The sequence below is a fragment of the Camellia sinensis genome, chromosome 6 (genome assembly GCF_055761805.1).
Source record: "Camellia sinensis isolate YWXY chromosome 6, ASM5576180v1, whole genome shotgun sequence".
Lineage (NCBI taxonomy): Eukaryota > Viridiplantae > Streptophyta > Magnoliopsida > Ericales > Theaceae > Camellia > Camellia sinensis.
The window spans coordinates 139484837-139757647 of NC_138966.1; the positions used below are offsets into that span (position 1 = coordinate 139484837).

The 272811-nt window shown below is 38.3% G+C and overlaps 6 protein-coding genes, 1 long non-coding RNA gene and 5 pseudogenes across 36 annotated transcripts; 7 read left to right on the plus strand and 5 right to left on the minus strand.

Moving 5' to 3' along the window:
- Window positions 1-18551: 18551 nt before the first annotated feature.
- On the plus strand, window positions 18552-26599 carry LOC114290881 (2-alkenal reductase (NADP(+)-dependent)-like). The gene is made up of 6 exons (XM_082876492.1): window positions 18552-18637; window positions 19319-19553; window positions 23213-23390; window positions 24993-25159; window positions 25414-25496; window positions 26074-26599. Exons 1-6 carry the CDS (start codon window positions 18552-18554, stop codon window positions 26597-26599), a joined length of 1275 nt encoding a protein of 424 aa, XP_082732618.1.
- Window positions 26600-39917: 13318 nt separating this feature from the next.
- On the minus strand, window positions 39918-41582 carry LOC145793628 (uncharacterized). The gene is made up of 5 exons (XM_082876493.1): window positions 41447-41582; window positions 40910-41294; window positions 40647-40731; window positions 40072-40539; window positions 39918-39998 (listed from the first exon to the last, which is right to left on the minus strand). Exons 1-5 carry the CDS (start codon window positions 41580-41582, stop codon window positions 39918-39920), a joined length of 1155 nt encoding a protein of 384 aa, XP_082732619.1.
- Window positions 41583-63963: 22381 nt separating this feature from the next.
- On the plus strand, window positions 63964-70123 carry LOC114272700 (2-alkenal reductase (NADP(+)-dependent)). Its single transcript, XM_028214418.2, has 5 exons — window positions 63964-64441; window positions 67153-67330; window positions 68685-68851; window positions 69102-69184; window positions 69572-70123. The coding sequence occupies exons 1-5, from the start codon at window positions 64205-64207 to the stop codon at window positions 69948-69950; spliced, it is 1044 nt and encodes a 347-aa protein (XP_028070219.2). The 5' UTR covers window positions 63964-64204; the 3' UTR covers window positions 69951-70123.
- Window positions 70124-91666: 21543 nt separating this feature from the next.
- On the minus strand, window positions 91667-100658 carry LOC114272703 (uncharacterized). 12 transcript variants are annotated; one of them, XR_014333131.1, is made up of 5 exons: window positions 100490-100658; window positions 94404-94460; window positions 93736-93842; window positions 93380-93645; window positions 91667-91905 (listed from the first exon to the last, which is right to left on the minus strand). XR_014333131.1 is itself a non-coding variant. In XM_082874834.1 (5 exons), the coding sequence occupies exons 1-3, from the start codon at window positions 99134-99136 to the stop codon at window positions 93813-93815; spliced, it is 375 nt and encodes a 124-aa protein (XP_082730960.1). In that variant the 5' UTR covers window positions 99137-100466; the 3' UTR covers window positions 91667-91905; window positions 93380-93645; window positions 93736-93812. The 12 variants fall into 12 exon arrangements, 3 of the variants coding, with proteins under 3 accessions (XP_082730960.1, XP_082730958.1, XP_082730959.1); XR_014333133.1 differs by lacking the exon at window positions 100490-100658 and adding an exon at window positions 94538-97640; XM_082874834.1 differs by lacking the exon at window positions 100490-100658 and adding an exon at window positions 98843-100466 and having other exon boundaries at window positions 93736-93836.
- A 13343-nt stretch (window positions 100659-114001) lies between these two features.
- On the plus strand, window positions 114002-161670 carry LOC114305494 (2-alkenal reductase (NADP(+)-dependent)-like; annotated as a pseudogene).
- A 2931-nt stretch (window positions 161671-164601) lies between these two features.
- LOC114272702 (uncharacterized) lies at window positions 164602-187630 on the minus strand. Of its 12 annotated transcripts, none has more exons than XR_014333137.1 (6): window positions 187235-187610; window positions 166464-166540; window positions 166074-166346; window positions 165828-165880; window positions 165048-165173; window positions 164602-164839 (listed from the first exon to the last, which is right to left on the minus strand). XR_014333137.1 is itself a non-coding variant. In XM_082874842.1 (6 exons), the coding sequence occupies exons 2-5, from the start codon at window positions 166467-166469 to the stop codon at window positions 165078-165080; spliced, it is 462 nt and encodes a 153-aa protein (XP_082730968.1). In that variant the 5' UTR covers window positions 166470-166600; window positions 187235-187630; the 3' UTR covers window positions 164602-164839; window positions 165048-165077. The 12 variants fall into 12 exon arrangements, 9 of the variants coding, with proteins under 9 accessions (XP_082730968.1, XP_082730967.1, XP_082730965.1 ...); XR_014333135.1 differs by having other exon boundaries at window positions 164950-165173; window positions 165828-165914; XR_014333136.1 differs by having other exon boundaries at window positions 164950-165173; window positions 165828-165914; window positions 166464-166600.
- Window positions 187631-192689: 5059 nt separating this feature from the next.
- LOC145792921 (2-alkenal reductase (NADP(+)-dependent)-like) lies at window positions 192690-194344 on the plus strand (annotated as a pseudogene). Its single transcript, XR_014333141.1, has 3 exons — window positions 192690-193125; window positions 193375-193454; window positions 193828-194344. The product of XR_014333141.1 is annotated as a 2-alkenal reductase (NADP(+)-dependent)-like (transcript).
- Window positions 194345-195377: 1033 nt separating this feature from the next.
- LOC114322095 (DEAD-box ATP-dependent RNA helicase 13-like) lies at window positions 195378-206476 on the plus strand. 5 transcript variants are annotated; one of them, XM_082874849.1, is made up of 7 exons: window positions 195378-195921; window positions 196519-196785; window positions 199038-199195; window positions 200060-200090; window positions 203258-203389; window positions 203545-203661; window positions 206289-206476. In XM_082874849.1, exons 1-5 carry the CDS (start codon window positions 195861-195863, stop codon window positions 203290-203292), a joined length of 552 nt encoding a protein of 183 aa, XP_082730975.1. In that variant the 5' UTR covers window positions 195378-195860; the 3' UTR covers window positions 203293-203389; window positions 203545-203661; window positions 206289-206476. The 5 variants fall into 5 exon arrangements, with proteins under 5 accessions (XP_082730975.1, XP_082730971.1, XP_082730972.1 ...); XM_082874845.1 differs by lacking the exon at window positions 195378-195921 and adding an exon at window positions 196092-196305; XM_082874846.1 differs by lacking the exons at window positions 195378-195921; window positions 203545-203661; window positions 206289-206476 and adding exons at window positions 196092-196305; window positions 202427-202492.
- An 18489-nt stretch (window positions 206477-224965) lies between these two features.
- On the minus strand, window positions 224966-226819 carry LOC145793629 (peroxiredoxin-2E, chloroplastic pseudogene; annotated as a pseudogene).
- A 1613-nt stretch (window positions 226820-228432) lies between these two features.
- LOC114272734 (2-alkenal reductase (NADP(+)-dependent)-like) lies at window positions 228433-230614 on the plus strand (annotated as a pseudogene). The gene is made up of 3 exons (XR_014333142.1): window positions 228433-228932; window positions 229191-229270; window positions 230075-230614. The product of XR_014333142.1 is annotated as a 2-alkenal reductase (NADP(+)-dependent)-like (transcript).
- A 30072-nt stretch (window positions 230615-260686) lies between these two features.
- On the plus strand, window positions 260687-268323 carry LOC145792922 (2-alkenal reductase (NADP(+)-dependent)-like; annotated as a pseudogene). The gene is made up of 5 exons (XR_014333143.1): window positions 260687-261139; window positions 265146-265323; window positions 266706-266871; window positions 267121-267203; window positions 267573-268323. The product of XR_014333143.1 is annotated as a 2-alkenal reductase (NADP(+)-dependent)-like (transcript).
- A 1007-nt stretch (window positions 268324-269330) lies between these two features.
- LOC145792406 (uncharacterized) lies at window positions 269331-270977 on the minus strand. Its single transcript, XR_014331806.1, has 3 exons — window positions 270637-270977; window positions 269808-269944; window positions 269331-269718 (listed from the first exon to the last, which is right to left on the minus strand). It is a non-coding gene; the product is annotated as an uncharacterized LOC145792406 (long non-coding RNA).
- Between the last annotated feature and the right edge of the window lie 1834 nt (window positions 270978-272811).

Genomic DNA, 272811 nt, shown 5'->3' on the forward strand with positions numbered 1-272811 from the left:
AAAAAAAGTACGCTAATGAGTTTTTCTGTGTGTTAAATTGAAGTGGTACGTTATTGGAGTATTATATTAGAGTTTAGATTTTTGTTCGTAATATGTGATTTGTTCTAGAATAAGGGAAAATCCAAAACTTCTGTAATACAAATTGCCCAAATGTGTAATTTTACATTTTGAAAAAATCACTTTTATCTCTAAAAAATTAAACCCAAACATGTAAGTGACTACCCTTTTATATAATTTTTACTTTAATGGGACCTTTGGATTTATAAGAAAAAAAGGAAGACTAAACCGTTCATAAGATCACATTTTGAGATTTATTGGTGTTTCACCCTTTAATTTATTTTGGCCCAAATATAATTCATAACTCATTTTTTCCAAAATTTTGGATTAAAATTTGAAAATAGAGAGGTATGTACACACTTACATTTTCAAACAGGAAATTATAGAATATTCTTAAAATATCACGTGTTCATATTATTCAATATGCTCCATCATGTTTCTTAATTATCCAACACAATATTCCACCTACTCACATTCTTCACCAATCACATACTATGAAATACCACGTGTCTATATTTCAGGATTACTGAATAATTATCATTTTCAAACACACATTCATAGAGAGAGCAAGAAAGTGGGGAGCGAGAAGAGCCATCTCACGAGGAGGAGGATGCCTACGGCGATGAGCTGAGTAGGTTCCTCTTTGGTGAGAAGGATATTGAGTGATAGCGATTTTGTACTCTTTCTCTGTTTGTATTGACATAAAATATTTTTATAAAAAATATTTTACTAATTTTTTGTTGTTTAGTTGAATAAAAAATAGTTTTATATCATTTTTTTAAAAAGGACTTACCTTTTGAAATTTCGTAAGTTAATTTTTACAAAGTTGACTATCACTCACTATATTTTCAACACATTTAGTTTTTTCAAATACATATCTTAGCTCACTAAAAAATTATAGATAACACTTTATTGAATCAACATTTCTATTGTAGATAATAAAATGTTTTTGTTTCAAGTGTCAACTAAATATCAAAAAATAAAAACAAAAACAAAAGTATTTTTTTTATATAAAATATTTTACATTGAAACAAATGAAACCTAGACACATTTGATCGTAAGAACCACTTACGCTGTGTTTAGTTGGAAGATTTGGAAAGAAAAAGAGAAACGGTAAGTGAAATGCGAATAAAATATACTTACATTTCACTCAGTTTTACACATGTTTTTCCTTTTTCATTTTTAAATCTCTCCCCAAATTCTTAACCAAATACAGCCTTAGGGATCCTTCAGGGAGCTTGTTTTGTGGTAGTTTCCATGCTTTTGCTTGGGTCCAGTCAAGCCCGGCCTTGGGATTTTCGGGGCCCAAAGCCAATAATCAACTAATAAATTTTTCAGGTCCTTCACATTTTTTTTTTTTCATTGAATAAAAAAAAAATGAAGATAAAAGATAAAAAAATTGTGTCAAAATCACAAAAAATACTTAGTATTACATTACAACAATTAATAAGTGTCGCTTGATCATCGCTCTTCTTACATTTTTAGAAGTAAATAAATCAATTATACTTGCATAATCTAGTTGTTTTGCAAAATCATTTTCAATGAGTAATAATGCTAATTATTTTAAATGGGCCTTTTAATTTTTTAATGGGTCAATTTATTTTAAGTTAGTTTGGGTCTTCCTTAATTTGTTTTTTTTTTAATTTAAAATATACCTAATGTATTACAATAAACTATAATAGGAGGACCCTTTTTTGGGGTCTATTTTCAATCGATAACAATGTCAATTTTTTTGAATGGGCCTTTCAATTTTTTAATGGGTCAATTTATTTAAAGTTAGTTTGGACCTTCTTTATTTTTTTTTTAACTTAAAACATACTTAATATATTACACTAAACCATAATAGAATGGGATCCTTTTTTGAGTATATTTTGAGGGCCCTATGCCATGGCTTTGTTTGCCCATGCCCAGGGCCGGCACTGGGTCCAGTTGCTATTATATCTATTTCGAGTGTTGCATTGTCAAGTGTCTCGTCTTTATTGGTGAATTTGCATCAACAACTATCATTTCTTTAAGCAATTTGGTTCGTAACTTATTCATAACACTGGACAAGGAAAGCTTATGAACACTTGGATTGAATCTTGGAGTTGCAGCACACCGTCTGTATCTTCACGGGTGGAGAAATCACATTTTAACAACAGTAACTGCTGCATGCCTTTCAGTCTCACCGAGTCACGGCCATATATTTTGTTACTTCACTTTTTTGTATTATTGCATGTTTTCTTATAAGCTTGCTTCATCATTTGTAGTTGTATCACATGTACAATTCTTTGTATTAAATTATTATTTGTTTATCTAATATGCACTTATTTGCAGTCAATGATACATTCATAATTAATCTCATCTATACATTTCAAATTAAATCCTTTTCTATGTTTTTGTTTTTTAGAAATGTATTATTGCTCAATAAAAATTCTAACATTACAAATAATACCTGTCTATATGTGCATGTTTTGTGAGTGATTTTCTGACTACACTGCCAACTCAGTTTTCAGTTGGAGAGTACTGGCGGAATAGATGGCGTCTGAATAACATGCAACAAAAAGAAGAGACTCCGGCGGTGGTTCATCCACCCGGGGGTACTCCGACGATCAAGTTAATACTCCCTCCGTCGCAAAATATTAGTCCCTTATTCCATTTTTCATTGTCTCAAAATATTAGTCCCTCTTCAAAAATCAAGTACAAAAATAATATAAATTTCTTATTTTACCCTTCTTTTAAATTAATAAACAACATAAAAAGTACAATTATGCATTGATATTCTCAAAAAATGTACTATCAAAAGGATAATTTTGGAAAATTAACTTTTTTCAAATGCAATAATTGTACTACCAAAAAAAGTTGGATTCCCCAAAAGGGACCATTATTTTGGGACGGAGGGAGTAACCAAATATCTCTTAAAGATAATCAATGGTGCTAAACTCACTATTCTGAATATAAATTGCGTACCTTAGACCCATGAGGGTGCCTGTCTTTTATAGCCAACACAAACCTAGTCCCAATAGAAGCCTAGCTTCAATGGACTTAGGATTACTACTAATCTTGGACTCCCAGTAGGATTGAGATAAACTCTCTAAGAGTCCTATTTTTACCCAAATTGAAGTCATCTCCCATTCTAGGACTTTTGTCCCTTATCCGCTTATCCTGAATTCCGATATCTTCGGAGATAACCTCGACCTAGCCGAGATAACCTTGGCGTCATAACCAGGACACGTGGCACCTCGGCTGACACGTCGGCGTCACCTTGGCCACGTGTTGGTACTCAGAAAATATATTCCCACAACTGCTCCCTAGGTTCTATTACCTTGGCATTCTGAGGTGATGGGACCTATATCGGTACTTCCTGCCAGTACATCGGCTTAGAGATTCCCAGCCGACATGTCTCTTTAAAGATCAAAAATTTCAAGAGCGCCCTCATGCGTATGAGTTGTCAAGCATAATACATCAACCGTCTTACCACGCGTTTTTTCCTTATTGAATCGTACTCCGTACGCGCCTGTAAGTCATCTCACGCCTACGTGCACCGTTTGACGCATACGTCATTTTAGGCGCATTAATTGCTTTCTTTTTGCCGCCGTTTCAAGTTTTAACAAAAGCCTCTTTCTCCTTTTGTCTCGTCACTTTACATCGTTTCTGAAGCTCTCTCTCTCTCTCTCTCTCTCTAGCTTTCTCAAATCCTTCACCGTTCAGGCTTCCAAGCTCTGCAACTTGCTCCGTTTACCCCTTCCATCGTGATTTTCACCGATCTTCCGCCTTTGCAATAGTCGTCAGACTTCGGCAATCCCCATTCCAGCTTCCCTCTTTCTGGTAAGCCACTGTTCCTCCTGGTTTTATTTCTTGTTGTTCTCCAAGAAGTTTTGCTTCATTATTAATCGCCATTGCTGTTTTACTCAAGTATTTGATTTATGAGTCATGTATCTGAATATGTTTATTTCATGACTTTGCTCTTTGCCCATGTCTTGAATACACGCACTGCTCACAACTTTTCTGCACTTTTGCCACTATTCTTGACCTTATACCCTCTGTACTTACAATGTTCTTGATAGTCCATCTTTGTTCTTGATTCTGAAGCGCATTCTTGCTTTTTTGTTTTCCAGATTCGTGCCTTCAATCTTCGTTTCCATAGATCTAGGTTTGGGAATTGTTTATAGAACTCAAAACACTTGTTAGGGAAAATTGAAACGATTCCCCACAGATTTTGTGTATTTTTAAGCTTTAGCCGAGGTCCATAAAATCCTTTAGAAACACACCCTTCTGAAATCCAACCCCTTCAGTTAAGCCGATATCATGGGCATGTGGAAGCATAGGGTAGACACCCTGACCGAGCTAGGGCACTTTAGGCGAGAGTTCGACATCCCGGCCGACGTTCATCTGAGGTTGGCTGGGGGTGATGACTCCATCATGCCTACAACTGATTCAATGCCCTTCCCTGTCATAGCTTTTATCAAGTGTGGACTTCGGCTTCCACTGAATGTCCTTTTCCGTGAGATACTTCATTACTATAAGTTGAACCCGATGCAGCTTGCCATTAACTCCTACCGAATCATAAATGGCATCATAGCCTTAGCCAAACAAGAAAACGCTAGGATTACCTTAGCCGATATCCAGTACTGCTACACCATGTGTGGCCTCAAAAAAGACACAAGCTATATTTACTACCTCAAGCCAAGGTCCACAGAGTACAAAATTATCGCCGACCTCCCTGACTCCAACAAGGGAGCAGGGGATGATTATTTCATTACCTCTGGGAACTGGGAGTTTGCGCCAGACAAGGACCTTCATCTCTACCCTCTTCCTCGAACAGTTTTTGTAAAGGGTAATGGTAAGAGCCCTGTGTTCATACTAACTTGTTTCTAAAGTCTTCAATACTTTATTTGTTTCTAATTTCTGTTTTTCTTGCAGCTCTTCCTCAGCCACCAAAGGGCTTCCGCCAGTCTTTCTTTCCCAACAAAGACTTGAGGAAACTTTTGGATCTGCCAGTTCACAAACGGAAAGCCCCTCTGGTACTCAATTTCATTCCTACCTACAAGTCGGTTCTTTCCGACGTTCCAAAAAAGAAGAAAAAGAGCCTATCTCCTCCCTCTGCCACAACTCCTCAAGCTGCCTTCACATCTCGGCCAGATCAAGGATCGACTTCCGATCCCGCAAAGCAGCTGTCAACCTTGGCTCCATATCTAATCCCGATATCCCAACGCCAACGCTGGCAACGAACCATTTTTGCTACCGAGATGGGCCGTCAAAAAGCAGTCGCTAAAGATCTTTTGGCCAATATTCCATCCTCTATTAATGCTCTATCAGCTCCAACCCAGCCTCCAAAGCCAAAGCAAAAGAGGATAAAGAAGGCTCAGCCAAAGGCAACGGTGACTCAGATTGATTCTGAGGACACCTTGCCAATTTCCAAATTGGCTGAGAGTGAGAAGACCACCTCTGTCCCCGAGAAGAGGTCTGCTGAAACACAACCATCCGAATCCACCAGGTCAAAAAGGCTGAGGTCATCCTCTACAACCACCTCGGGGTCCCTAAAGTATGATGCCCCCTGGGCCCCCAAAATCGTTCTAGAGGATAAGCCAGTTAGGGCTGGCGATAGCACTGATGACATTAATGTTGGCGTTGCCCTTAGTACCGCTCTACTTCTTCCCGGCGATCTCGACCGAAACGCTGAGTTGAGCGAATATGAAAACTATGCTCTAATGCTCCAACGCTCTGTTAAAGTAAGTGTCTTTATTTGGCAATTTGTATTTCTTTCTCTTTTTTATACTTTAGAAAATTTTGTAATAACTTCTGCTCTGTTTTATTTTTTAGGCAATCCAGCATGCCCATTCCTTCTCAGTACAATCTTTTGAGAACCGGAAGGAGCTGGCCAACAAGAAGAGGGAGGTCTCCAGTCTTTATTCTTATCTCATTAACTCATTTACAATGCTTAACATATGCCTAAGAGTGCTTACAAGTGAAAGAGTACGGAAAACGAAACACAGAACGCATGAACAAAATTTCAAAAAATAGGGTCCCCACTCGAGCGTGGACTTCCCCGCTCGAGCGGACCCTATAGGCCTGCAAAAGTGCTGGTTGCATCAAAAATACGCTCGAGCGTGAAATAGGACGCTCGAGCGGAAGGCCTATCAAAATAGCTCCCACGCTCGAGCGTTAATTACCCTGCTCGAGCGGACATCAAGTCTGCAAAAAGTACTGGGAGCACGCATTTTCCGCTCGAGCGTCAGGTTCCCCGCTCGAGTGGACCTCAAAATTCTGGAAAACCCAGAACTGTGTTCTTGAGCTTCATTTCGACTTTCAACCAACAATTCATGCATGTTATGGCTCAAATTACTCCTAGACATGTACTAACATGGTACAAGCATCAAATTACCACATATTGAAGCTCAATTTCATAAATTATCTACCTGCATGTCTCAAATTTACACCAAGCTTACTTCCAACATAACAATTTCATGCATTCAAGTTCATACTCTTGTGATTTGTACATGTATGTGGGATATAACCTCTATTCTTCATCTAGATGGTGCAAATGATGACCACAAGCATGAGTTCTAACCAAAATTCCACATGACTCATATTTTTCATACATAACTATACAATTTCATGACAATTGAACACATGCATACATCATTTGACTTCAAATTCAACATCACCAACTCAATACATGCTTTTTCTCATTCTTGATTACCCAATTAGCTTGAATACACAAAATCACAAGTCCAAACTTATGAATTCAAGATCAATTACCTACCTAGAGGCTTTATCCTTTCAATCAATAGCAAATTCTTGAGTGTGGTTTCAAAATTAACAAACTTCAAGACCAAAATTGTACAATTCTTCTTCCTCTCTCTCTAAGGTCGGCCTCCTCACTCTCACAATGTATAACTCAGATTTTTGGACTCAAAAGAAACAATGAGAGAGTGTATAACCCTATACATAAGGCCCTTACCAATTCCAATATAATAATAATAAAGTAATGGACACCAATTCATCAATTTAATCGATTTAATCTGACCCGAATAAATTTCTAATTAAATTTCACCGTAGGTTCTAAAATTATGCCAATCACAATGGCCTAATCAATTTTGGATTCTGTGGCCGATAAGGCCTCCAATTTAATTTCCAAAGCAAATAATCAAATAGATATTCCTACGGCGAACAGATAGAAATTCAAGACCACATATTTTCACATAATGACACACAAAATTATGCTAAACACATAATCATACTCATTTTAAGGACTAATTAACACATTACGGAACAGGGGTATCACAGTCTTCCCCCCTTTAGGAAGTTTGGTCCTCCAAACTTAATTTACCTTTAGCCAAAACAATCCAGAATACCTTCTCATTCAATGGTTCCAATCCTTTTGATAGTTATCTTCTTAGTCTCAAAATCAAGCAACATTCTGTTCTCAATCAGTCAAAGACTCAACTTTTCCTCCATACAAGACTTGTATGGTGCCAAACTAAAACTAGAGTGTGAGCTGTTATTGTAAGCAAAGTTTGTCAACGATTGATAGATTTTTCCAATTCCTCGAAAATCTAAAGCATACATTTGGAGTATTTCTCCCAGAATCTAAAAGTTCTTTCTGATTACACATCAATTTGCGGATGGAAAGTAGCGCTGAATCACAATTCAGTTCAGTATTCAATTCTCTGTTCCATCAAGTCTCCCCACATTATCTGATAGTCGTCAAAAGCATAAGGCAATTCATATACTAATCCCCATGGCGTCAAGGTAATACTAAAACAATCAATCACGTGTTAAACACAATTTACACATTCTCAATGCTCCAATTACAGGATAGAATAGCACTGAGCAGTTATTTACACAAGGCGTACTGAATTCACACACTTTCTGGTAATCAGGGTTTTTCAAAGCTTTTTGGATGTTAAAACATCTACATAATACGAAAGGATGACATTCTGGACAAAACAAAGGAATAATCGTCTCGGAATCGAAGCATACCCGTTCACGACCGTCGGTGGCCGACTCGAGATCGATTAGTCAAACCCACCCGTACAAAACCGTCGGTGGCAAAAGATATCTCAATCAAAGGTGCTACATAGGCTTAACGTCCCCTAGCACGAAAGGACGCTCCAAGAATGTCATCAAAACAACATAATACCATTCACCACAACCTGATTTCCCAAAATCTGATAACACTGACCCAACCACTCTCCTTTACAAAACATATTCTGATCAGTCAAAGACAAATGTTCAGTACTACTTATAATCAAATCAATCTGCCGTCATCGGTTCCCATAGCGTCAAACAAACAGAGTTGGGACAATACTCCTTACGACACCCAATCACGGGGTTTACACAATTCGGTTCGTTTTTAACACATATGTCCTTAATAGTTAGGGGTTGGTTCTCAATGGTGCCCTTGGTTAGATCAATCTGTTAATAGCCCACAAAAGGTCTTGTTAGATTAAACCAAACAAAGGTCCTATCGAATTATATCCAATAAGGGTTCTATCAGGCCAAATCGAACAGAGGTTCTATCGGACCGAATCAGGTAAAAGTTTTTTCAAATAGGGTACATTCGGTTCTGTAAGGCTCACTTCGTTTGTTTAGGCACATGGTTGATAGTTCCACAATTGTCCTAAGTTCATTAGTTCTCGAATTTGTATCAGAATCATTCTTTATAACAGTTCATATCAAAGTGTTTCAAATCATGTATGATACGGTATTATCTACATAAATTCGGGGGTAGTTGTACAAACATGAAATTATTCAGATCAGGAGGTATGTACCATAATCAATACAATAATTCCCAACAAGTCTTATATGCAATACATGGTGTACAGTAACACATTAAACAGAGTTCTTCGGTTGTACATAAGATAGGGTCTGTTACTCAAAAGTTCAAATTAGTCACAAAGTGTAGGTTTATGAGTCGAGCCCAATATAGTCACATAATCCAATCAATCTTCTACCAATTCAAATGCATGGTCTCACCATTATAGAGTCATAATTCTAGTGGCTTAGCCATTAAAGACAGTAGTAACAGATCACCCTGGGCATAGGTTCAGATGTACCTGTGCATGTGCAGTGTTAAGCAATATCCCAATACGTATTTCACAAATTTCCCAAATGGAGCATATATGTTCAATAAATACAGTCTCAGTCTTGTGGGTCTAACCAATCTAGATACACATGCAGCAGATACCAAAGGATATGTCAACTCGAATCAAATAATATCCCAAGCAAAGATATACACATGTACTAATTCAGAATCAATCAACACATAAGCATTCGTTCGTAAACGGTATAGATACCTGGGATAACAATCGCAGTATTCTGAGTGCTTTCTGGGATGAGTGTAATTACTCTATCCTGAGTAGCAATTCCTACCACTGGTACGAATCTAGCTGAGGCAGAACATTTATTTACATTTGCTCAGTTCGGGAACCATTCCTTATCATATGGTCCATTTTACCACACCTATAACTAGCCCCCGAAATCCGACAACAACTCCTCGGCGTTTCTTACACTGGTGGTGACAAAGGTTCTTGCCGTAGCGGCAGCTGACGTTGTTGTCTTAAGATCTCTGCCATTTCTTGTACCATCATTTCCAGTCTATCAAGTCGGGCTGTGGAAGAGCCTTCCAGCTCGTATGCCCTTAATTTAACCACCCTTTTCACAAACTCTTATTAAATCATGCTAAATACTAGGATGTCCAATACAAAAATAAACATATAGTCACATTCGTACATAGACACGTCCTTATATTCTCATTTCACATACCGTACGCAATTAATCACATACGTAACAGATAATTGCATACTTATTAGATATCGCATGTTGAACATTTACTAAGTAATTATATACTCAAATCATGTTCGTATTTCACATAGACACCCGTAGGCAGAATTGAATGCACATAGACAACTTTCGTGATTCATATATTCATGCATGTGCATTATAACAAAACAAACTTGTTGTACGCATTAGTGTAACAATTCATATCTCATATTCGAATCATGTGTGGTAATTCCTTTAGCGTAACATATCATGTTGGTCAAGCATATCAAGTTCCATAATGGAACCTTTCATACCGGTAACATGTCTCATACATAGGCCACGGTATTGTTTCCCCCGGGCGAGGGCCTGTGCCACGGTATTATTTCTCCCGGGCTAGGGCCTCATAACCATAAGCCACAGTATTATGTCCCCTAGGTGAGGGCCTCCGCCAAGGATACCACAATTACGTTCAAGGAGAATTTAGACAATCATTCATTTATACCAAACATAGCATTTCAGGGAACTTGTCATTTCATACCATCAGAAAATAATTAAGGCTAAACATAACCTCATAGAGTTCTTATTCCCCATCTGATTAAACTTGCATTATACCTTATACAAAAGATTCACAAGTATGCATATATCAGAAAGCATACATATTCCAATGGTTTACAATGTAAGCAATTCACGAATTTATAACACATAACTGTTCATATCGAAATACTTAAGCATATTCTTGATGCTTCCAAATTCATATTCATCACATGAATGCATCCTAGATCTCATCTAGACGCTTATTGCTCTTTTGGACAAGTGTGTGAGTTATTAACTCGTGCTCTGATACCACTCTATCACGACCCGAACCCCCCCCATGGGTTAAGAACGTAACCGGCCAATAATCCTAAGATTACCTACGGCCTCAAACCAAAACAGACTTAACACATCAGAGTAAAGGGGGCCAAAAGGGAAGCCAAATTTAAAACTTTGTCCATAGAGCTGTGCTTACATGGCACATCAAAACAAACCATACATATGTACGTTAATAACTCACAACAGAAACATAGTGACATAGGTTCTGTACAGACAGGATCATCCAAAACTAAGTCAACCCATAAAAACTATAAGCAGACATATACAAAAACTTCGCCAACATGACAACATAGAACAAAATGACAAAAAGGCGAAGGCAGGTCTCGTGCGTGAGACACAAGGGCTGACTTTCCCAAAACCTCTGTTGTTCCACATAGACTTCACTAGGGCTGGGTTTGGACTTTTCTGGGCTCACCTACAAATACATGAATGTGTGTGAGCGATAGCCCAGTGAATAATATCAAATAAAGAATATACATTGGAACAATATACATCAAACGGCCTTAGGCCCAATTTACATTTTAACTAGTATATACATACATGGACACATGTAAGTTAAGTAACTGAGGTTCCAAACACATCATACGGCCTCGGGCCCAATTCAGTCGTTTCATTGTCAAACTATTACTCGTGTCAAACTGGTCTTCAGCCTTTTCAAACTTTCATATCAAACTGGCCTTTAGGCCTATTTACACTTTCGTGTCGAAACGGCCTCTGGCCCATTCATTCATGTCTTGTCAAAACGACCTTCGGTGTATTCATTTGTGCCAAAACGACCTTCGGTCCATTCATTTGTGTCAAAACGGCCTTTGGCCCAATCATTCATGTCAAAACGGCCTTCGGCCCAATCATTTATGTCAAAACGGCCTTCGGCCCATTCATTTCTATCGAAATGACCTTCGGTCCATTCATTTCTGTCAAAACGACCTTCGGTCCATTCGCTTACGTCAAAACGGCCTTCGGCCCATACATTCGTGTCAAAACGGCCTTCGGCTCACTCATTCATTTCAAAACGACCTTAGGTCCATTTATTTCTATCAAAACGACCTTAGGTCCATTTATTCATATCGCAACGACCTTCGGTCCATTCATTCGTTCATGTCAGACTTTTGTCCACAATCCCAATTAGCAACTCATAAAGCTTATAAGGGAATAAACAGTTGGACATTGCTAAGCTTTCAAATATCGATATTGCTCACAGTGATCGGCTTGTGGATTCGCCCTGGAGCTTGACCCTACACATTCCATGAACACAAAAGGGTCATTAACAATTCAATTCGTTCATTAATTCACATATTCCTCTTTAGGCTTTATTCTTATCTCATTAACTCATTTACAATGCTTAACATATGCCTAAGAGTGCTTACAAGTGAAAGAGAACGGAAAACGAAACACAGAATGCATGAACAAAATTTCAAAAAACAGGGTTCCCGCTCGAGCGTGGACTTCCCCGCTCGAGCGGACCTTATAGGTCTGCAAAAGTGCTGGCTGCATCAAAAATACGCTCGAGCGTGAAATAGGACGCTCAAGCGGAAGGCCTGTCAAAATAGCTCCCACGCTCGAGCGTTAATTACCCCGCTTGAGCGGACATCAAGTCTGCAAAAAGTATTGGGAGCACGCATTTCCCGCTCGAGCATTAGGTTCCCCGCTCGAGCGGACCTCAAAATTTTGGAAAATCCAGAGCTGTGTTCTTGAGCTTCATTTCGACTTTCAACCAACAATTCATGCATGTTATGGCTCAAATTACTCCTAGACATGTACTAACATGGTACAAGCATCAAATTACCACATATTGAAGCTCAATTTCATAAATTATCTACATGCATGTCTCAAATTTACACCAAGCTTACTTCCAACATAACAATTTCATGCATTCAAGTTCATACTCTTGTGATTTGTACATGTATGTGGGATATAACCTCCATTCTTCATCTAGATGGTGCAAATGATGACCACAAGCATGAGTTCTAACCAAAATTCCACATGACTCATATTTTTCATACATAACTATACAATTTCATGACAATTGAACACATGCATGCATCATTTGACTTCAAATTCAACATCACCAACTCAATACATGCTTTTTCTCATTCTTGATTACCCGATTAGCTTGAATACACAAAATCACAAGTCCAAACTTATGAATTCAAGATCAATTACCTACCTAGAGGCTCTATCCTTTCAATCAATAGCAAATTCTTGAGTGTGGCTTCAAAATTAACAAACTTTAAGACCAAAAATTGTACAATTCTTCTTCCTCTCTCTCTAAGGTCGGCCTCCTCACTCTCACAATGTATAACTCAGATTTTTGGACTCAAAAGAAACAATGAGAGAGTGTATAACCCCATACATAAGGCCCCCACCAATTCCAATATAATAATAATAAAGTAATGGGCCCCAATTCATCAATTTAATCGATTTAATCTGACCTGAATAAATTTTCAATTAAATTTCACCGTAGGTTCTAAAATTATGCCAATCACAATGGCGTAATCAATTTCGGATTCTGTGGCCGATAAGGCCTCCAATTTAATTTCCAAAGCAAATAATCAAATAGATATTTCTACGGCGAACAGATAGAAATTCAAGACCACATATTTTCATATAATGGCACACAAAATTATGCTAAACACATAATCATACTCATTTTAAGGACTAATTAACACATTACGGAACACGGGTATCACAATTGTACACAACTAACATCTCATTATGCCCACACATGCAAAACTTGCTTCATAAGTACCATATTAGGTATTATAAAAAATTTAAAATGTGTAAATAGAAGTTTTTCATAACTTTTTATAATTGTTTCATTCTACGCAAAAACATTCATTATTATAAGTTATAATTATAAGAATACCACTCATATTAAAATGTATTTTCCAAATAATTTCTTATATTTTCAAAATAATACCACATCATGCACGTTTGCATTATTGGTAAGAAAGGGTAGTTTGTTATCATTTTATTATTTTTGTACATTACATTAATGTGTGCATGCATAGAATAAATTTAAAAAATAAAAAAATAATAAAAAAAACCAAAATTAACAAAAAAGAAGAAAAGTTTGGTAAGGTAAAGTTGTGCGGTGACCGTGACCCAACAGCATCTTGATTACTTCCCTTTTAAATTGTCTTTTAATGTTGAATTTGTAAACATACAAAAATTTAAAATAAAAATAAACATTTTTTCTTCATAAATTTAAAATTCAAAGCCCTTCACCACCACAGTAAGCCCTTCCCAGGCTCATATTTCCCCTTGCTCTCACCCAGTAGAAAATGGTGGAAAGGGGTGGAGTGTGTGCAAAGAAAGAAGAGGATGGACTGGGTGCATAAAAGGCGAGAGAATTAATGGAAGAGTTACTGTGGGAGGAAGGGGTTGTAAGTAGTAGTTGGGGAAGGGATGCAATGGGTTACAGGGAAGGTTTCAAGTGACATGAACAGCAGTAAGTGGAAAGAGGTCAGATAAGTAGAGAAAATTTTAAAATTTATGTATTTTTAGTAATTTTAAATAAGAATAAAATTATAAATTATTAAAAAATACAAAATGATGAGTGTAATGAATTATTTTGTAATGTAAATATAAATAAATTCTTAATAGGTAGTCTTTTAAGATATATATTTTTTTTTCCTGGACTAAACTCTCTATTAAGTTTGTCATTTTTTAATTATTATTATTTTTTTAATGGGAGGCATAAAAGCCTAAACAATGGTGCTAAAGGCGGCTGCCATAGCAAATACAAGTTGTAACAATACATTTGGCACATCCTCCACCGTTCATCCACACTGTCCGTTCCTCAAAATGAATTATTATTCTAACAAATCACCTTAATTATCATGGTACATATATTTTACCTTTATCTTAGTTAATTATAATAATTTATAGCTAAAAAAGACATTATAATAATTGCTATTGTATAATGTCATTTGAAATAATTTTTATACACATTTCAAATTTCACTGCATTTATAATATTTATTATTTAATGGATATGTAACCAAGCATACACAAGCCTCAATGTTTTTTATTTTATTTTTTGGGTCAATAAAAGCCACACATAATTAATGTCGAAATGGAAGAAAATGCGAGAAGGGTCTGTTTCCATCTTGCCCGTTTGTTTTTAGAGATAGAATAAAGGAGATTGTTAATGAGAGAACTGTTAGTGAAAGGGTTAAAAAAAATTGTGTTTGTTTGATAACTAGTGGACTAGTAATAGTTCATGTTTGTTTTGAGAGATAAAAGTGGGATTAATCGTGTAAAATTCCATAAATACCATTTGCATTATTATCAAATTTGAGCTTATACCAACTAAAGAATAAATAAATAAAAATTCAATGTTATTCTTGTTCTTCTTCTTTTTTCAAATATTAAAGAATTCAACTATCAATTTTTTTTTACTCAATGTCATTTTTATTTATAATATTAATGAATCCAACTATCAATAAATTTTTACTCAATGTTATTCTCTTTTCTTTTTTTTTTTTTGAACAATCCAACTATCAATAAAATTTTACTTAATTATTTGTGTTTAATATTTCATGAGCCATATTATGAGTCTCATTCCAAGTATTATGACCCTCATTCCATGAATCATATTTTTCATAAATAGTTCCAAAAAATCTAATAACTTGTTTATTACAATCTGCCAAACTATTATAAATTTTGGATATCATCCCCACAAATACAATATAATATGCTTGTTTCCCTGCCATTCCTATTACCATATTTAAAAATAAAAAAATTAAAAGAGAGAAAATTATGACATCAACATGCATTCCTTGCCAAAACATAATGAATCATAAGACATATCCATACATGAAACAATTTTTAACCACCAAAACATACTATGGAAATCCACCATGAAAGGGCAAGTCTACATATCCATAATTTCCATGTAAAATTATGCACCATGAAAGTGCATCCACAGATAATACCTAAACTATAATATTTATGCATCACATAATGGCCCTGTTTAGTAGAGTTTATTTCTAGCTTATTTCAGTTTTTAACTTAATTTAAGCTATTTTGATGTGTTTGGTTCAGCTTAACAATACAGCTTATAACTTTTTGTAAGTCAAAAATCAACTTATTCATTGAGTGGGAGAGGAAAAGCTTAATTTATAAGTAAAAAATCAGCTTATGTTCACAGTTATAAGCTATAAGCTATAATCACTTTTTCACAGCTCTACCAAACGGGTAAAATATATTATATCAAGTCATGTGGCAAATAAAAAGACCATCATAAAGTAGATGCCAGATTCAAATATGACCTTCCAATAGCAAAGAAACTCACTCTATCTTGTCATTCTCATCTAAACTGAAGAACAAGTCAACTTTGTCATCATCTTTCACTGTCATAGATGCTGTCATCAACATTTGGGTATTACTCACTGGCAACTTTAGAAATTTTGCATTAACCAACCTCCTTTGTTGGGATAGGTCATGTAAATATCCTATCCTATGAGCAATCTCCACCATCGTAGTATTAGTATTTTCAATGAATGATCTAAGATTTTTTGTCATCTTTAATAGTTCAGTGGGAATCCCCTCAGCATGTCAACCCTGTTTTTTATTAGTTTTAGTAGAGTCAGCGCATACAGCTGGGAACATTACCTGAAGTAGACATTGAATAGTCCATATCACCCATGTTCATACTAAATTGTTCAACATGAGACTCATCTCCTTTTTCCTGTAGTTGCATTTGCAACCTTCTTTTCCATGGCTGCAACTGCATTAGCAAGAAAGATCCTTAACCAGTTCACCAATCGCCCTATCCTTTCCAAATAGAATAAGCCAATCTTCATAGAACGGGAATGGCTTGTTTCGCATCCCTTTTGCATCTAGCACCCTCTACACAAGTGATTATCCAATTATTAAAAAGAACAGATTGATTTATAAGTAAAGAATAATGCAAATAACAAAATAAAAATAATTTATACCCTAACATAGTTTAGCCATATGTCGTCACTATCAATCAATACTATCTTTTATTTATCATCCCAACCAAAACCACTTATCTTTAACATATCTTGAAAAGTGTTATATTGTTTCCTCCACAACTTAAACTTCGAGTCAATGTAAGGAGTTGCTCAAAGATCAGTTCTAGAAAATGCACTTAAGATCTTCTTCTCACATTCATTGTAGATGCCTCCCCTAAACTGATTATTATCAAGCTTGCACCAGGGATTACTTGCGGTTACATCCTTCATGGTTGTAATGAGGAAGACTTCCTCACGGTTATTCCAAAACCTTCGAGGTTTCCCCTTCTTACGAGAACTAGTGGTACTTGTATCATCCATACCTATATATATATGTATATCATAATTTTAAATCATAACACACATGTCAATCATAAATAACAAATCAACTTACAGAATATTTGTTACAAATACCACACAAAAACTAAACAAATATGGTTTGAATTACATGTCATAATAAACTCTTAGTAATAAATAAAAATCATCATACAACACTAATTTGTTGGCATCTGCTTGCTTTCCATTCATTAAACATTTGGGTTGCCAAGGCTATTCTCCATTCACTCCATTAATCTGATGATTCAACAACGTCAATCATTTCATCTCCTACTTTAGCAGCTGGAGAAGAAGGATTCATTTCCTCATTCTCATCATCATCGAGATCCGTAGGCATTTCACGTTGTATGAGATTGTGGAGAAGGCAACATGTGGTGATAACACGAAATTGAGTCTTGATTAGAAAGTGAGAATAAGTCCTCAATATTGCCCACCTAATTTTAAATAGCCCAAAACACCTTTCAATGACGTTATGAGCAGAAGAGTGCCTCATGTTAAAAAACTCTTGTGGGGTTGTTGGGGCACCCCCTTCTCCCCATAATGAAAGATGGTAAGATTGTCCTCTATATGGTGCAAGAAAACTCTCCCTATTTGTGTAACCCGCATCTACGAGATTGTAATGGCCTATAATTATGTAAAATGGTTTCACTATGTATGTAAGAAAATAATTGTTTAATATAGATATAGTGTACTTATATATAACAATATGTAATTATCATATCAGTAGGCACTTTTAATCCATTGGGTCTACTGACAACATCTCTAAGTATCCTAGAATCAGAAGCAGATCCTTCCTATCCAGGCAAGACATATATGAATTGCATGTCTTAGGAGCACACACCCAATACATTCGTGGAAATTTTTCCTTTTTCTCGTTCTATACATTGGTTTGTCTATTACAGGGGCAAAAACCTTAATATAGGTTCCATCTAAAGCAGCTAGGGATGTCAATGGAGGGCAATGGAACAGATATTAATTCCCTATCCCCATTCCCGTTTAATAATTTTTCCCCATTCCCCATTCCTCATTCTCCATCCCTCATGGGTACTTCCCTCCCCATCCCCAAATGGGTTTGGATTTTCCCCAAACCAATTTGACTTTTTTTTTTCGTTTTTTTAAGGTTCACAACCAAAGCTAAATATACATTTAATTTAATATTATTTTATTTTTTTGGTTCAACAACAAAATCAAATGCACATTAATTAATTATGTATAGAAATGAAGAAATTATTGAATTGGAAGAGATTTCAAAATCCAAACAAGTAAAACAAAGAGACAGAAAATTGACTTGAATATGTATATATATATATATATATATGTAGCTATGGAAGAGTTTTTCAAAATCCAAACAAGTAAAATAGTCAAATCCCTTGAATTCAACTTTGAAGATAGTGAACATCACTCCAAAGTCACAAACTTGAGAGAAAGAGAGAATTCTTCGGATTTATGATCACTGCCGGCAAGACTCTGGCAACTTTTAGCGATTTCAAGAAATGAAAATTTTTGTGATTTACAATTATATATATATATATATATATATATATATATATATGTAGCTATGCTTGCATATATATGGGAAGAAATCAAGAATAAAGACACAAGGGAGGAGAACATCTCGGTGTGGGTATATGGGGAAATGGGCAGGTACCCATCTCCGATGGAAATTTAAAAAATACAACTTACCTGATCCGATGGATAAGAAAAAAGCGAAAAATCCATGTATTTAGATTGGGTCTCCATGGGTACCTATAAGATAGGTTATCCATTGCCATCCCTAAAAGCACCAATACAATTCTAATAATAAAACAATAATATAAAATTAATACACCCAATACAAACATATAATATGCTAATTAAGCCAATTTGTAAATATATTGCACTTGAAAACAACTCCACCTATCATCTATACAATTAGCAGTTATTGGTTCAAGCATCTTAAGTAGGAGACCATGGAGGCGCAACAAATTTATTGAAGTGTTTATTAACTGTTTGACCACTCCGCATGAAATTAAATTTAATTTTGCGATTCTTAGTATGATGTGGAAGGACATCTGAAAACATTGCTATTTGCTCTTCTAAGATGACATACTTTGAATCAGACAATTTAACACTTCACACCAACCCACATAAAACCATGAAAGCATGCCTATTCATCCGAAGTTAGTCATGACAATTTATGTCACTATCATTGACCAATCTATTCAAATGGTCAAATCTCTCCGCAGAGATATACATACACGCTACTATATTTATATATATATATATATATTGTCAAATCTCTAGAGTTTTACATTGCGAGAGAAAGAGAACTTGATTTGTTGGTAGAGAGGTGGTGGAAGAGGAAGTGAGCAACAAACAGATCATTCTAAAGGAGTATGTGAGTGGTTTCCCCAAAGAGTCGGACATGGTGGTGAAGACTGGTACCATTCGTCTCCAACTTCCAGAGGATTCGAAGAATGCCATTCTAGTGAAGAATCTCTACTTGTCTTGCGACCCTTACATGCGTTGTCAAATGAGAAAGTTGGAAGGTAGCTACGTTGAGTCCTTCATTCCTGGTTTTGTAAGTCAATTTTGAAACTATATAAATCTATACTATTATATATGTAAGCGCATAACTTGGTGTCTAATAGTATAGTGGTTTCTCCTTCTGTACGTGGCAAATTTTCCTAATCTAAAATAAAAATATATTATTCATGTGAGCACATGACTTGGTGTCTAATAGTGTGGTGGCTTCTCCTTATGCACGTGGCGAATTTTTCTATTCTAAAATAAAAAAATATGAATTTTTCTATTCTAAAATAAAAAAATATTATTTGAAGGCGTGAGAAAGATTTGAACCCAAAGCATTGGGTTTCATTAAGAACACTTTTACTATTATGATATTAATTTCTTTATTATTTTTTTTTTATATTTACTAATCTAAATTGCACCATTTAGACAACATACATATTATGATAATAATGTCTTTATTATTTGTTTTTATACTTACTTATCTGGATTGCACATGCATTACATGTGCCACCCACTAAAATATATATATATATTATATTGAGAAGCATTTGATTGGAAGATCTAGATTGTTTGATGAAATTTGGGGTGTTTTTGGTAATACCCTATAGGAGAGAACTGTTGGTTGTTGTCCTTTTGCCTCGTTTCAAGTTCCGAATAATTATTTTAATGGGATTGAAGAAGTAGATGCGTAGAATTTTATATTTTTAATCTTTTTATCATGATACCAACTGTTGATGATGCTCTTTTTTCTGGTTTTCTATTTGATGGGAAGATCTGGATAATTATAATTAAAAATAAGTTCTAATAAAATTGTAATTAAAAATAATTTTTTATGACGAGTTTTTGTATATGTCATTAAAAATTGACAATTATTGATGTTTTTTGTTACATTTTATAAATTGTTGTTAAAATTTACAATTAGTGACTTTTTTTTGACGAATTTTCAAATTGTTGCTGAAAGTTGAAATTAGTGACTTCTTTTGATAACGATTTTTTAAAACTGTCAATAAAACTTGTAATTAATAACATTTTTTGTGACAAATTTTAAAACTGTCACTGAAAATTAACAATTAGTGATTTTTTTAATAGTGTTTGATGAAAAATACCATTAATTATTATAAAATTTATTGGACAATAAATTTACTTATTAAGACCTACACGTAACTCTCCCTAATTATTATAATAGAAGAATATAAATGGATATGTCACAACCTATAGAATCTGTTGAAAATTTGGGGGAATTACGAAACTGACGTAACAAAATTCTGAAATTGCTCTCCAATTCCTCGTACTATGTTTAGAATTTAGGCTATCATCACAAATATTTTGTATGTTTCCTAATTTTTATTTATTTATTTTTTGGAGTTTTAACTGTGTTGAATATCTATTAGACAGTTTTAGGGCATCTACAACCCTTCACTTTTTTCTATTTTGTCAATTTGTTCAAAAATTTAGATCAAAAGCTTGATTTAATATAGCTCACTTGAACGGTAACAATCAATTTTTCATCAATTTTTTTATTTTTTATTTTTAAATAGATAACCTCTCCCAAAAAACTCCTTTAACCAATTAAGGTGAAAAAAATAGCCCATCTCCAATCTTTCATCTTTCAACAATTTTATCAAACTTAAATGAAAGAGGGGTAGTTGGAAATTTGGTGAAAGATTTGATTCATACCTATCTCCAATCATTCACCAAAATTTTCATCTAATTTGATTCCAAATTTGAGTAAAAAGCTTGATTGATATGAATTACTCCAATCCTTTCATCAAATTTTCATCAAAATCTTTTAAAAAATTACTTTCTCATCCCAAATTTCATTTTTCATCAAATTTGATGAAAAAAATCATCTGCAATGCTTCATCTTTTTAAATTTTCATCAAACTCAAATTTGATTAAAGATTTGATGAAAAAAATGATTCTCCCTTGATTTGATGAACATCTGATGAAAGGATTAGAGATGATATTTGAACACTTTTTTATCAAATTTAAATTTGATGAAAGAAAAGGTGACGGATCGGAGATGCTCTTTGATACAAATTTGATGAAAGGATTGAATGTCTTTTTCACCAAATTTGCCATCAAATTTAAATCTAATGAAGGGCTTGGTGAAGGATTAGAATGCTCTTGCATCTTTCTATTTTGATGACTTGACATAATTTGTAGAGTTACTTCGGCACTTTGATATGAGTCCACACTTCACAGTTACCTAAAAGACACTAATTGCCTGTTGCTAAGATTTTGGTAGAGCTTTTAAGCTGGTTTTTTTAAAAGGCTGTTTTTGTCTTTTTTGTTCGCAATTTTTTAGACTAAATGTTTCATTCTAGTGTAGTCATTTGTTGGACACTGAAACCTTTGGGGATCATGTCTCCGGTGATATGCAGTCCAAAACAAAGAACATTTCATTCCAAAACACCACTTTGGTATTAGAAAACTAAGAAAGGTTTCTTTTTAGCATATTTGATAACTCAAAATTAGCAAAATAAAAAGAATCCACTAACAAATGCTCTGAATTTCTAGATAAAGAGACGTGATGATGCTTAGTGGAAGGAAAATGATTTTAATTATAATATTAACATTTAAATTTGTGCTTAATTTCAACTCAACTCACAAAGCCTTAGTTCCCTTACCTTGGGGTTTAGCTACAATGGTTTGTCTTTACCAATTGGGTCCATCCAATGTTGTGTCCTGGTTAAATCCAAGGCACGAGTATGTTCTTTTTCATTGCCTCAACTCTTATGCTTGGCTTTCCTCTTATCCTTTTTGTTCCTTCAACCTCTTGAATCACTCTTTTAACTGATGCATTAGTTTGTGCACATTTCACATGCATGTAGCCCTTAAATTCCAATTAAATAAATCCATCTACTCAAATTTTTCTGTATTATGTATTTTGTTCTATCAAATATCTCCAGAATTTAGTGACTCAAAAGGTCTCTTTTATTTATTTCCACGAGTGTTTTGGTACAATTGAAATATTGGGCATAACTATAAATAACAATGTTCATATTGAATTGACGGTAGCAAATATTTTATGTTGCTGATTTTGTGGAGCCCGTCCTTTCTTTTGAATCATCCATTAAATTTGTTTCCAGTTTCCACCTTGTGAATAAATGACATTGTAGAGATGCTGGAAGCCCTCTTTATTTAGATATTCATGTAGCTAAAGATCATTTTGAAATCTGCAAAAAATAGCTTCATCGTTCGAACACTAAATTAACAACAGTGACACAATAACTATGTTTTGAAAGACTATCAAAAATACTTCAGGTGATGTGTACTGGTTTCTTCATCACAGTGCTAAAGTACTGCTACAGAACCTTGAACATTGCTGCAGTACCACTGCAATTCAGTCCTTCATGCACCGACACTTCCTAAATCTTTTCCTCAGTCTTCTTCTTTTTAAGCTGTGGTTCCTAGAAGTTACGGACATTTTTCCATCCCAAAAATCTGACTTTGCATTGATTTGACACTCTCTTTATATCCAAACCAGCCACTTGAAACCACCAATTGGCAAAAGTTAAAAAATGGTTCCTTAGTCAACTCAACGGCCAAGATTGTGTATATATATGTTTATAAGTAAAGGCCAAGATTGTTTATGTTAGCTACAGTATTTAGGATTTTTGTGGTTTTTTGATAAATCATAAGTTTGCATGAGTGACTTTTCATGTTTTTTTATTGCTAGTGACTTTTCCTGTTGATGTTTTGCAGCTTATAACTGGATATGGAGTGGCTAGAGTTTTGGATTCTGGACATCCAAACTTTAAGAAAGGTGACTTGGTTTGGGGAATGACTGGATGGGAAGAATATAGTGTCATTAAAGACCCAGAGAGCGTATTTAAAATTCAAAATGCAGATGTGCTGCTTTCTTATTATACAAGAATCCTTGGTAAGTTTGTTTATTTGTTTGTTTCAACTACTGGAAGCGTAATACGTAATTTTCTTATATTTTTCTTAGTTACAAGAATCATTTTATTCTTTGTGCAATGAGTTTAGCAGGACATGAAGCTGAAAAGCCTTCTTCGTGTCACTTATTTTTGTCTAACTGTAAGGTCAACAATTATACTTAATGAGATCACCAAGGGGATCATTTGGGCTAGGCATTGATATTATGAGAACGTTCATTCTGAGAACTGACTGCTTGACATTTGAAGGAACAGAATGAGCTTCCACTAACTTTTACTAGCATATTAGTTTGGAATTATGAAGTGATAATATGTGCTCTATCTCTCTCTCTCATATTTGAAAATTCTTCTTTATAATGACATAATGGGCCATTAATTGCACTAACCTTAGCTCCAATATGTGGGGTCTTTGGGAAGCTTCTTTATGTCCAATTTTGAAGATTAAAGTAACTTGTAACTAGACATGCTAAATTTATGGATCCTGTTGATGTCTGAAGAATGAAATTTGGGATGTGGCACTAGAAGACTCCTCTCTCTCTCTCTCTCTCTCTCTCAAAAATACAGATGTTTGCAGAAAACTCTCTTTTCTTTTACTACCTTTTAATTTAATGAATAGCTTCCTTTCTTATTATTGGGCCGGCAGTTTCCACTAATTAGACTGAATATACCAACTTAATCTGTCTTCTTTTTCTTTTTTCTTTTTTTCTCCCTTTTTCTTAAACATTATTATACATTATAGTGATAATGTCTGTGCATGAGCTTCTTTATAATTATAACTACTGCCTATCAAGGGAATTATGATTATGACGACACAGCCTAACCCCTAGAGTTTGAGTATTTGATAACTTTTGAATTTCCTAGTCAATCAAAAGAAACAGAGCTTTTGATCCCAATCCAACATTGAGGAAGTCGTAGTCTGAACTTTATTGGGAACAATATTCCTGGTAGTTTGCTGGTTGTGCTCAAGATGCAAAAGATCTAAAGATGGTTATTAATATTATTATACAATGCGATTGATAGATAAATCATTTTTTTCACGCATACCAGCATTAGTTTACAACTAATTTCTATCCAAAACTCTCTTCTTCTTCTTCTTCTTCTTTTTTCCTAGATTATTATGCTGAACTTGCAAACTGGTAAAGTAACTTTAATCCTTATGACCATTTGTGGACATTATGTTGGTTTGATGAAGTAGAATCACATCACTTGTTCAAAGTCCTGTGCACCACCTTTGGTTGACATTTTCAGGTAGTTGTAAGGTAGATTATTCTTTGCTTGATTTTAGGATAAGGTGAATTCAATAGGTGACATTTTTCATTGTCCCATCTCATCTAGATCTATGGCTTTGTATTCTCACTCGGACAATTGATGAAGTTTATTGCTGAAAATTCATAAAAGGCAAGCATTTTGTTATAGTTCAGTCAGTAGTTCATCCAATCAGAGGGCATATATTGCTTGGAATTTTCAAAACCCTAGTTATCATGCTTTCCTCCATAAGATGTGCAGAACCCATATTTTTATCGAATTCTCCTCTGCTTTTTTTGTTTTAGAATGCTCAATTGTTGCTTTGAATCTGCATTTTGTAGGCATGCCCGGCATTGTAGCCTATGCTGGTTTTTATGAGGTATGCTCTCCCAAGCAAGGAGAGTATGTTTTCGTTCCAGCTGCCTCTGGAGCTGTTGGTCAGTTTGTTGGCCAGTTTGCAAAGTTATTAGGCTGTTATGTTGTTGGAAGTGCCAGAACCAAAGAAAAGGTGAGTGCCTCTCCATATTTCCATTATGCTATTCATGCTAAATAACTAGTTAGTGGGTGCCGAATCAGAACTATATTGTTTGCTCAATGTATGTGGTCTGACACCTTTTCCTTTACTAGCATGTTTGCGGAACCGTCACAAATTTAGAAATTTCAGCCAAGAAGTATATTAAGCTGGGTCTGAGCAGGCATGGTCACTGACTCTCTTCTATTTTCTGTACTTTTGTTTCTTTCTTTTGCTATTTTTCAACCAAGGTTGATCTGTTGAAGAACAAATTCAGATTTGATGAAGCTTTTAATTATAAAGAGGAGAAGGACTTGGAAGCAGCTCTGAAAAGGTTAGCAAGTCATGTTCTTGTAGAGAAATACATAACAGCACTAAAAGATTTAGAACCCAAGTACATTGCTGGATAGAAGGGCGGGCTGCTAATATGGACAACCTTGTTCAAGAAATGCCCCTTGATGAATAAAGCTTTAAATTCTACGAGTCACCTTTTGACTTGCCTTGTAGAAAATAGATGGTGTCCAAAACTCAGCTCCTTGGGGTCGTTTGTTGACACTTCCGTTCCCTGTGTTTCTATTTTTGTTTTAATTTTTTTGGAAATTTTTTTTTTTTTTTTTTACAAAAAAGGTGATGTTTTCACTTGTTTTCAAAATAAGTTTTCACTCTCTCCTCCTCCACCATCCATTAGCCACCACGACCTACCAAAAAACAAGCAATTGACAATGTTAACAAACAACCCCTAGTTGGCTTTGTTATATTTCTTAGGAAAAGTGTTGGTCTATTTACAAGCCATACTAAGAAAGAGCCTTCTTGGTTTTAACTGGAATTACCTTTTTTTGGTAGGGTATTTTTTTATTCCCTTTCAAGTTGATTATCTTCATTCTCTACACTCTGTTTGAACTTTTTCCCAGGTACTTTCCAAATGGCATCGATATTTACTTTGAAAATGTTGGAGGAAAGATGCTTGATGTAGTACTTCTCAACACGAGGCTCTGCGGTCGCATTGCTGTGTGTGGTATGATCTCACAGTACAACCTTGAACAACTCGAAGGTGTACACAACTTGTTCTATCTTATCACAAAACGAGTCCGTATAGTTTTTGATTACTATCACCTGTATCCGAAGTTTCTGGACATGATCTTGCCCCACATAAAAGAAGGAAAAATCACATACGTGGAAGAAGTAGCTGAAGGCCTAGAGAGTGCCCCAGCAGCTCTTATTGGGCTATTTGTCGATCGCAATGTTGGCAAGCAGGTGGTGGTTGTTGCTTGTGAATGTGATGTTATTGATGTCATGGTAAACCCTAATGTAAATTCTTGGTATGCATTGACTAAACTCATTACAGAAATGATTTCTTACTGGGATGATGTTGCTATAAGTAGTTTTTTTGAAGTTTTGATCAATGTGTTTTCAACGGAAAATATTTATATTTCTTAGTTTTGTTTGGATATTTATATTTTTTCTAACTTTCAACCCTTAAAAACTTTCTTTGTTTAAGCGACTGAATGAAATGAGATTAACATAAGGCTTTGAGTCATAGAATATTGTATCTTATTCCATATTTGAATTGGTCTCCTATACCAAATTTTTGGTTTAGTGGAATTGACATAATTTTATTCAATTCTCAGCATACTTTTTTTTATACTACCTTGATAATGTTTTCCTATAGTTTCAATTAACACATCTTTATTTGCACAAAAAAATATAAAAAATTACAATCACTCTAGAATTGTATTTTATGACTAAACTAAAATGTTCTCTTTTTTATATTATAAATTTTATTACATATATAAAATTCTCATTCGTTATTGCAAAATAAATAAAAACAAATTAAATATGCATAAGTGCTCTTTAAATTGAATATTTAAATTAATGAAAATAAATAGTGTAATACCATATGGCTGGTGACATAAAATAGGAAAAATATCACATCAATAAAATTTTAACAAAATAATTACAAATCAATGAAATTTTTTATAAATATTAATAATTAAAATTGTTAATTTTTTTTGTAAATATATAAAAAAAAAATCAAAATTACTCAATTGTAATTACCCCTATAAAATAATAATAATAATCAAATAATGTATAGCAATTCCCATATAATATTGGCACATTAGGTTTGTCTTTATGAATATGATGATATGATAGGAGCTTAAACTAAAAGTATTGAGCAGTAATCTTATGTTAAAAAATAGTAAATCAAAAATAAAAGAACATAATAAAGTAGTATTTATTATATAATAATAATGAGAATGGAGCTGGCTCAGTCTTTTCCGAGGTTAAAAGCAACTTTTACTACGAGGTCCCTTATATATATATATATATATATATATATATATATATATATATATATATATATATATATATATGTTATATAAAGAAAAAGAGATTTTTGACTAACCAGTCTTGTAGGAGTTTTAATATGGGTGAAACACTTATAAATTTCAAATTTTGATATGTTAAACCATTTAGTCTTACATATTTTTTTATAGCTTGAAAAATCCTACGTGAATGTCAATTTCGTTAAACTCCTTTAAGTTAGCACTAGTTTTGTATTTGGGAATGAGTAATTGTGGGATGCCTCTATTTACATATCACATTTGATCTAAAGATACATCGCTACTCAGTTCACACCTTTAATAATTTGAAAAAACATAATTTTTCTCAACATACACCACAACGTTGCATTTTTGCCCTTAGTCCCACACCACTTAGTACACACCTCAAATTCAAAAAAAATGAAAAAAAAAAACCGAACTGTTAAACACTTACCACCGGCGGCAACAGCCATCACCGACAACTACCATCAATGCCAACCATAGCCACCGCGTCAACCCTTCCTTCCGACTTCGCAACTGTCACTGCCCACTTCCCAGTCCTGTAAGTCGCCTCTATTCCCAAAGACCTACAACCTTGCAGATCACCGCCACCCTCCGATGAACCACCCCCAGCCCTCCTTCCCCTTTAGCAAAACTCGCCTAGCCTTCCTACTCCACCCCCGTTTTTTATCGTTGCGATTTCTAGCCTCCACAATTGAAATCCTGATCACGATTGCGATCGCGTGCTGCTCATCTCCTGTGACCCCGGTGGCACACCTCCCACTAAGAGAGATAGAGAGAGAGAGAAAAAGAGAGAGGCGATCATGATCGTTATCTGTACTATCGCAATCTACGAGGTGGTGGGGTTAAGGAAGGGTTGACGGCGACGAGGGTTTGTGGTGATAGAGATTCACCGGAGCTAGAGAGGGGCGATGAGGCAGCGACAGTGAAATGGCGACGACTGCAGCAGTGGTGGCTAGGGTTAGGGTTTGGATGTGTGTTCAACTAAGGTGTGTATTTAGTTGTGTTCATTTTGGTCATTTTAGGTAAGGTCATTATTGTAATAAAAAAACAATCAATTAATGGTTTACCTTGAGACTAAATATGGTGTGTAAATAGAAGCACCCGTAGTTGTGGGTTTCAAGTGATGTTGTAGTTACCAAAATGCCCAAAAGCATACTATAGCATTTTTTTGGTTTTCCCTCCAGCCTGAAACGTTTGGTTTCCATCGAAATGTTAGTGATTGGATTTTCATTATGTGTGATTGAGGTGTAAGGATTGTCAATGTTGATTGGCGAATATTCATTCCCAAAATAATGTTACATAGCACCCACCAAAACCCTAGGAAAAAAAAAAACACCCTTTAAACACATTTGTGAAGGCGATTCGGCATGGTTTTTGAGGGTTCTTGAACTGTCACCGTTCGTCGACCGTAACATCGGCGAGTTAATATCATCAGTTCATAACGATGGTGTGGGTGTCAGTCTGCTATGGCAATAGGTATGAGTTTATTTGACTTTGCTTTGAATATGTGTGGGTTGGTGTTTGTTGTGGTGATTGTAGCATCATCTGGTCAAACATTGCCATTCCCAGATTTGGATAATGTTATTTTATGCTGAAATAGTATTGTGCTTGTTGCTGATATGGCTGATGTTGACAATGTTGTTGATGTTGCTAATGTCGCTAGCGGACTTGCATTCATCGGAGTATTTCTGGTGAGCAATGGAAGAGTGGGGGAAAGTAGGGACGATTGTGAGCTTTTTCTTCACTTCTTCAAACAACTTGAACACTACACCGGTAAGAGGCTGATAACGAAAACCACAAACCCATTTCCGATCTTAGCTTTCGAAGAAACCTCAAAAACAGAGGACCCAAATGGACTCAAATTGTCCCCATGAGGGTTCAAGAGAGAGAAAGTCGAAGCAGTTCGAAGAAGCATAATGGTGTTTATAGAGAGAGAGAGAGACATTTGTAGAGAGAGAAAATGAGGTTGAGGAAGAACAGGGAAAGATGAGAGGGCTTAGGAGTATCAGAACAAACGAAGTGGGAAAGTGATGCTGCAATCAAAACTGATGAACTCTTTTGCATGGAGTTTATATTGTAAAACGTGTAAGATTCCTGAAAGCTTACATGTAAACCAAACACTAAACTGGGAATGTTGTGTTGTGATGTCCCAAAATATAACATTATAAACCAAACACCAAATTGGGAATGGTGAAACAACTTCCAAAAGAGTTCACGAAATCCCCTCCTACAAAATAGTAATGTTGTAACATCCCTTAAACACGCTCGCCATGACAAAATCAAAATGAAATCACAATATGGGCAAAAATGTAAACTCCATACACAATATATCAAAAATATATATCATACCAAAAATAAAAAGAACTAAATGGTTTAAGAAAAAACACTTAGGACTAATTAGAGCAACATTTACCAAAATGGGATTTATGAGTAATTTTTTTGTTTTAATATCCCAATCTTAATTTTTTAATTTTTTGATTTAAAAAAAAAATCAGCATTTATTGACTTCTCTCAACCCACAAGCATTTTTGACTTCTCACGTACTTACTGCCGCACCATTTTTAACTTCTTTCATACATTATGATTAGTGATGGGATTGTTAAATTATTTTTATAAAAAATTTTTAAAAAATAATTTGTATATTAAAAAAAATATTTAAAACAAATATAATTTTTTATTAAAAAATAACAAGTTGCAATTGCGAAAAAAAGAAAAAAAAATTACACTGTAAAAAATAATTCGTATAATTTTCTAATTTTTTGATTTAAACAAAAAAAAAACTCAGTATTTATTAACTTCTCCCAACTCACAAACCTTTTTGACATCTCATATACTTACTACCACACCATTTTCACCTTATCCCATACACTATGATTAGTGATGGGATTATTAAATTATTTTTTATAAAAAATTTTAAAAAAATAATTTGTATATTAAAAAAATATCTAAAATAAATATAAATTTTTATTAAAAAATAACAGGTTGCAATTGCCCAAAAAAAAAAGAGAAAAACATTACGCTGTAAAAAATAATTTGTATATTAAAAAATATCTAAAATAAATATAAATTCTTATTAAAAAAATAACAAGTTGCAATTGCGGAAAAAAAAAGAAAAAAATTGCACTGTGCATTTCATTAAAATCTAAAAAAATATCTAAAACAAATATAAATTCTTTGCAAAAAAAAAAAGAGAAAAAAAAATACACTGTAAAAATAATTTTTATATTAAAAAAATCTTAAAAAAATATAAATTCGTATTAAAAAATAACATGTTGCAATTGTGAAAAAAAAATTACACTGTGCATTTCATTAATAATGCTCAAAAAATGTGCCAAGTATTTGTGTAAAGGCTTGACAGATGTCCACTCTCAAATTATCAAGTGCATACAGATAAAACCAAATAACTCAGCTTTAATGGCTAATAAATATTAGAAGTCCGACCATTGAAACCTAATAACTATTAATTAATATAATTCAACAATTGAAAAGTCTCAAACCATATCTCTTTGTCTTCTCAAATGTTCCATTTTTTTAGTTTATACATTCATTCTAATATTGATAGAGAATTGGACGTGTGAAAGAATAAAAGACATTAAAATTATATATTGAGCACTGTAATTGTTGTGATAAAAAAATAAAGGTTGTCTTCCTCTTCTATGGCGATTTATCTGGTTATACCTCCAATTAAAACGTCAGGTGTGCTTCTACATCATCATTGAACGTTACTTTCATTTTTTTTAGATATTTTATCTCACAATTGTTTGTGTTTTGTGTTATGAAATTTATTACATCTGTGTTTGCTAAAGCTATTAGATGGACTTAATGCAAGAAGTGAAAACTATTTCAATGTCATTGTAACGCCCTCAAAATAAAGAGGATAAACCAACCCAAGAGATTCATAAACATAATAGGAAATGTATTACTTTCATTCATCAGAGTTTATATTACAAAAGAGATTACATGCATTATACTTTTATAAATATTCATTCTGAAACTACAGCATATAACACTAGTCACTAACAACAAAATCAATGCCCTACGAGCTTACATCTTTCCAAGAGACAACTTGATTACAACAAAAGAGAGTTATAAGCTCTTTACAATTAAAGCCATCGGCTTAAGAAGAAAACATATAAACATATAGGTAACAAAAATAGAGCCTTTAGTCCCGTCGTCCCAAGCTATGCCCTTGGAGGTGGCATGTCACCTGTACCTGAAAATGGTTTCCCAAGTAGGGTGAGCCAAAGCCCAATAGAGATATACTAAAACAGTATATGAGATTTAACTAAGATGTAAGCATCAGATAAATGTGCAATATACTTAACCAACACATATTCTTTCCAGGACCATTCAATATAGATAACCAATACCTCGATTCATTTCCATTCATCCATTTCGGGTAAATCTATTTACCAAATTCATTATCATCTAATCAACCAAAATGAGACTACAACTCAATGGTCTACAATTCAATATATTCATCAATCCAACACTTCTATTTTCTTGCCATTTTACAGAATCACATCCGAGGGAACCGACACCCATATATATAAGATTTTGGGACTTTCACCCTGGACACTCCGGCCAACTTAATTTTCAATGGAGTTCATCCCCTATCTCCTCTCAAACAATGATACATATACAAAGTATTTAAAACATTGTCATATACAATGACTAGCCAAATCACATATTCAATAGTTTAATCAAACCGTCATATTCAATGACATAATTCAAATTATTAGTTTTAATTTACCTAATCGTTATGCAGTTTCTACAATAATCATAGTTATCCTCTACCAATAGCCCAAAATAGATATTTCTAAACAGATATACAATCCATCAACAGATAATTTATCAAATTTCCATAGGTGAGTAATTTAACAAACCCAACTACACCATTCATCTATATACCCTTCCAATTTCGTGTTTTTCTTATCAATTCCATTACATACACAAGATGAATTATTCCACCTGAATTAGGGCAAATTTTCCCTTTTCTCAAATGTCAACCCTAAGGTCAAATTTCCTATTTTAACCACAAGAGAGCTACATATTCATGTCCCAAAGTCATTTTACAACCAAATATGGAAAACCCTTCTTTTAAAATTCAAATCCAAACCCTAGCTTCATCCAAATCTTCCCAAATCCCACCATTTACACAAAATGACAAACACCTAGGTTAAAACTCATATTAAAGAGTAGAATATCTCTACCTCAAGAGTAGAAGCCCAAAGGAGAAAAAGGAAGAACTTCAAGAATGCCCAAACTCCACTTTGTTCAGATCAAAAGGAAGCCCACAAGATACTCTATCTTTTTATCAAAAGGACTAGGGTTGAGAGATCTCTAGATCAAAGAGTATTTGTAGAGAGAGAGAGAGTTTTAGAGAGAGAGAGTGCCGGATTAAGGTTTTGAGTGAAAAGAAGATCAAAAGTGATGTAAAAATCACCCTGCTATGAACTGATATACATGACCTTCTCTCGAGCGAAGGAGTGGTCGCTCAAGCGACAAGACACAACAAGCGACCTCGCTCGAGCGCAAGAAGCCTCGCTCGAGTGTAGAATACAAAGCTTCAGAAATTTTTCAGACGCACACGTTCGCTCGAGCGCAAGAAGCCTCGCTTGAGCGTAGAATGCAAACCTTTAGGTCTTACATAGACGCACAACCTCGTTCGAGCGCAAGAAGCCTAGTTCGAGAGAAGAGCTTTATCTTCCCAGTAGTTCGAGAGAAGAGCTTTATCTTCCCAGAAATGTTGCGTCTGGAAGGAAACCTGAGAACTCTTAATTCTTGCTCGAGTGCAAGAAACCTCGCTTGAGCGAAGAAGTAAATCACAAAAGCTCGCTCGAGCGCAAGAAGCCTTGCTCAAGCGAAGAGGCCAAAATCTGGGCAACAACAATCTAACCCAACTAACAACCAACATGTTCCAAACTCGTCCAACAAGTTCTAAAACTCAAATATACAAGGGTCAAAAGGGAAAAACAAGACATGGATACGACATTCAATCACGGAACCTGAGTCCGGAACGCAATGAAGGCCGAGGCAAAACCGGGATCGATATAGTCATTCTCGGGATTAGAAGTACAAAAAAATACACAAAAAGTATATAAATAGATAAGATTTTACAAAATTTATTTCTGAGTCTCACTTCTTGAACATCCTATAATTTATTTATTTTTTGTATTATATTTTATGTTTAGATTTTATACTTTATATACATATATATATATATATATATAGTTTTCTTTGTTTTCTTTAAAAGTTTATTTTTAAAAATTAATTAATAAATAAATCATTTTCTATTTCAAACAATTTCATTTTTGTTTTTATTTTTTTATTTTTTCTTAAAGTAGTTTTAGTTTTGGACAATTACTTATTTCAATTATCTATTGTAATTTTGTACATTTTAAGTGTATGATGTTTTCACTGATACATTTGGAAATGCGCTATGAAAGAAGTATCATGCGAAAATCAAATAAGAAAAATAAAATAAATAAAACAATACGATAAATGTGGAGCAAAGATCAAAGATCAAAACTCCCAAAGTAAGCAAGCAAACAAACAAACAAATAAGTAAGTAGAATAGAATGTTTAACAATAGGCATTTGAAAATTTGCAACAAAATTTTATAACTTTCCTTTTTACTAAGAAAATTCTATTTGGTACTAGCTAAGTAAAATACTTTCAAAATATTTTTTTTTTAAAATTTGAAATTAAAACTATAGTAAATTTTTGTAAGCATAATTGCTAACCACATTTTTTTACTTAATGTATAATATATTGACTACCTTTTTTAGGTTTATTTTTTTTAAGTATTTTATATAGAAGTAAAAAAATGTCGTTAGGAATAAATTTTTTCTTAATTTAATTATAAATTTTGCCTATACATTATTTCTAAATTTTGAATAAAAACAAACATAAAATAATTGATTGAAGATATGCTCTATTTGTTATATTCTTTTTTTTGTGTGCACAAAAAAAATAATAAAAAAAGACATTTAAAAATCACAATTTACATATATACAAATAATTATAAACACAACTCATACATAGTACGAGTGAAACACTAGTATATCAACGTTCCAAAGTCGAATTTTAATATAAATTGATTTTTGAATCACTTTTTGGTAGAATCAGACTAGTTAGTAATTCAAATTTTATTTAAATTTTTAAACTTTTGCATTTTTAACTGTAAAATTATTAATCAAATTTGTTTTAATCAATTCATGAACTAAACTCAATTAATCTTTTTTGTGACATATTTCACTAAATGTATGATTTAATAAATTTCAAATTTGAAACGTTTATTTTTTCTGTAAACAATTTGTAAATAATAACTATAATTTAGAAACACAATCATGAATTAGTTTTAAATAATTCATTATATCAATAATGTTTTTATTCAGAAACCCTTTTGATAATATTTTTTCAATTTTTTTTAGGCCCTTTTTTCTAATCAATTTCTGTCCAAAGCGGCCACTTGTACCCAAAGCCGGCACTCTTCATCTCTTTTGGGTTGGGTGGTCCTCCATGACAGGATAAGTTACTTGGATGCTATTTAAAATAATATTATGGGTTAGTTTGAAAATATATTATTTTAATAATTTTTAAATTTTTTAATTAAAATATAAAGTTAAAAAAATTAATATATTTAGGATAATGTAAATATAAATAAGTTCTTAATAGATAGTCTTTTGAAGCAATTTTTTTTTTTCCTTCTCTTCTGGACTGAGCTCTCTATTAAGTTTGTCATTTTTTATATTTTTTTTAACAATAATATTATGAATTTAGATTTAATTATCTAGAAATTATTCATAATTATTATATTATAATTCAAATTTATTTTAGCTATAAATTTCACATTATACAAATTTAATTTCTATTACAAAAACTTCCATTCAAAAAAATTTGAGTGGTTAAGGTCTCATTTGAAAATAAGTTATTTTAATAATTTTAAAAAAAATAAAAAAATAATATGATAACTTATCATAATTTTTGGGTAAATTTATTGACACCCCTGAGATTTATGTTTATTGCAGTTCCTCCCCTCACCTTTTGAAAATTACATTCCCCTCCCTGAGATTTAAAATTTCATTACAGATTGCCTCCTAAGGTTTAAAGTTTCATAACAGTTCCCCCCTCACCGTAATAATCATCATACATAAAATTAAATTAACAGGGGAATCGGTATAATTCTCCAAATGTAAGAAAGTGAACTGTAATAAACATAAACCTCAAGGGATATCAGTGTAATTTATCTATAATTTTTTGGGTAATTCTACTTACACCACTCTTTTACCTCCTTACACCCTCCATCTCATTACACCACTAAAAAAAATATAACTCTCATTACACCCCCCATTATATTACCAATAGTAACCCTAAATTAACCTTTCATCTCTTTACACCACTTGCCTTTGGAGGGAAAAGAGAGAAGCAAGAGAGAAGCAGCAGCAAGGAAGACGACGGGTCCGACGTAGAGGAGGCGAAAGTTTCGAATGGCGGGAGAGATTTGAACGGCGTTGTACTCTGTGTTATCAGCGTGGACGATTACACTCATTCTTCTCATTTGCTCAAGGTAAGTGAAAAACTCTTCTTTCTCTCTCTATATTGGTAGACATATATATGTATCTATATATGTATCTCTATCATTTATATCATAATTTTTTTTGAATATATGTATCTATCGTGGTCATTTTTGTCCCTTAATGTTCATACTTGCTTAAGAAGAGAAGGTTTTGTTGCTTAATTTCTGCAATGTATAGTCGTTATAGTGCCGCCACAGCACTTTCAGAGCGAGAAAGACATAATAGAGGCTGTAGTTGATTTCTTAATTCCCCCCCCCTCCTGGAATATTCTGTCAATGTTTGAATTAGAAAGCATAATCAAACATTGGTTCTGTCAATGTTTGATATGTAGCCAGCAAAAAAATGCCAAATATATTTTCGATTATACTTTTTGGTTTTGGTGTGACTGGTAAATTATAATCTAAAACAAACTCTTGTCTATATTGGTAATTATATTTGCATGCTGATAGTTGTGGTCCCTCCCACCAGAATCAATATATTGAAAATCGGACAAGGTCTATGACAAGATAAAAGCATTCTCATGAGTACCAGAGTAACTTTAGCCAAATCACTAGTTTTAAAGTTGCAGAAGGGCATTAAATTAGAGAAATTCTTCATATATTAGAGAGTTAAATTAGGGTGGGGTATATAAAAATTTCATAACAGAAGATTCAAAACTTCTGTCTAGACCATGTGTTGCTAAATGATTTGTATTTGCTCCTCAATGACTAGGGTCTACGATAAATTCAAAACTTTGCTTAGAGCAAGGATGACACAGATATTAAGCCCCAAAAGTAATCTGTAGTAGGTGAAAATAGCAGTAAAACTAGGAATGGTATTCTTGCTATTCTGGTGAATAAAAAGAGAAGTGATGCAAAAAATGTCAACCATGTTGCTGTAGCGTGTCATCTAAATTGGGATCACACACTAGATATGACCTTTTTTTATTGTCTACTCTATACAAAGTAGAATTTGGATTTTTAGCTGTCATGAAAAAGTTTTAACTTGCAGAGCATTAGTATTCAAACATCATAGCCAATCACAATTAAAATCTTAAGGGAAAAATGCACTTGAATAACAAGTAGAGATGTATATTTAAAAACAGAAAAAGGAGCACACATGGCACTGATGTGACATTCATCACCAGAAGGGCAGTTGCAGTTGACAATACTGTTATATATGCCTGTGGGGACTATTGGTGTGTTCCAGTTCAAGTTTTCATCACAATGGTTCAGATTCAAATTCCAGTCTTTTTTACCCAATTGTTCAGCTATTTCGCCAAGAGCTACCACTGTAGAAATCAAAACCATGTTGGCTTTTAAAGCAGTAAGAGATAACAAGGAGAAATATCTATGTATGAACACTAAGTATGGTTGGACACCTTAATATTTATAAATTGAGCTGAAAATCAAGTCCATGCATATGTAAAGAATGTGAACTTTGTTTAATGGACAAATTGGTTATACATGATAAATAGTCATATAAGGAACCTTTTGATAAGATCATCATGTTAGATCACTACTAGTCCCAAAAGTTTAAACTGTTAGAAAATGGACCCAATAGATCACTACTAGTCCCAAAAGCTCTTCTTCATACTCACAAATCAAAAAATAAAATAACACAGAAAGATGAAATAGAAATGACTAAGCTGAAATTATAGAAGGCCTCTTACTTTCATCAGGGGGAATACGTCTAGTTTGTGCTTCAACTCCACATGCTCCAAAGCATATTAGTATAAACAATACAAGCATAAAAGTGCATATAGCTTTCGGATATTCACTAACTGTTACCATCTCTTGTTCTATATTTGAGTTCTTTACCATATTGGTAAAGCTAGACTCAATTATATGATAATATATAACCCACATGAGAACGCAATCATACAGAATAATGAACGTCATCAAACTGAAGATTAGATTGTGAGCTTTAAGACACAATACAATGTTAACATTTAAAAATTAAAAATAAACAAGACAAACTAGAAACTTGAAATAGAACAATGTAGGTACATTAAAATTATCAAATGCATACTTGCATTATAATTTGAATTTTTTCCCTTTTCTATACATTTGCACATTCAATTTTTTTTCTTTAAATTGAATGTTATCTATGAAATTATAGTTTCTTTGCTGATATTGTTTACATCAGTCATTTAATATATTCGAGTTTTTGCTGATATTAGGTTTAATTTTTTTTTTACATAGAAATGGTTAGTGGTGTCTCACGTAAGAGACCAACGGCATCCAACAGAAGACGTGCTAGGCAAACAGAACCTGAACCAGTGGAAGTGAATGTCCCTGTGGAGGAGGATGACCATGTGGATGCGAATAATGATTATGTTGATGACGATATTGGTGTGGAGGATGACGATGCCGATAATGATATTAGTGTAGAGGCTGACCTCATGGAGGACGATGTTGGTGTGGATGATGACAACACAAAACCAGTTCCTGGTGCTCCAGAGGATCCTTCATTGCTAATTAGGTTCTGTAACCATGTTGCTACAGCTGTTCGGAAGAAAAAGGTATTTTGAGAATTTCTTAACAATAAACTAATCATATGTACTATATGCTTCAAATTATTTATATGTTTTATGTACAATGCAGGAACGGGGACCTCTTAAATGTTTGAATCGTTCTCGAAAGCTTGGCGAGTGGCCATGGATGTCACCAACAGTCCAAAATGTTAGGTGGAGACATTTGGTTGAGCAGTCTGGTCTTAGTGTCCTTATTGATCACACATATCGGCATGGCAATAGAGTGGCAATATCTGCCTTCGTTGAAAGGTGGCATCCAGAGACAAATACATTTCACATGCCAAAATGGTGAGATGACTGTCACATTGGATGATGTACAGACCATACTTGGCATTCCAGTCACTGGCATGGCTTTGTCATGTCCAAAGTTAACAAGATATGAGGCTGCTGAACTGGTGAATGCTACTTTGGGAGTTCCAATGAATGATGCATTTGCAGAATTAGTTCAATCTCGTGGGCAATTCGTGAAGCTAGACTGGTTGCGAACTAGATTTCATGAAGTTAATGATACAGATGATGCAAATTTCATAGAATACGCAGCGAGAGCTTACTTGCTATGCTTATTAGGTTGTACCCTCTTTGCTGACAAGAGTGGGACTCGAGTACCTGTTGCTTACCTGCACATGTTGACTGACATTGATGTTGTTAGCTCATATGCATTGGGTGCTGCAGCTTTGGCATTCCTGTATAGACAATTAGGACTTGCTAGTAGGGTTGGTGTTAAACAGATTGCTAGATACTTGAAGCAGATTGTTCGGTAATAAAATGCTAGTGAATTTTAATTAATCCAGTGTTGTGTTACCAGACAAACTAGTTTTTCCCAGCATTATATTGCCATACAATTGGAGAATTTCATTTTGCTTCATAACAAAGTCAGTGGAGCCCACTATGAAGTGTCTGTTCAGTCACACAATAGTAGACAAATTACATTTATCCGGTGTTATGTTGCTGGAAAAAATATATTTGTTTAGCGTTCTGTTGCTATACATTTACAGAGCCACTTTGTTGTAAATAATAATTTGGGGCTGTTCGGTAATAGAATGTTAACGAATTTGAATTAATCTAGTTTAATAAAAACCATCCATAAATCAAACACACATCTATAAAATCAAATATAAAAAGTTTCCATAAAATATTTCATAACAAAATCAAGTGTACGAATATCCATAAAAACATCCATAAAATTTGTTATTGTTTGCATCCATCAATCAAACATGTTATCACAATTCTTCTATATCAATTGTTTCGGTAGTTATTACGTCAGGGCTGATAAGAGTACGGAATTGCTGAATACGGATAGTATATGCTTTCTCCTATCCAATAGCACACGGGTGATGAAAACGAATCCAATTATTTGCTATCGGAGGTACTGGATGACCAGGTTGCAGATAAACCTATAACAAAGAAATCAATAAATATAATTACAAAATAAGACATGGTAATGATGTAAGTAGGCTCGGTAGTTACCTGCACGAAATGGATTCCATTTACAAATCCTATACAGATATCTCTTTGATCAGGTGTTGCAATCGGTACTGATCTAAGTGGTAAAAACGTCAAGCATTGTTGCATGGATAAATTATAAAGAACGACTCGATAGTATGATGCTATCAAATGGCCCATGTCGGACATAGTCATCCAATGATTAATTCCAGGGCTAGGTTCAAAGTAGGATAAGATAGAGTTAAGTTCATCAACCCTTTCTTGTGAACCAAATAGTTGCACGTAGTGCACTACATTCGAATGCAACTCAGTCAACAAGTTGCGCCTAACTTGTTGCCAATCATCTTCACCTAAACCAATCAATCCAGCTATTGCCCTGAAGCTACAATTGCCATCTGCTTGTAAATCTTTTATGTGACGGATATATGGTCTCAACTTCTCCGGAAATTGTTCGAAGTAAGAGATATGATTTGTTGACTGCATCACACAAACCTACATCGCAAATATACAACAATGCATATATGAAATAATTAAAATGAGGTTGGAAAACTATAAAAATATATTTTGTACATAGTTACAAGTTTTATGTAATTACGTACATTATCTTTTTTTGCCTTCTTCTGTTGCACTTGGGACCGAACTGGTGCAGTTGAGATGGTAACACCCTCTGAATAACTATCTTCCCTAGATAGTACAAACTCAAACGCAGATGGCTCGCGTTTAGTACGTATCGATTTTGCATTGGCCACGGCCACGACCTCAGCTCCTCTCTCGCGTGTCAGTCTTGAGTTCAGGTTCCATAAAAAATGTACTGTTTGGACTAATTAACTCCCTCAACTTCTTCAGAATGATCACTTGTTACGTCTCGTCAATCGTTTGGAATTTCTCAATAAAAAAATCAGTCTCTGTTTTGCAATCCAACTTCACAAAAGCACTTTCTGAAACTGGAAGCATATCTAACTTCCTCCAATGAGGATTTACGCACGAGAGGGGAATCAGTCGACCTTGTTGAAAATACTCAGCTATTTCATGTGCACATGGCAACCCATGTGTACGTCTCAAAATGCAGCCACATGCAACAACATCAATTCCCACACTATTCGATCTCTTTGACTCTACTAATATTTTGTCCAAACTACAAATTGAAATAAAACCACGTAACTCAATGAACTCAGCAGGTGTGTAGTTGTGTTGGACTACAATCAAACTTTGCTGAAATGAGGCTTTAATGTCTACATTCTGCAACTCTAACAAATTGTGTATTTTGGTCCAAGATGTCTCAAAACTACCTTGACTTGATCCAAGTTGCCTTTTCAATTTAGCATGAGAACTCTCCGCCCTACAAGTTTGTATATTTTGGTATTTAATATAAAAATCAAAGAATTATAGCATAATTTACCTGTTTGTAGTAGTATTTCCGAAATGCATATTACTATATCTGCCCAAGCTGCAACAAGTTTTTCCTTGTATGGCTCTAACCAATTGGTAGTAACATACTTAATAGCTTCAGGATACGTACTAAATTCAGTCTTCATAGTGGAAAATTGTTCATTGAATTCTGTTTCTGTTCTAACCAATACCAAAGCCCTCTAACTATGCATGAACTTATCCCATTTATCTTTCGTCTCAAAAATTTTCTTGCATTTCATTAGAACATTCTTGTTAATATGCCATCTACATAAAAGATTAGTGGCCATAGGTAGAACTTTTGCTATGCCTTTTATCAAAGATAACTCCCTATCTGTAATAATGACTTTTGGAAAAATAGCATTCTCCATAACAGTACGCAATACGCCTAAAGCCCATGTATAGTTGTCCTCTCGTTCATGACCAAGACAAGCAAAAGCAACTGAAAAAGTCAAGTCCGTTAATGTTACCCCAACAATCTCTAAGCGAGGGAGTCGATACCTATTAGTCTTGTATGTGCAATCCATAATCAACACATGTGGAAATGCACGTAACAACTCCAAACTAAATGGGTGTGCCCAGAACAAGTCAGTCACCATCTCTCTATCATCACATCGATGCCACTCAACATAATTTTGAATCGACAATTGCCCCAATAGTTGTTGCATCTGTGATCTTCCCGCCCTCTGTACTACTCGATGTCGATGACGTGCGTTGTAGATTGTCTTGATTGATTTCGCATTAAAGGTATCCCTTTGTTTCAATGTAACCAATATCTCTTTTGGTTGCACCAAACTCTTCGACATGTCAACTAATAAGGATGTTTCCTCTTTAGATAATCTGCCAGCAAATGAGTGCCCTTCAAGATGTTCAACAGACGGATGATTGTGCACTCCACATAAGACATGCAACATCCACTCATCATTTGTAGGTAATTTTCCCCCTTAATAGAAATGGACATCCATACTTTTTAAAACTTGTCAACCTCAATCATTCCCCCTTGATCTTCCTGTTGTCTCTATAATAACCACTTCTTTCACAAGTAAGGGTAAGTCTTGGTTTTTTGCCATTACCTCCTGCATCTGATGTCTTTATAACAATGGCAAATCCAATCTTCTTTCCAACGTCAGAAGCCCATTTAATTAATGCTTAACGACTACTAAAAATCTAAACATAATAAATACATTTGTACGTCAAATTATTAATAAAACTCAATACAAATTAGAAATAAGAAAAAATTGTATTCATAAAAAAACTTAACAAACCTCGTCTGTAATGAATTCATGATTGGAGTCCACTAATAATGCAGTACTTACATTGTTGCAATGAGTATAAGTACAATCCTTCCACACACAAAAAAATTAATACATAGCAATGAGTAGCCGAACAAATTTGAAAAATCCAGCTTTATATTACTGGATATCTATATTTTATTCAGCAATTTGATACTATACTTATATTTTTTTCCGGCACTGTGATGTCGGATTGTGTTATTTTGTTCAATTTCGAAACACCGAACAAAAGTCACACACCAATCCAAAAAATCGAAACAAAAACCCAGAAAATCGAACAAAACCCATAAAATCGAATTGTTAGAAATTGGGCACCAGTGAGGCATGACCCTTTGAACCTGAACATTTTGAACCTTATCCATGTAAGTTTGAATTTGAATTCAAAACTTATTTGGACAACCATTCAGAATATCTATATCTATCATATCAATAGATGTGGATAGATGCATAGATAGATATTGGTTATATATTAGATTATATGGTTATCTAATATATCGATATCAGATATCTTATGTGGTTTTTACCCATGACCTTTTTTTCCAGACTCTCACTCTGACTCTTTCCCATTAAACAACGATCAAGCCATTTTGCACTGTGACTTGTGTGGGTGATACTCATTTTGTAGTATCACTCTACTGCTGGGTTCGTTGTTTAGCAGCCTGGAAGCACGTGATTTACCCACGAGGTTCTATCACCTAAAGGTATGATCTAAATGTTTTTCCCGTTACGTTATAATACTTTGATTTACATTGGTATCAGAGTCAATATGGGTATTTTTGTGCTTATTTTTATGCATTAAAATATGTGTATATTTTTATATAAATATATATACATGATATATGTATGAATATTAATAAATGAGGAAGATGTCCACTCTCATTAGATTAAGAGCGTAAAATACTTCTTTTTTATGTTCATTAAATGTCATTTTTAATGACATAAATGTATTTATTTTGAAAAATGGAGTTTGGCAGTACCGAAATTAGACCAGAAAACACCCTAGAAGGTGGCGCGTGTGACTCACACGCTATATAACGCCACCCAGCGGATCCACGCGCCACCACGCGCTGAGACACACTAGGCGCGCCTCCCACGCGTTTCCACGGGCGCGCTGTCCGCACCCTTCCACACGCGCTCATTGAACCACATCGCTTCAAGCCGCGCCACATGCGCGCCATGAGCCGCGCTGCGTTGAGCTGCCTCGCGCCTAAGGCTCTGTTTATTTTTTTTTTAATTCTGAATTGCGTTAAATGGTCATAAGTAATTCGTTTTAGCTTTGTTTTAAGCATGGTTGGTACTGTTAGACTCAGAATTATATTTTCTATTTTCTGTAAAATTTTCAAAATTTTATGAAAGTAAAAAATATTTTTCCTGAAATAATAATTCATTATTTCTAGTTTAAAATGCATCTAGTGTTGCATGATTAAGTTTCTGGGGCTGAATTTTTTATTGTAGACTACTGTTATAGTTTACTATTTACTGGTATGGTTTTTTTCATTTTACCAGATTCTGGAATATTTATTTCTAATTTTATGTGTGTTTATTAGTTATTTAAAATTTCAGAAAATACCAGAAAATTTTAGAAGTGATATACTTTTTGTTATGGCATAATTTGAATATTAAATACAGCATAATGTTGTTTTTTGCCTAGAGTTTCTAATATGTTGTAATTAGAATGACATGATTAATTGTTATTTGTTTAAATTCCATTATTAATTGTGACATAGCATGAGTTGGTTGTGAATCTACATTATGATGCTATTGTATGGAATTAAAATTTTTATCATGCTTTTAGACATGCCATAGTCAGTGGGAAGTTATTCGGTTGAGAGAAATCTTTGTAGATTAACTCCCGAAAACCAATATTTTACGCATAAATTAAATTAAATTTTGGATAATTGTCACCTGTGGCGCAAGAGATGATTACAAGTGAGAGGGAGATTTATGAGCTGGAGGTGGGCCGAGATAAAAGCCGAGCAAGTTGAAGACCCAAGGGCGTGTTGGGCCGAGATAGCTTGGGATCTGCCCGGAGTTGGGCTGCTCAGCCCGTGGCTGAACTACTTGCATCTGTGGTGACCGTGCAACTTGCGTTGCTCGGCCATAAGGCGTGCACCTTTGGCTCGGCAGGGAAGCTCGTGCCCGGAGCTCGGCAGGAAAACCTTTGGTTGATCGGCGTGACCTTTCTGGAGCTTGACTTCGCCGGAATGCAATCGAGCATGATAGGAACGGAGCTCGGCTATTGCTACACTTGGGCATGAAGTGTAGCCTGGATGTCGGTAGCCGTGACACTGAACCCTGGCTGCCGAGCTCCCAGCAGAGTGGGCTGGCAGCTGGGTTAGGTGACGTACAGCAAGATTTGTGCTGATGGATGGGATAGCAGAACCATGTGTCGAGAGATCATTGGGAGTAGATTTGGGGCGCAGAAGGTATATAAGCAAGTCTGCGCCCTCCATGCTGCAGGATGAACATTTGGTGAGACATAAACTAAACAAAAACTCAGTCCTCTCTCTATCTATTCCTGTGTATGTGTCTAACTTGATCGTCGGAGGGGTTTTCCGACCACACACCGCCAGGTAGCTCACCGCCATTGTGCTCACAGGTCGATCGGACAGATAGAAGCTTGGAAGAAATGAGTGCGGGCTTGCCTGGATATTTGCTCCCCGCACAATTGGCGCCGTCTGTGGGAACTTGACAGACAAAACCTTATCTTCCAGGTTCGTCCGATCGCCGTCCATGGCAAACAACGAGGAGATTCCGCTGTCCGTCGTCGACGGAATTACCCCGGAGTCAGGTAGGCGGAGAAAGAGGCATCCCACCATTGTTCCTCCGATGGCGGCCCTGGAGATTTCTCCAGGAGGACATTCCAGAGACGCGCGGGATAAGCGCGGAAGAAGTTATGGTCATTCACGGAGTCCAGACGGTCATCGGCGGGGGAGAGACTCACATGCTAGACGTCTGGAACACAAGTTAAGGGACCAGGACGTCGTCATCCGGCGTATGGCGGCGGAGATGGAGGAGCTGAAGCGGCATGTCAAAGGGAAGGGTGCAGCTGGAGAGGGAGACCACAGTGAGCGCACCCAACCTCGCCGTTCAGGCAGTCAGAGTCAGCGGCACACTCCTTCTATTTCTATCACCAGAAGTTACAAGGTTGCAGATTCCGATGTGCATGAAGAGAAGTCCAGCACACAAGACAACACCTATCTACCCTCACGTCCGGCGATGACGTCGAGGTATTCTTATTCTGTTCGCTCTGAGGATTTGCAGGCAGTTTTGAAGGAACGGGCTCGCCGGCGGGAGGCTCAAAGGGTGTTAGCATTCCAGCGGCTATCCTATGGGGTTCACGCTAGCGAGGAGGTCAGAATGCCTCTACCCCGCCCAGCCGCGCCTCTCCTTGTAGATACAGACTTGGCGAGGCTGAGCACCACCCTATTCTTCGTGGATATAGAGACCGCGCCGCTTCCGGCGGGCTTCCACCAGCCAAAGTTCACGCTCTATGACGGAAAAACCGACCCGTATATGCATGTAAGTCATTTCCGACAGGTCATGGCCGGACATAGGCAGAATGGCGCTCTTATGTACTTGATCTTCCCGTCAAGTTTGGGCGAGCTGGGTTTGAAATAGTTCGAGAGGTTGCCGAAGGGGAGCATTGAAAGGTGGCAGTAGTTGGCCAAAGCCTTTGTGACGTGCTTCAAAACCAACACCAAAACACCAAAGGAAGTTGATCACCTCCTCAGTGTCAAGATGGAACCGAGCGACACATTGAAGGCATACAACTCTAGATATTGGGAGACCTTCAACGAGATCCTGGATTGCCCGGTCAACCTTGCAATTACACAATACAAGCGCAGTCTTCCGGGCGGACATAGACTGCGGGACTCGCTTACCATGCACCAGCCGACATCCATGGGCCAGCTAATATAGCGCATCAATGAGCACATCTGAGTGGAAGATGATGCGCCAGCATTTGCTGTGAAGGCAACTCCGGTAGCAACAGATAAGCGATCAGCTGGCAAAGTGCACGCCGTCGAGCAGGAGTCCGGCCGATCCAGCGACCGTGCTGAAGAATCGAACTGTGGCAATAATCGCAAAAACCGGGGTAGAGGTCGTCGGAATGACCGGGATGACTACCCCCGGGATGACGTAGCTGATGCAAACAGAAGGTTGAGAGCCAGGACAGGCATCACCACGGTCTTTAAGATTCTAATCTATCACATACTTAGTGAAATCCGTGACGAGGAGTACGTCCGGTTTCCTGCTAAGTTAGGCGACGAGCAGAAGGGCTTCAACCCAAGGTACCGTTGTACGTTTCACCGGGAGCGAGGCCACCGGACAGAGGACTGTTTGCCTTTGAGGCAACACTTGGAAGAGCTAGTCGCAGCCGAACACTTGGATCTATACATTGATGGGGGCGTGAAAGCCAATCAAGCCTCGGTTGACCCGTGAGGACCGGATGACCGAGATGCACCTCCACAAAGGGTGGTTATTGTCATCCACGACATAGTGAAACCGGCGCGTGTATGCGAGCTCCGAGGTATGATCAAGAAGGAAGAACACATGAGGGAAGTTTTGTCGGTTCAGCCTGCAATCAAGAGGGGGAAGACCGAAGAAAAAGAAGTGATCAGTTTCTCTTCAAGAGACTTAGAACGCATCCAGACGCCGCACAACGATGCCCTGGTGGTTACACTCCGCGTCAAAGAATTTGATGTCAAACGGATCTTGATTGATCAGGGAAGCTCGGTCGAGATCATGTACTACGACGCTTTCAAACAGCTCAAGCTCCGGGATACAGATTTGGCCCCAGCAACTTCGCCACTGGTTGGTTTCAACTCACAACCGGAGTGGCCTTTGGAAAAGATTATCCTGCCGGTCAAAGCGGGATCCGTGGTCAAACAAGTGGAGTTCTGGGTTTTGCAGGTGCCATCCACTTATAATTTGATCCTAGGAAGGGGATGGCTTCACGCTATGCAGGTCGTAGCGTCGACCTATCATCAGGTGATGAGATTCCCCTCGGTTATGGGGGCAATTGAGGAAATTTGGGACGATCAAGTCATGTCGAAGTAGTGCTTTGTGGCGGTCAACGGGAGCCGAGCTGCCAAAGGCTTCGTTCAAATGATTGAGGGACCGGAAGACCGGGAAGTCCTCGACGATGTGGGCACCAAGGCCGAGGACAAAGCTGTCGAGGAATTGGTGGAAGTGCGTTTTGATACCGAGCATCCGGACAAGTTCTTTTTGCTCGGCTCAAGCCTTACAGCCCAAGAAAAAACCGACATGGTTGAGTTCTTGATGGCCAACATCGAAGTCTTCGCATGGACACCTTACGGCATGCCCGGTATCGATCCGAGCTTTATATGCCATCATCTCAATGTCTTTCCCGGGGCAAAGCTGGTCATTCAACGAACAAGGAGATCGGCGCTGCATCACGCCGAGGTAGTTGCGGAGGAAGTGAAGAACTTGCTTGAGGCGCGAGCAATTCAGGAAGTGCACTACCTGCGGTGGATTTCCAATACGGTCGTGGTGCCCAAGAAGAATGGGAAGTGGCGAGTTTGCGTTGACTACAAGACCGTCAACCGAGCTTGTCTGAAAGACAGCTTCCCTCTGCCTAGAATAGACCAGCTTGTGGATATAACGGCTGGACATAACAGGCTCAGTTTATTGGACGCCTACCGTGGCTACCATCAGATTGCCATGCATGGGCCCGACTGAGAGGTCACCTCGTTTACTACACCAAGGGGGCTATTCTGCTACCAAGTCATGCCTTTTGGTTTGAAGAACGCCGGGGCAACTTTTCAAAGGATAGTGACCAAGATGTTCGCTCCTCTGCTATGCCGGACAATGGAGGCCTATATTGATGATATGGTGGTTAAGAGTCGGCATCAAGCAGACCATTTGTCCGATTTGGCCGAGATGTTCGCCATTCTCAAAAAGCACAAGCTACGCTTGAACACGTCTAAGTGCGCTTTCGGCATGGGATTCGGAAAATTTTTGGGTTTCCTAGTCACGAACCGAGGTATCGAAGCAGACCCTACACAAATTCGAGCAGTGCAAGAGTTGAAGCAGCCTAGCTCGGCTAAAGATGTGCAACATCTGGCCGGAATGGCCGCCGTGCTTAATCGATTTATAAGCCGGTCATCAGATCGCTGCCGCCCTTTCTTTCAAGCCTTGAAATCAAAGTTCTCATGGGATGAAGAGTGTGACCAAGCTTTGGCCGAGCTCAAGGAATATTTTTCTTTAGCGCCGCTGTTGGTCACACCGGAGCCCGGAGAAGAACTTTACCTTTATCTAGCCGTATCGCAGCATGCAGTAAGTGTAGTGCTTGTTCGGTCGGAAGGAATCAAGCATCTACCCATCTTCTACATCAGCAAGACCTTGCTACCGGCAGAGTCGAGGTACTTGCTGCTGGAAAAACTTGCGTTAGGATTGATGATGGCTTCAAGGAAGTTGGCGCACTATTTCCATGCCCATACCATCATCGTCTTGATCGAGTTCCCTCTGAAAGCTTTGTTCGAACGGGCAGACTTCTCCGGTCGGATTCTTAAGTGGGCGGTCGAATTGGGACAATTTGATGTGAAGTTCCAGCCACGCACAGCCATAAAAGCCCAGACTCTGGCCGACTTCGTTGCTGAATTCTCACCCGGAACTCATCCGGTATGCCCGGTCGATATTGCCGAGGCAGATGAAGCAGTGAATGCAAGCTCCACCAAAATACCGCAGCTTGGCGGCATTGGCGACGCGGAACTTGCACGCCCCATCGAAGCCCCTTCAGTTAGTACGATACTATAGCCCGGTGATGCAATAACGGAGTTGGCTACCACTGACCAACCCGCTTTGTCCGACACTGCATCACCGAGGAGGGACAAAATGGAACCACTCAGCACAAAGCCTGCGGCCGGCATAATACCGCAACCTGGCGATTCGCCCACGGATTTAGGCATTGTGAATTAACTTGCTGAGTCCGACGCCGAATCACCAAGGGGGGCTGAAGTGGAACCGCTAGTCACGGGACCGGAAGCCGAACAGCCGAGCAACCGTGATCCCATCAACCTTCAAGCTTCTCAAGACTCCTCAGAGTGTTGGAAGCTCTTTGTCGGCGAAATTCGGAAACTCTTTGTTGATGGCGCCTCGAACCGTCACGGTGCCGGGCTAGGTATAGTTCTGATTTCGCCAGACGGACTAACTATAGAACATTCTATCACCCTTGGCTTCCCAGCATCCAACAATGAGGCCGAGTACGAGGCTCTATTGGTCGGTCTCAAGAGCGCGCTTCAGATGCAAGCATCCGAACTCATGGTTTACAGTGATTCCCAGCTTGTCGTTAACCAAGTTTCTGGGGTTTACGAGGCAAAGGATGACAGAATGATGAAGTATCAAGCTCTGGTCAAAGACCACATCAAGTGATTTCAGGCGATCAGGGTCCAACAGATCGGCCGAGAAGAAAACGTCCGAGCAGATGAGTTAGCTGGCCTTGCTTCTATGATCGACAGCACCTCTCCCAACCCTCTTTTGATTGAATTCCTTCCGAGGCCCAGCATTGAGGAAACCGAGCAGACAGAAGTACTCTGCGCCGAGCTAGGTCCATCTTGGATGGATCCCATAATCCTCTTTCTCAGAGAACGGACTCTTCCAGTCGATAAGAAGGAAGCACATAAAGTGCGGGTGAAGTCTGAGCAGTTTTGGCTCTCTCCATCAGGCGCTTTATACAAGAAGTATTTCTCCGGTCCCTACCTGAAGTGTGTGCACCCGAGCAGTGTGGAAGCCTTCCTTTACGAAATTCACGAAGGCATCTGTGGCAGTCATATAGGGGGCAGGTCCTTGGCCTACCGAGCTATTTCGCAGGGTTATTGGTGGCCGTGCATGCAAGCCGACGCCCAGAAATATGTTCACAAGTGTGAAAAATGCCAGAAGTTTGCCCACCAGATCCACCAGCCGGCCAGGGAACTTCTTCCCCTTACCAGCCCTTGGCCCTTCGCGATGTGGGGGCTAGATATAGTGGGGCCGCTACCAACCGCACCAAGCAACCGGAAGTTCTTCATTGCGGTCACGGACTACTTCACCAAATGGGTTGAAGCAGAGCCCTTCGCAACAATCAAGGAGAAAGACGTGAAGCGGTTTGTCTGGCAGAATGTGGTCACGCGGTTTGGCGTCCCCAAAATTCTGATCTTTGATAACGGCACTCAATTTGACGGCCACCTGTTTAGGGGGTTCTGTGAAGATCTAAAGATCGAATTCTACAACTCTACTCCGGCTTACCCACAGTCCAATGGCCAAGCCGAGGCATCGAACAAGATCATACTTGATGGGTTGAAGAAACGACTGGAAAAAGCCAAGGGAAAGTGGGCTGAGGAGCTCCCCAGCGTCCTTTGGGCATACCGGACAACCCCGCGACGATCTACCGGGGAAACTCCATTCGCTTTGGCTTATGGCATGGAGGTAGTCATACCTTTGGAAGTCGGCATGCCCACCCTCAGACATGAAGGTTTTGAACCCAGGCTGAACGCCGAAGCCATTGCTCTTGAACTTGATCTAGTGGATGAGCGTCGGGAAAATGCTCTCATCCATGTGGCCGCCTACCAACAAGAGCTCTCAAGGAAATACAACAAAACGGTGCACCCCAGACCGTTTAAAGTAGGCGATTGGGTCTTGAGGAAGGTCATAGGCAATACCCTGGTGCCAGGTGAAGGCAAACTAGGGGCAAATTGGGAAGGACCCTACAAGATAACCGGTCTGGCGGGCAAGGGGGCATATCACCCAGAGGACTTGGATGGTAGAAGAATACCCCGGCCATGGAATGCAGCCAACCTCAAGCTGTATTATTTCTAGCTTTAGCTCTCTTTTTGTGTAAAACATTAGCTTTCTTTTTGTGCAAAGGAATTTTTTGCCTTACATGTAATATTCATTTGTGTCAAATATATAGAACTCATCTTTGCCTTATCATTTTTTAATGTTGCTTTAAGTTTTGAGATACTCAACCGAGATGATTCACTCCGGTTGAAAAAGTTGATGGTTTAGTCAACTTAGTTCTACTCAACCGAGATGATTCACTCCGGTTGAAAGAGTTAATGGTTTAGTCAACTTAGTTCTTCCCAATCGAGATGTTTACTCCGGTTGAAAGAGTTGATGGTTTGGTCAACTCAATTATTCTCAACCGAGATGTTTACTCCGGTTGAAAGAGTTGATGGTTTGCTCAACTATGTTCTTCTCAACCGAGATGTTTACTCCGGTTGAAAGAGTTGATGGTTTGGTCAACTCATTTATTCTCAACCGAGATGTTTACTCCGGTTGAAAGAGTTGATGGTTTGGTCAACTCAGTTATACTCAACCAAGATGTTTACTCCGGTTGAAAGAGTTGATGGTTTGCTCAACTGAATTCTTCTCAACCGAGATGTTTATTCCAGTTGGAAGAGTTGATTGTTTATTCAAATCAGTTCTTCTCAACCGAGATGTTTACTCCGGTTGAAAGAATTGATGGTTTGCTCAACTTAGCTCTTTTCAACCGAGATGTTTACTCTGGTCGGATCAGTTAGTTAAAGTGTTTTGCCCCGCCGAGACATTTTGTTCGGCTGAAGTTATGAGGCTTAAAAACCGCACAAACACTTGATGAAATTAAAGCCTTTTCATTGATGTAAAAGTAGTACAAAAGGAGGGACAGAGAGCCCGGTTACATATGCAAAGCAAAAAATGAAAGAAAAAGAGAACTACACTAGGGGGGAAAGATTGGAGAACTCGTCATCAGCTGCTTCTAGGTCGACCGTAGTTCGCTCTTGAACACCGGCCTCAGTTTCTCCGGGCTGCTCCTGGCCGGTTCCCTCCTCGGCATTGACCTCGGTTTCTTTAGTGAGCCCTTCCTCGACCTCAGTTTGCAACGCGCTGAAGACGTCGTCGGCATAAGGCACGAGGTAGACCGGTAGGAAGGCAATCGGGGAAGTGGCAAACACATCGGTGTCAGGACCTTGACCGAGATGTTCGCAGGCTGACTTCCAGCCCGCTTTGAAATAAATATCTTGAGTGGCGAAGACCTGCTTCTTATAGTTGTCCTCGGCTTCCTTGAAGTCGGCGTTGTTGGCATCCTCGCACTCCGTCTCCCATGACTTCTTGAGCGCAGCTAGCTCGGCCTGGAGCTCATCCCTCTTCTTTTCGGCTTCATCAAGCTGGCCGAGCAACCTATTGTTGTCTACATTGGCAATTTTCAAAGAGGATTTTGCTCGGCCCAGCTCGGTTTGAAGGCTCTGCACTTGGCTGACAGTGTCATTCGCCTTCTGCCGCAGTCGATGGATTCGCTCCATGACCAAGTGCTGTTTCTGGATGGCCTGCAAGAAGAAAGTTCAATCAGTGAAGAAACAGCGCAAACACTTGTAAAATTTCAGTTGAAGATTGAGATACGTACCTTGGTCATGGACTTCACAGCTGATTTCACCAACCGGGTGTCAGGGACATGGTCGCTGCCCACCACGTCGCTCGGTAACAGGAGGGCTTTTGAAAGGTCGAAGGCGAGCAAGTGCTCCTTGTCTCCCTTGACGGAGGCATTAGCCGGGATGTCTTTACCCCGGTGCTTCAGCTGCGGGCTCCACAGAGGTGTTGGGTTGACAACATCAGTGGGTTGCTCGGTGGTTAGCTCGGCAACCAGCTCGGCAGTCGGATCTGTCCGAGGTCTTTTACCAGCTCGGCGGGTTTCTTGTCCGACCTGTCCGGCGGCTGGAGACGCCAAAGCAACCACGGGGCCGCTGGATTGCCCGGCGGCTTGAGAATGGGTAGTAATGCTCGGTATCTCGGCTGAGGTTACTGTGAGGAGGTTCTTGATGCGGCTTCGTTTTTCCATCTCTTGTTCTTCGGTCAGCCGGATTAACGGCACATCCGATAGAGTTGGGTCTGGAGGCGGCGTTAGAGCACGGAGAAAGTCTGTAACTTTGCTTCGGCGTGGAGCTAAGTATCTGTAGGTTGGTGTGTAGCCGAGCAACTCGTTACAATCCTGGTGGCTGTAACGGAGCACGGTTCAGATGGCTTCAACGTTGGGATATTGGTAGTTGGATTGCAAGGCCTGAATTGCTGCAAAAGAAATAGGAAAAATTGTTAAGTACAGAGTGTTGAAGGCACGGTATTAACCGAGCAAATTAGCGCAGCTTACATGTGGAACCGAAGTTCTTGCTGATGAACCAGCCCGGTACGTCGGCTGTTTCATAATTGCCAGACACCCAGAAGAAGTCGTCATCATGTAAGTCCTTGTCTGGGGTGCCGGTCACTATTTTCTCTTTGCCCGGTCTTATTTTTAAATAGTAGGCCAAGCCATCGCCGGTGTGCCCAAGTGTGTATTGTCGTAGTATCTCGGCTAAACCTAAGTTTGTTCCTAGCCAATTGTTTAACTCGTGCACGCCGTTGATTATTCGGTAAGTATTGGCCGAGACTTGGGTGGGTGCTAGCCTGGTGCGGCGCAGGAATTCGGTCATCAAAGGGTTGACCGGGAAGCAGAGGCCTCCTTCAACTACTGACAACACGGTGAAGGGGCATTGGTCAAGCCTGCCCTAGGGGGTTGTTTCCATCTCGGCGAGCTCTAAATGGACGTCTGTCGGGATACCGTACTCTTCCCTGAAGGCCACCAAGGCAGCAGGTGTGTCCACAAGGAAGCGGAATTTTCCCATGTGTGACCGACTAATTTAGCTCGGCTGGGGCGGTTTGGCACAGGCTAGGAATTAATGGCTGCTCGGTCCTTGAGAGCCTTGGAATTAGTCTTTTGTCCCCTTGGACTCTGCAGGAAAACGGAGGGTAATTGTAAGTGGGAGCGCGGTAGCGCAAAACGAGCTGGATTTGAGCTCGGTCATGGATTGTGCCAAACCACCTCGGTCGTAAAAGCTAGCTGAGGAGCTCGGTCGCTCAAGCGGACCAGAGAATAGCCCGGTCGAGCGGCAAAGTCCTTTTGCTATCCCGGTTTCTACGAGCGTTGAGACAAACAAGTTATTTGCTTGGTCGGAATGATTTTTTGGATCAAAAGTAGACCTGGAGCTCGGTTCGCTCCAGATCTTCAATGTTCATCAGGGAAAATGAAGAACAATAGACAGAGTGAAGGGTTAGGGACGGTTTTGGGTGCCTAATACCCTAAAACCTATGGGTTTAATGCCCTAATATGTGAAATGCCAACTGAAACAGCAAAGACGAGGCTCAAGGAACTTACTAGATGAGCGCAGGGCCTACTTCTTCGAGCACAAATCCAAGGAATGGCAGCGACGAAGTTTTGCTGGGGATGCTGGAGCTCTGAAACGTCGAAAGCTTGAAGAGAGGCAGTAGGAATGAAAAGAAGCGAGAAGGGGCATGTTTATAGAGGAGAAGAAGCCGCCCAAATTCAAATTTGAGGGGACGGCGGGGTTGGCTGCTCGAGGGCCAATAAGAGATAGACACGTGCCCCCATTAATGGCAGCGTCAGAGTTGAAGAGACAGGAAGGCCAGACGAGTCGTCGACCGAGTAAATCAAGGAGCCGAGCAAGAAAACTAGCTCGGTTGACCTCTTGCAAAATCGAAGACCAAGGAAGGGTTACCCCCGGTCAGGAGTAATAATCCCAGTCATGCTTGCGCGGACGAAATTAAGGGGCAATTGAGAGGGAGATTTATGAGCTGGAGGTGGGCCGAGATAAAAGCCGAGCAAGTTGAAGACCCAAGGGCGTGTTGGGCCGAGATAGCTTGGGATCTGCCCGGAGTTGGGCTGCTCAGCCCGTGGCCGAACTACTTGCACCTGTGGTGACCGTGCAACTTGCGTTGCTCGGCCATAAGGCGCGCACCTTTGGCTCGGTAGGGAAGCTCGTGCCTGGAGCTCGGCAGGAAAGCCTTTGGTTGATCGGCGTGACCTTTCTGGAGCTTGACTTCACCGGAATGCAGTCGAGCATGATAAGAACGGAGCTCGGCTATTGCTACACTTGGGCATGAAGTGCAGCCTGGATGTCGGCAGCCGTGATGCTGAACCCTGGCTGCCGAGCTCCCAGCAGAGTGGGCTGGCAGCTGGGTTAGGTGACGTACAACAAGATTTGTGCTGACGGATGGGATAGCAGAACCACATGTTGAGAGATCATTGGGAGTAGATTTGGGGCGCAGAAGGTATATAAGCAAGTCTGCGCCCCCCATGCTGCAGGATGAACATTTGGTGAGACATAAACTAAACAAAAACTCAGTCCTCTCTCTATCTATCCCTGTGTGTGTGTCTAACTTGATCGTCGGAGGAGTTTTCCGGCCACACACCGCCGGGTAGCTCACCGCCGTTGTGCTCGCAGGTCGATCGGACAGACAGGAGCTTGGAAGAAAGGAGTGCGGGCTTGCCTGGATATTTGCTCCCCGCACAACAAGCATAGCGGATTTTCGATCTTGCGACTTTTGTAATATTATCACTATTTAATTTAGATTTTTGTGGCAAAATTATATTATGCTAATCAAAATTAATCCCAATACGAATTTCTCTCTAAATTAACTTAGCTTATGGAAGTTAATTTGGTTGACCTAGACTTAGTAGAGATGTTCAAATGTGAACAATGTAATCCTATTCTTTAGATGAGCAAAAGTCTTGGAGACTTTAGGTCAGACCTTAATTGAGCCAAAGTAAGGAAACATGACTCAAAGTCGTTGTGGTTTTGTTGCCTTATTTGGCACAATAAAAACTAATGTGTGCGCTATGGTTAGCGGCATGCTACGTAGTTTTGGTTGACGAGTTTTGGAGTTATGAAATTATTAAGCCCTCAATAGATCTGTATATGATCTTGACTATTGAGCTGCGTGGATTGACTTTATAATTTGATTTGTAATGATGTTGCATCATTAGATGAAATAACATTCAAGAGTCACGTCATCCAAGAAATGTGAGCTTAAATAAATTAGTCATTAAGTGTAAGACAAGTAGCCAGTATGAGTAGTGTTTTGCTCTCTACCCAAGTATTGGGAGTGAATGAAGCAAAATTTCATGCACTATAATAGTGTGCGTTGAAAGATCACGTGAAGTTAAAAGATTAGCGCTTAGAAGCTGCAAAATCTATTAACACTAAGTGAAAAGATTAGCGCTTAGAAGCTGCAAAATCTATTAACACTAAGTGAAAAGATTAGCGCTTAGTGGGTGCAAAATCTATTAGCATTGCCAACTTGTCTAAGTCTTGACACTTACTGTTTCCACACTTGAGTGTGAGACACGAGGAGGGGCTTTTTTGTATGATTTCTTAGCTAGGCTAACATTTTTGAATAATTTTTACCACTAAGCACAAACGTTGCAGCATAGTAATGAAAAGGTTGAGGCCGACAAGGTTGCTATGACTCTAAGAATTTGACGCATGGCTCGTGAGAGCATTGTGTTGAATTAGACTCTTTAGCCTAATTCACGTTTAAGTTACTTCAGGAGCTGTCATAGTTGATAGCTTATTCTCTCATTCTTGTCGATAGTAGAATTAATTGCAAGTAACTATGAAGCGATAAATAGATATGGCAAGAGAAGTATCATTATCTTTCAACTAGATGCATTAAAGTGTATGGAGAATAAAATTGACTTGAAGGTGCAAGGGATTAGCACTTACTAATTAAATTTGCGACTTAGGCGCACTTGATATCTCCATGACATCCTTTTATGATCTAGTGAATATGAATTAGTCACGAGTCATTACCTAGTTGGGCCTAAACCTTTAAAACTTGTCTTCAAAAACTCACACATTAGGATGATTGGAATTAGTTTATGACATTAGTCATGAACCGATGGCTTATTATACTTAATCACATTAATGAGAAGATGCATGGATGTTTTGAGTAGGCCTTCTTGGGCCCACTCGCTTGTGACATCCTGCTCTCATATGAATGTGTAATTTTGTTCGCAATGGTTGCGCACAAGTAAGTAGGAAAGCCGTAGAAGGTCATTTGTATTGGCGCATTTAGTCCACTATGATATTTGTGACTAGATATGTGTAAGGGTATGATAGCTAAGCCTCAATCTCGACACATTTAAAGATTACGATACGCATTTGAGTCAATACTATTTGATCTCTCATAAGTCAAAAGTTTTGAGATAATTTTTGACATTGCACATATGAGGTCGAGAACAATTAGATAAGAGCTTTTGTGCTTTTAGTTTTGACCAAGGTGGCGAGTATCTATTTGAGTTTTTTTTTAGAAAGCTCTGTGAAGAGAAATGGATGCTTGGAAAATTGATTATTCCTAGTACTCAACAACACAATGGTATAGTAGAGATAAGGAATTAAGTATTGTTAATGTTAGGTGGATGATGGCGCAAAATGTTTCCTAATTATTGCACTTTAGTTTGTTGCCTATATCCCTAACTAAGTGCCCTTCATATCAGATTTTACACTCTATTTAAGTAATGGGTTAGCAGAGAGCCATTTGTGGGCGAACTGTAACCATCAAAGTAGCTTATCCTTATTTTACTTCTCATAAGGTTGCGAAGTTAAGACCTAGGGTTCTATAGCACATTATTGTATGCTGTCTTGTAAACACATAGGTCATGTTTGATTCACAATACTAATAGTGAGGTATTAATAATCTTATTAAATTAGTGTGGTATTAACTATCCCACCCCTACCACATTACTAATAATCCTACAAATTTGTTGGATTAATTATCCATTGGATTAATAGTCCTAAATCAAAATGTCAAAACAAACATAGGATGATTGGGCCCACGGATTAATAATCATAATCCCATGCTTTAATCCTTCCAATCAAACATGCCCATAGGGTCATGTGACGCATTATTGCATGCGGTCATATAAACCCTCCGGGTCATGTGCATATAGGTAAGTAGGTTTTTGGTAGTGCAACTAAGTCACATAAAGTTTTCTTAGTAAAGGTGATGTGAATAGAGTTTTGGAACTCTATAAGATAGAGAATTCTAAGTATAGCGCTTTTATGTAGCCTAGTTGAGAATGGAAAGAAATTTCCAATATCCTAGGGATAGTCGGAGCGATGTGCCTACTAATGGATTAATTCGTTAGAGAAGAATACTCTATATTCTTAGTTGCGTGGTAGCAATTGTGAAATTTTTCCACGTCATCACTGGGTGATTGAGAGGGAAACATTCATGATTGCTCCGCAAGATGATAAAGAGCCTAGGATAATGCCAAAGGCTCTAGTCCTCTGTTTTTAGAAAGTGGATTAATGTTGTGCAGTTTAAGACAAAGTCTTTGAGGATTAACCATTTCTATAATTTGGTTGACTTTCTATTATGACACAAAACTGTTCTAAAGTTATGCGTAATTTGGATAGTCATTGTTGAGGCATAAGGCTCGCTAGATATTGAAAAGTCGCACCATTGAGGAAAGTGTAGACCATGAGAAGACTTCCTCCGGGGGAGTGAGGTTATTTTGACTTAGACTATGATTGATATAAGTTTGGAACATTGATTTGTGGACATTGTGACCCAACTTTTTCGTTAGAGAATTGGATAAGTAGATCGTAGGGATTTACCTTCTGCTTTTATGGTGAAAAGTTAGGAGCGCAAAAAGGTTGCTAGATCCAATAAATTTTTTACAGCCTAAAACAATTATCCAAATAGTGGTTCTTAGATTTCGTCAAGCCATGATAGGCCAATGATGATCGATAAAGACCACTGAGGCATGATCAATGGTCCAAAAGAAGTTTTTCCTTACTTAGTCATTATGAGCAAGGAATTTATAGCGTTGTCACTACCTAGGGTGGGCAATCCTCTGTTTTAGATATGATGGACATAGGTGATGTAATTTATATGCTCGGATGTACGATCTTTAGGGATTGTTTTGGGAGAATTCCTGTTTTGTCTTCGATGACTTACATAAGGAATATCATAGAACGATTCTAGATGTAAAAGTGCAAACCCATTGACTTACCTATCAGTAAAAGCCAGAGCCTTAGCTATTGAGTGAATCCTCGGATTATCTTTGGGAGAAACAGATGACCTATATTCCTTGATCTTTTCTTTGTTGTGGGAGCTAAAGTACGCTATGTGGGCGTATTCGGCATGATAAGTGTTATCTTTGGTAAATGGTCAATTGAGTTGTTTAGACATTGACCTTGCTCATTAGACTGTAGATAGGATGCTTTACTAGTAGTATATTAATTTGCTCCTTGTAAGATTCAATGCGCTAGTTGGGCGCATCAAGAATGAACGCAAATTGGTCACCAAAATATCTTTAGAGAGGTTGTTGCGCAAGAGGTAGTGATCTTGAATCACTTCATGTGAGGCGCACGTGGAGGATTCCGTTGTATATTCTTATTGCAAGAGGTACTGATAAGGCTTATGTTTGGAATCTAGAGTTGCGCAAGCTGTGGTTATGTTTTTTAAATCGATCACTTATTTGTTGTGAGATGATGGGATGTTGACACTATTATGGTTTGTGTCATAATGATTAGCAGATGATGATGTCAGCATGCAAGATTGGCTCACTCACACGAGCAATCGCCCTTGGCGCTTGGGAGCGAACAAGAATGAGACTAGTGGTTTATTTTTATTTGGAGTCAAGAGACGCTTAAATTATCCACTATGCATGTCGCCTTGGTTACAACCAAGATGAGGTCGTGTTAAGGACCAAACATGGATGTTAGTACCCACTTTCCATGTTGTGCTTGTTATAATTAGCCAGATGCGAGATCTCATTTGGCGCCTGGAAGGTGAACAAATAGAGAATTCGGGTTAGGCGCTAGAAAGCGACTAGACTAATATCTGTATGGTGTATCGAGTATGACGTTATTCTTTTGGAAGAGTTACTCCACCGTAGCATGTATTCATACTATATGTGCTTGGTGACCGAGTAATAAGGTGAGAGAATGGATCCCTGTTTCCTCACCGTGTGAGTCTTACGTGTCATTATTGATATGACTTTCATTTATGTACCATTTTGTAGCTTTTGATTATGTCATAAGATAAGGGGTTGATGTTCTGCCATTTTGGTATGTTGACTGCGGTTATGTATGATTTGGCCTTAAGGGACATCACTGGGAAAGCGGTCAATCCTAAACTAAATGGCATGAAGGCAAAGGGAAGATCATCTAGTATTACACTATTGTTGTATATTCACTGCCGGTCAAACATGCACTTTTTGAGGGATTAGAGATGTTTTTTGGACCGGTGTAATTAGATGGGTTTGGGGTATATGAAACACTATTTCTATTCTTTTTGGGTTGATATCTCTATGCTGACTCATTTTGAGTTTCTAATATAGAGCTCCCATATGCGAGTGTTCTCAATAGTCGCACGGTGCATTGGCTAGAATGAGATTGTTCTTTTTTAGGGAGATTGAGATAGAGATGTGGCAGTGTTATGCCAACTCATATGTGAGTGGGTGATGTTAGAAATTGGGCACCCATGAGGCATGACCTTTTGAACCTTTTGAACCTGAACCTTTTGAACTTTATCCATGTAAGTTTGAATTTGAATTCAAAACTTATTTGGATAACCATTCAGAATATCTATATCTATCATATCAATAGATATGGATAGATGCATAGATAGATATTGGTTATGTATCAGATTATATGGTTATCTAATATATCCATATCAGATACGTTATGTGATTTTTACCCATAACCTTTTTTTCCAGACTCTCTCTCTGACTCTCTTCCATTAAACAACGATCAAGCCATTTTGCACTGTGACTTGTGTAGGTGATACTCATTTTGTAATATCACTCTACTGGTGGGTTCGTTGTTCAGCAGCCTGGAAGCACGTGATTTACCCATGAGGTTCTATCACCTAAAGGTACCTAAAGGTATGATCTAAATGTTTTTCCCGCTGCGTTATGATACTTTGATTTACACGAACAAAACCTATAAAATCGAAACAAAAACCTACCAAACTAAAAAAAAAAACTCACCATTTTACTTTTTTGATAGTTTTTCACCACCGTTTTTTCATCCATTGCTTTTTTTAATGATCAAAACACTATGATTATCAGTTTTTCAAAAGAGATGTGTAAGAGAAAAGAAAAGTTGAGAAAGGAAAAAGATAAGCAGCAATTGAATTGAAAGGTTAGGGGGTGTGAGGAGATAATCAAATATATTTAATTTTAATATTTTGTCCCTTTAAGTAATTTTATATATGGGTAAAATTGAAAGACAAAAATAATTTTATATGAATAGTATAAGGAGATAAAAGAGTAGTCTAATTTTTTTTATTAAAATTGAAACCGAAATCTAACGCCAGAGTTTTTGAATGGGAGGCACAAAGCCTAAATAATGGTCCCAAAAGGAAAGGGGGGGGGGGGGGGGGGGGGGGGTGGGGGCGGGCCATAGTGGATATTTGGCACATCCTCCATCGTCTATCCACACTGGATTTTATTTTATTTTTATTTATTTATTTATTTATTTTTTTTGAACGTTCCATCCACACTGTCGGATCCTCAAAATATGTTTCGGAAAGATGAAAATAAGTGATGTTTTTTTTGTGCGTTTATTTTACGATTTTTTTTTAACATTTTCATAAATATATTTGAAAAAATGTTAAATAAGTAATTTTTTAATATTTTTTAGAAATTATTATAATATAATGCCACGTCATTTGTAAAAATTATAAAATTTTTATTCCACTCTTATGCAAATTTTGGAAATTACCATTTTACTAAAAAAGTAATAATATTTGGGTAATTTTACAAATTGATTTATATCTATCTTTCAAAACGATTTTTTGTTCAAAAAATTTGACTTTTTACTTATATAAAATAAACAAAAAATTAGCTTATATCCATCTTTCCAAAATATTTTTAAATTATCATTCTACCAAGCTCATTTATTTTTCAATAGAAAAATGCTTGAGACTTTTTTTTTTTTGGAGACTCCGTGATTTTCTTTAGATCTCAACCATTGATATATATGTGGAATCCACTCATGTATGTATGAGATCCATGCCATCAATGGTTGAAATCCAAAGGAGATGGTGGAGTCTAAAAAAAAATGACGTCTCAATCATTGTTGTTTTCAATAATACTACAAATAGAGATTTAATTACTTAAAATTATTATCTTTTGATTCAGATTTATTTTATACATAGACATCACACTATATAAATTTAATCTCTACCATATAAACATCCACCCAAAATATTCTAAATGAATATGTTTGCGTTTCTGGACTTTTCACATTTTTTTATTTTTTAATAATTATCATTCTACCAAGCCTATGACCACCTTAATTATTATTGTATATATATTTTACTTTTACCTTAGTTAATTATAAGAGTCCATCTCGCATAATCTCATGTAAAATAATTTTCGTACACACACATTTTAAATTTCATTATAACTATAATATTTTTTTAATGGTTATGTAATCAAACCTATATCAGCCACATTTTATTTTATTGTAAGAAAATTTTCTGGTATATATGCAATCTTAACATAAAATTATATAAATTTTTATAAATAATCTTATAAAAATACATAAATTCACATAAAAATTTATATAAATTTATATTTAACTTATATAAATTTTTTTTTTAAGCGCAACTTATGTATTTTTTTACTAGAGGTATTGCATAACAAGAGCATTTTCGGCTTTTTGCACTACAAAAGCACATTATTAACATGAAAATGGAATCCATTTTTTTTTAATAAAAAAAAAAAGACGTAAAAAACAGGAAACAACAATGCTTGGTTATCATTTTTCAAAAATATTTTTTAAAAAATTCTACTTTTTTATTTTTCGTATTTTTTTGTTTTTAATGAATTTTTAAAATATTTTGAGCATTTGTTTTTTAATTTTTAGACATATCTAACATAAATATACCTAAAAAGTAAAAAAATTAAAAAAAACTTTTTAAAAATTCACTAAATACCAAAAATACAAAAAAATACGAGAATTCAGTATATTTTTTTATATTTTTATGTATTTATTAAATTTTAAAAATATTTTTTCACAATTTTTTTACTTTTTAGATATATCTAAGTAAGTGCATTTAAAAAAATAAAAAAAATATTTAAAATTTTAAAAATATTCACTAAAAATAAAAAAAAATACAAAAATTAAAAAACTCAATTTTTAAAAAATTTAATTCAAAAAACTCAAACCAAACATATTTTAAATTTGAATGGTCTCAAAATAACATAAATAAAATGATATTATTTCGATACCAAAAATGATTTGAACCACTAAAAAAAGACCTCTAATGCATCTTTAATTTGTCTTTTTCTTCTCTCTTTTTTGTTTTTTACTTTACTATTTTTTATTTTTTTTTTGTATAAGTGGCCGCTCATTAGAACTGCACTGTTGCAGCTCTAATTAGAGCACCGGAGCATGACCCTATTTCGACACATTGAAACGAGCCACAGAAATTCATACTGTCAGACATTTTTCAACGTGAAAATGGAAGAAAATGCGAGATCGGTTTTAGAAGCGGTTGACAGTTCACACCAGATGAGTGATGAGTGGCAGCAATACACACATAGGGATATACATACACGCTTCTATATCTATACATATCGTTAAATCTCTAGGGTTTTCCATTGAGAGAGAGAGAGAGCTTGATTTGTTGGTATGGAGGTGGTGGAAGAGGAAGTGAGCAACAAACAGATCATTCTGAAGGAGTACGTGAGTGGTTTCCCCAAAGAGTCGGACATGGTGGTGAAGACTGGTACCATTCATCTCCAGCTTCCAGAGGGTTCGAAGAACGCCATTCTAGTGAAGAATCTCTACTTGTCTTGCGATCCTTACATGTGTAGACGCATGAGGAAGTTGGAAGATAGCTACGTTGAGTCCTTCACTCCTGGTTCGGTGAGTCAATTCTGAAACTATATATATATATATAGTTTTGGTAATACTGTAGGGGTGGACTGTCGGTTGATGTCCTTTTGCCTCGTTTCAAGTTCTGAATAATTATTTTAATGGAATTGAAGAAGTGGAGATGTTGAATTTTATATTTGTGTGTTTTTATCATGATCCCTACTGTTGATGATTTCCTTTTTTTTTGTTTTCTGTTTGTCGGGATGATCTGGATGATTATTATAAAGCTGTTGAAAATTTGGGGGAATTACAGAACTGTTGTAACAAAAACTCTCAAATTGTTCTCCAATTCCGCATACTAGTCTCGCCATGTTTAGAATTTAGGGTATCATCCCAAATACTTTTTATGATTCCCAATTTTTTTTTTTTTAAGAGTTCTAACCCTTTCTCTCTCTCTCTCTCACTAATCAAATTTGAGTGAAAATTTGAATACCAGTTTGATCTGATATGATATATTTCAATCCTTTCTCTTTTTTTCATCAAATCAAATCTTTTTAAAAAAATTCAGAACTTATCCTAAAAAACTATTTTTGATGAAAGAAAATAATCTCAAATTCCTACTTCCTTTAAAATTTTCATCAAATTTGAGTAAAAATGTGAATGTTGAGAATTTGGTGAAAGATTTGATTCATCTTGATTTGAGAAAAACTTTGCCTCTACCTTTATTTGATACCAATTTGAAGAAATGATTGGAGCATACTTTTTAGTCATTATTTCATCAAATTTGAATTTGATGAAAAAATTGATGAAGGATTGGAGATGTTCTTAGATGATCTTACATCTTTCTATTTTGATGGTGTGATGTAATTTCCAAAGCATCTCTAGAAATTCTGTTTGTTCATTCAGCCAATAATTTTTCATAATGTTCAATTTTTTGTGTGTTTGCATGGAGGTGAATCAATGGATTTTGATTTTTTTTTTCATTTTCATTTATTTTCTTACTTTTTGCTTGGGGCTCAAATATGAATTCGTCCAAGTTATACCCTGTTAGGCATTGCAAACATTCTGCGAACGTCTTATTTCCTGAGTTATTTTACAACTTTGACATGAGTTCAAACTTCACAGTAGCTGAAAAGACACTAATTCCCTGATGATTAGCTTTTGGGCACACTTCACTTTACCTTCAGTGGTTTGGGCCATGTGTGATTTACTTCTCTAACGTTTGGAAATAACCACATAATCCCATGTGGTTTGTGGATCAAAATACACACCATATCTATTAACAGAACATATGAATTGACCTTTTTGCCCTTGTCTTCTTCCTCTCTTTAGAAAGACCTCATCTTCATCACCATGACCAGCCACCCTTCTTCAGTAAGACCTCGTTTTCTTCCTCACCATGACCATTCACCCTTTTCCCTCCCTCACAGACCATCGCCATTGCTTCCTCTGCCATCCTTGACCGTCGCCGTCGTCTCCTCTCCAATCCCCGACTATCGCCAAGCCTCCTCCCCCATCTCCAACCATTGCTGCCACCCCATCTCCCATTTCCGTTGTCTCTTCTTCCATCCCCAACCATCATTGGTTTTTTTTTTCATTTTTTTCTGGGCTCCATTGATGCTTCCTTACTATATATGTATATATATATATATATATAATTCTATGAAGACAGAAAATTTGAAGAAAAACACACCACGAATTACAAGACAGAGTGCTCTAATATATATAGAATTACAACCATATGAGAAAGGAAATGCCAACGGTAAATAATCCCATGATTTCAACAATATCATATCAAATCAAGCATGAGTTGTTTGCATAATTAATTGGGATTTACTGAGAATGAGAGACTTTAGGCTATAATTCATACTTCTCCACAACATTCTGTAATAGTTTTGAGAAAAGGATTGCCAAGAAAGGAAGTGGAATTGAAGATTGAAAATTGTCTGGTTTAGGGTGTTGAACTGGAGAAATTGTTGCGGGAGAAGTTCTACTTCTACATATATATATAACTAGGGAAGGATTTATTGTTGTTATGGTAATGGTGAAAAAATTAATTATTATTAGGGATTTGCGAACTAATGAGGCAGAGCTGTGCAAATGGAGGAGTAGAAGAATAAGAACTGGTGAGAGGATGTGCTAATGGTTGAGGAAGAAAGGTATAGAGAGAGAAACAATAGAAAAATGGAAGAAATGGCATTTTTTGTAAATTTGAAGATACAGAGAGGATATTTTCATCTTTAAAATTAGCCTACTCTCTCCAGGGAGTGCGACTCTCACCTTCTATCATCTTTGATGGAAAAATTAACAGTGCATTTTAGTTCACAAACCACGTGAAAGTTACGTGGTTATTTTCAAACGTTAGACGGTAAACTGTACATGCCCAAACTATAAGGGGTAAAGTAAAGTTTGCCCTTAGATTTTTTTCAAGAGCTTTTAAGATGGGTTTTTTAAAAGGCCCCTTTTTTTTATCTGCAACTTTTTAGACCACATATCAAACTAATTGTTCGAACTAGTGTAGTCCCAATTGTCGGGTCTTTCCAATGTTGTATCGCGGTTAAATTGAGGGCACAAATTTCTTTTTGTTGAATCAACTTGTATGCTTGGCCTTCCTCTTATCCTTTTTGTTCCCTCAACCTCATTTTAGCTACAATATTTAGGAATTTGTGTGGGCTTTTGAGAAATCACAAGCTTGAATGAGTGACTTTTCTTTTTTCTTTTTTTGATTGCAAGTGACTTCTCTTGTTAATGTTTTTGGGCAGCCTATAACTGGATTTGGAGTGGCTAGAGTTTTGGATTCTGGACATCCAAACTTTAAGAAAGGTGACTTAATTTGGGGAAGAACTGGATGGGAAGAGTATAGCATCATTACAGAGCCAGCAAACGTATTTAAAATTCAAAATACAGATGTGCCTCTTTCTTATTATACAGGAATCCTTGGTAAGTTTGTTTAATTTGTTTGCTTCAATTACTGCAAGCACAATAAGTGATTCTCTTACGTATCTTTTTTTTTTTTTTAATTACAAGAATAATTTTATTCTTGCACAAATTACGGCTTGAGGAGGTTATCAGGACATGGAAGGTTAAAGAAGCTTTCCTCGTTTTACTTATTTTTATCTGACTTTGAGGGCCGGGGCCCCAACAATTATACTAAATGAAATCTCCAAGGGGATCATTTAATCTATTACAAGAACAATCATTCGGAGAACTGTCTTGATGCTTGAAGGAACAAATGAGCTTGCAGTAGTGCTTCGTTAGGTCCAATGTTGAAGAGTGGGTAACTTGTAACTACACTTGATAAATTTATGGATCATGTTGGTGTCTTAAAAATGAAATTTGCGATGTGGCGCTGGCAGACTCTCTCTCTCTCTCTCTCTCTCTCTCACACACACACACACACAAGAATATAGATTTTTTTTTTAATACATAAAACTCCCTTTATATTTTACTATGTTTAAATGAATAGCTTCCTTTCTTATTTTTGGACTGGCAGTTTCCACTAATTAGATTGAATATACCAACCTAATATTTCTTCTTTTTTTTTTCTCGAACACAAACATGGACACGAACATGGCAATGGAAAAAAATATATTTTTATATATGTTTATTTATTATGTAGATTATTTTTGCATTCTCAAACAATCAAAATTATTAAAAATTTACACTAATTCAATATTTAAAAAAATTCCATTCTTACATTAACTCTTATCGTTTATGTCTTTTTTATGGATGATTTATTATTAATTATTTAAATCTAAACAAAATGTAATAAACATTCAACACACAACATCTCTCAAAAGCACTAAAGAACAAATTAATTACATAAAGGGACACGCCAGCTAGCATGTCCTATACGTGTCCCTGGCATGTCTGACACCACTACGACACATGATTTTGAGTGTCGGTGCTTCATAGTGTGTACACAGCTTCATTATAACTGGTAACAACTGCCTATCGAGAGAAAATTGTAATTATAGCAACACAGTGTAACCCCTGCAGTAGTATTTGATCAGTTCTTTAGAATTTCCTAGTCTATTAAAACAATAGGAGCTGGTGACCTCAATCCAACATTAAGGTCCAAGTATGAACTTTATTGCAAACAATAGGATATTTCTATAGCTATTGATTGATTTTATTCATGGTAGTTTGATGGTTGCACTCAAGGTGCAGAACACGTGTTTTTATCGAATTCTACTCTTTTATTTATTTATTTATTTTTGTTGTTGTTGTTGTTGTTGTTGTTATTGTGGCTACATTGGATGCTTAATTGGTTGCTTTGAATTTATACTTGTAGGTATGCATGGTATGACGGCCTATGTTGGTTTTTATGAGATATGCTCTCCTAAACAAGGAGACTATGTTTTCATTTCTGCTGCATCTGGAGCTGTTGGTCAGCTTGTTGGCCAGTTTGCAAAGTTATTAGGATGTTATGTTGTTGGAAGTGCTGGAACCAAAGAAAAGGTAAGCGCCCCTCTGCATGTCCATTAATGTTAAAATAACCAGTAAGTGGCCGCTAATAGAGTCAGAAGTATATTTGGTTGCTCAATGTATGTGATCTTCCACCTTTTTCTTAACTGGCATGTTTGCAGAGCCGTCACAAATTTAGAAATTTTAGCCTAGTATATTAAGCTGGGTCAGAACAGGCATGGTTACTGACTCTCTTCTATTTTTTGTTCTTTTGTTTCTTTCTTGTACTATTTGTCTACTTAAGGTTGATCTGTTGAAGAACAAATTTGGGTTTGATGAAGCTTTTAACTATAAAGAGGAGAAGGACTTGGAAGCAGCTCTGAAAAGGTGAGCATTTCATTTTCTTGTAGAGAAATACATAACAGCACTAAAAAAATTAGGAATCCAAAACACTTAGCCAAGATTGGTGAAATGTAGAACACAAAACGAACAAACGCAAGACAAAAATAAAACAGACGCAGACATGAAGAATACAAGATTTATGTAGTTCATCCCATAACTAGAGCTACTGCGGTTTTCACTATAATTAGAAAAGTTACACGAGATTACTTGAGATATTACTTGAGATAGCCGTCTCCTCTCAACTATAAATAAATTAAAAATCCTTGGTCTGGCGGAATTCCCTTTTAGGTAGGATTTTTTTTTTTTGTAATCTCAATTTTTCAAGTTAAATATCCTCTCATTCTCTACGCCTCTATTTAAACTTTCTGCCAGGTACATTCCCAATGGCATCGATATTTACTTTGAGAATGTTGGAGGAAAGATGCTCGATGCAGTACTTGTCAACATGAGACTCCATAGCCGCATTGCTGTGTGTGGTATGATCTCACAATACAACCTTGAACGACCCGAAGGTGTACACAACTTGTTCTGCCTTATCACAAAACGTGTCCGTATGGAAGGATTTATAGTTTTTGATTACTATCACTTGTATCCGAAGTTTCTTGAAATGATCCTCCCCTGCATAAAAGGAGGAAAAATCACATATGTGGAAGACGTAGCTGAAGGCCTAGAAAGTGCACCAGCAGCTCTTATTGGGCTTTTCTCTGGTCGCAATGTCGGCAAACAGGTGGTGGTGGTTGCTCGTGAGTGATGATGTTATTGATGTCCTGGTAATCTTTAATGTAAATTGTTAGTATGCTTTGACTAAAGTTAATAGGGAAATGGTTTCTCACTGGGATGATGTTGCTAGAAGCAGTGTTTTTGAAGTTTTAATCAATGGGTTCTGAACTGAAAGTAATTTTATTTCTTCTTTTTGTTTGGGTATATTTATATTTCTTACAAATTTCAACTTCTGAAAATGTTTTAGGTAGATGTAAGTTTTTTCTCAACTCTCAAAGCTATGTTTGTTTGGATGAACCGAATTAAATGAGATTAACATCTCTTGGCTGAGTCTTGAGATTATTAATTTCATATTGAAATTTGTTTCCTATCCCAAATTTAGATTGGTCTAGTGGAATTGTAAAATTTTTATTTAATTTGCAACGTACTTTATAAAATATTTTTCTTTTGTTTCAATTAATACATATTTTTATTTGTACAAAAAAATATTAAAAATTACAACCACTATATAATGCTAAAGTGTTTTCTTTTTCTATATAATTTTTTTTTTCTTATTGCAAAATAATCGAGCAAATTGAATATGCATAATTGCTCTTTAAATTGAATATTTAGAAATTAATGAAAATAAATAGAATAATGCAATATGGATGTCGATATAAAATAATAACAAAAATTCTAGTTACTGTCGCACATTAGGTTTGTCTTTGTGACTATGATATGATAGTCATTATCTATCTATTTATCAATATATTATATAAGAAAAATAAATTTTTTAATTCACAAATTTGGTGAAAGTTCTAATATTTTAATTTTAATTTTAATTTTTAATTTTTTGATTTAATTTTTTTTTTAAGATTTATTAATTTCTCCCAACCTACAAACGCTTTGGGAGATTTGGTCAAAATTCTATCCTAATAAAATTTTAATGCAACAAGGACAAACATAAAAAAAATTTATTAAAAAGTTCAACACATATCATTATTATTAAAATATTAAACTTTAAAATAATATAATTTTTGATGTTGATGTCGATTTTTAATAAAATTAATATTTTTAGAATTTTCTCATCAAGATCTATCAAATAAAATCGATGTTGACTATGAAATTCTTATAAAAAAATTATTACCTTTGAAATTAATGTAAACAATAACAATAACACGTGTTTGACAATAACATGTGTTTGACAGTAACATGTTGCTCTGTTTAACAATTATTCTATTTGACAGTAACATGTTATTTTGTCTCACAGTAACATGTTACTTTGTTTGACAGTAACATGTTACTCTAGCAATATTGTCCAAGAAAAAAAAAAGATATTTTACTTTTTCCTTATTCAATTATGTATTTTCTCCTTTCAGGGTTTATGAAGCAAAATCAATTGGTTGTCATTTTCACCAAACAAGGGTCCAATGGAGGGGTTTTTAACTAAATTTCTCAAGCCTTTTTGACTTCTCTCATATCTACTGCCATACCCTTTTCAACTTCTTCCATACACTATGGTTAGTGATGAGATCATTAAATTATTTTTATAAAAAAATCTAAAAAAAATAATTTGTATATTAAAAAAATATCTAAAATAAATATAAATTCTTATTAAAAAATAATAGGTTGCAATTGCGAAAGAGAAAAGAAAAAAAAAATTACACTGCATTTCATTGATAGTGCTCAAAAAATGTGTCAAATGTTTGTGTAAAGGCTTGACACGTATCTACTCTCAAATTATCAAGTGAATATAGATGAAATCAAAAAACTCAACTTTAATGGCTAACAAATATTAGAAGGCCGACCATTAAAACCTAATAACTATTAATTAATAGAATTTAGCAATTAAAAGGTCTCAAACCACATCTCTTTGTCTTCTCAAATGTTTTTTTTTTTTTTGGTTCATGCATTCATTTTGATATTGAAAGAGAATTGGACGTGTGAAAGAGTAAGAGACATTAAAATTATATATTGAGTCATGTAATTATTGTGATAAAAAAATAAGATTGTCTTCTCCTTCTATGATGATTTTTCTGGTTATACTTCCAATTAAAACGTCAGATGTACTTCTACATCATCATTGAACGTTGCTTTTATTTTTTTAGATACTTTGTCTCACAATTGTTTGTGTTTTGTATTATGAAATTTATTACATCTGTGTTTACTAAAGCTATTAGATGAACCTAATGCAAGAAGTGTAAACTATTTCAATATCATGCTCGAGATTAGAAGTAGAAAAAAATATACACAAAAAGTATATAAATAGACAAGATTTTACAAAATTTATTTGTGAGTCTCACTTCTTAAAAATCCTATAATTCATTTATTTTATGTTTGGTTTCTATATTTTTTTTATATAGTTTTATTTTTTAAAAAGTTTATTTTTAAAAATTAATAAATAAATAAGTAAATCATTTTCTATTTCAAACATTTCATTTTTGTTTTTATTTTTTATTATTTTTTCTTAAAGTAGTTTTAGTTTTGGGCAATTACTTACTCTTATATGTATATATATATATATTGTAATTTCGTACATTTTAAGTGCATGATGTTTTCACTAATACACTCAGAGATGCATTATGAAAGAAGTATCACGCGAAAATCAAGTAAGAAGAAGAAAAATAAATAAAACAATACGATGAATATGGAATAAAGATCAAATATCAAAACTCCCAAAACAAGCAAGCAAACAAGCAAGTATAATAGAAGGTTTAACAATAGACATTTGAAAATTTGTAACAAAATTTTATAATTTTTCTTTTTGTTAAGAAAATTCTATTTGGTAGTAGCTAAATAAAATGCTTTTAAAATAGTTTTTTTTTTTAAAATTTGAAATTAAAACTATAATAAATTTATGTAAGTATAATTGCTAATCACATTTTTTTACTTAATGTATAATATTATATTGACTACCTTTTTTAGGTTTATTTTTTTAAGTATTTATAGAGAAGTAAAAAAATGTCATTAGGAATAAATTTCTTCTTAATTTAGTTATAAATTTTGTCCATATATTATTTTTAAATTTTGAATAAAAGTAAACATAAAATAATTGATTGAAAATATGCTGCATTTTTTGTATTTCTTTTTCTATGTATAAAAAAAAATATTTAAAAATCACAAATTATATATATACAAATAATTATAAAGACAATTCATACATAGCACGGATGAAAGACTTGTTATATGATAATGAAAATGGGGATCGTTGTTGAAAAGTTTTCTCTTTCAACCTTTTGATTTTGGGTAAAGCAAACAAAAGCAAGTTGGTACCGCAAGAAGCTCTTGCGCCACTGGATAAAGGCCCAAATGGTAGATCACTGGAGGAAAAAGATCATCTGGTGCGAAGCACCAAAAAGATCAAAAGCACGTCAACACCTATTGAAGACCAGGACATAAACGACTCTATTCAAGCTCTAACAGAGGAACAACCAAAGAGATCATTCAAACAAGCCCTTACAGCAACGAAAATCAATGAGAAAGCTTTTGACAACGACCTTGAGAGACTCTTAGATGATGATTTTCTTACAAATGAGGAAGATAATGAGGCAATGAAGGAAGAAAATCATAATCAGTTTGCTGATCTAGGGTTTCACATCCCCATAATCAGGTTTCCTTCGCGTCTCATCAAACACATTCGTAGGCCATGGAAAGACTGCCTAATCGTCAGATTGCTTGGGAAAACTCTAGGGTATAAATTTCTTGTATCCAAATTGAGAAAGATGTGGGGACTCCAAGGAGATTTTGAAGCAACTGATCTGGGTTTGAGGTTCTTCTTGATCAAATTCGAAATGATGGTCGATTGTAGCAGAGTGTATACAGAGGGCCCTTGGATTATAATGGATCACTATCTGACAGTAAGACGTTGGAAACATGATTTTAAGCCATCAGAGGCAGGAGAAGTGGCCACGGCACTATAGGTCAGGTTTCCCCAACTTCCAATTGAGTACTATAATGAGAAGGTCCTCTTCCATATAGCAAAGGCGATTAGGAAACCCCTCAAGGTAGATCTTAACACTGCCATGTCTGCTCGAGGAAGGTATGCACGCGTCTGTGTGGAAGTTGATCTCACAAAGCCATTAATTTCGTGATTTGCTATAGGTAAATATACTTACATAGTGGAATATGAACATTTATACTATTTTTGTTTCCAGTGTGGGAAAGTTGGGCATCAGAAAGAGTATTGCAGTAGTAACAAACCGGCGCCGGAGCCGAGCCCGGCTACCTCAGTAGCCATAGCTAACGATCGTGGCGCTGGTTTAGATCAAGCTCAAATAGCTAGTTCATCAGGTAGAAAATCTATTCCTGATAGAAGACAGAGAGAAGAATTTGGGCCTTGGATGTTGGTGAATAGGAAAAATAATAGGCCCAACCCCATTGCAAGACAAGCTGGGCCCAACAAGTATAATCACAAAAGATCTGCTAATCTGTTTGGCCCGTTAGCTGAGAATGGGAACATGGAAGGAGCACCAAAAAGAGCTAAGCATAAAGGCCCCATTGACCCAAGCATGGTCGACATACACAGAACAAACTCTACTAGTGAGTCAGGAAATCCAAATATAGCTCAGGAAATCTTCTCAAAAGGCTAAAAGGATGAAAGACAACTCAACAAAGATAAGGACCCAGCTGTTGAAGGACAAACTTTACGGGAGATTCCCACTTCAAGCTGCAATCCTAGCCTGGTGCAAGCTACTAGCAAAGAACTAGAATTGATGAATACAGAGGTCAGTTCACCCAACCCTCCTTTATCATCTTTTAATCCCACCCCAGCCCAGATTTCTTGTCTTACTCCTTCCCTATCTACCTCTGTAGCTCCCCAAAACCCCATTGATAGTTTTGATCTGAAACAAAACCGCTTGATACAAATCATGAGCACCCCCAGCAACACCCGCTCCAGTAACAATCCGGAGATACCAGAAGTGCAACTCACCAGGATGAGACACAGCTCTGTGGGGTCATACCTCGAACCAGAGAGCGAAGCCATTCACCAAGTAAGCATCAAATGGTGGATAGAAGAGATAAAACTGACTATAGAGCCCAGGTGGGTGAGCGTGGGAGGAAGACCACTGCAGGCAACTCAGATGGAAGCCCTAAGGCCATCAGAGCTATCCAAGAAGATAGTACGTAATTTCATTGGTCTGGCTAACACAGATCTGTTACCCCACATTTCTAACCAATCATCCATGATTGTTATGCTATGGAACTATCGGGGAGCCGGCAACAAAATATTTAGGAGAAACTTTAGAGAACTCATTAGAGTTCATCACCCAAATGTGGTTGCTCTTTTTGAAACAAAAGTTCCTTTCAGCTTAATGGGTCTCTTCTTCAACCACTTGGGGTTTACTGCCTCTACTATTGTTGATCCTGTTGGACGAGTAGGAGGCATATGGCTGATTTGGGACCCTACACAAGTCTCAGTCAGTGCCCATATTGCCAACTCTCATTTTATTCAGGCTACTGTGAAAAGAGAGAACTATGAAGAGTGGGTGCTAGCTGCAGTCTATTCTAGCCCTAATCCTAGTATGCATCAAAATCTCTGGAATGACCTTGAAGACTCTTCAAACTCCATGGCTAACCCTTGGCTTATTGCGGAAGATTTTAATGATGTCATGGGTCAGAATGAAAGGAGAAGCTTCACATAGATTAATCAAAGTAACCGTTGCAGAAAGTTTCTCGATAACATTAACCGTTGTGGGCTTATGGACCTGGGTTGCACAGGGCCGAAATTTACTTGGTCAAACAACAGGCAGGGACTGGCTAATACTATGGAAAGGTTGGATTGAGCTCTGTGTAATGCGGAATGGAGGACCACTTTCCCTGAAGGAGCAGTTAGAAATCTTCCTCGTACATACTCGGATCACTCACCTCTTATGGTCTACACAGAAGGTATAACTAAACTCTCCCCTATAAATCGCCCTTTTCGCTTTGAAGCAGCTTAGTTATCACATCCTAATTATAAAGATATTGTCAATTTGTCTTGGAATCATGAATCTTTTCTTCAAGACAACTTGAGTTCTCTTGCTACTAACTCTCTTGTTTGGAACAAAGATGTGTTTGGAAATATTTTCAAACGGAAAAGATGGTTGTTATCTCGAATTGAGGGAATCCAAAAAGCTCAACATTTCTCATCTTCTCATAACCTTTTTTTGTTAGAGAAAGATCTTATCAACCAATATAACAAAACTCTCTTTCAAGAAGAAGTTTTGTGGTTTCAAAAATCTAGAGCTAATTGGATTACTCAATGTGAGAGGAATACCAATTTTTTTCACATATCTACTATTACTAGAAGGAAAAAATTGAGGATTGATTCTTTGAAGAATGATCAAGGTGTATGGATTGATGACCCCCTGCTGGTGAAAGGTCACATCCAAAATTATTTCATTTCTTTATTTAACAATGAGCCTATTGATGTCCTTGACCATTGGTGTAATATTGCCACAGATAAATTTTCACATGATGAGAACAAATTATTGTTGAGAAACATTACCAAAGATGAGATTTGGGAGGCTGTCAAGAATATTAATTCGTTCAAGGTGACAGGAAAAGATGGGTTTCAAGCCATATTATACCAAAAATTTTGGGATGTGATTGGGACCAATGTTTGTGATTTCATCAAAAAGTGTTTTCAAGAGAAACATATGCCTCCTGTAGTAAACCAAACCCTTATTGCCCTCATTCCCAAGACTAATATCCCTGAGAATATTAAGCAGTTTCATCCTATTAGCCTGTGTAATGTCTCGTACAAAATTTTGTCTAAATTATTGGTTAACCACGTACAGCCCCTCCTTAATGATCTTGTTAGCCCTAGTCAAAGCAGCTTCATTCCTAATAGAGCCACTCATGACAATATTATCATTACACAAGAGTTGATGCATACTCTTAGGCACACGCAAGGCAAACATAGTGGTCTTGTTATCAAAATCGACCTTGAAAAGGCTTATGACAAATTATCCTGGGATTTTTTGAGAGCAACTCTTGAAGAGTTCAATCTTAACCAACATTGGATAGATCTTATAATGTCTTGTGTTTCTTCTGTCAGTTTCTCTGTTTTATGGAATAGGAAGACCATGAATAATTTCAGTCCTGGAAGAGGATTGAGACAAGGAGACCCGCTTTCACCATATTTGTTTGTGTTATGCATGGAAAGGTTGTCTAACATGATCAGAGTGTAGGTAGAGAAAGGAAAGTGGAAAGGGCTTAAAGCTTCAAATAATAGCCCTCCAGTCTCACACTTGTTCTTTGCTGAAGACTTCCTTCTTTTTGCTAAAGCTGACCAATCTAATTGTGATACAATCATGGAAACTATGAATGAGTTTTGTTGCATATCAGGGCAGAGAATCAACCTGCAAAAATCTCTTTTGGTTTTGTTTTGTTTCTGTTTTTGTCTCTGTTTTGTTGTTTGTTCTACTTTCATTTGAATCAAAAAAAAATAAAAATAAAAAGAAAATGGAGACTTTTCATTTGTGGACATCCCATACATGGCCCAACTGGCTTCTCAGATGTTGACTTCTTTCGGCCCCACCATTATCTCCTCACTGGTTTTTTGGGCTTGGGTGGCTCTCACGATTCACGAGATGAAAACAATTATTGATGTTTGATAAATTAATTTTTTTAAGGGAGATTTGGCGATAAACCCCTCACTGTCTAATTTGTCTTTCAAAAGGACAAGAATTATATAGGTACTTTCAAAACCCCATAATATTTTAAAACTTGTTTCTTTTACTATATTACCCTCATATCTATCAGCTCTCCTATTAAGCCATCTTCACAGTGTATTTCAGAGTAAAATTTTACTTTGAATCATAGTAAACTTTACTCTGATAATATTTTACTCTGAATCAGAGTAAAGTTTACTATGATTCAAAGTAAAATTTTACATTATTAAGCAAATCAATATGTTTTTAATCAAAGTAAAATTTCAGAGTAAAATTTTACTTTGAAAGTACAATTTTACTCTAAATCAGAGTAAAGTTTACTATGATTTTAAGTAAAATTTTACTCTGAATATATATATATATATATTTTACTATGATTCAATGTTCAAATCAACACAACCTATTTCTCAGTATAAAAAATAAAAAGATAAAAAAATTTAATCTCGAAATACATTTTCACAAAACATAGATAATTTCAATGGTGAATATTCGAGGCATTTTGCATTTGTTTCTTCTGTTGTTTTCAAAAAAAGCATGTACAAAGCTTGTAGAGAGAGAGAGACCAACGATCCAACGACACCACTATCTCTGGTTCAAAATCTATTTAGATTTCTATATATTTATGTGCATAATCAATCAGGTAAGAGATTGATATGTGACTATATATATATATATATGTGTCAATTCCTTGAACCTCAAGCCTTGATCCTTGGCGAACCTAACCTTGACCAGATCTCTGAGCATCGGGACCAACTATGAGGTCGCGAGCATGGCATTCACGATCTTCGGCCTCTTTATCTATAGTAGCAGTGGTGTTGGGATCGACAACTAACTGAGTAGTGGTCGATGACAGATCGAAGAGGAAAATGAAGATGAGAAAGAAGAGAGAATAGAGAAAGAGAGCCAGATCTGTATGTCTATGTGTATGTATGTATTTATCTTGTGCAACGATTATTCGGCGCCATCAAAGACGGAGGAAGAGCAGAGCAGCGGCGAGACTAGATCTATTCACTATGCGACCAGATCTCGTCACCAGAGATTGCAAGGATAGAGGAAGTGAGACCAACGGACGGTGGCGACAAGGGGAGAGATCGACGGGTGGCCTCTGACATGGCTATGAAGAGAAGCTGTGTTTAGAGAGGTGGGAAGAGAGATGGAGAAGGTAGGGAGAGAGTGGGTGGAGAAGGTGAGAAGATTTAGTTGAGGATACAATAGTCTGATAAAATATTTAAATAATAAATTTTGTCCTTTATGCAAGACTTTATAATTATGAAGGGGTTTAGAAAGTATAATTTTTTTCTTAGTCCTTTTAACAATGAAAGGAAGGTAAAGGAGGTTTATAGCCAAATTTCCCTTTTTTTAAATATATTTTATTTGATATATATTTTAAAGTTTCAACGATTTAGATTATAAAACAATCTTAAACAAGAATTGTTTTGATAAATAAGTTAAAAGTTAATTTTTTAATTTTTTTTAATTTTTTAAAAAATATATATATAAAAAAATAAAGAAATGATGTGATTTAAAATTTTTTAAAAAGTCAAAGTTACCAAAATGGGCCTAAGTCTAGCATAACAATTAGAGGTAGGGGTGTTCGTTGTTCGGTTGCGGTTAGGAAACTTTTAATCCGTCATCTGTCTGCTGAATTGATGGATGCAGATTGAGCGGATTGGTAGATTGGCGGATGAATGCGAATCGATTCGGTGGTTTAAACGTTTATAAATTTTGAACATAATACAATAATTTGTCAACATTTTTATAGGATAATAATCTAACTCAACATAACTAAAAGATTATCAAATAAATTGTCAAATACTAATAATAAATACATATAAAAAAATCATGTATTATGAAAACTATTTTTAAACTATTTTTTTTTTCTTTCTTTTCAATAGGATATTTTTTGTTAGCAATTTTCTAGACTAAATGTTCAATTCTAGTGTAGTTAATTGTTGGATGCTAAACCTTTGGGATCATGTCTCCTGCGATACGCAATCCAAAACAAGGAACACTTCCATTCCAAGACACGACTTTATTATTTGAAATTTAAAGTTTTTTTTAGCATATTTAATAACTCAAAATTAGCAAAATAAAAAGAATCCACTAACAAATTCTCTGAATTTCTAGATACGGAGACATGATAATGGTTGGTGGAAAATGATTTAATTATAATATTAACATTTAAATTTGAGCTTACAATTTCACCTCAACTTAACAAACCTTAGTCCCTTACTTGGGGTTTAGCTACGAGGGTTTGTCTTCACCAATTAGGTCTGTCCAATGTTGTATCCTTCTGAAATCCAAGGCACAATTATGTTCTTTTTCATTGCCTCAACTTGTATGCCTGGCCTCCCTCTTATTCTTTTAGTTAGTGCACATTACACATGTATATGACCCTTGAGAGGGTAATTTATGTGTAAATTGGGCCGAGCTAAGTCCATCTATCTTATTGGGCTGAGCTACAGGCCAAGATGGAAGCTTGGTTAGCTCGGTCCTGGGCCATCTAGACACCAGGCCGGTCGAAGATATGTCACCTGGGCTCTGACCTAGCTATCTAAGGCTAATTCGTGTAGCGGACCGGGGTGTTAGCAGGACAGATGGCCAAGCTTGGTGTAGCTCGGCAGGGTGCTAGGCTGCAGTAGAGTTACCGTGGTGCAGTCCAAAGAAGTGTAGGGCGATGTTTGCTTGGTTAACCGTAGTACCAGCCGAGATAAAAGAGTTGAAACCATCTCACTTGGTTGGCAGTGAGTAAAGGTGTTATCAGGATAGGCATTATCCTTAGGAGTGTGATTCCTAGGAGGACTCTACTAAGGAGAGTTAGAGTCCTACTAGGTTTGTGCCAGGCGGAATCTATAAAAATTCATGACAGGACCTATGTACAGTTATTACAATTCTTACTCTCACATACACAAAGCTTTTGTGTCTATTGTCTATTTGGTTGACTTAGGCATCAGAGAGATTTCCGGCACACACTCGTTGGTAAGCTCACGTTTGTGTTTTCAGATAGCAAAGTGACGACGTTTGGAGGAGTGCAAACTTGATCAACAAGATTATACAAGACAGATTATTTTGTGCTCGTACAATTGGCGATGTCTGTGGGAATCATGACAGAGAACAAACCTTTTGATTAAGTTTTTCTTAAACTGATTTCAATGGCACATAACAAAGATTTGCCTCATTCTATTATTGATGGACAAACTCTAGAGGGGGATAGGAGGCACGAGGATTTTCCTTTTGTCCCGCCCATGGCAGAATTGGATCCCCAACGACGGAACCCAAAGAAAGGTGCACGAGAAAAATGTGGCTCAAGTCCTTGTTGCTTTCAAAGCCCAGATGTACAAAGACGGAGGATGGATTCTCAGGTTTTGGAGGATTGCGTGAAGGAGCAAGACAAGTTGATAAAAATAATGGCAGATGACATGAAAACAATGAAGCGCTAGATAAAGGGCAAAGGGGTGGCATAAAAAGAGATTCGCGAAGGCAGAACGCATTCTCGCCACTCAGGAGATCATGACAGGCAAGTCACACCATCACAATCTGAAAGCAGAAGCCTCAAGATAGGTGATACAAAGTCAAGGACCTCTAGGACTCGTCACTCTAGGTCTGAAAGAACGAGGACTAAAAGGTCTTACACGGAGCAAAACAATTATCGACCCTCACATACGCATCAAACGACCTTTAAGCACACCGAGTTGCCTAGGTCGGTGGACCTGCGAACCGTGCTGGAAGAAAAGGCTTGAAGAAGAAAAGATGCCTAGGCACGCGACCCTCAAAGGACCTCTGCTCTACAATGGCTGGCTTCTTGAACACATGGAAGTGTTGAGGTTGGAATGCCAATGCCATGCCTTGCTTACGAACTAGCAGACAAAGTGTTAGCAAAATTATAGAGCTTGCCGTTCATTCCGGCGATAGAGAACGCACCATTACCCTTGGGCTTCCACCAGCCTAAGTTCACAACTTATGAGGGGAAGTCAGGCCCCTACATGCACTTGAGCCACTTCAGCCAGGTTATGGCCATACATCGACGAAACGAAGCTCTAATGTGTATCTTGTTTCCATCAAGCTTAGACGACCTAAGCTTGACTTGGTTTGAGAGGTTGCTAGAAGGCAGCATCGCTTCATGGGCACAACTAGCAGAGGCATTTGTCACTAGGTTCAAGACAAACACCAAAACTCCGGTCGATATAGACCAGCTACTCGCCATTGACATGGGTGAAAAAGAAACTTTGAAGGCTTACAACAACAGGTATTGGGAGACTATAGGCCGCCTGAACGTCCTCCGCGCGCCCCCCCTTTTGGAGAGGGCACAAATTGGGTTCTAGCTACTACAATTTGGACTCCTGTCACGGTTTTGAATCTAATCTCACAAAGTGTAATGTAAGACTGATAAATCACCAAAGAGTCCAATCTGGCAAATCATTTTGGAAAATCAGATTTTGAATCAAAAATGCCAAACTGGATTGCTTTGCCAGATTATAGAGTCGCCACCTAAATATTTTATCTTGAAAAATTTAGGAAATCCTGACTTATGCCAAAGGCCTTGTGTCCGTCATCACCAAAGTTGTCTCGGCTCGAGAACTTGGGTACGAGAGGGGAAGGTCCTGAAATAAGCATCCCCGCTCACTTAATCAAAGGATTGGCCTCTACTAACATGATATGTTGTTTCATAAACACATGTGTTTTTATTCCGATTATTAGCTGATTTTACTACGTGATGTGCATAACACACAAGTATAGACTAAGTCGCTCAAATTGAAACAAAACAATTCAATGTTTTTTTTCAAAAATGGTTTGAATTTGCCACCCTTAAGTGGGCTTAGAAATATGGATTTGCCACCAAACAAGGTGGGCTTAACACATGATGATTTGCCACTCCAAGTGGGCTTAAAACTCACATTTTGATGAATTGTTCCAATTCAAGTAATGAAGCCTTTATCCACAGGCATTCATGCAGTTTAGCATTTAAGAAAATAGCCTCATGGCAAGCATGCTATCATGGCAACATTCACACTCATGCAAAGATGCTAAAGCGTAAACACTCACAGTGTACTCCAAGCCAAAACAAAAGATAGTTAGAAATCATGCATGATCGTAGCTATGTTAAGATGCCTAATGCAACACATGCAAAACTACAACTAAATAGGCTTGGCTATCTAAGATGGCATATGAATGCAACACTTGATAACATGCTTTGAAACACATATTCAAGTAAGTATATTGAAATACAATGCAGTTTGTATGATACGCCGAGCCTGGTGCATGCAAGACAAATGAATGATACACATGTGCAAGCATACGGTATGCTAATCGAAATATGCCCTAATCTAACCATTGAAAGCAGATAAATAAAAGGGAGAAAGACGTGGGGTTGGAAGACATTCACACACACACGCACACTTATTACAACATTGCCCTCGCGAATGAGGGTCCGAATGAATTAGCTAAGCTAGTCTAAGCTAAGCTAACAACTAATCTAATAATCTAATTAGACTAATTATTACACAAACAAATTGAATAATGAGCAATCTACTTACTAATTATTACATCACTTAACTAATTAACAAATTAGCTAATTAAATCACAAACACAAATGCTAACTAAACATGAAAATGCATTAAACAATGCTGCTACAGCTCTGTTGGAAATTAGGAGATGCATGCCTCAGCTTCCGTCCCAAAAAGCTCTCCAAATGCTCTTTAGAGGCTCTGTCTGCAGGGTGTCCTTAAGAACTTGCTGCTGAATCTTACCAAATCAAAGCTGGGGGAGTGCACCAGTGGCCTGCCAGCCAAAAATGGGCTTCTACCTGCCACAGATGAAAGAGTGCCGGCCAACAATGAAGAATTACCGGCCACTGGTGTGTTGTGACACCAAGCTACAACAGAGTACAAAACAGAGGAAAGAGAGGGTCTCCCAAGGGTATGTACGTACTATGCCCCTCCATATCATCTCAAAACATCAAGGGAGAGGCATAATTGGATCCAAAACCATCAATCAAGCATCGCAATGCATGATGGCCAAAGATCCAACTTGTACAAATTTCAATAAATGCAATGCAAACAAGACACTTAGACCATCTCCTTATCATGGAAGATCAAAGGCAATGGAGACCAAGGGAGATTGGCTCGTTTCATCACTTCAAGTATGAAATGAACCAATCTTCCTCGTGTTCAATACAACATCCGATTGAACACAATGCAAAGCAAGCAACATGATATGCAAACAACATGCTAATCTTGGCATGAAATACAAGACTCTAACATGCAAACACTCATGCACAACATACTAGAATACTGAAGCATTAAAAGCTAATGAAGGACACAACACTAGAATCATGCAAAGCAATGCTCAATGGACTAAACCAACACCAAACAGACCTCATGCATGCCAAAACAGTGGCAAAATCATACTGGAAATGAAACACCAAAAACTACAGCAACATGCTCATGCATTGGCTCGCAAGCTACGCATTAAACATAACTCTCATACACAATCAAAGAGTGATATGCATGAGAATATGGAAAGACTATATGCTCTAAAATAACATGTTAAATGATGCCATATCACATAAACATCGCAAATAAGGCATGCTAGAGGGCTCAAAACTCAAGACTAGCTAAGGCACTTACACCATAGCCATATCAAGCAAGCCCCAAAGGATCAAGATCACTCAAAACAGTCCCAAGGCAGGCCAAAACAATGCTAGAAACATGATGAAGTGTAGCCAAAACAAACTAGAATGGTAAGCCAAAACACTAAGCATGCAAGGCCAATGAGTGGGATTACACTACAAGTATCAAAACCAAGCAAGAGGTGACTCCACCAACCAAAATCAGAGTTGTAACATGGCAAAATAAGACCCAAAACATGCTGAGATGGTAGCCCAAAAGCTTAGACAAGCATGCATGCATATTAGCCCATGATTAAGGCATAAGACACAACTCTCCAAAAGCATTGAAAGAGTGAAACATGTGAGAGTATGGCTACACCACATACACTGAAATCATGTTAGAAATGAGGCCAAAGCATGCAAACAACTCAAGTAATGCATGTTAGAGACTTGGCACTCAAAGCTAGTCAAAGCCACTTACACTACAGCCATACAAGGCAAGCCTCACATGGCTAAGACCATCCAAAACAGAGCTAAGGCATGCTAAAATAATACCAAAAAAATGCTGAGATAGAACCAAAATAAGCTAGAATGATGGACCAAAGCATTGAGCACACAAGGCTAAATGGCAAGATTACGCTACAAGTGTAAAAAGCATGCAAGAAATGGCCAAGTCAGCCACCAACAGAGCTAAAACATGTTTAAAAAAAAAAGCCACAAAAACATGCTTAGATGAAGTCAAGGCATAGTAGAAAAACATGCTCAAGTAAGAGGCCATCAACACAAGCATGCAAGACAAGGGGAGAGGGGACCACCCTCTCCCATTTTGGACCTCAAAACCACCTTTCCACCACTAAAATTTCTCTAAGTTTCAGTGGTAGAAAGGCTATGCAAAGGCTATTACAAAAGCTTCAAAGGATGGCTTAAAAGCTTAACAAATAAGCAAAGAAAGAGGGTAAACCACCTCTAACTCCAACAAGGACTCAAACCAACATTTTAAACACTTAAAATCAGAGCTTTTTTTAGTTAAAAACCAAGCCTAAAACAGCATGCAAGGAGGGCTAACATGGTATACAAAAATATGCTTAAAAGAGGAACATGCTCACCCTTGAAGTACAACAGCAAGACAGGTCTTTTTCTGAGCCAAAACCAGCCTTTTGAGTTCCAAACAAACCTCCAAAAGTCTTAGCTCCAAGGTAGTGGTGTTTGACTAGGTGTTCCTTTGCAAAAATGGGAAGAAAACACACTTTAAGGTACTATTGAGCACAATATAGAGAGAGAGAGAGAGAGAGAGAGAGAGAGAGAGAGAGAGATTTTGTCTCTAAAAATCTCAGAACCTCTAGAAAAGGGGAGGAGCCTCCCCTTATATAGAACAATGCAATACAAAGCTTGTTTGACAAGCTTAAACTTGCCTCCATCCCCTCCATACAGGAGGATGGCTTAGTGAGCCACAGCTGGCTCAAAATATCTAAAATAATATCTGTTGAAATGAATGGTGGCTAGCCGGTCATCAGTGGTGGCCGACAGTGCCTCATTGATGGCTGGCAAGCCTCATCAATGGTCGGCAGGGCTAAATCCATGGTCGGCAGCCCCTTTCCCATGGCCGGCAGGACATCATGAACATCAACATGAAGGGACCAAGGCATGGTCCAAAAATGAGACAGAATGGAAATAGGGTCTGGAAGGATCAAACCTGGGGGATTCCGTCGCGAAATTTGAGCGCCTAGCGAGCAATCAAACTTGTCACCGGATGTACTTGCAAGAACATCCAAGTCTTGAGGACGGTAAAAAATGAGGTGTCTACAGAGACCTTCAACCAGATAGGCGATTGCCCTACCAGCCTGGTAATCGCATAGTAGAAGTGGGGTTTGCCGACGGGTCATAAATTGAGGGATTCAATGACAATGACACGTGCCTTCACAATGTAAGCCTTGATAAAGAGAGTGCATCAGCATATCAACGTAAACGAAGATGGCGCCCGAGCCAAGGTAAAGTCTGGCATAACAACGATGTCGAACAAAAAGTCAGCGGCAAAAGTTAACACGGTCGGCCAGGATAACCAACCGAATAGAAGCGGTCAGGGCAGAAGACCAAATGGTGAAGACCCCCAGACAAGGAGATTGAGAGTCCGCACCACTATTACCACGGTGTTCAAGAAGCCTATCTACCGGATTCTTAGCGAGATACGTGACGAGCCTTTCGTTCGGCGGCTAGCCAAATTGAGAGAAGCACAAAGAGGCTGTGATAGTAGATATCAGTGCACCATCTACAATGAAGTGGGGCACTGCACGAAAAATTGCACGCCATTAGGGCAGCATCTAGAAGAATTATTGGCCGCGGGCCACCTGGACCAATACATTGAAGGGGAAGCACGACCAACCCTTCAAGATCGCAATGGATCGTATAGGATGCCCATCGAAGGTTCGCCTCAAGGTATAATCAACGTGACACATAAGATCATTGAGCCTGAGTGAGTCTGCAAACTCAGGGAGATGATCAAAAAATTGGAGCACATGAGGGAAATGCTAAGCATACAACCTACCGAGAAAAAATGGAAGACGGAAACGAAAAACGTCATCACTTTCTCTGACAGGGATTTTGCACGGTTGCAAAGCCAGCACAATGACGAGCTAGTGGTGACTCTACGCATGAATAATTTTGACATCAAGAGGATCTTGATAGACCAAGGGAGCTTGTGCGAGATAATGTATTATGAAACCTTCAAACAACTCAAATTAGAGGACAAAAACTTAGCACCCGCGACATCTCCTTTGGTCGGGTTCAACTCTATGCCAGAATGGCCAGTTGGCAAGATAATTTTTTCGGTCAAAGCTGGGACAATGACAAAGCAAGTGAAATTTTAGGTGTTGAAAGTCCCTTTCATTTACAACATTATTTTGGAGAGAGCATGGTTGCACGCCATGCGAGTAGTAACATCAACCTACCATCAAGTGATGTGATTCCCCAATGAAGCTAAAGTGATTAAAGAAATCTTGGGAGACCAAATCATGTCCAATTAATGCTTCATAGCGGTGAACGGCAGCCGGGCTGCCAAAGGTTTTGTGCATATGGTAGAATAGCCAGAAAGCAACGAACTATTCGCGGATGTCGGCAAGGCAGCCGAACAGAAAACGGTGAAAGATCTGGTGGAAGTAAAAATAGACGAAAGGGTCCAAGAGAAGTTCTTTTTGCTTGGTTCATCTTTGTCTAGCACCGAGAGAATAGAGATCATGGAATTCTTAATCTTTAACCTCAAAGTGTTCACCTGGACGTCGTATGACATGTCTAGCATTGATCCAACTTTCATCTGCCATCAACTTAATGGCCATCCGACCACTAGACCAATTATACAGTGAACTCGCCGATCGACACTTCATGCCGAGATAGTAACTGAGAAGATGGGAAACCTGCTGGAAGCAGGGACAATCAAAGAGATTCACTATCTGAAGTGGATCTCTAACACCGCGGTGGTGCCACAGAAGAATGGCAAGCGGCGCATGTGTGTGGACTATAAGACGGTGAATACAGCATACCCAAAGATAGTTTTCCTTTACTGCGGATAGACCAATTAGTGGACCTAACTGCAGGTTACAACCAACTTAGGTTTCTCGATGCGTATCGTGGATACCATCAGATTGCTATGTATGAACTGTATTGCTACAAAGTCATGCCCTTTGGCCTAAAAAATGCAGGGGCAACGTTTCAGAGAATGGTCACCAAAATGTTCGAGCCATTGTTAGGTAGAACAATGGAAGAATGCATAGACGACATGGTGGTCAAGAGCAAGAACAAGGGGGACCATCTCAATGACCTAGCTGAGATGTTTCAAAATTTGAAGACCCACAAGCTGTGACTGAACACATCCAAATGCGCGTTTGGCATGGGGTCAGGTAAATTTCTTGGCTTTTTAGTAACCGACCGAGGTATAGAAGTCGATCCCTTTTAGATCAAAACCATTCAAGATCTTGAGAGGCCCAACACAGTTAAGGAATTACATCATCTCACAGGCCTAGCTACCGCACTAAACCGATTCGTAAGTCGGTCGTTAAACAGGTGTCGACCGTTCTTCCAGACACTTAAGGCCAAGTTTGCGTGGGATGATGAATGCGACCGAGCTCTGGAGAGCTTAAAAGAATATATGACCTCTTCACCTCTGTTGGCAACCCAGCTCCAGGAGAAGAACTTTTCCTTACTTAGCAGTTTCTCAGCACGCAGTTAGCGCAATATTGGTACGCGCCGAGGGAATACAACACTTGCCCATCTTTTATATGAGCAAGACATTACAAAGTGTCGAAACGAGGTACTTACCGCTGGAGAAGCTAGCTTTAGCCTTGATGATGGCTTCAAGAAAATTGTCGCACTACTTCCATGTGCACACTATGATCATACTAATAACATTTCCCTTAAAAGCCTTGTTTGAGAGGGCGGATTTTTCAGGGCGAATATTAAAGTGGGTCGTGGAGTTAGAACAGTTTGACATTAAATTTCAGTCTAGAACCACAATAAGGCCCAAGCTTTAGTAGACTTCGTGGCCGATTTTTCCCCAGGAAGTCATTATGTTTGCTCGGTTGACTTGACCGAGGCAACCGAACAAAGGGAGGAAAGTGCCGCAAGAATTGCGCAACCCCTGCAGCAAGTCGCTCAACTGTGCAGCAAACCATTTAGCCTTATGTAACATGCCCGGGGAGTACCCGTGCACGTTAAACAGTTCGGACTCCCGAGATCTCTTTGATCTAGTCTCACGAGTGCAATATGAAATGTAGATGAGAGTCTAGATTTGGCAACTTTACAAAAAAATCCATTTTATTGCAAAACCTTTTGCTAGAAATGGACTGCATCATCAGATCTCAGAGTCGCCACCTAATATTTTTGAAAAATTAGGAAACCCATGACTCGTGCTAAGGTCACTGTTCGTCGTAACCAAAGATGCTTGGCTCGAAAACTTAGGTATGAGAGGGGAAGGTCAATAATGAGCACCCCTGCTCACCCGATTAAAGATCGGCCTCTACTAAACCATGATATGACTTTTATTTTCTTTATATGTTCACGTTTTGATTATTTAATAAATCTTAAAAATTACTATGTGAAGCATACAAGTATAGACTAGTTTGCTCAAATTGGAACAATTCAATTTCATGTTTGTTTGTCGAAAGGGTTTGAATTTGCCACTTGACAAAGTGGGCTTAAAACGAACATTCGTTGAATCATTCCAATTCAAGCAACAAACCTTCATCTACAGGCATTCAAATAGTTTATCATTTAAGCAATTAGCCTCATGGTAGGATGCTAAACATAATAAGAAAATTATGTACAAGCGGGATGCTAAAGCATAACAGCTCACATATTTACCGACGTCCCGCAAACAAGCTACAAAACAAAGTTAGTAAAAATATGCATGATCTTATATATAGAATTATAATGCAATATATACACAAGAATGCTTCTAAAGATCTAGTTTCTAAAATATGACATGTGAAACATTGCAAAACATGCGGTAGTGCACAAAATCATGTAATAATCAATTAAAATACAAAGATGCAAATTTAACCGGATCAAGATGCATGAAACATGGATGCAAAGCATGGATATGCATGGCATGTTAAATATATACATATGTACAATTAGGGAAAGCGATTAAAGAATGGGATAGAAAGAAGCGAGGTGGGGAATTATTACGACATTTTAAATATTACAAATCCGAGGGAGATGAATAAAATAAAATCCTCACAAACACTCAAAATAAAAATAAAATAAAGAACTTCATGTACTTTGGGAAAACAGACTGCCCACAATTAAGAACCCAACTCAGTAGTCCATTGGCAGATTCCATCCATACCGTGTGAGAGCCATAACAAAATTGGAATACCCATGGCCCAAAACCCACATTAAACCAGCAAATTGAGCCTACTGAAAAGGCCCAAATTCAGTACAATTCACATGGACCAAACTGTAGTCCACATGTATCCATCCAACACACTAATTTAATCCATCGACTAACTCAAACCTTGGGTGGGATCAAAACATAAATAGCCCGTAGTTGATCACGTGGCCCAGTAATTAATCCTTGCCAAATGCCCCAACAGAGGATTCAAAAGCCTACCATCCACAAGTAACCTATCAAAATCTTAAATGCTTGGCCACTAATCACCCAGCCAGAAGTAGCCCACGATTACCCAAATATATATACGATAATACATATACGAAATATATATGCTATATTATATATACTTTTACCTCAAGCAGCCCCCCACCACATGCATTCCCATGTGGGTTGATCAATAATTTACTCGGCGCACATGGCAATCCAATGAAACCATCAGAGCCACTGTTCAGCCACTCAGTGGAGGATGGCCGTGAGGTACTCCTTGAAATAGCTTTCCTCAAATCCATCAACTCATCTTCCACCTTCTGTACAGGTAAGCTAGGCTACATTGAGAATAATGATGAACTACCAATGATATCCACCAAATTCCTCTTCAGGCAATCACAAACCCATCCTCATATCATAATATTCTCCAGCCCAAAAAAAAAAAACACAGTTTGTAGAAGGAGAGACGAAGACGATGGGAGAGAGAGAGAGATAGAGCAAGTGTATGCCTGTGTCTCTGTGTCTTTGTGTTTTTGTCCCATGTTCATCTCCTCCCCCCATGCACCAAGAGAGAGAAGAAAAAGATTGGTTTCATGGTTTGCTCCATGTTCATCTCCAAGCATTCAGTGTAGAATGCATTGCGATTGTGAGCAATCTGTGAATGGAATAACGGCGGAACACCAGCAGACGAAGAAGAAGAAGACGGAGCGACGAAGATGAAGCTGCGGGTGGAGAAGATTATGGTGGCGCACTGGTGGCAGCGGCGCGGTGCTTACAAGAAATTGGGTTCTGAATGACGAAATTTTTGTCTCCAAAGAACTAATTTTGTCACTATAGATATTTGTGAGGAAATATTTTCGTCACCAGTTTCGTCATTGAATGTTTGTCACTAAAAACTACCGTGACGAAAAATAATTTCGTCACCAATGAAATTACTTCAGTGACGAAATTTTTTGTCACCAATAAAACAACATTTTGTCACCAAAAATTCTCATTTTCGTCACCAAATAATTTTTCAGTACCATATTTATAACTTTAGTTGATGAATAAATTTGTCACACATGTTGATCATTGATGAGAAAATAATTGTCACAGTAAGACGTAAAGGTGACGAAATTTTTCGTCTCCAAAAGTCATATATGGGTGGCGAAATATTTAGTCATCAAACAACAAAATAAATGAAAACTTTCATATATAAGCTGTAATAAATTTTGTCACAAACAATGTTTATTAGCAACGAGTAATCACTTTGTCATAATAACAAGTACAAATGACGAAACAAATTCGTCACTAAACTTGTTCCATATTTTATATTTCAATTTAAATTATTATTTCACAAATATTCCTGCTCATATCCCAATAGCCTTTTAATTGTACTAAGAAATCCACTAGCTATTATACATCACTCCACAAAAAAATTCACCAAACAATTTATATTATAAATCAAAATATATCCATCAAAAAACTTTAATAATAATCTATTAAGTATAACAAAAAAACATCAAAGCAAATCCCAAAATGAACTAACGTGGAATCCACAAAAAAAATTAACACTCAATCTTGATTTGCAACTACAACTAAGCATCAGTTTAGGACAAAAAATTCAACAGTTGATCTTCATTTGCAAGTATGTTTCCAAACGCCATCAAAAACCAATCTGCAAAGAAAATAAACAGGGCAAACATTAATGTATTATCAATTATATTTAAACTCATAAATAATTTTATTTTATAAACCAATTTAGTAAAAATGTGTACAACAATTCAAAACTTCAAAGAGTTGAGGTGATTCTTAATGATAAAGCAACACGGATAACATGAGATACCAAAAGATTGCAAGAATACCATATATCACTATCACTAATGGTAGAATATATATAATAGCTCCAAAATATAACGTAGCATTGAGGTACATTTGATTCACGACAATGGGCCGATGACTTCTTCAATGAGGTAAATTTGATCAATGGAATTCAACACAAGAACCTTGTAAGACTTTTGGGTTGTACCATTGAAGCCCCTCAATGCCTTCTTGTTTATGAATTTGTACCCAACAAAAGCCTTGATCAAATCGTCTTTGGTAAGGAATCATTGTGATTTTTTATTTATAAACATGCTCATGATTTTTTTGGCTCTTTGATTTTTAATTTCGGCTGCTTTTGGCTAATATTATTTATATATTTCTTTGTATACATTTTAAAGAACAGGAATCTTACACAAATGAGGTACAAATAAATTTATCTGAGGCAAAATGACAACAACAAGTCCTGGAAACTAAATTACAAAGATTAGTTCTTTTCTGATAGAGTGGGTCCTAACCAGGACTTGAATTCTGCACCTTCTTTTTTGTGGGTGTCAGGAGATGCAACTCAAGCTAATACCAGGTAAAAATAAGGTATGTTAAATATTCCTTATTCGCTTCTTATATCATCCAATTGAGCACAATGAAGGCAATATATGATTGGTTGGTTAACACAAATTGAATGTTTGTGTCAAATAACAAGGACAACACCACTAAGAGGGAGAAGTTGAAGCCTCAAGAACAAGAGATAGACCAACAGATATGAATGTAAGTTGTGAGAAAGAACATGATCTCAAGAAAAAACTTCTTTAGCCAGGACAAAGTGGTTGAAATGTGGCTTCACTAAGTTGAGTATAGGGAAAACCTTCAAATGGATCAATCTATCAAAAGTCCTTATTATGCTTAACCATCCTAATGATATATACAATCCAAAAGAATAATTAAAGCAAATAAAAGCAGCAGCAATCATAAAGTGATATACAAACCTGACCAACCCACTACCTGAGACTCAATAAATGTTCATTTCTTCTACTATGAAAAACTTAATCAAAGACACACCCATTATTAATCACATCACTAACTTAGAGCAACTCCAACATTGCCTAGTAAAAATACACAAAAAAATAAACACATAGTTTTGTCTCTACTTTGGTTAGTGTGTATTTTAACTAGGGTCATGCTAAGTAGAATTTTGATAATGAATCTATTTTCATTAAATACATCTTCAAACTTGTTAAATCTTAGTTAATAAGTAGTCAAACTACTGCACTTTAACTAGTATATACTAACCAACATGAGAAAAATAAAATGATAAAACAAGCGAGACTTACCAAAAAGGCGATGTACGAGTTCATGGGATACCTCCTCTAAATTGTCCTTTGAAACCTTGCTTCTTAAGAAACTCCATGATGCTTGATGTCATCTCAAAATGCTCGTCAATCAACCCATTCATCTTCCATATCTCTTTATTTTGTGTTTGAATTTCCTCTTTTTGTGCTTGAATTTCATGTTTTTGTGCTGTAATTTGCAGACTAGGCACACGATAGTTTTTGCAACTTGCTATGATTTATGATATTCGCTTGCCCCTTAAACCGACCTACAAGTGGACCATAAACATTACAATTTTGGGAAAGGTCCAAATTTCAGTTAGCCATTAGCTTTAAACTAAGCATTTAGAGATTCATACATGGAATAGAAGGTAAAAATTGGGATGATTGTGACTGGAACACATTTGTTGCCATTAAGAGCCTTGCACAAACAGCACTACCAGCAGCTACACAGGTACAGCTGCAGCTTTTGTTCCAGATGTTGGTTATTAGTTAGTTAGTTACTCTTCCCTTTCATTAACTATTATGTGTGTGTGTTCGTGTGTGTCTAGCTTAGAGCTGAGAAATGAACATTCATTAGTCTGTTCTTTTGTTCATCTTAAAGTTCAATTTCAGAAAAAAATTTCAGTAATAAAGGAATTTTGCACCAAGAAAGTTTTCAGAGAACAGAGTTTTCTTCAACTATTAGGCACTCAAGGTCAGTAAAACTTTTTCACTGAAAACTTTCTCTGGAATTTATTAGAGTAAAACTCTGTTTTCAATAAGGCACTCAGTTTTCTTTAACTGTTAGGCACTCAAGGTCTACAACATTCATTAGAGTCTGTTCTTTTGTTTTCATTAGAGTCTGTTCTTTTGCACCATAGAATTATATCAAAACAGAGAATTTCATTTTAATAGTAAAATTCAGCATCTTATCGACACTAGATTGGGGGGCTGCCTTCCTCGATGCCTCTATATCGACATCAAGTGGTTGTGAGCATTGGGTCTCCACATTGTCATGTAAATCCCCATTCGGAACAACAATTACCTCGTGCGAAGGTTGAAGAGATGACTGCGCCAATTGTTTTGGTGGCATTGGTAAGCCCTAAAAAACATAATACAAAAGCATAAACAATAAATACATAAAAATGGATAAGTAAAGATATGTATATGGAAACTCACCAAGGCCACTGTTGGGTCGCACACAATGCTAAAGATATGTATATGGATAAGTATTGTGGAAGGATAATCTTTTATGTCCCCATTTCAACCAAGTTGTTACCTACTATTTACCACAATACTAAAATCCAACAGGGAGTTACACAAAAAGTAAACTCGTTTTAATGCTTTAAACAGTTTTTCTATTTGCAATTTCAAAATTGTGAATCAATTAGTTTAGCGAGGCAGTGAATCCACATGGGTAAATTTGAAATGGAATGTAAACCTACATGTTCTATTGTCAGTTACTAATACAGAAAACACTCATGGTCATGGAGACTTGCTGGAAATCACAATCAGCAACAAAGTCCCAAAATTTCTATTCATTCTCATTAAATTTGGTAACGAGCCAAGAACAATGTGGAGACCCAACAGAGGTGCATTGTGTGCGGCCCTACTCATAAGTAAAGATATTCATTCTCGATGCCTCTTTTAGCTTCTATAGCACTACTCAGCTTAGATTCATGAGCAGAGCTAAAAGAATCTATGTGTGCGAGCCTAGTCTAAATAGAGGTGCATTGTGTCACAGCCTTGCAATTTGGGATGCCATTCCCACTGGAAGACTCTAGAATGTGCTTGAAGACTTTGAGAGGTTCATGGAACTCTCTAGAATTCTCTAGTCTTATAGAGACATCAAGAGGCTTGTACATAGTTCTAGAGTTGTAGATAGTATTCTAGAACACTCTCCATCATTAGGGTTCTAGAGTATTCTTTTTTTTTATCAGCAAAGAAAATGAAACTTTATTGATGAGAAGAGCAAAAACAAGCACCAAAATACATCAATAAAGGAGGGCAAAAAGCATCATAGCTAACACTCCACAATCCCAACTAGGTTGGCATCAAGGAGGAAGCACAATCATCTACTAGTACTAAATCCACAGATTGGCGAGAAGCCAATCCAAAATAGAGAAACAAAACGAAAAACAAAAAAAAAAACCACTCAACCAACTCCCCCCCCAACAAACTCCAGGAATTAACACCCAAGGTAGCCACAAACTCCTAGCAACACTAAGAAAATAACACCCAAGGAAGCCACAAACTGCACCAGGAATTTCCCTATGCACTCTATCAGATGAGCAATATAAAATGCACCCTTACACCAGCAACAGGCAGCAGAATACATCAGCAGACCAAAACCAAAACCATGGCTTCTATAGTCATATATCAGCTGTTGTATGCTTCCACACATCAGATCTCAGCAAAACAGAACAGAACTCCAACACAGATGATCACAAAAACACAGACAGATACTCTTCTAGCAACACTAAGTTATTAACACCCAAGGTAGCCACAAACTTCCCCCTGATGCCCTATGCACTCTATCAGATGAGCAACATAGAATGCGCCCAAAACCATGACTTGTACAACAGTAGCATACAACAAACCAAAGCCAAAACCTTGTCTTCTATAGTCATACAACAGCTGTTGTATGCTGCCATAGGACAGCAGCAACAGAACAGCAACACCAGCAACAAAACAACAGCACCAGAACAGAATAATATTCTTTTCCATATTAGGCCCATAAATCCTCTATAGAGAATTACCTAGCTCAAACTCCAAAACAGCAGCAGAGAATAGCTCCAAGTCATTAAGACTCCAAAACAGATTTGGTTGAAAATCCTTCCACTCATACAGCATCATACAACCTCACACAGCAGCAATCCAACCTCACACAGCAGCAGCAATCCAGCTGCAAACCATTCTGCAGCAACTCTATATCCAATAGAACATAACACATAGCAACTAGATTAATTCATGCAGCAACTCTATAGCAAATAGAACATGACTCATGGCAGTCCACAGATGAGTAGAGCAGCCCAACAACAAAAGAGCCTGAACTAGGCCAAAGCAGTAGCAGCAAACAAACGAGCCTGAAACAGGCATACACCAGCCACAGCCAACAAACAGAACTAAAGGTGGAAATCAAAACAAAACAGAACAAATAGAACAACTCCACAGTAGTTCACAACAGCTGTTCAACCTCACATAGAAGCAGCAGTCCACAGCTGAGTAACTTATCCAGCAACTTTGTAGCAAATAGAACAAGACATATAGCAGTCCACAGCTGAGTAGAGCAGACCGACAACAAAATAGTAAGATTAACAGAATCTGAGACAACAGCAACAACTCTACTATAAGGCCCTACCAGTTACACTAGAGTATTCTTTGTAGGCTATATACGGGGAAGAGCCTTATTTGCCCAAACTATTTAATTTTATCTAGTGCAACCCAAGTGAAGTCACACTTCTGTTTCCTCGCCACTTAATGCATAACGTCCATTGTGGAGACTTGCACAAAACATTGCAAGTCTATTTACCTTTAAAGTTAGAATCTGTTAAAGTTTCTTGTTATGATTTGGTAAACTTAACATGATTTGTAGCTGCATGGTTAGTGTGATAAAATGTTTAGAAGAACAGTGTTTTCTTTTTCTTTTCTTTTTTTAAATATTTACCCAGTGTTTCCCAACCAGTGTAGGGTTCTAGGAGGTGTGGACTGAGAATAGATTTAACCTTTTCTTTGCATGTACTGGCTGCCCTCAACCTTGAAGCCCCTAATTATTGTCTTCTATTGCAAACTATATCATCATATCATAGGTAGCGTAGCTCAAAATGCATCATACATGATAGAGTGGTGCTTTGTTTATAAAAATTCAGGGTGTCATTCCTAGACTTATTGAATCCCTCTGGCAGGTAGTTCATGCTGTGATGAAGTTGGTGATCAATCCGTTTGGCATGTGTTTTATTGACTATTTTAGACAAAATCTATCATCCCAAACATATAGACTCAAACTCCCCTAAAAACTTAGAAATGCACATGAGAGAGAGGACTGGGGCCACTGTTTTGTTTGGGAAGTGTTGGATTGGATGATAACAGTGAATGGTTTGTAAGAAAAAGTTGAAAACCCTTGAAAGAGAGAATAATTCCTTTATGGAGCCAATGGGGCTATGAACTGTTACTCACTATTTTAGATAATTCAAAGTATACAGATTTTGGATGCAAAGCTAAGGTTCACAAGTGGCGCAAATAAATTATTTTAGCCAAATAAATAAAATAAAATTAAAATTAAAATAAAGAAAAAAGATTCACACTCTACCCTATATCAGTACACGATATAATATAGTATAAAAATTATAAAAATTTATATATTTTATAAATATATTGACTTTTTTTTAATAAAAAAAATCAGCAAAAGAAAAGTTTTTGGATGAAAATTGCACACACACAAAGAGAGTGTACAATATACAGATATATCAATAAGAAAATCATGGAGAAATGCATCAAAACTAAAACACAAATGAAAGACAAATTGGAATATGATATCAGAACACCAAAAGCAAGATATTGATCTCAGAACATTAAAAAGATATTCACTTGAAGCAGACAAAGCTCAAAGCTATCATATATACTAATCAGGTCTCCATATTTCAGTTTTTTTGTCACTAATTTTCTTTGGCATCCAACGTGCCTTTTTAAATGAAGGTGCATAATGCTAAGGAAAAAATTAGGGAGCTAGTAAAAGTAATTCAAAACATAATTAACAAATGTATATAGCATAAATTTAAACTTAATCTCACCGATTTTTGTCAGCAAAAATAAGGATTTATTGATGTAAAAGAAAAGGTTATAGAAGTACACCGCAAATACAAAATGAAACTTAAAGCTGTTTTGGGAACAAATTTAAGAAGTCAAAAATTATTACAAAAATAGTCAACTCTTTTCTTTCCATTGTTATACGTTTTTTTTTTTATATATATAAAAAATCAAAAATCAACTTTTCAAAACAACCCTTAATATGATTAACATTCACAATTCATTTAATTTTCGAATAAAATTTTCAAGTTCCATAATGTTGCTATAAATGAGAATTAGTATATAGAATTAGATACTAACATGGGGTCATTTTAGGGCAACTTAGAGCTAACTCTCTTCTATGTTTCATATGGGATTTTAGGAATCAAAGATTGTAAACTAATCAACTCAACATTTATATGCTCAGAAAGTAAAGCGTGCATCAGCAGTATTATGTTTGAAAATCCAGCAATTCCTCTCAACCCAAATATGGTATAGAAGCAGATAAAGATATTCTTAGAACATACTCATCAAACCCAAAGATATTCTTAGAACATACTTGTCAAACCCCTTACCTTTACAGTGTAAAGATGCCCAAAGTTTCTCATTATCCAAATCCATAAGATCCTATAACACATGATTTCTATATAAAATTCTTTTCCAAATAAAACCAGAAAAATGATGTTAAAAAAAGCTCACCTTGATTGCACAAAACACATCCAATGGAATCAACAACTCCCCATTTCTGAAGTCTTTGTTATTAAGCCTCCCAAGGAAACAAAACCAGTGAATATATGACGAACTAGGCACCTGTTGCTTATACCAAACTACATCAAACCACTCAACTGGTTGGAACTTCTTCCTTAAAGCTTTCCCAAGCTGATTTTGCAGAGTAGAAACCATATGTGCTAGGTATCTGAAATATATTAATCTAGTTTTCAATGAATCTATAGTTGCATCACTAATATAATTCGGTTCCTCTTCATAGGCCATCTCCAATAGCCATCAACCGCAATATCAGCAATCTTAGCATTTAGGGATCTGCCCTTATTAAAGGAGACACGCCTGCCATATCTAGAATATAAGGGGCCAAAAGGATGTATATTATATTATCTAACCACACCCAAATTGATTGACCATCACCCACAATAGATTTTATAAACTTCACTCCTTTCCTCATATTTAAAATTTTCCTAATTAGCCTTGATACCGTAGGAAGTGGATTGTAATTCTATTTGTTTTGTGAAAGTTAATGATGGGAGGTTGGTGGGCAACAACAGGCAATGCTGTTTGAATCTTGTATGCTTGGACTTACTACTCTTGCAGGTTTCCTTAGGCTGTGAGTGCTTGTTGGCTGGAGCTGCTCTTTATTTCCTATAATGAGCTTCTTTGCAGGTCCTGCTGGTACCTCTTCAGGGGTGCCAAAGCAGCAGCCAAAAGCAACACCACAGCAGCCAAACAGCAGGCCAAACCAACCATAGCAACAGCCAAGCAACCCCACCAAAGAGAGGACATCCAAAAATAAGTAGAAGGACCAACTGAAGACCTAGTTTCCTACATCCAGCAGTTAGCACATCCAGGAAATCAAGGCAAATGGGCAGCAGCAAACAAGCAGCTTGAACTAGCAGTGCCATGGACATGGATTACCTAATGGAAGATGGGCTATGAACATGCCTAACAGAAGTAGAGATTAACAAACTAAATCCATGTGCAGCCCACACGCATTCATGAGTTCTTAGATGGTTGGAACCTGGAGCACACAGCAATAAAGGTTCAATTATCACTGATATATTGTAGTTGTATCATCTAACCTCTTCTTCATTTGGAAAAATATGAGGCCTTTCGTAATCACTTGTTATGGACTATTCTGATTGTGTAGGTCTCGGTTATTAATATCTAATCAATTTTATTTTTTAATGAATAACCTAAGTAGAAAAACCTATAAAATAAACAGATATTAAACAAACATTCAAATATAGAGAGGAGTTGAACCCTAATTTTATTAAAAATAAAGACAATCAATCCAAATCATATAAAATATTCACATTTAGTCAAGGGCTTTTACTAAATTCAAACTGTTAATTTTAATCAATAGGACATTCATTCTCAAGTTTATAGCAGAAACAAGCAAAAGACATTGAGAATGGCCAAGTTTACAATTTACACATTCACAATTTATTGAAGAGAAACCTTGCTGGAAAGAATAAAATACAACATTAATTCTGAAAATTAGTTTCGAAAATTAGGGAAAACATTAATTCGGAAAATTAAGGAAAACAAAGATAGAAAAATAGAGAAATTGAGTGAGAGAGAGAGGGGGGGGGGGGGAAGAGAGAGGACCCATACCTGATGGAAGAGAACACATAGCAGTAAAGGAGATACAACGTTTGTGGCAACACTGAAGGAGGAGAACAGGGACGTCGGCAGTGGCGTTGGAGAAGAACACACTGAAGGGGCGCTGGAGAAGAACACACATCATTCGTGTTTTGTTTTGAGAGGAAGAGGAAGGGGAAGAGGAAGAAGAAGAGGGGGAGAGAGAGATAAAGATAGAGATTGATAGGAAAACTGATTCGTCAATAAACAAATCACACACACAACACTTGTGTTTTGGTTTGAGAGGGAGAGACAGATAGAGATTGATAGGAAAACTCTCAAAAAAAAAAAAAGGGGGGGGGGAAGGGTTCGAAAATATTAAAAGTTATTAGTGACAAAAATATATTTCTTATCAAATAATCTTAAAATATTTAAAATTAAGTTTTTTTTTAAAAACAATTTAAATTATTGGTGATATAAATATATTCCTCATTAATAATTTTTTAATTGGTGAAAAAAAAAATTCTCACCAAAAGTTTTAAATTTTTTGCGCCATCAAAAAAAATTAGTGAGAAAAATTTCGGTGACGAAACTTAATTTTTTTCTCATCTAAAAGTAAGTATTTATTGATGGAAATAAATTTCGTCACCTATTATTTTTATTTTTTTATTATACGTGACAATTTATAATTCCTCATAGATTATTCTTATTTAGTAACGAAATCTATTTTTTTTTACTAATTTTTGTCACCATACCAAAACAGAGAATAAGAGAAAGAGATACCAGAAAAAGGGCAAAAAGAAATCAGTACCAAATTGGCGAGTGAAGAAGATGCGACAGTTAATGGCGGAGGCAATCGACAAGGCTAATAGAGGCGACGATAATGGCGATCGGCGTGGTGGAAGAGCAAGAGGTAAGACAATTAATATCATATTTTGAAAGAGAAAGAGAGATATGATAAACAGAAAAGGGGTAAAAAAATTAATACCCCATTTTTTTTTTTAATTAGCGCTCAATATATCAAAAATTTCCCACCAAAATTGGTGATAATATTATTTCCTCACCAAAAGATCTCAAAAATATTAAAATGTTTTGGTGACAAAAATATATTCCTTACAAATAATTTTATAATTAGTAACAAATTTTTTTCTCATCAAAAGTCCCAAAATTTTGGCTCCACCCAAAAAAATTAGCGGGAAAATTTTTGGTGAGGAAACTTAATTTTTCGTCACTTAAAATGAAGTATTTATTGACGAAAATAAATTTCGTCACCTATCATTTTTATTTTTTTATTATATGTGACAAAATTTATAAATTCCTCACGAATTATTTTTATTTAGTGACGAAATTTATTTTCTACACTAGTTTTTGTCACCATAAATTACTTTTGTTGTAGCGGCTGCTGTTGCGGTGGTTATTGGCGGTGATCGGAGTGGTTGAGTTGGTCACTAGTGAGGAGTCGGCCATGAGGACATTCCCTATCTATGTATGTCTTATAGCCAGAGAGTGTTGATGTCTATATCCTTTTTATTCTTCAAACTCCAACCGAGAGAGAGATCTTGTGTATCTGTGTGTGATCCGAGAGTGCTGTGTGTTCTGTGTGTGAGTCCCTTCTCAGCTCAAAAATGCTGTCTGTCCATGCCCCGAGAGAGCACTCGAACCTACCATCTTTCCATTGGGAGAAAATCCAATTGCTATGTATGTATTTGTGTTTGGCGCGGAGAGAACAAAGCTCCACAAGCTTGGTCTTGTTTGTGCATATCTGAGGATATAATCTTGAGCAGTCCAAACAGAGTTGCAGATGCGAGAAGAAGTATCGAATTGGATTTTGTCGTTGAGGCTGAGATTAGAAGAGCCTGAATCCGTTTGTCAATTCACATGTGAAGAACCTCCACCAGAGATCAGGACCCCGGCAATGAATATGGAAGATGCCTTTTTTTATCCCTTCTTTCTCTCTCTACTCCCTTTTCTCTCTAAAAAATAATAGGGGTGAGCATGGTCCAGATTGGACCGGATTTGGGTAAAATCAGGACCAATCCGCTATCTACGGTTCCTGAAAAATTAGAACAAATCCAATCCGTTTAAATCATGGAACCAATCCGAACCAATCCATTTAAACACGGATTGGATCGGTTTAGAACCACAGATTCACATAATTAAATAACAAAAAAAAATATATATAATACTTTAATTTCATAAAAACATAAACATAGCGCTATGTTTTTTTATAATAGCGATATACTGTTCTAGAATTTAAACGATCATAAGAAAACTTGTTTTACCATAAGAATTTAGACCATTATAAATTAAAAGTAAAAACTAACAAACAAAAGTAATAAAAGAAGATATTATACAGGTTTAGGTTTGAGTTTAGGTTTTATATAGAATAAGAGAAGATACTATGGGGGAGGATGTATAATAAAAATATAGATTATTTGTATATGGTCCGGATCGATTCCAATCTGGAATCGTGAGGTTCAATCCGGAACCAATCCGTGGACTGTGAATTTTTAATTCTTCAATCCGAAACCAAACCACGGATTCAAAAAACCAATCCAAGCCTATCGAATTAAACTGGACTGAATCAGATTACGAATTTTACAGATTCCTTACTCAAACCCTAAAAAATAATATCTCTCCACTCTTGTTTTCTTTTTTTTCTTTTTTTTCTTCAGAATCCAGTGCCCATGTGCATTGGGCCCTTGACAAATAATGATTCATCACCATAAGTAAAGCACAGCTGACCCTTTTGAGTTACATACATAATGGGTGTGTTTGATTGGACGGATTGGAAAATGGGGGATTAAAATCCATCGGACTTGAGTCCTGGGACTGTGAATCCCCCGGACTATTTGGTCGGATTGGATATGTGTCCTGTGTTTGTTTTTTCATGGGATTTGATGTCTGGATAGGACTATTTTCATTGAATCCAACATTTGGTTGGACGGACTGGATAGGATAAATGAACAAAAGACTATTTTACCCTTTTTCAATTGTTTACTAAGTAATAGCAATGTTAAACATATCTTTAATATTTTAATTATTTTTAGTAAACATTAAACATACTAATGGTTAAATTTTGTTTAAAGATATTTAAACATACTAATATTGATAAAAAAAATTGACTGGTACAGATTATTTTTATTTAAACAAATAAAAATTTATTGTTGAAATTAAACATACTAATGGTTAAATGTTTAAATTTTTATTTAAACAATTAACATTGAAATTATTTTGATGTACAGATTATGTTTAAACAATTAACAAATGTTGATGTAATTAACAATTAACAAATGTAGATGTAATCAAATGTTGACGTATTAAAACATAATTTAATAGACGTTAAATAAATATACATGTTGATATACGGATGTTGAAATAATTTAATAAACATGTTGATATACAAATGTTTAAATGTTTAAATAAAACATAATTTAAATAAATGAAACTATTTATTGTTGAAATTAAACATTTAATTGTTTAAATAAAACATCTATTAAAACATCTATTAAATTTAAATAATGAAATTAAATAAAACATAAACAAAATTTTAAAATAAAACATCAATAAAATATCTATAAAAAATTATTTTAAAAAATTAAATAAATAAAACATTAATAAAAAGTTAAATAAAATTATTTTATTTTTAAATTGAGACATTTAAATTTTATTAAATTTTATTAAATATAATACATAATTAAATAGTAGAGGGTCAAAATTGTCATTTTCGCATCTAATCGAAACAGTAATTAGTCCCCCAAAACAATCCCACCCCCCAGGACAGGATAGTCCCCCATATGGGAGACATGGAGTCCGGCCGGATATGGAGTCCGCCGGACTAAAAAAAAAATCAAACGACGGATAAGGAGAGAAGCCGGACATGAAGTCCAAATAGTGAATAGTCCCCCCTTTATCCCCCAATCAAACACACCTAATATGCTTTGTCCCCACTCTTGTTCTTTTTATTTTTTATTTTTAAAATCAACCAGCAGAGCCAGAGAGAGCCCATGCACGTGTATCTTTTTTTTTTTTAAGCTCAAAGCAAAGATGCTTTGTCCTCTCCTTCGCTTTTTTTTCACCCACGAGGCCACTCCCTCTTTTCTTATCACCCACGAGACCATTCGCATGAACCACGCACTATCTCTTAAAATAATTTATCATTTTTCCCACCCAAAACCTCATCATAATGAATCTGGATCCTCGGCCGCCCTACCCGGCAGCCCCCCAAAACGATGTCGTTTTGGGGATTTTTTGTTTTGTTTTGTTTTTTTTTCTTTTCTTCTTCTTCGTTCTTGCTTTCTCTCTCTTCGAACAGAAACCAGAGGGGAGGGGAGAGGGAGAAGAGGGAGGAAGGAGGAGGGAGGAGGCTGCGAGCTCGCCATCGCAGCTCATCGCCTCGCCGCCGGCCGTCGCAGCCGTCCGATCGTCGCCCGATCCAGCTCGTCGCAGCAGCTGCACCGCCGTCGCCTCCGCCTCCGCCTCCTCCTCCTCCTCCCCCACTGGTTATGGCCCCCTCCTTTCCTTCCTCCTCCTCCCTCCTCCTTCCTCCCTCGTCCTCTCCTTCCTCCCTCTCTTCCTCTGCGTTTTTTTTTTTTTTTGAAAATTTGCCCCCAAAACGACGTCGTTTTGGGGGCTGCCGGGTAGGGCGGCCGAGAATCCGGACTCCATCATAATATATTCTATCTATATTTTAATATATAAACCTATACATGTATATATAAATTGAATCCACTCTCTTTCTTCTTCTTTTTTGTTTTTTGTTATTTTTTTCTTTTTTTTTTGTGTTTTGTTTTTATTATTTTCTATTTCTAAAATACACCACTTCAAAATATATATACACACATCAAATTATATAAAAATATATAAAATTACAAAATACTACAAATTAATAAAATATTAGTGATATAAAATAATTTGGCCAAAATGGGTAAGATATGGGATTAAAGCTTCAATCTGATTTTTCTGCTAAGATATTCATAAAATGGCATATTCCAATTTATATCATGGGATGGTCAAAAGAAAGCGCCTAAGTCTTAAGGCCGGTCAAAATGGGGCGTATACATCTTACAGTAGGAGGGAAGAGGCAAGCTGCACTACTACAAGCAATGACGCACCTGAAAGAGAGGTGCTGGGACAGCTAGGTAGTAAGGATCAAATCCTAATGACCGGTCAAATCCTAATGACATATTCCAATTTATAAAATGGCATATTCCAATTTATATCATGGGATGGTTAAAAGAAAGCGCCTAAGTCTTAAGACCGGTCAAAATAGGGTGTCTACACCTTACAGTAGGAGGGAAGGGGCAAGTTGCACTACTACAAGCAAGGACGCGCCTGAAAGAGAGGTGCTGGGACAGCTAGGTAGTAAGGATCAAATCCTAATGACAGACAAAAGCCAAAAAGAAGGCGTCGTCAACGTCCCTGATCCTAAAGCGTCCTCAGATCCCTCTACTTGCTGGAAGTTGTTTGTAGGAGAGATGTGAAAACTCTTTGTGGATGGAGCGTCCAATAGGCACGGGGCTAGACTTGGGATAGTCCTCATCTCACCAGATGGCTTGACCATTGAACAGGCTGTCAACTTCGGTTTTCCAGTATCCAATAACAAGGCGGAGTATGAAGCATTGTTAGCTGGTTTGAAGTCAGCTTACCAAATGAAGGCCACCGAGCTGATGGTGTATAGCGACTCCCAACTAGTAGTCAACCAAATTTTGGGCAATTATGAAGCGAAGGATGATAGAATGGCCAAGTGCCAAGAGTTGGTCATAAAGGAGATCACGAAGTTCAAAGTGATAAGGATAGAGTACATCAGCCGAGAAGAAAATAGCAAGGCGGATGAACTGGCCGATTTTGCATCGATGGTGGATACATCTATCCCACACCCATTGCTAGTGGACTTCCTACCAAGACCGAACATTGAGAAACTTGAAGCGCTCGAGGTATGCTACGCCAAGTTAGGCCCCTCCTAGATGGACCCCATTGTGGTGTTCTTAAAAGATGGTATTTTGCTAAAAGAAAAAAAGAAAGCCAACAAGATTAGGGTGAAGTCATAGCAATTTTGGCTCTACCCATCGCTTGCGTTGTACAAAAAGTCCTTCACAGGACCGAACTTGAAGTGTGTCCATCCTAGCAAGGTCGAAGCATTCTTGTTCGAAATCCACGAGGGCATTTGTGGAAGTCACCAAGGAGGAAGATCTTTGGCTTATTGAGCTATTCCTCAGGGGTATTGGTGGCCATACATGGAAACAGAAGCAAAAAAAAAAATATGTCAAGAAATGCGAGAAATGTCAGAAGTTCGCGCATCAAATCCACCAACTAGCTAGAGAGCTCTTATCTTTATTGGGGCAATGAACTACTTCACAAAATGGGTGAGGGCTGAGGCGCTTGCATCCATCAAAGAAAATGATGTGAAGAAGTTTGTATGGCAGAACATCATAACCCGGTTTGAAATTCTCAAGGCCTTGATATTCGACAACGACGCTCAATTTGATAGAAGAATCTTCAGGGAGTTTTGTGAAGAGCATAAAATCGAATTCTACAACTCCACGCTGGCCTACCCTTAAGCCAACGGCTAGGCCGAAGCCACCAACAAAGTAGTCTTAGATGGTTTGAAGAAAAGGCTAGAAAAAGTGAAAGGGAAAAAGGATATAATGGGCATATCGAACTACATCTAGACGGTCGACTGGCGAAACGCTTTTTTCCTTGGCTTATGGCATGAAAGCAGTGATCCCCCTGGAAGTTGGCCTCCCCATTATTAGAAGCAAAAATTTTGATCCTGATTTGAATAAAAAGGCTATAGCCTTGGAGTTAGATCTTGCCGAAGAAAGAAGAGAAAGGGCATTGGTCTACATCGCCTTGTATCAACACGAATTGTCTAGAAAATACAACAAGGCGGTGCATCCAAGGCAATTCAAGATTGGACACTGGATACTACGTAGAGTAATGGGAAACACTTTGGTACCAGGGGATGGCAAATTAGGACCCAACTGGGAGGGGTCGTACAGAGTGAAGGGTTTAGCAGGAAAATGAACATACCACCTCGAAAATGTGGACGGCCGACCTATCCCAAGGCCATGGAACACAACCAATCTCAAAGTATTTTATTTTATTTTTTATTTTTTATTTTTTTTTTATACTTGTAATGTTCTTTACACATTCAATAAAACAAGTAAACATTTTTTTCGCCTACAATTTCTTTTGGTACTTATTATGTTTGTAAACAAATTATTCAGACTTTTTACCCAATTGGGGGGCAACGACTGTTGGCAGGTTTAACCAACACAACTTTTGGCACTCTTCAGCCGATATAACGATCTAGGGTAAAGAAGGTTGGCAAGTTTGACCAACACAACTTTTTGCACTCTTTAGCTGAGATGAGGATTTAGGCTAAAGAAGGTTGGCAGGATTGACCAATACAACTTTTGTCATTTTTCAGCCGAGATAAGGATCTAGGCTAAAAAAGGTTGGCAGGTTTGACCAACACAACCTTTTACACTCTTTAGTTGAGATAAGGATCTAGGTCTAAGAAGATTGGCAGATTTGACCAACACAACTTTTTGCACTCTTTAGCCGAGATAAGGATCTAGTCTAAAGAAGGTTAGCAGGTTTAACCAACATAAATTTTTTCACTCTTTAGCCGAGATGAGGATCTAGGCTAAAGAAGATTGGTAGGTTTGACCAATACGATTTTTTTTTTTTTTTTGATTCTTTAGCCGAGATGAGTATCTTGGCCAAAAAAGGTAAACAGGTTTGACCAACACAACTTTTTTTTATTCTTTAGCCGAGATGAGCATCTCGGCCAAAGTAGGTTGGTAGGATCAGGTAAAGCCAAGCTGGTTAGTTCGGCTAAGCATGTAGTCAAAAAGAAACAACGCAGTAACTGAGCAAAAAGATAGAACGTTTTCATTAATCGAAAGATGATTATAGTATGTGGGGCATATAGCCCGGTTACATAGCAAAGAAAAGGAACAAAAAGAAAACAATAGCAGCAAAATATAAAGTTCCATCTTGGTCAAGCAAAAAGGTCATCAAGCTCAGCATCTAGGTCACCACGGACTTCACCACTTGGTAATCCGGCCCCGGCCTCACCCTCTTGTGGTAGATGGGTCACGGCCGATCCGTCGATCAAGCTTGGCACGATTTGGCTGGGCAAATCCACTAGAGCGGGCAATGAAGTTTGGAGGTTGAGGTCAGTGTTCGTGGGAGGAGCATCAACTAGATCGGGGATCTCCTGAAGAAACATCTGTTGGACAACATTCGCGTAGTCCATCATGTAGCTCGGTATGAAGTGAGGAGGAGGATTCAGGAATACTTCAAAGTAATGCGCCCGGTTGAGCTTTTCAACCGCAGCCTTCCCGCCGTACTTGAAGAAGATGTCTTTGGCCGTTTCACAATGATGGACGTAGGTTTCTTCGCCCTCCTTGAAACCCCGGTCCTTCACGTCCTCCATCTTCTTCTGTAGCTCCTTGATTTCAGCATTCTCTTTTTTCTCTAGCTTAACAAGTTTGTGCAAATACCGATTCTTTTTCTCGGCCAGGGCTTTTTACTTCTCTACCTCAACTGCACTGACCTGCTTGGCCAGCTTCTTCTTCTAGGCACTCAGCTCGGCCAAAGAAGCCTTTAGGGCCTTTAGCTCGGCATCTTTCGCATTCACCTTGGCGATGGCTGTCTTAGTCATTTTTCGCAATTCAATAACACGTTGGTGAGCAATGTGACTTTTCTGAACAGCCTGCACAGCGTATGAAGTGATAAGTTAAACCGCACCAAGAGATGATAAAAATAACAGTTATATTAAAGTTTCAAACTTTACCAAGACCATCGACTTAGTGGCAGACCGAATCGCCTTTAGCTCAGTCAAATGGTCGTGCTTTTCTATATCGACTGGAAGGCACAGGCTTTTGGATAGGCTAAAGGCCAGCAAGTGGTCTTTTTTAGCGGCAACCAAGTCAGTTGTGGTCACATCGCGGCCTTTAATGGTCACGGCTAGAGCCCATACCGAAGGAGAAGATAAACTATCACGACCGGAGTGGCAGCCCCCTCGAAAAGGTTAGGTTGCTGGCAGCTTGGTCTCAAGCACCTCGGCCTCTTCCTCATCTACCAGCCGCTGCAGTTGGGTAGCTGAAGTGTGTGACCTTTTGCTAGGCCTTGATGAGGTAGCCCGAGTGGAAGGCAGAGCGGCAACGATCTCGACAGTCTGCTAGTTGGAGGTTGCTTGGTCTGGACCTTGACATTTGAGGTGGATGCTTGCTCAGTGATCAGAGTTCGGACGGCTTTCCTTTTGGCCATCTCCTATTCTTCGATGAGTGGGATTAGGTTGATTTTGGGAAGGTTGGGGTTGGGCTCAGGTAAGGACTCCAAAAGGAAGTTGGTTACTTTAGGCTCCATTTGGTAAGCAGTTGGAATTATAGTTCCACCCATTGATTTGAGTGTATTGTTTGTTTTGAGCTTTCAAATCATAATTCTACACTCATTTCTCAAAACTCAATTCAAAACATAATCATTACTTTTCAAAACTCATAACCAAACACATAATTCAAAACTCTTTTCAAAACTCAATTCAAATCAATATTTTAATTTTGTTAAGATTTTAAATATTTTAATATTTAAATATGTTACGATTTTTTTATTTTTTTAAATATTTTTAAATATTTTAATTTCAAAATATTATGATTTTAATTTTTAAAATTTTAAAATATTTTATAAAAATAAATTCAAACTCTACTTTATAAAAATATTTTGTAAATATATATATATATATATATATTAATGTATTTGGTTACGATTTGAGTGTAGAGTTGTTTTTAAATTTAAAATATTAACATTTTAAATTATTTAAATTTTTTGAATATTTAAATTATTTAAATTTTTTCGATTTAAATTTTTTGAATATTTAGTTTTATTTTTTACTTATTAAATTTTTTAGATTATTTAAATTATTTAGATATTTATGATTTAAATTTTTTGAATATTTATTTTGAAAAAAAATTATTTCCTTTGTAGTATTTTCAATTAAAAAATTGATTAATGTTATTTTCTGTTAATAATAAATTTTTTTAATTGAATTTTAAAAAGAGTTTAATTATGAGTGTTGATCCAAATTTTCAATAGTGTGAAAGTAGTGTGTTTTGTTTTGAGTTACAACAATTTGAATTAAGTTTTGAAAACTTTTTCCAAAACTCATAATCAAACAAGTTTTCTTACTTCACATGTCAAATCAAACTTTTAAAACTCAATTCCACACTCAATTCAACATTTTATTCAAAAACCATAACCAAACAAATTTTCTACACTCAAATCATAATTCCACAACTCACAAACTCAAAATACAACTCATACTCTCAAATCATATTTACAAAACTCTACCAAACGGAACCTTAGTCTTTCTCCTATCACTGTAGCAGTAGATCGGCTGACATTAAGCAGTTCAGCCCAATCTCGATGTCGGTAACGTAATGCGGCTTGGAGTGCGGCTTGATTCGCTTAGGCGTAATTTGATTTAAGTTAGTTCAAATCTGCAAGAAGGACAAAATCACAAGGGTTAGTGTGGCAGGTGTTAAAGTAGCAAGAACGATTTATCCCGTTGTTCCAGTTGATGTTGTAACCCGGTATCTGGGCTTCCTGGTCTTCAAAATTTTCAAACACCCAGAGAAAATCATTGTCATTTAGGTCTTTATCTGGTGTACACTTGACGATTTTCTCTTGGCCCTTTCTTATTTTGAGGTAGTAGACCCAACCGTCATCATTTTGGTCAAGCGAGTACTAATGGAATAGCTCAGCCAATCCGAGGTTGAGGTCGAGGCGGCGATGTAGCTTGGCTACTCCATTGATAATTCTATAGGTATTGGTGGATAATTGGGTGGGGCATAGTTTGGTTTGCCTAAGGAACTCGCAGATAAGTGGTTGGACTGGAAACCGACGTCCCCCTTCTACGATGGGCACCACGGAGAACAGAACAAAACCTGGCTTGCCCCCTGGTGTGGTGTCTAGCTTGGCTAGGAAAAGGTGGACATCGTCTGGAATGTTGTAATCCCTTCGAAATTCGGCCATGACACTAGGCGAGTTCACCAGAAATCGGTATTTGCCCATTATCTTAAATTTACTATGTTAAATATTGTGTGCACGGTAGCCTGCCATGATACTGATATGGAATTGGTTGGCTTGATTGAGCAAAGCCACCCAGGGGCAAAGTGCAAGGTGTGCCTAGCCAACCTAGTCAAGTCTGCAAAGTGGAAATAAAAAGGTGTTATGCCCAAGTGACAAACCGAGCTAAGTAAGAGTCAAGACTAATCAAGTGGAAATAAAAAGGGTTTGTCTTCACCAATTGGGTCTGTCCAATGTTGTATCCTAGTTAAATCCAAGGCACAATTATGTTCTTTTTCATTGCCTCAACTTGTATGCTTGGCCTTCCTCTTATCCTTTTAGTTAGTGCACATTGCACATGCATATGACCCTTAAATTCCAATTAAATAAACCCATCCACTCAAATTTTCCTGTACTATTTATTTTGTTCCATCGAAATCTCCAGAATTTAGGGACTCAAAAGGTCTATTTTATTTCTTTCCATAGAGTGATTGTTTATGTTTTGTTAGCTACAATATTTAGGATTTTTTGTGGTCTTTTGAGAAATCATAAGTTTGCATGAGTGACTTTTCTTTTTCTTTTTTTATTGCTAGTGACTTTTCCTGCTGCTGTTTTGTAGCCTATAACCGGATATGGAGTGGCTAGAGTTTTGTATTCTGGACATCCAAACTTTAAGAAAGGTGACTTGGTTTGGGGAATGCCTGGATGGGAAGAGTATATTATCATTAAAGCACTAGAGAGCGTATTTAAATTCAAAATACAAATGGGCCTCTTTCTTATTATACAGGAATCCTTTGTAAGTTTGTTTAATTTGTTTGCTTCAATTATTGCAAGTGCAATAAGCTATATTACATAGACTGGATATGAGTGTTAGGTGCAGGTATGTATCTATAGGTCAGACTCGTTAAACCATAAATTTAAAGGTACGCAGACTCGGCAAAAAATGTCTTATTTTTATATTTTTAATCAAGTATGTGAGATAAAATGGTACTATATTTAACTTACAACGTCAAAAAGACATTTCTAGCAATTATACAACAATATGTATATGTAATAATAGTGTTATATACTATCATATAAGAAGTGTCCATTGAAAAGTAACTGATACATATCCCATACCCTTGTCAAAGTGTCGGGTGTCTGACACGGGTATTTGATTTATTTTGAAGATTTTTTTTGTAACATAGGCAATAATAAGTTCTCTTATATTTTTTAGTTACAAGAATCATTTTATCTTTGTGCAACATCACAGCTTGATGTGGTTAGCAGGACATGAGGCTGAAAGAAGTTTTCTCTGTTTCACTTATTTTTGTCTAACTTTAAGAAGGTCAACAATTATACTCAATGAGATTATCAAGGATCATTTGTGTTGGGGATTAATATTATGAGAACGTTCATTCTGAGAACTAACTGCTTGACATTTGAACAGAATAAGCTCCCAGTATCTTTTACTAGCATTAGTTTGGAATTATGAAGTGATAATATGTGCTCTCTCTCATATTTGCTGAAATTTTCTCTCTGTCATTTTGCATCTCTATAATGGCATCATGGGTCATTAATTGCACTAGCCTTTGTTCCAATATATGGGGTCTTTGAGAAGCTTCTTTAGGTCCAATATTGAATATTAGGTAACTTGTAACTAGACATGCTAAATTTATGGATCCTGTTGGTGTCTGAAGAATAAAATTGGGGATGTAGCATTGGAAGTCTCTCTCTCTCTCTCTCTCTCTCTCACACACACACACACACATACACACACACACACACAAAAGATTACAGATGTTTGCACGAAACTCTATTTTCTTTTACTACTTTTTTTTTTTTTGATAAGTACATTTTCTTTTACTATATTTTAATTTAATGAATAGCTTATTCCTTTATTTTTGGGCTAGCAGTTTCCACTAATTAGACTGAATATACCAACTCAATATATTCATTAATATTATTATGCAATGCAATTGATAGATATAGCATTTTTTTCATGCATACTAGCATTAGTTTACAACTAATTTCTATCCAAAACTTTCTTTTTTTCTTTTTTCCTTCACTATGCTAAACTTGCAAACTGACGAAGTAACTTTAATCCTTCTGACCATTTGTGGACATTATGTTGGTTTGGTGAAGTAGAATCACATCACTTGTTCAAAGTCCTGTGCACCACCTTTCATTTGACATTTTCAGGTAGTTGTTGTAAGGTAGATAAATTTTTACTTGATTTTAGGATAAGGTGAATTTAGTATGTGAAATTTTTCATTGTCCCTTCTAGATCTATGGCTTTGTATTCTCACTTTGACAATTGATGAAGTTTATTGCTAAAATTTTATAGAAGGCAAGCATTTTGTTATAGTTCAGTTAGTAATTCAATCCATCAGAGGGCATATATTGCTTGGAATTTTCAAAGCCTTAGTTATCATGCTTCCATCTATAAGATATGCAGAACTCGTGTTTTTATCAAATTCTTTGTTTGTTTGTTTGTTTTTTTTTTTTTTTTTTTTTTTGGGATGCTCAATTATTTCTTTGAATTTGCATTTTGTAGGCATGGCTGATATGACGGCCTATGCTGGTTTTTATGAGCTATGCTCTCCAAAGCAAGGAGAGTATGTTTTCGTTTCAGTTGCCTCTGAAGCTGTTGGTCAGCTTGTTGGGCAGTTTGCAAAGTTATTAGGCTATTATGTGTTGGAAAATGGCTTTAGAAAAATCTTATTTTTTGCTAACTTTGAGCATTAATTAAGGTGGGACCCAAGCATTATTTTTAACGTTTCTCATTGGGTTCATGTTTAATGCCGCATAGTGAATAACATCGCGTATTTGGTTGCTCAAAAGCATTTCCGGATGAATGAGAATTCAACGCACATTTTCGGGTTTGTAGATATGGCTTTAGGTGTGTTTCCTACACATTTGTGAAATGTGCTTGTCCCACATTGGAAAAGCTTAAGGATTTGAATAGGTTTATATACTCTAGCTTGGGATACTTGGGATGGACCCCAAGGGGTACCTAAGTTTGTGGAAGGGTGAGGTTATGGATAAAGTGGGCTCGACCCATTAGACCCAAAACAAAAACCACACGCATGCACCACCGTCTGTTCGGTCGGTCAGGCGGACTGGCTTGGGCCCGGGTGCGTGGTGTGAGATTGGGTTGGGCTTGTAATTTATTTATTTATTTTTAATTAAAATAAATTGGTCTAGATTTTTCCTTTACCCAAACAGGTTCAAATGGTTCAAAACAGGTTCACACCTGTTGAATTCAAACTGTATCTGTCCAAACTATTATTGAATCTGTCCGAACAGTTGCCTATCTGTTGGCACCTGTTCGAATAGCCACCATTCCTGCTATAAATAGTTGGCCATCCAGCATTCATTTCCATCGAATTTTTGGAGAGCTTTTTTCTTCCTTCTTCCTCTTTTCGTCTTCCTATTATTCCATCTGTTCTGCATTTTATTTTAAGAAGAAAAAGAAATAGTCACAACAGGGTTTTGGTTCGCCAGACTTGAATTTGCAGTAAATTCAAGTGTTAGTCGTTGCATCCTGGGAAGTAGATGCCGGTTAAAACTCGAAGCACCGGAGCAAGGGCGAAATCTACTTTAAGGAGATTGTGTCCAACACAAGCCTCGACTTAAAATTTCTGTAAGCATTTAATTCAGAATTTAATTTATATAATTATTTTCTGAATTATTTCATTTTGTTGTTTATTTAAGCCTCGACTTAAAATTTCTGTAAGCATTTAATTCAGAATTTAATTTATTAAATTATTTTCTAAATTATTCATTTATATCTTTGTTGTTTATTTTAATTATATATTTAATTTACACACACACCGTTGGGTATAACAATCTTAAAGTAGATTTCTATTTTTATTTATTTCTGTGTTAGACAAACGAATATTTTTTTTGGGAAATTAAATAGTAGTCATATACTGTTTAATTTCTTAAATAATAGTAATATACTGTTTAATGATTTCTTTGATAACACAGTAGTGATATACTGCTTATCATTGGAATTTTGTTACAAAATATTATTCTATATATTTTGTGTGTAAATTCTTTTCTGTATAAAATTGTGATTGATGTATTATTATTTCGTCAGAATTATGACAACTGAAATAAATAGTACTGAGACTGTTATTAATCAAACCCCCACACCTATTGTGTCAGTGATGACTCGGACAGTACCGGTAAATCATGGGGAGAAGCCAGAAAAATTCAATGAAAATGATTTTAAAATATGACAACAAAATAAGATGTTTTATCTTACAACATTGAATTTGGCTCGCTTCACTCATGAAAAATCTCCAGCACTGAGTGAAGGAGAAACTAACCGGCAAGTGGTTGCCGCAGTCGATGCATGAAAACATGGTGATTTTCTGTGTCAGAATTATATCCTCAATGGGTTGGGCAATACACTATACAATGTGTATAGTGTTAAAAGCATTGCTAAACAATTGTGGGAATCTCTAGATCATAAATATAAGACAGAGGATGCTGGTACAAAGAAATTTGTTGTCGGCCATTCTCTAGATTTTAAAATGATAGATTCCAAGACAGTTATTAGCCAAGTTCAAGATCTCCAATTAATTCTCCATGGCATACATGCGGAATGGATGGTTCTCAGTGAATCTTTCCAAGTAACGACAATCATTGAAAATTGCCACCATCGTGGAAAGAATTCAAGAATTATCTGAAGCATAAGCTCAAGGAGATGAAATTGGAGGAACAGATAGTGCGGCTCAGAATTAAGGAAGACAACCGTGGTTCAGACAAGAAGTCAAGAAACCATGTCATGCAGGCTAAAGCAAATGTTGTGGAACATGTACATGGGTCAAAGTTCAACAACAAAAAGTGGAAACATGATGGCAATGGTTCCAACAAGGATCCACAAGTAAGATCAATAAAGGGATCAACACCAAGTTCAACAAAAGGTTCAAAGGCAAGTGTTTTGTGTGCGGCAAAGATGGACATCGCCCTAAAGATTGTCACGTTCGCAAGGACGGAGGGAGTTCAAGCAAAAAGCCAGCACAAGCCAACATAGCCGAGGATTTATATCTTTCCGATGGAGTGGAAGACATCAATCTTGCTGCAGTAGTCTCTGAAGAAAATTTGGTGGGTAATCCCAAGGAATGGTGGGTGGATACTGGGGCAACCCGCCATATCTGTGCAGATAAGAAGATGTTCACAACCTACAAAGTGAAGGAAAGTGGGGAATTGCTTTTTATGGAAAACTCCTCCACTTCAACCGTGGAAGGACAAGGAAAGATCGTACTGAAAATGAGCTCGAAAAAAGAACTCACGCTCAACAATATACTCCATGTGCCAGAAATTCGCAAAAATTTGATTTCTGGGTCATTGTTGATCAAGAATGGATTTAAATTAGTCTTTGAATCTGATAAGGTTGTACTCTCCAAGAGTGACATGTATGTGGGGCGAGGTTATATGAGTGATGGGCTTTTCAGCTCAATGTAAATACTGTTGTACCAAATTTGGCTATTAATAATAAGAACACATATTTTGTTTATATTGCTGAGTCTTATTTTTTATGGCATGGTAGATTAGGACATGTTAATTTTAATTCTTTGCGTAGACTTGTTGCTTTAGAATGTTTACCAAACTTAAAGTTTCATCCTAATCAAAATGTGAGATTTGTGTTGAGGCAAAACTCACTAAGGCATCATTTAATAAAGTAGAATGAAGTACTGTACCTCTAAGTTTAATTCACAGAGCTATCTGTGATTTAAAATTTGTTCAAACTAGAGGAGGTAAGAAGTACTTTATTTCTTTTATTGATAAATGCACTCGATATTGCTATGTTTACTTATTGAGAAGTAAATATGAAGCCTTAGAAGCTTTTAATCAATATAAACTTGAGGTTGCAAATCAACTTGGTAAAACTATTAAGATAGTGAGGAGTGACAAAGGTGGTGAGTATGATGCACCATTTGAGGAATTTTGTTCTGAACATGGTATTATTCACCAAATCACTGCACCCTATTCTCCTCAGTCAAATGGAGTTACTGAGAGAAAGAATCAAACTCTTAAAGAGATAGTGAATGCCATGTTGATTAGTTCAGGGTTACCTCAGAACTTGTGGGGGAATATGATTTTGTCTGCTAATTTTGTACTTAACAGGGTACCCCACAAGAAAATCAATCAAACACCTTATGAAGTATGGAAAGGTCGACGACCTACCTACAATTACCTCAAAGTATAGGGGTGTTTGGCCAAGGTGGTAGTCCCTAGTCCCAAAATGATTAAGATAGGACCAAAAATCGTTAATTGTGTGTTCATTGGTTATGCAAATAATAGTAGTGCATATAGATTTTTAGTTCATAGATTTGAAAATCGTGATATGCATGTAAACACTATTATTGAGTCAAGGAATGCGTCGTCTTTTGAACATATTTTTCCATGCAAGGAGATTGAAGAGAAAAGTTCAAATAAAAGAACTTTTGATACTGCTATGGTTAGTAGTAAAGACCACAATGATAATGAAGCAAATGAACCTAGACGTAGCAAGAGGGCTAGGATCTCTAAATCATTTGGTCTAGATTTTCTGACATACCTGTTAGAAAATGAGCCTCAAAACTTTAAGGAAGCAATGTCAAGTCCTGAAGCTCCATTGTGGGGAGAGGCTATGAATAGTGAAATTGAATTAATACTGCAAAATCATACTTGGGAACTAGTGTATCTTCCACCAGGAGGTAAACCTCTTGGATATAAGTGGATATTCAAGAGAAAAATGAAATCAGATGGTTCAATAGATAAATACAAGGCTAGGCTTATTGTTAAGGGATACAGGCAGAAGGAAGGCCTTGATTATTTTGACACCTATTCACAAGTGACAAGAATAACATCTATTCGCATGTTGATTGCGATTGTAACTTTGTATAATCTGAAAATACATCAAATGGATATTAAAATAGCTTTTTGGAATGGCGAGTTAGATGAGGAAATCTATATAGAACAACCGGAAGGGTTTCAAGTTCCCGGCCAAAAGAAAAAGGTTTGTAAACTTGTCAAATCCCTTTATGAATTAAAATAAGCTCCGAAACAATGGCATGGAAAATTTGATCACGATATGCTTTCGGATGTTTTCAAGATAAACGAATGTAACAAATGCGTCAATGTTAAAAGCATAGACAAAGACTATGTCATAGTTTATCTTTATGTGGATGACATGCTCATTATTGGAAGCAATAATGACTTGATTAAATCCACAAAGAAAATGTTGAACAAAAGGTTTGACATGAAAGATCTGGGAGTAGCAGATGTAATTCTTGGAATAAAAATTACTAGAACATCTAAAGGATATGCTTTTATCTCAGTCTCACTATGTTGAGAAGATTCTGGAGAAATTTGGAAAGCATGACGACTGTCCTACTAAAACACCTATTGACATTGGTCTTCATTTGTCTAAAAATACAGGTGTAGGCATATCACAATTAGAGTACTCTCAGATAATCAGAAGCTTGATGTACTTAATGAATTACACTAGGCCCTGTATAGCTTATGCTGTAAGCAAATTGAGTAGGTACACAAGTAATCCAGGGTCCGATCATTAGAAAGCGATAATTAGGGTACTTAAGTATCTAAGACATACCCAGAATTATGGCTTACATTATACCAAATATCCAGCAGTACTCGAGGGGTACAGCGATGCAAATTGGATATCGGATACTAAAGACTCAAAATCCACTAATGGATACGTCTTTACCCCGGGAGGTGCTGCAGCCTCTTGGAAATCCTCCAAAGAGACATGCATAGCAAGGTCGACAATGGAATCTAAGTTTATCGCATTAGATAAAACAGGAGAAGAAGCAGAATGGCTTCGTAGTTTTTTAGAAGACATTCCAATATGGCCTAAACCTGTGCCAGCTATATACATTCACGGTGATAGTGAAGCAACAATAGGACATGCACAAAATCATATATGTAACGGTAAGTCTCGACACATTTGTTGAAGACATAATACCGTTAGGCATTTGCTCTCACATGGAATAATTTCCATAGAATATGTAAAGTCAAAGGAGAATATTGCGGATTCATTAACTAAAAGGCTAGCCAGAGAGCAAGTGTACCATTTATCGAGGGGAATGAGATTAAAGTCTGTTACTTAAAAGTTGCCATAATAACAACGTAACCTAGTTGATTGGAGATCCCGAGATCTAGGTTCAAAAGGACAACCGAATTATGGATGACTTCACGTATCACTAAGGAGGTTTACTCCTACCCATTTTTATGATTAGAAGAGTGATACCTGCAGCGTTAGTAGGATAAGCTTTGCTTTTAATGATTCTTATAGCTTGTACATGCAAGTGGGGTATAGCAGGATACTCTTAATAAAAAGTCACCTATATGAGTGTGAACTGGGCTGGTTCTATGAGAATTGAGGCTAAATTCTCTAGAGCACTCATGAATTACCAGGTGTTGCTCAGGGCCAAAATGAACACAACTGTAAGAACCAAACTGTGTCTGCAGATACACTATGTGTAGTCTATTGTCTTGGATTACACAAACAGCTGAACAGTTTAAGGCATCACATCCACTAGTTAGCCAGTAAGTCCAATAGGCTTTCACTAGAGGAGGTTCAAAGCCAAAAGCTACCTATCTTGATGTGGTGTATCTTCTTAATGTACTCTTTCTTTGTTTGCATTTTGTTGCATGTTCGTTATCGTGAATTCTATTCATGTGGGAGATTGTTAGAAAATGGCTTTGGAAAAACCTTCATTTTCGCTAACTTTGAGCATTAATTAAGGTAAGACCCAAGCGTTATTTATAACGTTTCTCGTTGGGTTCATATTTAATGTTGCGTAGTGAATAACATCGTGTATTTGGTTGCTCAAAAACATTTCTAGATGAATGAGAATTCAACACGCATTTTCGGGTTAGTAGATATGGCCTTAGGTGGGTTTCCTACACATTTGTGAAATGTGTTTGTCCCACATTAGAAAAGCTTAAGGATTTGAATGGGTTTATATACTTTACCTTGGGATACCTTGGGATACTTAGGATGGGCCCTAAGGGGTACCCAAGTTCGTGGAATGATGAGGTTATGGGTAAAGTAGGCTAGACCCATTGGACCCAAAACAAAAACCACACGCGCGCCCCGTAGTAACCATCCTTTCGATCGGGCGGGCTGGGCTTGGCGTGGGCGCGGGTGCATGGTGTGAGGTTGGGTTGGGCTTATCTAGCCCAATACTTATCTTTTTGGGCAAAAAACGTTTGTAATTTATTTATTTATTTTTAATTTTGGTTTCAAAATTCAAAATAAATTGGTCCAGATTTTTTCTTCACCCAAACATATCCCTAACGGGTTCAGACCCACTTGAATAGGTTCAAAGGGTTCAAAACAGGTTCATACTTGTTGCATTCAAACTGAATCTTTCCAAACTGTTATTGAATCTGTCCAAACAGTTGCCTATCTGTTGGCACCTGTTCTGTCACGACCCAAACTCGCCCCTATGAATTTAGCATCATAACCGGCCAGTAATCCTAGGATTATTGAAGGCCTCTAAGACAGATTAACTTAATATTAGGGGCTAGCGGAAGCGAATAATAGATATATAACATCCATTGAGCAGTACAGACTTATATGAGCTGAAAAAATTTTAAACTTTTTATATAAATATTTATACATCACCTTTACATCATCATACATATACAGATTAGACAAAAAGGGACCTAACCCCATTTAAAAAATAAGCAAAGACTTGTTTAACCAAATGAGAAAACAAAACTTGAACTTTATGCATTTAGCCATAAGCACTAGACTTATCCGAAACCTCCATGGAAGGCACATAGGTTGGCTGACAAACAGAATCTAGGCAGAAGCTTCTAGGCCTGGTCACGTGCCTGATCACCTACATATATAATATAAATAGTGAGCGGAAACCTAGTGAATAATAACAGACTAAAGATTTTACTGAATGATGTCCATGCAGAAATAGAGTCTTATACATGGTTAGATGTCAAAGCAGAAACAGATTCATATACAAGTCGTCTTCATGTTCAAAGTTCATACATTTCACATTATAGTGCGTGGCACATCCATTAGTGTTAACAAATCTGATCACCCATGAAGGGATGGCTATGAAGGCATTATGATGACCCATAGAGGGACCCGATGACCCATAAAAGGGACATAAGATATCACATGATGCTAAGAATGCCACAAATACATTTCAGAAATTCGGACAATCATTCATTCATACAAAACATAGCATTTTAGAAAACTGATCATTTTATATCATCAGAAAATAATTAAAGTTAAACATAACTTTACAAAGTTATTACTCACAGATAGCTGCAGAAGCAGATCACGCAGACAATAGCGCGTGACCTACACAAACACATAACATATACACATTGAAACACAATATCAATTCCTTGATCAAACTTGACTTTTCTTGTCTCTTTCTGTCTAAGTAGTCCGAAGTTTTACTATACTTATTCTTTCTTATTCAAATGAATCGGGTTCTCATTTCACATATTCTTTCATTATTAAATCATTCTTTTCTGAATAAACAAATTCCTTACTTGGATTTTTAATCAAGTACTACTAAGTTAATGACTTATTCTTTAATCAACTAATTAATGTTGATTGTTAGCTTATTAATCTTTATTGAGCCATAAATCATGTCTAGAATGCTTTAGAAAGAGATGAGAATAAAAATGTGAACTAAATGTAATTTTCCAAAATATGCTGAAAATAGGGTCTTCGCTCGAGTGGTCTACAAAGCTTTATAAAAATATTGGTTGGCCTTAATGTTCGCTCGAGTGATGACTTTACCGCTCAAGCAGCCAGCAAATTTCCTATGCTTTCAAAATCAATAAAATAATTTCCAAACACATTTTCAAAAATTAAACTCTTGCATGAACCAATTTAAACATGTAATTTTATTAATAAAGATGAACCCATGACTAATTTTCCAATTTCTAATACAAAAATCTCTTTGATCATTAAGATTAAAACTAATAATTTCATGAATATAATAATTTCAACATTCTTCTTCTTTGTTTCATAAAACATAAATTAAAGCTATAATGCCCTTTCGAAATATTTACATGTAAGAAATTTAAATCAAAATCAAACTAATTTTTTATTCTCAAATATAAATTATAATTTATTTCCAAATTTGTTCAAATTTAGATTTAATTTATTTTCTCCATATCAAACCTACAAATTTTAAGACATGAATTAAACTTTCAAAACTCTTGAAAAATTCATAATGCATGTACAATTGAAACTCAGTGTGATTAATTTCTAAATTAATTCCATAAATTTGAACATAACTTCAATTCCTCATTTTCTTTTTAATTACATAAAATTGACTTCGAGCTCTTTCTATTTTCCTTCAAAACACGAAGTTAAATTTATAAATTTCTTAAAAAATCATTTGCATGCATGAAACATTCATCACTATCCAACCAATGCTACATAATCAAGCTCAAACCATAATTAAAATCTTGAATTGCTCTAATTTAGATTTTTATTAATTTTTTTCATATCAAATCCAAATTCAAACTCATAAACATGAATTAAAACCTCAAAACCTTGAAATTCCATGATGCATGTAAGGTTGAGTTTCAAATTTATAAAGAACGACAAAATCAAACTCAAACTAACTACTTCCAAACTTATTTCCTTAAATCATAGATGTTCCAAAATATGTTTTATTTGAGTCAAACTCTTAAATTGCCTTACATGCATGGATTAATAATCAAAATCAAAACCCATATTTATTCTTTAATTCTTCCAAATTACATGCATGTAGAAATGAGACCGAAATTCATACAAGATATTCAACATCAAACCAAAAATAGTCAATTCCCATGTTTATTTCCATAACCATGAATCCTAGCTTTATTTTCTTATTCAAACCCATTTCTTATAATTTACAAGAAATTGATTCCACAGTCTCCTTAATTTCAAGTATATATGAAGATTCTACATGATTTGAGCATAAATTCCTTACCTTGAACTTTGATTTCAAAATTTATGGTTGATTTTCTCTTAGATCTTCTTCCTCTCTTTAAATCTTTCTTGAGCTTTTCTTTCCTTGGTTCTTCTTCTTCTTGAACTAAGTCCTCTCTCTCTCTCTCTCTCTCTCTCTCTCTCTCTCTCTTTCTCTCTCGGTTTCCACCCTATTTCTCTTAGTTCCCTCTTTCTTTCTCTCTCTGTGTCTATTTCTATTTCTTAGAATGTCAAAGAATTGAATAGAAGTTTCAAGTAATTACATATTCCAACAGAGGGATACACGGCACTGTAGACGTCCCCGAACGTCCCAGGAGGGAATCCCGTTTTGTTCATTGGGCTTACTACAGTTCAGGACTCAATGTCACGGTCCTGTATCTAATCTCGCAGAGTACAATGCAAGACCGATGAATCATCAAAGAGTCCAAATCCGGCAAATCGTTTTGAAAAACTGATTTTTCGAAAGAAGTGCCAAACATGGACTGCTTTGCCAGATACAGAGTCGCCACCTAAATATTTTATTTTGGGAGAATTTAGGAAACCCTGACTCGTGCCTAAGGCCACGTGTCCGTCATCACCAAAGTTGCCTCGGCTCGGGAACTTGGGTACGATTGGGGAAGGTCACTTCATGAGCACCCCCGCTCGCCCGATCAAAGATCGGCCTCTACTAACCATGATATCGAGTTTTGAAAGCATTATGTGCTCTTATTCCGGTTATTAGCCTAGAATTACTATGTGATGCACACAACATACAAGTATAGACTGGATCATTTGAGTTAGAACAAAACATTTTGTGTTTGTTTATTTGAAAGATGGTTTGATGGTGCTACTCGCAAGTAGGCTAAGACGTGGATTTGCCACCCTCAAGTGGGCTTAAGAAAACATGATTTTGCCATTCTCAAGTGGGCTTAAAACTCTCAATTGGTGAATTGTTCCAATTCAAATAACCCAACCTTCACCCACAGGCATTCAGACAGTTATATCACATAAGCAAATAGCCTCATGGTAAGCATGCTATCATGGCAGTCACTCACGCGCATGCAAGGCATACACAATGTAATGGTCAATCATGCAACAACATGGACTATATGACATATACAATGCAAGATGGACTTAAACTAAAATGAATGGGCCTCAGCCACACTCAAATCAGTGGCCAAACATGATAGAATTAGGCAACGAAAACACATGCGAGTGTGCACAAATGCAAGGGACCAAACCTAAGGTACCAAATGCAACTCTACCAAAGCATGACAAGGGATGAAATATGGCATACAATCATACATTTTCCAGCTCTGAAATGATATGCAAGATGGTCCCGAATCATGCAAACACCTCACACAATGCATGCTAGATGGCCCGGATACCGAAACTAGTGAAGTGCATTACACTAGAGGTACACAAAGCAATGCTCAAATGACCCAACCAGCCCCAAACAGTCCCTATGCAGGTCCAAGACAGTGGGAAAATGGTCTAAAATGATGGCTCAAAAGGCATGGAAATGAAGCTCGTGCAATGGCCCATAAATGAGGTATTTAAGCACGACTCTCAAATACATTTAAAGAGTGAAAAACATGGGAATGTGGTAACCTTATATGCTCTGAAATATCATGTTTAATGATGCCAAAACATGTCAAGGGCCCAAAAAACGCATGCTAGTGGACCCGATATGCAAAGCTAGTGAGCTTAATTGAACTATGACCATATACAACAATGCATGCATGACCCAAAACACTTCAAACAGAACTCAGTCAGCCCGAAATATGAATAAAATTAATTTGGATCATGGCCAAAATATGCTAGGAAAGGGGGCCAAAACATCATGCAATACAAGCTAGTGAACCATGATTTACACTACAACCATATGAAGCACATGAGAGGCCACCAAACCAGTCAAAAAAAGAATCATGGCATGTCAAATGAAGCCCAAAAATCCACTGAAACCTGACCAATACATGCAAGAATGAAGTGCTACTTTGATAGGCCATACAAAGGGTTGTTCTACACATGCAAGAGGCACACCCAAGGTGACAAAACCAACTCTGAACAGAGCCTATGCAGGCCCTAAAAGTCACTAAAAAGGGCCTGAAACAAGGCTTGGAGGTGTGCAAATATAGGCTCCTTTGAAAAGCCAAATATGCTAGTAAACAAGACGACAAGAGAAAGGGTCACCCCTCTCTAATTTTATCCCTCAAAACCACATCCCAACCACTGAAAATCCGCTGGATTTCAGTGGCTAAAGGGCCAAGCAAAGCTCAATACAAAGGCCTAAAGGCATGGCTCAAAACATAGTAAAATGAAGCATGCAAGGGGGTAGATGACCCCTAACAGAAAAATGATCTTAAACAAACATGTTAAGGACCTCAAAATAAGACTTTTTTCAGTTTATGACAAAGCCCAAATATTCTTGAAAGTATGGCTAAAAGATGAAGCAAAACAATGCTAAGAAAAGGGAAAGAGTGTTACCCTTGTAGCCAAAAGGACCAGCAACTTCTGGACCAAAATAGCACACCTTCAACCTCTGAAAACCAGCTCCAAAGTGCTTAGGTTGATGTAGGAGGTGTTAGACTAAGAGGTGATATGCAATGGTCCAAGAACAAGGGGCTTTAGCACACCAAATAGAGAGATATATGGAGATAGATATATGTATGCCTTCCAACAAAATCTGAACCCTCTACAAGGAAGGGGAGGCCTTCCTTTATAGAGCCAAGGGTCCAAAGCTTCTCTTAGAAGCTTAAAACCAAGTTTAAACATCCTCCATACACGTGTATGGAGGATGCAATCTGTGGCTTCTAGCTGGCACCAACTCAATGAGACAAAAAAGGAGAAAGCTGGCCGACCAGTTCAGGTGGTTGGCCGACCACTTCCCCTGGTCGGCCGACCAGGGTCAAAAGGTTCATCTGGTCGGTGGCCTCCTAGGGTGGTCTCTACACTCAAAGCAAGCAAGTGGTGTGGTGGGAGACCAGTAATTGTGGCCCAAAAGTGAGGGAGACCACTTAGCTGACAAGAAAACTGGCCGACCGGGAAAAGGTGGTCTCCAAGGAGAAAAGGTGGTCTCCCACCCTTGTACCACCTTCCAAACAATCAAAATAGGGTCCATGCCAAAATGAACCAAGACGGATGCAAAACGAAAGCTCGGGGGCCAAAACGTGCGGCCGGAGGCCCCGAAAAATGACTGTTAAGCATCGAAAGTGGCGTGCGACCACGAAGGTGGCCTCCCGGGCCACAGTGTCCCTCTAGAGAGAGGAAACAAGGTGCGTGCCAAAAACCGGAGCAAACGGAGAAAGTTAAGCGGTCCCGAACCGAGGCGCACGGCCGACGGCTCCGAAAATCGAAAACTGGTCTCCAAACGGGAACAGTGGTCTACGACCACGAAATGTAGCCTACTGCCACTGAGAGATGGTCTACGAGACCTCTCTCTCCTTTCGGGAAGAGAAAACAGAACCTGGCTCACAAATCGAGGCAAAGCACAAAAGTGTCCTGAAGTCCGGAGGCAAGGCTCTCAGCCGAGACTCCGTAACCTCAGAATGAGCACAAATGCGCAATCACCGAGCGCTCAATCGATGACGTCTGAGTTTTAAGGCCGGTCAAAAATGGGGTGTCTACAGTTGCCCCTCTTTGACAGAACTCGAAAGTCATAAGTGACAGGAGTGAATGTCAAAGCCTGGAGATGACCCATTTTTGACAAGGCCGAAGACTTAGACAAACAGGCGAAATAAACAAGAGATGGGCCCGCAGGCGTGGGCAAAAATGCAAAACGTCATGCACAAAGCCGAGCATAACTTATGATCATGCAAAGAAAGCTGTAACGAAGCAATTATGCAAGATAAATGCAACAGTTTTAAGCAGGCGAATGCAAAACAAACTATATTACATGCAGAAATGATATAAGAGAATTATCCAATTCTCGCTACGTCTCACGCGAAGTACATACAATACCTATCTGGTTCGTCTGGTCGCGCCAGCTTCAAATGAACCGTATATACAATATCGTGCCTCATGCTGTCGGGGACCTTCCCATTCTTTTTGGTTGAACCGCAGGTACTACTTTTCTCCCTGACTATGGTCACAGTTTTCCCTATTCTCCAACAGGGTGACAGACTAGGTTGGTTCAGTATCCAGAATTGAGGCGCATACATATGCTATCTCAATCTATGGGGCTGCCATACAGATTTCAAGCCGAGAATATACCCCTGGGTATTTACACCAGACTTTAGTCTCGGAAATCCGGAACCTTTGCGTTCTAGGCATGAGCCATTCGAACTCTAGTCTCCACCGTCTCAGTTGGTCTCCTAAGAACTCACCGCAAACACAGGCAGGTGGCTGAAGTCGTTCAAGCACGACAAACACCAAAAGAATTGCACCTTTAGAGGATTTAAGGTCTCCTAGACCAGAGAGTGCACAAGACAGTGCAAATAAAGATGCAGGATTTAAGGTAATCCAGACCAGAGAGTGCACAAGACAGTGTGATGCTATGCACTAATAAGTGTAAGTGAGGTGCATAAGAAAGTGTAAGCAATGCACTAACAAGTGCACGTAAGATGCGCACGAAAGCGCGAACCACGCAATGCACTAACAAGTGCAGGTAAGGTGCGCATGAAAGCGCGAACAAATGCACTAATGAGTGCAGGTAAGGTGCACAAGATAGCACGATGCAATGCATACAAAATGCAATGGTGAATGCAAAGAGGAAAATACTCTAACCATGCTGGAATCATGAGAGGAGAAAAAACAAACAATCAGGCGTGCATACGACGCAACCTAAGTCAAATTCCAAACACACTGAAATTGCGTGAGGAAATGGACACTCAAACCACGCTGAAATCGTGAGAGGAGGTCCAAAACAAACTGCCCAACGCGTCTACAATGCAACCTGAGATAAAACCCGCCCAGGCCCGCACATCAGGCGTCCTGAGATAAATTCCAAATACGTTGAAATCGTGTAAGGAACGGGACACTCAAACCACGCTGAAATCGTGAGAAGAGGCCTGGAAACAACCGCCTAGGTGCATACACAACGCATCCTGAGATGAATTCCAAACACGTTGAAATCGTGTGAGGAAAAGAACACTCTAACCATACTGAAATCGCGAGAAGAGGCTCAAAAACAAAACGTCCAAGCACGTACATGACGCAACCTGGGATAAATTCCAAACACGCTGAAATCGTGTAAGGAAAGGGACACTCAAACCACGCTGAAATCGTGAGAGGAGGTCCGAAAACAAACCGCCCAGGTGCGTACACGACGCAACCTAGGATAAATTCCAAACACGCTGAAATTGTGTGAGGAAAGAGACACTCAAACCACGCTGAAATCGCAAGAAGAGGCTCGAAAACAAAACGCCCAAGCGTGTACATGACGCAACTTGGGATAAATTCCAAACACGCTGAAATCGTGTGAGGAAAAGGACATTCAAACCACGCTGAAATCATGAGAGGAGGTCCGAAAACAAACCGCCGAGGTGCGTACACGACGCAACCTGGGATAAATTCCAAACACGCTGAAATCGTGTGAGGAAAGGGACACTCAACCACGCTGAAATCGTGAGAAGAGGTCCGAAAACAAACTATCAGGCGCGTGCTCGGCGCAACCTGAGAAAGTCCCGGAGGACAACGATCCTAAACGCAGCTCGGCGTAAAAGGATAAATGGTACAAGATAACACAAGATGCAAATAAACGCAATAAGTGCGATGATACAGTACATGTTACAAGTAATGTAGAACATGATGTTTAGGGAATGCAATAAACAGACAAAGCGGCACTTTAGAAAGCACCCCATGGAGTGAGTGGCGGTAAACCGCTTTTCTCTGACGGGGATCTCTTCTTGTATTCTTCGAATACTTACCTTCAACTCACAGTGAAACAATCAACACATTATTCTGTTCACTTTGAACACACAGCTCGTATCAGCACACTGCTCATTCTGAACACGCAGCTCATAACACAGTATTTGGTTTGTTCGGCACACAGCTCACAACACAACACTTTGTTTGTTTGGCATGCGGCTCGCAACACAATATTTTGTTCATTCAGTACGCAGCTCGAAACACAACACTCTGTTTATCTGGGCACACAGCTCTTTTGGGCACAGAGCACATTTTGGGCACACAGCACATCTCGAGGGCACACAGCTCATTTTTCGGGCACACGGCTCATTTCAGGCACACAGCTCATTTCAGGGCATACAGCTCATTTCGGGCACACGGCTCATTTTTCGAACACACAGCTCATTTCGGGCACACAGCTAATCTTGGGAGCACACAGCTCATTTCGGGCGCACAGCTCATTTCGGGAGCACACGGCTCATCTTTCGAGCACACGGCTCATCTTGGGCACACAGCTCATTTCGGGCACATGGCTCATTTTTCGAGCACACAACTCATCCTGGGCACACAGCTTATTTCGGGCACACGGCTCATTTTTCGGGCACACAGCTCATCTCGGGCACACGACTCATTTTTCGAACACACAGCTCATTTCGGGCACACAGCTCATTTCGGACGCACAGCTCATTTCGGGCACACGACTCATTTTTTGAACACACAGCTCATTTCGGGCACACAGCTCATTTTGGACGCACAGCTCATTTCGAGCACACGACTCATTTTTCGAGCACACAGCTCATTTTTCGAGCACACAGCTCATTTTGGGCACACGGCTCATTTTTCGGGCACACAACTCATTTTTCAAGCACACAACTCATCTTGGGCACACAGCTCATTTCGGGCACACGGCTCATTTTTCGAACACACAGCTCATTTCGGGCGCACAGGTCATTTCGGGCACACGGCTCATTTTTCGAGCACACAGCTCATTTTTCGGCTCATTTCGGGCACACGGCTCATTTTTCGAGCAAACAGCTCATCTTGGGCACACAGCTCATTTCGGGTACGCAGCTCATTCTGAACACACAGTTCATTTTGGGCACACAACTTATTTTTCGGGTACACAGCTCATTTTTCGAACACACAGCTCATCTTGGGGGCACACAACTCATTTTTCGAGCACACAGCTCATTTTTAATTCTGAACACGCAGCTCATAAATTTTCATTTCTAAACACACAGCTCATTCACTTCATTTTGAACACGCAGCTCACACATTTCAATTCTGAACACGTGGCTGATACATTTTCATTTGCATGCAGCTTATTCTTAATTCTGAACACGCAGCTCATAAATTTTGATTTCTGAACACACAACTCATTCACTTCAATTCTGAACACGCAGCTCATACATTTTTATTTGCACGCAGCTCATAACACAACACTGCTCGATTTGAACACACGGCTCATAACACTGTATTCTTTGAATTTTAAACACACAACTCATTCTGAACATACAGGATGCGATGACGGAACTTGCAGAAGTTGAAACAAACTCAGATGCCCGACATTTTCTCTTTTTTTTTTGCTTCGAAGTCTGGAACCTATATAGTTTCAGATAGGTCTTGGTTTTACTGTTCCTACATGACCTGGGTTAAACCCTGCGGTTTTTGAAAGAACATAATCTTGTTTCGCACAAATGTGGAGAACGGCACGGCACTCTGAGCACACAACGATCTTTTGAAATTGTGAGTGAAAATAAGTTCTCAACTAGGTATTGAGTCTATGACTGGACACAGCACACCACGACTCAACAACAAAGGGAAAGACAAGGTAAGACAACCTAAACACATCTAAGACATCCGAAACGATTCAAAACAAGAATTAAGACAAACAAAACGACTGACACGACACACAGACGTGTTCCAAAGGCAAGAGACCTCTTAGTGTACGAGGAGCCAGTTTCTCCGGGTATTGTTTCCCACCCTTTCTCATTTGTGATTCTCATATCACTCGGCCCTCAGGCTCTGTTTTTTCTCTGAAAAAGCCATTTTCCTCACTTTTCCTCTCAGCGCACATCTCTCTATTCTTCAATCTCTCATTTTTTTTTATACCTTCCCCGGGTGGTTAATGGATAAACAAGAAATTGCGGGCTCTTGCCCCTAGCATTCTACTAGATTCTCTTTCTTCTGCTCACAGCAGTGAATTTCCCCCACAGAGGGGTTATGATGCGGTTGGATGTGTAGCAGATCTGTAATTGACATTGGTTGACGATGCTCTACTGGGGAGTTTGGACGTGATTAGATCTGTCCAGATGAGGGAATGGAATATCCTGCTCCATTCCAGTTCGTGTTTCGCACTTGGCTTGTTAGCTCGTTGCTTGGAGGATGTTGAGAGCTCTCAGCCCTTTGTTGTTAGCTTCAGTTATGCCCTTTTCTGGCAGGTAGAGTGCCCTTTCTGGCAAGTATGTTGACAATAGGGAAAAGACAGAACACTTGACTCAACTGTGCCCCTAGTTCATCACTTTGGCGATTTTTGGTTTCTGTTTTCTACTAAAGCAATTTTAACCAACATAAGAGTTAGATTAACATGCTTGTTCAACTTTCTGATTTTAAAATCATGCAAGTTAGGTTATGAGCACTGAAAATTTTTCTTTTTTGGGTCCAAGAAATGGTCTAGTTTTGGAAAAGATGGAATAATTTTCGAGAGAATTAGTCAACCTCAGTAAAAAAATTCTCAAAAACTATTTTTGCAAACGGCCAACGCTCAACGAGCATGGAACCTACTCTTGAGATGTACAACCTCAGATCCATAACAATGGAAAATCGCCCCTTGTCTGAACGGCACTGTTTGGCAATGGAAAATTGCCCCTTGCTTGGATAGCACCGCAGCACACTGTATGGCAACGAAAAGTTGCCCCTTGTTTGAATAGCACTGCAGCACAGCGTAATCAATCCTCAAAGTAAAGATCACAACCGAACTCTTGGATACAGAAATGACAAAGATGACCCGTTCAATCTCATAGACAGGACAGTTGAATTTGAAGTGTTTTATGGCTGGACTTCAAAATGAAGTTGCCTACGTATCCCAAACATGGGAATCAAGCCTTACGTAGTTCGGGGAAGGTACACTCGGGTATTAACCTCTCCTTTTGCGCTCTAACTTTTGCCAAGGCCGCCCTTTTCTGGGTTTTCAACCTTGCGAGCCTTGTTCTTCTCTTCTTTTTAATTCTTTTCTTTTTCATCTTTTCTTCTTTTTTTTTTGCATTTTTCTCTTCTTTTTTTTTTCTTCTTCTTTTCCTTGCTCTAACTTTTGCCTGGGTCGCCCTTCCGGGTTTTCGGCCCAACGAGCCTCTCAAGGGTAAAAGTGTAGCTTTGTCAATGTCAAATGGTTTTGAGATCTTGAAGTCATCTGAATCCAGGAGAATGGCTGTTGTTCGCTAATGATGTAGAAGTTCATCCAATGGAGGGTGAATTTGGCCCTAGTGTTGTAGATAGGAACTCGGTTGTTCTCCGGCGGTGTTTTCTTCTTTCCTCCCTTCTGGGATTTGGCATTCTTGCCGACCTTCGTCTTGGACTCTTCGAGTGCATTATCTGACGTCTTTTGCCCCTTCTTCGAGGGGTGCTTTTGATCTGGCCATGCAAGCCTCACATTGTGGTTGACCGTTGAACATTCTGAATCCAAGTTCAAGGTGTGAAAGTGGTTGAGTCTTGAGGCTGAGAGTGATCCTAAGCTGCACAATCTCAAGAGCGATTCCACACAGGTCTTCGCAGGACGGCGCAAAACATTTTTTAAAAATCTTTTAAGAAAGCGACTAGTCGCTCGCGCTGAAGACAATGTAGAACCAATCTGGATCAAGCCAGGATCCTTCTCAGCACTCACATTAACAAGCATGATCTCATTCATTAAGGGCTTAGCACACCTCTCTTTCTCTCAGTTGATCAAATTTTTGTAAATCCTGAGGAATTCCTTCCTCTTTGTTTTCAACACATCGTGTTAGAAAAAGTTTTGAAAAACTTAGGTCAATGCAATGATTTAAAGGTGCAGAAGAGCAGGTGAGATGCTCCACCAATTCATCCTAGATTTTCTGGCACAACCAGCACAAGGCAGAAGCAAATGCAAGAGTGTGAAAATTACTGCTATTCCATTCAAATTTGTTGGTGTAACTGGCTCCAGGCAGAAACAGACTCAAAACAAAATGAAAAGACAAACGCAAAAGAAAATGGTGATGCCCGAGGTAACACCCCCGGAATCACCCGACCTTTGTACAACAGGACTGACTCGATACAACAAGACAGACCCTTAATCAAAAAGACTGACTCAAGACAATGAGACAGACTCAAAACAAAACTACAGAACTGACTCAACACCCAAGTCAGAAACTACAAAACTAGCATTCGCAAATGCTCAAAACAGTGCGTGCCAAACACCACACCCGGAGTAAACCGAGCACCGCTCATGGGTGGTTCATCCACTGATCACATCACATTATCCTCCAGGTTCACTGATCCCGTAACAATAGACGTTGCTGAACTTGGTGGGAGGACGACCCCGTTGTCAAACAAGTCATGTACTTCATGGCAAAAACGGAAGCAATTATTGGTGCTATGACCGGTCTGTTGATGGTACGCACAATACTGGGTAGTGTCATGACCTGGTGGAAGATGAGCAGGGAGGGGTCGAGGCTCGAGGGGTTTAAGATGCCCCTTTTCAGCAAGGATTTGAAGAGCCTTGGATAAAGGCATATAGAGGGCATGGAAGACCCTTTGACCTCGGGGTTGATACTTCGAGGTTTGTGGATTTTTGCTGGGCGCACTAGCAAAGGGATCAGCAGGTATAGGCTTGGCTTGCTGATTTTTCCTGGGTCCAGAATTAGGGTTGGAGGGAACGGTTCTGGTATGATGACCCTTCTCTCGATTTTTCCCTTGGCTTGAACTGCCCTCAGTCGGAGTGGGGAAAGTATCATCCACAGTCTTAGCCAGAACTGCGAATACTTGCTGCTTATTCAACCCTCCGGCTTTCAGAGCCTCAACAGCCTACTGGAGTTGTTCATAGGGATCAGTGTCCACCTTCACCTTGTTCTTTCCACAAGCCTCAACTTGGTGGACGGTTTTGGTTGCTACATCAGAACGGAGCCCCGTTGTTGTCGACATGCCATTGCTGGAACTTGGGACAGCTTCAGGTTGGCTGAGCTCAATTACAATTCGCCCCAGTAGCGGGGCCTTCTGCGGTATGAAATTCTCGGCATACGATGCAGTTGGTGGCGGGGCCGACATTTCATAGGCTAGATCAGCCACAAATCTTTGAAGGTCGCCAATCATTCCTATCAGCTCAAAGGTGGTGGGCTCACGGGTTTGAAAATAACTGGGGTTCCCAGATCAGATGTGCGACTGGCGACTTGGGCGGGTGTGGTACCTCAACATCGGTCTCATCCTACAAGATGATTCCTTGGTTTAGTGCGGCTGCCATAACCATAATTTCCTCTGAATTCTGGGTCATCATAAGTCTACTGAACTGGACAGAGGTGATGTAACTGGTGACTGACGGATTTGATGAATTGGAGAGTCTTTTCCTGCTTTGCCTCAGCAGAGGAGAACACTGGTTGCTCTGAACTAAGTCTCTAAACTGAAAGGGAAAACAGGCAGCATCTCAGCCCAATCAATACAGACATGGACATAGCTGAAGAACTGTATTTGAACACTGATCACTATTCTCCAAATTACTGTTCCAAAACTGAATCTGATACCCGCGGATATAACCGATTCCCAAATACTGATACTGATGCCCACCGGCCTGATACCCAGACTTGCAAACTGATACATGCATTCTTGTAGAGGCACACTCTAAAAGCACATAGCAAGCAAATGAGAGCCAAAACACCCCTATGTTGGGGTAGGGTTTCCCTGTCCTATTTTGTCAGGAGCTAGGGTTTCACTATGCACGCAGCGGTTTCAAATAACCTATAATCAGGTAAGCAACCTGTCCTAGTTTGGAATGGTCACTACAGTTTCCAATATGCACTAGGTCGAATGGTCACAAAGGGTGTCCCGGTAAAAACTGGGGTTTGTGTTCCCATCGTGGCAGAGCCCGTAACCGGTCAGCCTTATGGTACGCCTCTCAAAGTGAGCCTCCGACAAACCGTTCAGGAATAGCAGATGGCAAACACGGTGTCCTAGGTGCACCAATGCACATGCAATGCAAAGCAACACATAAGTGTAATCAAAACAAGATATCATGAGTTCGAGTCAAGTTCTCTAAATTCCCAGCAGAGTCGCCAGAAACTATAGACGTCCCCAAACGTCCCGGGAGGGAATCCCGTTTTGTTCATTGGGCTTACTACAGTTCAGGACTCAATGTCACGGTCCTGTATCTAATCTCGCAGAGTGCAATGCAAGACCGATAAATCATCAAAGAATCCAAATCCGGCAAATCGTTTTGAAAAACTGATTTTTAGAAAGAAGTGCCAAACATGGACTATTTTGCCAGATACAGAGTTGCCACCTAAATATTTTATTTTGGGAGAATTTAGGAATCCCTGACTCGTGCCTAAGGCCACGTGTCCGTCATCACCAAAGTTGCCTCGGCTCACAAACTTGGGTACGATTGGGGAAGGTCACTTCGTGAGCACCCCCGCTCGCCCGATCAAAGATCGGCCTCTACTAACCATGATATCGAGTTTTGAAAACATTATGTGCTCTTATTCCGGTTATTAGCCTAGAATTACTATGTGATGCACACAACATACAAGTATAGACTGGATCATTTGAGTTGGAACAAAACATTTCATGTTTGTTTATTTGAAAGATGGTTTGATGGTGCTACTCGCAAGTAGGCTAAGACGTGGATTTGCCACCCTCAAGTGGGCTTAAGAAAACATGATTTTGCCACTTTCAAGTGGGCTTAAAACTCTCAATTGGTGAATTGTTCCAATTCAAATAACCTAACCTTCACCCACAAGCATTCAGGCAATTATATCACATAAGCAAATAGCCTCATGGTAAGCATGCTATCATGGTAGTCACTCACGCGCATGCAAGGATGCTAAAGCATAAATACTTACCGAGTACTCCAAGCCAAAGAAAGAAGCTAATTAGAAATCATGCATGAATCCTAACTATGCTGGAATGCCTAATGCAACACATGCAAAAATGCAACTAAGATAGGCTCGGCTATTCTAAAATGGCATATGAAATGCAACAACTGATACACGTATTCAACTCGGAATTGAAATACAATGCAATTAGTATGATGCGCCGAGCCCGGTGCATGCAAGACAGATAAATGAATGCAAACATGCGAGCATAAGTATGCTAATTGAAACGTGCCCTAAACTAACCATCATAAGCTGGTAAATAAAAGGGAGAAAGACGTGGGGTTGGAGGACATACATCACACACACGCACACTTATTACAACATTGCCCTCCTCGGAGGGTCCGAATAAATAATACAAAACCGAATAAATAACGAACTACAGCTAATTATTACACGACATTAACTAATTAACAAACTAGCTAAGTAAGCATGTAAACTAAATGAATGTGACTGCCTCGGTTCTATTTTTGATGACAATGGATGCATGCATGCTCGATTCGCCTTTGTCGGGAAATCCATCGCAATGCCCCCGACTCGCCTTTGTTTGCAATTGATTTCAGAAACTTGCACAGAGCTCCAAAAGGCTAAAACTCCACCCTGGGAAGCTGTAGAAAGGCTGCCGACCAACCCTTGGCCTTGGAGACCACCTACCGACCACCTTTTGTGGTGGAGACCAAAAGAGGTTGTCGGCCTGCCAAAAAAGCTGGTCGGCCGACCAGTTTCTGCCTCCTGTTCCTGGTTTTCTGCAACACAAAGCAAGAGAGGGGCATAGCAAGGTATTTTCAACAAATGTGTGCACGACCACTCTCCCATCATTGCACAAGCTCAAGGGAGTGTAATCCTCAACCCTCGGGCCACCAATCACGCATCTCGATGCATGATGGCCGAGGGATCGAATTGCACGACTCGATGTGGAATGAATGCACATATAAGCAAGTAAAGCCAACAACTCTATCATGGATAGTCAAGAGTGTTGGCGACCAAGAATTGAGGCACGTTTCGTCACTTGGAGTACGAAACGTCCCTCGTTTCCCGTGTTTGGACTAACTCCTACTCCAAACACAATGCAACAAGTAAGGCATGTACAATGCGACTCCTAGCATGCAACCTAAATGCAATGCAACTAAATGATGCAAACATGCAAAGGATGATATGTAAGGGTGCAACTAGCATACCCAATGCTATGAACTAAGAATAGCATACTCAATGCACATGACGCTATATGGCATGCACAATGCACATATAAAGACTACCAATGAGACGATCAAGGCATACGCAATGCAATAGTCAATCATGCAACAACATGGACTATATGGCATATACAATGCAAGATGGACTTAAGCTAAAACGAATGGGCCTCAGCCACCCTCAAATCAGTGGCCAAACATGATGGAATTAGGCAACGAAAACACATGCGAGTGTGCACAAATGCAAGGGACCAAACCTAAGGTACCAAATGCAACTCTACCAAAGCATGGCAAGGGATAAAATATGGAATACAATCATACATTTTTCAGCTCTGAAATGATATGCAAGATGGTCCCGAATCATGTAAACACCTCACACAATGCATGCTAGATGGCCCGGATACCGAAACTAGTGAAGTGCATTACACTAAAGGTACACAAAGCAATGCTCAAATGACCGAACCAACCCCAAACAGTCCCTATGGAGGTCCAAGACAGTGGGAAAATGGTCTAAAATGATGGCTCAAAAGGCATGGAAACGAAGCTCGTTCAATGGCCCATAAATGAGGTATTTAAGCATGACTCTCAAACACATTTAAAGAGTGGAAAACATGGGAATATGACAAACTTATATTCTCTGAAATATCATGTTTAATGATGCCAAAACATGTCAAGGGCCCAAACAACGCATGCTAGTGGACCCGATATGCAAAGCTAGTGAGCTTAATTGAACTATGACCATATACAACAATGCATGCATGACCCAAAACACTTTAAACAGAGCTCAGGCAGCCCAAAATATGAATAAAATTAGTTTGGATCATGGCCAAAATATGCTAGGAAAAGGGGCCAAAACATTATGCAATATAAGCTAGGGAACCATGATTTACACTACAACCATATGAAGCACATGAGAGGCCACCAAACCAGTCAAAAAAAGAATCATGGCATGTCAAATGAAGCCCCAAAACCCACTGAAACCTGACCAATACATGCAAGAATGAAGTGCTACTTTGATAGGCCATACAAGGGGTTGTTCTACACATGCAAGAGACACACCCAAGGTGACAAAACCAACTCTGGAAAAAGCCTATGCAGGCCCTTGTAGCAGCGCCCGCGTGGGCCTCGATGCTACAGCTCGGACTCGATTTGTGTCACGGTTCTTAATCTGAACCAAAGAGTCCAAATCTGGCAAATCGTTTTGAGAAACAGATTTTTGAAAAAGTAGTGCCAAACATGGACTGCTTTGCCAGATACAGAGTCGCCACCTAAATATTTTTAAAATGGGGAAATTTAGGAAACCCTGACTCGGTGCCGAAGGCCACATGTCCGTCATCACCGGAGTTGTCTCGGCTCGGGAGCTTGGGTACGATCGGGGAAGGTCAGCTATGAGCACCCCCTTTCGCCCGGTCCGAAGACCGGCCTCTACTAACCGTGATATCCATTTTTGAAAACTTTATGTGTTCTTAAACCAATTATTAGCCTAGAATTACTATGTTATGCGCACAGCAAACAAGTATAGACTAGATTGCCTAATTTGGAAATAAACATTGCATATCCGTTTGGTTTGAAAATGCTTTGGAATTTGCTACTCGCAAGTAGGCTAAAATGCGGATTTCAACGAGTCTTTCCAACTCAAACAATCCAACCTTCACCCACAGGCATTCAAAACAGTTTAACACATAAGCATCTAGCCACATGTTAAGCATGCTGTTATGGCAACATTCACACTCATGCGATATGCTAAAGCAGAAATACTTACATCGTACTCCGTGCCAAAACAAAGAACTTGTTAGCAAACATGCATGATCCAAGTCCATGTGAAATGCCTAATGCATCGCATACAAAATGTTACTAGAATAAGCTCGGCTATCCTAAACATGTCATGTGAAAATGCACAGTTATCACATATTCGGTTTGAGAATTTGAAGTATTGATGCAATTAGCATGATGTACCGAGCCTAATGCATGTCAACAAATGCATGAATGCACACATGCATAGCATAAGGTATGCTAAATTAGACGTGCCCTATTACTAACCATCAAAGCAGGTAAATAAAAGGGAAGAAAGAAGTGGGGATTGGAAGACATTCACACACCCACACACACTTATTACAGATTTGCCCTCACTCGGAGGGACCAAATAAATATTACAAATTAACTAACTACGCAAGCTAATTAATATTACAAATTAACTAATTTAATTAACAAATTAAATTAAATTAATTAAAGCAGGAAAACGCCTCGGGAAGCGTGCCACCATGCGCAAGCTGCCTCTGTTTTCCTTCCTTTCCTCCTCTGGAGGCTGTCAAAGCCTCAGGAATGCATCCTTGGACAGAGGGGATCATCACCGGCTGAATGAAACTTCCACCGGCAGTGTAGTATGGCCATCGGCACAAAATAGGGCCTGTCGGCAGAGAAAATTGTGCCGGTCGGCACATTACACTGCCGGTCGGCAGAGTATTCCTGCAGAACCTGCAACTCACAGCAACAGAGGGCAAAACAAGGCATGACAGCATATTTCAAGACATGTATGCACTAACCATGTCTCTTATCATTGTGATGACTCAAAGGGACATGTGCCTCGGTTCTCGGGCCACCAATCACGTATTTCCATGCATGATGGCCCAAGGAACCAAGCATGCAACTTTGGTTTCAAATGCATGCAAACCAATCAAACAAATTAGGCCCAATTCCTATCACCAATTCAAGGAACAAGGCATGCATGCAAAATGCAATGCAACCTAGGCATACAAGCTAGGATGCAACATGGCATGGCAAAACACTTATGCAAGCATACAAGCATACATAGGGCAATGCAAATGGATGGCAAGATGGACTTATACATGAATTAGGCAGCTCTAATAAGGCCTAAAACAGTGGCCATAAGTGCTAAAGAGTGAGAGCTAAATGGCATGCACACACACATGCTCATAAGGACCAACACTTAAGCATGAATCAAACAACATTCAAGCACACTTGAAAGAAGGAAACATGGACAAATTAGCATGCAACATGAGCCTTAAAATCATGTTATAAAATGATGCCAAATCAAATTATAAATCAAGTCAAGCATGCAACAAAAAGTCCAAGTGTTCAAGGCAAGTCGATAAGGCATGGAACTACACTTATCATGACCAAACATGGCACGCATTAAACAACTAAAAACAGATTTTTAGCATGTTAAAACAAGGCCAAAGGACTCCTTAGATGGCATCTAAGTGGCCCAAATTCAAAGGCATGCAAAGGCACCAAAACATGGAGCATTGCAACATATGCTTTCAAAGCATTAAAGAGGCATGCGAGGCAATCAAACAAGCATGGAAATGGGACTGAAATGACATGTAGAATGATCCCAAATCACCAAAACAATGCAAAGATGGCATGCTACACATGCACATACTCAAGGCCAACAAGCCCAAATACAAAGGAGCTATATAATGCATGCAAAGAACAACCCAAACGACTATGGACAGAGCTAAAGCATGGCAAAATAAGCATATAATCTTCACAAATACAAGCCTAAAACATGCTCCAACAAAGGCTAACAACCTAAGGCACATTAAGGCATAAACATGGCATTACAAGGCAACTATGCTAAACATGCATGGAGTTCCAAAACCAACTTGAAATCATGTTATATCATGGATATATAAGCATGAAAAACAAACCAAACATGCTCAACACACACTCAAGCATAGGCTTCTTTAAGAGGCCAAAATGTGTCCTTTTCAAGGACAACAAGGAGAGGGGGTGGCCCTCTCCTTCTTGGGACTTCAAAGCATCATCTTCACCACTGAAATCCCTCAAGATTTCAGTGGTGAAGAGACCTCAACACCAAAAATCCCGGAGCTAGCACAAAATGGCTCAAAATGAGGCCTTTTGAGGCCTAAGGGTGGTCAACAACCCTCAAACAACAAAACACTCTTAATAAACAATAAAGAGGGCTCAAAAATAGAACTTTTTTATGTTATACAATAATCACAAAAACAGCTCTAAGACTAGTAGAAAATCAAAGCAAAAATAGGGAAAAAAGGGACTAGTTTCTTACTCTTGATGCCTTCTTCAACAAAGATGCTCCAATGGCCTCCTTGAGCTTGGATCCAAGACAAAAACTCCAAAACACACTCTTTAGAACCTCAGCTCCTAGAGGAAGGTGAAACACTAGGTGTTTGTGTGCAATAGTAAGGCACAAAACACCTAGTGAACAAAAGAGCTCTAGAGAGAGCTCTCTCTATAAGCCTCTTCTTTTTGCCTTAGAGAGAGCTCTCTCTATAAGCCTCTTGTAAAGCTTACAAGACAAGCTTTGCAAGAGGGAGATCCCTCCATACACATGTATGGAGGGGAGCAAAAGTTATACAGCTGTCCAAAAATATCTGCAAAAGCAGATGAACAGCAATCGGCCGGCAAAAAATGCCATCTTGGCCAAACAAAGTGTCGACCGGCACAAAAAAGTGCTGACCGGAAACAAATAGTGCCGACCGGCAAACTAAATTGCCGGTGGCAGCAAAAACCAGCCGGTGGCATCTAGCCACTGCCGGTGATGGGTGGGGATGGTCTACAAGCCCCACCCTGCCTCTCAAAGGCAAGATGCAAGTGTTTGGTGCAAAACCAGACACTAAACGGTCGAGTTCGGGGATCCTGAGGCGGGGCGCGCGAGCCGAGACCTCCGGGAACTCCAAACGAACACAAACATGGATAATCACCGAGTGTTCAAACGGTGACGTCCAAGTCTTGAGGACGGTCAAAAATGGGGTGTCTACAGTTGCCCCTCTTTGACAGAACTCGAAAGTCATAACAATGACGGGAGTGAATGTCAAAGCCCAGAGACGACCCATTTTTGACAAGGCCGAAGACTTAGACAAACATGCAAGACAAACAAGGTATGCGCCTGGAGGCAGGGGCAAAATGCAAGACAATGCACAGAGCCGAGCATAACTTATGATCATGCAAAGAAAGCTGTAATGAAGCAAACATGCGACAATTTTAAGCTAGCATACCAAACTACACTACAATGCAGAAAGGATGTAAGAGAATTATGGAATTCTCAAAAAGTCTCACTCGGGAGATACAATACCTGTGCGGTTCGTCTGGTTGCACCAGCTTCAAATGAACCGTACATACAATATCGTGCCTGAAAAGAAAACAAACTTAACAGGTACAATATGGTTAGCGACATGCATGACAATGCAAAATGGATGCAAGACGATATGCAATATATACAAAACAATGTATAAACAATGCAAATGCAGATGCAATGTATTTGAAAAAAATGCAAGCTACATGCAAAGCATTTGGATCGTGATCCAATCACGAGCGGTTCGAAACCACACCTATGTCAAATAGATTGATGGAGGTAACAAGTCTGTCTACCATAGAACGGTCAACTGAACTATGAGTATTGTAGACAGACGCAAGAACAAGCATTGGGTGGAATTGACACAAGTGGGGAAACAACCCGCTAGAGAAAGGACTATGATCCTAATGCCGGATGCAAAAATTACACTACAATGTAATACATGAATATGGCACGCGGGCCAAACCAAATCTTGCCTAAGAAAGGCATGTACGCATACAAGCCATGTGTAACACAGAAAAGGTGCCGCAACCCTCAACCAACATATCAGCGTGGAATCGGCGCGATACACATACAGAACTGTGTTTTAACATGAAAAGTAAGGGCACATACCGGACCAAGCTCAACCTGGAAAGGCGCAAGCCAAAGGCGGAAGGTGATGCAATGAATGCATGCAATCTACAATGCAATATCTACAAATATGCAATGGAATGGATACAATGGATATGGCACGCAAGCCAAACCAAATCTTGCCTAGGAAAGGCATGCATACATACGAGCCATGTGTAACACAGAAAAGGTGCCGCAACCCTCAACCAACATATCAACGTGGAATCGGCGCGATACACATACAGAACTGTGTTTTAACATGAAAAGTAAGGACACATACCGGACCAAGCTCAACCTGGAAAGGCGCAAGCCAAAGGCGGAAGGTGATGCAATGAATGCATGCAATCTACAATGCAAATGCAAGACAATGCAAATATGCAATGACTATGATTGCAACTTTCCCTATCTTACCAACAGGGTGATATACTAGGTTGGTTCAGTATCCAGAACTGAGGCGTAGACATGCCGCCTCAACCTATGGGGCTACCATACAGATTTCAAGCCGAGGGTAAACCTCTGGGTATTTAAACCAGACTTTAGTCTCGGAACTCCCGAACCTTTGCGTTCTAGGCATAAGCCGTTCGAACTCTAGTTTCCACCGTCCCAGTTGGTCTTCTAGGAACTCATCGCAAGCACAGACAGGTGGCTTTACCAGACCACCGAAAAGTCGTTCGGGCACGACAAACACCGAAGGAATTGCACCTTCAGAGGATTTAAGGTCTCCTAGACCGGAATGCAAAATGTATGCATGACAATGCATGTTTTTTTTTGTTTTTGAAATGCAAATGATGCATGAAATGCGCGACAACACGCGGCTCTCGAAGTGTACGGCAATGCGAACACTAAAGGTCTTACACCTTCCAAGGATTTAAGGTCTCCTAGACCATACGTGTTTAAGGTCTCGCCAGACCATGCGTGTTTAAGGTCTCGCCAGACCGTGCGTGGTTAAGGTCTCGCCAGACCGGGGGTATTTACAAGACGCGTGACAATGCGCTGAAGGTTTCGCACCTCCAAAGGATTTAAGGTCTCCTAGACCGTGCGTGTTTAAGGTCTCGCCAGACCGTGCGTGTTTAAGGTCTCGCCAGACCATGCGTTGCACGACGGCATGATGCGCAAAATAGCGCAATGCGTTAGGCAACGCGAGTGCACAGGACAGTGCGATGGAATGCATGCAAAATGCAATGAGATGCGCAAAACAGCGCGAACAATTTTGAAATGCACAAAACAGTGCGATGCGCAGAACAGCGCGAGGTTTGAAATGCACAAAACAGTGCAATGCGCAGAACAGCGCGAGGTTTGAAATGCACAAAACAGTGCGATGCGCAGAACAGCGCGAACAATACAATGCACAAAACAGTGCGATGCGCAGAACAGCGCGAACAATACAATGCACAAAACAGTGCGATGGTTTGAAATGCACAAAACAGTACGATGCGCAAAACAGCGCGAGGTTTTAAAATGCACAAAACAGTGCAATGCGCAGAACAGCGCGAACAATGCAATGCACAAAACAGTGCGATGCGCAGAACAGCGCGAACAATGCAATGCACAAAACAGTGCGATGCGCAGAACAACGCGAACAATTCAATGCACTAACAAGTGCAAGTAAGGTGCGCAAGATAGCGCGAACAAATGCAATGCACTAACAATTGCAATGCGCAAAATAGCGCGAAGAAGATGTGATGCACAAAACAGTGCGATGCCAAGTGTGACGTGCATGCCACACGGAGTGTAAATGGGCTTAAATGCGCAACAACGCATGTATTCCGGAATGCATGACAATGCATGGAATGGAAGTGCAATGATGATGCATGGGAGATGTGCACGACAATGCAAAGGGGGTGCGTGTTGCAACGCATGTAACACGTGCATAACAATGCAAATGTGCGGCGCACGACAGTGCGATGTAATGCACCGAAGTAGTGTGATGAATTTGTGCAACACACATGGGGCAACTTTTGAATTCAAAAAGGATACAAAAAGGATACACCTTGCACGAATTCGAGTGCCACGCACTGGAGACACGGCCCGAAGTCAAAACGGAGGCCGGTTGAGCGTCGGAGATGCACTTTCTTGCACTTTCTTCAGCTATGAAGACCAAAAACAACTCAAATGGCCTAAACAAGGCTGTGGGAACCCCACCGGCAGAAAGGGGAGGCCACCGGCTGGCCATCGGCACAAAAACAATTCCATCGGCACAAAAAAGTGCCGGCCGGCACAAAACATTGCCGACCGGCAAACAGTTGCTGGTGCGGGGCAGTTTTGTCTTTTCACCTTGGGTGTTATAAAATAGGGCTTCATGCCCTATTTTCTTATTCTTCTCACGCCGAAAACCCTTGCTCTCTCTCTCTCTAGAGTGCTTCTCTCTCATTTTTCGTCCATTTCTTCGCGTTCTACGCCCGTTTCGTCGTCGGATTCGCGAACCTCTTCGCGTTTCGGACATTTTCCACCGATCACATTTTCGTTTCGGTGCCTCGTTCGGCGTTCTCGCCTTTTCGGGGTTTGTTCCCCTCACTTTCCTCTTCATTTCCGTGCCTCTTCACATTCCGGCCTTCCCGGCCATTTTCGATCCTCTCAGGAGTTGACTTTTCGGTTGACTCTTCGCATTCCGGCTCGGTTTTCCTTTTCCGGCCATTTTCACACCACTCTCTACATGGCGGACGACATTCCACGTGGCGGGACTCCCCCGGACCACGAGATGGATCCCGGGGTCGAGGTCTTACCACTGAGCGAGCGCCCGTTCGACCCGGCGACCTACCGGCCGGCGATCCACGTTCTGCCCCCAGACGGCCTGCGTCAGTTCCGGAGCTTTGAGAGGTACGCGGCCCCTGAGCTACTGCTGCGTGAGCCTACCTCCCACCTTTCATTCGGCACTCCCGAGGTAACTCTTCATCTTCTGCTTTACTTTCTGCAATGTAGGATACAAAACTGCCATAGTTAGCTGTATTCTTTAATTGCTGAAATCTGATATGCCGTAGACCGTAGTTGACTGTAAACATACATACAACTGATATCTGCTTGAGACTGACACATGCACACACACTGCACTAGCCCTGAATCACCCAAACACACGGCACACACTGTATTCTACTGCACACACACTGGTACCCAGTATTTGTCTGAATCTGTCAAACTTGCATACATGCCATATCTGTCTTTTCAAAACTGCATTTTGAATGTTGTCCTGCAATTGTTGTTTTCTGTTTGCAGGAGGGTTCCCATACCATTCGCGGGTATGGAAATACTGGTGCTCGGGAGTGGTATGACGAGCTCCCTGATGCGGTCCAGCGCATCGTGGATCGGGCGGGCTTCGGCACCTTCTGCCGAGGACTCTCCAGGTTGTCCACCTGCAGACCTCTTCTTGCCGCTCTGGCGGAGAGGTGGTGGGACACCACCGATTCTTTCCACTTTTCTGCTGCGGGGGATATGACGATGACCCCTTATGACTTCTCGATGCTCACAGGCATCGGGGTAGGGGGTGATCCGATCCCCTTCGATACTGACATGGATGAGTGGACCGCCGCTCAGGTCCATCTACTGGGGGAGGCCCCACCGCTAGCTCGTCCAGGCTTTGTCCGATATTCCTGGTTCGAGGCACAGTTCAGGGTCCAGCCCGCACTGGGGGAGGAGACTCAGATGACCGAGGAGGACGTGGAGAGGTATGCCCGCGGCTTCCTCATGTTCCTGTTCGGGACTACTATCTTCGCCGACCGGGCGAACACCATGCCTCTCTGCCTTCTCAGCGCACTGGTGGACGTCCGAGACATCTTGCACTACGACTGGGGCGGCGCTGCTCTGGCCACCCTGTACGGCTATATGAGCTCGGCTTCTCGCGGCAGCGGCCAGCTGCTTGGAGGTTACTGGCGGGCTTGGGAGGTACATTCCTTCTCCGCTTTTCCTTTCTGTCTCGTACTTTCTGTACTCTGTACACTGCACACACTGTAGTCTGCCTTAGACTTGCTGTATACTGTACACACGGCACACACATACATTCTGCCTTACACTGACTGTACACTGTTCACACTGTACACTGCACACAATACACGGCTCAACACACGGCTCTGCCATTTCTGCTTTATTCTGTATATTCTGCTTTATCTGATGGTCATACTGACATCTGTTTTGCAGTTGTGGGTTTATGCCTACTTCTCTAGGCTTGCACCTGTACCAGTTGCGGAGCCTCCTCCGGCTGTTCCCTTCTCGAGTCGCTTTGACGGGGGATGCACCCGGCGACCACGGGAGACATTCGGCTTCTTCCGCCGATATTTCGACACCATCACCCCGGCCGAGGTATGTTTTACTTTCAGTTCATTTAGGCTTCGCTTTCCCACTGCATGTTTCAATAACAGTAGATAACAAACTGTGTGTCACTTTCAGATCACATGGCGGCCATGGGCTTCGCTGCCGTCGGCGATGCGGGGTCGGTTCCCTGGTGCTGAGGAGACCTCGCGTTTCCGGATTTTGCTGGAGGGCCCGGTCTGTCGGGCTTGGTACCTGGGGGAGCGTTTTCTACGCCAGACCCGCGGGTTACCTGAGCAGATAGTCCCGGCTCACCCTCCTGCAGAGATGAGGGAGACCGAGGGGCTGACCACTGAGCAGCTGGATGATTACTCCATCGGCTGGGAGGAGGCCGGCTTCCGAGGCACCGGCGACTATCAGGAGTACGTGCGGACGTACCTGATGCGACCTTTGAGCGGCCGTCGAGCAGAGGGGGCCAGGCCTGTGGCATCGGCGGCTGGGGGCGGAGCAGGAGCAGGGGCTGGATCTTCGAGGAGGGCCCGGGTCCGTGGCAGGGGTGGAGTGCGAGGTGGACGAGGAGCTGGGTGGCCTGCCCTACCCGCTGTGCTGACTTTCCAGGGGCAGGGTGGGGCGACCTATCAGATCCCCTTCGCCCCTCCACCGGCTGGGCATGAGTTCACTGACATTCCCGACCTTCCGCCGGTATGTATCACTGCACTTCGTACAGTTATTTCATTTCAGTTTACTTGATATTCCACAGAATACTAATGCATCTGATACCTTTGCAGGCTTTTTCTGAGTACACCCGTCAGTCGTTGGCGATGAATGCCTCGATGATGGGGATGCTCCAGCGGACATTTGACCTCCTAGCCGTCTACAGCATACCGGTATGTCCTTCTGACACTGGCCTCAAACCATTCATACACTGCTTCGCATAATCTGATGCACGGCACAACACCTGATACACTGATCCCACAGTATCTGAACACTGCATACGCTGCATTCTGCACTGATAAACTGCTCACAGCATTCATACACTGTACTCACACACTGCATTCTGCACTGATAAACTGCTTACGGCATTCATACACTGTACTCACACACTGCATTCTGCACTGTTAAACTGCTCACGGCATTCATACACTGTACTCACACACTGCATTCTGCACTGTTAAACTGCTCACGGCATTCATACACTGTACTCACACACTGCATTCTGCACTGTTAAACTGTCTACAGTATACTGATGCATTTCACTTTTTGTGTACCTTTTCAGCCTCCTTTCCAGATTCCCATGGCAGGAGGTGCTCCAGCTAGACCTTCTGTCCCTGCTCGGGGGAGAGATGAGGAGGGCAGGATATTTCCCCGTACCAGGGGAGGGCGGACTCACGTCGGGAGTAGCTCGCGAGCTCCAGCCCCGGACGATGATGACGACGAGGAGTCAGAGGCGGAGGCAGGGTCATCGGAGGAGGAGACCGGAGACGGTTCTAGCTCGGGCTCTGATGACGACGCTGTTGATGCTCCTGGACCCTCGTCCAGGAAGAGGACCAGGACGGACTGACAGCCCTTGGAGTCGCTGGACACAGATGCAGATTTTTGCTATCTTTTCTTTCTTTCTTTGTACTTTTCTTTTTGGTTGGTAGATAGATTACCTTGTACTGCCGCAGGCAGATTTTTGCTTCCAAAACTTGTACATTTGAAAAGATAGTGAAATGAAATAGACTTTTTATCTGAAAAAGTGTTTACATTTACACATTTCATGCATTGCATCGCATCTCATCATGTTACACCTCAATGTAAATGGAACTGATTGGTTGTTTGAAAATTGAATACTTGCACTGTAATAATCAGATAACTAAACAGCCAATAGCAAAATAACCCAAGCAACCCACTGCCTGATTCTGGACACACAGCCCTTACTCTACTGGGGATTAATTTGCACACAACCCATAACACAGCATTCGGTTCATTCTGCACACAGCAAACTCTGAACAAACGACCCAATCTGACAAGACGGAGCTCAAAGACGGAACCGGTTGGAATCGAAACACGCTCGAATGTAGAGAATGGCACAGCATTCTGAGCATAAATGATTTTTGAAATCAAATGAGGGTTTTTCAAACCGGGATATCGAGCCTACCACTGAACACAGCGGGGAGGACTTAAACAAAGAGGTGCACGACCTAAACACAACGAGACACGCTCGGGAGAGACTCAAAACAAAAGACGAGATCGTCAGATGAAAGAGACACGACACACAGACGCGTAAACGAAGATGGGAGACCTCGGACCACGAGGAGCCAGTTCAATCTGGGTATTGTTTCCCACCCTTTCTGATTTGTGATTCTCACATCACTCGACTCTCAAGCTCGGATTTTCTCTCAAAACCCTTTTCCTCTCTTTTCTCTCAACTTACACCTCTCTATTCTTCAATCTCTCATTTTCCATCCCTCCCCGGGGTGATTGATGGGTAAATAGCAAGGTGTGGGTTCACGCCCGATGCCGTTAGCTCACAGCTATTTCTTCCGGTGGGCAGAGCGCTCTTCTGGTAAGTACGTCGATGACGGGGGAAAGACAGAACGCCTGGCTCAACTGTGCCCCTAGTTCATCATTTTAACCATTCTTTCGTTTTTGCTTTCTACTAAAACGGTTTTGATCAAAACGAGAGTCGGATTAACGTACTTGTTCGACTTTTGATTTGAAAATCATGCAAGTTAGGCCGCAAGCACTGAAAATTTTCCTTTTTGGGTCCAAGACAATGGTCCGGTTTTGGAAAATAAAATAGTTTTCGAGAAGATAGTCAACCTCAGTAAAAATTTTCAAAAACTATTTTTCAAACAGTCAATGCTCAACGAGCATGGAACTTACCCTTCGAGATGCGCAACCTCGGATCGGAGGCAATGGAAAATTGCCCCTGGTTTGAAGGGAGGTGAGAGGCAACGGAAAGTTGCCCCTAGTTTGAATGGCGGCTCACAGCGGCTCGTGGCAACGGAAAGTTGCCCCTTGTTTGGATGGTGCCGCAGCAGTCCGCAGACAGTCTTCATTGGCGGTGGTCGAACTCTCAGACACAGAGATGACGAAGACGGTCACAACACATATATGGACACAATCACCTTGAAGGGTGTTGGCCACTGGACTTTGAGGATGAAATTGAAACCATTGCATGGACTGAGACGCTTATGAAAGCGTTGGGGGCTGGACTTCATGATGAAGTTGCCTACGTATCCCAAACATGGGAATCAAGCCTTACGTAGTTCCGGTTAAGGTCCACTCGGGTATTTTAACCTTCACTTTGTTTGGCTCTCACTTTTGCCAAGGCGCCCAATGCGGGTTTTCGACCTTGCGAGCTTCTTTTCATTTTCTATTTCTTTTTCATTTCTTTTTCTTTTCTATTTTTTTCTTTTCTTCTTTTTCAATCTTTCTTTTTGTATTTTTCTCTTTTTTTGTTGTATTTTTCTCTTGCTCTAACTTTTGCCTGGGCCGCCCTTCCGGGTTTTCGGCCCAGCGAGCCTCTCAAAGGGTAAAAGTGTAGCAAGTCCATGCCAAATGGTTATTCTGTATTGAAGCCTCTCTGTGTCTAGGAGAACGGCTGCTGCACTGATTTGCGGAAGAATCCATCACGGTTGCTCCACGAGCTTCTTCCGACGAGATCTACTCCTTCTGATTCGGCTTTGGTGCCTCTTGCTCGAGGGCTGTTTCGAAACTGGCCACACGGGCCTCCATGGCATTTGTCCGTTGAACTTTCTGAACATTCTGAACGGGTTCAAACTCGGAAAACAAATAGGTTGAATCTTGAGGCTGAGAGCGATCCTAGGCTGCGCAATCTCAAGAGCGATTCCACACAGGTCTTCGCAGGGCCGCGTAAAGCGTTTGCTTTTGAAAGTTTTTAAGAAAGCGACGAATCGCTCGCGCCGAAGATAGTGTGGAACCAATCTGGATCAGGCCAGGGTCCTTCTCAGTACTCACGCCGACAAGCATGGCTTCATTCATAAAAAGGCTCAGCACGCCTCTCTTTCTCTCAAAATGATCAAAATTTTACAAAACCCGAGGAATTCCTTCCTCTTCGTTTTTATCACCGCAGTGTTCAAAAAGTTTTTTTGAAAAACTTAGGTTAATGCAATGAGTTTGGGCACACAGGAGAGCAGGCGAGATGTACTGTCAGCCCATTCAAATTCTCTGGTCCTTATTCTGAAAGCAAGCATGAAGGTTGAGATAGCAACAGCTGTTTCAATCGGCTCTGTTGGTGCAACTGGCCCCTCGGCAGAAACAGACTCAAAACAAAAACAGATAATTACAAAACAAAACGGTGTTCGGGACAACAACCCCAGAATCACCAGGTATTATATACAACGGGGACTGACTCGATACAACAAGACAGACCCTTAAGCAAAAAAAGACTGACTCAAGACAAAGAGACAGACTCAAAACACAAGACTGACTCGACATCCAAGCCAAGATTTACAAAAACTCGGTTTCACCGATGCTCAAAAATGCGTGCCAGACGCTTCATCAAAAATGTACCAAATGTTGCCCGCAGGCGGTTCACTTTACATACTCGCAGTATCTGAGCCCTCGAAATCCAGCAACTGGGTGGTGACGGGCTTGCCCGAGGTGGGTGGTAGGATAACCTTGTTATCAATCAAATCCTGCACTTCATGACGAAGGCGGGAACATCCATCGGTACTGTGACCGGACTGTTGATGGTACGCGCAGTACAAGGTAGCATCATGAGTGGCGGGGAGATTCTTCGGGAGTGGCCGGGGTTCCAAAGGCTTAAGATGCCCATTCTTCACCAATATTAGCAATGCCCTAGACAAAGGCATGTGGAGGTCGTGAAAGACCCTGCGCCCTCGGGGCAGGTACTTTGCAGTTTGAGGATTCTTGCCAGATGCGCTGGCGAAAGGATCAGCTGGCGCTGCCTTGGCTTTTTGAACCTTTCCCGGTGTAGGGGTGGGAGCTACTGGAATTGTCTGGGCATGACGGGGCCCATCCCGGTTTTCTGTCTGGCTTGAACTGCCCTTGGTTGGAGCGGGGAAAGCATCATATACAGCTTTGGTCACTATTGCAGATGTTTGTTGCTTGTTCATCCCTCTGGCCTTCAAAGCCTCGACTGCCCACAGCAGTTGCTCAATGGGGTCGGCGTCTATCTTTGCCTTGTCCTTTCCCCTGGCCTCAGCCTGATCGAGGGTCTGGGTTGGTGCTGACATGTCGTGGCTATAGCCGAAAGTCACCTCTGGCTGGCTGAGCTCTATCACAATCCGCCCCAGTAGCGGGGGCTCTTGTGGTACAAAATTCCCGGCATACGGCGCCGCTGGCGGTGAAGCCGACATTCCATAGGCGAGGTCTGCCACAGACCTTTGGAGATCGCCTATCATCCCCATCAATTCGAAGGTGGTGGGCTCACGAGCCTGGTATAACTGGGGAGCCCAAACCGGGTGCACAACGGGCGACCTGGGCGGGTATGACATACTGATATTGGCCTCACTCTGCGGAGCGGTTCCCTGCTCCGATACAGCTGCCATAACCACAATTTCTTCTGAACTTTGTGCCGCCATAAATCTTGCCTCAGCAAAGGGGGACACTGGCTGTTCTGTATCAACTCTGCAACTCTCTGAACCTTGAAAGAAAAACAGACAGCATTTCAACCCAAACTGATCAAACACGGGTGTAGCCACACAACTGTACCCTACTGCTGATCACTGTTCCCAGATTTCTGTTCCCCAAAATACTGAATCTGATACCCGCGGATAACTGATTCCTACAACTGATACTGATACTTGGTATCTTCTGGTTTGATCCTCAAACTTGCAAACTGATACGTACTTCCCTGTAGAAATACATTCTAGAAGCACATAGCAAGTAAAGAGAAGAAAACACCCCTATGTTGGGGTAGGGTTTCCCTGTCCTATTTTGTCAGGAGCTAGGGTTTCACTACGCACACAGCGGTTTTCAAACAACCTAATATCGGGTAAGCAACCTGTCCTAACTTGGAATGGTCACTATGGATCCGAATATGAACTAGGTCGAATGGTCAAAAAGGGTGCCCCGGTAAACCGGGGTTTGTGTTCCCATGCTGTCAGAGCCCATAGCCGGTCAGCCTTATGGACATGCCTTGACAAGACAAGCCTCCGGCAAACCGTTCAGGAATGGCAGATGGCAAACACTGTGTTCCTAGGCGCACCAATGCACATGCAATGCAAAGAAACATATAAACGAAGTCAAAACAGGATATCACGAGTTCGAGTCAAACTCTCTAAGTTAATCCCCAGCAGAGTCGCCAGAAACTGTAGCAGCGCCCGCGTGGGCCTCGATGCTACAGCTCGGACTCGATTTGTGTCACGGTTCTTAATCTGAACCAAAGAGTCCAAATCTGGCAAATCGTTTTGAGAAACAGATTTTTGAAAAAGTAGTGCCAAACATGGACTGCTTTGCCAGATACAGAGTCGCCACCTAAATATTTTTAAAATGGGGAAATTTAGGAAACCCTGACTCGGTGCCGAAGGCCACATGTCCGTCATCACCGGAGTTGTCTCGGCTCGGGAGCTTGGGTACGATCGGGGAAGGTCAGCTATGAGCACCCCCTTTCGCCCGGTCCGAAGACCAGCCTCTACTAACCGTGATATCCATTTTTGAAAACTTTATGTGTTCTTAAACCAATTATTAGCCTAGAATTACTATGTTATGCGCACAGCAAACAAGTATAGACTAGATTGCCTAATTTGGAAATAAACATTGCATATCCGTTTGGTTTGAAAATGCTTTGGAATTTGCTACTCGCAAGTAGGCTAAAATGCGGATTTCAACGAGTCTTTCCAACTCAAACAATCCAACCTTCACCCACAAGCATTCAAAACAGTTTAACACATAAGCATCTAGCCACATGTTAAGCATGATGTTATGGCAACATTCACACTCATGCGATATGCTAAAGCGGAAATACTTACATCGTACTCCGTGCCAAAACAAAGAACTTGTTAGCAAACATGCATGATCCAAGTCCATGTGAAGTGCCTAATGCATCGCATACAAAATGTTACTAGAATAAGCTCGGCTATCCTAAACATGTCATGTGAAAATGCACAGTTATCACATATTCGGTTTGAGAATTTGAAGTATTGATGCAATTAGCGTGATGTACCGAGCCTAATGTATGTCAACAAATGCATGAATGCACACATGCATAGCATAAGGTATGCTAAATTAGACGTGCCCTATTACTAACCATCAAAGCAGGTAAATAAAAGGGAAGAAAGAAGTGGGGATTGGAAGACATTCACACACCCACACACACTTATTACAGATTTGCCCTCACTCGGAGGGACCAAATAAATATTACAAATTAACTAACTACGCAAGCTAATTAATATTACAAATTAACTAATTTAATTAACAAATTAAATTAAATTAATTAAAGCAGGAAAACGCCTCGGGAAGCGTGCCACCATGCGCAAGCTGCCTCTGTTTTCCTTCCTTTCCTCCTCTGGAGGCTGTCAAAGCCTCAGGAATGCATCCTTGGACAGAGGGGATCATCACCGGCTGAATGAAACTTCCACCGGCAGTGTAGTATGGCCATCGGCACAAAATAGGGCCTGTCGGCAGAGAAAATTGTGCCGGTCGGCACATTACACTGCCGGTCGGCAGAGTATTCCTGCAGAACCTGCAACTCACAGCAACAGAGGGCAAAACAAGGCATGACAGCATATTTCAAGACATGTATGCACTAACCATGTCTCTTATCATTGTGATGACTCAAAGGGACATGTGCCTCGGTTCTCGGGCCACCAATCACGCATTTCCATGCATGATGGCCCAAGGAACCAAGCATGCAAACCAATCAAACAAATTAGGCCCAATTCCTATCACCAATTCAAGGAACAAGGCATGCATGCAAAATGCAATGCAACCTAGGCATACAAGCTAGGATGCAACATGGCATGGCAAAACACTTATGCAAGCATACAAGCATACATAGGGCAATGCAAATGGATGGCAAGATGGACTTATACATGAATTAGGCAGCTCTAATAAGGCCTAAAACAGTGGCCATAAGTGCTAAAGAGTGAGAGCTAAATGGCATGCACACACACATGCTCATAAGGACCAACACTTAAGCATGAATCAAACAACATTCAAGCACACTTGAAAGAAGGAAACATGGACAAATTAGCATGCAACATGAGCCTTAAAATCATGTTATAAAATGATGCCAAATCAAATTATAAATCAAGTCAAGCATGCAACAAAAAGTCCAAGTGTTCAAGGCAAGTCGATAAGGCATTGAACTACACTTATCATGACCAAACATGGCACGCATTAAACAACTAAAAGCAGATTTTTAGCATGTTAAAACAAGGCCAAAGGACTCCTTAGATGGCATCTAAGTGGCCCAAATTCAAAGGTATGCAAAGGCACCAAAACATGGAGCATTGCAACATATGCTTTCAAAGCATTAAAGAGGCATGCGAGGCAATCAAACAAGCATGGAAATGGGACTGAAATGACATGTAGAATGATCCCAAATCACCAAAACAATGCAAAGATGGCATGCTACACATGCACATACTCAAGGCCAACAAGCCCAAATACAAAGGAGCTATATAATGCATGCAAAGATCAACCCAAACGACTATGGACAGAGCTGAAGCATGGCAAAATAAGCATATAATCTTCACAAATACAAGCCTAAAACATGCTCCAACAAAGGCTAACAACCTAAGGCACATTAAGGCATAAACATGGCATTACAAGGCAACTATGCTAAACATGCATGGAGTTCCAAAACCAACTTGAAATCATGTTATATCATGGATATATAAGCATGAAAAACAAACCAAACATGCTCAACACACACTCAAGCATAGGCTTCTTTAAGAGGCCAAAATGTGTCCTTTTCAAGGACAACAAGGAGAGGGGGTGGCCCTCTCCTTCTTGGGACTTCAAAGCATCATCTTCACCACTGAAATCCCTCAAGATTTCAGTGGTGAAGAGACCTCAACACCAAAATCCCGGAGCTAGCACAAAATGGCTCAAAATGAGGCCTTTTGAGGCCTAAGGGTGGTCAACAACCCTCAAACAACAAAACACTCTTAATAAACAATAAAGAGGGCTCAAAAATAGAACTTTTTTATGTTATACAATAATCACAAAAACAGCTATAAGACTAGTAGAAAATCAAAGCAAAAATAGGGAAAAAAGGGACTAGTTTCTTACCCTTGATGCCTTCTTCAACAAAGATGCTCCAATGGCCTCCTTGAGCTTGGATCCAAGACAAAAACTCCAAAACACACTCTTTAGAACCTCAGCTCCTAGAGGAAGGTGAAACACTAGGTGTTTGTGTGCAATAGTAAGGCACAAAACACCTAGTGAACAAAATGAGAGGGAAAGAGAGATAGATGTGTATGTCTAACCCTAACCCTAGAAAACCAGAGCTCTCCTCTGTCTTTTCTCTCTCAAAAATGTCTAAAGCCTCTTCTTTTTGCCTTAGAGAGAGCTCTCTCTATAAGCCTCTTGTAAAGCTTACAAGACAAGCTTTGCAAGAGGGAGATCCCTCCATACACGTGTATGGAGGGGAGCAAAAGTTATACAGCTGTCCAAAAATATCTGCAAAAGCAGATGAACAGCAATCGGCCGGCAAAAAATGCCATCTTGGCCAAACAAAGTGCCGACCGGCACAAAAAAGTGCTGACCGGCAACAAATAGTGCCGACCGGCAAACTAAATTGCCGGTGGCAGCAAAAACCAGCCGGTGGCATCTAGCCACTGCCGGTGATGGGTGGGGATGGTCTACAAGCCCCACCCTGCCTCTCAAAGGCAAGATGCAAGTGTTTGGTGCAAAACCAGACACTAAACGGTCGAGTTCGGGGATCCTGAGGCGGGGCGCGCGAGCCGAGACCTCCGGGAACTCCAAACGAACACAAACATGGATAATCACCGAGTGTTCAAACGGTGACATCCAAGTCTTGAGGACGGTCAAAAATGGGGTGTCTACAGCCCTAAAAGTCACTAAAAAGGGCCTGAAACAAGGCTTGGAGGTGTGCAAATATAGGCTCCTTTGAAAGGCCAAATATGCTAGTAAACAAGATGACAAGAGAGAAGGTCACCCCTCTCTGATTTTAGCCCTCAAAACCACATCCTAACCACTAAAAATCCTCTGGATTTCAGTGGCTAAAGGGCCAAGCAAAGCTCAATACAAAGGCCTAAAGGCATGGCTCAAAACATAATAAAATGAAGCATGCAAGGGGGTAGATGACCCCCAACAGAAAAATGATCTTAAAAAAACATGTTAAGGACCTCAAAATAAGACTTTTTTCATTTTATGACAAAGCCCAAATATGCTTGCAAGTATGGCTAAAAGATGAAGCAAAACAATGTTAAGAAAAGGGAAAGAGAGTGTTACCCTTGTAGCCAAAGGGACCAGCAGCTTCTGGATCAAAATAGCACACCTTCAACCTTTGAAAACCAGCTCCAAAGTGCTTAGGTTGATGTAGGAGGTGTTAGACTAAGAGGTGATATGCAATGGTGCAAGAACAAAGGGCTTTAGCACACCCAATAGAGAGATATATGGAGATAGATATATGTATGTCTTCCAACAAAATTTGAACCCTCTACAAGGAAGGAGAGGCCTTCCTTTATAGAGCCAAGGGTCCAAAGCTTCTCTTAGAAGCTTAAAACCAAGTTTAAACATCCTCCATACACGTGTATGGAGGATGCAATCTGTGGCTTCCAGCTGGCACAGCTGACACTAACTCAATGAGATAGAAAATGAGAAAGCTGGCCGACCAGTTCAGGTGGTCGGCCGACCACTCCCCCTGGTCGATCGACCAGGGTCAAAAGGTTCAGCTGGTCGGTGGCCTCCTAGGGTGGTCTCCACACTCAAAGCAAGCAAGTGGTGTAGTGGGAGACCAGTAATTGTGGCCCAAAAGTGAGGGAGACCACTTACCTGACAAGAAAATCGGCCGACCAAGGAAAGGTGGTCTCCAAGGAGAAAAGGTGGTCTCCCACGCTTGTACCACCTTCCAAACAATGAAAATAAGGTCCATGCCAAAAATGAACCAAGGCGGATGCAAAACGAAGGTTCGTGGGCCAAAAAGCGCGGCCGGAGTCCCTGAAAACTGACTATTAACCATCGAAAGTGGCGTGCGACCACGAAGGTGGTCTCCCGGGCCTCAGTGTCCCTTTAGAGGGAGGAAACAAGGTGTGTGCCAAAAACCGAGGCAAACAGAGAAAGTTAAGCGGTCCCGAACCGAGGCGCACGACCGACGGCTCCGAAAATCGGAAACTGGTCTCCAAATGGAAACAGTGGTCTACGACCACGAAAAGTAACCTACGGCCACTAAGAGATGGCCTACGAGACCTCTCCCTCCCTTTGGGAAGAGAAAACAGAACCTGGCTCGCAACTTGAGGCAAAGCACAAAAGAGTCCCGAAGTCCGGAGGCAAGGCTCTCAGCCGAGACTCCGTAACCTCAGAACGAGCACAACATGCGCAATCACCGAGCGCTCAATCAATAACGTCTGAGTTTTAAGGTCGGTCAAAAATAGGGTGTCTACAGGCACACACACCACTTTCTCTGCACGCACACATACTTCTCAATACACACACCCACATACATCCTCAAAACTTTAAATCATTCTACAATTTAATTTATGGTTAAGATTAATTTAATTAAATAACACTAATTCTTAATAAATCTTGATTAACACATAATTAAATTAATCATAACTAATCATAAATCTCACATAATTTAATTTGCTTAATTTGACTTCCTTTAGAGCCCAATTAATTGTATTAAAATTTATCATTCTGAATCAGATTTTTAATCAACTCCCAAAAGGCTCCAAATATTAAATTAAACTTATTTCCATCCTCAATTTTGGTTTCTTAAATCATTAAGGTCTTTAATTTCATATTAAACTTCAATATCTTCACCAATAAATTACATACTCAATTGAATACCTCAAAAATAAATTTAATTCATAAATACCTTAATTCTCAATTCTCATAATTTAATTAACTCCAATTCGGGCTCAATTAATCAGGTCTCAATTTCACAAATCTGAATTAAATATTTAATTAAACTCTCATATGGTCCGATACTGTAGATTAAAATAATTTAATTCACCAATTATACTCTTTTGAGCCATTTAGGCTTTCAATTCCTAAGCCCAAAATAAATCCTCAATAGAATCATATACGAATCAGTCTCCATAATTTTCATACATTCTAGATTAAATTAGAATAATCGGCAATTAAAATTCAATTTCCTTAATTAATTAAGTGCTAATTATTATACGTGGCAGGGTCGTCACATGTTCAAATAGCCACCATTCCTCCTATAAATAGTCGGCTATCCAGCATTCATTTCCATCGAATTTTTGGAGAGCTTTTCCTCTTTCTTCTTCCTCTTTTCGTCCTCTTGTTTCTACATCTGTTCTGCATTTTATTTTAGGAAGAAAAAGAAAAAGTCACAACAGAGTTTTGGTTAGCCAGACTTGATCTGCAAATTCAAGTGTTAGTCATTGCATCTTAGGAAGTAGACGTCTATTAAAACTCGAAACACCGGAGCAAGGACGAAATCTACTTTAAGGAGATTGTGTCCAACACAAGCCTTGACTTAAAATTTCTGTAAGCATTTAATTTAGAATTTAATTTATATAATTATTTTCTAAATTATTTTATTTTATTGTTTATTTAAGCCTAGACTTAAAATTTCTGTAAGCATTTAATTTAGAATTTAATTTCTTAAATTATTTTCTGAATTAATCATTTATATCTTTGTTCTTTGTTTTAATTATACATTTAATCTACACACTGCTGGGTGTAACATTATATTGTTGGAAGTGCCGGAACCAAAGAAAAGGTGAGGGCCCCTCCACATTCCATTATGCTATTCATGCTAAAATTACCAGTTAGTGGTTGGCCCAGTCAGAATTATATTGATTGCTCAATCAATGTATGTGGTTTGACACCTTTTCCTTAACTAGCATGTTTGCAGAACTCTCACAAATTTTGAAATTTTAGACAAACAATATTTTATGCTGGGTCAGAGCAAGCATCGTCACTGCCTCTTATTTATTTTATTTTTTTTGTTTCTTTCTTTTACTATTTTTCAACCGAGGTTGATCTGTTGAAGAACAAATCTGGGTTTGATGAAGCTTTTAACTATAAAGAGGAGGACTTGGAAGTAGCTCTAAAAAGGTGAGCATTTCATGTTCCTGGATAGAAATACATAACAACACTAAAAGATTTAGAGCCTGAGTACATTGATGGATAGAATGGCTGCTAGTATGGACAACCTTGTTCAAGGAATGCCCCTTCGTGAATAAAGCATGAAATTCTACAAGCCACCTTTTGACTTACCTTGTATAAAATGGATGGTGTCCAAAACTAAGCTCCTTGGGGTCGTTTGTTGAAGATTGCATTTCTCTTCTTTTTTTTTTTTGAAAACTAGAAAATAAAACTTATTTGGTTTATTGTTTTCATTCACAAAAAAATGGAATTGATTTCAAATTTTTCACTTTTTTTGGAAATGAAAAAATGGTGTTCACTTGTTTTCAAAACAAATTTTCACTCTCTCCTCCTCCTCCACGTCTGGCCACCATCCACTGCTACCACCACCTACCTACCAGAAAACAAAGAATTGGCAACGTTAACAAACAATATATTTCTTCAGAAAAGTGTTGGTCTTTTTTTTCTTTTCTTTTTTTTAAATCTCAAATTTCCTAAATTCAATATCTTCATTATGTACCCCTGATTAAAATTTTTCCCAGGAACTTTCCAAATGGCATCGATATTTACTTTGAAAATGTTGGAGGAAAGATGCTTGATGCAGTACTTCTCAACATGAGACTCTACGATCGCATTGTTGTTTGTGGTATGATCTCACAGTACAACCTTGAACAACCCGAAAGTGTTCACAACTTGTTCTATCTTATCACAAACGAGTCTGTATGGAAGGATTTATAGTTTTCGATTACTATCACATGTATCCAAAGTTTCTGGACATGATCTTACCCCACATAAAATAGGGAAAAATCACATACGTGGAAGACATAGCTGAAGGCCTAGAGAGTGCCCCAGCAACTCTTATTGGGCTTTTTGCCAGTCACAATGTCAGCAAACAAGTGGTGGTTGTTGCTTATGAATGATGATGTTATTGATGTCCTAGTAAACCCTAATGTAAATTCTTAGTATGCTTAGACTAAACTTATTAGAGAAATGGTCACTAAAACATTTTCTTAGTTTAGTGACATTTGCAAGTGTCACAAAACTATTCTTCTAATGATATTTTTTAGTCTTGTGACATTTTAAACAAGTGCCATTTATATCCATGTCACGGTAGATACTAGTGGCACCTCAATGATACTTGCAAGTGCTATAGCGATCCTGGTTTTGACCCGTTATCAATTGTATTCCGGACTCGAGTTGGTATGGTTTAGAATGGTTATTCATGTCTTATTCCCCTTATCTCCCCTTTATTTTGGTTATCGGGTTGTGGTTGTGTGTTTGGAACAGGTTGGTTGCGCGTTTTTCCAAACATGTGATGCCTAGATTTTGGCTCTTCCGCTTGAGCGGGCATTCTTGCGCTCGAGTGGGCTTCACAGATTTTGCTCCTCTGCTTGAGTAGCCATGCGTGCGCTCGAGCGAGATTTGTCAACTCTCAGTATTTTTTTTTATAGGTCTGCAAATACTGGAAGTGTACATTGGACGCTTGAGCGTCCAGTCTCATGCTCGAGCAAATCTTTGTGTCTGACACTCGAGCGAGGCTTTCCACGCTCGAGCGGACTGCGTGTATAACAGTCTGAAAAGATGCCATTTTGAATCACTTTTTATTTTCTCTCTCTCTCTAAAACTTTCCAAAAAGCTTGTTCTTGAGCTTCTCTCTCTAAAATTCACCTTCTCTCTAAGATCTTATCTAAATCCATTGGGATTTCCACTCTAGTGCCTTTGAGAAAAAGGTAGAGCTCGTCAAGATCTTCATTTTGAACCAAATAGAAGTGGGTTTCATCGTTCTTAGAGTCTCACTCTTGCTTGGCTCATCTTCTTCCTTTGAGGTAGGGATCTTTCTACACCATATAATATTTAGCTTAGTTATTTGTCTCTTGCATAACAATGGTGTGATTCGGGGATGTTTTAAACAAACCTAAAGTTTGGGCATATAATGAAAAGAGGGGTTTTGGGTGAAGGTGAAATGAATACTTGTGGGGTTTTAAAATGATGTTGTGTTATGTCTAATTTGATGATTTTGGCACTTACTAAATATTTGGGGAAAAGTGGGGAGTTCACCCTAATTGGATCAAACTATTATTTTGTGTAAATAATTGAAGTTAACATTGAAAATGTGGGATTGGAAGGGTGTTAGTATGAATGGTGAGATTGGTTATGTATTATCTCATTAATTGGAAATTTTGAATAAATTATCTGTCATAAGATTGTATATACGTTTAAAAATATCTATGTTGGGCTATCGGTGGAGGATAGCTTGGGCTTGTTATAGAAATTGCATGTGGATTAGGTGAACTGAAACTAGTCCATGGTTGGTTGTCATTGAATATTATTATGTTTATATACATTGTATATGTATGATTATCTAAGAGTGGAAAGGAGATGTACTTCATTATTTGATTATGTGTTTAAATACATTGCATATGTATGAATGATTGTTTGGGAGGAGAAAAGGGGATAGACTCCATTATAATTAAGTTGGCCAGAGTGTGCTAGGTGAAAGTCCCGAAATTATACATGGGTGCCTAGCCCGCGGACGAAATATCCATAAAATGGCAATTGTAGTATTTGTATAGCCTACGTTTACATGGGTCTCGTTTGACGACTGCCCGCGAACGAAATATCCGTGAAATAGAAGTTTGAAATGTTTATGCATATGTGTTGTGTGAACTGAAAGTAATTGAGTTGTAGCCTCAATTCGGTTGTTGAGAAATAATGAAATTGACTCATGAATTGAGAAAGATAAGTGATCAGAATATGAATTGAAAGAAAGTGGGTTAAGACTTGAATTTGACATCTTATGAGTATATACATTTATGAAAACTTTTATCACAAGCATTGTTTAAGCACTTGTACTTATACCTTTGCTAAATTTCATATATTGTGTTAGATGATTTCTACTGGGCTGTGGCTCACCCTATTTGGGGATAACATTTTCAAGTAATAATGGCATGCCTCCACTAAGGCAATAGCATTGGAGGAACCTTTAGGAAGCAAGAGCTTCATGTTTTGTTTATTTTGTATAGCCTAGGGCAAATTTTGCATTGAGCGAAGCTCTTTTTGTTATAACCAAGTCAAGACTTGAAAAGGTGCAAGCCAATAAGGCATTTACTTCTGTCAAACTCTTTTGTAATCATTAACTTCATGTAATGAAATGACTATTTACTCTGATTCATGCGATTATTGATATATATTTTGGGGGCGTTACAAGTGCCACTACACTATCATGGCTAAAAACTTTCAATTACACTTTGATGTCATGATAGACAGTATTTGTGACACTATCAAGCGCCATTAAAAAAAGACTCAGTGGCACTTCAGTGACACTTGTGAGTGTCTTTACACCATCAAGGCTAAAGAATTTTAGTGACACTTTAATGTCATGATAGACACTATTCGTAACTCTATCAACTGTCATTAAAGAAGCCTTACAATCTAAAAAATGTCATTATATGAACTTTTAATGGCACTTGTTATGCCATAATTGATATTTTTAACAATTTCATAAATGCCACTAAATTCAATTCATTTGTGCCATTAAATGGATATAAATGCCATTGGAGCTTATTTTAGCGGCACTTTGCAAAACTACTACCACTACTACGAAATGCCACTTATATGTTGTTTTTATTGACACTTTTAAAAGTCACAACTAAGCATGCGTAAATGCTTTTAAAAATTGAATCGATTTTATAAAAAATTGAATACTAATTGCCCCATCCTATATTAATTTGACATCTATTCATCCTGTAATATTTTTATAATAATAAATAAATATTACCACCATAGGATCATCACATCAAAAACAAAACAAAAAAAAATTCAAACCACAATCATTTTTTAATCTAATAATATTCTACCAAAATTATAATCTAAAAATTTATATTGCAATAAGAATCATAATCAAAATTATAAAATATTCTACCACACTAACAAAGTTAAAGCAAAAAAAAAATATTCCAACCATAAGTTCTAAAAAGCCATAGTGATATCCATCTTCCGGAGAGACAAATTATGAAAACAAATTCAGTTCCCAAATTCTCAACCTCACTTGTATAAATATTCTCGGCTAGCATCCATAACTTGCGAAATCTGCATCCAAAAGATAAACATATAAAGGTAATTGAAACTATATTAAGTTAATATAAATTTTTTAATAAAATTAGTATTTACGAAAGAAATATACTACAAATGGAGCAGACCAAGCAACATGAGCTCTAATAGCTTGTCCAATTGTTTCGACAAATCCATATGATTGGATCAAACTCTTATTAGGTTTGACTGGCACTTGAACATGTACCTCCCACTAGTCAGGTCCTAGTTCTTCCCCTTATACTTCTTTAGATGGATCTGTGCTTTTAAGTATTCTGATTGCAACTATTTCTGTTGGTCTAATGATACTTTTTGGAACAACTATGTCTCCCACCTATAAATCAAGATTTAACAACTTAAGTAATTATATATTTACAATTAATAAATAATATTTAAAAAATAAATTAGTACAAAGTGCCAAAGTGAAGATGATTACAATTGAAAGTGATATGTATTTCTCTAGTAGGTAAGCAAGCCACATGATTTAATCACTTAATTGGTTCACCACACTACAACAAATTATATAAAAGTAACAACCGTAAGTCTTCAGACCATATCAAATAATAGCTTAAAAAATCAATAACAACCAAAGCCACCAATCAATAACAATCAAAACCATGTCCATTATCAATATCAGGATCCCCTAAACTCAATAATGTAAATCAAATGTAATTGTGAAAAATGACAATCAACTAATTACTTTCAAGTAAGATTTTCAGGAAATCAGAAAAGAGCCCATGCGGTAATAAATGATTTAGAGATATCTTGTTGAAACTTCATAAAAATAAAATAAAATAAAATAATAACAAAAAAAAGAGCACAAGCTTCGTCATGTCATGATTTTTACTATGTAGCACATTTTGTCTAGATTTAAACAATGAAATTTAGGTCCACAATATTCATTCCTTGGTTAATTGTAAGACAAGTTTTGCATGCTATTCTAAAATAAATTTAGGTCCACAATATATGATTAGCTCTTAGTAGGTACCTGAGTAAGAGAGGCGTCTTGTATCGATGACAAGGACCATACTTGATGTCGAGCTGCCATGTCAAGAGGGCTAGAAGCTGTTATGACCTAACCAAATAGAAACTAATTAATTTTACAAACACACACACACATAGATATATGTATATATATATATATATATATATATATATGTATGTGTGTGTGTGTGTGTGTGTGTGTGTGTGTAGGAAAACATTAATAACTTATAAATTCTATTAAAAAATTTACCTGGTGAGATGTCCTTGTCAAGTTATTCGGAGCATGCTCAACATGGAAAACTTTGGACCTTAACTCCGAATTTTCAGCTTCCATAGCATCCATTGTTGTGTCTTGGTTTGCTTTATGACTAGATGTATCTCTCCATAAATTAGACGGGGAGACACCTAATCCATACATGCAAACCCGTCCATGTTTTTCTTTACCCATCACTTGTCCAAATGTATCATTTGGGCCTTGATTTAATAAATTTGCATTTAAAGTTGTCCTCTCATTCATTTCATCCTATAAGGTTGCAATAAACATGACTTAATATATACATTTCAATCACTCAACACTATAATGTGGCAATTTTTAATTAATCTACAAGTTCAAATGAAAAGATAATTATTTGATACATACTATCATTGCTCTAACTCTGAATTTCTTAACTCCAATCCATCCAAGTGAAATCCAGGAAAAATGAACCCCTGATGAACCTTATATGAAATCAACAACTGATTTAGAATTAGAAACCATATGGTGAGCCCTCCTACACTCTGGATGTTTGAAGAATAAAGATTAGTGAAGTAGTTTAAGAAATTATCAGATCACAAAGTCAATAAAAATTGTATATAGTTCACAGTGGCACTCCAACAGGATCACCCATAATTACGCTATAGTGTTTGTTGATTACCGAGAATCACTAAATCTTGAATCACATTAGTTTTCAATTTTAATACAATAATAGTCAAGCTAGAGAATAAAAGGCAATGATTTCATCGCTCGTCGTTTTTCAAGATACAAAAAAAAAAAAAACAAATGTAAGAAAGCCATTCATCAGAGAATGAGAAAATAACATGCAACTGTTGTTCCCATTTCCAATCAATCTCAATGTAGGCATGAAAACATCTCAACCATAAAGAAACACAATAGGCATCTGTAGACACCCCATTTTTGACCGTCCTCAAGACTTGGACGTCACCGTTTGAACACTCGGTGATTATCCATGTTTGTGTTTGTTTGGAGTTCCCGGAAGTCCCGGCTCGCGTGTCCTGCCTCAGGATCTCCGAACTCGACCGTTTAGTGTCTGGTTTCATACCGAACACTTGTGTTTTGCCTTGGAAGGGCAGGGAATGCCTTGTGAGGCATCCCCACACACCACCGGCAGTGGCCAGAGGCCACCGGCTGGTCTTTTGCTTCCATCAGCACTATTTGTTGCCGGTCGGCACATTTTATTGCCGGTCGGCATAGTTTATTGCCGGTCTGCACTCTTTTTTGTCGAAATAACTTTTTTGGGCAGCCGACCACTGTTCATCCACTTTATGGAGATATTTTGTGCCAGCTGTGATAGCTGGCACCAATTCTGCCTCCCTCCATACACGTGTATGGAGGGATCTCCCTCTAAGCAAGCTTGTTGTATAAGCTTTGCAAGAGGGAGTCTTATAAGAGGAAGGGCCTTCCTCTTTGATCTAGGTTAGAAACTTAGAAGTAAAAACCAGAGCTTAGAGATATAGATATATCCTATCTCTATATCTCCCTCTCTCTCCTCCTTTGTGTGTGATTTTTGGCCCAAAAGTGTGTTTTTACCTTACTTTTGCACCATTACACACACTATTACACCTTGCTCCGAGATTGAGGGACTTGGGGGGTTGATTCTTGAGTTTTTGGACTGATTTTGATCAAAAGAAGAGGGCTAGACCATTTGTTCTTCAAGGGTTCTTCAAGGGTGAGCATCTTGCTTTATATTCCCCAAACTTGCAATAGTCTTTTACCTATCTTGCTTGTTGATTTAGCTTTTGTGTATAACATAAAAAAGGCTTATATTTTCATGCTTTAGAACTTTCATTAAGGTTGTTTTGTGTTTTGAGTGCAAACTCACCCTATTAGGCCTTGTTTGGCCCCTTTTGTTGCCTTTTTGGTAGGGTTTTGTTTACTTCAGTGTTTTGATCTCTTTACCACTGAAAACCAGTGTATTTTTAGTAGTAAAGAAGGTGGTTTGAAGTCTTGCATAGGGGAGGGACACCCCTCTCCCTTCATTGTCTTGTTTCCTTACATTTTGGCCTAAAAGGGTAGCATGTATGCTTGATCATCTTGAGCCTTATTTCAGAAGATTTTTGGATGTTTTAGGTCATATGTAACCTCTGTTTTTGGCTGGATTTGTGCCTCCTTGTATGCTTGTAGTACTTGCTTTGCATTGCTCCATTTAGCTTAGAAATGCATCTCATGATTAGGCCATGATTCTTGCATGTGTTGGCTTAGTTCCATGAAGATTTTGGCATTGTTTTACCATGTTTAAGGTCTGTTGGACATCCATTTCAGTCATGCTTGTCTTGTTTGATGTCATCTTTTTGTGTTTTGGCTTGTAGGCTTTGAACATTTTGACCTCTAGCATGTGTAGTTTGACCATCCTTATGATTTGGCATCATTTAGGATCCTATTTCAGCCCAAGAATCATGTTTGCATGCTTGCATTTACGATCTCTTTTGTGCCTTGAGGGTGTGCCCTTTTATGCCTACATTTGAGCCTTGGTGCATACACTCCTTTGGAGTCATTTTAGCCGCCATGTTAGGAGGGTTTGGGGTCCCATTTTGTCTGCAAAAACTCTGTTTTTACTTGTCTAAACCATGCCATGATTTGGTCTTGTTGTTGGAAATGAAGTGACCCTTTTGGTGCCTTAGCCTTGGGTCTATTGGCTTGCATGTTGACATGAGAGTTTGCCCATCATTTTGAGCACTTTTGGTGCTGTTTTGAGGTGAATTAAGGCCTGCACCTTTATCACTTTAAGGCCCTCTTGCATGCTTGTCTCATGTTTGCTACATAATTGTTTCATAAATGTGTAGTCCCATGCTAACTTTATGGTAAATTGGTCCATGTTTGCATCACATTTGCACCTTGCATGCTTAGCATTGCATATTCGCCATGATAGTTCCATAACATTTGCCATGACTTGAATATTTGGCATCATGTTGCATTTGAATCATGTTTGCATAACATGCATTGCATTGCTTGGTTTGGGGTGTCAAACCAAGTGTGAGAATCAAGGAACATTCATACTGCAAGTGATGTAATGTGCTTTGATTCTCGGTCACCGAAGCCTTTGACTCCGACTTGATAAGGCTTTGGTTCTCATTTTGTTTGTTGCATGCATCCTTACATCAAGTGGCAAATTTGATCCCTTGGGCTATCATGCACCATTGATGGCTCGAGGATTGAAGATCATGCTTCCTTGAGTTCAAAGCATGATAGGAAGCATGACCATGCTCACATGTGCCTGAAAACCCCATGCCATGCACTGTCTGTTCTCTGTTTGCTGTCAAAACTGTCTTCTGCAGGAAGTTTCTGCCGACCGGCAGAATTTAGTGCCGACTGGCAATCACTGAAGTGCTGATGAGTCCAAGAACAGCCGGTGGAAATTGTAGAGTGCCGGTGGGAATTCTGTCTGGCCGGTGGTGCTCTGCAGTGTGTAAGGAACCTGCTCCGGGACTTTGGCAATTTTCAGAGAGACAAGGCAGTACAAACAGAGGTGGCAGGGGTACGGTACGGGTTTTTCGGGTGAGCCAAGTTCCGAGCATGCATCATCTGCGCATCCCGAGGCAGAGGCTGTGGCCACCCTCTTCTTTCTTTTGCATCCTTTCTTTTAATTAATTAGAAATTCTGTAATAATTTTATTTGTTTATTATTTGGGACTGTAATATTTATTTGGGCCCTCCGAGTGAGGGCAAATCTGTAATAAGTGTGTGTGAGTGTGTGTATGTCTTCCAACCTCACGTCTTTCTTCCCTTTTATTTACCTGCTTATGATGGTAGATTATGGCATGTTTAATTTAGCATACCTTATGCTATGCATGCGTGCATTCATGCATTTGTACTGCATGCATTAGGCTCGGTACATCACGCTAACTACATTTGTACTTCAATTTACAAATCGAATATGTGATAATTGATCGCATTACATATGCCATGCTTAGGTTAACCGAGCCTATCTAAATTGCATCTTGTATGTGTTGCATTAGGCAATTTAACATGAACTAGGACACACACATTTTGCTAACTAGTTTACTGTTTTGGCACGGAGTACGATGTAAGTATTTATGCTTTAGCATCTCGCATGTGTGTGAATGTTAACACGACAGTATGCTTGCCATGCGGCTAAATGCTTATGTGTTAAACTGTTTGAATGCCTGTGGGTGGAGGTTGGATTGTTTGAGTTGGAAAACTCATTGAAATCCGTGTTTTAGCCTACTTACGAGTAGCAAAATCTAAAGTATTTCCAAAGCAAACGGATATGCAATGTTTATTCCCAAGTTAGGCAATCTAGTCTATACTTGTTTGTTGTGCGCATAACATAGTAATTCTAGGCTAATAAATGGAGTAAGAACACATAAACATTTTCAAAACAGAATATCACGGTTAGTAGAGGCCGGTCTTTTGACCGGGTGAGAGGGGGTGCTCATAGCTGACCTTCCCCAATCGTACCCAAGCTCTCGAGCCGAGACAACTCCGGTGATGACGGACATGTGGCCTTCGGCACCGAGTCAGGGTTTCCTAAATTTCTCCATTTTAAAAATATTTAGGTGGCGACTCTGTATCTGGAAAAGCAGTCCATGTTTGGCACTTCTTTCAAAATCTTTTTCTCTCAAAACGATTTGCCAGATTTGGACTCTTTGGTTCAGATTAAGAACCGCGACAACAAAAATCGCGAGTCCGAACTGTAGCGGGGCCCCTTCGCGGACTTGCTACAGTTTCTGGCGACTCTGCTGGGGATTTTAGAAAGCTTGACTCGAACTCATGATATCCTGTTTTGATTTCATTTATGTGTTTCTTTGCATTGCATGTGCATTGGTGCGCCTAGGAACAGAGTTTTTGCCGTCTGCCATTCCTGAACGGTTTGCCGGAGGCTTGTCTTGTCAAGGCATGTCCATAAGGCTGACCGGCTATGGGCTCTGACAGCATGGGAACACAAACCCCAGTTTTTACCGAGGCACCCTTTTCGACCATTCGACCTAGTGCATATTCGGATCCATAGTGACCATTCCAAATTAGGACAGGCTGCTTACCCGATGTTAGGTTGTTTGAGAACTGCTACGTGCATAGTGAAACCCTAGCTCCTGACAAAATAGGATAGGGAAACCCTACCCCAGCATAGGGGTGTTTTGGCTCTCTTTACTTGCTATGTGCTTTTAGGGGTATATCTCTACAGGAATGTGCATACCAGTTTGCAAGTCTGGGGCATCAGGCCTAAGGGCATTGATATCAGAATTCGAGAATCAGTTGTATCCGCGGGTATCAGATTCAGTATTTTGGGAACAGAAATTCGGGAAACAGTGATCAGTGTCGGGGAACAGTGTGTTCGGCTTATCAAACTGTGCATTGTGAATGCCCAACTGCATGTTGTATGTGTTTATTTTAAGCAGTTATGCCGTCCGATTGCTTGTTTATTTACTGCTTTATTTATCTTTTTGCTAGGTAGTTTAGCACCATTGCTTCTAACCCGGTAGACATTCCCCAAGCACTCTGGATCAGAGGTCGCCGACTCCATCGATTTGAGGATCTGATAGCAGGACAACCGGTGTACCACTCTCTACCCCCGGTTACTAAACGAAAGGCAACTAGGCAGAGGGCATCGGTTCAACAGTCAGTTCAGAGAGCCTTATCTACCCCGCCTGAGTTCAGTAGGGATCAGGGTCCTGTCTCACCTACAGAAAGAGAACATATACCAGTAATCCAACCAGAGCAGAATAGTATGGCTAGCTTAGAGGAGATGGTGCGCCAACTCCAAGACAGCATGAAAATAATGCAGCAGGATGCTGTCCGACAGGCAGAATTCACCAAACAACAAGCCACAGTTATGGGTGAGCAAGCGGAGTTAATTGTGAGATTGCAGCAGCAAACTGGGACGTCAGCTTCACAGCAAGTCCCTCCCCCACTAAGGGTTCCGATACCCGAAGAGACTCCAAACGCCCGGAACGTCCAAGAAGATACGGACATCCCAACGGGGCCAGCTCCACCCCCGATTCTGCCTCAGCAATCCAAGGCACCCACTCCTATCAATCTATCGGATTCCCCCTTCGAGTCCGAGGTGGACCCTGTGGCATTGAAAATGCACAAGCTTGAAAAGCTGTTCAAGAAATCTCAGGGTGCGAAGTCCATTCCGGACATTGGAGACGGATACACTGATACAGCCGTGACGCTGCCAGATCGGTTTAAGATGCCACAAATCGATCATTTTGACGGATCTGAGGATCCCATGGTACACCTGCGACTATTTTCAGACGTCCTAAGGCCAATGGGCCTCACTAGATTGCAGAAGCTGTCTTTATTCGGCCGGACCCTGTCGGGTGTAGCGGCCGCATGGTATGCAAAATTGGAAGATGACATCAAGAGAAGTTGGGACGAGATGGCTGAGGCTTTCATCCTGCAGTACTCGTATAACACACAAATCGAGATCACAACCCGGGATCTCGAGACAACGAGACAAGAAACCAAGGAGAGTTTCTCAGAATTTGTAACCAGATGGCGGGCTAAGGCTTCGATGATGACCTTAAGACCCACGGACAAGGACCAGATTCGGATGATTGTGCGCAATCTTCAGCCGAAGCTAATGCAGAAGATGATTGTAATCCCCTTCCCTACTTTTGCTGATCTACATGAAATGGGGGTGCAGATCGAGGATGCCTTAAAACAAGGCCTGATTGATAATGACCGGGAACAACCCCGCAGAACTTTCAATCGAAATACTACCGCAGGCCCGAGTGGCGCTACAACTACCAGGACCTCCGAAGTGAGTATGGTCACCACCAACCCTTCCCCAAGAACTATGGCAGCCACACCATTCTCCGGTGCGTCCGGAAGCAACTCTCAAATAGCCAAATACCCTCCCAGAAATACCAGAACCTTCGCTCCGCTTTATATGCCCCTATCCAAAGCTTTGGGGGTTTTGATCAGAAAAGGGCATCTGAAGCCCCTAGAGCCGCGGCCCTTACCCGAAAGACTCCCCGCCGCCCACAATCCAGCCAAGTATTGTGCATTCCACCAACAGCACGGTCACGACACCGACCTATGCTTTCGATTGCGTCATGAAATCCAAGATCTCATTGATAATGGGGTGATTTTACCCCCTGAAAAACCCAATGTTACTACAAATCCTCTCCCCACACATAACCAAGTTCCACCACCCAAAAGAGTCAATTTCATCCACACTGGGGTCGCATCCCACGATCCTAGTATTTATATCACACCCTCCTACCTACCTAAGCCGGAGGTTTTCCTTCCTGATAGCACCGATTTGTGCATGGTGGACGTCTCCATAACCCAACCCAAGCCAGTGGTGGTGACCATCGAGAATAGGAAAGAGATTGTCGAGCCAGAGTCTGCGGAATCTGGAAGTGATGTTGGGAATGCTTATAGTCCAAGTGACTACATTTCACCAATGGGCCAGAATAGACCAGATGTCGAATTTCCAGTCGGGGGAGAGCTGTGTGCAATCCAAAGGGACAATCCAGGACAGGGAACGGATGATTTGACAGCTGTGGAAGAGGATCTTGCCAAGTTCCAGTTTCAAGATAACCAAGACCCAGAAGACCCAACCGTCAACTGGTTCGATTATGAGGAATCGGCTGAGGCCACGGGATGGTTGGACGATCAGCCAGATGTGGTAGGAGGGTTTCAGTCAGAACAAGGCCCGGCAGGGGCAGAAGTGTCAATAACAGCCGGGAAGGTCGAAGAACCGAATACATCGCCGGAGAGCGCTGGTGTCGAGAGTTTCGCTCGGGAATGGAGCATTTTGAGTACAGGGATCATTGAGCAATCTACTGCATTAACACAGTCAGAACAGGGAAGATTCGAAGATTCTGAGAGGATCAGGAAGGCAAAAGGCCACGTGGGGGTTGAGACTGCCACAAGTACAGAAATGGAGAATGCTGCGAGCATAGGGATAAAAGGTACTGCAAGTATCGGGACAGTTATGCCAGAACCAGATAAATGCCTGTCGGCTGCAGATGGTATGTGGTGGGAAGACGACGATCTATGTCTTGCCCACACGGACGAAGATTGGGAAGATAACCAACCAGATGATACCTGGTATATCGGCGAGGTCGATCACATGACCAGGAGTGGACGGTACTTCAAGCTTCCACACCTAGATCAACCGGAAGCGTCGGGAAAAGATAAGAAGGCAGAGAAGCAAAAGGAAAAGCAACTCGAAGATGAGGTCGTATTGAGACAATTGAAAAAGATACAAGCAGACATCTCCATCTGGGGACTGCTTATGGCTTCTCGAGTACATAGACAAGCCGTCCTTACAGCCATGGACAAAGCCAAGCTTTCCATAGACACCACGCCCGAACAGCTGGTGGGCTTAGTCTTTTCGGGAGGAAGTTCCCCAGCATTGAGTTTTTCTGACAAAGAACTGCCACCCGAGGGTGCGAACCATAACAAGCCACTCTACATCTCTGTGGAGTGCAGGGATAAATGGATACCCGTGGTGCTTGTCGACACGGGGTCCGCCATCAACGTCTGCCCGGCAAGGACAGCTTATGCGATTGGTTTGAAAGTCGCGGATTTCGTGCCAACGGCCCAGGTAATTCGGGCGTATGACAACACAAGCCGGGAAGTAATGGGAACAGTTAAGATTCAAACAAAGGTTGGGCCGGGACAGCACGAGATAGATTTCCATGTCTTGGAGGTTCCTGCAACATTCAACCTGCTTTTGGGGCGGCCGTGGCTGCATCAGGTAAAGGCGGTCTCCTCTACCCTGCATCAAGTGGTGAAATACCCCTATGGGAAGGGAGTAGCCATTGTCTTCGGAAATTCATCAATTCATCCACCGCAAGAAGTATCCACGCCTGTTCTAGAAATTGAACACGGTATGGAAGATGTGTTCATATCAGGTTTTACCTTAGCTGAGGCTCGGGTTGTACAGGACATCATGGCAGCTAATGAAGGGGTATATGTCAGTGCCCAAGCAGTCTATCTCATGAACAAACTCCAGCACATCCCCGGGATGGGATTGGGCAAGAGCGGCCGGAAAGGTGTCGCAGCATTGGCCGAAGTGCCGCGTAACCCTCATACCTTTGGTTTGGGCTACCTACCCACCAAAGAGGATTGGATAAAGAAAGGAAAGGAAATGGCCGGAAGAGCCAGAGCAAAACAGATGGGGAAGCCCTTTGACTTAATGCACCAGCCCATTCGGGGGACCCTAAACGGACGTTTCGTCCGGGAGGGAGAAGACTTTCCGTTCTGTGGCTTCCCAGAGCCGTGGCTCAACGCGGAGAAGAAGCGCGTACCGGGGTTTGAGATCTTCTTTGATTTACAGCTACCTGAGGATGACATCGCCGAAGGGCAGGCAAATCTATCGGCTGAGGCTGAGCAAAGTAAGGAAGTGCAGTCTGAGGACGCTGAAAATGAAATGGGCGCTGGCGTGTCTGCTTTCAGATCCTCCGATCGAACAGAGGTGCTTGGGGGATAGCTCCTCGGTATGTGTGATTGGGAATGAAGCGGCTGCGGGCCTACCATCAGCTATTTTGGATGCGTCCATCGCAACTTCTCTCATCTGGCAATATGAAGAAGGCTTTTTATCTAGCAGCACCGGGTCAGGTAGTGAGCCGAAATCTGATTCCACCGAATCTTGTGCGTCGGAATCAGGTTCCAGCTCAACTGAGTCTGAGTCCGGTATTCCTGGGGGTGATAACCCGGATGCCACAGTCCTGTCTAGGTCGTCATTTTCATTTTCTTTTGAGTCTGTTATAACAGAGGAATCCGACGGCTTGGAAGTATTTAATGAGAACGACGTGGATGTGGTTTCGGAGTATTTTTCTGTGCCTTTGATTTATTGCTTAAATCAGGATTTTCAAAATTTTGATGAAAACGACGAGGAAGAAATTCCTCCGGTTTTGCAACGGTTAATTGATCAAGAGCAGGAAAGATTTGTTAAACCTTTAATGGATGAAATTACTACTGTGAATGTTGGTACTGAGAAGGACCCGCGGCTGGTCCAGATCGGGTCCACGTTGTCTTCTGAGGAACGCGAGCATTTAGTCGCTTTGTTAAAAGATTTCAAAGATGTTTTCGCGTGGTCCTACGAAGACATGCCTAGAATCGATCCTGAGATTGTACAGCACCGGATCCCTCTTGATCCCGAGGCCCGACCTGTCAAACAGAAGCTCAGAAGGATCCGCCCTGATTGGGCCCTTAAGATCAAGGAAGAGGTCACCAAGCAAATTGATGCAGGCTTCCTGCTGGTATCTGAATACCCGACTTGGTTGGCCAACATTGTTCCGGTGCCGAAGAAGGACGGCAGAATTCAGGTTTGTGTAGACTTCAGAGATTTGAATAGGGCCAGTCCAAAGAACGACTTTCCCTTGTCGCACATTGATGAATTGGTAGATTTCACGGCAGGACACGCCTTGCTTTCGTTTATGGATGGCTTCTCAGGCTATAATCAGATAGTAATGGCACCCGAAGACCGGGAGAAGACTGCATTCACTACCCCGTGGGGTACATATTGTTATAGAGTGATGCCATTTGGGTTGAAAAACGCTGGAGCTACTTATCAACGGACAGCAACTACAATATTGCATGATATGATCCATAAAGAGGTCGAGGTGTATGTGGACGACATGATTGTCAAGTCCAAAGAAAGAGAAGGCCACTACACCGCCTTACAAAAATTCTTCCAAAGGATCAGAGAGTTTCGGCTGCGGTTGAATCCCCAGAAGTGTACTTTTGGTGTTACAGCAGGGAAGATGCTAGGGTTTCTGATTACACAAAGGGGCATTGAGGTCGACCCTTCCAAAATCAAGGCCATCTTAGAAATGCCACCACCAAGGACTGAAAAGGAGGTGTGAGGCTTTCTAGGTAAAGTGCAATTCATAAGACGGTTTATCTCTAAATTAACCTTGACTTGTGAACCACTTTTTGGTCTCCTGAAGAAAGGAAAGAAGTTCCAATGGGACGGCCGACGTCAAGCAGCTTTTGAACAGATCAAAGAGTATCTATAGAACCCGCCCGTGTTGTCACCGCCAGAGCCGGGGAGACCGTTGATATTGTATCTTTCGGTAACTGAGACCACCATGGGCTGCATGCTCGCGCAAGAGTCAGAGGACAGAGTGGAAAGGGCCATCTACTATCTGAGCAAGAAGATGCTGGATTACGAGACCCGCTATACACCACTGGAGAAGGCTTGTTTGGCCTTGGTATGGGCTACCAGGAAGCTGCGGCACTACCTGTTAGCTCACTCTGTAATGTTGGTTTCACGTTTGGATCCCATCAAATATCTTTTCGAGAAACCAGCACTTACGAGTAGGCTAGCCCATTGGCTGCTATTGCTTTCTGAATTCAACTTGAAGTATATAACACGCAAGTCAGTGAAAGGAAGAGCGGTAGCGGAGTTCCTTGCCGACCACCCGGTTGAGGGGGATGAAGCGGTTGAGTACCTATTCCCAGATGAAGCCATTCTACACATCGAGGATGAAACTTGGACGATGTACTTTGACGGAGCGTCAAACCAGTATGGGTATGGGATAGGGGTGTTGCTGATAGCGCCTGACGATTCCCGTATCCCTTTAGCATTCAAGCTCCAGTTCAAAGTCTCGAACAATGAGGCAGAGTATGAGGCATGTATTGCTGGCCTGGAAGCAGCCCTAGAACTAGGGGCAAAACGGTTGGACGTCATTGGGGACTCGAACCTTGTTGTGTCTCAAGCAAAAGGAGACTGGAAAGTCAAAGAGGAAAGGATGATAATTTACCACCAAACCTTGGATTTGTTAATTCCTCGGTTTGAGAAGTTAAATTTCACCCACCTAGTAAAAGAGAACAACAGGTTCGCCGATTCATTAGCAACTCTATCTTCCATGATAGACATCCCGTCCGGAGTCCGAATGCGTCCAGTCATCATTGATCAGAAGTTTGCACCGGCATACGAGTCGATTTCCGCCATAGATGAGGCTCAAGACGACAACCCCTGGTATTACGACATTTGGAACTTCTTAGAAAAGGAGACGTATCCACCAGGGGCAAGTGCCAAGGATAAGAGGGCCATTAGAAGAATGGCTGTTCAGTTCATCATCTGCGGGGGTAAGCTGTACAAAAGGGGTCATCTGGGAATGCATAAGCTCTGTGTAGAAGCTGAAGAGTCGAAGCGCCTAATGGAGGCCATCCATGGAGGGGAGTGCGGTGCACACATAAATGGAGTAATGCTGGCCAGAAAGATCCTCAGACAGGGCTACTACTGGTCAACCATGGAGGAAGATTGTATCGGCTTTGTTCGGCGATGCCACAAATGCCAGATCCATGCAAACCGTATGAACATCTCACCGTCCAAGCTATACAACATGACGTCCCCGTGGCCACTTTCCGTTTGGGGAATTGATGTGATCGGAGCTGTTACCCCGAAGGGGTCGAACGGACATGAGTATATCCTGGTAGCGATAGATTATTTCACAAAGTGGGTCGAGGCCCAATCATACGCGGTGTTGAAGGCGTCGCACGTCGCCAAGTTCATCAGAAACAACATCATTTGTCGCTACGGGGTGCCAAACGAGATCATTTCGGATAATGGATCCCACTTTAAGAAAGAAGTGGTCGACTTGTTGGAAAAGTATAACGTGGCTTTTCATAAGTCATCTACGTATCGGCCACAAACCAACGGAGCAGTTGAGGCCGCCAACAAGAACATCAAGCACATACTGCGGAAAATGGTGGAGACCTACCAAGATTGGCCAGATAAGTTGCCGTTTGCTCTGTGGGGCTACAGGACTTCAATTAGAACTTCTACCGGAGCGACTCCATATTCGTTAGTTTATGGAATGGAGGCCGTTCTACCTATTGAAATTGAAGTTCCGTCTTTACGGGTATTGGCTGAGTGTCAGATAGCTGAGGCAGATTGGCAACAGAGCAGGTTTGAGGAACTCATGCTCTTTGACGAGAGAAGGCTGAAAGCACTGTACCACGTCCAAAGTTATCAACGCAGAATTGCGCGGGCTTTTAACAAGAAGGTTAAGTCCAGAAATCTAAAGGAAAGGGATTTGGTGCTCAAGGACAACCGAGCTCCCATCCACGACCTGAGGGGCAAGTTCAGGCCCAATTGGACTGATCCCTACATCATCAAAGCTATCTGGTCAGGTGGAGCTGTGGTTCTGATAGACTTAGATGGCTTGGAATTCTCCCAACCGATCAACATGGACAAGTTGAAGAAATACTACCCTTGAGAGGCTCGCTAGGCCGAAAACCCGAAAGGACGACCTAGGCAAAAGTCAGAGCACAAAAAAATTAGAAAATATAAAAACTGAGCTCGCAAGGCTGAAAACCCGCAAAGGGCGGCCTTGGCAAAAGTTAGAGCGCAAAAGGAGAGTGAAAATACTCGAGCGAACCTAAGCCGGAACTACGTAAGGCTTGATTCCCATCCTTGGGATACATAGGCAGCTTCATCCTGAAGTTCAGCCATAACACTTCCCCGATCAACTTTGTCCATTTGATCACCTTAGTCATCTTTGTCTATCAGCATTTGTTGGAATCCCCAGTACAGTGTTACTCAGACTAAGGGCAACTTTCTGTTGCTGTGCAGTGCTGCGGCGCTCTTCAGACTAGGGGCAACTTTCCAGTTGCGGGGATCTGGGGTTGTGCATCTCAATGACAGATCTCAGGCGTGTCCAGTTCTGATCCACATCAAAAATGTTTTTGAGAAGTTTTAATAAAGCTGATTTCGTTCGAATAATCTTTTACAACTTTGACCATTTTTGGACCAAACGGAAAATTTTCAGTACCACAACTTTCAATTTCATTTGATTTCAAAATAGAGTTCTCCTGCTCTTGCATACAATTGAAGTTGCTTTTTATTACATTCATAAAGAAAACTTGGAAGTACTAATAAAGCAATAAATCTGGGGCATAGTCAAGTCACGTGTTCCTGCGCCCCCTCCCAGAGCTGGTCGAAGCCTCTGATTCCAAGCTGGGCCCAATCTGTGCTTCTTCGTTAAGCCAATCCACGCACTCGTCAGACAAAGTGCAACTGAAAGTAAGAGCGGGGGCCAGGAGATCTCTCATCCTCCACGCGGTGGCCTGCCAAGCAAGCTGTGCGCCTCGGGCTGGGAATGCAGCAGGATACTCTATCCCCTCTGGCAGGCAGGTCTGATCATGGCCAAATTGGCGTCGAATCTGAAATGGGAAATAGAATACACAGTGAGTGAGACCAACCAATTGAATCCCAGTCTGCCGGGGCATATTGTAACTCATTGCCGGAAGGTCCAGCCAAGGGCACCGCCAAGCAATACGGTCTGCGGACAAACGGCACATCCAAGCGAACCACCATCCCTCATCCAAGGCATTGACTAGACGGTGCCGGAAGAAGTAGCCGCGAGCTGAATATGCTGGGCAAGAGTCCACAACCTGCAGTTTGTCCATCAACCATACCTGGGAAGGAATGAAAAATGAGAGAGTAAAGAATAGAGAGATGTACGATGAGAGAAAAGTGAGGATGGGGTTTTGTGAGAAAAGACCGAGCTTGAGGGCCGAGTGATGTGAGCAAAACATAAATGCGAGATTGGGTGGGAAACATTACCTGTAGTAGTAGTGGACTTCCTGCTAATCTGGTCGTCTCATGGCAATAAAAGGCGTCTAAGCCCATTAACGTTTCGGCCAGAGTCATGGCAATACAGCTCTTGCCCTCCCTCAAGCCTTGGGCAACCTCGATCAGCCGGACACTAGCCCCTCCAGAGCCTGAGGCAAATAGAAAATGGGATAGCATGCACAAACAGAGGGCGTGTCGCCGGAAGCCTTGCCAGTGATGGTTGTTGCGATCGCCAGCATCAGAAAATCGATTGGCCAAACTGGGAATGTCCAGCATCCCATCGCAAATTAGGGACCGAGCATCACGTATGCTGAGTCCGCACATGCGCCCTAGGGATTGGGCATGACCAAAATTAAGTTGGGGCAGGAGCTCCTCTTCACGCTCGGACTCCATTAAGGCTCGAAAATCTTCAAAGGTATGACATATTTCTTGCCCGGCGAAGCTAAAGACATGCGTCATCGGATTCCAAAACCTTGCCGCGGCATGAAGAAACGGGAGGTGCAATGGGGTGCGGCCCAGAGTGAATAGTGCATTTATGCCAAAACCCCGGAAATTCACTTTTTCCGAACCATCCAAGCTAGCAATCCAAGCTGTGAGATTTTGAGCAAGAAACTCTTCCATTGGAGCAAATCAGTGTGAAAATGAGAAAAACTACGAAGCTGGGATCTTTTGTAGGAGATAAGGTTAAGTGGGGGACAAGTGTCAACATTCTGGTGATCCCCTCATTAAGTGCCGGCCGACCAAAACTTTTTGCCGACCGGCCATAATAGTTTGCCGACCAAACAATTTTATGGCCGGTAGCCATTCTTTGCAGCCGGTGGTCTCTACCCCAAGCCGATGGGCTTCCTTCTGGTTTCCTAAGCTGTTTATGCTAGGCATCGGGGGAATTTCACCACCTCCAACCCCTCCCTGGCAATCGATTCTTGCGAGGGCACGCCTGTCCGATTGACAAGTTATTATGCATTTGCTTATCGAGTTGTATTTCACCCTCTTTGAACTTTTGATTTGTTTATCGAGTTGTACTCACGCTTGTTTGGTCCTATTATGCCTTTGTACATTTGCTTATCGAGTTGTAAGTCAGTTCACTACCTGATTATTACGATGCAAATTTCCAAAGTAAAATTCGTTCACATTGTGGTGTGATACCTTGCGATGCGATGCACAGAAAGTCCACAAATGCAACATCTTTTGAACAAAATGGATTGTTTCATTCCCATCACGTGTTTTTCAAAATGTGTAACTTTGAAAAAGAATAAAACCTGCCCGAGGCAGTGCAATGTGCTTAAATTACTAGTAAAAAGGAAAGTAAAGCATAGAGTGACAAGGAAGCAAAGTATTAGAATTGATACCAGTGAAACTCCCCTTGCGGTCAACGCACCTTCCGTACCTTTGTTCGGGTCAACGACGCGTTTACGCACCTTCGTTACTTTTAACCATGTGAGGACGCGCACTTTTGAAATGTGAACCTTCGAGTTGACCTCAGGTCACAACTTCTGCGAACAATGCTCGATGCGTGCGAAGAATGTCCTGCCCTGTATCCTTTTCATGCCTTGTGAATTCCTCAAATTGTTTCAATCATGTTGTGTAACAATACCTTTCATTACTTGCGTAGACCGCATCTTTATTAATTTCATTACCTGCGTAGACCGCATGTTTTGATTGCGTAAACCGCATCTTTATTAATTTCATTACCTGCGTAGACCGCATGTTTTGATTGCGTAGACCGCATCTTTATTAATTTCATTACCTGCGTAGACCGCATGTTTTGATTGGGAAGACCGCATTATTATTTTCATTACCTGCGTAGACCGCATGTTTTGATTGCGTAGACCGCACTATATCATTACCTGCGCAGACCGCATGTTTCGTTTGGGTAGACCCCATATTAATTTCATTGCTTGCGTAGACCGCATGTTTTGCTTGTGTAGACCGCATAATTTGATTGATTTCATTACCTGCGTAGACCGCATGCTTATGATCAATTTCGTTGCCGGCATAGACCGCATGCTCCACTTACATGTTTGTATTTCCACGGCATTGTTATGCTCCCCACTTGCTTTGCGCTGTCACGCATTTCGAGTATACTACTATGCATGTTGCTAACGATATTGTACCTGTTAAGTTTGTTTTCTTTTCAGGCACGATATTGTATGTACGGTTCATTTGAGGCTGGTGCAACCAGACGAGCCGCACAGGTATTGTATCTCCCGAGTGAGACGTATTGAGAATTGCATAATTCTCTGACATCCTTTCTGCATTGTAGTGTAGTTCGGTGTATGCTAGCTTAAAACTGTCGCATGTATGCTTCGTTACAGCTTTCTTTGCATGATCATAAGTTATGCTCGGCTTCGTGCATTGTCTTGCATTTTGCCCCTGCCTTCGGGCGCATATCTTGATTGTCTTGCATGTCTGTCTAAGTCTTCGGCCTTGTCAAAAATGGGTCGTCTCTAGGCTTTGACATTCACTCCCGTCATTGTTATGACTTTCGAGTTCTGTCAAAGAGGGGCAACTGTAGACACCCCATTTTTGACCGTCCTCAAGACTTGGACGTCACCGTTTGAACACTCGGTGATTATCCATGTTTATGTTTGTTTGGAGTTCCCGGAAGTCCCGGCTCGCGTGTCCTGCCTCAGGATCTTCGAACTCGACCGTTTAGTGTCTGGTTTCATACCGAACACTTGTGTTTTGCCTTGGAAGGGCAGGGAATGCCTTGTGAGGCATCCCCACACACCACCGGCAGTGGCCAGAGGCCACCGGCTGGTCTTTTGCTTCCATCGGCACTATTTGTTGCCGGTCGGCACATTTTATTGCCGGTCGGCATAGTTTGTTGCCGGTCGGCACTCTTTTTTGTCGAAATAACTTTTTTGGGCAGCCGACCACTGTTCATCCACTTTATGGAGATATTTTGTGCCAGCTGTGATAGCTGGCACCAACTCTGCCTCCCTCCATACACGTGTATGGAGGGATCTCCCTCTAAGCAAGCTTGTTATATAAGCTTTGCAAGAGGGAGTCTTATAAGAGAAAGGGCCTTCCTCTTTTATCTAGGTTAGAAACTTAGAAGTAAAAACCAGAGCTTAGAGATATAGATATATCCTATCTCTATATCTCCCTCTCTCTCCTCCTTTGTGTGTGATTTTTGGCCCAAAAGTGTGTTTTTACCTTACTTTTGCACCATTACACACACTATTACACCTTGCTCCGAGATTGAGGGACTTGGGGGGTTGATTCTTGAGTTTTTGGACTGATTTTGATCAAAAGAAGAGGGCTAGACCATTTGTTCTTCAAGGGTTCTTCAAGGGTGAGCATCTTGCTTTATATTCCCCAAACTTGCAATAGTCTTTTACCTATCTTTCTTGTTGATTTAGCTTTTGTGTATAACATAAAAAAGGCTTATATTTTCATGCTTTAGAACTTTCATTAAGGTTGTTTTGTGTTTTGAGTGCAAACTCACCCTATTAGGCCTTGTTTGGCCCCTTTTGTTGCCTTTTTGGTAGGGTTTTGTTTACTTCAGTGTTTTGATCTCTTTACCACTGAAAACCAGTGTATTTTTAGTAATAAAGAAGGTGGTTTGAAGTCTTGCATAGGGGAGGGACACCCCTCTCCCTTCATTGTCTTGTTTCCTTACATTTTGGCCTAAAAGGGTAGCATGTATGCTTGATCATCTTGAGCCTTATTTCAGAAGATTTTTGGATGTTTTAGGTCATATGTAACCTCTGTTTTTGGCTGGATTTGTGCCTCCTTGTATGCTTGTAGTACTTGCTTTGCATTGCTCCATTTAGCTTAGAAATGCATCTCATGATTAGGCCATGATTCTTGCATGTGTTGGCTTAGTTCCATGAAGATTTTGGCATTGTTTTACCATGTTTAAGGTCTGTTGGACATCCATTTCAGTCATGCTTGTCTTGTTTGATGTCATCTTTTTGTGTTTTGGCTTGTAGGCTTTGAACATTTTGACCTCTAGCATGTGTAGTTTGACCATCCTTATGATTTGGCATCATTTAGGATCCTATTTCAGCCCAAGAATCATGTTTGCATGCTTGCATTTACGATCTCTTTTGTGCCTTGAGGGTGTGCCCTTTTATGCCTACATTTGAGCCTTGGTGCATACACTCCTTTGGAGTCATTTTAGCCGCCATGTTAGGAGGGTTTGGGGTCCCATTTTGTCTGCAAAAACTCTGTTTTTACTTGTCTAAACCATGCCATGATTTGGTCTTGTTGTTGGAAATGAAGTGACCCTTTTGGTGCCTTAGCCTTGGGTCTATTGGCTTGCATGTTGACATGAGAGTTTGCCCATCATTTTGAGCACTTTTGGTGCTGTTTTGAGGTGAATTAAGGCCTGCACCTTTATCACTTTAAGGCCCTCTTGCATGCTTGTCTCATGTTTGCTACATAATTGTTTCATAAATGTGTAGTCCCATGCTAACTTTATGGTAAATTGGTCCATGTTTGCATCACATTTGCACCTTGCATGCTTAGCATTGCATATTCGCCATGATAGTTCCATAACATTTGCCATGACTTGAATATTTGGCATCATGTTGCATTTGAATCATGTTTGCATAACATGCATTGCATTGCTTGGTTTGGGGTGTCAAACCAAATGTGAGAATCAAGGAACATTCATACTGCAAGTGATGTAATGTGCTTTGATTCTCGGTCACCGAAGCCTTTGACTCCGACTTGATAAGGCTTTGGTTCTCATTTTGTTTGTTGCATGCATCCTTACATCAAGTGGCAAATTTGATCCCTTGGGCTATCATGCACCATTGATGGCTCGAGGATTGAAGATCATGCTTCCTTGAGTTCAAAGCATGATAGGAAGCATGACCATGCTCACATGTGCCTGAAAACCCCATGCCATGCACTGTCTGTTCTCTGTTTGCTGTCAAAACTGTCTTCTGCAGGAAGTTTCTGCCGACCGGCAGAATTTAGTGCCGACCGGCAATCACTGAAGTGCCGATGAGTCCAAGAACAGCCGGTGGAAATTGTAGAGTGCCGGTGGGAATTCTGTCTGGCCGGTGGTGCTCTGCAGTGTGTAAGGAACCTGCTCCGGGACTTTGGCAATTTTCAGAGAGACAAGGCAGTACAAACAGAGGTGGCAGGGGTACGGTACGGGTTTTTCGGGCGAGCCAAGTTCCGAGCATGCATCATCTGCGTATCCCGAGGCGGAGGCTGTGGCCACCCTCTTCTTTCTTTTGCATCCTTTCTTTTAATTAATTAGAAATTCTGTAATAATTTTATTTGTTTATTATTTGGGACTGTAATATTTATTTGGGCCCTCCGAGTGAGGGCAAATCTGTAATAAGTGTGTGTGAGTGTGTGTATGTCTTCCAACCTCACGTCTTTCTTCCCTTTTATTTACCTGCTTATGATGGTAGATTATGGCATGTTTAATTTAGCATACCTTATGCTATGCATGCGTGCATTCATGCATTTGTACTGCATGCATTAGGCTCGGTACATCACGCTAACTACATTTGTACTTCAATTTACAAATCGAATATGTGATAATTGATCGCATTACATATGCCATGCTTAGGTTAACCGAGCCTATCTAAATTGCATCTTGTATGTGTTGCATTAGGAAATTTAACATGAACTAGGACACGCACGTTTTGCTAACTAGTTTACTGTTTTGGCACGGAGTACGATGTAAGTATTTATGCTTTAGCATCTCGCATGTGTGTGAATGTTAACACGACAGTATGCTTGCCATGCGGCTAAATGCTTATGTGTTAAACTGTTTGAATGCCTGTGGGTGGAGGTTGGATTGTTTGAGTTGGAAAAACTCATTGAAATCCGTGTTTTAGCCTACTTACGAGTAGCAAAATCTAAAGTATTTCCAAAGCAAACGGATATGCAATGTTTATTCCCAAGTTAGGCAATCTAGTCTATACTTGTTTGTTGTGCGCATAACATAGTAATTCTAGGCTAATAAATGGAGTAAGAACACATAAACATTTTCAAAACAGAATATCACGGTTAGTAGAGGCCGGTCTTTTGACCGGGCGAGAGGGGGTGCTCATAGCTGACCTTCCCCGATCGTACCCAAGCTCCCGAGCCGAGACAACTCCGGTGATGACGGACATGTGGCCTTCGGCACCGAGTCAGGGTTTCCTAAATTTCCCCATTTTAAAAATATTTAGGTGGCGACTCTGTATCTGGCAAAGCAGTCCATGTTTGGCACTTCTTTCAAAATCTTTTTCTCTCAAAACGATTTGCCAGATTTGGACTCTTTGGTTCAGATTAAGAACCGCGACAACAAAAATCGCGAGTCCGAACTGTAGCGGGGCCCCTTCGCGGACTTGCTACAGCATCCCAACAACAAATATATGAATATCTCCCAACAAAAAAAATTCCAATAATAATTGATGAATAGTGAGGATCTATGCGGATACCTCCATTACTAACCAATGGAATTTTCTTATGACAATTACCAATTACAATTAATGCTAATTTATTACATTTTGCCCTATTATGAAATGTTTTATGGTTTAGACATATTGGCAAACACATGGTAGGCCAATTTTAAAGGGAACCAAATATGAATAAAACAAGAGTATGAATGTATAGCAGAAAATAGAATCAAATACATCATTGAAGATAGGATGAGACAGAGGAGAACATACCAGATTTTTTGGTTTGATGCAGATGACACCTAATTGTAGAATGAAGAGCTGTATATATATAATTTTCTACATCTGAGCATCTGATACAAAGCACATGGACACACCGCTTGTCCAATCTGGAGGTCCAACCAATTCCCACAATTATCTGTATTATATCTACAGATTTTAGGGCAAAACCATAGCCACATCTTAGAGATCAATTTTACGTCTTCTCCTACAATCACATGGAATATGTACACATATCTGTGCAATTTCTTTTAGACAATGTAGAAGGCAGAGAAGAGGCAACAGCCACATGTTGAAGCTAGAGTCTCCACCGCTTTCGTTTGTAGCACATTCAGAATTCTTGGAGAAACCATTGAGCCAGCAAACAAAGGTCAAGTGGTTCAATTTGACATTTTTTGTTTTTTCAAAAAATGACATTAGATAGCTTGGAAATTTTTTGGTTTAATGACATTTCTCAAAATGCCATAAAATATTTGTCTATGACACTTTTCATTTAATGCCATAAAAAGTAACTTACATCTATCTAGTTTAGTGACATTTTAAAAAAATTCCATTACTACTAAAGTTTAGTAGCATAAATGTCATTAAAACAATTTCTTGTGCCATTCTTTTATAAAATGCCATAAATTGATGCTATTAAATCACATTTTTGTTGTAGTGATGTGGCACTTCTTTATCGAAATGCCACTAGAGCCTTGTATGTTTGTAGTTCTGTGACATTTTTCTAAAACATACCACCAAATATTCTTTTTGTGACATTTTTTAAAAACATGCCATTAATATAGTGCCACTAAAGTGTATTTTTGTTGTAGTGGTTTCTTACTGGGATGATGTTGCTAGAAAAAGGTTTTTTAAGTTTTAATCAATGTATGAGTGTCAAGGAAGTGCGAGTATGTGTGAGTGCGAGTGTGAGTCTGAAGATAAGTGTGAGTGTGAAGATAAGTGTGAAGATAATTGTGACGAGCTGTATATGCTGTGCCTATTTGTTTCCAAGTTTGTGATCTCTTGCAAGTTTCTTCATTACTCTGTACTTTCGGTTTAATAAATATGAGTGTCGTGTTTATTTAATATACTTTTAATTTTTGATATATTGAAATTAATGATAATTTGCAATATATATATGATTTAAAAGAAGAATTCAATCGTTTAAGAGTATTATTATCAATCGTTTCCGGTCAATCTATCATTAATTATAGTTAAAGAATTTCTACTATTAAAAGACGAATCAAGACTGAATAAATTTTTGTAAAAAGTCTCTAAAAATAACTACAATATTTAATCTTGATTTAATTTTTATCACTAGGATCAGCACCCTGGGCCTCATCATATACCCTGAACTGAAAGTATTTACATTTCTTAGTTTTGTATGGGTATTTATATTTCTTCCAACCGTCAACGTTTAAAAATTTTCTTTATTCAAGCGACTGAATGAAATGAGATTAACATCCCTAAGGCTGTGAGTCTTAGAATATTGTATCCTATTCCATATTTGAATTGGTCTCCCATCCCAAATTTAAATTGGTTTAGTGGAATTAACAGAATTTTATTCAATTCGCAACATACTTTATACTACTTTTGAAAATGTTTTTCTATAGCTTCAATTAATACATCTTTATTTGCACAAAAAAATATAAAAAAATTACAATCACTCTAGAATTGTATTTTATGACTAAACTAAAGTGTTTTCTTTTTTTATTATAAATTTTATTACGTATATAAAATTCTTTTTCCTTATTGCAAAATAAATAAAAACAAATTGAATATGAATAATTGCTCTTTAAATTGAATATTTAGAGTTCATTGTTAAGAAATTAGTTGGTGACATAAAATAGATGAAATATAACATCAGTAAAATTTTAAAAAAATAATTACAAATTAATGAAAATATTTATAAATATTAATAATTAAAATTGTTAATTTTTTCATAAACATATAATAAAATCAAAATTACTCGAGGGTAATACCCCTAGGTCATGTTTGTTTGGGTAGACATGAGCTTGGGATTGGACTAATAGTCCAATAAAATTATTAATCCGATGTTTGGTTAAACAATTGAAGTAGGAATTAATTATTTTAAACTTGACTATTAGTTAAGATAGGATGCATAATCCAACAAATTTATAGTCCTAGGACTATTAGTCATGGGAATGCTAATCCAGTCCGCCCAAACAAACATGGCCTAGTATTGGCACGTTAAGTTTGTCTTTATGAATATGATAATACGATAGGACTTTAATAGTATTAAGGAGTAATCTGATGTTAAAAAATAGTAAAATAAAAACAAAAGTGCATAATAAAGTAGTATTTATTATATAATGATAATAATAATGAGAATAGAGCCCTTTTCTGGGGTCCAAAACAGGTTTCTAATATGAAGCCTCTAAGCTCAAAAAAAAAATATGAAGGCTCTTATACGTACATACATATAACGCTCCAAAGTAAAATTTTAATATGAATTGATTTTTGAATCATTTTTTGGTAGAATCAGACTAGTTGATAATTCAAATTTTATTTAAATTTTTTAAGCTTTTTCATTTTTAACTATAAAATTACTAATCAAATTGTTTTAATCAACTCATCAACCAAACTCATTTAATCTTTCTTGTGACATACATCACTAAACGTATGATTTAATAAATTTCAAATTTAAAATGTTTCTTTTTTCCATAAACAATTTGTAAGTAATAACTATAATTAATAATATTTTATATACAATTCATACATTTAGAAAACAACCATCAATTAATTTTAAATAATTTGCTATATCAATAAGTTTTTTGTTTTTTTAGGAGCCCTTTTGATAATATTTTTTCAAAATTTTTTTTATCCTTTTTCCCAATTAATTTATAAGGGTCCAAAGCTGCCGCTTGTATCCAAAGCCGGCACTGAGCATTTCTTTTGGGTTGGGTGGTCCTCCTGGTTCAGGATAAGTTATTTGGATGCTATTTAAAATAATATTATGGGTTAATTTGAAAATATGTTATTTTAGTAATTTTTTAATTTTTTAACTAAAATATAAACTGACAAAAATTAATATGTTTAGGATAATGTAAATATGAATATGTTCTTAATAGATAGTCTTTTGAAGCAATTTTTTTTTCTCTGCTTCTGGACTAAGCTCTCTATTAAGTTTGTCATTTTTTATATTTTTTTTTTAACAATAATGCAATGAATTCAGTTTTAATTATTTAAAATTATCATCTTATAATTTAGATTTATTTTATATATAAATTTCACAATATACAAACTTAAGTTTCACTGACAAACTTTAGGGGGTGCCGCCAAGATACAAGTTGTGACAGTACATTTGACACATCCTTTATCGCACATAGACATTCCTTTTTTCTTTTCTTTTTTTTATGAACGTTCCATCCACACATTGTTCGGTCCTCAAACTAAAGGGTGTTTTGGGAAGATAAAAACAAATAATTTTTTTGTTTATTTTAGGATATTTTTCATTTTTTTATAAATAAATTTGAAAAGTGTTAAATAAATAGTTTTTTTTTAACTTTTTTTTTAAAATTATTATAATATGATATCACATCATTTATAAAAATTATAAAATTCTCATTTCACTCTTGTGCATATTTTTAAAATTATCATTTTACTGAAAAAAACTGAGGGTATTTCAGGTTGATTTATATCTATCTTTCCAAATGGTTTGTTGCTAAGAAAGGCTGACTTTTTAACCAAAAAGCTGGTTTATATTCATTTTTCCAAAATGTCCCTATATTATCATTCTACCAAGCTTACTTATTTTTTGGTAATACTACAAATATAGGGAAATTATTTACTAAAAAATTATTTAAAATTATCATCTTTTTATTCAAATTTATTCTTCTTATAAATGTCACATTATATAAATTTAATCTTTACTATACAAATACCCACCCTATAGACGTCACATTATATAAATTTAATCTCTATCATACAAGTATCCGCCCAAAAAATCTTGAATGAATATGTCTGAGTTTCTAGAATTTTTCAATGTTTTTTTTTTTTTTTTTTTTTGTGTGGATAATTATCATCCTACCAAGCCTATGATTATCTTAATTATTATTATACATATATTTTACCTTTACCTTAGTTAATTATAATAATCGCGATAGAATAATCTCATTTAAAATAAGGGAGATTTATTAGAAGAAAAAAAAAATTAAGTGTTTATATCCTAATTAGTCCATAAGATCTTCTTTTGTTCTAATAAGTCCAATTATTTGAACATTTGATCTACCAATTCTTAATTCTCATATTTAAAATATTTTACAGACATTTCTATACTTATAAATATTTTTGAACGGTTAGTAATTTAGTGATGTGAACATTCATATTTTACAATGTCAATATTCATATTGACGTATGAATATTCACATTGACAGTGTAAATATTCACATTGATGATGTGAATATTCACATCACAAAATATTCACACTATAAATGTGAATATTATTAAGGATATTTTAGTAAGTATGTCACTCATAGAACTTATTGAAATATAAAAAAATAATATCAACTAAATGAAACATAAATGGGTAAAAAAAAATTTATGAAAAAGTGTCCCTTAAAATAATTTTCATACGCACACATTTTAAAGGTTAGGTAATATAATATTCACATTTTAAATTTCCCTATAAATATAATATTTTTTTAAAGGTTAGGTAATCAAACCTATACCGGCCACATTTTATTTGATTATATTTTTTCGCAGGACAATTTTTTGGTGCGTATAAAATCTTAACATAAAATTACATAAATTTTTATAAAATCATATAAATAATCTTATAAAAATATATAAATTAAATATAAATTAACATAAATTTATAAAATCATATAAATTTTTAAAATTTGTTTAAATTTATATTCAACTTATATAATTTTTTAAGATGAATATTATACAGAAAGTGATTCAGAACTCTATTTATTTATAAATTAATATAAATAATCTTACAAAAATATATAAATTAAATATAAATTAACATAAATTTATAAAATCATATAAATTTTTATAATTTTGTTTAAATTTATATTCAACTTATATAATTTTTTAAGATGAATATTATACAGAAAGTAATTCAGAACTCTAATAATAAAGTTCAAATTAGAGCCCTATTGATATGATAATAATAAAAAAAATAAAATCAAAATAACATCACACCAAATAATGAGGCCCACATCCTCTATAGTTCACAATTTATAACTGTCAATCATTTTGCGTATTGCACACGAAGAGCATTGCCCTTTTTTGCACTACAAAGCACATTATTAACGTGAAAATGGAATATAAAAATAAAAAACAAAAAAAGTTTTTTTTAAAAAAACGTGAAAATGGAAGAAAATGCGAGATCGGCTTTAGAAACGGTTGACAGTTCAGTGATGAGTCACGCAGGGACTTACATACACGCTTATATATCTATGTCTATATCTATATCTATATCTATATCTATATCACTTCTTTAGAATTTCCTAGTCTATTAAAACAAAAGGAGCTGGTGACCTCAATCCAACATTAAGGTCCAAGTATGAACTTTATTGCAAAGAATAGGATATTTCTATAGCTCTTGATTGATTTAATTCCTGGTAGTTTGATGGTTGCACTCAAGGTGCAGAACACGTGTTTTTATCGAATTCTACTCTTTTTGTTGTTGTTGCTGTTGTTGTTGTTGTTGTTGTTGTGGCTACATTGGATGCTCAATTGGTTGCTTTGAATTTATACTTGTAGGTATGCCTGGTATGACGGCCTATGTTGGTTTTTATGAGATATGCTCTCCTAAACAAGGAGACTATGTTTTCATTTCAGCTGCATCTGGAGCTGTTGGTCAGCTTGTTGGCCAGTTTGCAAAGCTATTAGGATGTTATGTTGTTGGAAGTGCTGGAACCAAAGAAAAGGTAAGCACCCTCCACATGTCCATTAATGTTCAAATAACTAGTAAGTGACTGCTAATAGAGTCAAAAGTATATTAGTTTGCTCAATGTATGTGATCTTCCACCTTCTTCTTAACTGGCATGTTTGCAGAGCCGTCACAAATTTAGAAATTTTAGCCTAGTATATTAAGCTGGGTCAGAGCAGGCATGGTTACTGACTCTCTTCTATTTTTTGTTCTTTTGTTTCTGTCTTTTACTATTTGTCTACTTAAGGTTGATCTGTTGAAGAACAAATTTAGGTTTGATGAAGCTTTTAACTATAAAGAGGAGGACTTGGAAGCAGCTCTGAAAAGGTGAGCATTTCATTTTCTTGTAGAGAAATACATAACAGCACTAAAAAAAAATTAGTAATCCATAACACCTAGCCAGGACTGGTGAAATGTAAAACACAAAACGACAAACGCACGACAAAAATAAAACAGACGCACACATGAAGAATACAAAGATTTATGTAGTTCATCCCATAACTAGAGCTACTGCTATTTTCACTATAATCAAAAAAGTTACAAGAGATTACTTGATATAGCCGTCTCCTCTCAACTATAAATAAATTAAAAATCCATGGTTGAGTGGAATACCTTTTAGGTAGGATTTTTTTTTTTAATAATCTCAAATTTTCAAGTTAAATATCCTCATTCTCTACACCTCTTTTTAAACTTCTGCCAGGTACTTTCCCAATGGCATCGATATTTACTTTGAGAATGTTGGAGGAAAGATGCTCGATGCAGTACTTGTCAACATGAGACTAAAAGGTCGCATTGCTGTGTGTGGTAACCCGAAGGTGTACACAACTTGTTCTGTCTTATCACAAAACGTGTCCGTATGGAAGGATTTCTGGTTTTTGATTACTATCACTTGTATCCGAAGTTTCTTGAAATGATCCTCCCCTGCATAAAAGAAGGAAAAATCACATATGTGGAAGACGTAGCTGAAGGCCTAGAGAGTGCACCAGCAGCTCTTATTGGGCTTTTCTCTGGTCAAAATGTTGGCAAACAGGTAGTGGTGGTTGCTCTTGAATGATGATGTTATTGATGTCATGGTAATCCCTAATGTAAATTGTTAGTATGCTTTGACTAAAGTTATTAGGGAAATGGTTTCTCACTGGGATGATGTTGCTAGAAGCAGTGTTTTTTAAGTTTTAATCAATGGGTTTTGAACTGAAAGTAATTTTATTTCTTCTTTTTGTTTGGGTATATTTATATTTCTTACAATTTTTTACTTGTGAAAATGTTTTAGGTAGATGTAAGTTTTTTCTCCTCAACTCTCAAAGCAATATTTGTTTGGACGAACCAAATTAAATGAGATTAATCTCTCTTGGCTGTGAGTCATGAGATTATTAACTTCATATTGGGATTGGTCTCCTATCCCAAATTTAGATTGGTCTAGTGGAATTGTAAAAATTTTATTCAATTTGCAACATACTTTGTACTCTACATTTTAAAATATTTTTCTTTAGTTTCAATGAATACATATTTTTATTTGTACAAAAAAATATTAAAAATTACAACCACTGTATCATGCGATTTTCATGACTAAAGTGTTTTCTTTTTCTATATATATATATTTTTTCTTATTGCAAAATAATCGAGCAAATTGAATATGCATAATTGCTCTTTAAATTGAATATCTAGAAATTAATGAAAATCTATATCTATATATATCTATATATACTATATATTAAGCACAAGGGGGTTTTTAACTCCAATACCTGTGGGAGCTTTAATATCTCAATTTGAATTTTCTAAATTTCTTATTAAAAAGAAAAATCAGCATTTATTGATTTGGTCAAAATTCTTTGATCAGTATTTACTAACTTTTTTCAATCCACATATCTTTCCACATGCCTGCATTTATTGATTTGGTCAAAATCTATTAATCAGCATTTAAATCCCCTCATACAAATAATTCACTACAAGAATTTACACATTTGGCGACCATTTTTGCCGACCAAAAAAATTTGTGTACACCTTCGGGTTACCAGAAATGATATTTGCCTACCAAATATTAAGTAGTCACGAATGATCATTAATTTTGGCGACCAAATATTATTAGTCTTAGAAGGTTATATTTTAGCGACCAAAAAATGAGTTGGTCGCAGAAAGTGGTATGTTTTTGCCGACCAACTACACATTTGGTCGCGAAAGGTCACATATTTTTTGGCGACCAAAAATTTGGTCGCCAAAAACTTATTTTCAGCAACCAAAAAAAATTAGTCGCCAAATTATATTTTTAGCGACTAATATTTTAGTCGCCGTTGATTGAGATTTTGCGACTAAAAAAATTTGTCGGCGAAGGTAGCTTTTTTGCGACTAATATTGTCTTTTGGTTGCCAAAAATTTGGGAGGGAAATTTAAAACATGGAGGGGGAAATGAAAATTTTTTGCGAGTAAAAAAAATTTCTCTCCATCGTACCATCTCCTCTCTCTCTCTCTCTCTCTCTCAGGTCTCTGCTAAAGCTCTTCAAACCCCTACCCTCTCTTTGCATCGGACACCAAATCCCAAACCCTCCTCTCTTTCTTTTGCAAAAACTCTTCAAAACCCTCACTCTCTCTCTTCTTTAGACCCCAAATCCCAAACCCAAACCCCAACCGGCATAACAATGAGTGAGAAGGAGAAGATGAACAAAGAAAATACACACAGACAGAGCTCTGAACCAGAAGAAAAGAACAAAGAAAGAGAAGTAACGACGGAGAGAGAAGATGGCCGAAAGGAGATGGAAGAGACTTACGCACGCAAAGAACACTTCCACCCTTCAACCAGGTTTGTAGATTCAAACTAGGGTTTTGATTTGGGGATTTTCACTAAAAATCAAGGTTTTGATTGAGCAATTCGAAAATTCTGTAAAATTAGTGAACCTTAAGGAACTCTAGTTTAACAAAAATTTGGTAATGTTATTAATTTTCACGAGTACCCAAAACACTGCGCACCAAAACACTCGTACAGCCCTAAAAGGGTCACCGTTCGACCGTGTTTGTAAGCTCTGAGCTCTGGTCATGGCTTCAAAGAAGAAACCAAACAAGGCAAAGCGACCCAGACAAGGCTTTGAACAGCTCGACCGCTTCGATTCGCTTCCATGGAACTCTTCTCTCTTCGAAAACGACGACCCTTTCTCTATCTCTGTTGGCTCTAGCGAACTCGAGGGAGGTTCGATTAGTTTTCAATTTCAATTAAACGAAAATTTTGGGTTTTCATGCTGTTTTTCGTTATGGGTTTCTGTTAGTTTTTGTGCACATGCTTCAGAATTCTAAACAGTTGAGTTCTTTTAGTTTCCTGCATTTTCTTGGCAACCAAACAGGGGTTGATGTTGGAAATTTTAAGAGATGATGATATATACATATTTTTTGGTTGTGAATGTAGGTTTTCTATCGCTTGAAGAGATTGATGAATCTGAGTATGGTTTGGAAATTCCTAAACCTGAGAGAGAAAACAAGAAACAAAGGACTAAAGAAAATAAAAATGAGAAAAAAAGGAAGCATAGTGAAGTGGAGGATGAGCTTGGTGGTGAGGTTGAAGCTGTAAGTGAAGAGAAGGATAATAAAGTGAAGAGAAAGAAGAAAAAGAAGAAGAAGAAAAAGAAGAACAAGGATGCAAAGAATTCTGAGGAAAATGAAGAACCAACTGCTGGTTAGTGTTTTGAATTCTCTTCAATTTTTAATAATTTGAGTCAGAATTGTAATTCTGCGTATTTATTTTTTAGTAAATTTGTGGATTAGTATAAAATTTTGTTTGATTAGATTGAGGTTAAGGTTTCTTATAGATTTTGTTCTGAACATGTCAATGCTTTAGTATTTATCCATTTCTGTGCTAGATAAATCATAATTTGGTATATTTTTGTCTCTCTACATATTAATGGTAATTTATTGATCTTTGGGTTGGGAATGCATTTAAGGTTGACAAGTTTTGATCTCTTTTTTCATATATAAATGATTTGGTAATATTTTGGTTCTGATTCACTACAAATGTACTTGTTATGAGTCTGCCACTTATCAATTTCTGGGTCAATCTTAAAGTTAAGTTTATGAGATAGTGCAGACTGCTTCATAAAGTGATTAAATTTGTTAGATAGTTTGTATTTTGGATTCTGTTTGAACGAGTGTTTTTTTTTTTTTACAAAATTAAATTGTGACAGAAGTCAGTGATCCCAAGGAGGATATTGAAGGAGATTCAGTTGATGAAGCTGAATATTACGCTTGGAATGAACTGAGGCTACTTCCCCTGCTTATGAAAGCAATATATAGTCTTGGGTTTAAAGAACCAACACCAATACAGAAAGCTTATATTTTAACATGCTTCTGTTCTGTCTATCATCGAAGCTAGAGTTTTGTGTGTATAGAGACCTAGCAACTAGATGTGACAACTAAATTTGATTTGCCGTTATAGAAGATTGATGGTACTATCTTTTCACCTTTGGCTATCAGTTCTATTCTATGATATATGTTGATGAACTTAACAATGATTCTTAATGGGACAATGGTAACATGTAATTAATTGAAACAGGTGACCATGGATCAATTTGGTTATGTGGCCTACATGAAGATGGGCTTACTATTCTGACAAATGGGTGTAGTTTATTAATTGCATGGAGAGGGATATCATTATAGTTCCCATGCTCTTACAAACCTGCTTAATTCCAAAGATTTTTGGGGTGCTTTCTCATAATTTGGTTTTTAAAGATTTTTGTGCTAAATATGTTTTATTCTTTCATGATAGTTTATATTCTTTTCTGCTAAAATCAAAGCATGTGCCATGAATCATTTGTGTACAAGGCGTACTCATTAGGATTAGAATATTTGATGGGATCATTCTCTTAGAAAAGTCATATGGAATTAGATGGAAAGGATTTTGTTATCCTAGATTTAGATAATTAATTTTATATATAGGACTTGGGAGTATATAGAATTTTAAGATTATTTGTAAGTTGTGGTACATGTGATTTTATGATTTTATTTTGACTTAATCTTTTGGCATGCTTGAGGTTGGCTTATGATGTTGAAGTTTCAATGAAGAATCTTGAAGATAAAACAATGTCTGATGAGGTTCAGAGAGTGAAGCATTGGTTTTTAAACAGAAAATGCTTTCTACTTTTACACAGAAGTGACCATGTTTACTTTTAACTACTATTTGTTGCTGATCAAAACCAAAAGAAAAATAAAGAAAAATAAAAAAGAGAGAGAGAGAGAGAGAGAGAGATTAAATTTATAACGGTTACCTTCTTTGCATAATCAATGACTTAGTGTGGATGCAAAACCCCATCTCTCTAACCTATTTTTAAAATTTTAAATGCTTAATCTTATAAAACTACCTAAACTTTTGAGTATCTCACAATCTTGGTTATCAAGGTCTGTATAAGTTAATGCATCATGATTTATCATGCGATTCAAACCTAAGAAATTAGACAACACTTAGGTTGTGTTTGTTTCATAGAAAGGATTGGAATAAAATGAATTGAAGTCTATAGAAAGAAATTAGACAAACTACCTAATGATATGTTTCACTGAGAAGCCGTAAAGTTGAAGTCTATAGCCTTGTTACATTATAAAATTGGATTTAGTGAAGGAATAAAGGTTTATTCATGTGTTCAAGATTTAGTGAAGGAATTCTAAAAGCTTTTGCAATGGTTCTGATGCAATCTTTTTGGAAAAGGTTAGTTATTAAAGTCAATCTAGTACCAAGAAGAGCTGGATTTGCTTTAAGTATCTCTAGTTGGGGTCAGAAGCTGGGGCAGATCTACTACATATCTCCCCCTACACCCCCAGTTCCCACTCCCAGTTATAATGTTTTCCTACCCCTCTCCACTTTAGTGCTGCTTACCTTTCTCCACCATTGTCAGAAGTAGAAGGTGAAATTGTGGTATTTGATCAATATCTTGAATGTAGGGTACTGGGAGAATACACTTTCTATTCCTAGGGGAGTTGATCATGGCCCTCCATCTGTGAACTCGCCTGAACCATGTAGCCGAGAATTGGTTCGAATTCGACTTTATGACACGGTTAACACTGGCTCTGTCTTCTTTGTGGTCTCAGAGTTACAAGAGGTAAGTGCATTCCACACACTACAAGAAAATCAAGATTTAGCAGCGTTTTTTATTGTATCGGCCTGAAAAAGGCTGCTATAGATAGGCCATTGTAGCGGTTATTGACTGCAACTAAAAATAAAAGTTTTAGCAGCATTTTTTCCCTAAAACGCTGCCAAAAGGCAAAGCTGTACATGAAGCTGTGTTCCTAGTGAAGTAAGGGATAACCTTAAATAATATTAACAATATTCCATTGCTGAATAAGAGAGTGGAGAATAAAAAAGAGAGAAAATGAAGGGAAGGATTAGTATACTTTGATCTCTTTATAATTGTTGACTTCAACACGGCAAGAATTTCATCTTTTTCTAATTGTAGTGAAAGAATTTCTTAAAAGCAACCAAATAAGCTACCTCCACATTTGTTGTTTGTTTTTATGGCTGAAGTACCATATATCTTCTAGATATACCCCCTTGCACCTAATGGTGAGCTCATATACAGCAGCCTCTTTGCCATAAAAAATGGCATAATAGCAAAATTATGACATGGAGTCTTTTCTAAAGAAATCTAAAAATGTTGTCAATACCATACCAATGTTCTTATGCAATTACTGAGGGACAAGTTGCACTACTAGAATTTGCTTGTAATTAAACTCATGCTGAGCTTTTTGCTATACTTCTTGTTTTTAGCATGAAGGCATAAAAGAGCAAATTGAAACGAGCATTTTCTTTATGAAGAATAGCAACTATTTTCATGTTTATTTCTTGTTCCTGTTTGTTGTTATGGTTAGAAAATTAGTTAGTTAGATTTTTTTGTTTTTTTTTTTTTTCATTCCAGATTGCACCAGGGATAACCAGCGTTTTCTTCTTTTCTTCCTATGTTTTGCAGGCTACGTTCACTGACATTCTGAAACAACTTGGTATGCCTTCTTCATTCTTATTTGCTTAAATCTTATGTCAAGTTTGATGCTTCATTGAGTCGAGTCGAGTCGAGTCGAGTCTATGAATCTAATTTAAAAGTGTCTGTGAAAGTTTAGATGATACTCAAATTCTATTTACCAATATGTTGCATTTTAGTAATGAACATTGAAAAATGAGCTGAAAATGTTTCGTTATTCCAGTGGCTTAAATAATCCTTATGGATGTATTGCACTTCAATGGGAAATTAGGCCTGCTCTTGAATGGCCTAGGATTTATTAAAACAGTTAATTGACTTGACTTTGCAAATATCAAGTGGAACCTTGTTGGTCTACTTTACCCAAAAATTTCCACTCTCACACAAAGATATATATATATATATATAGATAGAGAGAGAGAGAGAGAGAGAGAGAGAGAGAGAGAGGGGCGTGTGTTTGATGATGCCTGTGAAATCACAATGGCCACAACTTTTCATTTATGTGATGTGCGTGTGCAACTTGACTAAAGACTTCAAAAAAAAAGAGAAAACATTTGGAAGGTCATTTAGACTATTCGATTGGATGGGAAGGACGCTCAAGGTAGGCCTGATGTTGTTGGAGAAATACTATCACTAGCTATTATATTAAATATTGGACCCCTTACCTGAGGGCATTCAAATCTAGGATCCAAGGTTAACTACACTGCACATTGTCTTCTTTGAATTTTATTTTTTTTTTCCTATTTTTTTTTTCTTTCTGTTTTTGTTGAGAGAGAGCACCTTTTAAATGAATCACATATGCTTCAAGCAGTTTTTGGGGTTTAATTAGACTGCACCTTTCATTTATTTATATTTATTTGAAAGCTTTTATTACTTAAAAAACAAAATGTACACTAGATAACACATCTCTCCTACATTGCTACCACACATATTTTGCATGTTTGCCATTGAGAATCAAAGGTATTAGATAGTGTGCATGTTGTCATCCTGTCACACATTTTACATGCTATTCAAAGTTGGCTCAATATCTATGGCATCTCATAAAAGAAATGGAACTTCTTTACACTATCAAATTGGTATATATAGATGTATGGCCCATTTGAATACTTTTCCACTATCCATTGTGAATGTATATTAAAACGAAGATTCTCCTAGGAAGTCTTTTCTCTTCCATTCAACATGTGTTGTGCTAGCTTCTTTTTTGCCCTTCACCAGTCAACAAGCTTTTGTTTCAATTGCAATGTATTCATGTAGTTATTGTTTTCAATTCGAGTACTATGCTTTACTTTCTTTTTTTATATGATTTCCATGGACTATCTTATGTCCTCAAAACATCCATTTCTCAACCTTATCCAATATTTCTTTCCTGCTGAGAGTCTCCTCCTGCTGAGAGTCTCCTCAACCTTATCCATTTCTCAACCTTATCCAAAAATCTCCTCAACCTCAGTTTGCCTCTTTAAAGCAATTTCCTTCATCCTGCTAGCTTTTAGTTGATCAAGCCTTTCAACTGCCACCTCAGCCTTGACAACAAAAAACAAGTCAATATTTAAACAGCAGGTATTTGATACAAATTCAAGGACCTTGTGCAACCTCTTACTCTGCCACCAGATCAAATAATCAACCAAAATTCATTGAGTCAGTGGGTATGAAAGTTAGTCAAATTGATGTTAATCGAACAATATGAAATAAATTATCTTTTCCTTTTGCAGTTCTTGGAGCCGAGACTGAAACTCATCCAATGCATATAGTAAGGAATACGTTCATAGTATGTTACATGATCTTGTGCCAGCACATTTGCATAATGTAGTGCCAACCATGTTTCATAATGTGGCATCAACACAGTTTCATAATGTAGCTTCTACACATGTCCATGACTCTAGGCTTCCGCATTAGCTTGAACTTTATTTTGTGGACGCTGGTTATAGCAGCATGGATTAGTTCTTTTCTTTTTGTTATTATTTTTTTTCTTTTGCCTTTGTAAATTAGAAGCAATAGTTAACAAAGGAACTATTCTTATCCAATTTATTTTTGCTTTCTTATGTTTCTCATATTTTTGGCCTTGAATTTCCATTGATTTGAGTAGGGTTGATCTGGGAAATGGTGGGGCTAGATGAAATATCATACCAAGTCATACTCGAGAGCTTTTATGATTTTGTTGAGGGGTGTGAATATTCCCAAATGACATGTTGAAAAATAGATTTTACACAATTGTATGTTTCTGTCCCAACTTGCTGACCCACATGCAGAGACAGTTGGCACAAGGATGATCATCACTGATTTACCATTTTCTTAGCGCATGCAATTGGGTGACTTGTTTGTACTCAAATGGCAGTGATCCTTCTAACCAGCTTTTCCCTACAGGTCTTTAGCACTTGAAATTTAATTGAAGTTGCCAATGAAGTCTGATTCATGTTGTCTGGTCTCCTGGTAAGGCTTCAACTAAAGCTTTTCACTACCTCTTAGATTGCTCTCCTAGGATAACTTTATATTAAGAGTCATTATCTTAGTTTTACAGTGCAAGAGGTTTTGGTCCTGCACTTTCTTCGCCTTTGATGTTTGAATTGATCCTTCATTGTCCCATCTGGGTTAGATAGTGTTTTATGTCAATGATTACTATTAATCACAATAGCTCGATTTAGTTTGGTTTTTCAGGACAATTTGTTATTCATTTGGGTTAGACTTAGATACGCTCTGTTTGTTAAAAAAAAAAAAAATTGCGGCTTATTTAGCTTAAAATAATGTGCTTAAACAATGCACTTCTAAAACAGGGGGTTTGGTTCTTTTTGGGTTTTCAGGTTTAAAAACTCAAATAGTCTCTATTTTTTTTTTTAAACTGGTTATGGTTCCCAACACTGACAAGTCTGACACTACTTGTTACACCGATTTCTCTGGGGCTCTTTACATATTGAGCATTATTTATCTCTCGAGATTTTTCATCCAGCTGGGGGTTGGATAATGTGAGATTTCTTTGGGTAGATCCTGCAATAGTTCCTCCAATACTTCTTATGCTGTGAGCCTTGAACTTATTCCTGCTGCTGATACTTGCTGCACAACCCACCTACCCCTGCAGGATGCCAGTGTGCGAGGCAGGGGCATGTGGGAAGTCATTGGTTGATTTGTCCTCTCATTTTTTGTAGGCTCACTTGAAAGGGATTAATTACACCTTAATTATTTATGTTTCTTATTCTGCAGACAAGGCAAGCCTTTACACCAGAGCAAATAAATGAAGCATGTTATGTTGACATTAATTCCAACAAGGTTGTCTTTGACAGTTTGAGGAATAACCCAAAAGTGAACTATGATGGGATGTGCTTCGCTTACAAGGTAAATCCTAATCTTTTCACCTGGAACCCTGGCAGACAATTGAACTTCTCTGTCTTCCCCAAGAGTTCATAGATTGTTACAGGTGCCTGCCCAAAAAGCTTCGAAAAAAAGTTGTCTTTGTGCTGAGAATTTACTTGGTCTTTATTTGATTACAGTCCAAACATGCTCTGAAGGACAAGAATCAACTACTCATCCTAATACGTAAATTTCCAGAGGGCATTGCTGTTATTGATCTCAAGGATGCATACCCAACTGTCATGGAGGATCTACAGGTTTGTGAAATTTTTCTGCGTCCATAACATACCTAAATTAGATATATTAATTTTTTTCCTCCATTTTCTTTACCTTTTCCTTCTTATTTTACAAATCTAATCAAATTTATGATTCAAATACAACATTTTGAAGAATTTGCCTTTGTTATTGGGTGATAGTTAAAACTGTATATGGGATGTTTAATCAATCAAACTGATGTTTAATTAGTGTGGCACGCAAGAGTGAACCTAATCCAACCATCCTTTTTCAGTGCCTTTAGTAATCACCCCATTGGGAATCATATATATGCCAATGAAATCAGTTGCTCAATTATTCATTTGTGACTCATTAGGTGAGACGATTGATTAAAAAGTGTTCCATACTTTTTGATTGGGACAGTGGAGGGAAAAAACAAGAACAAAAAAAAAAAAAAACAAAGAGTTATAGCTACATGTATGAGATTTGACTAAAACAGTTGCATAATCCAATTTTGAAACATTTTTACATTCAATTGTCCAAACGAAGCCAACTAAGCTTTGTGTCCCAATTTAAAAAGGTCGGTTACATAAATTATTTTTTTGCTATTTTGATATGTAAAGAGCTATATTTTGTAGAGTTGATACATATCGAGAAATAAAAAATGTGTTTAAATATTTTAAAGCCTTGGATACGCCTTTGTAAAGGGTCTTGTTAACAACTTAATATGTTTAAATTTGTCTCACTTATTAAAGTGAATAATTAAAGATTGTCCAACTATTTAATACTTCATTAAATCAATACTCTTATTTTGGAAAATCTTCTCTAACTTTTCTCTAACTTCTCTAACTTTTCATCATCTCTAATTTTTCATTCATAATGTTAATGAAAAATAATTAGGTTATCCCCTACCTTCCCCCCCCCCCTTTTTTTTATTTTTAATTTTAATTTTATGAATAAGATGATTGAAGATTACTATATCACCCATTTTATTTTCACACCTTCAAATATTTCTACAACAATAATGCATGCTCATTTTGTTCCATGGCTAACTAAAAATAAAAAATAAAAAATCTAGAGAATGAATGAATCTACATTGCATTATTCGCGAATCATCCACTATTTTATGTATATCTAAACTCAAGTGCTTTCTTTGTTATTATATTTTTATGTTGTAGTGGAGCATAACATTTCACCCATATAGTTTACATAAAAATTTAAAATTTTCTATAATATCACACATCACATTATTTGTTTTTGTTTTTGTTTTAATATGTTGCAAAGCATTAATTTTTTTTAATATATATTACAATAGCCAAATTAACATTAGTCTTTGTTATTCTAAATATAAGTGATTATGATATTTACAAGTGTACAATTTAAAGACTAACTTAATTGCATGATTGAACACAAGATTGTTTTAAAAGAAATCACTTCCAAAAGTGGTCAACATGGAGATTCCTCTCGACTTGAAGCTTTTAGACTAAAAAAAAAGCATATTCAATCAGAAGAGGATCGATCTTTAAGCAAAAAATAAAAATAAAAATAAATATTCATGTAGTTTAGTGAATTTTAGTATCATGTTGAGTTCAGTGAATTATAGATAGTATTATTTTATAGATATGATAGGTCCTATATTTATACATATGGTTCGTACGTAGGAGGTAAAAAGAAAGGGGGGTAAATATTCATGTATCATTTTCTTAGTCATCAAACCAAGACATACTCTTTGAGGATAGGGGGGTAAAGATGGAATTTACAGTTTAGTTTATGTTGACCAGTATAGAAACTTTAAACATTGTAATGTTCCACTGATCCAAGGATGACTAGTTAAACAAGAATTTGTGACTGTTCCATGGAAACCAAAATGTGATAGATAAGGCAAAAACGAGCCGGTTGGGGCAAAAAGTTGGAAACAGCCTGGAAACAACCTGAGATCGTAGCGGTCACCTCGGCCTAGATCAAACAAACTTGTGAAAGCAAGCAACGCTTCGATAGGATGCATTATTAGTTATGTAGGACATAAAAGTGTGACAAAGTAGGCAAAATCGGGGCGTTTGGGGTCCAAAACTGCTCTGAATTAGCTCCTCTCTATTTCTTTTTTTTCCTTCTTTTCTCTTCCTTTGGTGGTCTGCATGGTGAAGTATTGCATCAGTCATGAAGGTGGACTGATCTGGAGCAATTTTGGTGGTCTGCATCAGATCTGTCTGGATGCTTTCGGTGGTGTGCTATATATGGTGGTGACTATCAACACCAATTCATAGTTTGTATTTATAGGTGACAGTCAACTATAAATACAAACTATTAATCATCGATGTATCAAATTTATTAGAGAGTTGCTATATATTATTTTTTGTTTTAAACATTTTTTTATATCACTGATCAATACATGCATGATAAATATAAAGTAATATATTAGTATTTGCTTTTTCTAATACTTATCTCTAAACAAAAACGATTAGAAATAAAACTATCCAATAGTCACAAACTGGTTAAACGGGGAATTGTGGCTCATTCAATTTATTCTATAGACATAAGAATGCTATTGTTTTATTTACAATTTGATAATGGTAGTCATTTTAATTTGCTAATGTGACCTTTGCTTTTCATGGATATTTTTCATTATTTGTTCAATTTTAACTGACATTATTTCTCTTTTTCTTTGGTACAGATGGATGAACTCGTGCACAAAGCTAAATTGTACAGGACAAATTGGCACTTTTTGTATTTTTGGAAGGATTATATATTTTTGTATAGATGTATATGGAAAATATTAGGGTAGACTAGTAGTTATATTTTTGGATGTGTGTGTATAGAAAATATTTGGTAGACTACTAGTTATATTTTTGGGTTGATGTACATGGATAAAAATTTAAAACAAAATAACAAGTACTTGTTATGTGTTTAATTTTTATGCTAAATGAAATATGTAGTTTCGAATTATTTGCGGATGTACACTTATAATAGTTGCTGACTTTAATTAAACAGGTTCAGAAATGGTTGATATATGGTTTTTGGTTGAATGTTGATGATTCAATTTATTTGTTGGTTTGAATGATTTCTTCTTTTTATAGATTATATTGAATAAATTGGATGAATTATTATAAATTACAGGTTTATTTTGTTGGGTATTAGCGACCAAAATTTGGTTTGGTTTTTATAGTTTTGGCGACCAATTGATTAGTCGCGAAATGTCACAATTGGCGACCAAAAAAATTTTGGTCGCAGAATGTCACAATTGGCGACCATAATTTTTGGTCGCGAAATGTCCCAATTGGCGACCAAAACAAATTTTGGTCGCAGAATGTCACAATTGGCGACCAATTGATTGGTCGCGAAATGTCACAATTGGCGACCAAAAAAATATTGGTCGCAGAATGTTACAATTGGCGACCAAATTTTATGGTCGCGAAATGTCACAATTGGCGACCAAACAAATTTTGGTTGCAGAATGTCACAATTGGCGACCAAATTTTTTGGTCGCGGAATGTCACGATTGGCGACCAAATTTTTTGGTCGCAGAATGTCACAATTGGCAACCAAACTTTTTGGTCGTTGAATGTGATAATTGGCGACCAAACTTTTTGGTCGCGAAAATATCACTTTTCGCGACCAAAGTGTTTTGGCGACAAAATAAATTAGTCGCGGTAATTAAACATTTAGCGACTAAAAATTTAGTCGCGAAATCCAACTTTTGCCGACCAACCACAATTTTGGTCGCGAATTACTTTTGCCGACCCTCAATTGGCGACCAAAGTAGCGACCAAAAAAATTGGTCGCGGATAACTTTTGCCGACCAAAAATTGACTTTTAGCGACCAATTTTTTTGTTGCCAAAAGTGTTAATTCTTGTAGTGATTATAGATACAATCCGTGTATAGTTACTGCAGTACCTTTTTCAACTTCTCTCATACACTATAGTTAGTGATAAGATTGTTAAATTATTTTTATAAAAAATCTTAAAAAACATAATTTATATATTAAAAAAGTTTAAAACAAATATAAATATCTATAATTATCTCATGCATAGCACGGGTGATAGGCTAGTATATATTAAGGAAAAAGTGGTTCCTAACTCCCAAACCTTTTGGGAGCTCCAATATCCCAATTTAAATTTCTTGATTTTTTTATTTAAAAAAAAAAAAACCTTAGCATGTATTAACTTCTCCAAACTTCCAAGCTTTACCCTCATAATAACACTTTAATGCATTAAGAACAAGTATAAAAAAAATTTCTTGAAAAGTCCAACACATGAATTTTTTGAAAAGTCCCAACACATGATTATTATCTCTCATAATAACACTTTAATGCATTAAGAACAAGTATAAAAAAAAATTTCTTGAAAAGTTCAACACATATGATTATTATCAAAATATTAAACTTTAATATAATATAAAAAAAAAGACATTTAAAAATCACAATTCACATATCTAGTGGTAACTAGTGCTATGCACGGTATGTAAAAAAATTAATAATATATTTTTATATGAAATAATATAAATAGTTAAATTGGGGGAAAAAATAGACACCCACAAATTTATCTTAAATAAATTGGAAAAAAAACAAACAAACAAACCAAACCAAACCAAACCAAATAGAAACCATACAAAAATATAAATATAAATATAAATATAAATATAAGAATATAAATATGGATCTCAAAAAAATATGATAATATCTAAATTTGAGTCCAACGCATATGATTATTATCGAAATATAAAACTTTAATATAACATAAAAAAGAAAAAAAAAAGATATTTAAAAATCACAATTCACACACTAATGCTAAGCACGGTATATAAAAAAATTAATAATAAATTTTTATATGAAATAATATAAATAGTTAAATTGGGAGGAAAAAATTAGACACCCACAATTCCATCTTAAATATATTGGGGAAAAAAAAAACAAACAAACAAACAAACCAAACCAAATAGGAACCACACAAATATATATATATATATATATATATATATATATAAGAATTTAAATATGGATTTCAAAAAAATATGACAATATCTAAATTTGAATTATAATTTAGTAATATAATTATCCATTTTTCTTATATTTATGCCTATCAAAATTTTAAATCACTTAATGAGATAAATTAATCAATTTTCAAATCTTATTTGAAGAATAATCTGATTAGTCATCCCAACTCTTAGACTTCGCGGGCACTGGCGGAAGTAGCATTCTCTCATTCCATAAATTTATTTGTTTTTTAATTTTACTTTTCTTTCTCTATGAATCTTTTTCTCTGCTGTTGGTTTGGTTTGGTTTGGTTTGGTTTTAGTTTTGGTTTTTGTTTTAGTAAGGTTTATGTGTTTGTGTTACAGGTTTGCATGATGGAGAAGAATTATTGATGATTATGATTGCAATCGAAGTATCTATGTCCGTTCTGTGCTAAGGATTTTGTTTTCTTCAATGAAGACCATAAAGTTGAAGTAAAAAAAATGGGTATCCAATTTTTTATTTTTTATTGTCATTTTATTTTATAGAAAATGTGAAAATTTATTGAGAATTTAAGATTTTACTATAACATTAGATTTTTGTATAACTAGGTAAATTTAAAACTTTTAAATATCATTGTATTATTTATTTGATTCTCTTTCTATCCCATTATACCATTATTGTTATTTTTTAGTTTGTTAATTATAATTTAATTAATTGAAAATGAAATCTTAATATAAATTTTCATATATATTATAGTTAATTTACTACAGCTATAGTTGTATATAATAGCATAATTTATAGGGATAATGTCTAAATATAATTTCTATTTTTTATGTGATTAAATAGTCCATCTTAAATAGTATATAGAAGAGTTAGATGGCTTTTTTAGGGGTATTTTTTTTAAGGTCTCTGATATTATGATTTTATAGTATAAAGAACATCAAATATTTTCATTGTCTAAGGTCCCTCAACAACAATCCAGAGAAAATTGGTCCAGAGAAAATTCAAGTTAGAGAAAATTGGTCCAAAGAAATTTTGAATTTCTCTGGCCTCCTTAGCCTTTCATGGACACTGCCAAAGAAATTTCCTTAGCCTTTCATGGACTCCAGAGAAAATTCAAATTTCTCTGCCGTAGGTTTGATCCTCCACCATTGTTGCTACTGTTGTCACAATAGCTTCTTCCCCAATTGCAGTTCAAACCTTGCTGGAGGACAAGGCAGCTAAGCAAAGCAGTGGAAGAAATTAAGCTGATGCATATTTATCATCAGCTAGAATATTATTTGCTTCTCAGTCTAATATACATACACAGCCAAACAACAAAAAATTCTAATTTTACCAAAATTGCTAGCTCCTTGTTAATATTCATCCACTAGAAGTAGAGGCAGAAGCAGCTCAAAACCATTCCCTAATCTTTTGACATGATGAGATGAGTTGCCCAACATGGGCGTAAGCAGGCAGGCAGGCTGGCTATCATGGTTAAATCTGTTCTGGTGGAAACAGATAACGAAAGTGGGAATTTTCTCTGGGTTGAGAATTTCTCTAGAGAAAATTCAGTTCAAATTCAGGCACAAATTCAGCTTCATAGCACACATCCCATCCAATCACTCTCATTTCCCAAACCAAAGTACAAGCCTGCAAATCCAAGAAACAAATTTCAATTGCAATTACAAAACATATTTATATATTTTTTAACAATACCCAGAAAAATTAAAGCTCATTTGCACTGATATTGATTGAAATCGGAAAGGCATGGCGCCCCGGCGACCTTTGCTTCTTCTACCACTCCGGTCCCAAAGCCTGCCGCATCGTCAACGTAGTCTCCGTCGTCCGAGAATGGTACAAAGACGATGGTGGTGCAGTGGATGTGAGAGCGGTGGGGATGTAGAGGCGGAACGAGAGATTGAGAGAAGAGTCGATTGTGGTGCCGTTGGGGCGGCGAGAGAGTGGATGTGTGTGTGAGTTGTCTGTCTGCTGGCCGTGTCTGTGTGTGTTGTGTATCATAGCTCCGACACCTCTCTGTTCTCTCTCTCTCTCTCTCTCTCTCTCTCTCTCTCTCATCTAATCGGAAACAATGGTGGTTTCCGACGATCATCTCAGCTCTCCATGATCGATCTGTATTTCAGAAACAGAGTGATGATGATTGCGTTTCCGATCATGAACAGTGAACTCTGTGTGTGTACGTGTTTGATCGTGGTGATGAGTGAGAGTAGAGAAAAGGAAGGGGGCTGAATTTCTCTGTGATAGATGGGAGGGACCTTAGACATCAAAAAATAATATCGTGGATCTCTTCCATTACGAAAAGTGGGAGAGGGACCCTAGACCAATTTTTCCGCTTTTTTATCTCTTAAAAACCCAATCTTTTTTTTTTTTTACTTTTTAATTTTTTAAATTGAAACATCAATTGTTTATGTCTATAAAACAAAATTGATAAATACATATCCAAAAGCTACACATTTTTTTTTTAATATGTAGGATATTTGCAAATGGAAAATGTTTGAAACCTCAAATTTTTTTCCATAATTTGACTTATAATGATGTAGTTATAAGTATCAATTTCTATACAAATATGAGAAAAAAATTAATTAGATTATACATTTCAACCAATCACATACTCAAACTTGGACTATTTCAAGATGTTATTTCACTATAATTCCAATTAAGAGAATCTTCGACCCTTAATTTTTTTTTAAAATTATAATTTGATAAAAATTTTAAAAGATGAAACGTTGAAAATTATTGTTTTTTTTTCCATCAAAATTGGTTAAAAAAAAATTTGGGATAAGAATGAAGTTCTTTTAAAAATTGATAAAAATTTAATAAAAAAGTTAAAGTAATTCATATCAAATCAAAATTTTTATTCAGATTTAAAATCAAATTAGATAGAAAAAAAATTAAAAGAAAATGATAAAAGTTTGAAAATATTTTAAAGCCTTCTTATTCTTAAAGACTAAAAATCCATATGTGTATTATATTCAATTATATTTTTAGTTATGAAATTGAAATCAAAAGAAATGTAACTTAAATTATTGGATTAATAATAGAAACATCATATTAATTATTGTTAAATATCACTTCACTTCACATTTAATAATAAAATTGTATATTTGTCTTAATATAACTTTTAAATTTGTATATTTTCATAACAAGAAGAGGTATGTCATAACTCATGTAATCTCATTTAATTAGGTTCAACTTTTTTTTAATACAAATTATCAAAATTACACTAAATAGATTTATATATATGTTTTAATTTTTTTTAAACTAATAATTTAAAAAGTTATAAACATAAAAGCTAACTTATAAATTTTATGTATGCCATAAGATAAAATATTAAATTATTTCAAGATAATTATAATATATATTTTTTTTTAATTTATAACATATCGTGCATAGCACAGATTACCACTAATAAATAGTATAATGCAATATGGCTGTCAATAAAAATTCTAGTTACTGTCGAACATTAGGTTTGTTTTTGTGCCTCTTTCTTATTATACAGAAATCCTTGGTAAGTTTGTTTAATTTGTTTGCTTCAACTACTGCAAGTGCAATAAGATATGTTACATAGACTCGGATATGGGTGTTGGGTGCGGGTATGTATCTATAGGTCGGACTCGTTAAACCATAAATTTAAATATACGATGACTCGGTAAAAAAATGTCATATTTTTATATTTTTAATCAAGTATGTGAGATGAAATGGTACTATATGTAACTTACAACGTCAAAAAGACATTTCTAACAATTATGCAACAATATATATATATATATATATATAAAATAATAGTGTTGTATACATAAATCAATGGGCAAATTACATATACCCCCTCCAGGTTTAGCAAAATTACAAATACCCCCCTGAGGTTTGAGAAATTACAGATACCCCCCTGAAGGTACTATTTGCATAACAAATTATGGGGCAAATTGTTATGAAAATATAAACTTCAGGGGGCAATTTGTTATGAAAATATAAACCTCAAGGGGGTATCTGTAATTTTCGAAATCTCAGGGGGGTATCTATAATTTAGCTAAACCTCAAGGGAGGTATATGTAATTTGCCCTAAATCAATTTGTGAGTGTCTAGTGCTTGGGTGAGATCTTTGTCTCACGTGGTGTGTTTCAGAGAACTATTTGGGGGCACAGATTTGATACAGTTTGGCTGTCTTCTTCAACTCTATTTCGAAGACTTTTGTTTGTCTATTTGGTGAGGTCTTTCCTCTTGATTATTTGGAATTCACCTAAGAGTAATTTTGTGAGACCATTCGTGTCTTATTTGTAATCGTTTGGAACCCTTTTGGTTGATAGTGGAATCAGATTTTAATCCCGTGGACGTACCTCACATTGACGGAACCACGTAAAAATTATTGTGTCGTCATTGATTTAATTTTTCCACATTAGTTTTTATTCCCATTGCCTGATTTACTTGTGGGAAATCATATATTTTCCCTAATAACTGGTATCAAAGCTTACGGTTTATTTGGGTTTATTTATTTGTGTAAATCAATGGAAGGGAATATGGGTCGTATGTCTAGCTTCAATGGAATCAATTGGGTAACTTGAAAAACTAAAATGGAGAACCTATTATTTTGTAAAGATTTGTATGGGCCTATTGAGGGTGATAGTGGCAAACCCGATGGTATGAAAGATGATGAATGGAAGAGGCTTAATCGAAAAGCCGTTTGTGTTATCCATCAATGAATTGATGACAATGTGTTTCATCATGTTGCTACTGAAACTTTAGCACATGATTTATGCAAAAAATTAGAAGGCCTTTATGACAGGAAATCAACCACAAATAAAGCCTTTCTGTTTCGAAAGTTGGTTAATTCAAAATATAAAGATGGCAGCCCTATTCCGAAACATTTGAATGAAAAAAAGAGTGTTGTTAACCAACTTGCTTCTATGAAAATTGTTTTTGATGATGAGTTGCAAGTTTTGATGCTACTTAGTTCTTTGCCCAAAAGTTGGGAGACTTTTGTTGTGACGGTTAGTAATTCGGCGCCTGATAGAGTTGTCACAATGAGATAAGTCACTAGTATCTTGTTGAATGAAGAAACTAGAAGAAAATCAGCGAGTTCCTCTCATTCAGAAGCATTTAATGTGAGAGGCTGAAACAAAACAAGGGGGAGGAGTAAGACTCCTCACAGTCGTGATCAAAGCCGTGACAAATCAAGAGATAGTTCTTTTTCCAAGAAAGACATTGAGTATCATTATTGCCATGAGAAACGGCACATAAAGCGAGAATGCCGAAAGCTCAAGAACAAGGAGAAAAGACATGACAAAAGTGTGGATAAGAAGCAAGAAAACACAACGGCGGTTACTATCGATGATCTCATGGTCGTTTGTAAAGATGATTGTATTAATTTTGTGGACCAAGAGAGCAATTGGGTGATTGATTCTGGTGCTTCTTTTCATGTAACTTTTCGAGTTGATTTCTTCACTACCTACACCAAAGGAGATTATGGTTATGTTCGAATGGGCAATGAAGATTTGTCCAAGATTTTTGGCATGGGTAATGTTTGCTTGGAAACAAATTTGGGCTGCAAGTTGCTGCTTAAAGATGTGAGGCATGTTCCCGACATTCACCTCAATTTGATCTCTACCAAGAAGCTAGATGATGAAGGCTATAACAACAAATTTAGTGATGGAATATGGAAGCTCACAAAGGGTTCTTTGGTGGTGTCTAAGTATAAGAAGACACACACTTTATTCGATGCAAGGAAAAATTTATAAAGGTGTTATCAATGCACTTGAAGATAATACTTCAACCGAATTGTGGCACAAGCGGCTTGGCCATATGAGTGAAAAGGGGACCACAAGTTTTGTTCAAGAAAGAGCTTCTACCTGGTTTGAAAGGTACACATCTTAAAACTTGTATTCATTGTTTGGTGGGTAAACAACATAGAGTTTCTTTTCATAAAAATGTTGCTTCTAGAAAAGAAAATGTTTTGGAGTTGATTCATTCAGATGTTTGTGGTCCTTTAAAAATTAGAACACATAGTGGTGCACTTTATTTTGTTACTTTCATTGATGATTATTCAAGGAAAGTTTGGGTTTTTATACTAAAAACTAAAGATCAAGGTCTAGATGTATTTAAGCATTTTCAGACCATGGTTGAAAGAGAAATAGTGCAGAAATTGAAGTGCATCCAAACAGACAATGGTGGTGAATACATTGGGACATTTGATGAGTATTCTCACAGCTAATTTATTCGGCATCAAAAGACAGTTAAGAAGACTCCTCAACAAAATAGCGCTGACGAAAGAATGAACCGCACTATTGTGGAAAGAACAAGGTGTTTGCTTTCACATGCTAAATTGTCAAGATCCTTTTGGGGTGAGGCATGAGGACAGCGGTTGACGTGATCAATTTGTCTCCGTCTTATCCTTTGAATGGTGATGTTCCTAAAAGAGTTTGGACCGGCAAAGATGCGTCTTATGAGCACTTGAGAGTGTTTGGTTGTTGAGCCTTTGTTCACATTCCAAAGGATGAAAGGTCTAAGCTTGATAGTAAATCAAGATAATGTATTTTTCTTGGCTATGGGCGTGATGAATTTGGTTATAGATTATGGGATCTGATCGACAAGATGGTCATTCAAAGCTGTGATGTTGTGTTTCTTGAAGACCAAACAATTGAAGACTCTGGCAAAGGTGATCAATCGAAGCCAAAAACTAGTGATCTTATTGACATTGATCCATCTTCTTCGTTTTCGGTGGATAATGAAAATGGGGAAGATGTGCAGCCACCTCTTGAAGATGTAGATGATGATGCTACTCCAAATAAGGTTGAGCCCGAAATTGAGGAAGAGTATCCAACTCAAGAACCGCCACCACAACTTGAGTTGAGAAAACCTACAAGAGACCGGCAACCTTCGAGAAAGTATCCTCCCAATGAATTTGTGTTGATTTCCGATCAAGGGGAGCCTGAGAGCTACCAAGAAGCAATTGAGCATGCAAAGAAAGATGATTGGAAAAAGGCCATGGAAGAGGAGATAAATTCCTTACTTGAAAATCACACTTATGATTTAGTGAAGTTGTCTAAAGGAAGGAATATTCTGAAAAATAAGTGGGTCTTCAAATTGAAGAATGATGGCAAGAATTTGAGGTAAAAAGCACGTCTTGTTGTGAAAGGCTTTGGGCAAAAGAAAGGTATTGACTTTGATGAGATTTTCTTGCCAGTTGTGAAAATGTCTTCTATTCGAGTTGTACTTGGCATTGCTGCAAGTATGAACCTTGAAGTTGAACAACTTGATGTGAAGAACGCATTTCTTCATAGTGACCTTGAAAAAGAAATTTACATGAAGCAACCGGAGGGTTTTGTGGAGAAAGGGAAAGAGAAATTTGTTTGCAAATTGAAGAAAAATTTGTATGGCCTCATGCAAGCCCCGCGACAATGGTACAAAAAATTTTACTCTTTCGTAATGACTAATGGATTTTCTAAAACCACTTCGGATCATTGTGTGTTTGTGAAAAAAAATTCGAATGGAAAATTTATTATTCTTTTGCTTGATGTTGATGACATGTTAATTGTGGGTCAAGATTATACTATGATTAATATGTTGAAATTGGAGTTGAGCAAGTCATTTGCTATGAAAGATTTGGGGCCGGCAAAGCAAATTTTTGGTATGAAAATTGTTCATGATCGCAAAAAGGGGCTGATTTGGTTGTCTCAAGAAAGCTACATTGAAAAAGTTCTTGGGAGATTCAACATGGATAAAGCAAAGTTGGTTGGTTGTCCACTTACGGGTCACTTCAAGCTTAGTTCGAATCAATGTCCTACAAGTGAGAAAGACAAGGAAGAGATGCAGAAAATTCATTATGCTTCAACAGTTGGTTCTTTGATGTACGCCATGGTTTGTACGAGGCCAAATATTGCTCACTCCGTTGGTGTGATGAGTCATTTTCTCTCTAATCCGGGTAAAGAACATTTGGAAGCGGTAAAATGGATTCTAAGATATCTTCGAGGGACTTTGAAGGTGTGTTTGTGTTTTGGGGATGGTAAACCGATGCTTGATGGGTTCACGGATTCTGACATGGCCGGTGGCGTTGATTCTAGAAAATCTACTTCGGGGTATTTGATGACATTTGTAGGGGAAGCTATGGCATGACAATCTAAATTACAAAAATGTGTTGCTCTCTCAACTATCGAAGCTGAATTTATTGTCATTACAGAAGCTTACAAAGAAGAGTTATGGTTGAAGAAATTTTTACAAGAGTTGGGTTTGAAGCAAGAAAGGTATGTGCTTTATTGTGATAATCAAAGTGCTATTCATTTGAATAAAAATTTTACTTTTCATTCGAGATCGAAACACATTGATGTGAGATACCATTGGATTCGTGATGTGTTAGATTCCAAGTTGTTACAACTCGAAAAGGTTCATACAGATGATAATATTTCGGATATGTTGACTAAGACTTTGTCGAGGGACAAACAATTAAAGTGTTGAACTTTGGCGGGTATAGTTAATGTCTCTACCTAAGTCGATAGGGGGGAGAACTGTTGGGTATACCTCCTTATTAGAGTATGGGACCCAATTGGTTTATTAAAATATTTAGTTTGGTTTGGTGTTGGTTATAATATAATTTTAATATATTATACCCAACTTTTGGAGGCCTAATGAGTATTTACTAATTTATTTGGTGGCATCTACGATTTTAATAAAAAGTTCAAGAATCAATCAATAATAGATTTATATATATTGTTTCTTCCGAAGGGTTGTGTCTAGAGATAATATATTATTCTTGGTGGCTTTTCACAGTGCTCTGTTTTTGAAGATTTGGTTGCTGAGTGTCTTGTGCTTGGGTGAGATCTTTGTCTCACGTGGTGTGTTTCAGAGGACTATTTGGGGACACAGATTTGATATAGTTTGGTTGTCTTCTTCAACTCTGTTTCGAAGACTTTTGTTCGTCTATTTGGTGAGGTCTTTCCTTTTGATTATTTGTGATTATTTGGAATTCACCTAAGTATGGTTTTGTGAGACCATTCATGTCTTGTTTGTAATCGTTTGGAAACATTTTGGTTAATAGTGGAATCGGATTTCGATCCTGTGGACGTACCTCACATTAAGGGAACCACGTAAAAATTCTTGTGTCGTCATTAATTTAATTTTTCCGCATTAGTTTTTATTCCCATTGCTTGATTTATTTGTGAGAAATCATATATTTTCCCTAACAATTAGAAGTGTCCATTGATAAGTAACCGATACATATCTCATACCCTTGTCCAAGTGTTGGGTGTCTAACGCACGTATTTGATTTATTTTGAAAAGTCATTGTAACATAGGCAATAATAATTCTCTTGTATTTTTTTTAGTTACAAGAATCATTTTATCTTTGCGCAACATCACTACTTGAGGAGGTTAGCAGGACATGAAGCAGAAAAAAAGTTTTCTCTGTTTCACTTATTTTTGTCTAACTTTAAGAAGGTCAACAATTTTACTCAATGAGATCATCAAGGGGATCATTTGGGCTGGGCATTAATATTATAAGAACGTTCATTCTGAGAACTGATTGTTTAACATTTGAACAGAATGAGCTCCCAGTATCTTTTACTAGCATTAGTGATAATATGTGCTCTCTCTCATATTTGCTGAAATTTCCTCTCTATCATTTTGCATCTCTATAATGACATCATGGGTCATTAATTGCACTAGCCTTTGTTCCAATCTATGGGGTCTTTGGGAAGCTTCTTTAGGTCCAATTTTGAATATTAGGTAACTTGTAACTAGACATGCTAAATTTATGGATCTTGTTGGTGTCTGAAGAATGAAATTGGGGATGTAGCATTGGAAGACTCTCTCTCTCTCTCTCTCTCTCTCTCTCTCTCTCTCTCACACACACACACACACACAAGATTTACAGATGTTTGCACGAAATTCTATTTTCTTTTATTACTTTTTTTTTGTTTTGTTTTTGATAAGTACATTTTCTTTTACTATATTTTAATTTAATGAATAACTTCTGTTCTTATTTTTGGGTTGGCAGTTTCCACTAATTAGATTGAATATACCAACTCAATCTATTTATTAATATTATTATGCACTGCGTTTGATAGATATAGCATTTTTTTCATGCATACTAGCATTAGTACACAACTAATTTCTATCCAAAACTTTCTTTCTTTCTTTTTTCTTTCACTATGCTGAACTTGCAAACTGACGACGTAACTTTAATCCTTCTGACCACTATAACAAAATAGTTCTTTAATGACAAATCACTTTGTCTCCAATAATGCAATTTTTGTCACCAAATTGATCTGTGACGAAAAATTTTGTCACCACGTTCGTCGTCTATTGGTCATCTCTAAAAGTACTTTGTGACAAAATTTTATTTTGTCGCCTATTATTGGTATTTGGTGACAAAACATTTCATCGCTAAATGTTAAATATTTTGTCACCTATAACATCTATTTCATCACTAGAATTAAATAAAATTTATTCTATTTGTTTTGGATGACGAAATATTTCGTCATTGAAAATCATGATAGAATTTTTAGTGACGAAAATATTCGTCACCAAAAGATGCAAAAAAAAGACCTTTCAATGACGAAAATTTTTGTCAAGAAATATTTCAATTTAGTGACGAAATACTGAACATGTGTGACGAAATTATTTGTTGGGATTAAAAAAATTTAGCGACAATTTTTTTTTTTGTCGCCAATAGTAAATAAATTTTAAAAAATTGTGTTGCGGGAATATTTGCAATTTATATATAATTTTCAATCAGCAATCCTTGTGCATTTTAATAATTTATTCAATAAAATATCTAATACAAATCAATATAAAATTACACTTTTCATTTTCATAAAACAACACAAGCAAAATAAATGTCTCATAGTATCAAGAAATCAATATATAACATCCAAACTATAACATCTATTCTAGTAAAATCAAAAACTACGACAACACAATCAAAATAACTTGTGCATTTTAATAACATGTTCAATATAATATCCATTACAGATCATTACAAAAACTTGTTCATTTGCATAAAGAAACAACATAGTCAAAATATATGTTTGATAGTATCAACAAAAAGATAAGATCCATCACAACATAATCATAACCCACAACAACATAGTCAAAATACGTGTTTGGTAATATCAACAAAAAGTACAACTGCACTGTGATGGATACGTGCCTGGTAATATCAACAAAAAACTCTTGCTATGCAAGTTACCAAATTCGTTCATCTCCAATCTGCCATTTAAAAAAAAAAAAAAAAAAAAAAAACCATTCACTAAATATGTGAACATGCAACCTAAAAGAGAAAAAATTGAAAATTCCAAAGTAAATTTCAAACCAAAATTTACCATGCTTGTTCCGTAAATTTTTACTACTTACATTAGTTCCTCCCATGGTGTTCATGATGTTTCCCGAGCCTTTTAACGACTATTTCAAGATTTTACTCCCTAACGGCCTATTTTCAAACCTAAATGTTTTCCAACCGAGAGTCCTATGATTGTTCTGTAAATTTTCACAACTTATGTTGATCCCTTCCAAGGTGTTCATGATAATTTCTAGACCTTTTCGTGCCTATGTAACGATTTTGCCCCTCGATAGCTTATTTTCATGTCCAAGTGTTGGAAATTTACAAATTTCAAAATAGTTTTTAAATTGGGAGTCTCGTGCTTGTTCTATAAGTTTTCACAATTTACATTGGTTCCTCTCGAGGTGTTCATGATGTTTCCCGGCCCTTATTGTTTATATTTCACTATTTTGTCCCTCAATGGCCTATTTTCAAGTTTAAGTGTTGGAAAAATACATAATTGAAAGTAGTTTTCAAACTAGGAGTCACGTGCTTGTTCAAATGGAGAACCACGTCTATTATTACTCAACCCTCAACAAAAGCCAAAGCAATACATAAGGTAAAACCTATCAACCCACAACAAGATAAAAGGAAAACACTCTAGAGAATTTAGAGGTAAGTTCACTCAACCCTCAACAAAAAAGTTCCCTAATATAAGTAACTTTAATATCTTAGTAAAATCTATTGAGATGAAAGAGCTTTCAACACTACATGAAAAGAAAAAATGAAAAGAAAAAAAGGAAAAGCAGACGACCCAAATACATTATTGTGAAGCAATATGCTTCCTTGCAAATAAAATACGCAGTTAACAACTATAGACATAAAATTATACTAGCATAAAAAGTTGAGAAAAATCTTGATGGATGCCAATATTAAAGTCATAATAGCATTGGGCTGCTAAGGGGGCAGGAAAGTGAAAACAAAATTACACTGTGGCACACTGTCAATAAAGATTTTGAAGTAGAAAAACACGAATCATCCATTATAATTTTGTAATTGTTGGCATGAACACAATGAATGATGAGAATCCACCACCCACTTTATTTTTACCTACATTATATATATATATATATATATATATATATAACTTGTTATGATGAGTAGGGGAAAAAATTTACAATGATGATATGACATGATTATGGATACATGATATATTACTCAGTAATTATTATATAAGTATAATAACAAATCTCACTATATGTAAATGTGACAGGTACACATTATACTAAAACAAATAATTTCATTTTAATAGTAAAATTCAGCATCTTAACGACACTAGATTGGGGAGCTACCTTCCTCTGTGCCTCTATATCGACATCAAGTGGTTGTGAGTGTTGGGTCTCCACATTGTCATGTAAATCCCCATTCGGAACAAAAATTGCCTCGTGTAAAGGTTGAAGAAATGACTGCGCCAATCATTTTGGTGGCATTGCTAAGCCCTATGGTAGCCCAACCTATTTAAGCACCACATAACAAAATGATGAGCCTGAACAAGGGACATAAACTGCCAATAAACTCAAGACTGCAATATCTACACCAAAACAACAGCATCAGCTAAACACCCCTAAATAAAATAAATAAAAACTCCAAGCAGTGACCACAGTGACCTCTAGCCCAGGACACCAACACAGCAGACGCATCAGAACAACATATACACAAATTGCAGCAGCATATACATAGCTTCAGCATGTACTCACTTTAGGAATGGCAACGGGCGGGGCGGGGTCGGGGATTACACTCCCCGTTCCCGATCCCCGAAGGTGCTAAATTCCCCGTCCCCGCCACCAATCCCTTGCAGGGAACCCATCAACCCCCCCCCCCCGGCGCCCCGCCCCGCCCCGCCCCCAATCAGGGATTGGGGTTTCCCCGACCCCGAAAATTCCCCGAACAGATCCAGCATCCTAACAAGATATAACAGCCACAGCCACAGCCCAATCCACAAGGGATGGAAATTTGAACAAAATCAATCAAACAAACAGTGGTGAACAAAATTAACATCTTTCCCTAATAAACATTTTGGCTTGACGAGTAACAAACTTATCTAATTCAGAAACAAATTCAACTAAACAAAGAGAGATAACAGAAATGAAAAAAAAAAAAAAGAGCAGTTGAGAAAAGAAAACCCTATTAAACATGTTTTTAGTTTTTGCTCTCTCTTTTTTTTTTTTTTTTTTGGTTATCAAAGTCTCCTGCAGTCATGGTGGCTAACAAACTATTGTTGACAAACTCAGAATCCTCAAGCTTGGAAGGAGATGTTCTTGCTGAGTTACTATTTGATCCATCTTTCTTCCTCTGATGCTCAGCGGATGCCCCTATTAGCTTCATCCTCAATTTACTTGGAGATATTATACCACTCTACATTACCCATTTATTTATACCACCAAAAAAAATTTTAAAAAAATACCGTAATTAGGAAAAATACCCAAAAAAATAAAGATAAAAAATAATAAAAACAAAAATTCAACATTGTAATAGAATCATTTGAACACTAAAGCCCCCCATTCAAGAATTTCATTCAAACACCACAATGAGTTCTCTTATCTTACTAATTCAAAATTTGAAAGATTTGTTTAAATAAAAATCAAATATTTGGGAAACCCACCCAGTAGTGTTAAAACTCAGAGACTTTCACTCACATTGAAACTTTTCTACACAGACCCATTTCAGAAAATAGTTTGTTAGCAAACACACAGATTAATAGCTGCAAATTGTCTTTTTGTATTGGCTTTAAATAAATACAAGATGGTCATTATAGGAAACCATACCTGAACTTTGTGAATCTTCTCGTACCCCATTAGATCCTCTCTCTCTCTCTCTCTCTCTCTCTCTCTCTCTCACACACACTTTAAGACATGGAGAGAGAAAATGTAGTGAAGTACGAGTTGACCCAACTGGTTTTCAACTAGTGGTCAGCAATGAGGAGGAACGAGAGAGAGAGAGAGAGTACCCTTTGAACATCGACGGTGATGGAACAGGAGCAGGAGCAGGAGCAGGAGCAGCAGCTGTAAGAAAGGCGATCCACCGTAAAAGATGATGTCGAGCCGATAAGAGAGTCTGGAGAAAGGAGACGTCGGTGGTGAGGGAGGAGTGACCGAGCAACGGAGGCAGCAACCGTGTGATGTGAGCACAGAGAGAGTGCGATGTGTGTGTGTCACAGTGTGAACCCCTAATCCTTAAATGAAAAAAAAAATAGAGAGAGAGAGAGAGAGGAAACCTATATATATATAGACAGGGGTACAATGGTAATTTCTTATCGGGGGGAACCAGGGCCAAGAACAGGCCGGGGCTGGGGACGAGTCTAGGGCTGTGGAATGTATCACCGTCCTCGGCCCGAAAATGGTCGAGGATTCATTTTTTAATACCATCCCCGGCCCGTCGGGGGTATTTTTCGGGAGAAAACCGTTCCAATTGGGGTCGGGTCCTCGTCGGGTCGGTTTCAAATTTCCATCCCTAACTCACTTCACTCAATAGAATAGCAAACCAAACCTGTCCAGCCTAAACACAGCAGCAGCATATACACAAGCTGCAGCAGTAGGTAGCTCAACCAATGTATAACTGAGCAGCATAACTACTCGAAATTTTTCTATAACAAGAGATGGACCGCTTGCTCCAAAGCCTCAATTGATCTTGGAAAGCCAAGCAATCAACACACTCAATGGAAACAAACATCAATAGTTACTGCATCAAAATCTCACTGGTTTATTGCTACCATCACTCAACCCACATATGAACACTCCAACTCAAAAGGAGAGCAGTTATCACCTCAAAAAAACTAACAAAAATATATGCTCACACCACTCAACTCTCAACAATAACATCCTTTAATTGAGGACCAGCTAGTACCTACACAAAAACACAACTTGAAATATAGAGATCTCATAGCCACTCAACCCTTAAAAGTTTGTATCAAACACAATTCACAGCCCTAATATAAGAGTTCACCATCCCTCAACCCACACATCCCTACACTGTGTACTAGCTTTGAAAAACCTGCATTAACAAAAGTTAGAAAAAAAATAATAAATAATAAAAAGGAGACCAGCACCTATTGATGTACTCACTTCTCTCAACCCACTTCCCTCAAAAGTCTCTTAAGATTGTTTGGAAAAATGTTTAAGAGATTTTGAAATTAATTTGTCAATCAATTACAAATATAATATAATAAAATCATACGCAGGTTGAGTTTATTCATCAATAAGAGAATGAGGCACAAAACAGAAGTTCAAGATCAAACAAAATGAAAGAAAAGGAAAGTTATTAGTATAAGCTTAGTAACAAATGATGGATGTGAAAAAATAAAAAAAATATTGGCAAACAGGCTCTATAAATCATCAAAAGTCATTCAGCTTGCAATCATAAGCTACTTGAGTATATTCATTAATTAGGCAATGAAATAGCAAGTTTAAGATCAAATAGAAAGAACGAGAAGGAAAAGATACTATAAATAAGCTTTGTAGCGAATGGTGGACAATATAATAGGAAACATAGGGAAAGGGCTCTATGAATCATCAAAAGTCACTAAGAATGCACACAATCTTGCATATAATGCAGGAACTTATTTTGTCATTCAATCTTCCATGTCAAGTGAGGGAAGGAACCAATAAGTTATTGGGAGGCATTATCAACCATAATAAGGTTAAATTCTAACTTTGCAGAATACACATCCTTCATATTTTCGTAGAAAAGATAAATCTTCAATTAACAATCAACATCATTCCATTCCTTTCAGTTGGAGTCAAGTTGCCATGACTCAAGTATCCCAAAGGAATGCCATTCATAATCTACTCTCTAAAAGTAAATGATTCAACCCTCAAATGTTTCAATCCTTTAAAAAAATCTATACCAATGTGAATCTAATCATGGTTTACACCGTCTTAATTTACAAACAAACGAAACTCTAATTTTATCTACCTTTTTTCATTTCTCTTTCCAAATCTCTCCTCAAATCCTCCAACCAAACACAGTATTAAAGTTTCACCCTTCAATTATAAACCCAAAAACAAAAACAAAGAAGACAAAATCATTATTCAAAAAAAAAAAGAAGAAGCAAAAACAAACCCAATTCAACCTCTCAAATCAAAGCACTTTAAGCACATAAACCCAAAAACAAAAACAAAGAAAACAAAATCATCATTCAAAAAAAAAAAGCAAAAACATACCCAATTCAACCTCTCAAATCAAAGCACTTTAAGCATATCCTCAACACCCCTGAAAGTAAAAATACCACCTTCCTCTAAATTTAGCACCTTCACAACCCCATCCTCCACCAACATCGCGTACCTCCTCGACCTCACTCCCAACCCCATCGGATTATCACTCGATTCAATTTACACCAAATCACCTTTAGGAATGGAAATGGCCCAAGGCGGGGCCGGGGATCACACTTCCTGTCCCCGATTTGCGATGGTGAAATTTTCCCGTCCCCTGCCCGATCCTCAACAAGGAACCTATCACCGTCTCCCGCCCCCGCCCCCTAACAGGGATCAGGTTTCGCCGATCCCGAAAATTCCCCGGTCCAAAAAAAAAAAACTAGTAATACAGAAGTCTATGTATAACTTAAAGATCGAATAGATCAAATACAAAAATGAAATCATCAACAGATCAACACAGACCAAAGATCTCTACCAACAGATCAATAAAACCATCGACAACAACTTCATACACAACTGTCAACAGGTCTACAACATCATTCTCTCTCCTCTCATCTCCGTGATCCTCATAATCAACTCATAAGATCCGCAAGAAATCAAAAAAAAAGAAATCAGAGAGATGGTAAGATCTGAGAAGTACAACTCAAAAAGAGAAATCAAAGAGATGGTATCGGCGGCGAGGCCGTTAGCTCAATGATCAAAGATAGCGATGTTGACGGCAGTGTAGAGAATGGCGTCGTAGTCGCCGTGATGTTCTTTAGGAGGGAAATGGGGGAGATTGAAAACCCTAACAGCTCTCTCTCACCAAAGATAGCGGAGGAGGAGAGAGATTGACGGCTACGCTACCTTTGATCCACCGTTATACCATGACGATGATGGCGGATTCACTGCTCACAAGGAGGTCACTGTAGATCTGAACTATACTCAACAGATCTAGGTAAATGATGGGCGAAGTGGACTACATGAAGGAGTGGAAGAGGTGATGAAGGACGGTAGTGAAGACTAGGAGGCGACGGAGGCTCAAATTATCGCTTCTTTCTCATCTTTCACAGTCACAGAGAGTAGAGAGAGGGAGAAGAACGAGACAAAGAGAGAAAGAGAGTGAGAGAGAGAGAGAGAGAGAGTTGAGATAGATAATAAACTAAACTCTAATTTCTAAACATATATATATATATATACACGGGGACTGTTCGAGGCCAAATCGGGGCAGGGCTGGGGCCGGGGTTGGGGGGCACCTATCATTGTCCCCGGCCCAAAAATCATCTGGGGTTTATTTTTCACTACCAGCCCCAGTCCCATGGGGAGTAATTTTTGAGAAAAACCAGGCTTATCGGGGTGGAGCGGGGTAGGGCAGTCCAGGTCCCCGTCGGTCTGGATTCAAATTGTCATCCCTAATCACCTTCATGAAATCCCCATTCCCATCTTTTAGAATCATCACTTCATCTTCGATTTCCAACCCCTTCTTTCACGCCTTCATCATGAATGCGACTTTCACAGACACAAAGACAATCGCATCAATCCCTTTCGATTTCAACTTCGCCACCGCTGACACAAATCCGGGGAGGTGTTTTTGGGAGCAAGTTGGGGTGAATGCCCATGGGACGACGAAGAGGATGTTTTTTTTTTTGTTGTTGGTGAAGTAGGAGATGGTTAGGGTTTAGAGCTCGTTTACGGCGTTGAAGTAGGAGATAGTGGATTCATGGAGCTTGTCGCCAACGGAAATGATGGCAGAGATTTTGGTGGTGGAGAATTTGAAGAAGATTGGGCAACGGTGGTAGAGATTGAGGGAGAGGAGAGAGAGAGAGAGAGAGAGAGAGAGAGAAGAGGTAGAGAGAGAGAGAGGGGTTTGGGGAATGAGAGTACTAAGGTTGTTGACATGGTTTAAGCTGTTGTGGGTGCCATTGCTGTAGAGATAGAGCAGTGTGTGTATAATGTATATCTATATCTATATATGTGTGTGTGTGTTGTAGAGAGAGAATGTGGGGGGAGATTTTAGAGAGAGAAATGTGGGGGTGGGTGAGAATATGGGGGGACTTTATACCCAGTTTTTTTGTAGTGATCGTGTCTAGTTTTTTGCCATATATTTTACATAGTAAATATGGTTATTCTCTTGATGTTAATCACTAAATTTCTGCTGATAAACTAATACCCAATCTCACAAATTACCTAAATTCTTACATAGGTATAAACTAGAAAAGTTGAAAAGGTATAAAATGGATGTTTGAATTGTGCCTTTATTTTGATTCTTCCAATATGGAATTGTGTTTGGACTTTCCACGATTTTAAGCAAATAAAAGCCAAATCTTCGTTCAATTTGAGAAAACCACGCACACATCACCAGAATCGAAACCCTAGTTTATAAATCTAATGGCTAACTACATACATTAACTACCAAAAAATCCCAAAAATATATATAAAACTTGAAAATTCAGATGATAAATCAAAGCTTTTAAATCGCTCAATAAAGAAAAAAAAAATAGAAATTTTATTTATCATATCAACAATAAAGTTAGATTAGAAGCTGAAAATTGTGAAGCTTAAAACCCTTAAAAATTCTGAAACAACTCAACAAAATCGAAGCAATACAAGCTTAAATAAAAGAAAAAAGAACATGGGTTTGATATAGAGAGTGGAGCCCTGTTTATACAAGTCCAGAGTAGAGAGAACAATACGCTTGCTCAGAGATGCGATGTCGGCGACGATACTGAACGATGAGAAGTGGCGATGACAGTGGGGAGTGGAAAGGACAGAGAGGAGGAAGGAGTTATTGTGTATGTGTGTGTATTTTGAGAGAGAGAGAGAGAGGAAAACAGCTAGGCAAAAGGTGGGAAAAAATTAGTAGAAATTAGTAGCCTATTTTGTTTGTCATTGCTACTTAATTTTCCCTCCAAAATTGGTGACAAAATTATTTTCTTACCAAAAGACAAAATTATTGACCATGAAAATAGTTTTCTCACTAAATAATATCAAAATATTAAAAATTATTGGTGACGAAAATATATTCATCACTAATAATTTTATAATTGGTGATCAATTTTTTCCTCACCAAAAGTCTCAAAATTTTAGCGCCACCCAAAAAAATTAGTGGGAAAATCTTCTGTGACAAAAAAATAAAAATAATGACAAAAATAATTTTGTCACGTAATTTTTTTTATTATGTATGTAGATTGGTGATGAAATTTTATTTTTCCCTCTAAAAATGGTATATTTGGAGACGAAACATTAAAAAGTACATCTTTTAGGACAAAATTTATTTTTGTTATTAGTTTTCGTCTCCAAAGACTATTTTTGTCGTAGTGGACCATTTGTGGACATTATGTTGGTTTGGTGAAGTAGAATCACATCACTTGTTCAAAGTCCTGTGCACCACCTTTCATTTGACATTTTCAGGTAGTTGTTGTAGGTAGATAATTTTTTCCTTGATTTTAGGATAAGGTGAATTCAGTATGTGACATTTTTCGTTGTCCCTTCTAGATCTATGGCTTTGTATTCTCACTTTGACAATTGATGAAGTTTATTGCGAAAATTTCATAGAAGGCAAGCATTTTGTTATAGTTCAGTCAGTAATTCAATCCATCAAAGGGCATATATTGCTTGGAAATTTCAAAGCCTTAGTTATCATGCTTCCCTCTGTAAGATGTGCAGAACTTGTGTTTTTATCAAATTCTCTGTTTGTTTTTTGTTTTTGTTTTTTTGTTGGGGGGGGATGCTCAATTGTTGCTTTGAATTTGCATTTTGTAGGCATGGCTGATTTGACGGCCTATGCTAATTTTTATGAGCTATGCGCTCCTAAGCAAGGAGAGTATGTTTTCGTTTCAGCTGCCTCTGGAGCTGTTGGTCAGCTTGTTGGGCAGTTTGCAAAGTTATTAGGCTGTTATGTTGTTGGAAGTGCCGGAACCAAAGAAAAGGTAAGTGCCCCTCCACATTCCATTGTGCTATTCATGCTAAAATAACCAGTTAGTGGCTGGCCTAGTCAGAACTATATTGATTGCTCAATCAATGTATGTGGTCTGACACCTTTTCCTTAACCAGCATGTTCGCAGAACTCTCACAAATTTTGAAATTTTAGCCAAAGAATATTTTATGCTGGGTCAGAGCAAGCATCGTCACTGACTCTCTTCTTTTTTTGTTCTTTTGTTTCTTTCTTTTGCTATTTTTCAACCAAGGTTGATCTGTTGAAGAACAAATTTGGGTTTGATGAAGCATTTAACTATGAAGAGGAGGACTTGAAAGCAGCTCTAAAAAGGTGAGCATTTCATGTTCTTGTATAGAAATACATAACAACACTAAGGCCATGTTTGATTCACAATACTAATAGTGAGGTATTAATAATCCTATCAAATTAGTGTGGTATTAACTATCCCACCCCTACCCCATTACTAATTATCCTACAAATTTGTTGGATTAATTATCCATTGGATTAATAGTCCTAAACCAAATGTCAAAACAAACATAGGATGGTTGGGCCCACGGATTAATAATCCTAATCCCATACTTTAATCCTTCCAATCAAACATGCCCTAAAAGATTTAAAGCCTGAATACATTGCTGGATAGAATGGCTGCTAGTATGGACAACCTTGTTCAAGGAATGCCCCTTCATAAATAAAGCATGAAATTCTACAAGCCACCTTTTGACTTACCTTATATAAAATAGATGGTGTCCAAAACTTAACTCCTTGGGGTCATTTGTTGAAGACTGCATTTCTCTTTGTTTTTGAAAACTAAAAACTAAAACTTGTTTGGTTTATTGTTTTCATTTACAAAAAATGGAGTTGATTTTAAATTTTTCACTTTTTTTGGAAATGAAAAAATGGTGTTCACCTATTTTCAAAACAAGTTTTCACTCTCTCCTCCTCCTTCACGTCTGGCCACCATCCACTGCTGCCACCACCCACCTACCAAAAAACAAGGAATTGGCAACATTAACAAACAATATATATTTCTTCAGAAAAGTGTTGGTTTTTTTTTTCTTTTCTTTTTTTTTAAATCTCAATTTTCCCAAATTCAATATCTTCCTTTTGTACCCCTCTGATTAAACTTTTTCCCAGGTACTTTCCAAATGGCATCTATATTTAATTTGAAAATGTTGGAGGAAAGATGCTTGATGCAGTACTTCTCAACATGAGACTCTGCGGTCGCATTGCTTTGTGTGGTATGATCTCATAGTACAACCTTGAACATCCAAAGGTGTTCACAACTTGTTCTATCTTATCACAAAACGAGTCCGTATGGAAGGATTTATAGTTCACGATTACTATCACATGTATCCAAAGTTTTTGGACATGATCTTGCCCACATAAAAGAAAGAAAAATCACATACGTGGAAGACATAGCTGAAGGCCTAGAGAGTGCCCCAGCAGCTCTTATTGGGCTTTTTGCAGGTCACAATGTCGGCAACTAGGTGGTGGTTGTTGCTCGTGAATGATGATGTTATTGATGTCCTGGTAAACCTTAGTATGCTTTACTAAACGTATTAGAGAAATGGTTTTTTACTGGGATGATGTTGTTAGAAGCTGTTTTTTTAAGTTTTAATCATTGTATGGGTGTCAAGGAAGTGTGAGTACGTGTGAGTGTGAGCGTGAAGCTAAGTGTAACGGGCTGTATATGCTTTGACCTATTTGTTTCCAAGTTTGTGAACGCTTGTAAGTTTCTTGATTACTAGTACTTTTAATTTAATAAATATGAGTGTGATGTTTATCAGTGGTGTTATATATATCAATTAGTGTACTAACTAGTACATCAATTAGTGTACTAACTAATGTACCAATACTAGTTATGACATTATTATTGATTCTACTCATTATACAAATTACAAATCAGCAATGGTAGATATCATGAAAAACCTTTCATGAAAATAATCATAAAAGGTTTGTGACCCTTGGATTACACTTAGAATAAAGCACCACACACTAATCAAGGTAATTCAAAGATCATAAAAGTTTCATGATCATTTTCATGAAAAAATTTTCATGATCCCTAACTTTTCTCATTACAAATATCAAAAACCTCATAAATTATGTCACATCATCCATTGTTACATTAGTTAGTATACTAATTTGTTCATATAGCATTATTCGATGTTTATTTATTATGCTTTTAATTTTTGATATATTGACATTAATGATAATTTGCAATATATTGATTTAGAAGAAGAATTCAATCATTTAAGAGTACTATTATCAATCGTTTCCAGTCAATCTATCATTAATTATAATCAAAGGATTTTTACTATTAAAAGACGAATTAAGATTGAATAAATTTTTGTAAAATGCCTCTAAAAATAATTACAATATTTAATATTGATTCAATTTTTATCACTAGGATCAGCACCCCTGAACTAAAAGTACTAATATTTCTTAGTTTTGTTTTGATATTTTTATTTCTTTCAACTGCCAATCCTTAAAAACTTTCTTTGTTTAAGTGACTGAATAAAATAAGATTAACATCCCTAAGGCTGTAAGTCTTAAAATATTATATCCTATTCCGTGTTTGAATTGGTCTCCTATCCCAAATTTTGGTTAGTTTAGTGGAATTGACAGAATTTTATTCAATTTGCAACATACTTTATACTACTTTCGAAAACGTTTTTCTATACCTTCAATTAATACATCTTTATTTGCACAAAAAAAAAAAATATAAAAAATTACAATCACTCTAGAATTGTATTTTATGACTAAACTAAAGTGTTTTCTTTTTTATATTATAAATTTTATTGCATATATAAAATTCTTTTTCTTTATTGCAAAATAAATAAAAACAAATTGAATATGAATAATTGCTCTTTAAATTGAATATTTAGAGATCATTGTTAAGAAATTAATTGGTGACATAAAATAGATGAAATATCACATCAACAAAATTTTAAAAAAATAATTACAAATCAATAAAAATATTTATAAATATTAATAATTAAAATTATTAATTTTTTCATAAATATATAAAATAAAATAAACAAAATTACTCGAGTGTAATGCCCCTATAAAATTATAATAATAATCAAGTAATGTATAGCCACTATAAAAAATTAAAATTTTAGAGACCAAAATTTATGGGTAAAATTATTTTTTAGGGACCGAATAATTTTGTTGTGAAAAATATCGTTATTATATTTTTAACAACAAAAATTGGACATTAGTGATAATTATTATCCTTTTGGAATCAAATTTTTTGTCTTAAAAAATAAACCATTTTGAGACCAAATTATTCTGTCCCTAAAAATCTATTTATTAGTGACATTTTCAAAATTTTGTCGCTAAATGCCTTATTTTTTACTTTTCGGGACAACCTTTTAGCGACTATCCTCATGACGATAGAAATTGGTCGTTCAACGTCTTTTGTAACAAAATTTTCACTTTTAGAGGCCAAAACATTTGATCCCTAAAACTCTTATATATTGTAATGAGCAATTCTCATATAATATTTGCACATTAGGTTTGTCTTTATGAATATGATGATATGATAGGACCACTATAAAAAATTAAGGTTTTAAAGACCAAAATTTATGGATAAAATTATTTTTTAGGGACCAAATATTTTTGCTACAAAAAGTGTCGTTATTATATTTTTAGCAACGAAAATTAGACATTAGTGATATATTATTATCTTTTTGGGACCAAGTTTTTTGTCTCAAAAAATAAACTATTTTGAGACCAAATTACTTTGTCCCTAAAAGTATATTTATTATTGACATTTTTGAAATTTTGTCGCTAAAAACTTTATTTTTGACTTTTTGGAACGACCTTTTAGCGACTATCCTCACGACGATAGAAATTGACCCTTAAATATCTTTTGTAACAAAATTTTTACTTTTAAAGACTAAAAAATTTAATTTTTAAAACTCTTATATGTTATAGTGGGCCTTAAACTAAAAGTATTAAGAAGTAATCTTATGTTAAAAAATAGTAAAATAAAAATAAAAGTACATAATAAAGTAGTATTTATTATATAATAATAATAATGAGAATGGAGCCCTTTTCTGGAGTCCAAAACAGGTTTCTAATATGAAGCCTCTCATTCATACATACATACATACATACATGCATACATATATATCTATCTATCTATCTATACTATTATAAAGTGAACACAATTTATGGTGTCATGAAGCCATTCCTTAGAAATTTTTCTCAATTTTCTCTAAAATGACCTTAACCTTTTACACTTCCAACAGTTTTAATTAGGGGTAAATGATAAAACAAAACAATCAATTTCACTTTCCCACTTCCCACTCTCCATGTCTCCTTATTGCAGTTACAATATACACCGAAATCCCCTCTGCATCTACATAACTCCCACACAGAGAAAACCCCAAATGAAACAACGATACAGATCAATCTTCCACAGAGATCTCCATGGGACACGGTACTTCATCCTTCACCTCTCCTAAAGACCCACTGCCTATGCGAGGGCATCGATCTTACATCACTCAGCACAGCAAGGCATTCCCACGGGGGGACCTCGTCTGAGACACAGAGATGAATAACGGGTTTGCAGTCACTTACAAACTCCACTGCGACAAGATTGAGAGCAATCGCCATAAGACACGCTTGGCGAACTGCCAAATCAATTTCTGGTGAGATGAATTAATTGATTCACTCTCTAATTGCAGGTGAAAAAGGTCGCCATAGCAAAAAGCACAAATCTTCTTCCAAGGTTCTTCCATTTCCCCTATTTGTCTATGTTTTGATTTTGCTTTTCCTGTTTTTGTAAAACAAAATTACGTTTTTTGTTTGCAGGAGGATCATAGGTCCACAGTTGTAGAAGACGATGAGTCCTATTATGTTGAGGATTTAGATGATGAAAGAGAGGGGGCTTTATCTTGGTGAGTATATTTTTATTTTATTTGAGATAATATAGAAGTATATATATCATATCAAATTTAGAAAAAAAAATATGCAATTGAATAAATATTTTTATAAGTAGTGTTCCTTAATTTAATTTTTATTGACTTAATCGCATAATTTTTTTTAAAAAAATTTGCACACGCATCGCGTGTGCCCGGCCGCTAGTATATATATATATATATATAAACGCTCCAAAGCATTTTAATATGAATTGATCTTTGAATTACTTTTTAGCATATTCAAATTTCATTTAATTTTTTTAAACTTTTGCATTTTTAATTGTAAAATTACTAATCAAATATATTTTAATCAACTCACGAACCAAACTCATTTAATTTTTCTTGTGACATATGATTTAATCAAATATATGATTTAATCAATTTCAAATATATGATTAAATCAAATATATGATTTAATCAATTTCAAATTTGAAACGTTTCTTTTTTCTGTCAACAATTTGTAAGTAATAACTATAATTAATAATATTTTATATACAATTCATATATTTAGAAAACAACCATCAATTAGTTTTAAATAGTTCACTATATCAATAAATTTTTTGTTTTCTTAGGAGCCCTTTTGATAATATTTTTTCAAAATTTTTTTAGATCCTTTTTTGCAATTAATTTCTAGGATAAATTACAAATACACCCTCTGAAGCATGCTTAAAATATGAATTGTCCCCTGTGGTTTGAAAAATTACAAATACCTCCCTATCAGAATTTTTTATTTAATAGAATTAATTAAAAAAGTGAAATTTCTAACTGTTTACTTATACAATAATAAAATTATCTGAATTATTAATTGAAATAAAATTTTAACATTATTAAAAACTGTTAATTAACTTGATGATTTATTAATAAAAGAATCTATTTATTATGAAATTAGAAACCTTAAGTAGCATGATGTAGTTTTTAAAATTACAAAGAGTAATTTATAATTTAAATAAACCTCAGAGAGTCTATTTGTGATTTATCCTAATTTCTAAGGGTCCAAAACCTCGGCTTGTACCCAAAGCCAGCATTGAGCATTTCTTTTGGGTGAGGGTGGTCCTCCAGGCTCAGGATAAGTTATTTGGATGCTATTTAATAATATTATGGGTTAATTTAGAAATATATTATTTTAGTAATTTTTAAATTTTTTGACTAAAATATAAAGTCAAAAAAAATTAAGAATATTTACCAATAAATTCTATCTCACAAATAAATACTTCAATTAATTCCAAATTAGTGGAGAGTTTCTTTCTGTGTAGTCCTGTTTTTTTAATTTTCGTAGTGTTTTGGTGGACAACTATACTCTTTTATTAATGTGACATATATGGTGTGATACTTCAATGTAACAGGTATTAATGTGACACTCCAAAAAAACTAAATTCTTAATATACTTTTCCAAATGTGACAACATAACGAGTATGATATGACACTATAAGACTTTTACTCCAAAAAAATTAAAAACTCGTTAGTATATTTTTTTCAAATGTGACAATGTAACGAATATGATGTAACACTCCAAAAAAATTAAAAACTCTTTAGTGTACTTTTTTCAAATATAACAACGTGGTGGGTATGATGTGTCACTCAAAAAAATAAAAACTCCTTAATGTATTTTTTTCTAAATGTGACAACGTGACTGGTATGATGTAACACTCTAAACAAAATAAAGAAAAATGATCCAGACCCCCTTTCCCCCCACCCCCTTTGACCCCCTCTCTTTCTGATTGGCCAGTTTTTCTTTTTCTTTTCTTTTTTTTTCCCTTCTCCTCCAATCACCACCCGCCATGTGTGTGTGGGGATGGTGATTGCAGGGGGTCTCAATCACATCCTCAAAATAAAAGTTCATTAGTGTACTTTTTCCAAATGTGACAATGTGGCAAGTATGATGTAACACTCCAAAAATAATAAAAACTCTTTAATGTATTTTTTTTTAAATGTGACATGTGACACTCCAATGTGGCAGGTATAATGTAATAGTCTAAAAAAATTAAAAACTTTTTAGTGTATTTTTTTTAAATGTGACACTTCAACGTGACAAGTATGATGTAACACTAAAAACTTATTAGTATACTCTTTCCAAATGTGACACTCTAATGTGGCGGGTAAATGAGTCATTACACATCCAAAATGACTAAATAGTTCATGTGTGGGTGAAAATCTGACCACACTGCCCGTTTAGTGATCAGCTGGAGAGCACAGGCAGAATAGATGGCTTTAGCAACCTGTAACAGAAAGAAAAAGCTCCGGCGGTGGTTCTTCCACCCGGGGGCACTCCGACGATCAAGTCAGTATATCTCTCAAAGATAATCAAGTGCTAAACTGAATACTCAAAACATAAATTGCATACCTTAGACCCATGGGGGTGCCTCTCTTTTATAATATACTCAATCCAAGTCCCAATAGAAGTATGACTTCTATGAACTTCATCTCAATGTTTACTTTGGATTCTTAAAGAGATAAAGATAAACTCCCTAAGAGTTCTATCCTTATCCAAGGTCAAGTCCCCTCTCCGTCTTAGGACTCTTGTCCCTTATCTCGGATTCCGATATCCTCGGAGATGACCTCGGCTTCTCCAAGATTACCTCGGCTTAACTACCAGGGCACGTGGCACCTCGGCTGACACGTCGGCGTCACCATGCCACGTGTTGGTATTCAGAAAATATATCCCCACAACTGCCCCCTAGGTTCTATTACCTCGGCATTCTGAGGTGATGGAACCTATTCCGATATTTTGTCACTTCTTTTCTGAGTAATGGTTCAAAAACTGATTAGCCAAGATTATCCACTTTCAGCCGATGTGTTCTCTTCGGAGAACAAGGCTTCGATCGTACTCTCCCACGCGCATGAGCTGTCATGCATATCTAACCATTCCTTTCACGTGTTTTGTCTTCATTGGAGCGTGTCAGTGACGCGCCTGAAGGCTGTCTGTTCATTCGTCTGCGCTGTCTGACGCGTGCGTTGCACTAGGCGCAATAATTGCCCTATTTTTGCCGCCGTTTCACGTTTTTGACAAAACTTTTCCTTTGCCTCTATTTTTCCCTTACTTTTTCATTCTGTCTTCTTGCTCTTTCTCTCTCTGAAAGCTCTTTCTTCTTCGAATCTGCCATCGCTTCAATCTCTCTTCTGGAACTGCTCTTAATCCCTCATTCTTGCGAAGCCTTCTTTGCTGTTGCAACCAATTTCTGAGCTCGGCGAACATTGCCCCGGCTTCACTTGTTCCGGTAAGATTCATTCCCTTCAATGTTAATTTCTCTTTCTGCGCTTTTGTCTGCCTGTTGCCATTACTGATCTTGTTCGAAGCCTTGGGTTTATTTGTATCTTGAATTTGTGGCTATTCCTTGAACTTCTATACTTTTTCACCATTCTCTTTGCCACTGTTCTTGATTTTTTTTTTCTGTATCTTTATTGTTTCTGAGAGCTATACCTCTGTTCTGGAATCTGAAATTTCGTCTTTGTTTTCTCTTTTTTGTATCTGCCCCAGATCTGTGCCTTCAATCTTGGTCTTTAGAGTTCTTAGGTTTGGGATTTGTGCGTAGAACCTTCAAATTTAGGGAAAACTGAAATAAGCCTTATCAGTCATTTCTTAGATTTTTACCGAGGTTCTTGTAACCCTTCCTAAAAACGCCCATCTTCTGAAACATATTTTAAATTGACATAATGGGTATGTGGAGGCATAGGGTAAATACCCCAACAAAACTTGAATACTTTAGGCAGGAATTCTCTATCCCAGCCGATGTTCATCTTAAACTAGCTGGGGACAGTGATACCATCATGCCCACAGACCATACGATGCCCTTCCCTATAGTAGCTTTCACCGAATGTGGACTTCGACTTCCACTTGATCCCCTGTTTCGCGAAGTTCTTCACTTTTATAGGCTGAACCCCATGCAACTTACTATCAATTCCTATAGGGTAATTAACGGTATTATTGCTTTAGCTAGGCAAGAGAACCTTAGAATTACCCTGGCCGACCTTCAATACTGCTATACCATGTGCCCTCTTGACCTGAAGGATAGGGGTTTCATTTATTACCTTAAACCGAGATCTACTCAGTACAAAATCGTAGCCGACCTCCCAGACTCCAACAAGGGGGCTGGAGATGATTTTCTCATTGCTTCTGGAAATTGGGAATTTGGCCCAGACGAAGATGTCCACCTCTACCCTCTTCCTCGAACAATTACAGAGGGCAAGAGTAAGAGCCCTGAGTCAACACTTAGTTTTTTTTATTTAAGTCTTTAATATTTTTTTTTGTTTCTGACGTCTGTTTCTTTGTCCTGCAGATCTTCGTCAGCCACCGAAAAATTTTTGTCAATCCTTCTTCCCAGGAACAGATCTAAAAACACTCCTTAACCTTCCAATCCATAAACGAAAAGCCCCACTGTTACTAAACTTCATCCCTACATACAAATCCACTTTACCCGACGTCCCAAGAAAAAGGAAGAAGAGTCTTTCTCCACCCACAGCCACAACCTTAACTGCTTCTACATCCCGAACAGATCAAGAGTCCACATCTGACCCAGCCGATCTTCCATCAACTTCGGCCCCCTACTCAATACCAATTCCTGAACGTAAACGTCGACGAAGGCTTGTAAAGACTGCCGAGATGGTTCGTCCAAGGCCTGTCGTTCAAGACCTTCTCGCCGATCTTCCAACTGACGCCGAAGCCGCACCAACGCAATCAATGCTCCCACCCAAACCAAAGAGAGTTAAAAAGGCTCAGCCTAAAGCCAAGGCTACAGATGCCGAAGCTGAGGATGCTGTGCCTATTTCAAAGCTGGCAGAAAGTAAAAAATCAACCTCTGTTTCCACCAAGAGGTCAGCTGAGGGTCAACCCTCAGGGTCTACTCAATCAAAGAGGCCAAGGTCATCGTCTGCGACGACCTCGGCTTCAAAGAAGCCCGACGTCCCCTGGGCCCCTGATCTATCCCTGGAGGATAGGCCCATTATGGCTAGTGAAAGTGCTGACGACATTAACGTTGGTGTCACCCTCAGCACTGCTCTTCTCCTTCCGAATGACTTGGAACGAAATGCTAAGCTTAGTGAGTATGAGAATTACGCTCTCATGCTCCAACACTCCGTTCAAGTAAGTATTTCTGTTTGTACTTGTGATTTTTTCTTCCGTTCTTTACTGAAAGTACTGTCTCACATTTCTGTTTTTCTGCAGGCCATTCAGCATGCCCATTCATTTTCAATGCAATCTTTTGAAAATCGTCAAAGGTTGGTTGATATGAAAAGGGAAGCATCTTCCATGAAGAGAGAGATAAAGTCCCTTGAAGCAAAAATGAAAAAACTGGAGGATCAAGCCGAGGCTGCAACTAAAGTTCAAACTTTAGCTCTTGAGAAGGCCGAATCTGCTGAGGCCGTTAGAAAAGTTGCTGAGGCCGAGAAAAGAGAGGCCGAGGCTCAGAAGGCCCAAGCGGAGAAAGAACTCCAGCAAGCCCTGGCCACAAAAGAGGCCGAAGTCAAAGAGGCCGATGAAAAGGCCTACGCCCAAGGTATGGCCGACGTCGCAGAAGATTATAAGCTTCAAGTCAGGCAGGCATGCAATAGGGGATTTTCCCTAGGTTAGATGTCCCTGATAAAGAAGCTTGATCTCCCTGTTGACTCCCCCCTTCGGAATGTTGATGCCATCCCTTTGCCATTTCCTCCACCTCCACCTCCACCTGAAGGTGAATCAGAATCTGATGCTGACGCCGAGGATGAAGATAAGGAAACCAATGAAGAAGCCTTGGTGAGAAAACCCAAGGATGCCGTCGTAGCCAAGTCCCCTCCTCCTACTGAGCAGGTTATGGACTTAACCTTGGATGAGGAGGGTGATGAGGCCAAGGAGGCAACTAGGGAAACTGCTACTGGGCAGCTATCGTCCAATCTTCTCTTGATAGAAAGAAGTGTTGTGGAATCATTAGCAGAGATTGATGCCGAGATACAAGCGGAAAAAGTGGCCGACGAGGTTCCACCAGAATCGTCCGAGGTCCCAGTCCCTGCAGTGGCTAACAGCGAAGAATCTTGAGAAAATTGTCTTTTGTATTTTTTCCTTCTTTTTCTGTACCTTGCACTTTTGTACTTTTTTTAATTTTTGGACAATGCGAAACTTCTTCTTATGGCCGACGTGGCTTTTTTAATATATAATTGCAACTGTTCTTTTGGATGTTTTAATCTTGTGATGTTCTGTTGACTGCTTCTGCGTAGTCTTGTACTGGGAAAAATTTTTTGCATGCTTCTTCATGTTGCTTCCTTTGTGCAATCTTCTCGGGGTGACATACCTCGGGTATAACTATAAAACTTAAACTTCGGCAAGATACCGACCTGCAAACTTTTCATGAATTTCAACAAGTATAAAACATATATTTCTGAATGTAAATTTTGCAAGTTTCTTCTCAAATAAGTATCAAACAGTGATCTTGATCTATCTTACTTGTAAATTGTTACAAATTTTCAACAAGTAGTAAACAATATACTTAGCCTTTATATCAACCTGTAAATTTCTGTATACCTCAGCGGGTGATCATATGTCGGCTTAACATAGACTTGTAAATTGCTACAAATTTCAACAAGTGTTAAGCATCTTCCCTAGGGTTTAAGCAACACACACATTGCTATGAGAACTTAAGCAATAACCTCGGCGTATCTTCAACTTGTAAATCGCTACAAATTTCAACAAGTGAAGATAAGGAATCAGCTTAATTCTAACTTGTAAATTGCTACAAATTTCAACAAGTGAATTAAGGAATAATCTCGGCTTAACTTCAACTTGTAAATTGCTACAAATTTCAACAAGTGAAGATAAGGAATCAGCTTAATTCCAACTTGTAAATTGCTACAAATTTCAACAAGCGAATTAAGGAATAATCTCGGTTTAACTTCAACTTGCAAATTGCTACAAATTTCAACAAGTGAAGATAATGAATCAGCTTAATTCCAACTTGTAAATTGCTACAAATTTCAACAAGTGAATTAAGGAATAATCTCGGCTTAACTTCAACTTGCAAATTGCTACAAATTTCAACAAGTGAAGATAAGGAATCAGCTTAATTCCAACTTGTAAATTGCTACAAATTTCAACAAGCAAATTAAGGAATAATCTCGGCTTAACTTCAACTTGCAAATTGCTACAAATTTCAACAAGTGAAGATAAGGAATCAGCTTAATTCCAACTTGTAAATTGCTACAAATTTCAACAAGTGAATTAAGGAATAATCTCGGCTTAACTTCAACTTGCAAATTGCTACAAATTTCAACAAGTGAAGATAAGGAATCAGCTTAATTCCAACTTGTAAATTGCTACAAATTTCAACAAGTGAATTAAGGAATAATCTCGGCTTAACTTCAACTTGTAAATTGCTACAAATTTCAACAAGTGAAGATAAGGAATCAGCTTAATTCCAACTTGTAAATTGCTACAAATTTCAACAAGTGAATTAAGGAATAATCTCGGCTTAACTTCAACTTGTAAATTGCTACAAATTTCAACAAGTGAAGATAAGGAATCAGCTTAATTCCAACTTGTAAATTGCTACAAATTTCAACAAGTGAATTAAGGAATAATCTCGGCTTAACTTTGCCTGAGCTTGACTTGGGTTCACATTAATTATGTCTTCAATACTCATCAATGCATAACTTTATCACTCATACATGTTGAAAGAATTCTGAAAAGACTTTATTGATGATATCGGCCAAACAATGATGTATATCTAATGATAGAAAAAATTCAAATTACAAGTATTCCAAGGTCTGGGCAATGCTTTGCCCTCATTGTCATCAAGCCGATAAGCTCCATTGCCTAATACTGAAGTAATTCTGTAGGGTCCTTCCCAGTTTGGTCCAAGCTTGCCCTCCCTGGGATCCTTCTTGTTCCCGACGACTTTCCTTAGTACTAGGTCGCCGACTTGAAAATCTCTTGGATTAACCCTCTTGTTGTAAGCTCTGGCAAGCTGTTGCTGGTACACTGCGAGCTGAATTGCAGCTTTCTCTCTTCGTTCTTCCAACAAATCCAGGTTTCGGGCTAAGAGTATGTCATTGGTGCCATTCTCTACTCCCTGGGTTCTGATCCCTGGGATGCCGATCTCCAATGGGATGACTGCTTCTGTGCCATAGGCCATGACAAAGGGGGATTCTCCTGTTGATCTTCTTGGCGTAGTCCGATATGCCCAAAGTACGTTGGGCAACTCGTCCACCCACTTTCCTTTTGCTGCCTGCAGCCTCTTCTTTATTCCATCCAGGATTACTTTGTTGGATGCCTCTGCTTGCCCATTGCTTTGAGGAAAACTTGGTGTTGAGAAATAATTCTTGATCTTGAATTTTGCACAAAAGTTTTTGATAAGTTTGTTGTCGAACTGTGTTCCGTTGTCGGCAACTATTGCTCTTGGAATCCCAAATCTGGTGATAATGTTTCTCCATATAAAATTCTTGACGTCTATATCTCGGATTTTGGCAAGAGGTTCTGCCTCTATCCATTTTGTAAAGTAGTCTGTTGCTACCAGCAAGTATTTTCTCTGCCCAGTTGCCTGGGGAAGTTGTCCAACCAGATCCATGCCCCATTGGGCAAACGGCCAAGGGCTGAATACTGGGTTCAGGTCGGCAGCTGGCTGATGTATCAAAGGTGCAAACCTTTGACATTGTTCACACTTCTTTACATAGGCTTCGGCATCCTTTTGCATGTAGGGCCACCAATACCCTTGGGTAATGGCCCTATGGGCTAACGATCTGCCCCCAGCATGGCTTCCACAAATTCTTTCATGAATCTCGTAAAGAAAATCTTCAACCTGCAAAGGGTGTATGCACCTTAAAAGTGGTCCAGTGAAGGACCTCCTGTAGAGATGGCCTTCTGCTGTTAGACTGAATCTGGCCGATTTCAGTCTAATTTTATGTGCTTCTTTATGGTCTTCTGGCAGCTTCCCTTCTTTTAGGAATGCAATGATTGCATCCATCCAGCTTGGTCCCAAGTCTACGCACATTGCTTCTTGTTTGGTGCTTTGTTTGTCTATGCTCGGGGCCGACATGTAATCGATCATAATTGTCCTTGTTTTTCCAGTTTGAATTGAACTGGCCAGGTTAGCCAACGCGTCGGCGTGGGTGTTGTCATCTCGGCTAACTTGGAGTAATCTGCAGTTCTGAAATAGGGCTGCCAGTCGGACGACTTCCTTTGCATATGCCGACATTCTTTCGTCTCTGGCTGCAAATTCTCCTGTTGACTGGTTAACAATGAGTTGTGAATCACAAAAAACAATTACCTCGTCTGCCTCTGCTGCTGCTGCTAGCTTTAGCCCTGCAATTAATGCTTCATATTCTGCTTCATTGTTGGAGGCTTTGAACCCCAGACGGATGGACTGTTCTACAATTTCTCCATCTGGAGATATCAGCAGTACTCCTGCTCCTGCTCCCTGGTGGTTTGAACTTCCATCGACGAATAGTCTGAATGAATCGCCGATGTAGATGCTGCATGGTCTGAGCTTTTCTTTCTCTTGCTTTTTTGTTTTTGACTGGGATTCTTTTTGCTTGTTGGGGCGATGCTCATCTCGGCTCGACGGAGCCTGAGGTGTGATGGCTTCAGGTGTGAGTTCTGCGACGAAGTCGGCCAAAACTTGGCCTTTTATTGCTGTTCTCGGCCTAAATTCTAGGTCAAACTGGCCCAGTGTTACTGCCCATTTTGCTATCCTTCCTATTAAGTCTCCTTGATGTAACAAGGACTTCAGTGGGTGCTCTGTTAGGACCACAATCTTGTGTGCCTGAAAGTAATGGCTCAATTTCTTTGAAGCCATTACCAAGGCTAGCATTAATTTTTCCAGTGGTAGGTATCTTGTTTCTGCGTCAGCCAAAGTCTTACTTACATAATAGACAGCCTTCTGCTCCCCTTTTTCCTCTCGGATTAGCACTACACTGACTGCGTGTTCAGAGACTGCTAAGTACAAAAACAATTCCTCCCCTGGAACTGGGTTAGAAAGGACCGGGGTTGCGGTCAAGTACTTTTTTAGGTCGGCTAAGGCAGCTTCACATTCTTCTGTCCATAGGAAGTCTGTGGCTTTTTTCACCAGGTTAAAGAAGGGTCTGCACTTGTCTGAGCTTCTGCTGATGAATCTGTTTAGGGCTGCGGCCCTTCCAGTAAGCACTTGAATTTGTTTTGCCGATGTCGGACTCTGTAGTTCTAGGATGGCCTTGATTTGGTCTGGGCTGGCCTCAATGCCCTTTCTTGTTACCAGATATCCTAAAAATTTACCTGACCCAACTCCAAAGGCACACTTCGAGGCGTTGAGTCGGAGCCGATATCTTTTGAGTATGTCAAAGACCTCTTTTAGGTCGGCAAGATGACCTTCTGATTTCTTGGTCTTTACGACCATGTCATCGATGTAAACTTCTACCGTTTTGCCAATCAGGTGTTTAAACATCTTTGTCACTCACCTCTGATAGGTTGCTCCTGCGTTTTTCAGCCCAAAAGGCATTACCTTGTAACAGTACAGGCCTTTCGGGGTGATGAACGCGGTCTTCTCCTCATCTGGAGGGTACATAGCAATCTGGTGGTACCCTCTGTATGCATCTAAAAAACTCATCCTTTCATGTCCCGAAGTGGCGTCTACTAGTTGGTCGATTTTGGGCAGAGGAAAGCTGTCTTTGGGGCAAGCTTTGTTGAGGCTGGTAAAGTCTACACAAACCCTCCACTTGCCATTCTTCTTTTTTACTACTACTGTGTTGGACAGCCATGTTGGGTACTGAACTTCTCGGATGGCCCTGGCTTCAAGGAGTCTGTCTACCTCTTCCTCTACTTCTTCGACGTGCATCAACGTTGGCCTTCTGGCTCGTTGAATCACAGGCTTTGCCGATCTGTCGACATTCAGACTGTGGCAGGTGACCTCGGGGTCAATGCCAGGCATTTCATAAGGTGTCCAGGTGAACGCCTCTATGTTTGCCTTTAAAAAATCTTCCAGTTCTTTTTCCTCTTCTCTAGCTAAGCCTGAGCCGAGAAGAAAAAATCGTTCTTCGTCGCCCTCCTGGACGAGGATTTTCTTTAGCGCCTCTTCGCTTTTCTCGGCTGGTTTTTTCCCGACGTCTTCTAGGACTTCCATGTCCTCATCTTCAACTTCTGCTTTCTTTGGCTCCCGTATACTACAGGTGGATTTTATTGCTGCCATGGAGCAAGTTTTGGCTTGTAGTTGATCCCCTCTAACTTCTTCAATCCCATGCTCTGTTGGGAACCGGAGTAGTTGATGCAACGTCGAGGGAACTGCCCCCATTGCATGCAACCACGGCCTTCCCAAGATGATGTTGTATGGTGAGGGTGTGTCAATTACCAGGAATTCCGTCCTGATCTTCTTAGTGCCGGCTTGTACTTCTAAGCTTGTTGCACCCAGTGGCCATGTCGGTGTTCCATTAAAGCCGACCATCGGGCCGCTTGATTGTTCTAGGTCATCGGGGTGAAGGCCTAGCTCTTTGTAACATCTGACATACATGATGTCACAGGAGCTGCCTTGATCTATTAGGATGCGTTTTACTTGGCACTCCCCAACCTGGAGGGATACTACCAAGGCATCATTATGCGGATGTTGGACCAGTTCTAAGTCGGCTTCAGTAAAGGCTATCATTGGCCCTTGGCATTCTTCTAGCCGATGTCTCTTTTCCCCGACTTGGTAGATATGCTGTAAATGTCTTACCCTCTGGGTTTCTCCTCTGACTTCGTTTTCGTTAACCCTTGAGTGGATCACATTAACCACCCTCGGTTCTCCTGCTTGTGGTAGCTGTGCTGGGGGAGGGGGTGCTGCTGGTGCTTGAGGCAACCTTGCCTGCTCTTCCCTTGTTCTGGCCTCATCGACCAGGTCCCTCAGAAGGCCTTGTCTTACCAGGTCCTCCAAGTGTGCTTTTAAGGCTCTGCAACCTTGAGTTAGATGCCCTTCTTCATTGTGGTAGGCACAACGTCTACCAACGTTCCTTCCCATGAATTCCCCCGGTGCTCTTGCCGGAGCCCTGAAATAAGGTTAATTTCGAATCCGATCTAAGATTTTATGGATTGGGATCCGGAATACCGTGGTTACCGCCTGTTTGTTTCTTAATTCTATTTCTTGTTTGGTCGGCCCATTGTTGACTCGGCCTCGCTTTGGCGAGCCGTTTCCCTTTTCTTGTTTCACCTCTTTGTTTCCCGATGTATCTTCTTCGGCCCTGGCGTATTTCTCAATTCTTGCCATGAGTTCTTCCATGCTTTTTGGCAATGTTTTTGCCAAAGACTTCCGTAGTGGGCAGTCATCTTTCAGGCCGTTCTTAAAAGACACGACTGCTACTTCCTGGTTGCATTCGGGTATTCGGTTGAACACCTCGTAGTACCTCTTCGCATAGGCCCTAAGGCCTTCTTCCTTGGTGATTCGTAGAGCCATCAAAGCATCAACCCTCAGGGGTTGCAGCTTGTTGGTCACGAACCTGGCCACAAACATCTCGGCCAAGCCTTCCCATGTCTTTATGCTTCCTTTTGATAACTTATGGAACCAATCAGATGCAATTTCCCCCAAAGGATGAGGGGAATACTTTGCAGAGCAACGGCTCGTTCCCGCTATATAATGCCATTGAATTTAGGTATAGCCCAACATGAAAGTTTGGATCTGACTTACCATCATAGATTTGAAACCTCGGCATACTGAATCTCTTGGGCGGTTCGAATTTGTCCAATTCCACCGAGAAGGCTGTCTTCGGTTTTACTGGGGAGTTTACCTCGGCTTCTGCATTCTGCTGCCTCCTTTTGAGGTAGTCCCTTAGGTCTTCTTTGCTCCTCCCTGGAGCTCGGCTGTCTTTGGATTTTAGTCTTTTTGGTACACTGCTTTCGGCCTCGTGGTGGGTCCGTTTGGATCTTTCTTCATGGGTTGTGTCAAAATGGAGTACTTGCCCCTGAACATGTCGATGTTCTTTGGGGTCTGGATTCTTCATGTGGTGTGTCCTTCGGGACTCTTCTTGCCTCGGCTTTTCCCGTCCGACTTCCCTGGAAGGCCAGTGAGAATGCCTTCCGCTCCTGGTATGCTGAGGGACCTCGGGGATTGTTTTTCTTCCACCCTTCTGAGTGTTGGTCGCTGGCATCGGCGTATCTTGCAGCGGGTATGGTGGCTGCATAACATTATTCTGCATCATGAAGTTGACGACTGACTGAAGGTCCGCCAACTTGTTTGCTAGTTCTTTCACTTCCTCATCCCTCCGTAGGCACCTGTCCCTCCATACCTGGAGGTTATCTTCATTGTAGTACTTTCCTTGGTTTGTTCTTTTTGACGTGTCGCCTTCTGGGATGACGTCGTTCTCTCTGTGACCCTGGTCACGGGCTTCTACATTGTGGTTGTCTCCTTCAATGTCAAGGTCAATTGGTCTGCCACTCCCAGTGGGGGCGTCATCCCCAATATTTTCCTGCTGTCCGTTACTGGCCATCTATTCTTCCTTCGTTCCCACAGACGGCGCCAAATTGTGTGGGTGAAAATCTGACCACACTGCCCGTTTAGTGATCAGCTGGAGAGCACAGGCAGAATAGATGGCTTTAGCAACCTGTAACAGAAAGAAAAAGCTCCGGCGGTGGTTCTTCCACCCGGGGGCACTCCGACGATCAAGTCAGTATATCTCTCAAAGATAATCAAGTGCTAAACTGAATACTCAAAACATAAATTGCATACCTTAGACCCATGGGGGTGCCTCTCTTTTATAATATACTCAATCCAAGTCCCAATAGAAGTATGACTTCTATGAACTTCATCTCAATGTTTACTTTGGATTCTTAAAGAGATAAAGATAAACTCCCTAAGAGTTCTATCCTTATCCAAGGTCAAGTCCCCTCTCCGTCTTAGGACTCTTGTCCCTTATCTCGGATTCCGATATCCTCGGAGATGACCTCGGCTTCTCCAAGATTACCTCGGCTTAACTACCAGGGCACATGGCACCTCGGCTGACACGTCGGCGTCACCATGCCACGTGTTGGTATTCAGAAAATATATCCCCACAGTTCACAAGAAAAAATATGAGATTATATAGATTACAAGTCCAAAATATGAAATTTATTGGTCAACCTCCCAAAAAAATAATGTGTTTAGGATAATGTAAATATAAATAAGTTCTTAATAGATAGTCTTTTGAAGCAATTTTTTTTTTACTTTTCTATTAGACTGAGCTCTCTATTAAATTTGTCGTTTTTTATATATATTTTTTTAATAATAATACTACGAATTTAAACTTATTATTTAAAAATTATTCAAAATTATAATAATAAAATTTAAATTTATTTTATATATAAATCTCACGTTATATAAATTTAATTTCTACCCTCCATACTTTTCCCCAAAAAAAATTTGAGTGATTATCTCACACCACAAACTTTTTTGAATGGAAGGCATAAAGCCTCAACAATATGGTCTCCCGAGCGCGGGGGCGGTGGGGGGCGCCGCCGCCAAGATACAAGTTGTAACAGTACATTTGGCACATCCTCTATCGTCCATCCACATTGCCTTTTTTTTTTTTTTCCAACGTTCCATCCACACACTGTGCGGTCCTCAAAATAAGGGGTGTTTTGAAAAGATAAAAATAAGTATTTTTTTATTTTTGTTTATTTTATGATTTTATAATTTTTTTATAAATAAATTTGAAAAGTGTTAAATAAACAGTTTTTTTTTTAACTTTTTTGAGAATTATTATAATATGATATCACATCATTTGTAAAAAATATATAGGCTGTTTTTGAAATTACCATTTTACTAAAAAAAAAGTGAGAGTATTTCAATAATTTAACAAGGTGATTTATATCTATCTTTTCAAATGGTTTGTTGCTCAAAAAAACTGACTTTTTAAGCAAAAAGTTGGCTTATGTTCATTTTTTCACAATGCCCCTAGCCTTCTTGTTCAATAATACTACGAATATATGGAAATTATTCACTAATTATTTAAAATTATCATCTTTTTATTCAGATTTATTCTACAAATGAACGTTGCACTATATAATCTCTACCATACAAATACCCACCCAAAAAATCTTGAATGAATATGCCCGAGTTTCTAGACTTTTTCATTTTTTGATAATTATCATCCTACCAAGCCTATGATTACCTTAATTATTATTGTACATCTATTCTACCTTTACATCGATGGGCCCACAAAAGGTTTTGGGCCACCACTTAGAGCCCAATTCACGGTTCAAGTACTAAAGCCCAACACCCTTGAGAACCTAACGTTAAACCAAAAATCAATGGCATCTAAACACTTGTCAAGCAGGGAACCAGCCACGTAAGCAGACAAAGATCCTGTAGAGTTATTGCATCACACATAAGCCATTAATGAGGCTCCTACAGCATTAAATGCGATAACCCCTTCACGTCGGAACAGGCAGCCTCACCGTGAACAATGCAAGCTAGAGTATAGACTTTTGGCCAACACAACAGGTCGGAGTGGACAAGGAAATGATAGACAAAGGATATAAGGAGGCTTCCAAGACACATCAAAGGTCAAGTTCTCCATTCTTCTTCTCTTTCTCACTCTCTCTCTCTCTGCACAGTCAATCCCCTCTTTTCTAACTTGATCGTTGGAGGGTCCGTTGGGAGACTCTCATTCCCTGTTGGACCTTTTTGCAGGCACCACCAGCGAGCTCCGAGACCGGTGAAAGGTGTTGGAAGCGTGGGTCGACCCGACTTGCCCTCCCTTGGATCAACAACATCATCAGTTGACGCCGTCTGTGGGAACCGCCACTCCAAGTAACAGTTGTGCTCATTGTTGCCAAAGACCCATTCCTGATAATTTCTCCTTACCTGCCATCGAGGTGGATGGTTACAACGAGATCCATGGCTTCTCAACACAATGTGGTCGACCCCCAAACCGACCCTCCCAACCCAAACAACCCATCTTAATACTTCAAAGGGCTCACCAACAACATCAACCGCTTAGCCGAGCAAAACCAGGCCTTGATCAACGCTTTACTCCAGCGAAACCTCCCTATATCTCCTCCACCACCACAAGATATCCCTCTCAATCGAGAACAGACCCCGAGCCATCCTTTCCAACAAGCCCACCTTTCCAACCTAGAGGGTCTGTAAGCCCCATCTCAAGACATGAACCCACCACCTCGGGGTTTATATCCATCAATTCAAGCACCTGCCCCTAAAGGCGAGGCTAATAGTGTTCAGCCCCCACTGCACTTTGGAGGGGACCATATTCCTATTTGGGATGTAGAACTCCGAGCCATGAAACTCCAGCTTCACGGAGTCATGCAGAACATACAGAATAAACCCTTCATAACAGCCAACTCCCCATTTGTCGCCTCCATCAAGGACAAACCCCTACCCCCCACGTTCAAAATGCCCTCGATCGACACCTTCGACGGCATAACGGATCCGATTGACCATTTGGAGACCTACAGGACCCTCATGATCCTCCATGCTTTTCCTGACGAGATCATGTGTCGGGCTTTCCCCGTGACGCTTGAGGGGTCAGCTCAACTATGGTTTAGTCAGCTACTGCCGGACTCTGTCTCTACTTTCCAACACCTGAGTGAATCCTTCCTGAGCCATTTCATTGGTGCTTAACGCCAGCAGTGCCTGGCAACTAAATTACTTAATATTTGACAGATGGAAGGGGAGTCACTACGCAGCATTGTCACTCGATTTAACACCGAGGCCTTACAAGTGGCAGAAAACGACGACAAGGTCATCCTCACAGCCTTCATAGCCAGTTTACAACTATCCAATTTCCTTTTCTCCCTTTCTAAAAACCCTCCGACTACCATGGCCACCCTCTTTTCCAAAGACCAAAAATATATTAATGCCAAAGACTCTTTGGCAGCCCGCTAAGATACCACACCTAAAAATCCAACCCTTAAGAACAAAATAAAGGAACCCGAAACCAAATCCTCTCAATATACACAGCAACCCCTTCAATATACTGACCGACTTGCCCGAACCGACCGACCAGCACCTACCCGACCGCCCGGTCGGTTCGAACGATACACTTCTCTCAATCCCCCATAGAACAAGTCTTGAACCAGATTCAACAAGATTACAACTTGAAATGGCCTCAACCATCACGATCTCCCTCCAACCGACGAGATCAATCCAAGTACTGTTGTTTCCATCAGGACCACGGCCACAACACTGAAGAATGTGTTAACCTTAAAGACCAGGTAGGGGGTATGATACGCTAGGGGCGCCTTAGTCGGTTCACGGCAGCCTGTCCCCAGCAACGACCAATGACCGACCCGCCAGGGGACCATCACCGACATACCCCCCCAGACAGCCCATACAACCTAAGCGAGACAATGATCGATCCCCACCACAACCCCGGGCACAAGGCAATTCCACCCCCCAGTAGGTGAGATCAGAGTCATCGCTGGCGGGCTCGCATGCGGAGGGCCATCTCGTTTGGCCCAGCGAGCCGAACTCAGAAAAATCAGACAAGGCTCCGATAAGGAAGTCACGACATTAGATCGCCCCTTCAAACACCCCAAGCAATGGTCTGAACCCATCACCTTTACTGCCCACTGCACAGGCATCCGTTACCCCCATGACGACCCCCTCGTCATCTCCGCTCTCCTATCCAACTACAAAGTTAGAGGGGTGCTTGTCGACAACGGCAGCTCTTCAGACATCATCTTCTTGAACGCCTATCACCAACTCAAGGTCGGACAAGAAAAGTTGTCCCATCTCCAAACCCCGCTAGTCGGCTTCACTGGCGTTCAGGTGACCTCCATAGGCTCCATCAATCTTCCCATCACCATCGGAGAATATCCACCGCAGACCACCAACCTACTCACTTTCCTTGTCGTCGACTATCCTTCTGCTTATAACATAATCCTCGGACGCACGGCTCTCAACACTTTCAAAGCTGTCACCTCCACATACTATCTAGCCATGAAATTTTCGACCAACCTCGGGGTCGGCACCGTGAGGGGCAAGCAGATGATGGCAAGAGAATGCTACGCCGCCTCACTAAAGGAGGTCAAAATGAATGAGGCTATGATCATCGAAGGTCTCGACGTCAGAGACGAGAAAGAGTTAGTCAGAGGGGAACTAGTGGAGGAACTTGTCGAAGTGCCTATCGATCCTACCAATTCAGCCAAAGCAGTCAGGATTGGAAGCCAACTGTCCTCTTAGGCCAAGGCTAATCCCACGACTCTCTTAGCCGAACAAATGATGTCTTCGCTTGGACCCATTCAGACATGTCAGGTATCAATCCCTCTTTCATCATTCATCGTCTCAATATTGAGCCCTACTTCCAACCTTTCCGACAGAGGCAGCATATTTTTACCCGGAACACAATACCCTCATCGCCTTTGAGGTGTACAAACTACTGAAGGCACAGTTCATCAAAAACATGGACTACCCCAAGTGGCTGTCTAACGTAGTCTTGGTCCGCAAAAATAATGGTAAATGGTGACTCTGCGTCGACTATTCCGACCTTAATCGAGCTTGTCTCAAAGATAGTTATCCCCTTTCTCGGATAGATCTGTTGGTCGACACAACTGCAGGACATCATATGCTTAGCTTTATGGATGCCTTCTCCGACTACAATCAAATCCTAATGCACCCTGCCGACTAGGAGCACACCTCCTTCATCACCAACAGAGGGACTTATCATTATCGTGTTATGCCATTCGGCTTGAAGAATGTCAGAGCAACTTACCAACGCCTTGGTTAATGTCGTCTTTCAACACCAGCTAGGTTGGAACATGGAAGTCTACATCGATGATATGCTAGTCAAGAGTAAACTCTCCTCCGATCACTTGGCAGACCTGCGAGAGACCTTCGAAACCTTACGCAAATATTATATTAAACTGAATCCGGATAAGTGCGCCTTCGGCGTGGGATCTGGAAAGTTCTTGGGCTTCATGGTTAGCCAACGAGGCATTGAGGCTAAACCCGAAAAAATCAAGGCCCTGATAGAAATGCGGTCTCCTAAAATGGTCAAAGAGGTTCAACAGCTCACGGGCAGAGTTGCCGCCCACAACCACTTTATTTCTCGAGCAATCGACAAGTGTATGCCATTTTTCAAAGTCCTCTGATAGGCGTTCGAATGGAACACCGAATCTGAGGAAACCTTCCAATAACTGAAACAGTGCATGACCAACCCTCCCCTCCTCTCTCAAGCGCTGGCAGGTGAAACCCTCTTCCTCTACTTAGCTGTGTCAAACACTATGATTAGTGCTGCCCTCATCTGAGAAGACGGCTCAGTACAACGCCTAGCCTTTTACATTAGCCGCACTCTCAGGGGGGCAGAACATAACTACCCTCTATTAGAAAAAATGGCCCTCGCCTTGGTCATAGCCTCTAGACGACTCTGACCTTATTTCCAAGCTCACTCCAGAGTGGTTCTCACTGACCAGCCTTTGAAAAAGGTCGTGCAACAACCAGAATCGTCAGGAAGACTTATGCAATGGTCCATCGAGCTACGTCAATTTGAAATCTCCTACCGACTTCGAACAGCGATCAAAGGCCAAGCTGTCACCAATTTTATCTTGGAATTCACCAATCTCACTTCGAACGTACCTCCTCTACCAGCACACTTCACCACTGATGCAGAAGACCCCCACTCCTGGACTCTTAGTGTTGATGGTTCATTCCGCAAAGAGGGTAGTGGAGCCAGTCTAATCCTCACCATCCCAGAGGGTGAGTACTTCAGGTGTGCCCTCCGTTTCCTGTTCGACGCAAACAATAATGAAGCCGAGTATGAGGCCTTAATAGCAAGTCTTCGACTGGCCCGAGACATTGGTGTAAGCTATATCCAAGTATTCAGTGATTCCTAACTAATTGTTGAACAAATTACTGGGGAGTTCGATACAAAGGAGGAAATGATGCGAGCATACAAGGACATTGTCCTTTCTCTTGTCCGCCTCTTCAATAATTTCCAGATCAGACACATCCCCAGGTCAGAAAACTCCAAGGCAGACGAAATGGCCCAGTTAGCCTCGGCCGACTAGTCAGACTTCAATCATGGCATCCGCATTGAATACCTGACCCATCCGGCGACTTCGCCAAATCCACAGGAGATCCACTTCCTCTAGAACGAACCTATCCCATGGGCTCAAAATATCATTCCATTTTTGACATGAGGGGAGTTACCGGACGATAAACAACAGGCTGCTAAAGTCAGAGCCCGGTCCTCCAATTATATCCTTATCAGCGGCCCACTATACAAACGGGGATTCTCACGCCCATACCTCAAGTGTCTCAGTTCTGCTCAAGCAACCTATGTGATGAGGGAAGTACACGAGGGCATTTGTGGTAATCATTTAGGTGGAAGATCTCTGGCCCGTAAAATCCTCTACACCGGCTACTTCTGGCCCATGCTTAATTGAGATGCCAACGAATTTGTGCTTAAGTGTGATAAATGCTAACGCTTTGCTAACATCTCCCATGCTCTACCAACGGAACTAATTACACTCAGCAGTCCCTACCCCTTCGCTAAATGGGGCATCGACTTAGTCGGTCCTTTGCCCACTTGTAGGGGCCAAACCAAGTTCGCTGTGGTTGTCATTGACTACTTCACCAAATGGGTGAAAGCAGAACCCCTTACTACAATTACTGAAAGAAACACCAACAGGTTCATCTGGCAGTCGATCATGTGCCGATTTGGTATTTCCCAAGCCATTGTCTCGGATAATGGAAAACAATTCGACAATGCCAAGTTTAGGAAATTCTGTAAAGAGCTCAACATTAGACCATATTTCTCTTCCCCAGGCCATCCCCAAGCCAATAGGCAAATCGAAGTCACCAATCGCTCTCTTCTGAAGGTCATCAAGACTAAGTTAGAAGCCGCCAAAGGACTCTAGGCTGAGGAATTACCAAACGTGCTCTGGGCTTAGCGGACAATAGTTCGAACCCCCGCTGGGGAGACCCCTTTTCACCTAACATATGGCGCCAAGGTAGTCATCCCAGTGGAAATCGGCCTACCGACCCCTCGGGTCCTACATTCGAATCCTGAGCTAAACGAAGAGTTACGTCGGGCTGACCTATACCTAGTTGAAGAGCTCCGAGAGGCAACTACTGTCAAACGAGCATCGTGTCACCAGAGAATGAGAACACATTATAACCGCAAAGTCTGACCTTGAGATTTCGCAATAGGAGACCTCATCTTGCGCGAAGCAACCCTTGCCACTAAAAATCCAACTGAGGGCAAGCTAACAGCCAAATGGGAAGGACCTTACATTGTCAAGGCCCGGCCCCGCCCAGTTACTTACCGTCTCCAAGATATGGAAGGCAGAGACCTCCCTCATCCATGGAATGCCGAACACTTGAAGCGTTATTTCCAGTAAAATGGCATCTCTTGTTTTTGTATCATTCAATTGTTGTATGTTCTCTTTTGCCGATCTGAACACTTGTTCATTTTTGCCCTTTCCATACATGATGTAAATTTGTGATCAACAGACTATGCCTTAATGACAACAATTTCACATCTCCATTTTCTGTGTCGTGCTTCAATGAAAAGTTTTAGACTAAGTCTTAGCCAGATTGAGCCCGCCAAGTCTCAATGCCCGACTGAGCCCTCCAAGTCTCAGCCAAACTGAGCATGAAGAGCTCAGCCAGACTGAGTTAAGCTAAGCCTCAGCCCCGACTGAGTCCTCCAAGTCTCAGCCAGGCTGAGCATGAAGAGCTCAGCCAGACTGAGTTAAGCGCACCACTACTTAGTTAAATCTCAGTTCATTCTTATCCCAGATCATTTCTACCTGAGCTAGATTTTTTCTCCAGTTTTACCATTCATACAAGTTAGATTATTTGTCCAATTTTACCATTCAAGCAAAAAAAAAAAAAAAAACAACAACAACAACAACAACAAACCATAACAGAACTGGCATTTTTATTTATTAACAACTTGCACCATTACACACTTTATTACAGAAATCACATTCACTTCCTTACATTCACCTCATTACAAAAAAAAAAAAAAAAAAAAAAACCAAAAAACAAGAAAACGCCCAGCCCTCACTCCCCTTCGTTGGACGCCAGATCTTCCTCTTTTACCCCCTTATCTAGGGGAGTTTAGGTGACGTTGTCCTCTCCTACTTTTACCAGACTAAAGTCCACATCTGAGAACAGCTCTTGCGCCTTATACTTGAAGCTTATTCAGCCACCGTCCCAATACTGGCTCATCTCGTGCTTGTAAAAGTTTGACCGCTGAAAACTTTGGATCACTTCTTATTCGCTTCTATCTCCAGCGGCCACTCCTGATGGCCCAGCACCCCCATCACCCTCCTTGGCAAAACTCATCGCGACCGCTGCGTTGATGGCTATCTAGAATTCAACAGACCCTTTAAACTGCTCCACTGCCACCACGCAGAGATCTGGATATGCCGCCCTCTCAGAGGCCATTTTAGCCCTCTCCTCTCCCAGCGTTCTCTCCAACTCTGCAATGCGCCAATCTGTTTCTTCCTTGTCTTTTAGGACCTGGTCACACAGATCTTCGTTGTTGGAGAGGGCCTCTTCTAACCTTTCCTTGGCGGTGTTGCAGGCTTCTTGGATCATGTCAACCTTCCTCCGCTCGCCCGCCAACTCAAACTCCAGCGATACCGCCTTGTGGCACACCACTTCCAGCTCCAATTTGGCGACGGCGAGCTTGGAGGCAGCGCACTCTGCCAAGTAGCTCTGTATCACCGCCAATACTTCTATCTTATTCACCCTTTGCACATAGTCCAAGCCCTTTACACAGGCACTGCGCGTGACTTTCCTCCAGCCTACCGTCTCCACCCTTAAATTTTACAATTCAGCCTTCACCTTTTCTAGCTAGGCCTTAGCAGCTCTGCCTCCACCTTCGCCTACGCCGCCTTATTCAACAGGGTCTCCACCAAGGCCGTCACTTCCATTTGCGTTAAGCAGAACCCTCTCAGGAGGTCGGCCTCTGTAAATTGCGCCATCAATTACACGACTGCATTCTCCACTACCCCCAGGAGACGGTCTGCGGTGACCCTGGCTTCACCCCCTTCTTCTGCCGAACGATCGACCACAGCAGGAACATGATACGTGGCGGTCTTCAACGTCGCCCTCGTCTCCACTCTACTCACTCGCCCCCTCCTTACCCCAGGACTAAGGGACACTTCTTGTACAGGCACACTCTTGGGCGATTGCTTTTCCAATCTTTTGCCTCCCGCAAACTGCTTTGGCTCAGATATTCCACTCATGATTTGGGCACTTGGGCCCATGGCCTCTCCTACCCCTATCCTTGTCTCCTCCACCTCTACTTTTGGGGCTACCTCCGACATCTCCTCCTTTACTATTTTCAACACTGGCCCCCCCTCACTCTCCTCCATAGCCGCCCTCATTTTCTTCTTTTTCATCAACACCGCATCCACCTCCTTTTTGCTCATCTCCTTCAGCGGATCCATTGCGGGTGGCAGTGGCGCAAAATCGGTCAGATCCTTATCCCCTAGAGGCTTAGAGTGTGGTCAGACTCGCTCCTTCATGACCAGCTTAGACGCACGGCCTAACTGTGATTCTTTATACTTGTCTGCCTTGGCAAATGTCCTTTTATCATCTACCTCCTGTATCTTCCTCCTCGCCTCCAACTCTTCCGGCGCAAGGTCCTCCTCGATTCACTGTGGCCCCAGACTTAAGGCAAACAAGGTTGAAGGCTGGATAAGGTCATCCCACTTCACGCCCTCCTTCTCCCTCCACTCCTTCACCCGTTTAACCCTATTCTCTGCCTCTGCCTCTAGCCTTGGCTCCACTGACTTGATGAGAATTTTTCACATTGTGCGCAACCCCCTCCCGCCATTTGCTGATACGTAAAATCACTTGGCCCTCCATCACTACACCGACGATGGCAAACCCGCCACTAATCCTCTACTTGCCACCGGTTGCAAGGTCACTCATGTTTCTTGTTCACCTGAGGCCTTGTAGCAAGAAAAGAACTCATCTACTGTCATTGTTGCTCCCCCAGTCGCCCGTGGTCATGCAATCGCGCAAGCCAGTAATATTTTCCACATGTTGGGCAAAAGCTGACATGGTGCCACCTCCAACCGATTCAGCACGTCCACCACTATTTGTGAGAGCGGCAACCTCAGACCCCCCTCCAATGCCTCCTCATACAGCGTAAACTCCATCGGACGTACATTCGACGCCTTCTCCTTAGACGTCAGCTACTTCAACTCTATCTCCACTGGAATTTGGTACTTTTTACGCACCTCCTCCAACTCTTCTACCGTAAACGTCGATTTGTTGGCCCTGGTGTGCCAGTGGTCAGGTCTCACTTGGCTAATCGGTCTTGCGGCCACGATCATTATAGGCGGATGAGGTCGCACCGCTTGCTCCGCCCCTCTTTCCTCCCTAGGGATGGCAATTTGAAACCGGCCCGACGGGGACCCGATCCCCCGACCCCGATTTGAGCGGGTTTTCCCCGAAAAATACCCCCGACGGGACGGGGATGGTATTCAAAAACCAATCCCCGATTAATTTCGGGCCGGGGACGGTGATAAGTGCCCAATCCCCGGCCCCGGCCCGCATGTCCCCGAACTGATCTATATATATATATAATATATTTTTTTATTATTTTATTTGTTTCCGTCTCTCTTTTAACCCTCTCTCATTTCTATTTTTTTGTTTCATTTCATTAATGCCTTCTCTCTCTCTTCCCTCTACTCCCTCTCTCTCTCTCTCTCTTCCTCTCCGTCTGAGACGCTACACAGTCCATCTCCGACGATGCCACCTCCAACTAGGACGACGACGAGGAGCGCCACCTCTGACGACGACGAGCAGCAGAGAGATGGGAGGACGACGGGCGACGAGCAGATCAAGGCCAGATCAGATTCAGATCTGCCCTTTGAATTCAGACGAGCAGATCGACTTAGAGTTAGATCAGATCTCTACTCTCTCTCTCTCTCTCTCTCAGATCAGATCGACTCAAAAAAAAAAAAACAGCATCAGATCTGCCCTGATGTTGATGATGTTGTTTGATTTGTTTGTGATGTTTATGGTGTATATCAGATCTATCCCTCTCTGTTTGTTTGTTGTTGTTGTTTTTTTTTTTTTTTTTTTGGGTCCGGGGAATTTCGGGGTCGGGGAAACCCGATTCCCGTTGGGGGACGAGGACGGGGGGCAGTGATAGGTCCCCGTCGGGGATCGGGGCCGGGGATAGGGAAAATTTTACCATCGGGGATCGGGGACGGGGAGTGTGATCCCTGGCCCCGCCCCGCCCCGTTGCCATTCTTATTCCTCCCGCCTCTCCGTCCTATAGTGCTCCGCCAACTCCACCGCATCGTCTTCACCAAACGCCTCTAACCTCATGGCTGGCGCTTCGTCTTGAGCCATCTCTTTTAAGTTTCCGTATATTGCTTCAGACGCAGGCGCAAAGAAGTTCGTAAACTGTTGGAGGGGAGTATCACACGAAACGAATGAGGTTAGGTCTGGGATGTGTTGGTTTCTCACAATGAGATATGTAAAACGAATAACTCCAAATGCCCACGATTTGCCTATTTTCCAAGGATCAATGTTAAATTTCGCTAGTTTGAAAATTTCAAAAGTTAAAACCCCTGCATTTTCCACGTCCTATCCTAGTCCTAACCTTTCGCTTCCTACTAACGCATCACCTCCCTCACCATTGATTTAGATCATACCACGTGTACAACCATGATTTCCCATCATTTTTCCCTTCCCCGTCTATTCCACTTCACATCATCACATGCCTCATCGCTCCGCGAGCCCCGCGCACCGCCACCACCTTTCGCTCGGCACCCCCTGTGCGGTCGGTCCTCCTCTCGGTCGGTCTTCACTCTCGGCCCTCCTTTCGATCGGTCTTCAGGCTCGACCCCCTTGTGTGGTCAGCCTCCTCTTGGTCAGTTTTCGTGCTCAGCCCCCCTGCGTGGTTGGCCCTCCTCACGGTCGATCCTCTCGCTCGACCCATACACTTCCCATTTTCCTTCTTATGCCCTTCGTTGGACTAAAGCTGCACTTGGGAATGGGGGACTACTGACATCAGTGGGCTCACAAAAGGTTTTGGCCTACCACTTAGGGCCCAATTCACAGTTCAAGTACTAAAGCTCAACATCCTTAGAAACCAATGGCATCTAAACACTTGTCAAGCGGGGAACTAGCCACGTAAGTAGACAAAGATCTTGTAGAGTTATTGCACCATACATCAGCCATTAATGAGGCTCATACACTATTAAATGTGATAATCCCTTCACGTCGGAACAGGCAGCCTCACTGTGAACAATGCAAGCTAGAGTATAGACTTTTAGCCAACACGAGAGGTCGGAGTAGACAAGGAAATGATGGACAAAGAATATAAGGAGGCTTCCAAGACTCATCAAAGGTTAAGTTCTCCATTCTTCTTCTCTCTCACACTCTCTCTCTCTCTCTACATAATCAATCCCCTATTTTTTAACTTGATCGTCGAAGGGTTCGCTGGGGGACTCCTATTCCCCGTTGGACCTTTTTGCAGGCACCACCAGTAAACTCCGAGACTGGTGAAAGGTGTTGGAAACGTGGGTCGACCCGACTCGTCCTTCCTTAGATCAACAACATCATCAATAATAATCGTTATAGCATAATCTCATTTAAAATAATTTTCATACACACACATTTTAAATTTCATTATAAATATAATATTTTTTTAATGGTTATGTAATCAAACCTATACCAGCCACATTTTATTTATTTTTTGGTAAGAAATTTTTTTGGTGTGTATGTAATCTTAACATAAAATTACATAAATTTTTATAAATTTACATAAATGATCTTACAAAAATATATAAATTCACATAAATTTATAAAATCATATAAATTTTTAAAAATTTATTTAAATTTATAACTTTTTAGGGTGGGTATTGCACACGAAGAGCATTTCGCTTTTTTGCACTACAAAGCACATTATTAACGTGAAAATGGAATAAAAAAAATAAAAATAAAAATAAAAATAAAAACGTGAAAATGGAAGAAAATGCGAGATCGGCATTAGAAAGGGTTGACAGTTGACCCCAGATGAGTAACGAGTGGCAGCAGCAATACACACACAGGGGCATACATACACGCTTATATATCTATATCTATATCTATATCTATATCGTCAAATCTCTCTAGGGTTTTCCATTGAGAGAGAGAGAGAGAGAGCGCGCGCTTGATTTGTTGCTATGGCGGTGGTGGGAGAGGAAGTGAGCAACAAACAGATCATTCTGAAGGAGTACGTGAGTGGTTTCCCCAAAGAGTCGGACATGGTGATGAAGACTGGTACCATTCGTCTCAAGCTTCCAGAGGATTCGAAGAACGCCATTCTGGTCAAGAATCTCTATTTGTCTTGCGATCCTTACATGCGTAGTCGCATGAGGAAGTCGGAAGAGAACTACGTTGAGCCCTTCACTCCTGGTTCTGTAAGTCAATTCTGAAACTATATATATATATATATATATATATATATATGTATGTATATTATATTGAGAAGCATTTGATTGGAAGATCTAGATTGTTTGATGAAATTGGGGGTGTTTTTGGTAATACTCTGTAGAGGAGGACTGTCGGTTGATGTCCTTTTGCCTCGTTTCAAGATCTGAATAATTATTTTAATGGAATTGAAGAAGTGGATATGTTGAATTTTATATTTTTGTGTTTTTATCTGATCCCAACTGTTGATGATGTCCTTTTTCTTGTTTTTTATTTGATGGGCTGATTATGGGAAATTGTTTAATAATCCCGAAATATACGTGCCATATTTCAAGTCAATCACCAATTATTTAGCCTTCATGTGGTTTTTCATTCTAACATAAATCGCGAGCCCTTACTTCTTTTTCCAATCAAAACCTTATGGAGCATCGTATCCATACTTTGAGAATACTGAATAATCACATGAGGATTATTATAAAGCTGTTGAAAATTTGGGGGAATTATGAAACTGTTGTAACAAAAACTCTCAAATTGCTCTCCAATTCAGCATACTAGTCTCACCATGTTTAGAATTTAGGGTATCATCACAAATATTTTGTATGATTCCCATTATTTTTTTTTATTTTTTTGTAGAGTTCTAACTACGTTGAATATTTATTAGAGCATCTCCATCCAGTCCTCTCTCTCTCTCTCTCTCTCTCTCTTCAATCAAATTTGTGTGAAAATTTGAATAAAAGTTTGATCTAATATGATATATTTCAATCCTTAAGTCTCTCTTTTTTTTATCAAATCAAATCTTTTTAAAAAAATTCCGAACTGATCCTAAAAAACCATTTTTGATGAAAGAAAATAATCTCCAATCCTTACTTTCTTTAAAATTTTCATCAAATTTGAGTAAAAATTATGTTACATAGACTCGTCACTTTGGGGCGAAGTACCCGTGTCGACACGACACGGGTGCGGGTGTGAGATCTGTGTCGGATTTGCCTCGTCTCTCTCGGACACGACACTTTACAGACAGCAAAGAAATGAAAGAGGAGAAAGGAAGAGAACCTGGTCACTGTTGGCTTCAATCATCGATCACAATTAGGGCTCTCACTATTGATCACGATCGTCTTCGTCTAGGGCTTCGACCACTGCCGATCTCGACCTCGAGCTCGATCGTCTTCGTCTCTCTCTTCGTTTCTGCTTCTCTCTCTCTCTTCGTCCCGTCTCTGCTTTTCTCTCTCTCTCTTCGTCTCTCAATCTCTTCTGTCTCTCTTCACCTTTGTTTTAATGATCATATATAATATATATAATATAATTTATATGATATATAATATATATAATATAATTTATAAATTATAATTTTTACCATATATAATAAAAACATCTAATTATTATTTCTTAAAATATCATATATAATAATAATTTTTATAAATTATTATTCATATTACATTTACATTAATATATAATATATAGTATAAATTACATTAATATAATAATATGTAACATTATTCATCTAAAAAAAATTATATAATACAATAGATATTATATAAATTATATAGATATTATATAATAATTATTGTATAACATATAAGATATTTATAAGATAATATATACTTATATATATTAATAAAAATAAATAAACACATATATGTAAAACAATTATTTGTTATTTATATAATATAACTCATCTTAATAACTATATTTAAAATATATATATATATATATATATATATTTAACGTATCCCCGTACCCGTATCCAAATTTAGATACATACCCACGTATCCTTAATTTTTAATTTTGAAGTGTCTGACCCCTAGATACGCACCCGCACCCGATCCTCGTACCCGCGTCCGTGTAACTTAGAGTAAAAATATGAATGTTGAGAAAACTTTACCTCTACCTTTATTTGATACAAATTTGAAAAAATGACCGGAGCATACTTTTTAGTCATTATTTCATCAAATTTGAATTTGATGAAAAAATTGATGAAGGATTAGAGATGTTCTTAGATGATCTTACATCTTTCTATTTTGATGATGTGACATAATTTCCGAAGCATCTCTAGAAATTATGTTTGTTCATTCAGCCAATAATTTTTCATAATGTTCAATTTTTTGTGCGTTTTGCGTAGAGGTGAATAAATGGATTTTGATTTTTCTTCATTTTCATTTATTTTCTTACTTTTTGCTCCAGGCTCAAATATGAATTTGTCTAAGTTATGCCCTTTTAGGCATTGCAAACATTCTGCAAAGGCCTAATTTCTAGAGTTATTTTTCGACTTTGACATGAGTCCAAACTTCACAATAACTGAAAAGGCACTAATTCCCTAATGATAATATTTTGGACAAACTTCACTTTACCCCCTAGGGTTTGGGTCATGTGTGGTTTACTCCCCTAACGTTTGGAAATAACCACATAACCCCATGTGGTTTGTGAACCAAAATGCACACTAATATCTGTTAACAGAACATATGAATTGACCTTTTTGCCCTTGTCCTCTTCCTCTCTTTAATAAAACCTCATCTTCATCACCATGACCAGCCACCCTTCTTTAGTAAGACCTCGTCTTCTTCCTCACCATGACCAGCCACCCTTTTCCCTCCCTCATAGATCATCGCCATTGCTTCCTATGCCATCCTTAACCGTCACCGTTGTCTTATCTCCAATCCCCAACTATCACCAAGCCTCCTCTCCCATCTCCAACCATTGCTGCCACCCCATCTCCAACCATTGCTGCCACCCCATCTCCCATCCCCGTCGTCTCTTCAACCATCATCGGTTTTTCTTTTTCATTTTTTTTCTAGGCTCCATTGATACTTCCTTACTATATATATATATATAATTCTGTGAAGACAGAAAATTTGAAGAAAAACACACCACGAATTACAAAACAGAGCACTCTAATATATATTTATCAAAAAAAAAAAAAAAACAGAGCACTCTAATGTATATAGAATTACAACCATATGATAAAGGAAATAACAACAGTAAATAATCCCATGATTTCAACAATATCATATCAAATCAAGCATGAGTTGTTTGCTTAATTAATTGGGATTTGCTGGAGAATGAGAGACTTTAGGCTATAATTCATACTTTCCTTTTCAACAACATTCTGTGATAATTCTGAGAAAAGGGTTGCCAAGAAAGGAAGTGGAATTGAAGATTGAAAATTGTCTAGTTTAGGGTATCGAAATGAAGAAATTGTTGTGGAGAAGTTCTATATATATATAACTAGTGACGGATTTATTGTTGTTATGGTAATGGTGAAAAAATTAATTATTATTAGGGATTTGCGAACTAATGAGGCAGAGCTGTGCAAATGGAGGAGTTGTAGAAGAATAAGAATTGGTGAGAGGATGTGCCAATGGTTGAGGAAGAAAGGTGTAGAGAGAGAAACAATAGAAAAATGGAAGAAATGGCATTTTTTTGTAAATTTCAAGATATAGAGAGGATATTTTCATCTTTAAAATTAACCTACTCTCTCCAAGGTGTGTGACTCTCACCTTTTGTCATCTTTGACGGAAAAATTAACAGTGCGTTTTAGTCCACAAATCACGTGGGAGTTATGTGGTTATTTTCAAATGTTAGGCAATAAACTGTACATGCCCAAACTATAAGGCGTAAAGTGAAGTTTGCCCTTAGATTTTTGCAAGGGCTTCTAAGATGGGTTTTTTAAAAGGCTTTTTTTTTTTATCTCCAATTTTTTAGACCACATATCAAACTAATTGTTCCAACTAGTGTAGTCAATAACTCCTAAGTGGCAGGTCTTTCCAATGTTGTATCACAATTAAATCGGGGGCACAATTTCTTTTTATTGAAATTGAATCAACTTGTATGCTTGGCCTTCCTCTTATCCTTTTTGTTCCCTCAACCTCATTTTAGCTACAATATTTAGGAATTTGTGTGGTCTTATGAGAAATCACAAGCTTGAATGAGTGACTTTTCTTTTTTCTTTTGTCTTTTTTTTGATTGCAAGTGACTTCTCTTGTTAATGTTTTTGGGCAGCCTATAACTGGAGGTGGAGTGGCTAGAGTTTTGGATTCTAGACATGCAAACTTTAAGGAAGGTGACTTAGTTTGGGGACGAACAGGATGGGAAGAGTATAGCGTCATTACAAAGCTAGAGAGCGTATTTAAAATTCAAAATACGGATGTGCTTCTTTCTTATTATACAGGAATCCTTGGTAAGTTTGTTTAACTTGTTTGCTTCAATTACTGCAAGCGCAATAAGTGATTGTCTTACACATCTTTTTTCTTTTTCTTTTTTAATTACAAGAATAATTTTATTCTTGCACAAATTACTGCTTGAGAAGGTTATCAAGACATGGAAGGTTAAAGCTTTCTTCGTTTTACTTGTTTTTATCTAACTTTGAGGGGCCCAACAATTATAATAAATGAAATCACCAAGAGGATCATTTAATATATTACAAGAACAATCATTCTGAGAACTATCTTGACACTTGAAGGAACGCATGAGCTTGCAGTAGTGCTTTGTTAGGTCCAATATTGAAGAGTGGGTAACTTGTAACTACACTTGATAAATTTATGGATCCTGTTGGTGTCTTAAAATTGAAATTTACAATGTGGCATTGGCAGATTCTCTCTCTCTCTCTCTCTCTCTCTCTCTCTCTCACTCTCACACACACACACACACACACACACACAAGAACATAGATTTTTTTATTTTTTATTTTATACATAAAACTCCCTTTATATTTTACTATGTTTTAATGAATAGTTCCTTTCTTATTTTTGGACTGGCAGTTTCCACTAATTAGATTGAATATACCAACTTAATCTTTCTTCTTTTTTTTTCTCGAACACAAATATGGACATGGACATGGCAATAGAAAAAATTAATTTTTTTATATATGTTTATTTATTATGTAGATTATTTTTGCATTCTCAAACAATCAAAATTAACAAAAACTAACACTAATTCAATATTTAAAAAATTTCCTTTCTTGAGCTAACTCTTATCGTTTATGTCTTTTTTATGGATGATTTATTATTAATTATTTAAATCTAAACAACAAGTAATAAACATTCAACACACAACATCTCTCAAAGCACTAAAGAACAAATTAATTACTTAAAGGGACACGCCAGCTAACATGTCCTCTACGTGTACCTGGCATGTCTGACACCACTACGACACATGATTTTGAGGGTCGGTGCTTCATAGTCGGTACACAACTTCATTATAAATTGTAACAACTGCCCATCAAGAGAAAATTGTAATTATAGCAACACAGTGTAACCCCTACAGTAGTATTTGATCACTTCTTTTGAATTTCCTAGTCTATTAAAACAAAAGGAGCTGGTGACCTCAATCCAACATTAAGGTCCAAGTATGAACTTTATTGCCAACAATAGGATATTTCTGTAGCTATTGATTGATTTTATTCCTGGTAGTTTGATGGTTGCACTCAAGGTGCAGAAAACGTGTTTTTATCGAATTCTACTCTCTCTCTTTTTTTTCTTCTTACTTTTTTTTTTTTTTTTTTTGTTATTGTGGCTACATTGCATGCTCAATTGGTTGCTTTGAATTTATACTTCTATGTAGGTATGCCTGGTATGACAGCCTATGTTGGTTTTTATGAGATATGCTCTCCTAAACAAGGAGACTATGTTTTCATTTCAGCTGCATCTGGAGCTGTTGGTCAGCTTGTTGGCCAGTTTGCAAGTTATTAGGATGTTATGTTGTTGGAAGTGCTGGAACCAAAGAAAAGGTAAGCGCCCCTCCACATGTCAATTAATTTTAAAATAACTAGTAAGTGGCTGCTAATAGAGTCAGAAGTATATTGTTTGCTCAGTGTATGTGATCTTACACTTTTTTCTTAACTGGCATGTTTGCAGAGCCGTCACAAATTTTGAAATTTTAGCCTAGTATATTAAGCTGAGTCAGAGCAGGCATGGTTACTGACTCTCTTCTATTTTTTGTTCTTTTGTTTCCTTCTTTTACTATTTGTCTACTTAAGGTTGATCTGTTAAAGAACAAATTTGGGTTTGATGAAGCTTTTAACTATAAAGAGGAGAAGGACTTGGAAGCAGCCCTGAAAAGGTGAAAAGGTGAGCATTTCATTTTCTTGTAGAGAAATACAACAGCACTAAAAAAATTAGGAACCCATAACACCTAACCAAGATTGGTGAAATGTAGAGCACAAAACGAACAAACGCACGACAAAAATAAAACAGGCACATGAAGAATACAAGAAGAATACAAGATTTATGTAGTTCATCCCATAACTAGAGCTGCTACAGTTTTCACTTTAATCAGAAAAGTTACAAGAGATTACTTGAGATAGGCGTCTCCTCTCAACTATAAATGAATTAAAAATCCATGGTCGAGCAGAATACCCTTTTAGGTAGGATTTTTTTTTTAATCTCAATTTTTCAAGTTAAATATCCTCATTCTCTACACCTCTGTCAGGTACTTTTCCAGTGGCATCAATATTTACTTTGAGAATGTTGGAGTAAAGATGCTCGATGCAGTACTTGTCAACATGAGACTCCACGGTTGCATTGCTGTGTGTGGTATGATCTCATAGTACAACTTTGAACAACCCAAAGGTGTACACAACTTGTTCTGTCTTATCACAAAACGTGTCCGTATGGAAGGATTTCTAGTTTTTGATTACTATCACCTGTATCCCAAGTTTCTTGAAATGATCCTCCCCCACATAAAAGAAGGAAAAATCACATATGTGGAAGACGTTGTTGAAGGCCTAGAGAGTGCACCAGCAGCTCTTATTGGGCTTTTCTCTGGTCGCAATGTTGGCAAACAGGTGGTGGTGGTGGTTGCTCGTGAATGATGATGTTATTGATGTCCTGGTAATCCCTAATGTAAATTGTTAGTATGCTTTGACTAAAGTTATTAGGGAAATGGGTTCTCACTGGGATGATGTTGCTAGAAACAGTGTTTTTTAAGTTTTAATCAATGGGTTTTGAACTGAAAGTATTTTCATTCTTCTTTTTGTTTGGGTATATTTATATTTCTTACAATTTTCAACTTGTGAAAATGTTTGGGTATATTTATATTTCTTACAATTTTCAACTTGTGAAAATGCTTTAGGTAGATGTAAGTTTTTTCTCCTCAACTCTCAAAGTTATGGTTGTCTGGACTAACCGAATTAAATGAGATTAACTTCTCTTGGCTGTGAGTCATGAGATTATTAATTTCATATTGGAATTGGTCTCTTATCCCAAATTTAGATTAGTGTAGTGGAATTGTAAACAATTTATTCAATTTGCAACGTACTTTATACTCTATATATTTTTATTTGAACAGAAAAATATTAAAAATTACAACCATTATATAATGCTATTTTTATGACTGAAGTGTTTTCTTTTTCTATATAATTTTTTTTTTCTTATTGCAAAATAATCAAGCAAATTGAATATTCATAATTGCTCTTTAAATTGAATATTTAGAAATTAATGAAAATAAATAGTATAATGCAGTATGGCTGTCAACATAAAATAATAACAAAAATTCTAGTCACTGTCGCACATTGGCTTGGTTTGGGAATAGGTTGATTTTTTAATTTTTTTTAAATTTTTTGATGATTTTAATTTAGGATTAAAAAGTTTGGAAAGGGTTTTTGACTTTTTGATTTTTTTGTGAAAAAAATAATATAATGATTATAAATTAAATGTGATGTTTTATCTTATTAAATTAAAAATTTTATTTTATTTTTTATGACTATTTTAATTCAAAAAAAAAAAACCTCCAAACCCACTTTCCAAGAACAGGCAGACTAGGTTTTGTCCTTGTGGATGTGATATCATAGGAGCTGACGAGTAAAAAAGTCATTATATGATAATGAAAATACAGACTTTTTCTTTGTGGACACCCCATACACAGCTCAACTGGCTTATCAGATGCTGACTTCTTGCGGCCCCGCCATTATCTCCTGTTGTTTGGGCTTCGGTGGCCCTCACGATTTACGAGATGAAAACAATTATTGACGTTCGATAATTAATTTTTTAAAATATATTTTATTTGATATATATTTTAAAAGATAAATCACAAACACACTCCTAAAATTTACTTAAATTATAAATTGACTCTTGTGATTTTAAGAATTATATTATGTATTTAAAATTTTTAATTTCATAATAAATAGGACATTTCCAATCAATCTCATTTCCAAGAGCCATACTTGATGTCAAGCTGCCATGTCAAAAGGGCTAGAAGCTGTTATGACCTAACCAAATATAAACTAATTAATTTTACAAACACACACACACACATATATATGTGGGAAAACACTAATAACTTATAAATTCTATTAAAAAATTTACCTGGTTAAATGTCCTTGTCAAGTTATTCGGAGCATGCTCAACATGGAAACTTTGGACCTTAGCTCTAACTTTTTAGCTTCCATAGCATCCATTGTTGTGTCTTGGTTTGCTTTATGACCACATGTATCTCTCCATAAATTAGACGGGAAGACACTTATTCCATACATGCGAACTCGTCCATGTTTTTCTTTACCCATCACTTGTCCAAATGTATCATTTGGGCCTTGATTTGATAAATTTACATTTAAAGTTGTCATCTCATTCATTTCATCCTATAAGGTTGCAATAAACATGACTTAATATGAAATAATTTTTAATTAATCTGCGAGTTCAAATGAAAAGATAATTATTTGATACATACTATCATTGCTCTAACTCTGAATTTCTTAACTTCAATCCATCCAAGTGAAATCCAGGAAAAACGAACCCGTGATGAACCTTTTATGAAATCAACAACTGATTTAGAATTAGAAACCATGTGGTGAGCCCTCCTACACTCTGGATGTTTGAAGAATAAAGATTAGTAAAGTGGTTTAAGAAATTATCTGATCACAAAGTCAATAAAAATTGTATATAGATCACAGTGGCACTTCAACAAGATCACCCATAATTACGCTATAGTGTTTGTTGATTACCGAGAATCACTAAATCTTGAATCACATTAGTTTTCAATTTTAATGCAATAATAGTCAAGCCAGAGAATAAGAGGCAATGATTTCATCGCTCGTTGTTTTTCAAGTTACAAAAAAAAAAAAAATAGATGTAAGAAAGCCATTCATCAGAGAATGAGAAAATAACATGCAACTGTTGTTCCCATTTCCAACCAATCTCAATGTAGGCATGAAAACATCTCAACCATAAAGAAACATAATAGGCATCCCAACAACAAATATATGAATATGTCCCAACAAAAAAAATTCCAATAATAATTGATGAGTAGTGAGGATCTATGCGGATACCTACATTACTAACCAATGGAATTTTCTTATGACAATTACCAGTTACGGTTAATGCTAATTTATTACATTTTGCCCTATTATGAAATGTTTTATGGTTTAGACATATTGGCCAACACATGGTAGGCCAATTTTAAAGGGAACCAAATATGAATAAAACAAGAGTATGAATGTATGGCAGAAAATAGAATCAAATGCATCATTGATGATAGGATGAGACAGAGGAGAACATACCAGATTTTTTGGTTTCATGCAGATGACACCTAATTGTAGAATGAAGAGCTTTATATATATAATTTTCTACATCTGAGCATCTGATACAAAGCACATGGACACTGCTTGTCCAATTTGGAGGTCCAACCAATTCCCACAATTATCTGTATTATATCTACAGATTTTAGGGCAAAACCATAGCCACATCTTAGAGATCAATTTTACGTCTTCTCCTACAATCACATGGAATACATACACATATCTGTGCAATTTCTTTTAGACAAGATAGAAGGCAGAGAAGAGGCAATAGCCACACGTTGAAGCTAGAGTCTCCACCGCTTTTGTTTGTAGCACATTCAGAATTCTTGAAGAAACCATTGAGCTAGCAAACAAAGGTCAAGCGGTTCAATTTGACATTTTTTATTTTTTCAAAAAATGACATTAGATAGCTTGGAAATTTTTGGTTTATTGACATTTCTCAAAATGCCATAAAATATTTGTCTATGACACTTTTCACTTAATGCCATAAAAAGTAACTTACATCTATCTAGTTTAGTGACATTTTTAAAAAATTCCATTACTACTAAAGTTTAGTAGCATAAATGTCATTAAAACAATTTCTTGTGCCATTCTTTTATAAAATGTCATAAATTGATGCTATTAAATCACATTTTTGTTATAGTGACGTGGCACTTCTTTATTGAAATGCCACTAGAGCCTTGTATGTTTGTAGCTCTGTAACATTTTTCTAAAACATGCCACCAAATATTCTTTTTGTGACATTTTTTAAAAACATACCACTAATATAGTGTCACTAAAATGTATTTTTGTTGTACTGGTTTCTTACTGGGATGATGTTGCTAGAAAAAGGTTTTTTAAGTTTTAATCAATGTATGTATGAGTGCCAAGGAAGTGCGAGTACATGCGAGTGCGAGTGCGAGTGCGAGTGCGAGTGTGAGTCTAAAGATAAGTGTGAGTGTGAAGATAAGTGTGACGAACTATATATGCTTTGCCTATTTGTTTCCAAGTTTGTGATCTCTTGCAAGTTTCTTCATTACTCTGTACTTTCAGTTTAATAGATATGAGTGTGATGTTTATTTATTATACTTTTAATTTTTGATATATTGAAATTAATGATAATTTGCAATATATATCTGATTTAGAAGAAGAATTCAATCGTTTAAGAGTATTATTATCAATCGCTTCCGGTCAATCTATCATTAATTATAGTAAAAGAATTTCTACTATTAAAAGACGAATCAAGACTGAATAAATTTCTGTAAAAAGTCTCTAAAAATAACTACAATATTTAATCTTGATTTAATTTTTATCACTAGGATTAGCACCCTGGGCCTTATTATATACCCTGAACTGAAAGTATTTATATTTCTTAGTTTTGTATGGGTATTTATATTTCTTCCAACCGTCAACGTTTAAAAACTTTCTTTGTTTAAGCGACTGAATGAAATGAGATTAACATCCCTAAGGCTGTGAGTCTTAGAATATTGTACCCTATTCCATATTTGAATTGGTCTCCCATCCCAAATTTAGATTGGTTTAGTGGAATTAACAGAATTTTATTCAATTCGCAACATACTTTATACTACTTTTGAAAATGTTTTTCTATAGCTTCAATTAATACATCTTTATTTGCACAAAAAAATATAAAAAATTACAATCACTCTAGAATTGTATTTTATGACTAAACTAAAGTGTTTTCTTTTTTTATTATAAATTTTATTACATATATAAAATTGTTTTTCTTTATTGTAAAATAAATAAAAACAAATTGAATATGAATAATTTCTCTTTAAATTGAATATTTAGAGTTCATTGTTAAGAAATTAATTGGTGACGTAAAATAGATGAAATATCACATCAGTAAAAATTTAAAAAAATAATTACAAATTAATGAAAATATTTATAAATATTAATAATTAAAATTGTTAATTTTTTCGTAAATATATAATAAAATTAAAATTACTCGAGGGTAATACTCCTATAAAATAATAATAAAAATCAAGTAATGTATAGCAATTCTCACATAGTATTGGCACATGAGGTTTGTCTTTATGAATATGATGATATGATAGGACCTTAAACTAAAAGTATTAAGGAGTAATCTTATGTTAAAAAATAGTAAAATAAAAATAAAAGTGCATAATAAAGTAGCATTTATTATATAATAAGTTAAAA

Coding starts and splice junctions, on each gene's coding strand:
- LOC114290881 (XM_082876492.1), top strand. CDS start 18,552: ATGCTTGCATATATATGGGAAGAAATCAAGAATAAAGACACAAGGGAG. Junction 19,554..23,212: donor AGTCCTTCATTCCTGGTTTT/GTAAGTCAATTT, acceptor GATGTTTTGCAG/CTTATAACTGGATATGGAGT. Junction 25,497..26,073: donor TTGGAAGCAGCTCTGAAAAG/GTTAGCAAGTCA, acceptor ACTTTTTCCCAG/GTACTTTCCAAATGGCATCG.
- LOC145793628 (XM_082876493.1), bottom strand. CDS start 41,582: ATGAAGACTGAATTTAGTACGTATCCTGAAGCTATTAAGTATGTTACT. Junction 40,540..40,646: donor AGAAGGCAAAAAAAGATAAT/GTACGTAATTAC, acceptor TTTGCGATGTAG/GTTTGTGTGATGCAGTCAAC. Junction 39,999..40,071: donor ATGGAATCCATTTCGTGCAG/GTAACTACCGAG, acceptor TCTTTGTTATAG/GTTTATCTGCAACCTGGTCA.
- LOC114272700 (XM_028214418.2), top strand. CDS start 64,205: ATGGAGGTGGTGGAAGAGGAAGTGAGCAACAAACAGATCATTCTGAAG. Junction 64,442..67,152: donor AGTCCTTCACTCCTGGTTCG/GTGAGTCAATTC, acceptor GTTTTTGGGCAG/CCTATAACTGGATTTGGAGT. Junction 67,331..68,684: donor TTATTATACAGGAATCCTTG/GTAAGTTTGTTT, acceptor TTATACTTGTAG/GTATGCATGGTATGACGGCC.
- LOC114272703 (XM_082874832.1), bottom strand. CDS start 99,136: ATGGCCTATGAAGAGGAACCGAATTATATTAGTGATGCAACTATAGAT. Junction 94,461..98,842: donor ATGTGTTTTGTGCAATCAAG/GTGAGCTTTTTT, acceptor TATGTTTTTTAG/GGCTTACCAATGCCACCAAA. Junction 93,646..94,403: donor CTCTTCAACCTTCGCACGAG/GTAATTGTTGTT, acceptor GTCCACTTGTAG/GTCGGTTTAAGGGGCAAGCG.
- LOC114272702 (XM_082874839.1), bottom strand. Junction 165,881..166,073: donor TGACAAGGACATCTCACCAG/GTAAATTTTTTA, acceptor TTGACATGGCAG/CTCGACATCAAGTATGGTCC. Junction 164,840..165,827: donor AAGACGCCTCTCTTACTCAG/GTACCTACTAAG, acceptor TTTTGGATGCAG/ATTTCGCAAGTTATGGATGC.
- LOC114322095 (XM_082874845.1), top strand. CDS start 196,155: ATGGCTTCAAAGAAGAAACCAAACAAGGCAAAGCGACCCAGACAAGGC. Junction 196,786..199,037: donor AAATGAAGAACCAACTGCTG/GTTAGTGTTTTG, acceptor TCTTGAATGTAG/GGTACTGGGAGAATACACTT. Junction 199,196..200,059: donor TGGTCTCAGAGTTACAAGAG/GTAAGTGCATTC, acceptor TATGTTTTGCAG/GCTACGTTCACTGACATTCT.